This window comes from Lissotriton vulgaris, chromosome 8 (assembly GCF_964263255.1).
Source record: "Lissotriton vulgaris chromosome 8, aLisVul1.2, whole genome shotgun sequence".
NCBI classification, from domain to species: Eukaryota; Metazoa; Chordata; class Amphibia; order Caudata; family Salamandridae; genus Lissotriton; species Lissotriton vulgaris.
The window spans coordinates 12,731,384-13,019,741 of NC_141696.1; the positions used below are offsets into that span (position 1 = coordinate 12,731,384).

The following is a 288,358-nucleotide window of genomic DNA, read 5'->3' on the forward strand; positions in this document are numbered from 1 at the left end:
CAGCTATTGATGCGGTGGTACCTGCGAGGGAAGAGATCTCCTTATAAATTTTAAAGAGTTCTTTGGTAGAATTTTCCGCAGTCCCAATTCTAGCCTGATAGTAAGTGGCTTTAGCCCGCCTAATAAGACCATAATATTTTTTCCGTTCCTCAATAAATTTCACTTTATCGTGGCACAAAAATCCCTTTCTCCACTGCCTCACCAGGCATTTACATTCAGTTTTTGCAAGATGCAGAGCTGTGGTGAACCAAGGTGCTGATTTATGTGCCCTGCCCATCGGTTTAATAGAGAGCAGCGGGGCCACCGTATTAAGAGCATTGTCTATGCATCGCTCCAGGTTCAAGCAGGCAGTTTTGCTATCTTTGCCACCTGGGGGCCCGCCCATGGTCAGTGCTCTATTAAAATCATCCAGCACAAAAATTTTCCATTTCCTGCGTGGGTGATTACCTGTGGCTTTTTCCAAACCTCCGATCTCTGGCCCCCTCACCACAAAGGCAATCAGAAAATGATCCGACCAAGGAACTGGGAGGGGGGTGGTTACTCCTACATCCTCCCAGCTGGCGAACACAGGATCAAGAAGGTGTCCGTGCTGATGTGTAGGGGCACAGGATTTCAGGCTCATATGGAGCGACAAAAGGTCCTGGCGTAGGTTAGAGGCCTCCTTATTCAATGGATCATCCAAATGGAGATTCAAATCACCCAGTACCAAAAGCTTAGCATATCTTAAGGCCAGGTGGGCGATGCCCTCAACCAGACTAGGGAGAAAACGTGTTGGAGGGCCAGGAGGTCTATTGACCAAACGTCCTTTCACCATAAGGTTGGGGCTAATTTTAAGCATAAAGAAACCCGCCTCACTCTCACAGATAGTGAACGGTTCGCGAAAGCACTCATGGCGAGGTTTAAAGATGACCGCTATCCCTCCTCCTCTGCCTGTCGCCCTATCTATTCTGGCTATTGTGTATCCTGGGGGAAGTGCCTCTAGGATATCTGGCTCAGAATCATTGTCTAGCCAGGTCTCCGTGAGGAACAGGAACTCAGGCTTTCTCTCAGAGAGCAGGTCATAGATTTCCATTTATGTTTACTTAAAGATCTACAATTCAATAGCCCACAGCAGAGTTCAGCACTCCCTGACTGCCTTATGTGCTCAATGTTCCACCTGAACGAGCAGTGGCAGCAGGCATCATCATGAGTGACCGTCATGCTGTGCCTACAACCACTAGCTATAAGGGGGCACAATGCCTGCAACTCTGCCGAGTTATATTGAATTCTTACCGATGGCCCCGGTCCCGGTGCGGCCGCGCACGGGCGCAGACGGGCTTGCCTTTGGCGGCACGCCCGCTGCACGCATCTGCTGTGCGGCTGCTTTTGCATGTGACCTTTATCCCCGCTCTCCTCCAACTGCTAGACCGCTAACCGGCCCACCGTGTCTTGGCTCTCCTTCCTCGCCCTCCGCGCAACGGTGCTAATCGCAGCGTCGGACCGGGGCGGCAAGGATGGAAGACTGAGCACAAGTACGGAGTAAACACTGGAGCCCCCAACCTCAGGACAAACAGGAGAAGCAGTGAATTTTGGCCCCCAAGTAGGTTTCCTTATTTAAAAAAAAAAACAGATACGTTTCCCTTTGCTTACAAAAACAGTTTCAATTAAAATTCAGATTCATCCGAAACATGCGAAGCGCCAGCAGTTCACGGGCTCTGCCACCGCCCACTCACCAGGCTTAGGTCACGTACTACTCTTAGTGCGAGCCGTAGGCTTATCATGCTATTTTTTTTAAAATCCATAATTATGTTTGGGTTTGTTTTCTTCACCAGTGCATTGTATGCCAGCATGTGTATTGCTATGATAGCCGTGTCAGTTTGTGTATGCTGTAGTAGTTCATTTATGGTCTTGGAGTCGTTCCTTACAGAATGTGGGTGTCTTTTGCGTTGGTGTTCCTACTGGACTTTTCCACTTCTTGGCAGTTTTACTGCTACATTTTAAAATTTTACACTATGGTTGACTTTTGACATTTTACTATACATTTTAGGCTACATTGTTACTTTTAAAGGTACATATCCCTTACAGGTGGGATTGCGTTTTGGGTGGGATTTGCCTATTTTCATAGTGTAGTTTGTGTACCCTTATTTGAGGGATGACTAAGTGGGTGGTTTTGCCCATTTGTATGTTAGTCGTTTCACGCCCTTCCCTGAGGGGTGGGAATGGGTTCTAGTCCCATTTCTACAGGTCACATTTCGTACACTTTCATGAGGGATGACTGGACGGTGTGTAAGTCACCCTGTGCTACAGGTTTTGTTTGCTGCCCTTACTTGAGGAGCGATTGTATGGGTTTTAGTCACAATATCCATTCTTGTCCTTACTCTTAGGATGTTGTATTGGGTGTGAGTGTCACCTGTTTCTACAGGGTATTCCACTCGCCCTTGTTTTGGGGATGTTTGGTCACGTGTACTTCACCTACTTCTTCGATGTTATCACATGTCTGTATGATTCGTGCCTACGGCTTGTTCATGTCGAGCTGTGTTGTGCCACCTCTCATTCTTGTCTGGCTAGTTAGAGTGGTAGGAGGTGATACTAGGTGCGATTCTATTGTTATTCTTTTTGTTCATCGAGAACTTTTAGTGTTGTTTTGCTGTTTACTATCTAACAACAAGGGTTTTAAAGAAAATGTTTTTTCTTCTGATACATTTTTAATGAATTTTATAGAAGGGGAGGATGTGTGATATATTCTCCTGTATATTTATCTATGTATCGTATTCATGTTATCTTGTATATTAATGTAATGCATCTACTTCAATTTCTTTTGTATATTTTTCTTCTTTATATTTTTCTTCTTGCATTTGTTTGCCTCAGAATGATTTCTCTTTTTATGGTTCTTCTTGACTATTCCTTATTCCATTTTGAAGTTTTATTTTTGTGTAATATAAGAGGGGAGGATATCTAGTATCCTGTATATGTATTTATCCTTTTGCTTCCTCCCTAGCTGCTCAGCCAGTGTGAATGTGCTGCGTGGTACCTTGGTGTGGTGTTGCTGAATGGAATGTTTGGGTGCCTGTGAGGTGAGGTGTGAGAATTGAAGTATGGGCTGAGCAGCAGGCAGGCTGCTCCTGGAGAGGCTGCTCCACGTGAACTTAATAACCTACAATTAAGACTTAGTAAATCTACTTGAAACACATCTCAGCTCTTGTCTCCTCATTGCTACACAGCTGTAGCACAGCCACCCCAATTACTCGAACAGGCTTCCGCTGCCAAGATAGCAGACATCCGCACTTGGGACGTGGAGTGAGGGTGAGCAGTTCGAGTCTGAAGTGACTACACCTGGACCCAGGTCGCCCTGTGTGGTGGGACGCCCATTGAGAGCTGCTTGCTTGCTGGGAGTATGCCCCGCCCCCTGTCGGAGTGACCTTGATTGTGGCCCCTGTCATTGGAAAACTTCTGGTAGGCTAAGGTGCAGGCCGTGCCCCATTGCCTTTGTCCGAGAGAACTATGCCGGTGGAGAGAGCTTGGAGAAACGCTGCTTGCGGGCCACTGGAGGTCCCACCCGGCTGTTGGTGGTCACGCTGGGGTGGGACTCCTTCATGTTTCAAAAACTAGTGAACAGATTTAGAACATACCACAAAAAGCACAATCTGCGGACCAAGATCTAACTTTCATCCAAATTTAGTGTAATCATGTTTAGCAGATCTTGCTGTAGCCTTGTCTAAGATGTTGATTTGAAAATTCATGGGGATTTGCAGTTTGGGAAAACCCCTTTTCTCGACTACCACTTGCTGCATCACCATGAAACATTCTAAGCACAAACTAGTCCAAAAGTAGCACCTTTTTGGAATGTTTTGTGGAGATTCGTCAAACGGTGGCAAAGTTAATAGCACTTCTAAAAATGCTACTCCTATAGAACCGTACAAAAGGGGGTGGTGATGGACGGGGCATCTGAATCAATCAAACACTCACACCCAGTCAAAAAATCTGGGTTTAATCCATCACCATTCTTTAACCCACTCTGCCACCCCAGTTCAGACATGGCTATATGCAAATCAGTCTGACCCTGTGCGTCATGGGAACAGTCCAGCCCGAACTGCCAAGCCATGTCTTCCCTGGACCGGAAACAAGCTTCTGAGGACCGGTTTCTGGCATTCCAGCCGTCTTCTGCCCGGCTTGCTTGAATCCAGTGGCAAAGTGAGCAAGGGACTCACGTCTGACCATACCCTGCCACACTTATGGCGGCCATAAAGCGGTAAAAAAGGGGGTGGTGATGGACGGGCTGAAGACGGCTGGAATGCCAGAAAACGGTCCTCGGAAGCTTGTTTCCGGTCCAGGGAAGACATGGCTTGGCAGTTCGGGCTGGACTGTTCCCATGAGGCACAGGGTCAGACTGATTTGCATATAGCCATGTCTGAACTGGGGTGGCAGAGTGGGCTAAAGAATGGTGATGGATTAAACCCAGATCTTTTGACTGGGTGTGAGTGTTTGATTGATTCAGATGCTCCGTCCATCACCACCCCCTTTTGTACCTCTTTTGGCCGCCATAAGTGTGGCAGGGTATGCTCAGAGGTGAGTCCCTTGCTCACTTTGCCACTGGATTCAAGCAAGCCGGGCTGTAGACGGTTGGAATGCCAGAAACCGGTCCTCGGAAGCTTGTTTCCGGTCCAGGGAAGACATGGCTTGGCAGTTCGGGCTGGACTGTTCCCATGAGGCACAGGGTCAGACTGATTTGCAAATAGCCATGTCTGAACTGGGGTGGCAGAGTGGGCTAAAGAACGGTGATGGATTAAACCCAGATCTTTTGACTGGGTGTGAGTGTTTGATTGATTCAGATGCTCCGTCCATCACCACCCCCCTTTTGTACCACTCCTATCGAACAGCTGACCTAACTATAACTACCCAGTGGCAGCCACCACTGGGTAATATGTATATATCTCAAGCCTCCCACTCCACAATGATATGAGTCATCAAGAACGAGACAACACGAGTACCCGGACACAACTGCTTTATTCCAAAGATCAAAACTCAAATGAACAAATTCAGGTGCATAGTCAAGGCCAATATATATTTAAGTGCATATCAATCCTGAATAACAACATAAAATGTCAAACGCTGTATTTAGTGTGACTCATTATTGTTTTGGTTGTGCACAAATAATTGTGTATACATCATTTTACTGCATGCTAGTTATGAGGTGCACACAAATGTTAGAAATTTTGTTCATCGTTTTGAGCAGTTGATGTCAGCAGTTGTATGGGAGACGTGCCTGAGACATATATCTAAGCACCGAAGCTCATGAAATGGAGACTGCGACAGGTGAACATGGTTTGTTGCATTGTCTTAGATCTGTGTGTAGAAAAGAAGTGTTCATAGCCTCATGTTTAATAATTCCAGAACTAGGGGATTTAATTGAATATGATGGAGCATAAATTAGATTAGAGTGATATTTCACGCCGCGTGCTAGACCTGCTCTGGAGTGATATGGGGCTCAATTAAGTAAATGTATTGGGAGAGATTTAAACTCCCACCCTTTTTCCTTTATTTCTATTAACAAAAATTCCCAGTATTACGCCTTGAAAGCTGCGATAAAGGCAGGTTTCAAGGTGTACGAGTGGAAATGTCCGCCTTGCTGAGTACCTCAGAGCAGAGAATTCAGCACATGGGAAATGGAACCTCCTCTTCAACTGCGCATTCCTTTTCTACGTGGAGAAAACATTTTTCATTGTGGAGACATCTCTTTTTCATCACCCCATGATCAAATCTGGGGCTGATCCAGTCCCCTCCAGTCCTAAAAGGAGAGTTACTCAAGCCAGGGTTTGAGTAAATGGCCTAGCATGATCAGGGTGGGAAGAGTTAGGAGAGGAGACTGTGAGTACCCACAAAGCTACATGAAGCAAAACCTCCACTTCAAAGCACGTCTTTAAATGCTACTTTGCACCCTTTGGGTGGGATTCATTTCTGTGGAGATCTTTGACCCTCCAATGAAATGTGCACAAGTAAATGCATTTACACCTGTCGGGAATCCTGTTGGCGGCTACCTTGTAGGCCTAAATGGGGTCAATTTGACAATAAATTACATTGACAATTGAATTTTCCTTTGTGTTGTGAATAAGACCCTTACATTGTCTACCAGGGGGTTAAAAGAAGGAGAATCCTTTGATGAATTTGTAACATTATGAGGATGATGAAGTTTCCAATGATGCGTCACTCTGGCCATGAGACAGATGAAATGAGCATATCATAGTGAATGCTGAGAGTAGGAAGATTCAAGAAGGATTATGGGTCAATGGAGACCTTACCAGGAACCACAACCACAACCAGAGCCACTGGTCAGTCAGATATGCAGGGCGATAGAAGAAACTACAAAACCTTAGTAGGCGAAAGCGTCAAGTGTTCGGGAGGCACCCACTAAGATGGGGAAAGTTTCATATACATTTGTGGTACCCGCGGGCGATCATATAAGATATACCTGACCATGAGAAGAAAAGGGACCGGCAATGTGTGAGTTACAGGTTTGATTAAGGGTTTGAGAAGGATCTTCCACTCACTACAGCATCCGGCTCTCCACCAATAGCCCCAGCAAGAGAAAAGTATGATAAGTAATTGTGTACGTTGATTGATGCGACTGATTGAGAAGAATCAGATATTAATGCAGAGGTTTTAAAATTCAATCTTTAGCCATTGCAGGTTTTTGCAGGGTGAACTTATTATTAACAGACAGGAATAACGATACAAAGTTGTTTTTGAGGGTTCAAGGCGGCAATACATTGGGATCGAAGGACCACTGGAAATTGACATTGAGTTGGTTTTGCCCCCTGATCTTTAGAGCAAGTACAAGTTTTGAGGAATCAAAAAGTAATGACTGGGTGGAGGGACTACTTCCCAGGCATTCCCCAATAAACTACGGGAAGTGAAGATTTCTTTGCATCGTTTAAAGCTGAAATTGGCAGCAGTGAATGCCAACCAGTAAAGTTGGAGAAGTAGAGTCCTTCGATTGGGTGAACCGCGTTGTTTCAGCTAAAAGAACAGATCATAGTTTGAGGCAAATGCCATAATTTCAACTGTCCCATCAGTTCCACTGGGCCCTGTAAGGACAGTTATAGGCACCAGTGGAATTATTGAGCCAGCAGGCACACTGCTGATGAGGGGTATCACACCTGTAATACACCTGCTCAAAGCAGGTGAGGACTCCTGTGTAATACCAGAAAAAACTGTGGGACTCAGCACCGTAAATTTGATTCCTACATGTTTTTGCACAAAACATGCTAATCCCTAGTATTCCCCACCCACCGAAATTCCCTGGAGCCCTGATGATAATAATTCTGAAGAGAGAACTTCCAGGGATTCCACCAGGCCTGTGTGATGGTACGAGGGCTGCACATGCAAACATAGTTACATGCTCATAGGGACTCTGCAGCTTGTTTGACCCCCTCTTTATGGATCCGGTGAGACAGTTTTTGTTTCATGTGTTCATCTGTAATCACAATAGAGCTGTTAAGGATGTTGTGAGGGGGTTGATGGTACCACTGGTGAAGATTCTACCTCACAACACCTACACGTTGAACTCACATAAGCAGAGAGTGGCCTTTTCACTCCAGGTCACTATAGACAGTGGGGCAGATTTACAAGCCCCTTGCGCCACTTTTGCGTCACTTTGAACATTGGAAAAGTGGCGCAAGGGGCTTGTAAATCTGCCCCACAGTTCCCAGACCTGGACGCTCATTCGTGTGATCACCTTAATAAATCTTGTGTTGTGGACTTGTTTTGCTTTCTTTAACGCCTTAACGGCGGCCGCGATTTTGCGGAAGAAACAGGAGGGGCCGCGTCGGCCATTGGCCGACGGCAGCTCTAGGGAGGTAGTTCTGCCATCGACCAATGGCCGACGGCAGCACGGAACGGGTTAAGCTAATTAGAGAAACACCCCTGACATCAGTGATATGAAGATAAAAAGCTCAGGGCTTTAGGCTGGAATGAGGTGGACACCCCACATACACACACAAGAAGAATATATGCAATCACTTGTATTAGAAGCAGTTATTACAGAAGCTTCTGGATAACCATGTTCATCTCTCGAAGTCGTGTGTTTCTGTAATTATTGACATGCAACAAATGTCTTCATCGGGTTCTCCTTCCACTCCGGCAGTGAAGACAGCTTTGCAGAGACGCTGTCTTTGATCGGCCAGCCCCACATCTTGAAAAATGGGGCCAGATTCTTCTTAACCTGATTGGAGAACTTTTCTGCCCACAGGTTCATCTTGGAGGGGTTTTCATTTTTGATGTTAGTCAATTTCTGGTACTCGGAGAAGAGCTGGATGAAGGGGGCCCAACCAAAGCATTCCTGCAGCTGGGAGACAAGAGACAGTATCTTTTAAAAACACTGAATTATTAATTATTTATATTGCACATTTACTTAACCCCTTGTGTGCTGTTGACGAGCTCAGCTCCTCATGAGGGACGGTTGAGCTGCCCTCATGACGAGCTGAGCTTGTCACAGCCGTTGGAACGTTCGCAGGGATAATTTCTCCGCTGTGCTAAACGCTCTAAAACGGGTGTGGTGTGACGAGCTCAGCTCGTCACGAGGGCAGCTCCGCTGTGCCTCATGACGAGCCAAGCTCGTCAACAGCACAGCGGCAACGCACACGGCCCCCCCCACACAGCGGGGGTGAAACACCCGGCAGCCAAGGGGTTAAAACCATTTTCAATACATCTTACATACAATTTAAAAGGAAATTGAACAATTATAAAAGAAAAATATTTGTGTGCAACACTATCAAAACATTATGTATACATTTTTTTTATATATAATGATTTTAAAACACACAAACTCAGACCAATAACTATAGGAAGCAGAGAGTGGAGATCAAAGAGTCCTCTGATCGCGACTCAACAGTGTGGTAAACATTCCGGGTACTACAAATAATACAAGTTTGTGAGAGGGCCCGGGGCAGGTGTGGGAGGAGCCAGGTTAGCCCTGGGCGAGAGTGTCTGGGTCATGTTGGCCTGTGATGATCACGTGGTGTCCTGAGGCCCCATTCCGCCACTTGGGTCTAATCAGCAGGTGAATTTCAATTATATATCTGAATAGTTTAACTTATATTAGGCATAGACAGCACAGTTGAACTCACCATGAACATAATATTCTGCATGCAATGAGTAAGTATGTGAGATAAGGGGGTCTATCAGCATCCAGCCGCCTGGAGCTATGTATGTATGTACATACGCTCCGTTGTCTACCTTTGGGGTGTGTGCATGGACATCAGTGTGTGTGACATCATCCTGAACTTGGGAGGCCTACAGCGGTTCCCATATATCCCTAGAGGTCAGGGGTTGCAGCATTATATACATTTCTACATTGTTATGACATGGTATCCAACTGTCCCTACATCTCAAAACCACTGGAGTTTCAAGGGACCCATTGCATTCAGGCTCAGACTACCAGGCCTCGACGCTCCCCAAGCCCCATCATTGCCTGCATCCCACGCCCAAGCATGTCAGACCCATCATACAAGCCACATGGAAACCCAAGGATGCCTGCTGTATATGGGATGCAGTATCTCTTTTTTTGTAAATTATTCATCAGCTTTCAGCATCAAGGCTAGGGTGTTTCTTGCACTCCGACCTCAGCCCATGGCAATGCAGCCTCCAATATGGCCTTTGATGTAAATTACTTTACTATGGATGACAAAACTTAAGACTTCTCTGATCCTTGAATCCTTCTTCGACAGGATGGGGGACTCTAGCATGGATACCCATGTCACCCAGGACGTGTCTGATCCTCCCCTAAATACTGGGGTGATGCTGCCCTTGCAGTCACCTCACCACCATTCACAATGTTAGACGTCTTTGCATAGTCTGTGCAGGGAATGGGACTATGAGGTCTCCCAATAGGTGGGGGACTCTCTTCATGAAGATAGAGACAGGTCTCAGTCACCCCTCAACCCAGGAGCAACAGATGCAGCTTCCAAAGAAAGAGCAAAGAGAAGTCCTTAAGTGGGTCTGAAGCACCTGAGGCTTGATGGTACAATAATAACACAGATTTCAGTTTGTTATCAGTCAAATTCAGGTAGTTTAAGTACAATTTCAGGAGTTTGTCATTCAAAGTCAAACAAAGAATTTAGATTGTGAAGTTGAGCATCGGATCGTTGAGCAAACTTTACGGAGGGGTTAATGTAGCTAGGTGGGGATGTCATGGTGGGACTCCGCAGCTATTTTCCAGAGGGATAGAGATGGCAGGTTGAAGAAACATTCTATTAGTTGTCCCTTGAAGCTCTTGAAGGGGTTAGTGTTGATATGTATTGGGAGAGAATTCCAGATTTTAGGGGCGTTGTCTTTGAAAGAGCAAGAAAAGGCTTATCCTCTTTTCGGGAGGATAAGAAGGAGTGAGTTGGAGTTTCAAAGGCTTCTCAATTGTCCTGCTTTAGTGAGTCTGGCTGCAAAGTAATCTGGTTTTCCAGTGTGAAGAGCTTTACAGATGAGATGGGTAGTTTTGAAAATAGCAGTGCGCTTCGAATTGTAGCCACTTTAGGTTTTGCAGCGTGGGGGGTGTGATTTTGTTTCTTAGCTCCTGTAACCGTTCTTGCTGCTGCATTTAGGGTGGCTCTCATGCGCACAACTTAAGGTTTTGTGGTTTCTTCCCTTTCCCCATTTCTCATTCCTTTTCCTGCCTTTTCCTTTCAAGCATCTGTTGCCCTCGATTACACTATGTAACCTGACTTTGCAAAGCACATTTGGAAGACTACGGAGACCCCCTGCAACTCGAGTACAGATAGTTCTCCCTCATTGTACCTCCTTCTCTTCCTTCCCGTCACCCTGGCCTACAAGGATTTGCTACCTGTGTTGTACACAGTTTATAGTTCTCCTCTACATCTGTCAAAGCTACTGTTGATCTTGTCTTCGAATGCTAATGGTCTGTCGCACTATGTGAAACGAAAAGAGTAATTACACTATTATCGGAGGTCCATCAGGTCAAACGTGAAGTGACCCAGGGCTCATCCCTGGGCTCCACTCTCTTTAATGTGTATGTGAGTCCATTAGCTGATATTATCTGTTCATCTGGCTTTACTATGGTGCCATACATGGACCAACACACAGATTGTCTACACTGGTTAAGTGTTATTCATAACTCGGGAAGTATGGTGCTTCCGCTTTGACAGCGAGTGTCCTCAATCGGAGAACTGACACTGCAGAGGGGATCCTCAGCACCAATTGTGCACACGGTTGGTGAATAATTTCAGGGGTCCACGTTGATCCTTTTGACTTACTAAACGGAAAATATCTCTGCGCACCCCCTCATAGTGTTAATACTTTTCATGTGGACTACATTGCCGTCACGAATAATTGATCTCCGTTCTTTGCTTATAGATTTAAAACACCTTTTTGTTGATTTGACCGCACTGGTACTTTATAGACACTTTCTATTCAGATGGGGCGTTTTTGAAGCCTCAGCTAGCCGGGTTGGAATTATCACCGCAGAGCAATTTTATTTATTTTTCACTTAGTATTCAGCCCTGAGGAAGTCGCAGGATTATTTCCGATAAGCGACGAAACACGTGTCAGCTGTTTTTTTGTTTGCTCTTGAGAAATAAATCTTGGACACTATCACAAACTTTTCTTTAGTGGAAATTGACATTACTTTTCAGTGGACTTTTACATTACCTTACATTAGTTTATAGCTTGATTTAGAGGTGTGCCCAGGTCTTTGCATTTCAACACCCAGATTGTCATTTCATTGGCATTGAATATCGGTCAAGTTGTGGTGAGTCTGTCTCCCTGCCAGGAATGAGTGAATAAGTGGATGGCCACCAGTTGCCTGAAACTGCACAACGATTAGACGAAGGTCATGGAGGTGGGGAACAACTCAAGCCTTTGGGACTGTCTCCTATGGCCTTCATGTCTGGGTGACTGCCCTTCCCCTAAATCAGAAGTAAGGAGTTTGAGAGTTTTCCTGGATGAAGATCTCATCATGGCCTCCCAGGTGAAGAAAGTGACAGGAACTGGCTTCTGTTTTCTAAGAGCCCCTAGGAAGACATTCAAATGGCTCCCTGTGGAATCCCAGAGAATTCTGGTGCAAGGCCTTATATGTTCACGTTTAGATTATGGCAACTCGCTCTAGCTAGGCAGCCCTGCCTATGTCCCCGGGAGACTGCAGGTTATTCAAAATGATGCAGCCCGAGTCCAAAATCACAGTTTGCACATCTGGCTCTGGCTAGCCATCACTGGCTGCCGGTGAGAAACAAAAATTGACTTTAAAGCTCCCTGGATTGTACACATGTTAAAACACCCTCAGAGGCTACGCATCCATAGTCATCAGCGTCTTGAGACCTTCACAGGTGAGTAGCGTGCTTTATAAACCCCCTGATTGATTGATTGATTGATTGATTGAATGATTGTCCCGCATAACAAAGCACAGGAGCTAAGGTCAAACAACCGCTTGTTTCTGGTCACTCCAAGAACTAAAAAGGCCAGAAGTGAAGGGCGGTCATTTGCCACCCTGGTGTCCAAGCTTTTGCGCTCTCTCCCCATTCACCTAAGAGCCAGTAACCTTCCCAGCTTCAGAAAGCAACTAAAGACTCACCTGTTCATATAATCAGTGCATTCTTTTTCTCTTGATCCCTGTCAGTGCTGGGAAGCCCGTGTCTGGGTATCCATGCTCTCTACAAGAAACTGTAACTATTTCCATACAAAACATGCCGGTATTGCTCTGCTTCAAGAAACACTCCTTTCCCTGAGGAGTCTCTAAAATTCAAACAGAACTGAGTAGGCACAGTGGTGGACAGAAGAGGTGGGTGCCAGTCAGTGGAGACTTGACCCCATCACAAAGCTCCTCCAAGAAATGAGGAATAGCCATCTTTATAGGAGGTAACCTCCTCTGCAAAGTGCTGAAGACCTGGTTAGACTATGAAGGTAAATGGGTTTTTGCCAAGCTGCTCTTAGAGGGCAAATTGGGGATTGTGAGCTCCATATATGCCACTAACATAGGCAGGACTCACTTCTTAGCCTACCTTTCCTGAGTCCTAGCATATTTTAGATGTACGCCCTAATTCTTTGTGGGGAGAGGATTGGAAATCACCCCCTGACCCTGTCTTAGATCACACTGCTCATTGTGCCTGTCAAATCGCAGAGAGAGAGAGCCCTCACTAATGATATTTTGGCGGGCCAAGCCTTTGTGGATGTTTGGCACTCGCTTCACCCTGAGACTAGGGACTGCACTTTTTTCTCTTGCCTGCACGGGTCCCAGTCTAACATTCATGACTTCCTACTTCAGGGGCCGGGGCTCCTTGACATTGTCGGGTATGATATTTTGGAAGCCAGTGTCTCAGGTTGGAACCTTCACCAGAAGTTCATTGGCAGATGAAAACATCTGCACACAGAGATCTTGGACAAAAAGACCAGCTCCGACTCCACATCAGCTCCCTATGTTGGGATAAGTATCTCTTTGTTCTATACTCCCTTTTGATGGTATCTGAATATCTGAATGCATGATGGAAACCTAGATCCCCCCACCATTATACTGCTGTTCTCATATGTTATGTGGGGGAGTGTTAGTGGACTGGTTAAATAATGGTCTCTTGATTCTCATTGTCCTGCAATGACAGGGGGCTTGCTGAAGATCTTTGTTTTACCTGCTCACTCAGTTTGAGAGTAATTTATTTTACTTGTATTCTTTCTAGGTGCCCGGCCTGCTCAGCGTTGCCTCATTCTTAAAATGCATAAACAATTGAAGAAAACCAGAAACTAAGATTAATTCAGAACAATTAGAACCAGCTTATAAATGTTACCCAGCACCCAAACCAAAGGTGTTTGCACAAAATATTGGAGAAAAGAAATTGTGTGGACAAAATAATGTGTCAAGAATCTCAAGGACAGAAATATCATGAAGGTCAACGACTATGGGTAATCAAACTTTAACTATATTTAACTACACTTCCATGTACCTTGACGATATATAAATATTCAAGCTGCATAGATGTGGAGTTGAGTTGGAAATCTACACTCACCTCATTGCACGTACCATCTCAATATTTTGGTCCTCGATATTTTTTGAAACAATAATCGCTCTACACAATATTTGTTTCCTCAATATTCTATCAGACAACCAAACCAAGGTATCATATTTACTGCAACAAAAAATCCTTGTTTTTTCAGCAACTAAACAGCAAGATCAGTAAGTAACAGACTTGAATATGAACAGAAGAGAAATAATTCTCAAAAAGTGTATATTTCAAATTGAATGTTAGTATCAACCACATTGTGTGGAGGTGCCCATGGTCCAGCACACAGTAAAAGGTGAGAGATAACAATACTTACAACACAAAGAAAATCACACGGGGCAGTAACTATCTACACGCGTACATAGAAAAATGTCTGTAGAACCACCACCCATTTACCAGCCAAACAGTACTTTCTGAACTGATGACTGAAGCTCAGTATTTAAAGGAGAAAGAAGAAGTGAGGCTGAAAAGGACAGCACTGACCGCACCCAGTCTGGCAAAAACTGGATCTTGAACCATGGAGGGCCTATCAGAATTAGACAGGAGTGATTGGGCATTGCTGTTTCATGATTACTCTAATTATTTGTTTTGATAGTTGCTATTTGTTGACTTGTTTCTTATGGGATGCCAGCCGATCCTGAGCAGTTCTTGCTGTTTCCGAACCCTTCTTCTTGAATGAGTCAATGTCCAGAATTTGGTGGATTTAAAGTATGTTCCATAGGATTGGGGTCAGTGCGTTCCAAAGCAGGGCTCCCACCGCGTGGATGAACCGTCCACAGTGGCTTGTCAATTAAATCTGGCCATAACAAATGGAGTTCCATTTCTGTATCTTACGTTGGGCTTTAATATCTAATTCAGGAGAAATGGCTGATGATCTTTTGGACCATGTCTTGTACAGGCTTTAAAAATGGCAAAGAGTATTTAGAATGTGGTCCTCTGTGCCAGCAGAAGCCAATGCAGCTCAAACATGGGATGATTTCCTGATGATAAAACAATCTCTTTGGTTTTCAACATCTTTCTTCAGAGCTTTGGCTCACACAACATTTAATAATTCCTTGATGGCCATCAAGTCGCAGATAAAATCAATACAGTGAAAAAAAGGCAGCAACAGATGTCTCATGAGATGAAAGCTAGTGTTTTTGGTTACTGCTGTGGTTTTATTGCTTTGGCAGTGACTAGTGTGACCCATAATTCCTACATCCAGTTGAAGGTAAGTAAGAAATGAAACAGATCTCCAAGTCAGGAAGATGTCCATGTCCCATCCTCAAGCAGAGATATGTCTCCTTCATACATAAATAAATGTGTTTCAGTCAAGTTGTAGTGTTTTCACACTCCCCATTAATACATGGATTTGAGTATTATCAATGACGCTGCAGGTAATATTGCAAAGTCAATGGGTCCAGCAGTCATATGCTTCTTCTTTACATTAGTGGAGACGTGAGGAACCAGTGGATCCCCACGTGTTGACTTTTATGGTTGATGATGAGAAGACTGAATTTGACCAGAAAGAATGACCCAATTGGAGGATTCTTCAAGAGGGTGAGAGCCTGGCCCAGTTCATATCTTTCATTGACCTGCATCTAGAGAGGATAGTAGATCTTTATTCATATCATCAATTATGGTTTATACACTTCTTTTTGGTCTCAACCCAGATTTTCCGCCCTGGAGATTTGAGTTAGAAACCAGGATTCCTTGTGGTGGGGTTGCAACCTCTCCTTCCTGATCTTGCTGCTGAAGGGGAAGTTAAAGATGGCTCTACACATTCCTGGAGTCTGCCAGTTGCCTAGTCGCTTCCTCAGCTTTTTTTAATGTGCCTTAGAGCATGGGTACCACAGGTACCATGTATTGCTGTAGTGAATCATGCATGATACTTTCTATCTCAGGCTGGGTTTACATAAGGTTTCCTTCATTGTGGTGTCCCTGAAGGTTTGTTGATTGTTTTACTCATTTGTGAGGCACTTAAAATTGCAAAAGAACAGGAAAAAGGCAGGATTCTTGAAGACTCTATCCAAGTATATGATGATAACTCCACATCTTCTGAAATCTTTGCTATGTCTCCAGGGTCCTGTTCTCACAGAAGGACATCAGGTGTTCACACCATTGATCTGAGACAACTCAGGTACATTTGGCCATATCTGGCTTCATGACTTCTGAGGAATTCCCTAGTTGTGTTTGATGCCTCATGCATGCCATTTGTTGGAGGGAGTGTAGTGATAAGGACTGAGGGTCCTATGTGTGCTGAGCAGCATTTGTGATGAAGAGAGCTGTGTGCGAGGTGTCAGGAGTAGAATGTCATGGATACTGAAGTTTAGTAAGAGGGTTATTCTGAGATTACTCCATTAATGCTCTACCCCTACAGACAGTCTGCAGAAACCACCTGATTTCACCCATTTCCCCTCACGGCTCACCTGCAGATATGGCTCCAGAGCCATCCAGACATGCCAGTCCTCCAGCTTGGCCCCTTTCTTGATGTAGTCCTTGATGCGCTGCTCTCTGGTTTCTGGGCGAAGGGCCCCATGCGCTTTGCTCCTCTTGACTCCCAGCACCTTCTCGCTCACATAGACTGACCAAAGGTTGCAGGTGGCTTCTGTGGTGTGAGGACTCATGTTCCAATTCCAGCCTTGCTGATTGTGCCCCAACTCGTGAAGCGGACCCCAGTTTGATGCAGTAATTAACTCTACGCTAAGGAGGCCTTTGGCTGAGTCTGTGTGGGCCATGATGGGATAGCCAGCGTGCATCCAGCCTGAAAGGAGAAGACAAAAGATGACAACTTCTGCATCCCACAGAAGAACCATCAAACACAGCACATGCACAACAGCTTTGTACACTCAGACAATAGTCTGGGTTGCTGTGTCTCTCTCTGAGAGTCTGTGTAGGGGCCAGATCATTTGCTGTCAGAAGTCACAGTGTTGAAGGTTCACAAGATACCTGTCTGCTTCATCAGGACCTTAACAATAAAGTGCTACTGCTGATAAATATGTGTTAAGTGATCAAAATCATATCACCCACAATCTGGGGAATGAACTCCCATCGTCAGCCTAGAGGAAGGCGAGGAGTACCGACGGACAGAGCGGTGCTCCATTTGTACCTGAGCTGTAGCCGGGTGAGGTGGAGAGTTCATTCCCCAGATTGTGGGTGATATGATTTTGATCACTTAACACATATTTATCAGCAGTAGCACTTTATTGTTAAGGTCCTGATGAAGCAGACAGGTATCTTGTGAACCTTCAACACTGCAGAAACATGTCGACCTAGATAAGACCCAAGTAGTTATTTGTTAACACTACTTTGCACTGTTTATTAACCTTGGGTGTGGGTAGGATCCTATTAAAGAACTTTTATTTCCACTCCCACAACCCAATATTAACTCACTTAATCACATGCTACATATAGCACTTTTTGCACTGCTAACTCTTTTTGCCCCCGGATACCAACATATAGTTTTCATTTATACATCACCAACTCCTTCAAATACGATTAGGACACAATCTTCCTAATCCGTAGTGGATTTGATTCCACTTCCTTCGGGTGAAGGATCCCAAATGATGTAGGGCGGTACAGGATGGGTATCTGATGGGAACATATTTTTTACCATGAATACCTCGGATTCAGGGATTGTATCCTATCAATAGCACAGAGTTGTCTAGATAGCTTCATTATGTTTCTTCTGACCCGTTGTTATATATGGTTTTTTCATAGTTTACAAGGATCATAACAATGCAAGGTCAATAAACATTTCCCTTACACGCCTCCCCTTTGTATTAATACTGTAGTGGAACACCCACCACGAGGCTGCACGCATTAAAACCAACCAAGTAATCCTTTCAGCTCTCTTTATTAATCATTGTAAAGTTACAGGGATTCTATGGCTGCAGATAAATGACAAGGACAAAACTATTAACAACTAGTGGAAGGATCTGGATGTAGGTACAGGGGGTGGACATCTCTCCTGAGCAGCTGGCATGGAAAAGGCAGACCTGTGTCTTGAATATAGCAGATAAACCTAGCCTTAGTAACTCAAGGTTCCCCTGAATGAAGGACTGACACAAGGCGCGGTTTATTACTCTGCCCACTTGCCACATCATGATCTTTACTAAAAAGAGACTGCAGAGAGTACTTGGTATGGGTATGTCCTGTGTAACATGCCTTGAGACCCTTACGGGTGAGTAGTCATGCTTGACAAACTCATGATTGATTGATTTATTGAACATGTCTCCAAATACAGTTCTATGGGTGCCACAGGCCAGCCAGGGTACCCCACCTGGTATTGTAGCAGTACTGGAAGTGGCTAGTATCATATCTGTCAAAACACAAAGGGAGATTTATAGACCACAGAGAATTTTCTCCCAAGTTTATGATAGCAATGAATGAAACACGAGATATACTTGGGTGTGCATTTCACTTATATTCATAATGAAATGTATTGGGTATGGAAATTGTTTCAATCATGACTGTAGTTGTAATCACCACTGAAGTTCGGTACCTGGTTGCACAGCGCAATAGTTTTGCCATCTTTCTTTGAATAGTAAGCTATCTGTTTTCTTCCCCAAAGGTTATTTAACATTTGATCCCTCTTTGCTTCTACAGTGGACCACTTTTGATTTTGTATTTATTCATGAATACATTTTGAACAGAAGCATATCTTTATTGGTCCTGGTGAATGCCGATACACCTCTTTTGAGGGTGAAACTGCAGAAACATGTTGACCGCTTGTTTCTGTGACACATATAGGAAGAGCTAATAGATTCCTGAAGTGTCCACTGTTTTTAATCCTGACCCGGTGTGCACTAATACATTTCTTTGTGCATCGGTAATCAGTTTTAACCTTCACTTCACACTTTTACTTCCTGCATGCTCTGCATCCCTCATCTTCACTGAGCTTACCATAGGGTGCCTGCCTTATCTCTGCAAAGACACGCAGTGCTCCTCTTTCTTGCTGAAGGAGTTGCAGTCTTCGCTTTGATCAGCTGTCACTGCTTGAGAAGCTTCCCTATGATGAAGCATCCACCTTCTGTGAGTGAGGGAAATTCATCCTTTAAAGAGAATATTCCCTTTCAGTTAGGTTATCTTGCATTACTTCCTTGAAAAACCAATATGTTTATCAGGTTCATATCTGTACCAGAATGAAGAAAAATATGAACCAAATGGTAAACTCTTTATTATGAGACGAACAACTCAAAGTATGGTTGGTAGGTCTGAGCAGGCCCGGACTGGCCGTAGCGGGCACTGGGCAATCCCCCGGTACGCCGCAAGGGTGGAGGCCTGTTTTGGGCCCCTGGGGGCCATTTTTGGTACATAGCTGCAAAATCAGCCCTGTAACAACATCGACTGAAAACCGGCCCCAGCAAAGAGCTCAGCAGTACCCCCAAAGCCCCGTGGGGGGGGGGGAGGGGGAGACTGCCGAGCACTTTGCCAGGGCCGGTTTTGGTTCTCAGTCCGGCCCTGGGTCTGAGGCCCACTCAGACCTTTTATACAGTGGCAAGTGCAGTCTGGATGAGCAGGAACTCCCAGGCCTCCTGGTCTTGACTTTGGCAATGCTACTTGAAGAAGGTGCTCTGGAAAGTTCCTGTCCAGACAATGAATATGAGTCTTCAGGGGCCTTCCGACCTCTCATTCAGCTCCCATCAAAACACAGGATGCAGGGCACGGGGTTCAGATAGTTTATGACATAAGAAATTGCATTCAATAAATTCAATAAGTAGTCGAGTTACAGCTTTTAGGAGTTGTAGAAGACCACTTGCCTCCACCGCCCAGCAGTAGGCCGCCATTTGTAATGAATGACCCAAGCCTGCCTAGTGGGTAACATTTTGATAAAAGTGTTTACAATGGTGCAGAACCAGTGCTCTCCTCTAGATGGAATGTTGGGCTGGCCACCATGTATTTGCAGTCTACTTGGCATTTTCTTTCCATTTCAAAAACATCCGCCAATGACAAAAACAATGACTTTGAGATGTGTGATGGTTTCTTCCTGCGTGTGAGGGTCAATGTTGTTTTTTTATGCATGAGTTTGCTATGCCTTGCAATGATGACCTATGTGGGGAAATTCCACACTAGGAGGCCTACCTTACATGAGGGGGGCTCCTGATGCATCAGAGGCAACAGTCCTGTGGTGGAAAATCTGAAGCGCATGATTGACAACAGGTCAAGAGAACTCTCAACTCTTAATGCTGCAGGGCAACCATGAGTTAGGGGTTAGATGGTCCTTGCAATGTAAGACGGAGCTCTTACTCTGCTACCGGTAAATGACCAACTTATTTGTTGGAAAGTATGGCCAATGCAGTTGGCAATCAGACAGTCCATTCCACCATCTAACAGTGTCATAAGACCTCAAAATAAACTTATAAGGCTTGATGCATCAACCTTTTTAGGACGTGCAAACGTTGCGAATCGCAAATATCGGCCGTTTGCACTTCCTAAATTGGTTTCTGGGATGCATCAAGCATTTTTGGAAAATCGTTATTTTTAGCGAATTCCAAAAATGCGATTGCTTTTAAGGAATCGCAAATTTGCGATTCCTCTTATGCAATGCATCATTGTTAAAACATTTGCGATTTTACAAATTACAAGTGCAAATTACCACGAAGTTGAACCTCGTGGTAATTTGCAAAATTGTTTAAAAATGCACAAAAATGCATTTTGTAAACTGTTAAGTTACAGACACACATGTCCTTAGGACATGTGTGTATGTAACTTACAGGTAAAAGTGCATTTCATGGGTGCAGGGGGGGGGGGTCATTTGGACCCCCCTCTCCACCCTTGAAATGCTTTGTTGAACTCGGATTTCAAATTGCGAATTCGCAATTCCCATTCTTTCCTATGGGCATTTCAGCCCATAGGAATGAATGGGAATTGCGAATTCGCAATTTGAAAATCGCATTTTTTATGCGATTCGGTAAAAATTGCGATTTTTACCGAATCACAAAAAAAATGCGAAAAAAATGATGCATACCATTATGAGATTCCTAATTTGCGATTCGGTAATTTTCGCAAATTAGGAATCGCAAAAAAGTACTTTGATGCATCTGGGCAATAGAGCCTACAAAGTAACATAGGTGTCTATGGTGCCGGTACACCTACGGGTATTTGTGGGCTTTACAAGTTGTTAAAATTAAAAATATGGCCACTGACATCCTGTGGGGAAAGGCCAGCTGTCTTTGGCAAACATAATTAAATCAGGGTATATTGTGTGCTGAGTTAACTAATGCCAGCAGTTTTCTTTTCAGATCTTGCCTATAGCTTTTATCTTTCAGTTGCAGAAGACTTTATGTTAGACCTGTTGCCTCAGGGTTGTCTTCACCCCAAATTGTTGCCTCTCTCTTCCATTTTTTCTGACTTTGCTTTTGCTGGCCGTTGGACTCTGAGCACTTTACAACTTTTAACCAGTGCTAAATTGTATGTACTCTTTTATCTAAACATGATAACATTGGCTCATACCCAATTGGCATATTTAACTAATGTATATGTGCCTAAAACTATGAACTGCATGTTATGTTATGTTATATAGAATTTATAAAGTGCAGCTTTCACTCCGAGGAGCATCATGGTGCTATGTGGTGTGATACAATAAGTACAGACGTAACTCAGAATTCAGATGAGTGAGAGGCATAAAGTGTTGGGAGTACCAAAAATCCAGGTTTTCAGGGCTTTCCTGACGTTAGTCTCTGTTTTAATGAAACGAAGATGACTAGGAAGAAGGTTCCAGGCTTTGGGCCCTAGGACCGCAACTGATTTTCCACCCTTTAGGAGGTCCGCTGACGAGGGTCAGAGGAGGCGTGGAATCATAAAGGGAATGAACCTGTAGGTAATTATCAGGATCTTGAAATGGGCTCTTTTGTGGCTAGGCAGCCGGTGTAACAATTTTAGGGCAGCTGAGGCTGAGTAGCCTCGTGACAATTTCAAGACTATCCATGCAGCTGCTTGTTGGACTATCTGTAGTTTGTTTAAGATGGACTTATTGGTCCCTGCATATAAACTATTGCAGTAATCCTATCTCAAAGTAATTAGGGCTACTGCCACTGCCTTTCTGGCCATGCAGGGGACTAGCTCAAAGAACCTTTAAGGGACTTTATCAGGTGAAAGCAAGCACCTGCCACCGCTAAAGATTGCTGAAGAAAAGATAGTGATGAATCGAACTTCACTCCCAAATTCTTTACTATATTCACTGATTTGGGAGGAGGGTGGATGTCCGTGGCCCACCATAGGCCAGGAGAGTACGTATAGGATTTGCCTGTTACCCTTCAGGTGATTCTCTTCCATCCAGTGGAATACCCCTGTGAGGCAACGTTGTAGATTCCCTTCAGACTTGGAGGAGTGTTTGTCTAACACCAAAATTAGCTGTGTATCATCAGCATACGAGATAGTCTCAATGTTGAAAGAAGATATTAGGCTAATGAGGGGAGCCATGTAAACATTAAACAGCACTGGATGTGGAGCAGAGCCCTGCAGAACCCCAGCAAGTAGGGTTTTTTCTGCTGACTGATAGTGGCCGAGAGTGACTACTTGTCTCTGGTGGAGCAAAAAAGATTTCAGCCAGGTCAAGGCCAGATGAGAGATGCTGTATGTTTTAAGATGGTCCAGCAGAATGTCATGGGAGACCGCATCAAAAGCAGCTGACCGATCCAATAAAATCAGCACAGTATTTTTTCCCTGATCTAAGGCTGACTTGAGAGTTTCAGCGGAGTATAGTAAGGACGATTCTGTTGAATGCTTAGGCCTGAAGCCTGATTGGCTAGGATGTAGAGTATTAGCCTCTTCTTGATAAGGGTTCAGTTGAACAATGACTAGTTTCAGTGTGATTTTGCTGAGACACGGAAGCAGGGAGATAGAACGGAGATGGGAAAAAGTGGTAGGGTGGGCAAGTAGTTTTTTTCTGAAGGGATTTAACTGCCACGATTTTCCATTGCATTGGCACTTCTGCTCCTGAGAGAGAGGAATTTCTTATCTCAGCATGCAAAAATCTGGGGAGGGGGAGCAGGGGTCAAATGGAGACCCTGATGTACAGGAAGAATGGCATGGCGTGACTGTTCTAAACTAATAGTTTGTAAATATTGAAGGGTCGGTCTTTCACTTACATAATTAAAAGATACCATTATAAACAGAAGAACTGGGGAATGGGGTCTAAGCACAATTAATGCATCATCAATTGCTTAACCATCAAACGTGAGCAATTGGAAATTGTAAAACAAACCATCTTTTTCTACCCTATATGAGAACAAAATCGGAGGAAAAGGAAGGAAGAATATCGTTAAGATACTTGAGTATGAATTGGACTGGACAGAGGACACATTTCCGTACGTTAACGTTAGAAGAAGAGTTCTTTTGTTTGCCCTGAAGAAGTCCGAGGAGGACGAAACGCGTTGGCTATGGCTACAGTGTTTTTATGAAGAATAAATAAAGAATTAACTTCAAACAATATTACTGATTCTGCCATCAAATGATTTACTATTGTGCATGATAAATACGATTACTGTTGAATAATTGAAAAGAGAAATGTGCATGCTGGACCAAATTTTGTTTAAATAATTAGAAGATACCTATGTGGGCGGTGGGAGGTGTGTTTTGAAATCTTTTTGTAAAATAAGAACTTTCTGTTAAAAGAAATCAGCAATCTGATTGCAGGGAATCTGTGATGGTGGGATTTCTTGTTCGAGTATTTTAGGGCAGGTGAAGGAATTCATTATTTTAAAAATGATTTTTAGATCCAAGTCGGCAAGCCTAAGTAGATTAGTAAGGTAGGATTTCTTTTCAACTTTGATCTGTTGGTGATAAGTTTTGAGAGACATTGTGAAGAGAGTTAGGGGCATATTATCAAGGGCTAGCGATATTTTTATCTCCGCGTTTGCATCCGTTTTCGGACGAAATGCGACAATAATAATATCGCTTTATTTTTAAGAGCACGCTAAAGCATGTTCAATGGGATTAGCGCTAGCTTCAACATCGCATCGCCTTGCATCGCTGATGAGATGCAAGGGAGGCGTGTCCCGTGAAACAACATGGGATATTATCGCTAACCCAGCTTCTCCCTATTTACAAGTATATCGCTAACACGCATAGCGACATTAAAATCAGCGCTAACAGGGTTTTTCGCTGGTTTGTAACGTCTGCTATTTTTCTTACTAATTTTTGGATTCAATCCTGTATATTCATTATTTCATAAACCATTAGTTGTATCAAAAACCGTGCTATACAATTATCAGTGGTTGTCCTGAAATAAACTTTCACAAAAACATACAATGGACTTACATAAACTAAAGTGAGTGAAAATGAAACATCAACATGTAATACAATTTACACAAAACCATACATGTAGACAATAAAAAGTCAGTCCAAACAATCACAGTGCATTGGTTACAACCCTATTTGAATTTTCTGATTGTAGTTGGAACTTAGTAAGGACTGATAAATGACACTACGTCGACGCTTCGACCCTATATTTTGGTGCTTGTTTTTCGCAACCAGCTCGGGTCTTCTTCAGGACTTAAAAGTACTGTTTGACAACCTGTATAGAGGAGGTGCCTACGTCTGTTGCTAAGACGATGGTAGGAGGATATGTCAGCCGACAATATTCATTCCTCAGAGATCATTCTCTTCAAAAAATTCTTATACAATTAATGCATTCGATTCATCCACCAGCCGGCGGAGAATCTAGAAGCAACTTGTTCAAGCGCCGCAATGCGATCACTATTGTGAGGTTCGAGGAACGTGTTGTTCCCTAGTTCAGTCCACTACATGTGCCCTCTAGACAAGACAGAGGTCCTCATCCTCGGCCCCACCCCCTCAGCCTGAGATGACTCCTGGTGGCCAAAAGCAGTAGGAATGGCCCCAGAACCAACCGACCACGCACGCAACCTGGGGGTCATCCTCGACTCCACCCTCTCCATAACCAAGCAGGTCAGTGCCATCTCCGCCTCCTGCTTCAACACCCTCCGAATGCTCCACAGGATCTTCAAATGGATCCCCCCCGACACAAGGAAAACCGTCACCCAGGCCCTGGTCATCAGCAGACTGGACTACGGGAACGCCCTTTACGCAGAAACAACAACCAAGCTCCTGAGACGCTGCAACACATCCAGAATGCCTCAGCACAACTGATCCTCGATGTTCCCCGACGAAGCCACATCACACCCCACCTGAGAGGCATGCATTGGCTCACTGTCAACAACAGGATCACCTTCAAACTCCTCATTCATGCCCTACACAACACCGGACCATCATACCTCAACAACCGTCTCAGCTTCCACACACCCACCCGCAGCCTCCGCTCTGCCAACCTCGCCCTCGCCACTGCTCCACGCGTCCGGAAAACCACCGCTGGGGGCAGGTCCTTCTCCTACCTCGCCGCCACGACCTGGAACACTCTCCCTACCAACCTACTTCAGACCCAGGGCCTGCTGGCCATCAGAAGACTTCTCAAGACCCGGCTTTTTGATCAGTAGCTACCCCCTCCCCCCAGTGCCTTGAGAGACCCTCACAGGTATGTAGCGCGCTTTACAAATGTTAATGATTGTAGTTTTTAACAGCCACTGCGACCTGGCAAGATAACCCTCTTGCCAGGCCTAAACCTTCTCTTTTTATAAATATAAGTTAACCTTAAGGGATGCCCTGTTTAATCATAGGGCAGGGAGCCATATATTCAAAAGAAAGGACGTGTACCCTTCCGTTTTATATGCCCTGGTAGTGAAAAACTCCCAATTTTGTTTTTCACTACTTTAAGGTCCATCTCTCCTATAGGATAACATTGGGATTACCTTATTTAATCTTTTAAGTATAATTCGCAATTGGGAAGGCATAGATGTTTCAAGCTTAGTGTCACTGAACTCACAATTTAAAATCACTACATATGGTGAAGTTGAATTTTAAATGCCAGTCTAGCAATTGCCACTTTTAGAAAGTTAAAGGATCAAGACTGATTTACATGTGGCTGGGTTTAAACTGGAAGGGTATGGGGAGCAAAGAAACAATGGATTTAGGCTCAGATCTCTGTACTGGGGTGAATGTTTGACATTGTCCAACATTCTGTCCATCAATTGTACTTTTTGCACTTTTAGAATTTTGCTATTTGTCCCCCTGTAGTGTGTCTGGAGCACACCCATGAAAGCCATTTTGGTTGCGAAATTTGGTTTGACCCCTGAAAAGTACCAACAAAGGTTCGAAGATAGCTAGAAGCTCTCTAGTGCATCCTGGATAGAGTTTGTGGATTACTCCAGCAATAGAACTGAATGGTTGGGTGCATGGAAGCAAAGTTAATGATGGCAATGGGCTTTACAATCTGATAATGAGAGAGCACATGCTCAGTATTTGCTTTCCGGCACTTAGTTCAAAGCAGGCTGATTGACCCCAGGAAGCTTGCTGAGGAGACAGAACTCTGGGCTAGCAGCAGAGTGTCCAAAAAGATATCTAGGTGAACTCTCACAAGAGTGATCAGGGATCCCACCAGAAGAAAGAGGGGTGAGAAAAACATAAAAACACAAAGTTCTCTAAAGGCCTCCAAAATAATTCCCACGGAAGTGGTGGTAACCAGTCCCATTCTGAGCCTAAGAAGAATGGGTTCTTTGATAAGCAGACAGAAAGGTTTGTGCCTCAATTCACAGAGTGCTACACATATGAGGAATCCAAGGGCAGCTTCAAATGTCCAAAGAGGGCATGGCCCCCAGCTGATGGGCAGACACCTGGGTTGTTGAGTGTAGCACTTGGTGAAGAGTTCCAGTTAGCTTTGGGGAACAGGCAGAGATGATCCTTGTTTCCTTGGGGCATAATGAGATGGTGCCAAAAACCCATATGCTTGCCAATACAAAGTACAGGCAGTGGGTCACCATGAGTGGACAATGGGGAGAGAGCTCGAGGGACACAGGAGCCAGGAGACTACTGGACATTGTTAGCTGGTATCCACAGAGCAGGTCCTTCCAAACACATTCCACCAAGTCAAAGTCGCCGACAATCGTGAAATTCAATTACCATTGACTCTGGTTTCCTTCGAGTGGTGGGATCTCAAGTTCTCTAAAACTAGCTGTGAGCTCAACCATGCTGTAGATTGTCTGTTGGGCTGCAACAGGGAGCACACTTTCTGCAGGGAGGGAGAGTTTTGGTCACACTTGGAGATGTTGGGATTGCCTGAAAGGGTCTGTATGACCATAAGGTGCAAAGCTGCCAAAGTCAGAGGTGTCTGGAGCCTGGAACAATGACCCAGACAGCTACCAAGAAGGAGACCATACAAATGTAGATGTTGCTGCAAATGTAACTCGTATAGAGGACGAGCCATTAGCATAAAGTGGACACACTAAAACAAAGTGGACCAATCCAGATCAGAACAAATGTATGAGCACTACAGCATCCACCCCCTGCATTCTAAAGAATTCATTGGCGATGCTATTGAGCTGTTTCAAATGAAACAAGCAAAAGGAGCTCCCTTGAGTGTAGCCCCCCAACTGTTTTCTACTGGAGCAGGAGGCTGCTATGATGACCTTCCGGTACAAAGACTAGCAGCTGAATACTGCTCAACACAATTATGTTCAGATGATCCAAGATTTTGTCAGTGCATTCCATACATATTCTACCTTCTGTTTGAGAGTTACTTGTCTGGACTTTCATATGCTGTGAATCATATACGGAAGCCAGGTGTTAATCTCAAAATCTCTCTGCGTGGGAATTTGCTGATAAAGTTCAAGAAAAAGATGAAAAGTTAGAATACAACTTAATTAATTTATTTTGATGGCATGCCAACGTGACACCAACGAGTATTGGTATCGTCATCTCGGAGAAGTCAAATGCAAAGATGAATATGCATGGGATGAGCTGCTTGAATTTTTACGAGAGGCAAACTAATGTTTGCAGATAGTTTAACCACAGATTCCAAGCCTTGCTGTCTTTTATCTGCAACAAAATAAATCCTCCTCTTGGCGAAATAACTGATTTCTTTGACATAAAGAGTACCCAGCAAGAGATGCTCCTCAGATTCACATGATGTTATGGATAAAAGATGCTCCAAAATTTGGAAGGCAGTATTTCACTGTGTGCGGTCTTTCATAGAACAGTATGTGACATGTGCCATCCTAATTTATACTACTGACAAATGCTTGAGAGAACAAGTTTTACTTTTCCAAACATATAGATGTGGAAAGTACATTAGATGAAATTACAGAAGCAAAGGAAGATTTTACACAGGATGTCATTCTGTATTTCATGACCGGTTACTTCAAAAGGAAGAATCAACAGCTTAATGTCTGCAGTGAGACATACAGTTACACGGAAATCACAGAAAAATCCATACAACCTAAGAACCAAGAACCAAGGCTTCCAAGTTCATTAATGATTGTAATGTTCCAATTCACAAATATGAAATGCAAATATGGACATTCAATTTGTTGCAGACAACTCCATTGCTGTGGCTCATTATGTGACTTCCTACATTACAACACTCAAATGAAAAAGATGTGGCTGGATATTTTTACAAAAAAGTTGTACAGCTTTAGTTTAAAAATGCTATCCCATAAGGAGGTGGGTTCTTATGATTGTTGTGACAGGTTGAGTTCAGCCAGTTACTTCTCGAATTTGAGGGGATTTGGTTCGATAAGTCTAGGTCTAGCAAGCATGTAAAATAGAGTGTTAAAGTCTTTTGCAGAAATTCAGTATCGACTGTACAGAGTTCGACAAAGAAAGTACTGACATTGTAAAATCCAACATGTTGGATACATACTACCTAAGAAGAGGTGTACATCTAGAACATACGTGCTTATCTGAAGTTCTTCTGGATATGATGGTTGTTTAGTGAGACATGCTAAAGGAAACTTAATAAACAGCAGAAAACTTAGTTGCCAAACATCAGATGAAAGAGAATTTTTCTATTTGGCACTTCTTCAACTGTTCAAGCCTTGGCGTGCTGAATTGGAATTACTTGGAGGCTATTACGGCTATGAAGATGCATTTAATGTTGTGAAATATAGTATTGAGTGTTTAGCCTTCCAAAATTATATGCAAATGTTAACTGATGAGAGTCAGCAAGAAGCAACATTTGCAGCAGAGGTAGCTAAGGACAGTTCACAAAACATTCAAAGTTCTGAACTACTCAGTCAAGATCCTCTTGGACCACCTATTATTAAAAATGAAGCTGCAATAGCTGTGAATGAGGTGGAAAGTGCAATGGAACAGGTTAGACAAGAAATTACACATCTGGAGCAGTTACTTGCACAATTGAATAACAAACAGATGGACATTTATATGGAAGTAAAAGAGAAAATAGAACATGGAATTCTCTATGAGAAGAAAGAATGCAACTGTTCATCTTTTAAACCAATTTTTATCATATAACAGTAGTAGCGGAGTGGTAGCGGAGTTGTGCTCCAAATAGTCAAAGTTTGCCACCTTGATAAGCAGTCTGAGACCTTTCTTCGTGATGCCTGGATGAGATCTTTACAAGGAATATCCCATCTCCAATACAGGACCATACAGCACATTTGCATTCTGCCATATAAAGCCCCGATGAAGTTCTAAAAGCTTGTGTTTTGGAGGAACGAAACATGTTGGCTCTTTTGATGAGCATGTATTGATGTCAAAATAAAGGAAGAAAATTCCAGAAATCACAACTGACTAAATGTGCTTTGTTCGGTGCACCTCCTTGTGTTAAATTTGCTTTACAAATCTGTAAACAGTGGCACCAAAGGGTGACAGGTAGTGGAGTACTGTGCATGACCATTGTTAATAAGACAGCAGCGATAGAGTGAGGTGCTATCAACTAGGTCCGTCACCTTGAATCGTCTTTGGCTTATGATCTTGTGGAGGTGGACTGACACTTCAGTTCAATTTAGACAGGCACCCAAATGTGATTATTGTTTTAATGCTGTCTTCCTAATAACTGATTCAAAAGTTGATTTTAAATTAGAATGTTCTGTGACTGTAAATGGTAAGTAAAATGTGGACAATAAAAGAGCCTGAAAATAGTCCTCAAGACTTTTCAGACTTGAGGAGTCAAGGCAAATGCTGGTTGGCCACGGCTCTGCCAGTGGTGAAGGTAAAAATATTGCACCATTTGAAATCCGTTTTGCCACCGTCTCATAACACATGGCTCGCTGACATACCCAACATGGCCTCTTATGAATGGCTTATGTATAAGCTTAATGATCAATTGCAGAAGTTTGAGGAGTTCTGGGGCCCCTTCCTCTGTGGTTAGCTGTGGGCATCACCATTACTTAGTTGGGTTTCGCACCTGTTCCTTGGCTGCACTATGTTGGGACGAGGTTTGAAGTGGGACGGTCTGGGGTTCCGACATCACAATTTAGCAGTCCCCTTCCCTCTTTGATTCACCAATTTATGGTTGTAGTGTAGGTTGTGAGTAATGTTTTAAGTTCACACTGTCTTTTTAGATAATTTCAACTTGTGATGTCTTGGACCTGTGTGATCTATCATATCTGTATCACTGGTGTCTGATGTTTGTATCTGAAAATCGTGTGAGCGTGAAGAATTGAGATAAAAAATAGTCAGTATGAACTCTAAACTGGCCCTGGTGTGTGGCATGCCCTTGTCCTACCACTACTGCCACTTTTGTGCGAACTGAAGGTGGTGGTGTGCAGGAGCAAAAATGGCAAGGTGTAGTACTAACCTGCAGATATTTGAACATCTGTCACAATTCTCTCTGGTCTTTTGAAGGGCATAGGGAGGGCAGCCAGCTCTGCAACCGCTGCCATCATGCGGTCCCACAAGGACATCAGGGCGTTGGGCTTCTCCACCACTTGAGCGAACTCCGTAGGGACGGTGAGGATGATATTGTCAGTCGCAAACTCTGCCCAAGGGCCAGGGTAGTGCCGGATGGTATCCACCCAGGCAGAGTCAGTGGTTTCTCCTGTAGTAGAATCAAAGATAAAGTTAATGTACTTATTATACAATCAGAACACCAGAACAAGCCACCGTGAGGCATAAATATGAGTTACTCTCTGTACACCCTATTAACTAAACCTCTGAGCATAGGCAAAAACATTGTGTCATAGTGGATGTCCCACACCTGCCTCTGAATGCTGGACTGGCTTGTGTACATTTCATTCAGCCACAGGAGGTTATTCAAAAGGAAAAGCAGTAATGGTCATTTTTTCAGAACAAAATCTCCTTATTTTCAATTGTCTCTGCATCAATTTTAAATTATTGAGACTTAAGGTACTTACTTAGATTTTTGTCGATGAGATACTCCAACAAAACATGATGGATATACTGTATGCCATATTACAAGTGGCATAGGCTACAATACACTTTGCAGACGGGACACCAGCCACATTTGTGCAGAGTATCACATCTGGTAAACTCTAAGGCAGAAAGTTCTCACGGTAAAAAGAAACTTCTCCTTCAGAAACAAGATCAGTGAAGCAAATAGCCCCAGCCTCCTTTTCCAAACCATTAGGTTCTGTTCTAACCTTATCAAACAACATAAGATTCCACGCTTAAAAGTCCAGGTAGCAACAATCGCAGAATTCTTCACAATAGAAATAAAGACAATGCACAAATATTTTAATCACAGTCTTTATCGACCCCGTATTTTGGAAATATGAGCCGCCCATTTTGAAAATATCAGTGACCTAATGGTCATCTTTTTTAACCTCCATAGGATTACTATTACCACAAACCCATCAAGGTATAGAGAAGACGGTTTGCTAGAATGCTTAATCAAAACCTGAGCTGGGCATATTCTACCACACTCCTCAAAGTTGTACCACCTCATCAGTGAAAGGGATCTTACTGGATGAACAGTCATGCTGCTACTCAAGATGCCAAACTTAGATGCACAAAACCTATGATATTTCAGACTATTAAAGATTCTGCTGTTTTTTGGCAACATTATTTAGAAAATGGTAACCTCCAAACTCACTATGCATAGAACCAGGAACAAACTCCAAAATAAACTCCATTACGGATTCCGGATGAAACATACAGAAATGATCCACCCTCCATACCATAAAGAATATCCTTAAACTCCTGGATGATAGGTAAACCCTGCCTAATTGCACTTTGAGACCTATGGGCTGCATTGAAGACTGTAAACACTGTAACCTTACTGAACATTCTCTAGCCCAGACTGGGACTAGGAGGATCAGTCCTCGATTAGTTCCAGATATTGAAGTCTGTTTGAACACAACTCATTATTCTCAACCTCTGTGATTTGTCAACTTACTTCTTAAACTCTTGTGTACCACCAGGACCACTCTTATAACTCAACCAATTTAAATTTTACTTGGAAACCTTTTCAGAAAAGACTCAAGATTAAAATAATACATTCCACTGATATCATGACATGAATTAGCAGTACCTCTGAAAGATTGAACTCTGCAATGACTGAGTTCAATGCTCTTCTTTCCTAAAATCTCCACACACCTGCACAAGAATATATTAGCCTGCTTCTGAATCACACTGAATCTGGTACCAGTAGCCAGAACTCTAGTGTTTTCTATTGATGGCTCCATATATTCCATTGTTCATATTAATAATCTAAAACAACCACCCACATCCCAACTACATATCCTAGGGAAACCATCCATCCTCCATAGGACTTCAGACCTTTGGTGTGGGCTCTAAAGCTCGCATATAGACAGTAGTAATGGCATTTCGGAAAGTCACTCTTAACCCACAATCGCACCCTCAAAGCCAACCAACACGCAACAGTCCCTCCTTGTACTAAACATTAAGTGATCAGCCCACATAATGCTAATGCTCTAATAGCTGCTCAATGTAACAGTGTCTCAGCTCTATGCACAATACACACCATGCTTGTAGAAGGGTGCTCGCACTGCCTGTTTCACGGTGACTGACAAAAGACCAAGTTGGCATCCGGCTGGCACCAGGATATAGATGAGGCCGCCCCACAGGTTGGAGATGGTCATCTTCTCGCTCTTAACCTCGAAGACCTTGGTGACTACGGGCGGGCGAAAGAGTTCCTCTTTACCACAGAGGTTATCCGATTGGCATCCAATCTGCACCTGTGGGGTAAGGTACATGCAGTCAGCAGGTGAAAAGGAGGCATGACTATACTTTTCATCAATCATCAGGAGTGAGGACCATTGGACCACATTATTTCTTCAAGGACGACTCTATGAAGAAGTTCTGTCATTGTGTGGGAAACACATGTGGTTACAATTGACATCAATCAATGCTGGTGGGGACCAATGGATCACAGACATCACAGGCAGAATGGAAAGGATGCACACATTAGGTGAGGAGAAACAGTCAGTGTGTGAATGGGTCAAGCTCCTATTTCACATGAACAGTTATGAGTATGGGCCATGAGACCGCACACAGATTATGATATCTCCACTGGGCTCTATGCATTCTTGTGAATCCAAGTCTCTGCTCTCAGAGGAGTATCCTCCTAGCAGTTTGGGGGCTGCTCACTGGTTTATCCCACCTAGGATTGCAGTAATAAATTTCAAGGGTGAAAATAAAAATACACAAGAATAACATGAACTTAATATTGAAGGACAAAATATCGAAAGGTAAGTACATATAGAGGAAGTTTACATGTATTATTCCTAACTCCACATCTCTGTACCATGAATATATATATATATATATATATATATATATATATATATATATATATATATATATATATATATATATATATATATATATATATATATATATATAAAAAAATATATATATATGGATTTAGGTATAAAAAATCTATATCAATATTTGCATGCTTCTATCTTCTAGCTCTGATATTCAGGGGGCGCAGCCTAAACTAGCAGGAATATACTATGGGGCATATTTGCAAGGAAGTCGCGGAGAGAGGCATTAACCTTCTTGGCAAAATGCCGTGCTCCGCCTCTTCTGAAATGCAGATCTACACTGTATTTACAACAAAAGGGTGCAGCCCTGACTTTCCCCCTGCGCTGGCACTAATTTAACTGCCTGGCACCAATGCACCATAGTGCAAGGGTGCCTGTGGTGCAGGGAAGGTGTCCCTTCCTGCACATAAACAATCTCAAATGGTGATTTGTAACTTCTTTGTGTGCTGCTTTGTTCATCACACATAGAAGTTGCAACTCGTCATTTTTAAAATGATCGTTCATGTGCAGGAAGGAGCACCTTCCTGCACATAAATAATCATGAATGCCCAATGCAGCACACATAGAAACAGCAAAAATGAGGAGAAATAAAGCCTTTATCCTTGTTTCGCCATGTTAAGACCATGATTTTTTGGTCTTAATTTTGGTGCTGCCACTATGTACGCCACCCCTGTATATAGGGGTCAACGTCAAAATCAAAGGGTGTTGCGGGGGAACGCCCACCGCCAAAGCCATTGCCCAAGCCTTTCCCACCAAGTTTAGCGTGCATTTTGGGTATGGTATTTACATGCTCATGCCTGTATATTATTTTTACTCTAAGTTTTAGTTTCATGATTTACTTATAATATTTAGGAGCTTATTCACAAAGAAGTGACGGAGTGCAGCCTTAGACTTCTTGGCATAACAATGCACTCCGCCATTTCTTGAACGCAGGGCTGCATACAACAATATGGTTCTGTCCTGCGTTTCCTCCTGTGCTGGTGCTAATTTCAGCTGCCATGGAAGGTGTCCATTCCTTCTCATAAACAATCTTAAATTGCGATTTGTAACTTCTATGTGTTCTGTTTTGTGCAGCACACATAGATGTTGCAAATCGCCATTTTCAAAATTATTCTTTATGTGCAGGAGAGGACACCTTCCCGCACATAAATAATCATGCATGGTGTTCTTGCTGTTTCTATGTGTGCTGCCCAATGCAGCACACATAGAAACAGCAAAAACGAGGAGACATAAAGCATTTCTCTTCATTTTGGCAGATTAAGACCAAGTTTACCCTGGTCTTAATTTTGGCGCTGCGCAATATTTATGCCACCCTTATAAAAAGGGGGCAGCGTCAAAATTAATGGGTGTTCTGGTGGAACGCCCACTGCAACACCCATTGCTCAACCCTTTAAATGCTGTGTAGCATGAAATGGTGCCTTATTTACAAGTGTCAGATAGATACTTAAAATAAAATAAGATAAGTGGCTTAACGCTGCCTTGAGAATAGGGTGCAGCCCCTATCGCCACCACAATGTCAAGAAAAGTGACGCTGTGGTGGTGATAAGGGCTTCTAAATATGCCACCTGAGTTGTCTGCAAGGAGTGGGCTATGTTCTTCACAGATCTCACGGCTGAGATGACATCGAATGGCAGCTCTTCCCATGACAAGCAGTGCCTTACCTTCAGCTTTGCTCCGATGGCTGACGTTGGGAGTTCAATGCATGCTTTCTGCTTTGGATAGAGATAAAGGCCGGTGCTTCTCCAAGCCGCGGGTCCTGCAAGAGGTCACACATGGTTAAAAGGAAAATCTGGAGGAAATGGCTAAAGCACCCCAAGAGCTGAGCGCTAAATCGACTGAAGATTGTGTTGAAGAAACTCACATAGTTGAGTCTAAAAAGTACTTACTGCAAAAGTTAATAATCCATGAGTCACATATTTGACCTATAAGGGGTTCCTCCTGCACCTGGCGCAATGTTCCTTAATCCAGGGCAGGATGTACATATATACGGTATTATTGATGTTTCTCATATCAATCACATTGACCCAGTGGTTCACCAACAACAGATACTCCACTACCATATACTCACCTGGGCCCATATAGTCACAGTAGTTAAACCACTGGGGGGTGGTGAGGTTTAATAAAATTCCACAAACTGTTTAGGATTACTCTATTCAATACATTTGTTCATTTTTCAAACTAACCCTTCACAGATCAATAAGTTCTTTCCTCTGGTCGAGGGATAATTACCATAAACTAACTTTTTTTTATACTTCAAGTAAATCACCACAGACTCGAGAAAGTTTGAAATCTTTATCTAAAATTCTAGATGCATGTGAACAATCTCAATACAGTGCAGTCACCATCATTCATAGGAGAGAAAATTCAATTAATAAACGCAATACATTTATCTCTGACTCATGCAATAATTGATGCCGGGAAGAGAGAGGACAGAGAGAAAAGATCAAGAACAATAGCAAATAACAGAAATTTATAATTGCCAAGGATTTATGTGGAACCTTATGTAAAACGCTCTGATACCTTCGGGCGAGACCCAAAGGTATCAGAGCGTTTTACATAAGGTTCCACATAGTTGCAAACATACATCAGTTACAAGTTACCAAAAATACCAGTAAAAAGGAAGGAGGATGGAAGAAAAGGAAAATGGACTGAGGAAGGGAAAGGGAGTAGGGGAAAAAGGGGTAGGGTATCGATACGATGGAGAGACGGAGGGAATGTCTACCCAAGGTCCGGCTGGGTAGATGATATCTGGGAGGGAATCCGCAGCCCATCTCCTCTTCAGGTATCAGGTAGCTCCACCGGGCATTGTTAAAATAGCTAGGTCTCAACAGAAAAACATAAGGGGGTAGGGTGAATGGGAAGGAGGGAGATACAACAGAGAGACAAAGAAAAGTCTGCCCAAAGTCCAGCTGGGTGGGTGACGGCTGAGGGGGAATCCACAGCCCATCTCCTCTTCAGCTAACAGGTAGCTATACCGGGCCTCGGTCAAATAGCAGGGTCTCCACAGTCAGGGGAAAGTTTAAAAAAGTACATGTCCTGGAGGGAGAGCAGGATCACGGACAGGTGAAGGATGTGATTAAGTTCAGGTCGATGACCAGTTCGATTGTCCAGGAGTGATCAAACATCGTGGAGTGACCAACTGAGGCGGCCATCATCAGCCCTAGAACAGCTGGTCACTCACAGAAAGGCCCTGACTTGTGAGAGAAACACTGCCTCTCAAAAGGTGTTTTTGGAAAGTGGGAGGCAAGCAGATCACAAATAACTCTGGTTAAGTATGCTTACTCAATGTCACATAAAAAACTGTACGATTAGGGAAGCTTTTTAGCAATTTCCTTCATATATGAAGATTTTTTACCAGATCCACTGTCGTTTGTTGTAACATTCCAAAAATTTGACTATGCCATGATTTAGGTAAGCAGTACAAAAGGGGGAGGTGATGGACAGAGCATCTGAACCAATCAAACGCTCACACCCAGTCAACAGATCTGGGTTTAATCCATCACCCGTTCTTTAGCCCTCTCTGCCACCCCGGTTCAGACATGGCCATATGCAAATCAGTCTGACCCTGTGCCTCATGGGAACAGTCCAGCCCAAACTGCCAAGCCATGCCTTCCCTGGACCAGAAACAAGCTTCCGAGGACCAGTTTCTGGCATTTCAGCCATCTTCAGCCCAGCTTGCTGGAATCCAGTGGCAAAGTGAGCAAGGGACTCATGTCTGAGCATACCCTGCCAACTTATGGCGAACAAAGTGGTACAAAAGGGGGTGGTGATGGACGGAGCATCTGAACCAATCAAACACTCACACCCAGTCAACAGATCTGGGTTAATCCATCACCGTTCTTTAGCCCACTCTAACTTTGGAATGGCTGCATGGAAACATGTTGTGTTTGGTGTCAAACACTTTGGAATCCTACCCTCCCTACCAGTTCTGGCGGCTGGGGTAGAATTCCACCCTTCTAGAGGGAGAGACATGTACACACTGGTCTGACCAGTAATAGTTTAGAAGAACCTTAGCATCACAAAATGGAGGCTGCATCCACAGAAACAGGTCTGACCTCCTGCTGCTGGACGAAACTCCGACAGGGGAGGCCTGGACAATAGGTTTCCTGTCACAGGGAGGTGTGACCACCTCCACAGACAGGCTTTAGTGTACTGGGGCTGGGTGGGTGCATTCAGAGAAGGCTTTTCAGTCAGTGCTGGGGCACACTTGGTGTCCCTGAGCATATCCCAGTTCAAACCAGTTACAGGGGCACTCATCCCCTGCTCTGGCGCAAAACTGGACAAAAGGAAAGGGGTGTAACCACCCCTCTCCCCAGATCCTCCCATAGGTGGGTCCCCAGAGTATGTCCAACCCCCTATCTTTGTATAAGAATAGGACCCCAGTCCTTAGGACTTCAGATTACACCTGGATGAAACTCTGCAACATATATCCTGGAACTTCGAAATTCTATTCAACTAGAAGACAGAAGAATCTCCCTTGGGGTCAAGGAGTGACTTCCCTGTTCAAACAGGCACAAGAGCATCTTGCCGGTCTGCATTTCTGAGGCTCCTGCTGGACCCCGAAATATTTGCGGCTCAGGGCACAAACTTCCGGACTTCTCAGAGGCTGACAGGAGATCCCAGCAAAGCTGAGACCCTCAGCTCTCATGAGAGATGTGGGACCGGAACTCCTGGACGCCTGGACACATGACGTGGGACCGGAACTCCTGGACAACTGGTGACATTTGCAAGTGCACTGACTTCCGAGCTTTCCGGAAGTTGTGCATTGGCCTACATGTAGTCCAATCCCCGAGCACCATCTGCACCGACGATTGTGGGCCTACACTCCACGAGTGTTCTGTTAGCCCGCTTCTAGCATTTCGCTCAGGCCCCTTTGCGATCCCTGGTCCGTCAACTGGTGGGTCCCCACGAAGGTAACTCTTCTTTCCTTTTGGCTTTCCTGGTTGATCCAGATGTGCCCTGACTCCCTACCAAGAGATGAGTTCCTCAGACTTTGCTGGTCTGCACCAAAGCCAATCTTTGCTTTCTGCATTGGTTGCTGTTGCCAAGGCTTGTTGGGTCCCATCCAGAACCTGACACAGCAGCACTCGACATCCTTTCTGGGACAGCCGAATCCAGCACCTGGTTGTCATCAATACCTCCTGGTCCTTGTGGCTGAAGAGTCAAGCTTCACCTCCTTCACCTGAAATCACCCGACATCAGTGGACATCTGCTCATTGCCTTCCTGGTCACTGGCTAGTGACCTAGACTCTGTCCCCTCTGCTTTCAGGTCCTTCACATCTTTGATCCACCCTTGGATCCACCCGGACACTTTTGACTTGAACGCCAGCAGCACTTTGCAGCATCTCTCTATTGAAATCAACAACGAAACCCAAAACGAAAAGACACCTATGCACCATGCTTCCCTGGGTGAGGTAACTCGAGTACTCCAGTGATCCCATGGGTATTGACTCTAGAACCTCCTAGTTATAAAGGGGTGTGCTCAAAATCCTCTTCCAAGTGTCCTCTTTCTTTAAAATTCCGACTGCGAGTTTCCCCATAGAAGTTAATGGTGATTCGCAGCTGTGTTTAGATACACACACACACCTGTGGGTCCCTTTTGTCACTACCTTGCCAAAAACCAAGGGTTCTAAAGGCTCTAGGCCTTGTTTCTATGTCAGTCGTGGTTCTTATACCACTTACTTAAAATATGGTTTGGTACGCTCCTAAGGCTCAACGTATATTGTGCTAATTTACTGTGTGCTTAATAAGTTTACTACTGTTTAATGCTGTTAAGAGGCCATCACCTACCCAGCTGGACATCTGACATTATTTTCCTCATTTTTCCTTTGTGTATTCCCTCCGTGCCCCTTCCCCTGTGACGCTTTGATTTAAGTGATGTAACTATGTAACCTGTAACACGCTGTAACTCATGTAAAGCACTCTGATACCTCCGGGACTAGCCAGAGCTATATAAAACTTTCAATCAATAAATAAATATGTACTTGTGCCTGTCTCCTCATAAAGAGACTAGAGGGATGTGTTTATAATAAATACATATATTTTATATATATATACCTGGTGTGGTTCTCCTTTCATTTGGTCATTCACAAGATTATAGACTGCTAAAACAAACTGCTTTATGTTCCTTCAAGACTTAGCCTGAAGGCTGTTCTCCACAGCTACCTCTAGGATATTTTTCTTTATAGGTTGTCTTTAAACCTACCATCAATAAGGGTTGTTTGGACTGGTGCAAGGTGCCCACTAGAATAGTGGACATCATATGCCAGGCCAAGTTCTCACAGTGGTGTGCAGAGTGTGGGATTCCAGCTTGCCATTGTTTTACCAGATAACCTCAAGTGATTGGTCATTTGAAAATCACTAGAGGTACCAGAGTTACATATAATGCAAGCTTAAATACAGTAAGTTCTACTGAACCTAGAGTTGCGTGTCAAGGGCTTAGCACCCCCTTTCTACAACTCAAGAGAGTTTAGTAGGTAAACAACTAGAGTAGGTAGCTCGTATACCACACATCACTAGTTATGTCTTCAAGGCCAGGAATCAGTGGATCCCTGTCAGATGTCACTATGCTACAGACATCCAAGTATGACACATTCCCTTTTTTAGAATTAAGGGCTCTGTGTACTATGAGGAAATTGAAGACAGGCGGGAATGCCACCACCCAACACCTCAGAGAAGTGTTAATACTGGATGACCAAAGAAGGGCTACAGAACCTGAAAAGGTAGGCAATGCGATGGGAACAGCAGAGGAAGAAGTGCCCAGTGGGTTAACGCACCAGGACTCAGACTTTGATGCTGTCCAGGCAGGTGACAATGGCCTAGACCTGGACAATCCAGCTCCTAATGGAGAGGAAGAAGGCCAAAGTGGCCCTGTCTTTGTCACCCAGGAAGAGTTGGGGATGGACCCAGAAGGCCAAGATCTCCTTCACATGAATCTAACCATTCTGACCCATCAGTAGGGACCTCTGTCCCTTTTCATAGGAGGGACACCTCTCAGGAGAAGAGAGAGAATCAGCTGAGGTTTGAAGAAGCCCAACTGAAGATAAGGAGACAATGAGGAGCCTTAGAAAGGGAGCCCCTAGAGCTTGTAAGAGCAAGAAATAAGATGGGACTAGAGTCCCATGGTCGCAGCAACTTCCCTAGTGGTAGGGAAAGGTCTTAAGACCAAAGAAACCTAAACAAGGTTGTCCCTCCCTACCAGAGTGGGGATGACATCCACAAATGGATAACTGCACTGGAAACAGCCTGCAAAGAACAGAAGGTCCCCCAGGAGCAGTGGGCAGCAATCTTGTGGCTCTCTTTTGCAGACAAAGGTAGAGACAAGCTCCTTACTGTCAGAGAAGAGGATGCTGATGATTACAAAGTCCTGAAGAGTGTTCTAATAGATGGGTTTAGCCTAACCACTGAGCAGTATAGAATACAGTTCAGAGATACCCAAAAGACATACACTTAGATTCATCAAGCAAAAATACGCTTGCAAAGGGGCAGATTCTCAGAATCCTGCACCCTTGAAATCGCAATCTCAATTTGCGAATCGCTAATTGCGATTCGCAAATTGAGATTGACTTCTTATTCATTCCTATGGGCCTCTAGGCCCATAGGAATGAATGGGGAGGTATTCCTTACTTGTGACTCGCAATTAGCGAGTCGCAATTAAGGAATTCTAAGAAATCGCTATTTTTTTAGTGATTTCATGATGCATTCCATTTTGCTATTCCTTCATAGCGAATCGGTATTTTTCGCTATTAAGGAATCGCAAAATGGGTTGTTGATGCATCTGGGGGTTAGACTCAGGACTAGGTTGACTTTGTAGATTGTGCTACTAAGGTTCTGGAGGGACGGTAACTGGGCAGCAAAGTGTCCGATTATACAGGATTATACAATTTGATCATGAGGGAGCAATTCCTTAATAACTGTCAGAATCAGCTGTTGCATCAGCACCTGGTAGACTCTGATCTGACCTCTCCACAAGAATTGGGAAAGAAGGCAGACAAATGGGTCAGAACCAGGGTGAAGCAGAAGGTACAGAACCAAGGGGGTGACCAAAAGAAGCAAGATCCTAAAAAGGGTGGCGAGAAGGGTAAAGACCAGAAGTCTTCACAAGGCCCCCAGAAATCTTCTAATGGTGGGGATTCCCAATCTTCCAAAAAGAAAGGCCAAACGAAACCATGGTGTAAAGTCTATAAGCAGAACAGCCTTTGGACTAACTCCAGCCACCAATGCCTCTAAGGCAACTGTTCCCCCTACTTCAGCTCCAAGTGGTGGTACTCAGCAGAAGGGTGTAGTAGGGTTAACCCTGGGATCTAGATGGGCTATGGCCTAGTCAGAGTTCCAGCTCAGGCTGTTCTGAACTGTGATGGAGGCATGGATATGTCCTCCTGTGTGAGTCCCAGTAACTTGGGCAAATGCAGACAGCAGCCTTTGATAAATGGAAAAGAGGCTATGGCCTACAGGGATACAGGGGCAAGTGTCACAATGGTGACACAAGACGTTGTGGACCCTGGACAGATCTTACTTGGTGAACTTTACCAAGTGACCAATGCTAGCAATGTCAGGACCGACCATGCCCTGGCAGGTATTAATTTCTCCTGGGGAGGGGTAACTGGCCTCAAGAAGGTTGTGGTAAGTGCAGACCTCCCTGTTGAATGCTTGCTTGGAAATGATTTAGAGACTTCAGCCTGGTCACAAGTGGAGTTAAGGACCCATGGGGACATGTTAGGGATCTCCGCACATGTGTTTACTGTGACTAGGTCACAGGTCAAAAAGTCTAACACTGAACAGGCCCTGGATTCTCGAATAATGGACCAGGTGCCTTCTAAGAAAAGGAGCAGTAGGGTAAAGGCACTGCCTTCCCCCGACTAAGAGTGAGGATCAGTCTCTTGAGGGAGATGATTGTTCTCCTAAAGAAGGAACTGTCCCAGATGAGCTGGAGCCTGATCAGGTTGAGTTCTTGGGGATAGGGGGCCCTTCCAGGGCAGATCTGAGTCAGGAGCAGCTGAGCTGCCCTTCTCTTGATCCCCTCAGACAGCAAGCTGCTGCTGAGGCTGCTGGGAATGCCAGTGTCACCCATAAGATTTATTGGGATGATGGACTGCTGTATTCAGAGGTTAGAGACCCCAAGCCTGGTGCAGCCAGGAGGCTGGTTATACCTTTGAAATTCAGGGGCTTCCTATTGACACTAGCCCAAGATATGCTCTTAGCAGGACACTTGGGCCAGAACAAGACTTGGGACAGGCTTGTCCCTCACTTTCACTGGCGCCACATGTCTGAAGACACAGAGGAGTTTTGTTGCTCCGGTGTGACCAGTCAAGCCAGTGGTAAGGCAGGTAGCACCACAAAGTCCCTCTATACCACTACCTGTGTTGTGGGTTCCCTTTGAGGGAGTGGGGATTGACATTGTTCAACCAATGGATCCTGAGACAGCATCTGGGCACAGGTTTATCCTAGTGGTGGTGTACCATGCCACTAGGTACCCAGAAGCAATTCCCCTTAGGACCACTACAGCACGTGTGGTGGCAAGAGCCCTCTTGGGAGTGTTCCCAAGAGTGGGGTTCCCTAAGGAGGTAGTCTCTGACAGAGGTGCAAACGTTATGTCTAGCTACTTGACTGCAATGTAAAATGAGTGTGGAGTGAACTACACATTCACCACACCCTATCACCCACAATGCCATAGTTTAGTTGAAAGATTCAGCAAAACCTTAAAGGGAATGATCAAGGGTCTACCAGAAAAGCTTAGGAGTAGATGGGACATCCTACTGCCCTGCCTTTTATTTGCATACAGGGAGGTTCCTTAAAAGGGGGTTGGCTACAGCCCTTTTGAACTTCTGTTTGGGCATCCTGTAAGAGGCCCATTGTGTCTGGTGATGGAGGGATGGCAGTTACCTCTCAAACCCCCTAAATAGGACATAGTAGACTATGTACTTGGTCTTCGCACCAGGATGGCTGGTACATGAAAAAGGCAACTAAAAACCTTGAGGATAGTCCGGAATTACAGAAAGCCTGGCATGACCAAACAGCTGTACTGACGGTTTACCAGCTAGGACAGAAAGTGTGGGTGTTGGAGCCTGTGGCCCCAGCAGCTCTCCAAGACAAATGGAGTAGATCCCACACTATTGTTGAACAGAAGGGAGAAGTTACCTATCTGGTGGACCTAGGAACTCCCAGGTGCCCCCATAGGGTGCTTCGTGTCAACAGACTGAAACCAGATGTTGCCAGGGCAGACATGGGCTTGCTCATGGCTACTGATGAGGGACAGGAGGAAGAGAGTGGTCCACTCCCTGAACTGTTCTCACAGACCCCTGATGATGGATCAGTAGATGGTGTAGCCTTGGCAGGCAGCCTCACTGATCAGCAGCAAACTGATTGCAGACAGGTGGTCAATCAGTTCAGACATATGTTTTCTCTGACTCCAATCAGACTACCTGGTGCACTCATGAAGTGGACACTGGAGGTTAAAAATAAGATTTACAGGCAACCGGATCATGTCAAGGACTGTATAAGGACTGAAGTCCAGAAAATGTTGGATTTGGGAGTTATTGAACCTTCAGATAGCCCTTGGGCTAGTCCAGTGGTCTTGGTACCAAAACCTCACTCCCAGGCTGGAAAGAGAGAGATGGGGTTTTGTGTTTACTACAGAGGTCTCAATGCAGTCACTAGGACTGATGCCCATCCAATCCAAAGAACAGATGAGCTTATAGATATGTTGGCCTCAGCCAAATTTCTGAGCACTTTTGATCTTATTGCTGGCTACTGGCAGATCAGATTAGCTGATGATGCAAAGATAGCATTTTCAACCCCTAGTGGGCACTATAAATTTGTGGTAATGCCCTTTGGTCTGAAGAATGCACCAGCCACTTTTCAAAGGTTGGTGAATAAAGTCCTAATAGGCCTGGAAGACTATAGTGCAGCATATCTAGATGATATTGCTGTCTTTAGCTCCACTTGGGAGGATCACCTGGTCCACCTGAGAAATGTTTTAGAGGCCCTGCAAAAGGCAGGCCCAACTATCAAGGCTACTAAGTGCCTGATAGGGCAGAGTCAGGTTGTGTAACTGGGCCGCCTTGTAGGTGGAGGCCAGGTTCAACCATTGTAGAGCAAAATCCAGACCATCATGGAATAGGTTGCTCCAACTACCCAGACTAAATTCAGAGCATTCTTGGGCCTGACTGGGTACTACAGAAGATTTGTCAAGAGGCATGGTTCCATTGTGACACCCCTGAATGACTTAACTTCTAAAAGAATGCCAAAGAAAGTTCAGTGGACAGTTAGCTGTCAAAAGGCATTTGATGACCTGAAGCAGGCATGTGCACTGCACCAATTCTGCAAAGTCCTAACTACTCCAGAGAATTCATTGTCCAAACAGATGCTTCTGAGTTGGGGGCAGGGGCTGTGCTGTCACAATTGAATGATGAAGGTCAGGACCAGCCAGTAGCTTTTATTAGCAAAAGGATGACCCCTAGAGAGAAATGTTGGTCAGCTACTGAGAGGGAGGTCTTTGTTGTGGTTTGGGCTCTGAAGAAGCCGAGGCCATACTTGTTTGGCACTCACTTCACTGTTCAGACGAACCACAAGTCCCTCTTATGGCTAAAACAGATGAAGGGTGAAAACCCCAAACTTTTGAAGTAGCCATTTCCCTAGAGGGGATAGACTATACAGTGGAACATAGACCTGGGAGTAAGCATGCCAATGCAGATGGCCTCTCCAGATATTTCCACTTAGAACATGAAGACTCAACTGGTCAAGGTTAGTTTAAAGTCTCTGCATTTGGGGGGGGAGAGGGGCTGTGTAGGAGAGTAGGATCTGCTTACTATGGGTACCCCCACTTTTTGCTGGTGTTTCACTGTTTCTCGACTTTAGTCTGGCTGGGGCCCTGCTATTTAGGACCCCAGCCTAGCTGCTTCCTCTCTAAATTGATTGCATGTACTTAGGTACACTCCAGATTGGCTACTGGGTTACCCTTGTGAGTCCTTAGTATATGGTACCTTAGGTACTAAGGGAATAGGTACCCCAGAGGCCTACCAGGGGCTGAAGCATGTATTATGCCACCCCTGGGTAGCCTTCCAAAATGGCACCAGAAGTCTGCTACTGCAGCCTGGGTAAGGTTGTGCATGCACCCCTTACTAAGATATAGGCTACCTATATCTACCTTATATCACTGACACATATAAACCTATAAGTCACTCCTATGCCAGGCCTTAATAATCCTGAAGGCAGAGTGCTTGGTTATGTGTGAAATGGTGCCCATGCATGAGCAGGAGCCCTCTGCAGCTTTCAGAATCTATTCTCTGAGGCTGTTCTGTGATACAGCCAGACCATATACTCTTAAGTGCATTATTACTTCGCTGTAAATGCTAACTTTGGAATGACTGCATGGAAACATGTTGTGTTTGGTGTCAAACACTTTGGAATCTGACTCCCCGCCAGTCTTGGCGGCGGGGGTAGAATTCCACCCTTTTAGAGGGAGAGACATGTACACACTGGTCTGCCCGGTAATAGTTTAAACGAGCCCCAGCATCACAAAATGGAGGCTGCAGCCACAGAAACGGGTCCTGCTGCTGGACGAGACTCCGGCAGGGGAGGCCTGGACAATAGGTTTCCTGTCACAGGGAGGTGTAACCACCTCCACAGACAGGCTTTAGTGTATTGGGGCTGGGTGGGTGCATTCATAGAATGCTTTTCAGACAGTGGTGGGAGCACACTTGCAGCCAGATTCATCAGACAAAATTGCGATCGCAATAGCTGCGAATTAGCTATTGCGATCGCAATTAAATGAAATGCAATTCATGATGTGAAAATTGAATAAATAGTGAATTCGCAAAATCTATATTGCGAATTCGCAAAATAAATCACTGAATCTAGGTGGAACCCCCTTAGCGAATCGGAATTAGCGAGATTCCAAGGATTCTGCGAAATATATTGCGATTTCGCTAAATACTCGCAAAGCCAATTCATGAATAATCGCAGATAGCGAAAATGAGCTAAATCGCTATTTGCGAGGCGCAAAATAAGGAGAACCCAAACCAGGTGGTAACCATGAAGTCAATAAAAAAAAAATACCAAACTAGCCACAGGTGCGGGCCTGACCAAACACACTTAAGGAGACACAGTAGGAGCATGAGGACTTTCACAATGCCAGGACTCTACATGGTGGTCAGGCGGTGAAGGCTCCAGGCTGCAGCAAGGAACAGACGCAGTATCCAGGAGCGAATCTTCCACCTGCGTATCACCCTTCTGGGTCAAACTGTGGTGCAAATCTACTCTAAGTACCGCCTGAATGGGGCAATGATTACAAAGCTGATCCGTGACCTAAACCCCCTGATGCAGCACCCAACAAGGAGGACCAATGCCGTGCCCACCCATGCCCAGGTCTTGTGCAGCCTGCACCTCCTGGCCTCCGGAAGCTTCCAGGGGATAGTTGCCGTTGCAGGGGGGATCTCCGAGAGCACCATGTCCCGCTGCCTAAGGAGTTTCCGGGAGGCAATGCTGACCCGGCTACACCATTACATCACATTCCCGACCACCCAACAGGACTTGGATCAAACCAAGCTTGATTATTACAACATTGCGCAATTCCCCCATGTAATTGGATGCATTGACTGTACCCACATCCACATATGCCCACCTGCACAATCAGAATACATGTACCGGAACCGCAAGTGCTACAACTCCCTGAATATGCAGATGGTGTGCAACGCTAAGACAATCATCACGGACATAGTGGCACAATACCCGGCGAGCACACATGACTCTTTTATATTCCGGCACAGCGGCTTGCACACACGACTGGCCACTCACCCTCTGCTCCTTTCGTTCAGGTGACAGCGTCTACGGTCTCTGTGAGTACCTCCTCACCCCAAACCTCAACCCTGCCACACCACAGCAACGGCGTTGCAATGCAGCACAAATCCGCACAGGAAATTGCATTGAGCGAACATTCGGGCTTTTGAAGAGCCGATTCCACATACTTCACAAGACTGGTGGGGCCCTCAAATACCAGCCTGAGGTCTGCTGCCGCATCGTGGCCGTATGTGCAATACTCCACAAAATTGCTATCAAGCGGAGGATACCTGTAGAGATCTCTGGCAGTGAGTAGGAAGGGGACAACCGCCCATCTGCACATGTGTGTCATGCACGCGGGAAGAATCCTGCTGAAGGACACAGGCGCCGCAACCAAATCACAATTAACTGTTTCTAGAGCACCCACTCCCCTCATCCAACACTTCACTCATGCATGACAATTGAAATAATGACATGAGTCAGATTAACTAGTGCATAATAAATCTTATTGTTTTCTTCACAATAATGTAATCTTTTTTTTTATAAATTGCATGAGAGCTGTATTGATTCATACATCCCCATGTTTGTGAGGAGGGCATGCTTGTTTCATCAGCATGGCCCTGCATGTTAACTAATAAATAGTCAGTGGCGCCTCCGGGTGGACGCTCCCAGTCACCTTTCGACCTCCTCCTCATCAGCATTAGCCCGTGAGGCTGCATTTGGCCTGGTGCTGCGGCTGGGTACCGTCACCAGCGGCACCGACAGGCTGCTGTGGCTAGAATTGCCCTCACTGGCATCATCCCTGTAGGAAGGGGGAGGCTCTAGTTGGCGCAGTGCAACACTAGCGACAAGCAGGGACTCTCTCTTCCTCGTCAGGGCTGAGGGTTACCTTCCAGACAACCTCTGCTTACCCTCTAGGTAGTGTGGCTTAAGCAGTCATAGGCTAATCTTTGGGGCACATAGGGTTAAACACTTGCAATAGTACACCTTTACAACCAACCCACCACACAACGAGACCAGACTGTATTCTGTAAAAATATATACCTTTATATAGATTTTAAGCAGGCTTGTGAATACAGTCAACGTACTTTATGATAACGGTTGCAAGTTTACTCAGTTCAGGTTACCACAGTTCTTATGCAGTTCTCTTGAGGCCCGTAGGCCGGTGTTAACCAAAGTTCTTGTGGAGCCGGCGGCTTCCAGGGGATCTGTCCCACGTCGCATTGCCTTCCCGGGGTCGCTGATCGTTGCGGCTCTTTCATCCGGGGCAGCGGTGTTCTGTGGCGGCAGGGTCCTCTCCTCGTCGTCCGCTCCGACCCTGGAGGCGGCGGCTGTGCGGCGGTGGCAAGTGGCAGTACGGTCCCCAAGTGCAGGACGTACCCAGCCAAGAGCCGGTGCAGCTGTGGGCTCACAGCTGGGCTGTCGGGCAGGCTACCGACCTTGCGGATTCTCACAGGGCAACTGTCCGTCTTTGCAGGTGAGTGGCTGCTCGTTAGGCAGTCACCTCGAGAGCTCGGACCGGACGGGTCCTCCTTCGCTTTGCCCTCGGGCTCCCGGTGCAGTTGCGGTCACGGTGTTCGGGCCAGCGGCGGCTGGTCCTTACTTTGCTCCCGCTGTTGCTTTGGGCCCCGGTCACGGTGGTCAGGTGGATGTCGTTGCCTTGGAGGAAATTCCTCCGTCGGTGCTGCGGCGATGGGCAGCACCCGCAGTCGCTTTCTTCCAAGGGGGTAGCGTCCACTGGTCCTGGGACGCTGGTCAGGGGGCAAGTTCAGTTGCAAGCCCTTGGAGATCTCTTTAGCAGAGTTTGGCACAAGTAAAGCAAAAGTCTTTTCGTAGTCTTTTCTTCTTCCTCTCCTTCAGCAGCAAGGCACCAGACACAGGCAAGAGTCAGCACCCTTCCTTGTCTCTCACGGTCCTTCTCGTAGGGCAGAGTCCTTCTGTGGCCCAAACCGGATCTAATTTTCAAGGAGCAGGGCTCCTTCTTTTATAGGCCAATTCTTTTGTTCTCGCAGGCCAGGGGGGCCTTTGCATAGCCACTCTCAGTCTTTGAGTACCCCGGTGGGTGTACTCCGGCTTCTGCTTTCAGTGTGAGGGGCAGGCGCATCAGACGCCCCACAGGAGGTGGAGCCAGCATTGTCCGGACAGGGGTGGCCAGAGTACCTTGTTGATGGGGGCTTCGCCCTTCCTGGGCCAGGCGTCGGCAGAGTCATCCGCCGCTCCCCAGGAGGGTGGAGCCAGCATTGTGGTGGTCGAGCACAGCTACAGTTCGAGTCAAGAGGCACTCCTCCCTCCCACTAAGGTGTAATCTGCGCATTCACCACCTGTCATCCCTCCAGCCCTGTCACTCACACATCCCAGACAGTCAGATACACATACCAGCAGAGGCGGGCTGAAATGGTTAAGCAAGCAAATGCTAACTTTCTAAAAGTAGCATTTGCAAACCCAGGATACTAAAATAACCTTGACTACAAGAAATATTTTATCATCCTGAGTTCAGGCATACTAAACATGACTCGCTACCATGCTCCTTGAGTCTGCGGGGATTATAGGGTGTAATAACCCTCGCAGCTCAGTCTGGCCTAATGGAGCAGGTAGCCTTCAATAGTGAAATACGGTCTTCGTTGTAAGTCACTACTAGGACATGCCACGCACATCAGGGCTTGTCCTACCTTACACCTACAACGCACCCTGCCCGCAGGCCTACCATAGGGGTGACTAATATGTAGTCAAGGGAAGGGTCGGTGCTGGCAAGTGGGGACACTTGCCCAGCTAGCGTGACAGTACGAGACCGCACGCGGGTTCTGCGGTCGCAGTTCCCAGACACATCTTTACGGCTGCTTCGGTGGGTGGCGCAACCAGCGCTGCAGGCCCACCAGCAGTATTGGCATCTACAAGCCCCGGCACTCTCTTGTGCACTTTACTAGGGACTAACAGTAAATCCAAGGAACCAATCATGGATACCAATCGCATGTACAATTTACAATAGGGAGCACTTGCACTGCGGCACGGATCAGCCGTGGCGCAGTGCCCTGAGTATCGGAAAACCAGTAAAACATCGGAGGCACACCAGCAAAAAGTGGAAGGGAGACTCACGCCAAGGTGCCAGGTCTAACATGTGTCCCCTCCAGCTGAAATGTGGGGGGAACTACCCTTCCCCCGGGAGTTCCACATCACTAAGGCGGAAAAATCTGGACAGACCGTCAGTGTTGGCGTGATCGGTGCCAGGGCGGTGTTCCACCGTAAAGTCCATACTCTGTAGAGAAATGGACCACCTCAACAGTTTCGGGTTTTCACCCCTCATTTGCATCAACCATCTGAGGGGCCTGTGGTCCGTCTGAACTCGGAAGTGACACCCAAACAACTAGGGTCTTAGCTTCTTCAGCGCCCAGACCACAGCAAATGCTTCACGCTCTATTGCACTCCACCTACTTTCCCGTGGAAGTAACCTCCTACTTATGAAGGCTACGGGTTGGTCAAAGCCCTCCTCAGTCATCTGTGAAAGAACAGCCCCTACACCATGCTCTGGAGCGTCTGTTTGCACTATGAATTCCTTGGAGAAATCAGGGGCCAGGAGCACGGGCGCCGTGCACATGGCAGTCTTCAGGGTGTCAAAAGCCTTCTGACAGGTGTCAGTCCAAATCACATTCCTGGGCTGCTTCTTCGAAGTCAACTCTGTCAAGGGGGTCACGATCGTGCCATAGCCCTTGACAACCCTCCTGTAATACCCAGTGAGCCCCAGGAAGGCTCTCACTGCAGTCTGGGTCTTGGGGGGTTCCCAAGCCAGGATAGTTTCGATCTTGGGCTGCAAGGGTGCTACCTTGCCACTCCCAACTTGGTGTCCTAAGTACACCACTGAACCCTGCCCAATCTGGCACTTGCTTGCCTTGATTGTGAGGCCTGCTCTGCGCAGGGCCATCAACACTTCCCAGAGGTGTCGCAGGTGTTCGGGCCAGGTGCCGCTGAATACCGCGATGTTATCCAGGTAGGCGGCACTGAACTCGTCCAGTCCAGCCAACACCTGGTTGACCAATCTCTGAAAGGTGCCAGGGGCATTCTTCATTCCAAATGGCATAACCCGGAACTGGAAATGCCCATCTGGTGTAGAGAATGCCGACCTCTCCTTTGCCCCATCGGTCAAGGCGATCTGCCAGTACCCAGACGTTAAATCAAACGTGCTGAGGAACCGGGCAGCCCCTAGCCGATCAATGAGCTCGTCAGCTCTGGGGATGGGGTGCGCGTCAGTCTTCGTGACTGAATTGAGTCCTCTGTCTCGGCCCCTGATATTATTGCGGCACTACCTCCCAACTATTACATCATCCACGCTGACCGTACTAGTGGGAAAGGGGGTGGAGTAGCGGCTATCATCCGCTCCAACCTCTCCGTCACCCACCTCGCTGACCTCTCGCTGGAGGGATCAGAATCACCACTTCGAACTCGACAATTACATGTGTTTTACTGTACAGGCCCCCGATCTCAATGCCGACTTTTCCCATGAACTTGGCCGACCAACTTGCTAACCTAGCACTCGAGCACCCTAAAATGTTTCTGATTGGAGACCTAAATTACTGGTACAAAGACCCCCTGCAGGGCCCCCACTCAGCCGAACTGTCGGACCTTCTCACTAATCTTAATTTCACTCAGTTAGTCTCCTCTGCTACCCACTGTAAGGGCCACATCCTCGACCAGCTGTGGTCCAATACCACCTGTACCACTGCTCCTACTATAACACCATGTATCTGGTCTGACCATGCCCTCCTGCAATTTAACCTCTGCATCTCTCTTATGACCACCGCCACTCCTGTTGGAGGCGGGTTAGCCAGGAATTGGAATCCAACTAATAAATCTGCTTTTTTGGAGTCTTTAGCCAACACCATCCCACCTATGCAAGACGAGATCAATCCCTTGGTCTCCTCGCTTACCAGCTGGCTAAACACAGCCAGGGACTCTCATGTCCCTCTCAAAAAAATCAAACGGGCAAGACTCGCTGATGCTAATCGATGGTTCTCCACTGACCTTAAAGTAAAGAAATTGGCCCTACGACAACTTGAACGCCAATGGCGTAAAAAGTACGACCCTGACTTAAAAGAGATCTTTACGAAAGCTCGGAAAGAATACATGACAGATATCCAGACGGCGAAAGCGTCCTACTTTTCCTCGAAAATTCTGGAATCCACAAATAAATCTAAAGAGATCTTTTCCATCCTTAATGATCTCACAAACCTCGACACAGTCCGTCCTAAGATCACCCCGACCCAGACGCTATGTGATTCACTCAACGTCTATTTCATCGATAAAATACAGGACATTAAAGCCAGCATCCCTCGACCAGTGTGTCTTCTCACCTCTGGTATGTCAATTAAACCCAGCCACCATATTCTGAGCAGTTTCCCACCCATCACCCAGGACCAATTTCAATCACTTTTATCCAGAGTAAAATCTGGCGCTCCTTCAGATAGTTGCCCGCCCCACATTTTAAAAGAGTGCTTCCTGGCCCACCCAACTCCTGCCCTTACAATTTTGAATAAATCCTTGACTCTTGGCTTAGTTCCGACAGCCTTCAAAGAAGCCATAGTCATTCCACTTCTAAAAAAACCGGGGGCTGACCCAGCCTGCAAGGCCAACTTTCGCCCGATCTCACTGTTGCCCTACCTGGCAAAAGTCCTTGAGGCACATGTGGCCAAATGTCTGTCCAATTTCCTCGAGGAATCCTCCTGCTTCAACCCCCATCAGGCAGGCTTTCGGCCGGCCCACTCAACCGAAGCAGTAGTCACGACAGTCCTGGACACCCTGCGTGACTGTGTGGACAGACGCTCTCCACAAGCCCTGGTGCTCCTAGACCTCTCGGCCGCATTCGACACGGTCGACCACAACATCTTGGTCGACCGTGTCGAACAAGCCGGCGTCAGGGATCTTGCAGCCGGTTGGCTGAGATCCTTCTTGACTGGCCGCAACCAAACTCTACGCCTTGGCGACTTAATGGGCACCAAACAGGATATCACCTGTGGAGTGCCACAGGGCTCCTCCCTATCTCCTCACCTATTCAACCTGTACATACTCCCTCTGATCCAGACCTTGAGAGACAATCAGGTGAGAGTCTTCAACTACGCAGATGACTTACAGCTGCTGTTCACCATCGATAACTCCGAAGACTCTATATGGCACTTCCAGTCCACAATGAATTTCATTAAAACCTGGATGGACCAAAACCAGCTTAAATTAAATCCGGGCAAAACGGAATTAGTCCTGACCGGCGACAGTAGTAAGTTCTGGGGCCCGCATTACTGGCCTTCCAAACTGGGCCAAGCCCCAACACCCTCTTCGTCAGCCAAAACACTAGGAGTCACTGTGGACCGTGACCTATCCCTCAAAACCCAAGTTGGTCAAGTGGTCTCCAAGTGTTTCTTCCAACTGAAGAAAATTCGGAAGGTACGCCGCCTGCTTACATCCGAGGCACTCACCCAAGTGGTGATCGCTACTGTATTGTCCCACCTGGATTACGCTAACTCCATCTACCTAGGTCTTCCCAACTACCTAGTGAAGCGACTCCAGATGGCACAGAATCATGCAGCAAGGTTAATTTTGAATCAACCTAGGCGCCAGGCAGCCACTCCCCTCCTTAAGAAACTACATTGGCTCCCTGTGGCCCAGCGATGTGCCTTCAAAACCGGCTGTATAATCTTCAAGTCCTTATACCACAAAAGCCCACTATTCATCAACAACCTGATTTCCAAATACACCCCATCCCGCAACCTTCGCTCACTCCATCAGAACCTCCTGCAGCCACCTTCTTTCAACTTAAAACGCGCAGGAGGCCGCAGGTTTGCCACCCTTGCCCCCCGCCTGTGGAACTCTCTCCCGTCGGAGACCCGGAATTGTCAGGATCTCCTCTCCTTCCGGAAAGCCTTGAAGACCTGGCTGTTCAGACAAGCATTCCAATAATCCTCTTCCCTCTATGTTCATGCTATTACTGATCATAGCGCCAAGCAACCAATTGGTGATAGTGCGCTCTAGAAATACTTTTATAACATAACATAACATAACGTAGTCCACACAGAACCGGAGTTCGGGTGTGGCTCCCGGCGCAGCAGCCTTCGGAACCAAGACCACGGGGCTGGGCCAAGGACTGCTGGAAGACTCAACCACCCCGAGGGCGAGCATCTTGGAGACCTCTTCCTTGATGCAGGCCCGGACCCTGTCAGTCACCCTGTAAGCCTTGTGCTTCACAGGTAAGCTGTCTCCAGTGTCCACATCATGGACGCACCAATCTGTGACACTCGGAACCAGGGAAAACAGGTCTGGAAACTGCCCCAGCAACTGGCGGCAGTCCTCCTGTTGTTCGGCGGTCAGGGAGGGTGAGAGGTTAACTCCATCCACTGACCCATCCTTCTCACAGGCCACCAAGAGGTCAGGAAGAGGCTCCGACTCCTCCTCCATTCCGTCATCGGTTGCCAACAACATGCCCACTTCGGACCTTCGCAAGTGGGGCTTGAGGCGGTTGCCATGTAGGACCCGCAAAGGGTTCCTGGGCGTCTTCATGTCCACCAAGTATGTCACGGGGCTCTTGCGCTCCACAACCTCAAATGGGCCTGTCCACTTATCTTGAAGGGCACAGGGCTCCACTGGGGTCAGGACATACACCTCTTGTCCAGGCTGAAGCTCGACCAGAGTGGCATTCTGATCGTACCACCGCTGCATTTCCTCCTGGCTCGCTTCCAGATTTGCCTCGGCAAGTTGTCTGAAGCGTCTGGTCTGGTTTCTGAAGGCCAGCATGTAGCTATATACATTCTGGGGAGGTTTCCTGGGAGATTGCTCCCAGCCTTCCTTTACCAAACTCAGCGGTCCTCTCACGGGGTGACCGTACAGTAGTTCAAAGGGGCTGAACCCTAGGGACTTCTGTGGCACCTCGCGATATGCAAAGAGCAGGCACGGTAAGAGGACGTCCCACTTACGCCTCATCGGACCTTCCAGGCCCATGATCATGCCTTTCAGGGTTCGGTTGAATCTTTCAACCAACCCGTTACCTTGGGGATGGTAGGGGGTGGTGAACTTATACGTTACGCCACACTCCTGCCAAAGGGACTTCATATACTTCGATATGAAATTGGTCCCCCTGTCGCTCACCACCTCTAGAGGGAATCCTACTCGAGAGAAAATTCCCATCAGTGCACGCCCCACCACGGGAGCCGTCACTGTCCTCAGAGGGATGGCTTCAGGGTACCGGGTGGCATGGTCCACCAAGACCAGGATGAACCTGTTGCCCATGGCTGTCTTGGGGTCCAGAGGCCCAACGATGTCAATACCCACTCGCTGGAATGGCGTACCGACCACAGGGAAGGGTTGGAGGGGAGCCTTGTTCTTCCCTCCCGTCTTCCCACTTGCCTGGCAAGTCGGACAGGTTCTGCAATAAGCATCGGAACTCTTGTGCATTTGGGGCCAGTAAAAGTGGGTGACAAGCCTGTCATAGGTCTTGTCCATCCCCAAATGTCCTGCTAAAGGCACATCATGAGCCAGACCCAGTAGGAAGGCTCTGAACTTCTGGGGTACCACCAGCACACAGGCTGACCCAGGTTCAGCAGCCTTAGGCTCGGAATACAGGAGGTCGTTCTCCCAGTACACATAATGTGTTTTGGCCTGAACACCATTGGCCTGGTCTGCAGCCTGCTGCCGCATACCCACGAGAGAAGGGCATTCTTTCTGCTCCTTGCAGAATTCCTCCCTGGAGGGTCCTCCTTCTTGCTGCCAATGGGTCAGCTCAGGCAGGTCCCCTAGTTCGGCGATCTGTTCCCCTGTAGGCTCCAGGGCATCCCCCTCAAGGTCTGCTTCTTCCTGGACCGTGGGAACTTCAGGAGCCGGTTTTCCGCGCCCCCTGCGCCTTCTCCCTAAGGCCGGTTCCTGGGCCTCTCCTTCAGGCCCCAGGACCTCTCGATCACCCCTACTGGCTGCCATCGACCGGGTGGTCACGCACGCCCAGTCAGGCAGACCCACCATCCGCAGGTGAGTCGTCTTCTCCACCTTTTCCCAAGGGGAGTGCTCCAAGTCATTCCCTAGCAAACAGTCAACAGGCATGGTTTTTCTTACACAGACCTGCAGAGTACCAGAGACCCCCCCCCCCCCACTCGAAGGGAACTTGAGCCATCGGACACTGACTCTCTGAATTATCAGCGTTGATAACCCTACAGTAGGCATGGGGTACAACCTGCTCTTGAGACACCAGGTGCTGCCTCACTGCAGTCACACTGGCTCCTGTGTCTCTCAGAGCCTCAGCTTCCTTCCCATTGATGATCACCACCTGCCCATATTTCTTAGTGTTAGAGGGCAGGTAGTTCGTAGGGATCATCTCGCTGTCTCCTAGCGAGACCAGGGTCATGTGAACGGGATCTCCACCCCCCTTGTCCCCCCCACTCTTCTGCTGGGGACCCTGCCCACTCTTGGCGGAGTCTCCCACGGGACCCTTGTGGACCCTGGTGCTGAGCCAGCGGTCCGCCTCCTCAGCAAGCTTCCTCGGGTTGGACAGCTTGCTATCGATCAGGTGTTGGCGTAACTCAGGAAAACAGGGATCAGACAAATGCTCCCATGCAATTAAATCAAAGAGACCTTGAAAATCATTAACTTTGTTACCTTTCACCCAACCATCCAATGCTCTGCAAAAGTAAGTCACATACTCCACATACGTATTCCCAGGCCGCTTAGTACATCCCCTAAACTTCTGTCGATACATTTCAGGGGTAAGCCCGTACCTGTTCATTAAAGCTTCTTTCATGTGGGCATAGGATCTCTGATTTTCTACGGGCAAATCTAGCAAGGTATCTCTCCCTTCGCTAAGGAACCTTCCCCACAACCCCGCTCCCCAATCCTTGTCAGGGACCCGGTGGGAGGACATGGCTACCTCGTATGCCCTAAACCACTGTCCTATGTCATCCCCCTTAAAGAACTCCTTAACTACGTCCTTCGGGATGTGCACTCTTGACTCTACCTGCACTGGCGATGTGCTGCCACCAGAGGGAGGACGATCCAAGTCTCTCTCCTTGAGACTTATCTCCCTCATTTTTACTTCATAATCCATCTGGTGCTTTCGCTCTTCCAGCGCCATTCTTTTCGTTTCAAGCTCCAGCTGGATTTTCAATTCTGCCAGCTTCCTTTCGTGATTCCTCGTTTCCTTCCTGTCCACCAGCTCCTCTGGCGACAGGCCTTTACCAAAGCTGTGCTCGCTGTCTTGCCTCTCGAGATCGATCAGATCCCCAAGTGCATTCTGCTCCTCCGTCGCATTCTGCTCGGCGAGGACATCTTGCTCCTCCGGGGTTTTCCGGGACTCTATCCAGGCTTTCAGGGCCTTGGAGAGCTGGGTCTTGTTTTTGCAGCCAGCGTGCGGGACCTTGAGTTTCTTGCAAAAGAACTTCAGCTCGTCCCTGGAATATTTATCCACTTTGGTGGGGTCCCACTCCACCTCCAACACCTCGGAGGTCGTGGACTCCGCTCCATCCAGGCTCTTTGTGCCCGGCATGGCTTATGCACTCGGAATCTTCTTTCGGCAAAATTCAAAAAGCAAAGTCTGTGGCTAAGTAACTGGACCGTAATCCTTGTGTAGTGGTCAGAAGCTCAGGTATAGATATCGCAAGTGTAAATTCGGAATCCTCACCGCTGCGTCCAATGTAGGAAGGGGGAGGCTCTAGTTGGCGCAGTGCAACACTAGCGACAAGCAGGGACTCTCTCTTCCTCGTCAGGGCTGAGGGTTACCTTCCAGACAACCTCTGCTTACCCTCTAGGTAGTGTGGCTTAAGCAGTCGTAGGCTAATCTTTGGGGCACATAGGGTTAAACACTTGCAATAGTACACCTTTACAACCAACCCACCACACAACGAGACCAGACTGTATTCTGTAAAAATATATACCTTTATATAGATTTTAAGCAGGCTTGTGAATACAGTCAACGTACTTTATGATAACGGTTGCAAGTTTACTCAGTTCAGGTTACCACAGTTCTTATGCAGTTCTCTTGAGGCCCGTAGGCCGGTGTTAACCAAAGTTCTTGTGGAGCCGGCGGCTTCCAGGGGATCTGTCCCACGTCGCGTTGCCTTCCCGGGGTCGCTGATCGTTGCGGCTCTTTAGCCGAGCAGGTCACTGGTCATCCGGGGCATTGGTGTTCTGTGGCGGCAGGGTCCTCTCCTCGTCGTCCGCTCCAACCCTGGAGGCGGCAGCTGTGCGGCGGTGGCAAGTGGCAGTACGGTCCCCAAGTGCAGGACGTACCCAGCCAAGAGCCGGTGCAGCTGTGGGCTCACAGCTGGGCTGTCGGGCAGGCTACCGACCTTGCGGATTCTCACAGGGCAACTGTCCGTCTTTGCAGGTGAGTGGCTGCTCGTTATGCAGTCACCTCGAGAGCTCGGACCGGACGGGTCCTCCTTCGCTTTGCTCTCGGGCTCCCGGTGCAGTTGCGGTCACGGTGTTCGGGCCAGCGGCGGCTGGTCCTTACTTTGCTCCCGCTGTTGCTTTGGGCCCCGGTCACGGTGGTCAGGTGGATGTCGTTGCCTTGGAGGAGATTCCTCCGTCGGTGCTGCGGCGATGGGCAGCACCCGCAGTCGCTTTCTTCCAAGGGGCTAGCGTCCACTGGTCCTGGGACGCTGGTCAGGGGGCAAGTTCAGTTGCAAGCCCTTGGAGATCTCTTTAGCAGAGTTTGGCACAAGTAAAGCAAAAGTCTTTTCGTAGTCTTTTCTTCTTCCTCTCCTTCAGCAGCAAGGCACCAGACACAGGCAAGAGTCAGCACCCTTCCTTGTCTCTCACAGTCCTTCTCGTAGGGCAGAGTCCTTCTGTGGCCCAAACCGGATCTAATTTTCAAGGAGCAGGGCTCCTTCTTTTATAGGCCAATTCTTTTGTTCTCGCAGGCCAGGGGGGCCTTTGCATAGCCACTCTCAGTCTTTGAGTACCCCGGTGGGTGTACTCCGGCTTCTGCTTTCAGTGTGAGGGGCAGGCGCATCAGACGCCCCACAGGAGGTGGAGCCAGCATTGTCCGGACAGGGGTGGCCAGAGTACCTTGTTGATGGGGGCTTCGCCCTTCCTGGGCCAGGCGTCGGCAGAGTCATCCGCCGCTCCCCAGGAGGGTGGAGCCAGCATTGTGGTGGTCGAGCACAGCTACAGTTCGAGTCAAGAGGCACTCCTACCTCCCACTAAGGTGTAATCTGCGCATTCACCACCTGTCATCCCTCCAGCCCTGTCACTCACACATCCCAGACAGTCAGATACACATACCAGCAGAGGCGGGCTGAAATGGTTAAGCAAGCAAATGCTAACTTTCTAAAAGTAGCATTTGCAAACCCAGGATACTAAAATAACCTTGACTACAAGAAATATTTTATCATCCTGAGTTAAGGCATACTAAACATGACTCGCTACCATGCTCCTTGAGTCTGCGGGGATTATAGGGTGTAATAACCCTCGCAGCTCAGTCTGGCCTAATGGAGCAGGTAGCCTTCAATAGTGAAATACGGTCTTCGTTGTAAGTCACTACTAGGACATGCCACGCACATCAGGGCTTGTCCTACCTTACACCTACAACGCACCCTGCCCGCAGGCCTACCATAGGGGTGACTAATATGTAGTCAAGGGAAGGGTCGGTGCTGGCAAGTGGGGACACTTGCCCAGCTAGCGTGACAGTACGAGACCGCACGCGGGTTCTGCGGTCGCAGTTCCCAGACACATCTTTACGGCTGCTTCGGTGGGTGGCACAACCAGCGCTGCAGGCCCACCAGCAGTATTGGCATCTACAAGCCCCGGCACTCTCTTGTGCACTTTACTAGGGACTAACAGTAAATCCAAGGAACCAATCATGGATACCAATCGCATGTACAATTTACAGTAGGGCGCACTTGCACTGCGGCACGGATCAGCCGTGGCGCAGTGCCCTGAGTATCGGAAAACCAGTAAAACATCGGAGGCACACCAGCAAAAAGTGGAAGGGAGACTCACGCCAAGGTGCCAGGTCTAACAATCCCCTCCACCTGCCTGCCCATGTCATGTCGCCTGCAGACTCTGCACTGCAGTGGTGACTTGCTCCAGTGCCCTAGTGACATCCTGGCAGCATTGCACAATTTGTATTTGCATCGCTAATGATCGACGCGATAGCTGGGAGGTGGCATTCCCAATGATGTGGTTTGAGCGTGTGTACGCTGACAGGCGGGTCAGCAGCTGGCGGTGGCGGCGGCGGTTGACATCCTGCTGGGATACCAGGACCTGGCTGTATTCCCGAACAGCAGCGATCATGCTTTCCATGTTGTCACTGAGCTGTCCCACATTATGTGCAGTCTTGGCAAGCTGCAGGTGGATGGCTGCCAAGTGTCGTGCCTGCTGTTGATGTACACGGAGCATCCGATGCTCAATAGACAGGCCAGGTACCCGGACATTCACCCACCTGCCGGCGGGTGGTGTGGTGTTGCGCGGCTCCCTCACCAGTACGCTGGACTGTGTACGTACAGTGGCTGTGCGCCTTGTCTGCTTCCGTGCTGCAGCTGTAGTTGCCAGTGACACTGGCATGGATGTAACTGGGGGTGGTTGTGGCGCGCCTGTTGTTGCAGGGTGGCCCTGTCCACAGGAGCAGGTGGTGGTACCACTGCTGCTGGTGCTGGCTGTGATGGTCCTGGTTGAGGGTTAGGATGGCCCTCTCCCTCGGTGTCCTCGGGATTGTCCTCAATATGAAGAGCCTCACTATTGGTGCTGGGTTGTTCTGCACCACCTGTGATGTAAATGAGACGGTGATTAATGACATGTTTCTTGCACATGGGAGGTTGCTACATGCATGCAGGCTAGCATTCCCTGACTGGCTTTAGGAATGACTCTCACTGGACAGGTCTGGCTGTATTGGGCTATCTGGAAAATGTGGTCACACCACAAGCCCCACAATACAATTGGGCTTTTCTGGTGTGCATGGCCTGCATGACTGGTGTTTCTAATGGGTAGCTCGGGAGTCATGGCCATTGTTAGGGGGCAGGGTCGCAGTCGCATGGCACTTACCTTGGGATTCTTGGGTGGGTCGGGAGGAGTCCAGCCGGGTTACCCCCACGCATGCCTCTGGATTCAGGATGTCCTCCACAAGGTCCTCCAGTGGGGTGTTGGGTGGTACAGTGGGCTCGCCTCCTCCGGTTCCCAGTCGCCCCCCCCAGCCTCTCAGCAATTCTCTCCTTAGCACGCTCCTGAGGTCATACCACCTCCTTTTCAGCTCCTCTATGGAGCGCTGGGTCACTCCCACTGCGTTTACTTTAGCGCGGATGCGCAGCCAAATGCGCCACTTCTCCGCCTCAGGCACCCTCCTTGAATCCTTCCCAAAAAGCCAGTCATGATCTTTGGTTACTCCCTCTATTAAATATTCCAATTCCTGCTCGGAAAATTAGATTTTTCTTTTCCTTCCTGAGGCACTGCTCCCTGCTGCTTCCTGGGACATTTTCTGGGGTGGTTTGTCTCCTGATTTGCAGCTGAAGGTGGTCTGTAGTGGAGCTCTGGCCACTGCTGCTTTCACTTTCAGGATCAGTGTGCTGAATGAGGGAGGGAACTGCCTGCTTCCTGGTTGTGATGTCATCACTGTGCTCGAAATGCGACTTCCCGTTTTTGAGATCTCGCAATTAGCGAGATCGCAATTTGCGATTTCGGTAATTGTGGGATTGCAAATTCTACATGGAAAAAGGCTGATTCTGCGATTTTATTTGCGATTATAGCAAAATCGCAAACGCTATTGCGGCCGATTGTGATTCGCTTTTTTTAATCGCATTTCTTCATGAATCCCATTCTGCGAATTCTGAATTGCGATTCGGTAATTCTCGCGATTTAGAATTCGCAGAATGTGGCTTTGATGAATCTGGGGCTTGGTGTCCCTGTGCATATCCCAGTTCAAACCGGTTGCTGGGGCACTCTGCCCCTGCTCTGGTGCAAAAATGGACAAAGGGAAAGGGGTGTAACCACCCCTCTCCCCAGACCCTCCCATAGGTGGGTCCCCAGAGTATGTCCAACCCCCTATCTTAGTATACGTATAGGACCCCAGTGCTTAGGGCTTCAGATTACACCTGGACAAAACTCTGCAACATATATCCTGGAACTTCGACATTCTATTCGACTAGAAGACGGAAGAATCTCCCTTGGGGTCAAGGAGTGACTCCTCTGTTGTGCCAGAAACCGGTCCTCGGAAGCTTGTTTCCGGTCCAGGGAAGGCATGGCTTGGCAGTTCGGGCTGGACTGTTCCCATGTAGCACAGGATCAGACTGATTTGCATATAGCCATGTCTGAACTGGGGTGGCAGAGGGGGCTAAAGAACGGTGATGGATTAAACCCAGATCTTTTGACTGGGTGTGAGTGTTTGATTGGTTCAGATGTTCCGTCCATTACCACCCCCTTTTGTACCTCTGTTCAAACAGGCACCAAGAAGCATCTTGCCGGTCTGCATTTCCGAGGCTCGCGTCGGACCCTGAAGTATTTGCGACTCAGGACATGGACTTCCAGACTTCTCAGAGGCCGACACGAGATCCCAGCAAAGCTGAGACACTCAGCCCTCACGAGTGACGTGGGACCCGAACTCCTGGACACCGGGCACATTTGCAAGTGCATTGACTTCCCAAGCTTTCCAGAAGTTGTGCGTTGGACTACCTGTAGTCCAAGCCCTAGCACCATCTGCACCGAAGATTGTGGGCCTACACTCCATGAGTGTTCTGTGAACATGCTTCTAGCATTTCTGCTTGAGGCCCCTTCATGATCCCTGGCCCGTCGACTGGTGGTAGGTAACTTTTCTTTCCTTTGGGCTTCTCTGGTTGCTCCAGACGTGCCCTGACTCTCTACCAAGAGGAAAGTCCCTCAGAACTTGCTGGTCTGCACCAAAGCCAATCTTTGCTTTCTGCATGGGTTGCTGTTGCCAAGGGTTGTTGGGCCCCATCCAGAATCTGACACCGGAAGCATTCGACATCCTTTGTGGGACAGCTCGAATCCAGCACCAGGTCATCGTCGACACCTCCTGTTCCTCTTGGCTGAAGAGTCAAGCTTCACCTCCTTCACCTGAAATCACCCGACATCAGTGGGCATCCGCTCATCGCCTTCCTGGTCATTGGCTAGTGACCCAGACTCATTCCCCTCTGCTTTCAGGTTCTTCTCATCTCCGATCCACCCTTGGATCCATCTGGACTCTTTCCACTTGGATGCCAGCAGCACTTTACAACAGCTCGCTATTGAAATCGACGACGAAACCAGACACGAAAAGACACCTATGAACCCGGCTTCCCTGGGTGAGGTAACTTGAATACTCCGGTGCGCCCATGGGCGGTGACTCTAGAACTTCCTAGTTCTAAAGGGATTTGCGCCAAGTCTTCTTCTAACTGTCCACTGTCTTTAAAATTCCAACCGCGACTTTCCCCATAGAAGTTAATGGTGATCCGCGGCTGTGTTTAGACAATGCACATGTCCCCCTGTGTCACTACCTTGGGTGGTTCCTGGTGGCCCCAGCAGTTCTAAAGGCTCTAGGCCTTATCTCTATGTCAGTCATGGTTCTTATACCACTTACTTAATATATGGTTTGGTACGTCCCTATCTTGTAATTCCAGGAATTACCAAAAGGATATTATATATAGGTGTAATATCCTTTTAGTAATTCCAGGAATTCCAAGAATAAACACAGCATAAAAATATTTATTTATGCACTAAGACGAAGCGTTTCAGCAAAAGCATTTTTTTGAGTAACATTATTGTGCCAATATGCTTCTAGGAATAGACTTGATACTTCATTGACAGAGAAGATATACTTTCACATATATTGATCGTATCCAGTTTTTTAACCACCCTACATAATTCATAATTGATTTTAGCATTGATGTTCCTCATAATAAAATAGTGACAAAATATATAATATTGCACTAATCATAATCCATTTCTATGTGAAGAGTACACGTAATTGGGGTTAGATTTGATGGCAGTGCTCTTGGCATCTAGTCGCCAAGTACACGTGTAGAAATGGAGCCCCTTCTGCAATTCCTATCTCTCCTCATGAGGGATGGATTAGTTTATTGATTTATAAGCAAAAACACAGCTATGGTACAACACGAGCCACTTCTATTACCTACAGTGAAAGCTACAATGGGCAGATAAATCCTCAGAATGAAAAACAAATAATGTCATGAATTAATGAAGCCAGATTATCAGCAGTGAGGGGTCCAGAGTGGATCCCAAGACTGGTGATGAAAAAGGACCTGGTAAACTTCAAATACACCTCTTTGCATCGTGTTATGATTTGGGGTGAATACCAAGCTCGTGGACGGGGAGCGTCACTGCCCTGATACACAAAAAGGGAACGCGCTCCTTGCCTAATAACTGTCGCCAAACTGCCCCGCTGGACTCTTCGGGGAAGATCTTTGCGTCCAGCATCCTGTAGCATCTTGAAGAATGGGCATTCGGGTCATGGGTGATGCCAGGTGTCCAGCCTGTGTTTAGACTCCATCACTCAGTGATAGACAACATAGCAGGGGTTCAATCTCTCATTGATAAATATGTGGGGGCATATTTACAAGCCCCTTGCGCCACTGATGCTTCTTTTTTTTTGACGCTCCGGTGATGCAGTGCGGTGCTCCATATTTACAAGGCCATATAATGTCACCTGCATGGCTTTACGTGGCCTTCTAAATAGGGCCCCTTTTCATGCAGCACTTTGCTTAAAAGGGGTGTGCTCTGGGTGTTGCTGTGGGTGTTCCCACACAGCACCCATGGATTCTGCTGCATTCCAGATTTAGACTTAGAAAGAGGAAAACAGCTCACAAGATGGTTTTTGTGCAGGAAGGTGTCCCTTCCTGCAGAAAAACATTCTCTCCTATAATGCAGTCACCCTTGCATCATGGTGCAAGAGTGCCTTCATTGAAGCACAACAGCTAATTGCGCTCCAGGGATACGACATATTGTTGTGAATATGAAGCCTCCCTGTGCTTTAAAAATTACGCAGCACGGCTTAGCCAAATGGCTTGTGGTGCTGCACTGCATCACTTTCTTGAAAATATACCCCCTGGCTCTAAGTGTCAGATTCTATACTCTGTATTTGTCGACTTTCCAACTACATCCTTTGGAGGAAATGGTTTGCCTGGGCATACCTCCTAATCTACTAAGATTAGTTGTAACATTAACAAATTCCGACACGGAATGGCCTGAAACAGGGCTGTCTTGAGGTCCTTCTTTTGTTTTCAATTTATTTATGTGACATTTCCTTTCACTTTCATAATCTCAAGAATTTCCCTCCTCATAAAGTGCAACAAAATCTGCCTGTTTTGTTATACGCTGATGATGTAAATTTGGATCTTACGCTGACTTCGTAATTTCGATGCTCTTTTTAAGTATGCCAGAGACAAGTATCTGACGGTAAATATAACTGAAGCCAAGGTGGTGACGTGCAGACGTATGAGGCAGCATTGCCCTTTCAAATGGAACTTGGGTGGAAGTCGTATAGAGGGGGTAAAAACATACATCTATCTTGGAAAGGTCTTTTCTCGGTCTTGGGACAAATGGTCCCGTCTATCATATAGCGCCAGGATACCCGTAGGGTGGCAGCAAGCGCTATATAAGTATTAAAATCAATCAATCCATCATATACAGCCTCCAAGGCATTGGCCCATTAAAAATATGTTATAATGTCTCAGGCATGCGCCATTTTAATCTCTTCTAGAGAGCTGTAGTTCAAAGATTCCATCCACTCTTCCCTGTGCTCTTGAGTACACCCCTCCATCACTGGCCCCTCGTGAACCAATGGGAAGGCAGGTTACTTCCGAATGCAACTTCTTTACGTTAAGAAGTTCCTGTCCGGGGGCTGCGGCTGGAATCCGCCCTTACAATGACCTTTTTTTACAGAATTGGCGAATACCAGCAACTGGCACTACAAATAAATAAAGCTGCCCCTCGGAAATGTATTAAAGCAGTAAACTTTTAATAGTAATTTGCTTAATTATACTATTAATAACAATCTAAGGGTGGCCATCACACAGCTGCCATGTACAACTGACCATCTCCAGAAGTGGTACCCATACCATGAAGCTGTTTTTTAAATAAAATATGCTCTTATCAGACTCAGGGGCATATGTATAAGCCCTTTTCCCGTTCGCAAATGGGCCGATTCTCAGAATCGGCCCGTTTGCGAATGGGAAAAGGCCTTTTGGGATGTATCATCCCAAAAGAGCATCACAAATTAGAGAATCTGAAAATGTGTGATTCTCTATTTTGCAAATTGCGATTCCTTAAATGCGATGTAGAAAGCACTTAAGTAGCGCAAATTTGTCATTAGAAATTGCGAATTACCACCAACTGATAGTTGGTGGTAATTTGCGAAATCTTTGAAAAAAGTACTTTTTTGCTTTTTTCAAAGTGCTATGTGCCAAACATACATGTCCTTAGGGCATGTATGTGCGCCACATGTGCACACATACATATTTCAGGAGTGCAACAGGATGTCCTTTCAACACCCTGGCACCCTTGAAATTGCATTCTCAATTTGCGATTCTCTAATTGCGAATCGCAAATTGAGAATGGCTTCCCATTCATTCCTATAGGCCTCCTAGCCCATAGGAATGAATGGAAAGGTATTCCTTAATTGCGATTCGCAATTTGCGAATCTCAAATAAGGAATTCCAAGGAATCGCAAAATATTTGCGAATTTTATATTACATCCCATTTTGCAATTCTCAATTAGCGATTTTCTAAAAATCGCTATTTGAGAATCGTAATAACGATATTTGATACATATGTCCCTAAGGGCTTAATGTACAATACGTTGCCAAATCGTTTACCAGTCGCAAAACGGTTAGCGACTGCAAAAATGTCATTTTCGAATTATCAAATGCACTTGTTTGCTATTTTTCAGAACACACAAGTTACCGAATCAGTATTTTAGTGACACAAACAAATTGCCACCGTCAGATGGTACCAGGTGCAACCTATATGAAGAGGCCCAAAATGCATCCGAATGTTCCACATGCAGCACTGTATATAATCGCGAGGAGGATATGGATTCTTAAGCCCTGCAGAGAAGGGGGCGGAGACGGGAATGGATATTCAGAGTGAGGCCGACACTCCCCCTTCCAGCAAATAGAGGAGGACATTTGTGATAAGTACAGGCTATGTAGTTCAGTTATTTTAGACCTAATTGAAGAACTAAAACCTCATCTTTAGAAACAATCTCACAAGCAATGCCATTCCCACCCATGGGCAGGCAGTCTGCTCACTACATCTTTTAGCATCTGGGAGTTACCTAGGTGTCATTGCCACTGCAGGTAGCATATCACGGAGTCGCCTTTTTAGTTTTTTAAAATGATTTTCTAGATGCAATGGTAGAGAGAATGCATCACCATATTACTTTCCTCAGCACAGAAGCTGCAGGCAGCAACATTTTATTTTTCCTGCGTTTCCCTACGTAATTGTTGCATTGATGGCATCCATTTTCCCTGGTCCTCCCTCATACAATGAGTATATATTTAGAAATAGAAAAAGCACTGATTCACTAAAAATACAGGGCCCCTGGCAGTACACATGTCTCTTTCATGTTCAGGCATAGCGGCATTCACTCCCATCTTCTCAGAGAAGAGTTTAAAGATACCTATCTACTTGGTAAATATGGCCTATGTATATGAAATAAATGTCAAAAACTTTAAATTGTATGTATAGTAACCACATTCCCACATGTTTTGTAAGCAACAGTGCATATTCCATGAGGCCATCAATATTAACACCATATCTACATCCAGCGAGTCAAAGGGAGGTACACTACGAAGCAGCACAAACACGGACCCAATCTGTAATAAAAAGGATATTTGGCCAACTGAAAAGAAGATTTTGTTGGCTTCACAAACTGAGGAGGTCCTATAATATTCCCAAAGACAAGTTGCAAGATAATTGCTATAAGTTTAACTCTACATTATGTTGCAAAGTCTAGTTCAGTGGTTCCCAAACTTTTGACTCCTGAGGACCCCCACTGAATCACTACTGGAAGCCGGGGACCCCCAAGCAAGTTGTACAATTTCAATTTCTGTTTTAAAAACGCCTTTTGAAGCAGAGGCAATTTCAAGATGGAGACAGGACAGCCTGAATTGGGTCTATTGGCATGGACATGTATGCATACAGCAGTGTATTATATAGTGGTGCAAGTCTCCTACTCTATGCCATAGCAGCACCTCTACATTCACATTCCAGAATCTTGGAGAGGTGACCTTTCCTTACAGCAACAGGTTGAATGATTGTGAATTATTAGCATGTTTACCGATTCACAGTTTAGGAAGGTCTAAAATTCTAACAAGATAGTGCACAAAGTGATGAGTTCTGTGTGCAGAGCAGACTCAAGGTCTATATTAGGAGTTCATCAAGGTAGTGCAAGAGATGGCAGGAAGGTATCTGCACAGGAGGCATATTGTTTCAGCGAGATCATGGAACAATGCTATGCCAATTACCATAAACCCCTGTTAGATATTATCTTTAGTCACAGACAGCAGAACAACATTTTACCACCAAGGGGTGAGCAGTGCAGTTAAGGCATATTTCAGAGAGGCCGCGCGTGGCACCTGACATGACCCTCTCCAGTTAGGATGCCCACTGCCCCGTCCCTTGCCAACAACAAACTGCAAAGGCAACAGCTTCATATGTCTGAATATGAAAGCTTGACAGCACACATAATTCACCCAAGGGCTTGTGGAAAGTGAGCAATCGGACAGCAGCACCAAAATCCTACTGCTGATCCTGGCTGCATCTATTTTTACCTGCCTTTCAAGTAACTGTAACCTGTACACTTGTGCCTTTCAATGCTTTATTGCTTTTATTGTATTGCCTGTATTTTCATTGATGTGTCTGCTGTTCTCTGTCTTCCCTGCTGCCTCTACGTGGTCCATGCCCTTTTTTCTTCCTTCTGTTCTACTCGCTGTCCCTGTGCTCTCTCTGCCCGGTCTTTCCTTCTGTACCCCTCGCTGCTCCGTGTCTCTGCCCGATTTTCCCTTCTGTTCCCCCCACTGCCCCGTGCCTCTCTGCCAGTTCTGCCTTCTGTTCTTAGCTGCCCCTATATTTCTGTATTCTCTATTTTGCCTCTGTGCCACTCGTTTTTTGTGCCCGTCTGCCCTCTGTGCCACTCGTTTTTCCCTCGTTTTGTGACCCTTTTGCCCTCTGTGCCACTCGTTTTTCTCGTTTTTTTGTGCCCTCTGTTCCACTCGTTTTTTGTGCCCTTCTGCCTTCTGTTCCACTCATTTTTGTGCCTTTCGCCCTCTGTTCCACTCGTTTTCCCTCGTTTTTTGTGCCTTTCTGCCCTCTGTGCCACTCATTTTTCCCTCGTTTTTGTCCCTTTCTGCCCTCTGTTCCACTCGTTTTCCCCTCAATTTTTTGTGTCCATCTGCCCTCTGTTCCACTCGTTTTTTGTACCTTTCTGCCCTCTGTTCCACTTTTTTTTGGTCCATTCTGCCCTCTGTGCCACTCATTTCCATCAATTTTTGTGCCTTTCTGCCCTCTGTTCACTCTTTTTCCCCTCGTTTTTTGTGCCCTTCTGCCCTCTGTTCCACTCGTTTTTGTACCCTTTTGCCTTCTGTGCCACTCGTTTTTTCCTTGTTTTTGTGCCCCTTTTGCCTTCTGTACCACTCGTTTCCCCAGCCGCTGTGCCCCTGTGGCCCCGACCCCCTGACTACCAATTGCCCATTCGATGCCCCCGCCTCACGATTGTATTGTTGTGGTCTCACCACCCCTGCGCCAACATTCACAGCACTTGTGTGCTGTGAGGACGCATGGGCATTTCATTTTTCACTATGAGGACAGGCACTCGAGTCCTGCGTACCCTTTGGAAATGTCTCATGGACCACTGGGGTCCGCGGACCACAGTTTGGGAAATGCTGGTTTAGAGGATTGCCAGAGATAGGTTTGGACTCTGATTCCGATGAAGCTGACCCACAAAACCCAACAGCACAGGCAGCACAAGAAGATACATTGGCAGTAGAAGGACGAGCCAGACACACGGCCATCACAAACAATCACTTTTAAGGTATGTGAGTGATGCTGTGTGTTACATTTTGCATAAGGCTAAACAAGAAATGCTGTGTCAAAGTAAATAACCCTCATTTCTCTGGTTGTAAAAGGAGCTGTTACATACTTTGCATTCCTCAGAATGTTCAAATGCAAGTACAGCATCAGTACACATTACTGAAAAAGTACAGCAAACAAAATACAATAGGTTGTGCAAATTTAAGAGATATTCGTGTTTGGCAGACTGTGCACTGAACTTTGCTGCACAAGTGTAGTGGAGCCTTCTGTATCAACAACACCACCTCGTGATCTACTGTGACGCGCATCCTTTGCGCCATTCACAGAGACACTATACTCGATAAGTCCTCATTTTCCGCATGCCCAGCTGCTCCGCTTTGTGCTATTTGAGGTGTCTGTACGCTTTCCACTGCATGCAACTGCATGGTTACCTACAGATGCTGACCTAGCCTAACCAAAGTGCCCATCTCTGAATCCCGGCTGCTCTTCTTCTGGCACTTAAGACACATAGATCTCAAAACAAGCTGACGCAGTCAAAATCCTTAACATTGTTATTACTTGAGAAGACCATCCTGTACTTCACCTGAGCAAGGCACCTGCATGTCCTCTTAGGGGGAAACGTGTCATGTGATCGATACTCAAATTGTATGTAGATGTGCATACATATCGCGAAGCCTGCCACCATTGCTCATGCCCGGGGTATCGACTTGCTGATGATCTCAGTCATTTACAGACTATTTGTTTTTTGTAAACAGTAGTGACTATCAATTGGTGACTGTGTTGTGGCTCGCCGGGCATGTTTATGCTCATCATCAGGATTTGAGCTGCATTGCCGTTGTGGTCCCAGTTTTTACCAGAAATGTAAATGTCCCAGAGCTGAAAACAATACGGCCTAACATGCTACCCAGACAGTTTCTTCTCTGGCATCATGTGTGCCAATTCTAGACTGGTCCCTGCAGCTGAGATCAGGGCTTCCCATCATGTGCTGGGATCTCCTGTGCAATATCCCCATGGCAAACAAAGCCAAGTTTAGCTTTCACTATTGTGACTACATTTTAGGCCTAGGAGAATTGTTAATTTCACAGGAGTAATTAGAGTAATTTCAGTAATTACACATTACTGTTGTGATGCAAAGTCAACAACAGTTCGCGATAATGACAGTGTCAGTAATTAAGAGTAATGTGGGTCAAAAATCCTACTGCAGGCGCAAAGGAATCACAACAAATGCGTAAGTGCGCATTACTCTTGTGATGCAAAGTTAAACAAAATTACGTAACTATGCCGGGTTCAGTAATTAAGAGTAATGTGGGTCAAAAATCTTACTGCAGGCGCAAAGGAATCACAACAAATGCGTAAGTACGCATTACTCTTGTGATGCAAAGTTAAACAAAATTACGTAACTATGCCGGGTTCAGTAATTAAGAGTAATGTGGGTCAAAAATCCTACTGCAGGCGCAAAGGAATCTCAACAAATGCGTAAGTACGCATTACTCTTGTGATGCAAAGTTAAACAAAATTACGTAACTTTGCCGGGTTCAGTAATTAAGAGTAATTTGGGTAAAAATCCTACTGCAAGAGCAATGGAAAGACAACAAATGCGTAATCGCGCATTACTCTTGTGATGCGAAGTTAACGAAATTATGTGACTATGCCAGCTTCAGTAATTAAGGGTAATTTGCAGGAGCAAAGGAAAAGCCATCTATGGGAGAACGAGCAGCTGCTGGCTGCTACTGTTTGTGTCCTGTAGCATTTAGTTCTATTTTCTTAGCACAAACTACATTTTGTGCTAAATGCTGGATTATGCTTCTCACACAATTTTGCAAAATTACAAGTAACTATGCAGTGATTATGAGTAATTACGCTAGAGAGAATTATGCCTGTTACGCCACCCCTTCTGCATTTCTGAGACCACATTGTTATAATCATTGTCCAGTTGGTGGCCAGAAGCATGAGAACCTCCAAAGAGCCAGAGCATCCAGGGCCTCAATGAAAACAGTATTTGCATGAAAAATAACAATTTGTATAAAATCATAAAACCTTTATTTCCAATGGCTGAGCGTGATTGCCTATTTTCCTATGAGTTTTCAGACAAAACCAACCTCCTAAAAAGTGAACAATTTCTATACGAACAAAATATCTGGATTTAGCCCTACCTTTATTGTTGGCATCTATGGACACGGTCAAATCAGATGCGATGGACAAATCCGGCTGTTGGAAGAGCTCAGGCAGGTCAGGGTAATGCTCATAGAGAGATGTCGCCAACTCGATCATTATGTACTTGTTGGATTTGTTTTGAATCGGCTTTCTTTTGCTCACTTCTGGAATCCCAGTGCGGCACAGCAGATCCTTCAACATTTGGTGAATTGAGTGGACCGCTGCAGAGCCTTCTGCGGAGAGCTTCATCATTTCAGCACAGTCCTGCCCCATTTTTGTGATCCGAGATGCAGGAGATGGCTCTGTATTCCACTTTCCGCTGCTCTCTTGCAGCAACTTGGAAAGAGCTCTGCGGAAGTGGTAGACCTTCGGTGCATCTTCAGGATCCATAGCGTTGTAGGTTTTAGCCGTGAGGGTTTGGCCCAGGATGGAGATTCCAAATGTATTCAGTATTTTATTGCCGGGATATTCTGCTATAGCGTGTTCATATGGATGCTGGTAGGCCCACCACCAGGCCTGGCTTGCAATGAGCAAGCCCCCTCCTTCAGCCACAAACTCTTGGATTTTCTGTGCCTCGCTATCACTGTACGACGTGCAGCAGTAGACGCTGAGATTTGGGGTTAGGACCGAATATTCACTTGCCACATTGTTTGCATTGAGAAGCTTCTGGAGCCCCTTCAGACCGCTCACCATGCCAATCTTCCCTTTTCTCCCTGCAGCCAGCCAAGAGATTGCGTTGAGGAGGAAGGGCTTCAGAGGAGCTGTGTTTATATGGTTCTCATGGCCTGCCACGACCACCCTTCCTTTCCCATAGCGTGCCGCAGCTAGAAGTGACCGATGAGAATCATCAAGTCCAACGGGGAAGGCCAGTTGCCCATGGACCAGGAGATGGGAGGCTGTCCCTCCATTATTAATGTTCAGGTCTGAGACACCAGTTAGAAGATGCCTCATATCCTTGATGATGTCAATCCCATGTCTGAAAAACAAGAACACAATCATGTCAGCATGTGCACTGTGGAAAACACAACACAATCATGACAGCCTTTGCATTGTGGCAAACAGTAATACAACCATCTCAGTATGTACACTTTGGTAAAAAAAGAACACATTCATTCCAGAGTGTGCCCTGTGGGAAACAAAAACACAGCCATCTCAGGATATGCACTGTGGGAAACAGCAATGCAACTATCTCAGTATGTGCCCTGTGGAAATTAACAACACAACCATGTCAGCATGTGCACTGTGGAATTTAACAACACAATCATCTCAGCATGTGCAGTGTGGGAAACCCAAAATAGCGATTCCAGAGTGTACACTGTGGGAAACAACAACGCAATCCTTCCAGAGTGTACACTGTGGGAAACAACAACACAATCATCTCAGCATGTGCAGTGTGGGAAACCCAAAACAGCCATTCCAGAGTGTACACTGTGGGAAACAACAACACAATCCTTCCAGAGTGTACACTGTGGGAAACAACAACACAATCCTTCCAGAGTGTACACTGTGGGAAACAACAACGCAATCCTTCCAGAGTGTACACTGTGGGAAACAACAACACAATCATCTCAGCATGTGCAGTGTGGGAAACCCAAAACAGCCATTCCAGAGTGTACACTGTGGGAAACAACAACACAGTACCTCCAGAGTGTACACTATGGGAAACAACAACACAATCCTTCCAGAGTGTACACTGTGGGAAACAACAACACAATCATATCAGCATGTGCAGTGTGGGAAACCCAAAACAGCGATTCCAGAGTGTACACTGTGGGAAACAACAACACAATCCTTCCAGAGTGTACACTGTGGGAAACAACAACGCAATCCTTCCAGAGTGTACACTGTGGGAAACAACAACACAATCATATCAGCATGTGCAGTGTGGGAAACCCAAAACAGCGATTCCAGAGTATACACTGTGGGAAACAACAACACAATCCTTCCAGTGTGTACACTGTGGGAAACAACAACACAATCCTTCCAGAGTGTACACTATGGGAAACAACAACACAATCCTTCCAGAGTGTACACTGTGGGAAACAAGAACACAATCATGTCAGCATGTGCACTGTGGAAAACACAACACAATCATGACAGCCTTTGCATTGTGGCAAACAGCAATACAACCATCTCAGTATGTACACTTTGGGAAAAAAGAACACATTCATTCCAGAGTGTGCCATGTGGGAAACAAAAACACAGCCATCTCAGGATGTGCACTGTGGTAAACAACAACACAATCCTCTTATCATGTGCACTGTGGGAAACAGCAATGCAACTATCTCAGTATGTGCACTGTGGAAATTAACAACACAACCATCTCAGCATGTGCACTGTGGAATTTAACAACACAATCATCTCAGCATGTGCAGTGTGGGAAACCCAAAACAGCGATTCCAGAGTGTATATTGTGGGAAACAACAACACAATCCTTCCAGAGTGTACACTGTGGGAAGCAACAACACAATCATCTCAGCATGTGCAGCGTGGGAAACCCAAAACAGCCAATCTAGAGTGTACACTGTGGGAAACAACAACACAATACCTCCAGAGTGTACACTATGGGAAACAACAACACAATCCTTCCAGAGTGTACACTGTGGGAAACAACAACACAATCCTTCCAGAGTGTACACTGTGAGAAACAACAACACAATCCTTCCAGTGTGCACACTGTGGGAAACAACAACACAATCATCTCAGCATGTGCAGTGTGGGAAACCCAAAACAGCCATTCCAGAGTGTACACTGTGGGAAACAACAACACAATCCTTCCAGAGTGTACACTGTGGGAAACAACAACACAATCCTTCCAGTGTGTACACTGTGGGAAACAACAACACAATCATCTCAGCATGTGCAGTGTGGGAAACCCAAAACAGCCATTCCAGAGTGTACACTGTGGGAAACAACAACACAATCCTTCCAGAGTGTACACTATGGGAAACAACAACACAATCCTTCCAGAGTGTACACTGTGGAAAACAACAACACAATCAGTCTTGTCCTTTTCTGAAATGTGCAAGGATTATGACACGCTATACACATTTTGCCACTTGGTTGGAACTACGTTGCTATATACTCACCTTTGTGAGACCTTTCCGGTGATATACTTCTGTGTCGTCCAACACCAACATTTTAAGTGTATTTGTCGATCTGAAACTTTGGTTTTGTTTCCCTTTTGAGCTCTTTATCTTTTTCATAACAGGTTCCTTGTTAGACGCACCTAGATATTACCTTTGTTCACTGTGTCACACGAACAACCCTTTTGTCTTCTTTTAGGATTCAACGTCTTCAAGGACACATCATACGTTCTGTATATTTCACTTTTGATGCCCACTACCACATTGTCTATTGGAGTATTACAATTGTTTTGTTTATGCCTTAGGATTGTGTCTTCTCTTAGGGACACTAGAGAAATTTGATTTTGTTATCTCTGTCCGGACATTTATGTGACCTATTACAATGTACCACTGATGGACTTGGCCTTTCCACTGAAATTTTTCGCTTTTTGCCCCCCTAATTTGGGATGTCTCCCCCATGGGAATAAACCTGTATAGGCCATGTGTGGTGTGAGACACCTTGTTAATATGGAATGTCATGTAATGGTGTGAGCACTTGTAAATTTCCCCCATTGTGTAAAATGTACCCTGGTGAAATGCTGTGTTTTTAAAATGGATGCCCAGGCAATGTGTGTGCCACCTGACTGCAGAAGGTTAGCAGTCTAGTCGTTAGGGACCCAGTCACTCCTAGCTTTTGGAGGGAAGCCTGGCACCCAGGGTACTCAACCTCTCCCCTTGAGCCAGTTTAGGCCAGTTTGCCAACATTCTAGAAGGTTCTGGCACTGCCTGGGAGGAGGGTATAAGTAAGGGGGATGTGCCACCAGAGAGTCAGACAAAGCTGGGACAGGAATGTGAGGGGACCTGCTGCGAGCTGCTACCCCCACATGGGCCTGGGAGCTGGGCCCTGCACCCATAAACCCCCCTCTGCTGTCCCCCGGGCCCCTGACAAAGGAGGGCCCCTACCCAGGTCCCTGACACCGTGGGGACTGTGAATTACACCAGCGCTGCTCAGCAGAGGCCCCAGGAGGTGAGGTGTGGGCCCATGAGGAACTGAGGTGGGACTGTCTACCCCCCTCTGGAGGAGCTGTGGCCCCCTTGGAAGCGCTGGGCCGTGAGGAGCCACCTGGGGAGGATTGGGCCCCTGAGAGACTGTGGCATGCTAAAGCACTGTGCCCTGTTACTGGTGTGGCCCCCGGAGTGCTGTTGGCCCTGAGAGCCTTTTGGGCCGAGGGAGGAGCGGTGCGCTGTGAATAGCGCTGTTTTCTGAGGAGTTATGCGCCGTGTGGCCTGAAGGGACTGTGAGGGGGATAGAGTTGGAGGAGCCAACCCTCGTTTTGGCGCGCTTGTGGAAATATAAATAATTAATAGAAGGGAGCCTACCCCTGATTGCGGCCGTGCTCACCGCCGCAGCCCGGTGCCACCTTGGAGGGACCCCCCACTGTTGTGGTTAACGTTGCAGTGGCCCCCGGTGCCAGGAGAAGGCTGCCGAAGTGAAGAGAGGCCGCGTTAGGCCCTGAGGCCGCGGTCACCCGCATCACGTGACGGGGGCGCCCGGTCGCGTCATTGGCCGTGCCTCCGCCCAGCCGCGCACGGATTGGCTGCCCAGCCGGGCAGCAGGAAGAGGCCTAGTAAGCAACGGAAGCTGCTGCAAAGCCCCGGGTTCCCGTGAGGCCGAGGGAACCCGGGTGAAACCGACTGCGGTGTTGCGGGGCTCCCGTGGTGAAGAGGGAGCCCCGACTGGCCACGAGAAGCGTCGCCGCTGTGAGGAGAGAGAGCGGAGGGCGGGAGCCTTCCCCGCCTCTGTCTGTGACGGAGTGCCCCGAGGAGAGTACGAGCAGGCCGACGGAAGCCCCAGGACCCCGGAAGGAAGGAGGGGCCTGGGTGATGAGGGAGCCCGGCTGTCGGGAGGAGGGGGGCTGCAAGGCGCAGGATCAGTGCCTGCCCTGCATTTGCCTCAGAAGCCCCGGTGGAGCGCTGCTGCTGGCGGGGCTCTCCTGATCTGAAGAGAGCCCTGAGTGCCCTAGCCTGACTGTGTTCCTGCGAGTCCGTAGCAGCCACTCTAGAGGCCCCCAGTCCCTTCCTAACTGATTTGAGACAAATTGTGGTCTTAGGAGAATGCTTCTCATAAGAAAAACTGATTACCATGGGAGTACCACAGGGATCAACCCTTAGCCCTACTTTTTTCAATATTTACTATGCCCATCCTATTTCTCTAATTGAATCCTATGGAATCAAAACCATTTCCTATCTGGATGGCACCCAGTTGATCCTCTCAGTAGACAGAGGATGAACTGGTCCAGAACTTCATCTTCAAATGTGTCTCTCAAACTTGACTTCATGGATGCAAAACAATCACTTAAGTGCAATTAATAGAAAACGGGAACTCTCCTCTTTCTTTCCTATACGCTGGTGGCCAAACTCAGTCCCCCTGACTCCCCTCCACATGTGAATAATGTAACAAGACATTTGGAGGTCAAATTTGATACTGAACTATCCTTTCAACCCAAAGTGGCTTCAAGCTGATCAAATCCCTCAAGAAATTCTTTCATTTTCTGCCCCTCATGGCCACGAAACCTGTAACATTCACCCTCATTACATCGAGATTCGACTATTGCAATAGTTTATATGCAGGCTGTACAAAACATTTATTTGTAAACTTCAGATGGCCCAACACACAGAAGCCAGAGGAATGCTACAGCTCCCCACATGAAGCTCTACCTCTGCTGCTTTAAAAAGACTTAAAAAAATAAATAAAATAAAAGTATTCTTTTTAAGATACTGCTGTTTGCACTTTAGGGATACAGGTCCTAAATTGCTTACGGCCAGGTTCAGCACCACCAGACCCTGTGAACATTGAAATCCACCAGCCTTCAGAGTGAAAACTAAGGCCGGAAAATCTTTTACAGAACAGGGCACTACAGTGTGGAGCCAACTGTCAATGTGTATCCGATTTATAAATTCAGAAGAGGCCTTTAACAATACTCTGAAGATGTGACTTTTCTAAGCCTCTGATGCACTATGTCACACCCTCATCTACATTAGTTCCATTAAGGCCTGGACAGGGCTCCCACTGCTGCCAAGGACAGCACCAGGAAGCTTGTTTCCGATTGACAGCGCACTTTATAGATCCTGCACTCATTCATTCATTCATGCATGCATGCATTCATTCATTCGTTATGAGCATATGTGTGCATGTAATGGTACACTGCATGGAGGACCCTGGGTTCCATAAGCTCTGACATGCCTGGTGAAGCCAGAAGGAGTAGATGAATCCCCCAGACAGATTTGTGTGTTGCTGCATTCCTGGGATCCGGAAGGAACACACTGGAGAGGGGAGACAGAGCGACTCCCCCTGTACACTTCAAAGGGTGCTCTTAGATTCAGTGAGAGATCACCAGGAAGGGGCATGGACACATCTCATGAAGGAGATGTGTTGATAAGGGATTCATAATGAGTAGGGCTGGGAGCCTGGTATTAATATTTTGAAGCACATATCACTTTTGGCGAATTCCAGGTTTGAACTCTAGTCACTCCCATGGTCTGTGTTGTGGGACTATCAACTTCTGAGTCTTTCCTCCTGTGACAGACAACCTTTCAAGAGCAAGAAGAGAGACAAAAGTGTTTACTTCAAAAAAAGCAGAGCCCCAACATAAAACTTCAGACCCTAAGTCACATTTGGTGCCTGGAAATGGACAATAAAAGGAGCGATTTAAACCCCAAAATGTATCATCTGTCAAGCAGCCAGACGGGCTGTGTGAGCAGGTGAAGCTTTGCAGGACTTTTGTGACAAGCACTGGGGGCCGAGCCTGCTCTTCTTTCTGCTGGGTGAGCAGGCATCACCCACGGAAACCAAGACCCCCTGCTCTGGAGCCTGGATCACCAGTGCCCGCCTGCTTGCCAACACCAGGGTGCCCTGCGAGGAAGAAGAGAGTGCTGGAGGGAGAAAGGTTCAGTTGGGATTCCAGCCGAGCGGGCTCCTGGTGTGTGTTGTGTGAGGAGAAGGATGCTCCACCGATTGCATTGTTGACTGTGTGCAGATTCCAGTCAGCAACACCTGTATGCCAGGAGGGTGCCCTCTGAAGGTAGCATGAGCGGAGAGGTATACGGGGCAGGTGAAGCCATGTGGGAATTGTGGCTGCAGCCCCATATACCAGCAGGAGCTGCCATGAAAGATATTGCTGGATCAGAAGGGCTGAATATTGCACAGAGCCTAGCAGTGACCCTCTATGCAACATGGACCATTGTGTGGTGAGACACATCGCCTTGGCGGGTGGATATGCTGCAACGCTGTATTCTAGGAGGGGCTGCCAGTGCTAAAGTGGTTGCGAGAATCAGGCCTTTGCCTAAGAAATCTGATCTGTGACCTGAGTCACCACGAAGCAACGAGGATTGAACCAGAACTGCCCCAATGAAACTGAGGAAGATGCCGTGTGTGCATCGCTCCATCTCTGGGACCCCAGCCTTGAGCACAGAAGTCCAATCCCCCCGTCCCTCGAGTGGGGAGCGCATTACTTATTTGCTGGAGCTGGCTGAGTATGCTCAGGTGATAGACGTGGAGAAGTGTGGCTCACTGGTTAGAAGCGGCAGACCCTGATGCAGAGGTTAGGCCCGAGACCAGGGTTCAATTACATGGCAGGTCTTGGGCTCAATGTCCACGGACTCGATAATTCTCGCCTCGGTGCCTACTATAATCATGGGTGCTACTCTGCAACTCTGGGCAATAGCTTGCTTAATCTCCACAACGGCTCCAACCGCGCTGGGATGCCTGACTTCACCTTGGGGGTGCCCTGGAGGGGGCATCTCACAGGGAAAGCCAGGAAGGGTTCCGCAGCGGTATACAGCGCCAGGATGCCCCGAGATGGGCCGGCAGTGCGCTTTACAAGTATACACACGTAGACGCATGAAGCTGGCCCCCTGCATAAGGGTGGGGGTAAAATCCGTTTCGCGGGCGAATTTGCGGATTTTCCGCGATTTCGCGATCCGCGAATCTCGCGAGTTTGCGGTAAAATCCGCGAATCAGCGGGGACGAATTTTCAGCCAAGCAATGGTTACAGCAGCAGGTGCAAAAGTTGAACCTAATTTCTTTGTAAACTTTTACAAAGAAATTAACTTCAACGTGGGCACCTGCTGCTAATTGCTTCCTGGCGCCTCGTTGCCTACTTGCAACTATTCTCTGACCCTGCTCTGACCCTTGAAGCAGGGTCAGAGAATAGTTACAAGTAGGCAACGAGGCACCTGTCCTAGGAATTAAACCTCATCAGGAAGCACTTACAGATATAAAAAACAGGAAGAAGGGAGAGGATGGCAAATACACCCATTTTGAGTTGTCAGGAGGGGTTAAACTAAAAGAGACCTTTACAGCACAATTTTCATATGCATTTTGCTAAAAATAAAAAGCTGTATGTTCTGTAGGGGCAACTCAGGAATCTGGCCCTTCAGAGATCTGGCCTCTCTTTCTTTCTCTCGTTCTCTCTCTCCCTCTCTCTCTCCCTCTATTTCTATCTATCTATCTCTCTCTCCCTCTCCTTTCTTGCTCTATTTATCTCTTTCTCTCTCAAGTTCTTCCTCTTTCTCTGCTTATCTCTTTCTTTCTCCGTTGTTCTCTCTCTCTTTCTCTCTATCTCCCTCTCTTTCTTTCTCTCTCCCACATCCTCTCTTTCTCTCTCTCTCTCTCTTTCTCTCTCTTTCTTTCTCTCTCACTCTCCCTCTTTCTCTCTCTCTTTCTCTTTCTCTCTCTCATCCTCTCTCTCTCTCTCCCTCTCTGTGTGTCTTTCTCTCTTTCTCTCTCTCTTTCCATGTCTCTCTCTCTCTTTCTCTTTTACTTTCTAGCTCTTTCTCTGTCTCTTTCTTTCTCTCTCGTTCTCTCTTTCTCTCTCCCTCTCTTTCTCTCTCTCGATCCTTCTCTCCTCTTCTCTCTCTCTCTCTCTCTCTCTCTCCCTTTCTCCCTCTCTTTCTCTCTTTCACTTTCTTGCTCTTTCGCTGTCTCTCTCTTTCTTTCTCTCTCATTCTCTCCCTCTTTCTTTCTTTGTTTCTTTCTTTCTTTCTTTCTTTCTTTCTTTCTTTCTTTCTTCTTCTTTCTTTCTTTCTGTCTTTCTTTCTTTCTTTCTTTCTCTCCCCTCTCGCTCTTACTCTCGCTTTCTCTTTCTCTCCCTCTCTTTCCCTTTCTCTCCCTTTCCCTTTCACTTTCTTGCTCTTTCTCTGTCTGTCTCTCTCTTTCTTTCTTTCTCTCTCTCTCTCTCTCTCTTTCTTTTTTCTTTCCTCCTATCTTTCTTTCGTTCTTTCTTTCTTTCTTTCTTTCTTTCACTCTCTCTCTCCCTCCCTCTCTCTCTATCTCTCTCTCTTTCTCTCTTTTGAAACATTGCAAGCATTTGCAATGCAATAGGTCTCGCATGAACCAGAGGGTGCTGTGCCCATAAACGACTGCATGGGTAACTTCGCCATGCAAGCGGCTCGCGAAGACGCAAAAAGCCCTGCGAACCCGCAAAAAACCCCACGAACACGCAAAAAAACAAAAATCTGCAAATTCGCGAGTTTTGCGGATCGCGAATTCGCAAATCCGCAAATTCGCGGATTGCGAATTCGCAAAATTCGCCCATGCTTGGGCCCTGCACAGGACCGAAGCAATGTGAGTGCTTGCAGTTGGGCACTCACTGGGATGCTTCAAGCCTCCTCGCTGCTGGAGCGGGTATGACTGGTTACAGGTCTATGGTGCCTGGGAAAAACCTCTGCTGTGGGCTCTGCGGTGCCAAGACACGTTTGACTATTTTTCAAAGAGTCAGAGTGGACTCTTGAGTTAAGACCTACTTTTGAACACCCCCTGGATGCAGCCACCAGTGAATGGAGAATAACCCCTACCACATTACAAAGAGTGGGTTGGTAAGGCATTTGTTAGAGAAACACTAGAGTCCAGACTTCAAGGGGAAATGTCTTAATATTGATATTTGTAGTAATATTGCTTTAAATGTGTAGAATTAGAAACCAAATGCTTATTTTTTACTACAAAATAAGTGTTTGACTAGATATTGATTTTATTGGCATTGCTGTGCGCTCTTTGAGTTATGAGTCGCGTGTACTGAGCTGTATTCCTCCTTCTTCTCTGTTGGATCCTTGGACTGCTCGAATGCAGCTACCCCTAGAGTCAAGGCAGAAGGGTACTTTGCACAGTTTGTCAGTTCCCATAATAGGTCCGGCCCCAGGACATCAGAAGTACAACGCCTGAACCTTCCCCCACCCCATGATTGGGCCCAGGGACCCCTGCGTGCCCCAAGGCCCTCTGACAGGGGCTCTGACAATTGGTATCTGAGAATTGATGGAAAGATTCTTCCAGGGTAAGCAGCATGCTTTGAGAGGATATTATTGGATGTTTGAGCAGGTTATAGGTCATACGAGAATGTCAATCATGATTTTGTGGTCGTTTCCATCGGGAGTCATTGTCTGGCTGTAAGTGCATCAGGCGTACCTTTACATCTGGAGATTTACACCAGGAGCACACTTAAAAACTTTTCATATGCTTTTTCTTCTCAACTGGGATTTTGGTGGGGTCCTCAGCAGCTTGAACCCAGAGCTGGCTTTAAGGTCAGTGGGCAAGAGATGTCCAGCGGTCTGGTGAGATCCGTGCCTTAACAAGCAGTTTGAGGAAACCTACGAAACGGCAAAGTACTGGAACTGGATGAGCATCAACTTCAAAGCTATAATCTGTTGACTTTCCTTTTTTGGTTCTCAAGGTACATTTCTGCTGAGAGGAACAGTACACTCTAGCACCAGCCCAGGACCTGTAAGGCAGCTCATGAAGGCAATCGATTAATCAATCAATCAGTGGTTTATAGAGTGCGCTACTCACCCGTGAGGGTCTCAAGGCGCTGAGGGAGGAGGGAAGGGGGGGGCAGCTCGGGTCAGTCAAAGAGCCAGGTCTTGAGGTCCTTCCTGAACGTGTGGAGGGTCGGGGAGCGTCTGATGTTTACCGGGAGGCAAGGACTCGATCTCACCAGGCTACACCAACGGAGTCCAGGGCAATTCCTTTAGTGACTGGTCAGGTGAGTACTTTGCAGGTGCAGGGCTTCTTTGACGATTGTGTCTCTGAACTATACCACAATGCTGGCCCACTCGCCCTGGGAGTCCAATCACTGGTCCTTTGCACTAATGTGATTATTTCCATCTTTTGTAGTCTCTCTAAACAGGTTCAATGTCAGGATCAGTCCACTCTTTCTGAAGTCATGTCTTGGTTCAGCAGGTTCTCTCTTGTGCAGCCGTTCTTTCTGACATGCACAGGTTCAGTAGCTACACTCCTTCTTCTGTTCTTTACGTGGCCATTCATTTACTGAAGCTGGTAGCCCGGTTTCCACTTTTATTTATTTATTTATTTAAGGTTTTTATAGAGCGCGTAGTCACCCATGAGTATCCCAGCGCTAGTTTGTGGGGGGGATGGAGGAGTCACCATAATCCATGAGGACTAAGGGACATATTATCAAGGGTTGGCAATCTAATTATTGCCACTTTAGCGTCTATTTTTGGGCGAAAAGCGGCGCTAATTATATCGCAATATTTACAAGGGCATGTGTGGCGGGGTAGGAGAAAAGGACTGGAGGCTGGATCTGGGAAGGTACGGTTTTATTTTTACAAAGGACTTCTTTTTCTTTGTTGTGAGTCTTTCCCGAGTGGGCGCAGCAGGATCCGTGGTGGCCTAGGGCCCGCTTCTGAGAGCTACTTCCTCTGGGGCCGCTCGTACGAAGGCAGAAGTTCTTAAGGTACAGGTCGTTCCCTCCGGATCATATGCGTGGGAGAAAACAAACAGAGTGGTACAATCAGATATCCCTCTGATTACTCGTATGCCAGGGAGCCCAGGGAGTGAGGGAAACACTGGTGCTCTTGTTAGACTACACAATCGTCTTACTGTCTCCAGTGCAGTGTCCTGAAGGGGGGTGAAAATAGGAGGGGGGAAAGAAGGTGCGTGGAATCACGGGGAGTGTGCTTTCAGAGATATTTACACCAGCACTAACTCTTCGCGGACCCGCCCCGCCTTCCAACCCAGCTCGACACCCTCTGTCGTACCTGGGAGAGCCACACTCCTCCGTGAGTGTGGCTGGGCGGCTCGCGGGAACGTTGGCCTCCAGGCGTGTCCTCTTCTTCGGCTTCTTTCCTTCTTCGTGCGCCTTCACGTCCTCTTTCCTTCTGTTCACATCCTCGGCACTTGTCTCTGGCTTCCTGCTTGGTGTCGTCACACGCCGAGTCTAGGGCATCCTCCTTTTTCTCCAATCGGCAGGTTGCAACGTCACACCACGACGGTTCTTTCAGCTCGGTACACACCCCCTTAAAAGGAGTAATCCTCATCAGCTTTCGTTTGGCGTCCCCAGAGCGGCTCCGTCTCAGAGTTCCAGTCGTTCTGGGTGGATTGGAAAGAGGGGAGAGTTGAGGTGTCAGCGACCCACCATTCCGTTGAGGGAGCTTTATTTTCCTTCATCAGGGTCCCCCGGCTACAATATGCTGCTGCGTGTTTCCTTGATTCAGCTCCTGTTTTGTTCGCGCCTCGCTTTGTATCTCTAATGAGATACTAAGTAGGCCTTCCCTGCGAATACTAATGAGAAATGATCACTAACTGTCCTTCTCTATATTAACAAAATGGCCCAGGACACTCATAGCGATATTGAAAACAGCGCTAACCGCTGTTATCGCCGGTATTGCACGTCTGCATTTTTTGTGACTACCCTAGCTTTGACATGAGAGGTGGATCCAGTGGCTGCATCCACATCTCCCTATTATCAAGATTTCCCCTATCGCTGCGGGAATATTGCTGGATTTCCAGCAATATTCCCACATAACGCCGCTTTTGCTGAATGATTTATCACCCTGGAGAAACGCGTTGTTGATAACGCGTTATCTGGGCGATAAATTCCAGCGATAGACAGCGATAAATATACAAGCGCTAAGCGCACTTTGCGATATTTATCGCCGTCTGTTGCTGATATGCCCCTAAATTCCCAAAGGCAACCCTATATTATCTTACATCACTTCCTTTTTTTTTTTTTTTTGAAAATTCATTGGTACAAAAACAGATACATCTTAATGAAGAAGAAAAAAGAAATTCCATTATTTCATATTACGTTTCAGTATACATTTAAAACATCATACATAACGCTAGTCATTCTATAAATAAATGTGTAGGGGTTTGCATATACGAATAAATATACATATTAGAAACTCATCGTCCGGTGATCAAAGCTGCCCCTCCCTCCACATTTTAAAGGGGTCCCATATCTTATTTCCAAAATCCTGCTTTTTCTTACCCTTATAAGAATATAGAGTAGATTCGATATTGTGAATACCAAGAAGCCTGGTCAGCCACAGTTGGAAGGTTGGGGCATTAGGGTCCTTCCAAGCAGCTGATAGTAGGATACGTAAAACAGCAACAGCTTACATCACTTCCTGTGCGAGTGGCACTAAACTACCAAACAATTGATCTCTGCCCAAATCCAAGTTGTCAGAAACCTTCTTCCTTGGGATAGAGCTGTGGACTCACCCCTGAGGTGTATCCTGTCCATCACCCTCATGTCCCTGTTTCCTCGGATTGCCCATGCAGGGGAGGAGGCTTCTGGTGTGAGCAGTTCTGTTTCCTTTCACTCAGTTCTGCCAAAAATGATTTACTGCAGAAGATATTTTTTTGTGATAAGTCAAAAAGCAATTCCTAATTAAACCCGACAATAGGTTATCAGTCTGAAATGTGAAATGTGAACGGGGCATTTAAATGATAGCGATTACTTTCTGTTTTCTAATTGTAGCTAAGCATTAATTAGAGGCTCTGAAAATGTACAAGGCACCTGTGATTGATACCAGCAGCTCACCCCATAAACCCCATGGCAAGGAATAGATTAGCCTTCAGTGTATTGAGTACTCACAATTGGATGTTAAAGTGGAAACCGTAATGTACAATGCCACGAAACAGACACAATCAGAGAGAAATTGCTGTATTATAAACAAATGATAAATGTGTGATTTTAATACAACAAAAGTTTGGTGGTAAACCCCCCTCATTAACTAAATTGCAAAAATGCTTCCACTGTAAAATGAGAGTTTTCCTGCAGCGGTGACTAGTGATGTAAATGTATATTTTCAGTGAATTAATGTTATGTACGAGACAGAAAAAAATCAGTTAGTTGACGCATGCTGGGGTGACGTATGTAAATATCCACGTGTTGCGTGGCGCAGTCAGGTGTGGTGTCGCCATCTCTGGTTAGGTGTGAGGCGCACACAGGTGTGCACACATATTGAGCTGTTAGACTTTACTCGTCAATCAACTCCACATTTGAACTTCTGGCATTTTAGAACGCTGTCTGCGCGGTCTACATAGTGTTCATCACCTTAGTTAGGATGAAACTTGCAGGTAAATGGCATGCTGAGCTTATATTCAAATATTGTGTTTGAAAAAAAGTATAAGGTCCTCCCATGCATAGAGAACTGTGCCTCATTGAGATGTCACCAGGAAACCAGCGACACACCAGCTTTCAGCACAGTGATCAGGGGTGGGCAGAACTCCGCAGAATCTCAGGGAGATTTGACGAAACTCCCCTGAAGTCAGTTCCATGAAGAAATCGTTTTCCCTTTTTCTTTTGAGAGAGCTGATAACATGTTGACTATATTTTGTTTGTGATGCCCTCAGTGAGATATCTGATGCCACATTGCTAAAGTTTTGTGTTGGATGTGCTCAGAGAGAGAGCTGACGCCGTGTTGATTAAGTGCTGCGCTCTTCGTAGGGCAGGGTTGTGTTGGATGTGCTCAGAGAGAGAGCTGACGCCGTGTTGATTAAGTGCTGCGCTCTTCGTAGGGCAGGGTTGTGTTGAATGTGCTCAGAGAGAGCGCTGACGCCGTGTTGATTAAGTGCTGCGCTCTTCGTAGGGCAGGGTTGTGTTGGATGTGCTCAGAGAGAGAGCTGACGCCGTGTTGATTAAGTGCTGCGCTCTTCGTAGGGCAGGGTTGTGTTGGATGTGCTCAGAGAGAGCGCTGACGCCGTGTTGATTAAGTGCTGTGCTCTTCGTAGGGGAGGGTTGTGTTGGATGTGCTCAGAGAGAGCGCTGACGCCGTGTTGATTAAGTGCTGCGCTCTTCGTAGGGCAGGGTTGTGTTGGATGTGCTCAGAGAGAGTGCTGACGCCGTGTTGATTAAGTGCTGCGCTCTTCGTAGGGCAGGGTTGTGTTGAATGTGCTCAGAGAGAGCGCTGACGCCGTGTGGATTAAGTGTTGCGCTCTTCGTAGGGCAGGGTTGTGTTGGATGTGCTCAGTGAGAGAGCTGACTACGTGTTGATTAAGTGCTGCGCTCTTCGTAGGGCAGGGTTGTGTTGGATGTGCTCAGAGAGAGCGCTGACGCCGTGTTGATTAAGTGCTGCGCTCTTCGTAGGGCAGGGTTGTGTTGGATGTGCTCAGAGAGAGCGCTGACGCCATGTTGATTGAGTGCTGCGCTCTTCGTAGGGCAGGGTTGTAGCTGACGCCATGTTGATTAAGTGCTGCGCTCTTTGTAGGGCAGGGTTGTGTTGGATGTGCTCAGAGAGAGCGCTGACGCCATGTTGATTAAGTGCTGCGCTCTTCGTAGGGCAGGGTTGTGTTGAATGTGCTCAGAGAACGCTGACGCCGTGTTGATTAAGTGCTGCGCTCTTCGTAGGGCAGGGTTGTGTTGGATGTGCTCAGAGAGAGCGCTGACGCCGTGTTGATTAAGTGCTGCGCTCTTCGTAGGGCAGGGTTGTGTTGGATGTGCTCAGAGAGAGCGCTGACGCCGTGTTGATTAAGTGCTGCGCTCTTCGTAGGGCAGGGTTGTGTTGGATGTGCTCAGAGAGAGCGCTGACGCCGTGTTGATTAAGTGCTGCGCTCTTTGTAGGGCAGGGTTGTGTTGAATGTGCTCAGAGAGAGCGCTGACGCCGTGTTGATTAGGTGCTGCGCTCTTCGAAGGGCAGGGTTGTGTTGGATGTACTCAGAGAGAGCGCTGACGCCATGTTGATTAAGTGCTGCGCTCTTCGTAGGGCAGGGTTGTGTTGGATGTGCCAGAGAGAGCGCTGACGCCATGTTGATTAAGTGCTGCGCTCTTTGTAGGGCAGGGTTGTGTTGGATGTGCTCAGAGAGAGCGCTGACGACATGTTGATTAAGTGCTGCGCTCTTCGTAGGCCAGGGTTGTGTTGAATGTGCTCAGAGAACGCTGACGCCGTGTTGATTAAGTGCTGCGCTCTTCGTAGGGCAGGGTTGTGTTGGATGTGCTCAGAGAGAGCGCTGACGCCGTGTTGATTAAGTGCTGCGCTCTTTGTAGGGCAGGGTTGTGTTGGATGTGCTCAGAGAGAGCGCTGACGCCGTGTTGATTAAGTGCTGAGCTCTTCGTAGGGCAGGGTTGTGTTGGATGTGCTCAGAGAGAGCGCGGATGCCATGTTGATTAAGTGCTGAGCTCTTCGTAGGGCAGGGTTGTGTTGGATGTGCTCAGAGAGAGCGCTGACGCCATGTTGATTAAGTGCTGCGCTCTTCCTAGGGCAGGGTTGTGTTGGATGTGCTCAGAGAGAGCGCTGACGCCGTGTTGATTAAGTGCTGCGCTCTTCGTAGGGCAGGGTTGTGTTGGATGTGCTCAGAGAGAGCGCTGACGCCGTGTTGATTAAGTGCTGCGCTCTTCGTAGGGCAGGGTTGTGTTGAATGTGCTCAGAGAGAGCGCTGACGCCGTGTTGATTAGGTGCTGCGCTCTTCGTAGGGCAGGGTTGTGTTGGATGTACTCAGAGAGAGCGCTGACGCCATGTTGATTAAGTGCTGCGCTCTTCGTAGGGCAGGGTTGTGTTGGATGTGCCAGAGAGAGCGCTGACGCCATGTTGATTAAGTGCTGCGCTCTTCGTAGGGCAGGGTTGTGTTGGATGTGCTCAGAGAGAGCGCTGACGCCGTGTTGATTAAGTGCTGCGCTCTTCGTAGGGCAGGGTTGTGTTGAATGTGCTCAGAGAACGCTGACGCCGTGTTGATTAAGTGCTGCGCTCTTCGTAGGGCAGGGTTGTGTTGAATGTGCTCAGAGAGAGCGCTGACGCCATGTTGATTAAGTGCTGCGCTCTTCGTAGGGCAGGGTTGTGTTGGATGTGCCAGAGAGAGCGCTGACGCCATGTTGATTAAGTGCTGAGCTCTTCGTAGGGCAGGGTTGTGTTGGATGTGCTCAGAGAGAGCGCTGACGCCGTGTTGATTAAGTGCTGCGCTCTTCGTAGGGCAGGGTTGTGTTGGATGTGCTCAGAAAGAGCGCTGACGCCATGTTGATTAAGTGCTGCGCTCTTCGTAGGGCAGGGTTGTGTTGGATGTGCTCGGAGAGAGTGCTGACGCCGTGTTGATTAAGTGCTGCGCTCTTCGTAGGGCAGGGTTGTGTTGAATGTGCTCAGAGAGAGCGCTGACGCCGTGTTGATTAAGTGCTGCGCTCTTTGTAGGGCAGGGTTGTGTTGAATGTGCTCAGAGAGAGCGCTGACGCCGTGTTGATTAGGTGCTGCGCTCTTCGTAGGGCAGGGTTGTGTTGGATGTACTCAGAGAGAGCGCTGACGCCATGTTGATTAAGTGCTGCGCTCTTCGTAGGGCAGGGTTGTGTTGGATGTGCCAGAGAGAGCGCTGACGCCATGTTGATTAAGTGCTGCGCTCTTTGTAGGGCAGGGTTGTGTTGGATGTGCTCAGAGAGAGCGCTGACGACATGTTGATTAAGTGCTGCGCTCTTCGTAGGGCAGGGTTGTGTTGAATGTGCTCAGAGAACGCTGACGCCGTGTTGATTAAGTGCTGCGCTCTTCGTAGGGCAGGGTTGTGTTGGATGTGCTCAGAGAGAGCGCTGACGCCGTGTTGATTAAGTGCTGCGCTCTTTGTAGGGCAGGGTTGTGTTGGATGTGCTCAGAGAGAGCGCTGACGCTGTGTTGATTAAGTGCTGAGCTCTTCGTAGGGCAGGGTTGTGTTGGATGTGCTCAGAGAGAGCGCGGATGCCATGTTGATTAAGTGCTGAGCTCTTCGTAGGGCAGGGCTGTGTTGGATGTGCTCAGAGAGAGCGCTGACGCCATGTTGATTAAGTGCTGCGCTCTTCGTAGGGCAGGGTTGTGTTGGATGTGCTCAGAGAGAGCACTGACGCCGTGTTGATTAAGTGCTGCGCTCTTCGTAGGGCAGGGTTGTGTTGGATGTGCTCAGAGAGAGCGGTGACGCCGTGTTGATTAAGTGCTGCGCTCTTCGTAGGGCAGGGTTGTGTTGAATGTGCTCAGAGAGAGCGCTGACGCCGTGTTGATTAGGTGCTGCGCTCTTCGTAGGGCAGGGTTGTGTTGGATGTACTCAGAGAGAGCGCTGACGCCATGTTGATTAAGTGCTGCGCTCTTCGTAGGGCAGGGTTGTGTTGGATGTGCCAGAGAGAGCGCTGACGCCATGTTGATTAAGTGCTGCGCTCTTTGTAGGGCAGGGTTGTGTTGGATGTGCTCAGAGAGAGCGCTGACGCCGTGTTGATTAAGTGCTGCGCTCTTCGTAGGGCAGGGTTGTGTTGAATGTGCTCAGAGAACGCTGACGCCGTGTTGATTAAGTGCTGCGCTCTTCGTAGGGCAGGGTTGTGTTGAATGTGCTCAGAGAGAGCGCTGACGCCATGTTGATTAAGTGCTGTGCTCTTCGTAGGGCAGGGTTGTGTTGGATGTGCCAGAGAGAGTGCTGACGCCATGTTGATTAAGTGCTGAGCTCTTCGTAGGGCAGGGTTGTGTTGGATTTGCTCAGAGAGAGCTGACGCCAGGTTGATCAAGTGCTGCGCTCTTCGTGGGGCAGGGTTGTGTTGGATGTGCTCAGAGAGAGCGCTGACGCCGTGTTGATTAAGTGCTGCGCTCTTTGTAGGGCAGGGTTGTGTTGAATGTGCTCAGAGAGAGCGCTGACGCCGTGTTGATTAGGTGCTGCGCTCTTCGTAGGGCAGGGTTGTGTTGGATGTACTCAGAGAGAGCGCTGACGCCATGTTGATTAAGTGCTGCGCTCTTCGTAGGGCAGGGTTGTGTTGGATGTGCCAGAGAGAGCGCTGACGCCATGTTGATTAAGTGCTGCGCTCTTTGTAGGGCAGGGTTGTGTTGGATGTGCTCAGAGAGAGCGCTGATGCCATGTTGATTAAGTGCTGCGCTCTTCGTAGGGCAGGGTTGTGTTGAATGTGCTCAGAGAACGCTGACGCCGTGTTGATTAAGTGCTGCGCTCTTCGTAGGGCAGGGTTGTGTTGGATGTGCTCAGAGAGAGCGCTGACGCCGTGTTGATTAAGTGCTGCGCTCTTCGTAGGGCAGGGTTGTGTTGGATGTGTTCAGAGAGAGCGCTGACGCCGTGTTGATTAAGTGCTGCGCTCTTCGTAGGGCAGGGTTGTGTTGGATGTGCTCAGAGAGAGCGCTGATGCCGTGTTGATTAAGTGCTGCGCTCTTTGTAGGGCAGGGTTGTGTTGAATGTGCTCAGAGAGAGCGCTGACGCCGTGTTGATTAGGTGCTGCGCTCTTCGTAGGGCAGGGTTGTGTTGGGTGTACTCAGAGAGAGCGCTGACGCCATGTTGATTAAGTGCTGCGCTCTTCGTAGGGCAGGGTTGTGTTGGATGTGCCAGAGAGAGCGCTGACGCCATGTTGATTAAGTGCTGCGCTCTTTGTAGGGCAGGGTTGTGTTGGATGTGCTCAGAGAGAGCGCTGACGACATGTTGATTAAGTGCTGCGCTCTTCGTAGGGCAGGGTTGTGTTGAATGTGCTCAGAGAACGCTGACGCCGTGTTGATTAAGTGCTGCGCTCTTCGTAGGGCAGGGTTGTGTTGGATGTGCTCAGAGAGAGCGCTGACGCCGTGTTGATTAAGTGCTGCGCTCTTTGTAGGGCAGGGTTGTGTTGGATGTGCTCAGAGAGAGCGCTGACGCCGTGTTGATTAAGTGCTGAGCTCTTCGTAGGGCAGGGTTGTGTTGGATGTGCTCAGAGAGAGCGCGGATGCCATGTTGATTAAGTGCTGAGCTCTTCGTAGGGCAGGGTTGTGTTGGATGTGCTCAGAGAGAGCGCTGACGCCATGTTGATTAAGTGCTGCGCTCTTCCTAGGGCAGGGTTGTGTTGGATGTGCTCAGAGAGAGCGCTGACGCCGTGTTGATTAAGTGCTGCGCTCTTCGTAGGGCAGGGTTGTGTTGGATGTGCTCAGAGAGAGCGCTGACGCCGTGTTGATTAAGTGCTGCGCTCTTCGTAGGGCAGGGTTGTGTTGAATGTGCTCAGAGAGAGCGCTGACGCCGTGTTGATTAGGTGCTGCGCTCTTCGTAGGGCAGGGTTGTGTTGGATGTACTCAGAGAGAGCGCTGACGCCATGTTGATTAAGTGCTGCGCTCTTCGTAGGGCAGGGTTGTGTTGGATGTGCCAGAGAGAGCGCTGACGCCATGTTGATTAAGTGCTGCGCTCTTCGTAGGGCAGGGTTGTGTTGGATGTGCTCAGAGAGAGCGCTGACGCCGTGTTGATTAAGTGCTGCGCTCTTCGTAGGGCAGGGTTGTGTTGAATGTGCTCAGAGAACGCTGACGCCGTGTTGATTAAGTGCTGCGCTCTTCGTAGGGCAGGGTTGTGTTGAATGTGCTCAGAGAGAGCGCTGACGCCATGTTGATTAAGTGCTGCGCTCTTCGTAGGGCAGGGTTGTGTTGGATGTGCCAGAGAGAGCGCTGACGCCATGTTGATTAAGTGCTGAGCTCTTCGTAGGGCAGGGTTGTGTTGGATGTGCTCAGAGAGAGCGCTGACGCCGTGTTGATTAAGTGCTGCGCTCTTCGTAGGGCAGGGTTGTGTTGGATGTGCTCAGAGAGAGCGCTGACGCCATGTTGATTAAGTGCTGCGCTCTTCGTAGGGCAGGGTTGTGTTGGATGTGCTCAGAGAGAGTGCTGACGCCGTGTTGATTAAGTGCTGCGCTCTTCGTAGGGCAGGGTTGTGTTGAATGTGCTCAGAGAGAGCGCTGACGCCGTGTTGATTAAGTGCTGCGCTCTTTGTAGGGCAGGGTTGTGTTGAATGTGCTCAGAGAGAGCGCTGACGCCGTGTTGATTAGGTGCTGCGCTCTTTGTAGGGCAGGGTTGTGTTGGATGTACTCAGAGAGAGCGCTGACGCAATGTTGATTAAGTGCTGCGCTCTTCGTAGGGCAGGGTTGTGTTGGATGTGCCAGAGAGAGCGCTGACGCCATGTTGATTAAGTGCTGCGCTCTTTGTAGGGCAGGGTTGTGTTGGATGTGCTCAGAGAGAGCGCTGACGACATGTTGATTAAGTGCTGCGCTCTTCGTAGGGCAGGGTTGTGTTGAATGTGCTCAGAGAACGCTGACGCCGTGTTGATTAAGTGCTGCGCTCTTCGTAGGGCAGGGTTGTGTTGGATGTGCTCAGAGAGAGCGCTGACGCTGTGTTGATTAAGTGCTGCGCTCTTTGTAGGGCAGGGTTGTGTTGGATGTGCTCAGAGAGAGCGCTGACGCCGTGTTGATTAAGTGCTGAGCTCTTCGTAGGGCAGGGTTGTGTTGGATGTGCTCAGAGAGAGCGCGGATGCCATGTTGATTAAGTGCTGAGCTCTTTGTAGGGCAGGGCTGTGTTGGATGTGCTCAGAGAGAGCGCTGACGCCATGTTGATTAAGTGCTGCGCTCTTCGTAGGGCAGGGTTGTGTTGGATGTGCTCAGAGAGAGCACTGACGCCGTGTTGATTAAGTGCTGCGCTCTTCGTAGGGCAGGGTTGTGTTGGATGTGCTCAGAGAGAGCGCTGACGCCGTGTTGATTAAGTGCTGCGCTCTTCGTAGGGCAGGGTTGTGTTGAATGTGCTCAGAGAGAGCGCTGACGCCGTGTTGATTAGGTGCTGCGCTCTTCGTAGGGCAGGGTTGTGTTGGATGTACTCAGAGAGAGCGCTGACGCCATGTTGATTAAGTGCTGCGCTCTTCGTAGGGCAGGGTTGTGTTGGATGTGCCAGAGAGAGCGCTGACGCCATGTTGATTAAGTGCTGCGCTCTTTGTAGGGCAGGGTTGTGTTGGATGTGCTCAGAGAGAGCGCTGACGCCGTGTTGATTAAGTGCTTCGCTCTTCGTAGGGCAGGGTTGTGTTGAATGTGCTCAGAGAACGCTGACGCCGTGTTGATTAAGTGCTGCGCTCTTCGTAGGGCAGGGTTGTGTTGAATGTGCTCAGAGAGAGCGCTGACGCCATGTTGATTAAGTGCTGTGCTCTTCGTAGGGCAGGGTTGTGTTGGATGTGCCAGAGAGAGTGCTGACGCCATGTTGATTAAGTGCTGAGCTCTTCGTAGGGCAGGGTTGTGTTGGATTTGCTCAGAGAGAGCTGACGCCAGGTTGATCAAGTGCTGCGCTCTTCGTGGGGCAGGGTTGTGTTGGATGTGCTCAGAGAGAGCGCTGACGCCATGTTGATTAAGTGCTGCGCTCTTCGTAGGGCAGGGTTGTGTTGGATGTGCCAGAGAGAGCGCTGACGCCATGTTGATTAAGTGCTGAGCTCTTCGTAGGGCAGGGTTGTGTTGGATGTGCTCAGAGAGAGCTGACGCCATGTTGATCAAGTGCTGCGCTCTTCGTGGGGCAGGGTTGTGTTGGATGTGCTCAGAGAGAGCGCTGACGCCATGTTGATTAAGTGCTGCGCTCTTCGTGGGGCAGGGTTGTGTTGGATGTGCTCAGAGAGAGCGCTGACGCCATGTTGATCAAGTGCTGCGCTCTTCGTAGGGCAGGGTTGTGTTGGATGTGCTCAGAGAGAGAGCTGACGCCATGTTGATTAAGTGCGTTATGGAAACAGAGGTTCCTAGCTTATTTTGAATCAACACAATGAAGTATAGAACACAGTAGGCTGCTATACGTGAGAAACTCCTTGCCAAGCCGGACAAGGATTTTATTTCAGGAACAATGTCAAAAATTACAATATACTTTTAGACAAATAGAATGGCACAAGCCTGTGCTGTACTAAAGGAAAAGGAAGAAGATATAGAACAGAGTGAAAGGGGTGTTTTCAGGCAAGGAAAAGGAGCAAAACAGGGCACTTTAAGTCAATTAAAAAATAGTGACAGTGTCGCCTGGAATGGAACAGGCTTGGCAAGGAGTTTCTCACGTATAGCAGCCTACTGTGTTCTATACTTCATTGTGTTGATTCAAAATAAGCTAGGAACCTCTGTTTCCATTTCGTAGTTATACCCATGGTTCTTAGCTACCCTCTGGGTCCCCGTGTTTTTCTTAAATGTTGATTAAGTGCTGCGCTCTTGGTAGGGCAGGGTTGTGTTGGATGTGCTCAGAGAGAGAGCTGACGCCATGTTGATCAAGTGCTGCGCTCTTCGTAGGGCAGGGTTGTGTTGGATGTGCTCAGAGAGAGCGCTGACGCCATGTTGATCAAGTGCTGCGCTCTTCGTAGGGCAGGGTTGTGTTGGATGTGCTCAGAGAGAGCGCTGACGCCATGTTGATTAAGTGCTGCGCTCTTCGTAGGGCAGGGTTGTGTTGGATGTGCTCAGAGAGAGTGCTGACGCCATGTTGATTAAGTGCTGCGCTCTTCGTAGGGCAGGGTTGTGTTGGATGTGCTCAGAGAGAGTGCTGACGCCATGTTGATTAAGTGCTGCGCTCTTCGTAGGGCAGGGTTGTGTTGGATGTGCTCAGAGAGAGCGCTGACGCCATGTTGATTAAGTGCTGAGCTCTTCGTAGGGCAGGGTTGTGTTGGATGTGCTCAGAGAGAGCGCTGACGCCATGTTGATTAAGTGCTGCGCTCTTCGTATGGCAGGGTTGTGTTGGATGTGAACCTGGGTGTATTTTTCTTGGTTTTCTGCTGGAGGGGTGGGCAGGGCAGGGCATAGCTGTATAGACTCAAGCAAAGCTTGTGTCTAGGATTGTGTGAGTCTGCTGATTGAGTTCAAAGAGTGCTTTGCCATCACGTCACTCTCGAGCCACTCAACACGGTGCAACGCGACACAAACCATATGTAATATATTTGTAGCCACACAAAGCCGCTTATCTGTGGATTGAGTGGCTCCAAAACATGAAGTAATGCAACACCGCGCGAATCAGTGTGTTTGCATTACTCTGGCACGGGGAGGCTTTCAATGGGCGTTGCACGGTGGTTCCAATGCAACTCCCTTGGTATTTTGATGCGTTCCCGGATTTACAAGACCTAGTAAACATGAGAATGTGCCAAAAGGATTCGCCTTCCCAGGTGAAACGTAATGAGGAGGAATATCTCCTTTCCGAATTGTTTTTGAGCGGGAATGTGCCCCTAATGCACAAACATAATCCTGCCTAAAACACAGGCACCGTGGTGCAAGGGTGCGTGCATTGGTGCTAGGTTGCCAAAGAGGTGCCAGCTCAGGGGAAAAGGACAGGGTAATACAATGCTATCTTGCCCTTTCCCTGTGACTTGCTGCACTTTCCTGCGCCACAACGGTCATAAATATGGGCCTTTGTGTTTACCTGGTTCATCTTTAGCTCTGATTAAATTGAGAGAGTGTTAGAAAGTGCCTCTTTTGCATGGTTAACCCCCACTTTTTGCCTGACGCCTGTTTTGATTTCAAACTGTAAGCGCACTGGGTCTCTGCTAACCAGGTTCCCAGTGCCTGATCTCTTTCCTAAACACTGTACCATGCTTGGCACCACTTCAGCTACCCCTGTAAGTCCCCAGTAAATGGTACCCCTGGTATCTAGGGCATGAGAACTGAAGAGGGTCCTCTTGGGCTGCAGCATTGGTTGTGCCACCCAAGGGACCACTCACCAAGGCCATGCACTCTGACATTGCAGGCTGCGTGTTTTACTGCAGAGAAATCTAAAGAGTCGCCATGGCACACAGACCGTTTGTATGCAGCTCTTGTTTCCCAAAGTCAGGCCACGCACAAATTTACCTTTGTTAGGTGTTCTTGTAGAAGCAAGCATTCCCTGATGTCATGTTCCCTCTGGGCATCAGTGAGGCATTTCATTAGGGATGCCTCTCCCAGGTTTAAGGAGTGTACTCCCTTCCATCGGCATGTTAAGTGTCGTGGCGCAAGTACATGCATGTCATTCTCCTGGCAGGTCTCGTCTTCCTATGCATCAGGCAGCCGCCATCCCTCACCACATGTTTGTGGTAACACGTAGGAGAAGCCAACAGCCATTTTACGGTGGAAAATCATGCACCATGTGTGAGGCTTAAGGAAATCGGGGCGGAGCACTTTGATATGCAAACACACTTTTCCACGTATCACACGTTCCTTTGTGGTGATTTCAGCCGCACCTGTGCACTGTGATACCCACACAGCTATCCAGCATATCACAGCACTGTGATACAAACAAGGCTATCCAGCATATCACAGCACTGTGATACCCACACAGCTATCCAGCATATCACAGCACTGTGATACAAACAAGGCTATCCAGCATATCACAGCACTGTGATACCCACACAGCTATCCAGCATATCACAGCACTGTGATACAAACAAGGCTATCCAGCATATCACAGCACTGTGATACCCACACAGCTATCCAGCATATCACAGCACTGTGATACACACACAGCTATCCAGCATATCACAGCACTGTGATACCCACACAGCTATCCAGCATATCACAGCACTGTGATACACACACAGCTATCCAGCATATCACAGCACTGTGATACACACACAGCTATCCAGCATATCACAGCACTGTGATACACACACGGCTATCCAGCATATCACAGCACTGTGATACACCCACGGCTATCCAGCATATCACAGCACTGTGATACACACACAGCTATTCAGCATATCACAGCACTTTGATACACACACAGCTATCCAGCATATCACAGCACTGTGATACACACACAGCTATCCAGCATATCACAGCACTGTGATACCCACACAGCTATCCAGCATATCACAGCACTGTGATGCGCACACAGCTATCCAGCATATCACAGCACAGTGATACACACACAGCTATCCAGCATATCACAGCACTGTGATACCCGAACAGCTATCCAGCATATCACAGCACTGTGATACACACACGGCTAACCAGCATATCACAGCACTGTGATACACACACAGCTATCCAGCATATCACAGCACTGTGATACCCACACAGCTTACCAGCATATCACAGCACTGTGATACCCACACAGCTATCCAGCATATCACAGCACTGTGATACACACACGGCTATCCAGCATATAACAGCACTGTGATACCCACACAGCTATCCAGCATATCACAGCACTGTGATACCCACACGGCTATCCAGCATATCACAGCACTGTGATACACCACAGCTATCCAGCATATCACAGCACTGTGATACCCACACGGCTATCCAGCATATCACAACACTGTGATACACACACAGCTATCCAGCATATCACAGCACTGTGATACACACACAGCTATCCAGCATATCACAGCACTGTGATACACACACAGCTATCCAGCATATCACAGCACTGTGATACACACACGGCTATCCAGCATATAACAGCACTGTGATACCCACACAGCTATCCAGCATATCACAGCACTGTGATACCCACACGGCTATCCAGCATATCACAGCACTGTGATACACACACAGCTATCCATCATATCACAGCACTGTGATACCCACGCGGATATCCAGCATATCACAGCACTGTGACACACACACAGCTATCCAGCATATCACAGCACTGTGATACCCACACAGCTATCCAGCATATCACAGCACTGTGATACACACACGGCTATCCAGCATATCACAGCACTGTGATACACACACAGCTATCCAGCATATCACAGCACTGTGATACACCCACGGCTATCCAGCATATCACAGCACTGTGATACACACACGGCTATCCAGCATATCACAGCACTGTGATACCCAGACAGCTATCCAGCATATCACAGCACTGTGATACGCACACAGCTATCCAGCATATCACAGCACTGTGATACCCACACAGCTATCCAGCATATCACAGCACTGTGATACGCACACAGCTATCCAGCATATCGCAGCACAGTGATACACACACAGCTCTCCAGCATATCACAGCACTGTGATACCCACACAGCTATCCAGCATATCACAGCACTGTGATACCCACACAGCTATCCAGCATATCACAACACTGTGATACACACACAGCTATCCAGCATATCACAGCACTGTGATACACCCACAGCTATCCAGCATACCACAGCACTGTGATACACACACAGCTTTCCAGCATATCACAGCACTGTGATACACACACAGCTATCCAGCATATCACAGCACTGTGATACCCACACGGCTATCCAGCATATCACAGCACTGTGATACACACACAGCTATCCAGCATATCACAGCACTGTGATACCCACACGGCTATCCAGCATATCACAGCACTGTGATACACACACAGCTATCCAGCATATCACAGCACTGTGATACCCACACAGCTATCCAGCATATCACAGCACTGTGATACACACACGGCTATCCAGCATATCACAGCACTGTGATACACCACAGCTATCCAGCATATCGCAGCACTGTGATACACACATGGCTATCCAGCATATCACAGCACTGTGATACACACACAGCTATCCAGCATATCACAGCACTGTGATACACACACAGCTATCCAGCATATCACAGCACTGTGATACACACACAGCTATCCAGCATATCACAGGACTCTGATACACACACAGCTATCCAGCATATCACAGCACTGTGATACTCACACAGCTATCCAGCATATCACTGCACTGTGATACACACACAGCTTTTTCAGCATATTACAGCCTTGTCTGCATGTGTGCATATGCCAAAGGTTACGCACTGATCTATATACAGTCTCAACAGTATTATGTTCTAAAAACACAGAGGTGACACTAGGCAACAGTAAGCTGTATGCCTCTGCACTATACCATAAGTTAAAGTACAACGACAGTTTTTGATCAATGTGATGCACACAAAATAAAACAGCATGTTGCAAGTGTTTTTTTATCACCAAGGTGTGCACATCGCTCGGATGGTTTATGTACATTGTGATGCGCACACACTCTATCAGCACATCACGGGTGTCATCCGGCCAGGATACTTATCACAGTGGGTCACTGGCGGGTTCCCTTTCCAGGAAGAGCTTGTGCAGATATGTTATGTTATGTTATGTTAACATTTTGGTAAAGCGCAACAGCTGCCCCAGCAAAGAGGCGTCCCGGCGCTAAGGAACCACAAGGAGCTCTACAGAGGAAAAAGAAGAAGACAGACAGGAGACCTAAAGAGGGGGGAACAGGTGGGTTTTGATGGCTTTCCGGAAGGCAGACAGATTGTCCAAGGCGCGAATGTGCAGTGGCAAGGCGTTCCAGAGTTTTGCTCCCAAAACCCTAAAGGAGCGACCGCCAGTACGGCAAAGCTTTGTACAGGGTACAATCAGTAGGTGCTGGCCTAGTGAGCGCAGGTTGCGCTTCGGCACATACGGAGTTAGGAGTGGGCGTAGAAGTTCTGGGCATCCGGTTTTAAGGATTTTATATGTCATGATGAGGGTTTTAAACTGGATTCGAGATTCGATGGGTAGCCAATGCAATTTTCGAATAGTAGCTCTGACCGAACATCTGCGGGGGAGACCGGCCAAGGCTCTTGCCGCAGTGTTCTGTACGCGTTGCAGTCGCGCTATCTCCGCTTTGTTGGCGCCCAGGAGTAAAACATTGGCATAGTCCAAGTGGGAGAGAATTGTGGCTTGGACAATTATTTGATGAACCTTGGAGTCGAAAAAGCCGAGTATTGGGTTGAGGCTCCTCAACAGGCCCACAAAGGTAGCTGCCACTTTTTTTGTGTGGGTCTGGAAACTAAGCGAGGAGTCCATCCAGACGCCTAGGTTTTTGACCAGGGATTTAGGTGGTGGGATGGTGCCTAACGCCGAGGGCCACCAGTGCTCATTCCAGAAGCTGGTATTCCTTCCGAGGAGCAGCACCTCTGTCTTGCCTGCATTAAGCTGCAGGCAGTTGTCCGTCATCCACTGGGCTACTGCAGCCAGGCCATCCCTAAATCTTGAGGCCGAGGTAGAAGGACCTTCGGTGAGAGTGATGACCAGCTACGTGTCATCTGCGTATGACACCAGCGTAAGGTCCCACTCCTTAGCCACTACGGCGAGTGGCTGCACAGATAGATTGAAAAGGGATGGGCTAAGTGCAAAGCCCTCAGGGACTCCCTGTCTGATGGAGTGGGGTTGTGAAAGGAACTGGGGAGCTGACACCCGGAAGGATCTGTCTTTCAAGAAGGAGCGGAACCATTCCACGGCAAGACCTGAGATTCCTACTGTGGCCAGACGATTTAACAGAATGTTATGAGAAACCGTGTCAAAGGGGAAGGCTGGAAAATGGCCCGGAAGTGGAGAAACCTTGACGGGGAAAAAATGGTTTACCTCTTGGAACAGTCCCCTTCAGCAAAGGAGCAGGATGTTAACATTGATGTCCTCTGTGGTCACCTTCAGCATAAACTGGGGAGCGCCATTGATCTGGTGGCACCCCTTCGTAGGGTGAAGAAGGTGGCGAGAGGAGCTGGGGCTCCTTGGTACAATGACTCCCTAAGGGATATGAAACGTGGGGTGAGGAAGAAAGAATGGGCATGGCGCAAAAAGTATGACGCCATTGCCAAGAAAGAATACATTTCATCCTTAGCGAACTACAAACTAGCCATCCAAACCAGGAAGGCTGTTTTCTTCGAGGAAAGAATAGTTGCAGCTAGAAATCCGCAGAAGGAAATCTTTCGGGTCCTGGCGGAGCTCAGGATAAACAAAGAGCAAAGTACTGAGTTCACCCAGGAGGATTGCCAGAGGTTCCAGGACTTCTTCGTAAACAAGATCTCTGATATTCTGGGCGAAATTGCTGCAACTACACCCCTCGAATGTCCCTGCCCACCGGACCTTACTGCCCCGCTAGATATCCCACCATTAGTTGAGTTCTCCCCAATTTCAAAACAGGAACTATTTAAGATCACGGACCGAGTCAAATCGGGTTCCTTGGTGGATCCATGCCCTCCTGATGTATTCAAGTTGGCATTGCCAGGAATTGAGGAAGAGGTTTTGCATTTATTGAACACCTCCCTTCGTACAGGACAGGTCCCTCTAGCTTTTAAAGAGGCTCGCCTGATTCCTCTACTAAAGAAACCCGGATCGGACACGAAGTGTTTGAAAAACTTCCGGCCCATCTCCCAGTTGCCTTTCTTGGCTAAGGTGATCGAGCAGCATGTGTTAGCATTACTCTCAGGTCATCTAGAGAGCAACAACCTGCTGGAGACCAATCAGGCAGGGATCCGTGCTAACCATAGCACGGAATTAGTCATGCTATCAATCCTGGATGAACTGAGAACTCGGGCTGATGTAAAAACACTGAGCGCCCTGGTACTACTGGATCTCTCCGCGGCTTTTGATACCGTGTGTCATGAACAGCTTTTGTCGCGGTTGAGATCCTTTGGTATCAGGGGTACAGCACATGCATGGCTTACATCATTCCTTCAGGGCAGGACGCAAAGAGTACAGTTGGGAGATTTACTTTCCACCTCTGCTCCGATCACCTGCGGGGTTCCACAGGGATCTGCCTTGTCACCCCTACTTTTTAATATCTACCTGCAGCCATTAATCGCACTCCTGAATAGGATGGATTGCCTAGTGTACAACTACGCCGATGATACCCAGATAATCATTCGGCTGGATGATGGCCTGGGAGCGTCCACCAGGTTGCAGGACATACTTAAAGCTACGGTCAACTGGATGTCCGAGAACTCCTTAAAAGTCAACCCGGATAAGACGGAAGTGTTGCCCATCTCCATCTCGGGCAACCCCTGGAGCGAGAAATTTTGGCCTGTGGAGCTGGGTGTGCCACCGAAACCGGCGTCCGCAGTCAAAAGTCTAGGCCTATATGTGGATGACAAACTATCCATGAAAAAGCAAGTCACCACGGTAGTGGGTACTTGCATCGGCCTGATACGACAACTAAGGAAGATCTCTGCTTTACTTTCATTCTCTACCTTGAGACACGTGGTCTCAGCCACAATCCTGGCTAGGCTGGACTACGGGAACTCCCTGTATATAGGTTTACCCCAGCGGTTGCTGGATAAACTACAGGGGGTCATGAATGATGCAGCCAGGTTGATCTATAAGAAACCCAGGACTGCCCACTCTTCCCCCCTGATGCAGGAGCTACACTGGCTTCCGATTCGGCAGAGGGTTGTTTTCAAAGGACTGTGCATCGTACACAAGGCGCTGTATGGTAAAGCACCAAGATATTTGAAATCCCGCCTATTCCCTTATATACCGGGCAGGACCTTGCGCTCGTCGGACGCTACCCTTTTGTTCCAATCCCGTTTCAAATTGACCACGGTGGGGGGACGTGCTTTCTCCAACACACTCCCAGCCTTGTGGAACAAATTGGCCCCAGAACTTAGGAAGGAAAGCAATTTATTATCCTTCAGGAAAAAATTAAAAACTGTACTTTTTAAGCAAGCATGGAGCAGACCCTAGGCGCACGAGTGGGATCAAGTGAATGCCATACCTCACTATGTAATCTGGACAAACAGCGCTTAGAGACCCCGGTGGTTATAACGCGCTATATGAGTTAAATAAAATAAAAAAATAAATAAAGGCTGCGCTGAGGTCTAGCAGAATCAGCGCAGCACTCTGACCGGCATCGAGTATCGTCCGGAGATGTTCAGACGTGGCCAGGAGGGCAGACTCCGTGCTGTGGCCCGGCCTGAACCCGTTTTGGGATGGGTCCAAGATGTTGGCAATATCCATATGTTGGGACAGGACGTTGTTTACATGGGCCTCTGCAAGTTTGGACAACCATGGGAGCAGCAAGATGGGTCTAAAGTTCTCCGGTTTGGAGGGGTCTAGAGTCGGCTTCTTAATAATGGGGAAGACCCAAGCTTGTTTCCAAACGGTCGGGACACTGGCCGAAGAAAAGGAGAGATTCAGTATAGAAGCCAGGGAAGGCAGAAAGAATTCTAAAGATTCGATGAATTGGGCCGGACTCATCGGGACTGTTGGAGATTCAGATTTCACTTTCCTGCAGATTTTAGTTAGGTCCTCAAGCGAGATTTGTGGTATGAGCATCATGGAGGTGCCATTACTGATGGAATTAGTGGAGTTAGGTGGGTCACAGGAGTGCTGTGGTAATGATTTGTAGATTTTTTGTACTTTTTCTACAAAGAACGCAGCAAGGTCCTCACATTGCTGCGCGGAGGTGACACTGGAGGAAGGGGATCTGCTACTCTGCAGTTCTTCTACCAGTTTAAAAATAACTTTCGCGGGGTTCGGACTGGAGTTGATTTCTTCTGCATAAAAGGAAGCTCGCGCGGAGCCAATAGCCTTATGATAGAGTTTTTGTTTGAATAAATAGAAAGCTTTATCTCTATCATTGTATTCCCGTCTCCAGACTCGTTCAGCTTTCTTGCAGTCCTTCCGCATGGATTTCAAGGTGTCGTTATACCATGGGTTGGAGGGAGAGCTACGCCCCTTAGTCGATTTGAGTGGGATGAGGGCATCTAGTCCACTAGTAATCCAATCATAGAAGGCAGCATATGTCGTGTTGATATCCATATGTGCTTCATGATGGAATTCTCCTAGAGTGGAGTGCAGGTCGCTGGTTACAAGTTTATGCTAAGGTCTCTTTAGGCGGTGAGTAGGCTCAGTCTTGTTAAACTTTTCTCTAACCAGTATAGTAATTTTAATTAGGTAATGGTCTGTCCATCCCATAGGTTTGGGCGCCTCTGTCCTAGTCTCCGGGATGTTAGTGAAGACAGGGTCTAGTATATGCCCGGCCGAGTGAGTAGTGGCCCGAATTAAAGGGTATGGTTGTAAGGCTGAAAGGTCGGCCAGGAGGTTTCTAAAGGTAGAGTCTTGAGTTTGGTCGAAATGAAGATTGAGGTCTCCCAGTATGGTGAAATTGGCCGAACCCACCACTAAGGAGTTTGCCACTTCAAGGAGAGCTTCGGTGAATTTAGAAGCAGGTCCGGAGGGTCGATAGATGTAGAGGCCAGATAGGGAAAAATGGGGGCCGGTCGTGATCTTGAATCGAGCACTTTCACAGCCCGAGATATTTTCCTTAATAAAGGAGCAGATAAATTCCTTTCTATAGAAAACTGCGATTCCGCAACCTCTGGGGTCTCTATTTAGCGTTTTCATTAAGTAGCTCTCTGGTAGCGTGAGGTTGGGTAGACTAGTCATGTCATCACGAATCCAGGTTTCACATAGAAAGAGAATGTCAGGGTTCTCTTCAAGTAGGAGAGTATTTATTTCTAAATGGTGTTTAACGAGGGACCTAACATTCAGTTGGAGGACGATAAGAGGGGTTTCTTTAGGCGTGCCTAATTTGTGCCTAGAAAGGCGGGGACTGGGTGTAGCAAAATGGCAGGACTTACATTGAAGGCATGTCTGTCCGAGGTGGCCTGATATCTCCTCACAGCTCTGTCCGGGGTTCAGGGCGGCAAGGAATTCTCTATCATAGTGGTGGAGTTACCGTGGAGCTTGGCCAGGGGGACAGGCGAGAGGCGATGTTTTGGCGATGACGGGCGTAGAGGGGCTTGCCTTAGGCGCACCCTCGGCGCGCAAGCGGCGCGCCCGCTGCGCCCGTCCGCTGCGCGTCCGGGAGGTGCACATGGTTATGTGGGGGGGCGGGAATGGGATGGGCGTGGCCTCGAAGGTGGCATGCCAATGTGAGTACAAAATCCTAGGCCATCCACAAAATAAGTGACCATAAAGGCTAGGACCAATGGAGAAAAAGAATTGTCGAAAGCTAATGTGTATATTAAAAAATATATATATTTAATTAGACATAGATAAAAATCATATAGAGACTCAAAATAATAAGTCAAACTATATGATACAGTAAAATAGTGACATACACAATTCTTGAAAAAGATACATCAAACACATTCAATAAAAAACAAATACATCATAGTAACATTGTAGATCCCGACTGATTTTAACGATTATACACAAAAAGATTTTTACTAAAATGACAGTTGCACTTATTAGAAGATTATTAAGTGGACTCGACGCGCGTTTCGGCAGTAGAAGAACTGCCTTCTTCAGGAGTCGTTGATGAAACTATTTGTGGTGTTGTATATTATTCCATTCATGACAAAGCAATCGATGATAACTTCCTTATTTCTTAGAAAAGAGTGCCAAAAAAACACAGGGCCACTTGATGGGGCTGATACCTATTATTTTCACGGCAAGGATGTTGTGGCTCACTATAGCGAGATATTTCGCTTCATGGTAATGTTCAATAGGTGGCAAGTAACAATCACTCTAATTATGTAGTTGCTGATATTCCAATCGTGGTTCACATTGGTTACTGGATGTAATGACGAATTAAAAATGCCCAAGGCAATGGATAGGCTTCAAAGAGGTATCTAGATGCCGGCAGCAAGGTGGTGCTGTTCCACTGTATAAAACGAGTGAGAATGTTAGCCGGTCGTGGAGCGGCTTGGTTCCGTAAATAAGATGGTTTCTTAATGCAAGAGAAGTTTCGCGGGCTGCAGGATGGTGCAGTTCCAGGCGGCCAAGTAGCGGGACAGCTTCGCCGGTAATGGCGGCAAGAAGAGTGTGTTTTCCTTGAGTCCGTGGAAGCGCTAAATCCGCTGCGCGGGCAGTTTAGGATCAAGCTTTGGTGCCAAGGAGAAGAGTGAGGTGAGTTTAAAAACACAATAATTGGTGACTCTCAAATTTTTAAAATTTATTTATTTATTTATTTAAAGGTTTTGTAAAGCGCGTAGTAACCCAATGAGCATCCCAGCGCTAACCTGCATCTCCAGGGGTTTCAGCCGTCTAAAGAATTATGTTTGAGGGAAGAGGAGAGTCTTTAATGATTTCCTGAACTGCAGGTGATTCGATTCTGTCCTCAGTCTTCGTGGTAGGTGATTCCAGTGTTTGGCCGTGTGGACCGAGAAGCGACGGCCACCGGTCTTGGCTTTTTTGACTCTGGGGACTGAGATGAAATTTTCTCCGCTGGACCGGAGATCCCTTTCCGCCTTGTAGGGGATTAAGAGTTCCTTGAGAAGGGGGGGGCCGTTATTGTTGAGGGTTTTGTGGGCCAAACAGAGGGCTTTGAAGGCGACCCTTTCTCTGACTGGAAGCCAGTGCAGAGACTTGAGAGCTGGCTTGGCAGAGGATCTTGCTGGTGTGCCCGTAGCAGAAACAAAGTTCTTAGTCGTGCTCCCGGCTTCCGCCTCAGGAGAGAAAGTGGTTATTAAGTACAGTGCAGTGCGGTGGTCAGCCTGCTGTGTTCACTGACAGTAAAGCATTCCCCATCTTCATTTGTTCTAGGATATGCACATTTTGTGCTAGCTAAAATAGTGGTTGTGGTAAATGTTGTTGTTGAAAAGGCGTCCAATTGGACAAGAAAAAACCACAGAATTTCTAAAAAAAGAAATTACCTTTCCACTGAAAGTGTGACGGGATCCACCTATTTCATGGCAAGATTGGCACAGATCCTTTCAAAAATATTTAGGGATTATTGGGGGCAGCAGATACTGCTGAGAACATAAAAGGTTTTTATTGGAACGCAGTTTAGGGTTTGAGGGTCAATCCATGTATGAGCATTCTCCACCTTACAAGTTGGTTGAGGACGATGAGGATATTGTTGAATACGAATTGGCAGTAAAAAATTGGAAACACAGTTCGATGTGCAGTCAAGCTTAATTGTTAATTGCCACAAGTTTTTTACTAGAGAGCAACAACAGGATGAATTGATTGATTCTTATGTTGCAGCATTATGCATGTTAGCGTCAGAGTGTGAATTTGAGGGTTTCACTGCGCAGCTCATTTAGATTCATATTGTGGTACGTTGTTGGGACAAAAAGGTACAGGAAAGGGTATTGACACTTAAGAACGCTACTCTCACAGAAACTATTGATATTGTCAAAAGCATTAGCTTTCATGCAAATCCTGCAAAGAGTTGACGCAGAAAGAGCAGAGCACTGTGACTGTTGTTAAAGAGAGTTCCAGCCGTACCCGCAAGTGGCAAAGTAAGATGTTTACAAAGCAAAAAGAGGGTAAAGAAGGATTTTTCAGTCAAATTTTTTTTTGCTTCAGATGTGGGTACCCTAGACATGGGACTATTGGTCATCCATTTCCAGCAAAAAATGTAAAGTGCAGAATCCGTGGCAGAGTAGGGCATTTTGCAAAGGTATGCCAAACTAGAAAGGATAAAAACAAGGTGAACTCTGTACCCAATAGGGAAGCTCGTGAAGATTGAGGAGAGGAGCATAGTGAAGAATGGGATTCAGTGTTGTAGTTCACGATGGAGAGGCAAATTGTGTAGACCCATATGAAACTGAGAGAAAGTGCTGAATTATATTGGTAGACTAGGGTGCAAGAATGATGATGGTCACCGACGAATTGTTCCGAAAAACTCGGGGTGAGAGAAGTTTACTACCGACTGCAGGATTATGTAGCTCATGGGATATTTCGAGTGTCCCATGAAGTTTAAAGCCAAAGTCTTTTTTGGAATGGTGTACGTAGCAAGGAAGGGCCTGAACATATGTGAATGGTATCATCAGGGATTATTTGGAATGACCCTTAGGTCGGGGTGGAACATTTAGGTTTCATTGATTACAGATAGAACAATATGTTACACAAGAGCTAGTTGAAGATGCCAATGAGTGTACAACATGCCTGTTTAAAGAGGAGTTTAGTGATAAGCTAGGAAGAATTTCAGGTTTCAAACACAGAATCAAGGTACAGACTGGAGCTAGGACAGTCAAACACAAGTTAAGGAATGCTCCTTTCAGCATACGGAAGGGCTTGGCAGACACTCTCAAAACAATATGTGAATATGGGGTCATTAACCCATTGAATCCTCTTTATGGTTATCTCCATTGGTAATAACAAGGGAAAATGTAGTTGTCTGTTTGTGTGGACCTGAGGAGTTTGAACAAAGTCATATGGGTGAATTCCCACCCTCTTCCCCATAGAGATGACATTATCACCATGTTTGCAGGTGCCACAGGTTTTAGTGAAATCGATGTGGCGTCTGCTTACCATCAGTTCGAACTGAATGAATCTTCTAAATATTTCACCACATTTGTATCACCAGTTGGCACATTCCAATTCAAGAGAATGCCTTTTAGATTGGCATCTGCTGCCCCTGTTTCCCAACTTGTACAGGAAAATGTACTCCAGGGTGAAAAAGGGGTGGTGATATTCCAAGACGACATTCTGGCGGCAAGGGAGGATCTGGTTAGTCACAATAAGCTCATGCAGGTGGTGTTAAAAAGGTTGCAGAAATTTGGAATTGTAGTCAATGAAAAAAAATTAGTTTTACCAAAAGCAGCATAGAGTATTTAGGCCATGAAATTTCTGAGAAAGGGGTAGAGCCTAGGCCTGGTTTGCTAGAAGCTATAACAATGGCTCCCGATCCCAAAACAAAAATAAAACGTGGAATAATTTCTTGGAGTTTGTGAGTTCTGTGCTGAGTTTATAAAGAACTTTTTGGCAAACACTGTGAATTTAAGAAAACTGCTGAAGAAAAGTTTTTTGACTGGAGTGCCGCTTGTCAAAATGAATTTGATGCCCTCAAAAACAAATTGTCTCTGCTGGAGTGTTGGCACTTTTCAATCCCACGAGGGAATGTATCATAACAGTAGATGCAAGTAATGAGGGACTTGGCACTACGTTAGCACAAAAGTACAATGCAAAAAGTGAAGTAACTGTGGCATTTGCGTCCAGGTCATTGAAAGAAAATGAGAGCGGATTCTCTGTAATAGAGAAAACAATTCTAGCCTATTGTTGGGCTGTCGAAAGGTTAAAATGTTTTATTTTGGGAAGGAGATTTTCTATAAAAACAGACCACACATGCCAATGGTAAATCTCCTAGGGGGCACTGTCATCAGGGACCACACCCCTAGATTGGCCAGATTAAGTTCTAAACTGTTACAATATTTTATTTATTTATTTATAGAGTTTTATATAGCACGAATGGGTATCAGAGTGCTTCACATTTACAATGGGTACAGATTAGAGTACACTGGTATAGCTGTAGTAATGTATATATATATATAAATCAGATACATGTCTTTCTTACCAGTTACACATAACACGTTTAAGAACTGTTTAGAGTACAAGGTGTACGAATTGGTATCATACAACATAGTTCAGATGTGTGACTTTTGAATGTTTTACATCAGTACAACAATGAACCATTAATTGTAGTACTGAACAGTTAAAGAGATTTTCGCAGATAACTGGTAATTTTATCTTTACAATCGTAAATGTCTTTGTGGTCATTTTGTGCAGGCTGTATCTATACAATGCAGGGCTATTCGACTTCTGGTTTTTAATCATGGAGCAGACGAAGAGCAGTCTTGTCTAGAGAAGGAACTTGCTCATTAGAAAGATCTTCGTTCCCTCTTGAATGTAGCCAAATTTTGAATTCTTCTAATGTTTGAGCAAGTGATTTCCAGATTCTGGGTGCCGCTCCGGAGAATGCTCTGTCATATATTTTCGTCTTCCAAAAGATGGATGATTTCAGCAACAGCTCTTTGGCACTCCTGGCCGGCCTGCTTCCTCCTGATAGATCCATTTTCTGGACTAAGTACATTGGTGTTTTGTAGTGGAGCGCTTTGTCGGTAATACAAGCCAGTTTAAGTTGAATTCTGACTTCGTTTGGTAGCCAGTTTAGTGCTTTCAGATGTGGGGAGATATGGTCCTATTTTCTAGAGCCTGTAATGAGTCTTGCGGCTGCATTGAGACAAGCTTTTAGTGGTGCTGTGGAGATTTTTGATAGACCTGTTAGTGTTGAACTTCCATATTCAATCCTTAAGATAACCAGGGACTGAAATGCCAATTTGAGGTCCTCCGTAGTAATGAATGATTTCACTTTTCTAATATAGTTCAGGTGAAACCGGGCACTATTAGCCATTGATTTGATGTGGGCTTTCCTGTCTAGGTTCTTATCAAGCGTGATTCCCAATGATTTGGTCGAGTCAACTAGGGTAGGTGTGCAGTTTAGAGCTGTGATCAACTTGGTCCATTCCTTCACATTTGTCGAGTGCTTCGGCGGTGATATTAATGGGAATTCTGTGTTTTGTGCATTTAATTTCAAATGATTGCTGGTTAACCATTGTAATGTCATTAAGGCCTCATTCATTGTCTTGATCTCTTCCAGTGATGATATCTTGATATAGATCTGAGTGTCATCGGCATACATGTGATAGGATATGTTTGAGTCTCAGAGGATTACTGTAAGGGGTTCAACATAAAGAGTGAATAGTGATGGAGATAATGTTGGTCCTTGTAGGGCTCCAATCGAGTTTGGGCATGATGGGGATAGCGTCTGGTTGACCAGGAATCTTTGTGTTCTGTCCTGAAGGAATGATTTGAACCATTTCAGAACATTTCTAGAAAGTCCCATCCTGTCTTCAAGCTGGGCTAGTAATTTTTCATGATTTACTGTGTCGAATGCAGACGACAGATCAAAAAGAACTAGTAGACATGTTTGATTATGATCTAAAGCCTGTAGCGCATCATTCACTATATGTAAGATTGCTGTTTCCGTACTGTGGCCTGGTCTAAAATTTTTGATGTGGTTGCTCAGCTGATTTTGCACACATTTTTCAATTAATTTGGCAAGTAATGGAAAATTGGTTACCGGGCGAACGTTATTTGGGTCCGCGAGGTCCGCTGTAGGTTTTTTGATGATGGGTAGTACTTGACCTGTTTTTAGGCACTCTGGTAGGACCCCTTGAGATAGTGAGGCATTTATTATTTTTGTCCACATTGGGACAACGATATGGTTGATTCTTTTTAGGCATTTAGAGGGGAGGGGGTCATTGTAGTGGTTATTTGGTTTGATATCCGAGAGAGTTTTGGCAATGGTATTCTGGTCATGAAGCTTGAAGGTCGACCATTTTGCTTTGTTTTTCGACCTATCATGATCGTCTTTCATGGTAGTATCATTCTTTGAAGTTAGTTGGCTAGTGAGGTTGTCGGCTGCCATCGTGAGATCTCGTTCAAGTGTGTTGGCTTTGTCTGTGAAGAATGTTGAGAATTCCTTGCAGCTCAGTTTAGTTATGGTTGCTTCTTGGGCAGATTTGGCCAATTTATTGGATTGATGTTTTAACATTTCAAAAAGTTTCTGTGGTCTGTTTTTGGTGTTATCTATTTTGGACCTTAAAAATTCCATTTTGGAGTTGAGAACACTTTTGTTGCATTCATTTCTGATTTTTCTGAGCGGTTTTAGCTAGGGGGATGATGGGTGCTGTCTCCATTTTCATTCCACCAGTCTCAGCTTCTGTCTGTCTTCATTCAGTGTCCCATTAAACCATGGAATTTTATCTTTCTCTGAGACTCTTTTCAGTTTTAATGGCATGGTGGAGTCGACTATATTCGTCATTGATGTGGTGTAGTGATCAGTGAGTTTGTTGACGTTCATCATGTTGCCAGGTGGAGTTAGATCTTTCTCACATCTTGCTACAAGTTGCTCAATATTAGGGTCTTTGGTGTCTCGTGTCCATTTCCTAATTTTGACAGGTTGCGTGGTCTTGTTCCTTTTTATGGTGGATATATTGAAGGTTATGGTATGGTGATCCGACCAATCGCACGGAACATTGAGTGGATAATAATATTCTTAACTCTCAAGATTACCCAATCTAAGGTTGCTCCTTTTGAGTGTGTTGGCAGTGTGCATGCTTGAGTTAGGTTTAGGTCTGTTAGAAAGTCTTTAAGTGTGTTGACCTGTTTGTCAATATTGTCGTCCAGTGTAAATTAAAGTCGCCTAGGAATATGTCATTAGTGTGACTGTTGGAGTATAAAATATGATTTTAAGATAGAATACATTGCCAGGGGTACAAATACTAGAGAAGATTAGTTATATCGCCTCTAAGTCACCACCAAAGAAAGTACTACAGTCGGTGAAGAGGATGATGAGGAATGTTTGTTAGCCGCCATTGATGTCTATCAAGGGAATGCATTCACGGAGGATGAGTGGAATGCCAGAATGGTGGAGAATGAAGATTTGGAGATTGTGATGAAATATGAGAAAGTGGGATGGCCCAGGGGTAAGGTGTTGTCTGTAAGGATGCAGGCTTATGCCAAGGTGGCAGAGGAGTTGTTGGTTGAAAGGAATAGGATGTTGCTGGGAGGTGATAAATGTATTCCCTCCAATGGATTGAGAGAAAAAATAATTGCGAATGGGCATGAAGAACATCTGGGGGTAAACTTCATAGGACTAGGGGTGGGTGGCAAATTCCGTTCCACTCGCAGAACTTGCAAAAAATGTGTCATTTTTTCGTTCCTCGCGGAACGCCAAAACTGTAAAACTTCCACAATCCGCGGCAGAACGGAATTATATTGCACAAAAGTTAAAATGGTGGCTTCTTCTTGGATAAATATGCTGGGCAGTTTTCATTCTGGCACAGTGGTCCTGTCACAAAAAATAAACCTTAACAGGAAGCACTTACAGATATAAATAAAGCAGGTGCCGAGTTGAAGCTCAAATTCAGTAACTCATTAATCAGCCCCAAAAAATTGTGAGCTTTATCGAGGCTGGGCAGGTGTGCTTTCTCCACATATCTACCGTCAAAAATTAGCTGTGATGCGTGATGGAGACCTTTGCATCCTTGACTTTCACGAGCTCAATCCCCGTGCAGTTCCTGTGACCAGGAGGTTCTTTCTCCTCATCTGCTGCTCTGATCGGTCTCTGACCTTTTATAAACACAAGAGGCATGTGAACTCACATAGAAACCCGCCCATTTGACTCTGCCCCACACACTACGGTGTGCACTGTCTTCCCGCACTTTACCCACTATGATGAACAGCTCACTCAAGGGACCCCAGCGCCCTTCGGCGCAATGGCAAAGATACACACACATGGTCACTGGAGGCAACTCTTCTGGCCCTTTATGCAGCTGTAGTGTAGGAAAAGCACTATACATTTACTTAACGAGGTAGTACATACTGATTAGCCAGCAATACTCCTGTTGAGTAAAGGTATCGCAAAAAACAGTGGTGTCTTCTTAGATAAATATGCAGGGCAGGATTCTTTCTGGCACAGTGCTCCTGTCACAAAAATTAAATCTCAGCAGGAACCACTTACAGACATAAATACAGCAGGTGTCCGAGTTGGGAACAGGGAATCCAGGTTGGAACTTGAAAACGGAATCATGTGAACTTGCAAAGAAGCCCCGCCCCTGAGATCTCCGCGAGCACGCGAAATTCCATGTGTTCGCGGAGATTTTTTGCCATTTCCCGGAATTTTGCGAAAGGCAATTTAGCAAAGCCGCCCAACCCCTACATAGGACCGTTCAAAATCTTACCACGGAAAACTAGGTCAATTGGGAAAATTGTGTGATCAATGTGGGTGATTGGGTGCGTGTGAAGGGTCCTACACGTCAATAAAGGAAAATTCAAATTCTAGTTCCCCAAAAGAGTGGACGTTGTATATAGATTGCTGTACGTATCAAAGAAAATGAATTGCAGAATAAAAGAAGAGTAGTTAATGTGAAGCAGGGAACTGACTGTCATGAAGGTGTGGAGGTGTCATCCTGGGAAAGAGTGTCTTCCTTTGGTGGGAGGGCTAATGGTCAAAGCACTGGTGTGCATTCTTGCTCCAGGCCATGTTTTCAGAAACCGGGCACTTCGGGTGTGAAGGTTGCCTACCCTGGGGAATGGAGAACTGAAAGAGTGGTGAGCAAACCAGCTAGATACCGTAATGCATTACGATTAACATTGTTATATATTTTTTTATGTTTTTACAGAAGAGGTCAGATGGGGTTCCCATTGTTTGATATGTTAGGTCATTATCGTTGTAGTTGTTTCTGCATTTATTAGTTCCAATGTTGATATATTTTAGTACTTTGAAAGGGTAGAAATGTTGTGGTGATGTTGTCTACTCCTTGCATTCCACTTTATGGGTTCTATGACCGTGGAATGTGGAATGTAGAGAAGTGGATGATGATATGTACTCTATGTCCGGCAATTGCTGCCAGAAGCTGGAGAAGACTGAGGCCAATAAAGATATCTCTTGAACTAAATCCATTGTTCGAACTTAATGAAAGGTTAACTTCACTACACACTCCAAGACCTGAACATCAGATTCAACATACAAGAGAGAGAAGACCAGGACAAGGAAGACGGGGTGGACAAGAACTGAAGCCCTGATTTGAACGTTCATCCTTCGGAACGTTATTGTGAATTACTGTGATGTTGTGCAATGAGGTTTAACCAGTTTTACATGTTTTTTGATGAATGGAACCTGGAGTTATTGCTATGGGATTCTTTCTGAATGCTAAGGAGGAATATAAGAGTGGTATTTGTGCTATACTTATTTGCCCCACACTCCTGAGAATCACCCAGCTTGAGATGAGGGTTTTGGTTTGGCTTAGATTATGCAATTTAGTTAATAATGATGGCTGCCTCCTTGGGAAACACAGGCAGTCAGATGTAGAAAGTTAAAGAGCATATTATCAACAGCTAGCGATATTTATTGCTAAATAAGCTTAGCGACAATTTTTTTATTGCCGCGCATCGCCGGATTTTATCGCAGAGATGACGTGCTATTAGCAACGCTTATCTCCAAAGTGATAAAATATCCGGCGATAGCGGCGAAATGCGTGAATATCGCTGGAAATCCAGCGATATTCAGGCATTGTCGCTAATAATTAGTTTTCAGCGATATTCGCGCTTTGAGAGAATTTTTTCATCGCTACGCCTGTGTTGATAATAGGCGATAGCGATGTTAGCGGCTGCTTTCAGCCGCGAACAGGCTGGGTACGCGCATGTCATTAGTGATAAAAATCGCTCACATGCAAAGCGGGCCTCAAACCGCTCGCTATCACCTAAAAGCTGTCGCTAACTAATGTTACCGACAGCTTGCTAATAGGGCGATGAAAGTATTGCCGTTTTGCAGCCGAAAACGGCCACAAAAGTGGCGATAATTTCATTTCCCCTGCCTTGGGAATATGCCCCAGTGTCTGTGTCATTATTCCTTATGGGACCAGACACCACACAATGCGATTACTGCTACAGTAATTTACAAAGTGCATTGGTTTCTCAAATCAGGCATGATCGTTCACACAAGTGTGCCCCACCACGGGTTCCTTACATTTCCAAACGCTAAATCTGTAAAACCCAGGGAAACACCAACAAGAATAAGCCAGAATAAGACATTGAAGCAGTCATTTTCTATAAGCACTTCACAAATCCAATAACTAGAAAGCCAACGTACCATGATGAGAGTGCGTGTTTGAAAAGAGAGTCTGTGTTTGTGAGTCTCTGTGCCTTCCTCATGGACTTGTAATCTGTCCTCCCTCACCTGTTGTCTTCTCAAGTGTGACCCACAACACTTGAGTCTACGCCACAGACTTGTAATTACGTACTTGTCGGTTTTCCCACCCATAATAAAGAAGACGTTCCAAATGTGCTGCATACTTGACTATATTTTGTATTTGATAAAAAAAGGGATTCTGAGAGGCTTGTTAATCCATGATGCAAATGAGGAAATCACTTTGCATCTGCGCCTCCTCAGTACTATGGATGCAGGGCCTTGGGAGGCACTCTGGCGATGTGCCACAAAAGGTACCTCCTTAAGCCAGCCCTCCAGAAGGAGGAAAGAGGGTCTAATGAACCCCCTCCCAGGCAGGCACCTGAAAGCAGGTATCTGGGATGGAAAAGCCCTCGGCATGGTAATGGACGTGTACCCCTATCCAGAATGTACTGATGTTGGGATCCCCAATGCTGGTTTTTTTTGTCATGTGCAATCATGAATCATGCATGTGCGCCATGACATAGGTCTGTGTCACAGACTGTGGTCTTGTTGGACCGGGAGGGGTGCCAAAGTGCAACCCTCGTAGTGGTGGAAGGCTACCTCCTTCACCAGGAGTTAAGCTGCACATGTGCAGTAGCAGTAGCCTATTGTGTAGTGATCAGTAGGAATTAACTAGTCCTTTTTAACCTGTGTCTTTGGAGTGAAGCCAAGAGGTTCACTCACTTTTTAAAGTTCTACTGCTGTGTACCTAACGCACCCTTGACCTGCAGCAGTTAGATGTGAAGTGCTGCACAGTGCAAGAGAGATGACTCTGCACTCGTCATATATTGGCCTAGGAAGGGTGCAGTGCAGGGATAGAGCACTGCAGAGCAGTTTGTGCCAGGTAAATGTAAATAAATCCAAATGTCCAATATTTGTAAAGCGCAAACAATTACGCGAAGGTCTCAAGGCGCTGGGGGCCGTCGGGAAGATTAAGAAAGCTATTGCCCAGAGTCACATGGTGCTGGGCTGATCTGCCCTGGGATCGAACCGTGAGCCCCCGGGTGTACTGGAGTCAGTGGCCCTGGCTGCTGCGCCACACCTCTTCCTCACTCAGGTGAATGCATGTACTGGGTTCATGTGTACTTGGAAGGAGTACAATACATGTAGGGTATAGTGTTGTGCATCACAAGCATTGTGAATGTGTGTGCTTGATGCATATGTGTTTTCAAGTGGCAACAGCCTTGAGCGGTGCGAGCAGAGTGAATGTGTGGGCTGAATGTATGTGTGTCTGTAGTGGCTCAATATATGGAGGTGACAGACCAGAACAGTGTGTGTGCTGTGTACATACACTGAGTGGAAGTGCACCTGTAATGACACATTAAGTAGCGAACACTAGGTTCTATCAAGGGAGGCCCAGACTTACCTGGTGAAGACATGAGGAGTTACAGAAATCCCCCCAGACAGATGTGTGTGTTTCAGCATAACTGTGGGCTGTGTGGGACACACTGGAGGAGATAGAACGAGGCTCCCCCCTGTAGACTTTAAAAGATGATCTTTGATTCAGTGAGATATCAAAAGGAAGAGGCCTGGACACATCACAGTAAGGAGATGGGGCTGATAAGAGAATCATAAAGAGTAAGGCCGAGAGCCTGGGATTAACTTTTTAGTGCACATATGGCTGACATTCAGGTGCAAATCTAGTCACTCTTGTAGCCTGTGTTGTGGGACTATCAGCTTCAGAGCCTCTCCAGTAGTGACTTTTCAAAAACAATAGGGAGAGAGAGGAATGTACTTCAAAAGAAGCAGAACCCCAACATAAAATTTCAAAGGCCCTCACCCTAAAACTCATTTGGTGTCTGGAAAAGGACAATAAGAAAGTGAGGTTGTGACCCCAAAAATTGTCATCTGCCAAGCTGCCAGATGGGCTGAGAGGAGGGGAAGCTCTGCAAAATATCTGCATGTGACCAGGATGTGGGGGGCCAAGGAAATCTATTGGGGGGTGGGGGCGGGAGGGGGGTGGAGGACAGACGAATTAATCACCAACCAATTTTTGCCTCAGGTAAGATCCATCACTGAAGTGACCACTTCTAATTATATTGCTAATCCACTCAGGTTTGACTGATCCTGTTTCCCCTCCCCCATTTGTTTGCAGCTTCGGCCGTAACTACTTGGGTCCTGCTTGAAAATACCATAGCATTGGTTGTTCTCTAAATTATCTACGGTAGAGAGTTCTAACCATTATCACAGGCGAACCATATTTGGAGTAACTGTCCGACTCCTTATTTGATTAAGTCTTTCTCCACCTGACATCAACACATATTCTCTCACACACAGGCTGTTTTCCTTTGCCCAGTCCTGATGAAGACCCGGGTGGTTTATAATTTACACACATAATGGGTCGAAACGTCGATGATAACTGCTGGTACTCCCTTAACCTGACAAGCTATTTCCATCTCTAATGTAACAAGGAACTCTGCTTGTACAGTTATCCATTTCTTTGGATACTCTCAAAAAGAATCTTTTGTGTAATCATTGTACCTGTGTATATGTCAACTATGTCTAAGTGTACGATTTAATGTACCCCCGTTTTTGCATGTTTTTATTTCATACTGTATATGTCTCCCAACAGTCCTGTGTGACCCTGTGACCTGCTATTTTGTACATCACTTTTTGGTATATGAATGAAAATATACCCTTTAGACCTATCGTGTTGATGTCCTATATTATTTTGTCTTGCCTAAGCGTGATTGATTTGCCATGCCAAATAGACTGCATGTGAGTGATCAACTCTTATGTTGAATAAATATAACCTCGCCCACAGAACCAACGGTTGCAGCATACTATTAGATTTCCCAGGTTCTGAGGGATACTGGGTCACCCAATTATCTTAATTGATTGTAATAAGGTGTACTGTTCTTATTTTTCACCAGATGCACCTGCTTAAAAGGTTTGAGTATCTTCTGTAGACTTCTTACTCTGCACTCTGATGGTGTACTGCTGTGGATGTTCTGAGAACTGCCAGAGAGGAAGATCTGAATGATAAGAAGGGGTGTGACTATGTAAATGATGCAGCTGGATTTAAAGATGGTGCGGGCGGTATAAGGAGTCAAGGGAGTTCCGTCAGGATGAGGGTGGTGTGATCATATTTCTTTAGGTCCTGGAAGAGACTTGTTGCAGTGTGTTGGATGCTCTTTAGGGGTATCTGTGTGGGATATGGGGGATCAAGGAGCAAAGTGCCACCACCATCCAGTTCTGAGAGGAGGGTGGCATGAACAGCCATTTTGGTTAAAATTTCTGGAGTGCAGCACCTCTGAAACTCAAGCTTAGGCTTATTGTTCACTGATTTAGTTAACGCTAGGTTAGCGCCTAGAGGTAGCAAAATGAGGTTGTTAGGATTATAGAACTCAATAGCAACGTAAGAACTTTGTTTTGCTATTTTTGATATCCATACCTGCTTCTCTGGATTACTTTTCATATTCTGGGTGGTTATCATGAAAATTTAAATGTCCAGTATTTATAAAGCGCGAACAATTACCCGAAGGTGTCAAGGCACTGGGGACTGTCAGGAAGACTAAGTGAGCTATTGCCCAGAGTCACATGTGAACCGCATGCCTCTGGGTTCTGGAGTTAGTCCCACTGGCCGCTGCGCCACAACTCTTCCCATCATGCACATTGTATACACTAGATTAGGATTTTAAAATAAACAAAAATACATATCCTGTTTCTTCCTGCAATCTGAGCGTGTTATTCAACAACAAAAGAGTGTGGTATACAACGTTTTGCACACATTTTTTACCACGCACTACCCTTACAACGCAGGCATTACCACGCATACTATTACAACGAATTGCGCTGGGGGGCGCTCTAGGATAGGGAATAAGTTTAATTTTATATCCAACACCTTCCCTAGTGTCCACGAGGACTGGAGTTGGAATATAAAATTATACTTACCACTATCCAGCACCTCAAAGCGCTATGCGTTGTAACGGTATTCGTTGTAAATACTGCGTTGTAATGGTATGCGTGGTAATAGTATGCGTGCTAACGTCATACATCCAAAGAGTGTTTAGATTTCTACTGTTGTCCCTGAACTCATCTTATAGGACTGATGGTTACCAGGAAAGACGTCCTACGCAATAGTGTTGAGTGCTTTCCCTAAGGTTGTAGTCCAACTGTATTCCTAATTCAGGGTGGCACATCAACTGAGCCCTTAATGTCGGCGGTTAGAAATTCAACCCCGTCAGCTCTAGGGGGACCCTAGAGAACCATTTTTTGTGTCCAACGTGGGCCTCAAATTATTTAGATCTTTGGATAGTATTTCACAATTAATCAGAGATGTCTATTATAATACCGGTGCTGTCCATCTGATTAAAGAGGTGACCTCTATTGACTGCAGGCGTGTCAAGCTTGGGTCACAAAAGGTTAATCCCCATTCTGTGATTTTTTAGGTTTTTTACCTAAAGTTTGTTAAATACATTTTCTAAAATGGCCCAACCTGTTGCAATCAGTGTAAATTACAGGGCATCCATCACACAACATCTCCTTAACAGAGGCATTCCTAACATATGGAATTCATTAATATTTGCTGTACATGCAGATGCCTATGACTTTGTAATATTTTACTGATGGTTGGAGTGGCTGCTGTACATCCCACTACTGGCAACTTTCACACTCAGAGGCCTGCCCCCGTGCCATAAAATTATCTGAATGTTCGTGACTTGGAAGTCCCACTGACTTACCTAGAACACAGGCCTGTTTTGGCTGTCATTTCAATCAATCAGAATTTGTATAGCAAAGCACTGTCGCCTATAGGAGTATGTGGGTGCTGTGAAAGCATTGTCAGAATAAAGGTCAGAAACTAGCAGAAAGAGGCAAAATAAAGATCAGAAATGAGCAGAAAGAGGCAGAATAAGGATCAGAAAGAAGAAGAATGAGGCAAAATAAGGATCAGAAATGAGCAGAAAGAGGCAGAATAAGGATCAGAAAGAAGAAGAATGAGGCAAAATAAAGGTCCAAAACAAGCAGAAAAAGGCAGAATAAAGATTGGACACGAGCGGAAAGAGGCAAAATAAAGATCATACATGAGCAGAAAGAGGCAGAATAAAGATCATACATGAGCAGAAAGAGGCAAAATAAAGATCATACATGAGCAGAAAGAGGCAAAATAAAGGTCAGAAATGAGGAGAAAGAGGCAGAATAAAGATCGGACACGAGCGGAAAGAGGCAATATAAAGATCAGAAACGAGCAGAAAGAGGCAAAACAAAGGTCAGAAACGAGGAGAAAGAGGCAGAATAAAGATTAGAAATGAGCAGAAAGAGGCAAAATAAAGGTCAGAAATGAGCAGAAAGAGGCAGAATAAGGATCAGAAAGAAGAAGAATGAGGCAAAATAAAGGTCCAAAACAAGCAGAAAAAGGCAGAATAAAGATTGGACACGAGCGGAAAGAGGCAAAATAAAGATCATACATGAGCAGAAAGAGGCAGAATAAAGATCATACATGAGCAGAAAGAGGCAAAATAAAGATCATACATGAGCAGAAAGAGGCAAAATAAAGGTCAGAAATGAGGAGAAAGAGGCAGAATAAAGATCGGACACGAGCGGAAAGAGGCAATATAAAGATCAGAAACGAGCAGAAAGAGGCAAAACAAAGGTAAGATACGAGAAGAAAGAGGCAAAATAATTGGCAGAATGAGCAGCAAGAGGCAGAATAGAGGGCAGGAGCGAGCAGAGAAGAGGCAGAAAAAGGAGCAGAAATTAGCAGAAGAGGCACAAATCCAAAGGCAGCAGAGGGTAGAGGATGACGGACATTCTGGACAGGAGAACCATTGCAGGGGGAGCTGGCATGAGGACCTGCTCATGCCAACCTCATTTATTGTATGTACCACATAATGCTAGAATGGGTCCCGTAAGTGATGACAGGGCCACCAGGCCCATCCTGGCTGGGTCATAGAAGACGACTTTTCGAACCCCAAAAAAACATCTCAGTCCATCAACCACCAATAATTGACCCAGCAGCACAGCCACCTCCTCACCTCAATCACATGGAACCCTCAGCCTCAGCTCATGTCTTATGGAAATCATTCTAACCATGCACAAGTCGAGTTTGCCAAAACTTCTTACTCTACACAGTGCGTGAATGTTTCTTTTCTTTGTATTTAAGTTCATCATCTTTATTTCATTTGCAACTCTGTCTACATATTACATAGAAAAAAGAAATTTCATAATTGATTCAGTAGTTTCCTCCTTTGTCAATCAACACATTTTAATGATAAGGAATGGTTTTCACTCACCCAACAAGCAATGGACAAATTGGGATTTCTTTGGTGATAGGGAAAACTCTGCCCTCAACGCGGTTGGGTGTAAAATAGATGCAGGACACATTGATCACTTCATTTCCAGGAAATTCAAAGCAGACATTTTCTGTGCCATGCTTGGAGGCCCAATCCAAGGCCTGACCTGCGATGAGGAGACCGCCTCCCTTCTTCACGAATGCAATAAGCTCTTTCTTCTGATTGGCATTATAAGCGTCCATGCAATACACGCCAAAGGATTCCAGAAACCCCCCAGTGGACTGCACCTTGATGCCATCATTAGACAAGGTCTTCACCAGGGAGCCAAAGGTAGACTGGACACCAACCAGAGCACCTGCTGAGGGTTTCAGCCAGTTGACAGCATTGAGAAGGAGCTTTGAGAACTTTGGGCTATTGAGGTAGGACTCATGAGAGATTGCCACGATCCGACCCTTCCCATAGTGAGAAGCTGCAATCACAACTTGGCCAGAGGTACTAACAAGCACAGGGAAGGCTTTATTCCCAATCAGGAGCAGTTCACAAGGAATGGAACTTCCTGTAAGGTCCAAACTGTTAATGCCTTGAGTCAAGGCTTTGTAAGATTCCATGAGGCTCATTTCAACGTGGTTCTTGTTCCTGAAAATATTTAAATAAAAAACAGAATTAACAATAATCATTCTTACATCACCAGAAATGTACTGGTCTCTGACTGAATACACTATCAGCCATATTTACTAACCTTTCGCAACCTATTGCACTGCATTGAGTGAAAGGGAGTGACAGAAATGCGTAATTTCTACTAGGAAATGGCACACTTCAGTTTTCTCATAATGTTGGCACACTTCAGACAGCCTAGCACCAATGCAGACACCCTTGCACCACAGTGCAAAGGTGCCTGCACTACAAGGAGAATTGTTTTTGTGCAGGAAGGGGTTCCTTCCTTCCCACATTAATTCAAATGTAATTCACATTATTGTATTACATAATTCTGTATATTGTCTCTATTGTATTATATTTAGTAAATGCTAATAAACAATTTCAACACAAAAGCAATCTCTCGAGGCATGTTCCTCTTTCTATGTGTGCTGAATAATGCAGCTCACATAGAAAGAGGAAATAGCGAGAAGAAACCATTGTCCACCCATCGAACGCCTTCCAGAATGAAATTTAATGCAATGCAGCTCAAGCCGCAGCATTGTGTTACATGTTCTTTACAAAGCAACGTTAGGCAGTGCAAATTGCCGCTTGTCCACCAGCCATCTTATCCTACCACAAAATTTAATTTAAGTAAATTAAGGTCCCTTTTCAGGAAATCAATCTGGTTCTTCAAAAAGGAAAGAAATAAGGAGTTCTGGACCTGACTGCTCTTTGGTAGTAAGTAAAAGAACACAAAGCAATTTTGGTCAATGGTTAATCAAGTTACATTTAGAAGTAAGATGGGCTCCAATGCGAATATTCAAGAACCTGTTTGGGTCTCATTTTTTAAAACACACTTCTAACAGATGCTGGAGCGTTCGACCATACTACTTCCTCATTGTCCACCAAGAGACTCCTTATTGCTCAGGAAACTGCAAAAATACCTGTAACAAACACGCTCAACAACGAATCACCCATCTAGATTGGATCCTTGCCATTATCGACTTACTGCCAAATTGATGACACTAAGCAATGCACCAGCCTACTTTACGATGATCTAAGAGCCTCAGCAAAGGAAAGCCAAGTCATTTCAATAAATCAATGTAGCTTTAGGGAATAATACGGTACTCTCTCAAAATTGAGGGCGCTGGCCCTTATACGTGACAAAGCCCCAAAAAATAAATGGGCGCTCTACTCCTGCTTTGTGGACTTTAAAGCTGCTTCGCTGCACACCAAGGGGCTCCTTATGACACAAACTGTGGACAGGGGCCTGCCAACCTCAGTGTTGAGATCAATCGAGCAGCTGTAAACTAATACCTGGGTGAGGGTCAAGCTAGGAGACGGCTATCGGATCCCAAGGAAGATCCACACAGAAACTGGGCTCAAGCAAGGAAATGTGCTTGATCCCTTGAGCTTCAACTTATGTATGGCTGATATGTTGAAGGTCCTCGATGAAGCAAAGTGTCACCCGCCCAACCTGGGAGGTCAACGCATGAACCACCTGCTCCATGCAGAAGACCTTGTGCTCCTTAGCCGGATGAAGACTGGCCTTCAGTGGCAACTATCCATCTTGCATGCTTATATCACCAGGAACGGGCTCAAGATCAATCAAACACGAACCTTGATGGTTATATTCAAACTGAACACAATCCGACACGGCAGGTGGCAGCTCAACGGCACCTGGCTCCATCATTGCAATGAATGCAAATATTTGGGCGTCTATCTAGACAGTAAAGGATCATTCAAATCTCACTTTAGCGATATGAACAGCAAAGCAGCCGGCCTAATGTTCGCTCCTTCAGCTGTCGCTCAGAACCTGCTAGGACCAAGTCTTGACTCCCTTCTCTAGGCGATGAAAGCAAAGGTCCTCCCTGCATTAACTTACAGGAGTGAAATTACCCTGGGCAGGGAGACTACCAAGACCAATAATCTCATCATCAGAATTTATAAAGCGGTTCTCCGTCTGCCAAAGAGAGCGTCAACAGCGCAAGTAAGACTTGAGGTCAGCATGATAAAACTGCATTGGGCTAAAGGCAGCTGTTTTTAAACTCTCTCGCAGGCTTATACCTGCGCCGCAAGAATCCACGCATGGCTTAACCTGGTGCAAATTACACCAGTGCAACTTAATCTTACAGGCAACACCTTGAAGGCATGCTAAAACAATTTGCACATACTGTGGCTTGGGGTATGCCTCTCTCACCACGGGCCATATTATCAAGAACAGGCGTAACATTATCGCCGCTTTAGCGGCAGGAAACTGCAATAGGTTTTTAGAGACGTCGGGCCATATTATCAAGAGCGGGCAATAACACTTAAGTGGCAATAAGGGGCTTGATAATATGCCCTAGAGAATTCCAATAGAAGCCCTGGTTGGATATCCTTCCCACCAGAACCTGGGCTTCTATTGGAATTCTCTAGGGCATATTATCAAGCCCCTTATCGCCACTTTAGTGTTATTGCCCGCTCTAGATAATATGGCCCGACGTCTCTAAAAACCTAAAGTGAACCACAACAAAATAACTCTTCAGACTGGATGATATGGGTGATATGGCATCACTGAGCAAGCTCTCCAGTGCATGGTCAGTAATCAATTTCTACTCTCCCAATAAGCAACAGAACTACTTTTCTTGCACATATCCTTTGAGGAATAAGGCCCGCCCAGTGGCATTAAAACTGGGAGAGTGGAACTTGTGGGCTCACATTCCGGCATGACGTCGCTCAGCTCCCACCAATATAAGATGCCGACTCTGTGGTAAGGAATACACAACTTTAATCCATATCCTATGCACTTGCCCTGTTTTGCTGCAGCAAAAGAAAATCCTTCTCTGCACTGACTTTTTTTGCCTAGGAGTTCTACCTGCCAACAGGCAGTAATAGCCAGCCTGAACCCTGTAAACTTCTTATTTAAAGTTAAAACTGTTAAGTTTTTGCGGATAGCTGCGGCCAAACTGGACGATATTAATTCCAAACAACCTGACGTCAAGTGTTGCAGCTTAAGCACCCCTTCTATAATTTTTCCTACACGTTGCATTTATTCTCTAAAATGTCAACACCTGTGCAACCTGATACTGCTGATCAGTGCTTGCAAAAATGTCCTGCTACACGTCAGATTTAAAAATCCCTCTGTACATGGCCCTTAAATGGGCATAGTATGGTCTAGGCTGCTATTGTAATTTTATGCATTGTCTTTAAGGAATCAAATCTGCTACAAATCCTGCTTTTCTGTTTTAATAATGGCTCAGCTTAATCTTTTTGTGCTGGACTCAGATGGGACGTTTTATCTTTGCATGCTGAATGCTTTGAATCTGTAAGTCTATGTGTAACATTTTTTATTAACCATCGAATAAACTACTTTTATTTTTGAAATTGCCCCTTGTGTGGACTTGTAAATATCTGCTCGCATTTTGCATCATGAATGCAACCGTGAAGCAGAATGTTAGTAAACACGTCCCTAGAGATAGAAGTAATAAGCTATTCTCCCTTTTTTGAAAGTAAATGTGCACCTTCTGAGGGACCATTCACGCCTGCGTCTAGGGGTCCTGAGTGGTCAAAAGTTTTGATCAATTTGAGCTCTTAGGGATGTCTAGAAATGTTTGTTTCTTCCCTGCTCAGGGGCCTATTTATGAAGAAGTCACACAGCGCAGCGCGGCAGGTCTCATTCCTGTCCTTTCGCCGGCGCCCCCTCTGTCTGCCTAGTGCTGGTGCAGGCCCGCTTGCACCGTGGCGGAAGGGTGCCTGTGTTGCATGCAGGATTGTTTTTGTGTAGATCGGAGCACCTTTCGGAACAAAACCAACCCTGAGAGCCATATTCCTCTTTGTGCGTGTGCTGCAGAATGCTGCACACATAATAACAGGAAAAAACAAGGGGAAATAAGGACATTTCTCCTTAGTGTGGCTCATCTGGGAGGGGGTATGATTTTGGCACATCCACAGATTCACATGTTCTTCTAAATCTAGGAATACGTCAAAAACCATGGGAGTTGTATTGGAACACCTACAAAACGCCTAAGGATATGACTTTCCAGGGTAGAGGAACGCAACATATCGTATTCCGCTCCGTTGCCGTACTCCACATGTTTTGAGCCAATCAGAGCCCCACAAAGTGGCTTTGCATGGCTTCAAAATCCATCTTAAGGTTTCCATCACTCTTGAACCAAGTGGTGTGGTGCAAGAGCAACGGATACAGCATCAGAAGTAGGACCCTCAGTCTCTTCCACTGGATAGCTCCCACCTTGCTCTAGCTCACAACAACCTCAGTGCCATTGTACACACAAGCAGGTCTCCATCTCTGTAGCCTAGATGTTTTCAGTTGGGCAGTCTCCCACTAATGGTCTACCAGCTGCTGCTGAGCAGGGTGGAGGTACATACTTCACTATAGCCAGCCCCCAGGGGTTAGAAATATCCAAGGACTGCAAAGATCCAGGCCCCCTTGCCCCTGATGAGCACAGGCTCAGCCTGCAGACTGTTAGCATTCCTCTGCCCCCCTGAGGGAGGCTCTGCCTTTATCAATGCACATCGAGTGTAATGCTACAATTTCACTCTTTACCCCACTTATGTTACACTTACACTTGCACACCTGGGGCCATATTACAATATGAGTGCATTTTCCTTGTACCACATTATAGTGAATGCGCTGCCCCCGGGGCATCTGCGAACTCGTGCAGCCCTAGGGGAGAGCACATTCAGGTGAAAAACACAGCGGCTGCTTTCAAGTCGCTCCGTGTTTATTACAAAGCAGGCGGCAAACCGCCTGCACTTTAAAGGAAGATTAGAGATCTCCTGGCAGGCGGGTACAGTAAGTGACTGCATACACCTGCAAGGGAAGTCTGGGGCTCCATGGGACCCCTTTCCCTCCTACAGAGTGCTGCTATTAGGGGACACTGACAGTGAGCCACTGTTTAAGGTGGTGCACTGTCTGTGCGCCTCCTGACAGCTTCTTTGCCTCTGCGCTCGTGTCTGTAACACGGCACGGGTGGAGAGGCAAACGGCTTCCCTCATTTTCATGGGACCATGCGCCATGCAAATGAGGGAACGCCCTCTGATGGAAGTGCTGGCGCTTTATGTGCACCAGTGCTATCGGTAGTACAGAGGGGTACACACAAGCATCTGCGGCCCCTTCTGAAATACCAAAGTGTCCCTGGGGTGTGCAAAGTGGGCGCAAATTCCAGTCGACCCCCCCCCCCCCCTTCCCCGGGCACTCTGGCAATACGGCCCCTAGTGTTTTGCCATACACTTTATTTGCTAAATTATCAGTTTATCACTTATGATAGCTGACATATAATCCTGGTTTTTACACATGTAATAATATTTTACTATGAACATACCATTCATATTTTACTATGGCATATCATTAATATTGCACTATGAACATGTGATTAATATTTAACTATGACAAATTACTAATATTTTACTGTGCACATACCATTAATATTGAACTGTGCCATATCCTCAATACTTTATTATGAACATACCATTAATATTGAACTGAGCCATATCCTCAATACTTTATTATGAACATACCATTAATATTGAACTGTGCCATATCCTCAATACTTTATTATGAACATACCATTAATATTGAACTGTGCCATATCCTCAATACTTTATTATGAACATACCATTAATATTGAACTGAGCCATATCCTCAATACTTTATTATGAACATACCATTAATATTGAACTGTGCCATATCCTCAATACTTTATTATGAACATACCATTAATATTGAACTGTGCCATATCCTCAATACTTTACTATGAACATACCATTAATATTGAACTGTGCCATATCCTCAATACTTTATTATGAACATACCATTAATATTGAACTGTGCCATATCCTCAATACTTTATTATGAACATACCATTAATATTGAACTGTGCCATATCCTCAATACTTTATTATGAACATACCATTAATATTGAACTGTGCCATATCCTCAATACTTTATTATGAACATACCATTAATATTGAACTGTGCCATATCCTCAATACTTTATTATGAACATACCATTAATATTGAACTGTGCCATATCCTCAATACTTTATTATGAACATACCATTAATATTGAACTGTGCCATATCCTCAATACTTTATTATGAACATACCATTAATATTGAACTGTGCCATATCCTCAATACTTTATTATGAACATACCATTAATATTGAACTGTGCCATATCCTCAATACTTTATTATGAACATACCATTAATATTGAACTGTGCCATATCCTCAATACTTTATTATGAACATACCATTAATATTGAACTGTGCCATATCCTCAATACTTTATTATGAACATACCATTAATATTGAACTGTGCCATATCCTCAATACTTTATTATGAACATACCATTAATATTGAACTGTGCCATATCCTCAATACTTTATTATGAACATACCATTAATATTGAACTGTGCCATATCCTCAATACTTTATTATGAACATACCATTAATATTGAACTGTGCCATATCCTCAATACTTTATTATGAACATACCATTAATATTGAACTGTGCCATATCCTCAATACTTTATTATGAACATACCATTAATATTGAACTGTGCCATATCCTCAATACTTTATTATGAACATACCATTAATATTGAACTGTGCCATATCCTCAATACTTTATTATGAACATACCATTAATATTGAACTGTGCCATATCCTCAATACTTTATTATGAACATACCATTAATATTGAACTGTGCCATATCCTCAATACTTTATTATGAACATACCATTCATATTGAACTGTGCCATATCCTCAATACTTTATTATGAACATACCATTAATATTAAACTGTGCCATATCCTCAATACTTTATTATGAACATACCATTAATATTGAACTGAGCCATATCCTCAATACTTTATTATGAACATACCATTAATATTGAACTGAGCCATATCCTCAATACTTTATTGTGAACATACCATTCATATTCAAATACAATATATCTTAAATATTTAGCTATGATATATTATGAATATTTTACTATAAATATGCCATTAATATTGAACTGTGACATATCATCAATATGGGCCACTGAGATAGATAGGCACACGCGTCTGGAAGGGAAGGGGAGACCCCTAATTGTACAGAAACTGACACTGTTTTGTTCGTGTTTCAGAGGCAAAGGAAATATCTCGCTTGGCACCAATGAAAATTGTGGGAAAATAATGAAATGGGGCACCTCCGCACGGATCTCTACTGGCATAGCTGCGAGTTTGTCTACTCTCAACTTGCCACCAGATGGACGGGCCTCTGTCTTTCATAACCATACACACCCTTACTGTGGTCATCCCTGGAGAAGGTCTTTCCTGGTTGTTCCAATATCCGCTATAGAAGTAAGTTACATGAATATTCCTGTTTAGTAGGATGGGTTGCCCAATCCATCAGACATTGAGTAATGTGTACTGCTACATTAGGTCCAGTACAATCTAGGCAGCAATAGATAGGGCGTGTGAGAAAAGTGGCAAGTGTGTTAAATGTGTTAAAATCCTCACCCCATAATAGAGATGATCGAGGGTGGGCCAGGTGAAGGCACATAATATTCTCCTATAAGGAAGGAGTGTCAGTAATGGGGCCATACAAGTTTAGAAAAATGTAGCATTTACGGACTATGGTCCCCTCAAGTAGCAAATAATGGCCTTCTAGGTCTGCAACTGTCAATTCATGCCTAAAATATATCAAATCCCAGATCAGTATAAAGAAAGCTTTGAAAAATGACTTGTAAGAAGCAAATCATCTGTGGCAGCTACACGATTTGGCAAAGTGTGTCTCAGCGCGCTGAGGAAAATGCTTCTCATGATGTGAGACATCTACTGCGAGCCGTTTGATACAGCAGGTATCTGCCTGGCTTTTTGTGGTAGGTTGAGGTCAATATTCCAAGTCATGAGCTTTACAGGATGATGAGCCAGCATGTTTGGAACAGTTAAATATAAACACTAACTTAGTCTTATCATAGGTACCCACAGGAGAATTAAGCTCAAAGGTCTGTTCAGTACCATAATCTGCGAGATAGCGTGGTTTGTCAGATAGGTCAGGTTAATGAATCTGATAAACAAAAACAATACCCTCCTAACATCCCCACTCCCACATTGTAGACCCTAATTAGCAGTACAACAAGCCCACTCATTCTTACAATTAAAACCAAAGAACAATACAAAGCAAACAACAGAAAGCAGACCCTAGATGCACGCTTCCCTTGGGGATCCAAGAGGCAAACCATACAGAATATTTATCAGTCCATAGTGCGCTCAAAACCATCCCCTTCATCAAGGTGTTTCTAGGGCAATACATAATAGGGGTAGATGTGGTAGCCCCAGGCAAATATACACCACAATAGAGAAGTGGTATATGGTAATTGCACCCATAGGTCTTCTGCACTTGGAAAAAACAAAGGCTATCAACATTCAATTGTGTACTCTCTCATTGTGCCATGCAAGTGGCAGTCATAACCTGTTCATTATGGGCGTTGTAAATCTGATGTTGATTCCTTGGCCTGTTTATTAACCATTCTCCTTCAGGCTGGTATGCATTTCATCATATGCAGGCCTCAACAGGAGAAGGCTCTGATTTAATTTTTTCAGGTGCAACAGTGTTGTTTTAGGGTCAGTGAAAAAAATTGGTTCCCCTTTGTGGATTATACACAGTTTGGCAGAGAACAACATTGCATATTCTATACCCAAATCTTGGATGTCCTTTTTAGTTATAAGAAAGATCTGCCATGCTTCTTGAACAGCTATTGTGAAATCTAGAAAGATAGATAGATATATTAGATATATTTGTATTTGAGATCGTTACGTTTGTTGGCCAATTGAAGACCAGCATCACAGTCCGTATAGTTTAGAACAATGCTGTGATACGTCAGGTTGGTGCTCTTGGAGGAAGGCAGAGACTCAATGATCGCTAGGCCCAGTCACCTAGAAACATAGATGACAGTTTTTCTGTGTCAGACAAATATGTGAGTATCTTTTCTAGGAACAGTTCCATCCATCTGACTTTCAAAGATTCATGGACCCCAAGAATGTGTAATTTGTTGCAGTGCTAACACACCTTGAGGTCCTCTCTTTTACCATGAGTTGCATCAAGTAGTTTTTCAAGGCATTGTAGCATTTCTGTGTATGCAATAGAGATATCCTTCAATTCAGATATGCAGCATTCCATACTATCCATGTTTTCAGCAACCCTGTCCATGCTAAGTAGTGCATCTCGTTCCCTACTCCAAGATAGGCGAGCTGTTCCTGACCATGGTCCACTGCCAGGAGTTGATCCATGCCATGGTGGTCTATAGCGGTAACCTGGAGTAGCATGCATGGCCTTCCAGGAGGAGGGTTTTCAAAAGGCCTTCCAGGACAGTAAGAGGGGTGAGTACCCTGTTTGTGGCTGGGCCACCACCTAAGCCTAGAACGAGTCTGCATGGGCATAGCAGAGAGAGAATTGAGACTGCACAGTGCCTTTTTGGAGCATTCTCTGTATTACATCTTGTAGAGTAAGGAATTTTGCGAATTCGCGATCTGTGAATTTGCGGATTTGCGAATTCGCAATCCGCAAAATTCGCGAATTCATGGATTTTTTAATTTTTGCGTGTTCGCGGGTGTTCGCGGGGGGCTTTGCGTGTTCACGGGTGTTCGCGGGGCGCTTTGCGTGTTCGTGTTTTTTTTTTGCCTGGTTAATCACTGCCACCCTCTCGTTTTTTATGCCCTTCTGCCCTTTGTACCACTCGTTTCTGTGCCCTTCTGCCCTCTGCCTCACTCATTTTTTGTCCCCTTCTGCCCTCTGTCCCACTTTTGTGCCCTTCTGCCCTCAGCCCCACTTAGAATGGCGCCGGCAAGCTGCCAGCGCCATTCTAAAATAGCTACATAGAGCTTCAACAGGAAGCACTAATAGATAAAGTAAAGCAGGTGCTCGAGTTGAAGGTCAAATTAAGTTACACAATCATTAATCACCCCAAGTTTGGGGTGATTAATAATTGTGTAACTGAATTTGAGCTTCAACTCGAGCACCTGCTTTACTTTATCTATTAGAGCTTCCTGTTGAAGCTGACTTTTGTAACTATTTTGAATGGCTCTGGCAGCTTGCCGGCGCCATTCTAAAACAGTTACAAAAGTCAGCTTGAAATTTTGACCCGGATTTTGCGGCAAATTCGCGAATCTCGCGGATTGCGAATTTACCGAAAATATGCAAAATTCGCGAGCGGAACGGATTTTCCGCCCATGCTTATTGTAGAGTTTCACCTGGCCTCTACTGTACCTGATGTGATGCACTATGCACTCTGAGGCCAGCCATAGCATACAGGGTTGTGGAATTCTTGTGGTACACCCATGCTAGGCATCCTGTTTGTGCAATATTGGAGCTGGTGGGTTCTGCATTTTGGGTCCCAACCTTGAAATGCTCACATTGGCAATGAGGGCGAGCGCTGTCCAGTGCACTCCAGCATGCAACTCCCTGACGAGGGGGCCGGCCTGCTTCAGAGGAGGTGGGAGCAGCTCCCTCTACCCATTGCATGCCATTGGCCTGTGATCTGCTACCACCTGCTGACTCTCCTGCATGCCCTGAAGTCGGTGGAATTATGAAATGCTGCTATCGCCTGCTAGCACTCAAGGACACAGGAGGCAGCAGACAGTGCGCAGACCTCACCTTTAGCATGGGGTAGCTTCCTTTTTGCCACAGGCAGTTTCTTGTCTCACTGCAACTGGCCTGCAGAAAAGAGGGAGGCAGCCCAATATCTCCCATGTGGGCCTTCCATCAGCCCCCGGTGTGCACTGGTGATATGTGGGAGCCACCCTGGATATGCCGCCATTCTGCATTCCCATCCTGGGGAGAGAGTATAAAACACTTTGCCCAGTAGGGGTGGCTTCTGGATCCCCATCAGTGACACTTCCACAATGGTGGATCACCCTCTTCCATCTCCTTTTCTCTTGCTTGCAGGCCTACTCCACCTTCCAACATCCATACATCTGTGTCAGCCCTCTACTCGTTCAGGGAGTTGGTGTACCCTGCTAGAGCAGCCCTACATTGGTACGATGTCAGAGGGAAGACTCAAAAATTACTTTCATACCACTGGAGAGATGAATGGCATTGTCAAGAGGTCCCTGTTGCTTCATTTTGATGGGGAGGAAGTACACACTATGTTCGTAAACCTTCCAGTAATTGTGAAGATGATGACAATGATGCTGATGCAAGGCTCAATGCCCTTTTCGATCTACAGATAAACCCCAAATTTGAGAGTTTCAAGCAACCCATGCCCACCAAGGTGATGACAAGATGATCACTGGATTCCATGGGATGATCATTGGATTCCATGTGATGATCCCAGGATTCCATGTATGGCTTAGGTTCCTGGCCAGTACCTGTGTCAATGATGATCAGATGAAGGAGGTGAAGGTCAACTGATTCAAGGGTGCTGCTCGTAGGTGTTGAGCGCGTGATCCTACAACAGCCAGGTATCAAGCTAGAGGATGTTCTCATTCTGGTGAGATCACGTGAACTCTCTAACAGACATGCTGACAAAATGGACAAAGCCCTAGGAAAGGGGCTAGCACCCATGGTCCCACCCAGGCCAATGAACATTAAAGTTAAAGCTGTTGCCACAGTATATAGACATCCACCTCTAAATCATCTGACATGCCACAGGGACACCCTCAAGGTCAATGCAAAAACTGTGGTCTTGAAGCCCATGCTCCCGATTTGCTGCCAAGCAAAAGGGAAAACGTGCTCTGGATGTGAGTAGGACAATCACTTTACCAGAGTGTGCCAGAATGCTGAAAAAGATAGGAAAACCTACACCCCACGCCTAAATAATGGCAGCATATTCTGGGTGTGGATCACTCTGGCAACATAACATCCAGGCCTTCCACAGCCAGGGAGAAGGGGAGCAGTGAGTCTTCATGATTTAGTCCACCGGCCTGAACTGCCAAATAAACTGGCCCCCTACAATGTGCACCGTTATGGTGGAGGAAAAGGACATTCTGGCCATAATCGACACAAGAGATTCAGGGACATATGACAATACCGAGCTATCCAGCCGAGGCATCCCTTGAAGTGCACAACTATGACAATCTGCAAGTATGGAGGACAGAAGTCCATTCCATTGGCCACGGTACTGGAAGTGACTGCCAAGAATAAGGGCACTCTTAGACCTGTCTTTTTCCACATCACGGAGGAGGGTGGGGCAACCTCTTTGGATGTCAAATGGCAGAAGACTCAGGAAAGGTCTTCTTTGCCAGGTCAAAACGGTTCCCAAGTGGGAGAGAGTCCGAAAGAGCTTCCATAACTTTTCCATGGGCTAGAATGTCCCAAGAGATCACCTGTCAAGCTGCACATGTACCACACTGTGCAGCCAACTTCATTCAGGCATCAACAGGTGCCTTTCCACATCCACTAGTTAGTGGAAAAGGAACTCCAAAAGCTGGAGGAGCAAGGAGTCATTGGGAAAGTGTTGGAGCCACCACTTGGGTATATCTGCGTGTGCCAACGCTGAAGCAGCTCAGTGCTACTGACTATGCTCAAACATGAGGCTCCCAAGCAAGGCTATCTGAAGGGCATAGTACCTGACCCAACTGTATGATGACATAATATCCAATTTAAGTGGCTCTCAGTGGTTTGCAAAGCTGGATTTGAATGCTGAGTACCTCTAGCTAGAACTTGACAATGACAGCCAATTCATTATGGGTCTGCACAGGTACAAATGCCTAAACTTTGGGATCTCCTCTGCAGCTGAGGTGTTCCAAAACACCATATAGGAGATACAATATGGACTGCCGGGTGTCATAAACTTAAACAATGCCATTCCTATACTCTACGACCCTATCCGAAGAACACTATCATACATGTGTGCCACCCTCACGAGGCGGGCTGAGTGCGGTCTCACGTTGCATCAACAGAAGTGCTCACTCTTTGAGCCCAAGATAGAATTGTTTGTCTTTTGTCTTCTCAAAGGAAGTCTCTTAAAGACTGACACAACCCAGGATGCTCAAGTACCCTAAAGCCTGGAGGAATTATGAAGCATCCTTTGGATGGCCATATATTGTGGGAGATTCATTCCAAACCTGGCCACCCTGTGTGAACCACTTTGCGCCTTTATGAAGGCCGACACTATCTGGAGGTGGGATAGTAAGGTAAAGGACGCCTTTGAGGGCATCAAAAACTCCCTACTGAGGGATTGCCACCATGGCATACCTCAATCCCCACCCGAACATCGAGCTGCTTGTTGATGCAAGCCCCGTACGACTCAGAAGCTAATGGAGGAAGGGGCATATTTACAAGAAATGTCACATCACTGCGCCAAGGCAGCAATGCATCAAAATGTCTCGTGCCTGCGTGAAAAATCCTTACGACGCCCTGGATGTGTTGTAGATAAAATACAGGGCTCCATGACGCAAGGTTTCCAGGATTCTTCAGAAAATCTGACGTATCCATGGGAATGATGCCACACACCATGGGGCCCGAAAGTGGCGCAATGATGTAGTTGGTCATAAAACTGACTCAATTACAGCAGTGCATCAAAAAATAGAGGTGATGCGTCAGTTTTGACTGACGCAAGTAGCCTACTGGATGGGGACCAATGTAATGGAGTGTCAAAAGGTGAAAAACTCACCTTGCAGTTTATAACATTGGTCCTGGATGTCACACATACAAGTGGGCATAATGTACTTATGTGTACCGCTATGCCTACGTACGTGTGACATAAGTCGTTAGTGGTGTGTAATGTGTGATTTACTATGTTACCTACCTTATGGGACTTATTGTAGATTTAACTGTTTCAAGTCACTGCAGCTGGTCAAATTCCTCTGAAACTGTCAATACATCATTCCTACGCGTGGGTTTTAAAGGCGTAAGTATTTTGATGCATCTCAACCTCAGCAGCCCACCTCCTGAAGATGCGTCACTTTGGAAAAGAAACATAAATACCAGTGCATCAGGTTTATGGGGGATTTTAAGTGGGAATGCCTACCTTCCTAATATTAAAAATAACGCGACTAAGTCAATTCCGAGGAAGGTAAAAACTAACGCAGTCCGGCGAAAAGTGACTGCATCTGCCTAGATGCGTCACCTTGTAAATATGGAGAAAAGAAAGCGGTGCTGTTGCATTAAAAAAACTGCATTAATCAAAATTATGCATTGGTGGTGTAGGCGCCTTGTAAATATGTCCTGAAGCGTCTCAATAATGTACAAGTAGTCACTGATCATAAGCTAATCACTCGCCTCTCACCATTCGCTGCTGTGGCTTGACAGGTGTGCAGTTCAGCTCCAGCAGACACACTTCACGGTCCTCTACTGCTCAGGGGCGGGGAAGCCGGACGATTATCTGCTAAGACACGCCCACCTGAGAAATGGTGATGGGGAACGGGCTGAGGCGTTAATCCACAACTTTTCTCAGGAAACATGCCCAAAAGCAATGACCCTGAAAGAAACCACCCAGCAATGCGGGAGGATGCCTGCCTGCAGACGGCACTACAAGCTCAGCAGCACCACCAGTGGAAGCACTTCCTGGACAACACCAATCGCTGGAGCACAACAGAGAGGTTAATCATAGCACAACTGTGGAGAATTAAGGATGAGCTCAGCTGCACCGGAGACAGCCTCATCTCCGCAGTCAGCAGGTAGTAGTGCCGCAGATGCTGTGGAGTCGCACCATCAAGTTGGGCCACAAGAGAGGGGCCAAGAAGAAGGCAAGATGCAGAGCAAAGGTCTGGTTCCCAGGGATGGATACAGACATCGACAATAATCCCGAGCTTTGTAACCCATGTCAGATTACAGGGAGCGGGTGACAGGGCATGGATTCTCATCCAAGACCCCAGTCTAAGCCCATGGGCCAACTGCAGTGCTGACTGTAGGAGCTTCCTTGATGGTCAGGTGACACTGGTGCTAGTGGACAGCTACTCCAAGTAACTGGTTGTGGAGATAACACCCTCATTGCACAACGTGAGGCCCATCTTTGATAAGGTCTTCGCCACCTTCGACCTCCCTGTGGAGATAAAATCTGACAATGTCCCCCCCTTTCAGGGGTCTGAGTTCAAGGAGTACCTGGAGGCCCTAGAAATCACCAACAAGGAGATCACACTCTAATGGCTGCAGGCAAATGGTGAGATACGAAGGTTGAAGAGGACATTAAACAAGACTCTCCAGATCAGTGTAGACCAAGGTTACAACCTAAGTAGAGTCTGCAACTGTTTCCAAGAGCCTATCGCCACACGCCCCACATGTGTACCCATTTCCTTGATGTTTCAATGACCTGTCCACAACAGCCTCCCCACTTCTTCACGGTGCATATTCCCTAGAATATTTTTCATGTTGTTTCAGGCCGCACGTAGACTATTCGCACATCTTGTACATTGCAAAATTGGCTCCAATTTTGCAATGCATGAGATGTGAGGAAAGTCTACGTGGGGCAAATGATGCTCATTAAGGTACCAACCACCCGGTCACTTGGCCTCAAAGTACATGAAAAATCTACCGTGGTCTGAATTGAATAGGGTTCCCACTTACTCATGCGAGTGAAGATGTTTGGAAATCGAGGGGCTTACTAGCAGGACATAATTAGACAATAGAATGTAAATATGTCCTGAAGAAATCCCCTCAGTGGGCGAAACGCGTTGGTGGTCTATGCTGTATTCTTTGGATTTAGGCTACAACAAGCATAATAAAAAGACGAACTAGAACAATTTTGGAATTGAAATGGGAATGTTCTTGATGAAGAAATATTGAATGTGGTGCACCTCTATTTGGGATGTATGACGTTACAACGCATGCTATTACCACGCATGCCTTTACAACGCGGTTTTAACATCGCAAACCTTTAAAACGCATAGCGCTTAGAGGTGCTGGATAGTGAAAAGTTTAATTTACTATTCCAACACCAGTCTCCGTGGACACTAGGGAAGGTGTTGGATAGTAAATTAAACTTATTCCCTATCCTAGAGCGACCCCCAGCGCAATGCATTGTAATGGTTTGCGTTGTAAATACCGCGTTGTAAAGGCACTGCGTTGTAAAAGTTTCGTTGTAACGGTTGTTCACCCTCTTTTTGTGTAATTCTTATGTTGGAGCATGGGGTGCACATAGTGAGTGTACACGGTTACCTAACTGGACAACTTGTAACAATCTGAATCGGACAGGGCGGATGTGTGGTGATCGCTGGACCCCTGCTCAGTGTTGATGTTCATTGCAACCGTGGGACCATGCCAACAACAAGCGAAGCTCTGGGACTGTGAGCTGGGGACTATTCATTTGAGACTGGCTTCCAGGCTGGAACCTTTAAATGCCCCTCAAAAGGGAACCCTGGCATGAACCAGAGATACAGGGCACCTATCTGACTGCTGCTAGAGGGTCGGAGAGAGTAACAAGGAATGTGTGCTGGTTAAAGGGAAGCTGACCCTGCAACCCCAGGTGTCCACATCCAAGAATAATTGATGAGCATTGGGACATGACCTTTTCACCCACAAGCCTGACTGGACACAGTGGGCCCCTGCCAAACCCCAGCAGAAGGTGGAAGGGTTCAGGCCAAAGACACTAACTGTCCAAGAGGGAGAAACAGTAAACGCCAGGCGTGTCCAGTCGAAAGCCTACAGAGAAGCCAGCAATACAATCTGTTGCCCAACCCTGCTCTCTGCTAAGACCTCAAAGACTGCATGCCCGCCTTTAGTGGCTGCCCACCCACCGTCCATGAGCCAATGTGTCCTCTAGAAAGCAGGGGTCTAGGCACCTGCCATCTATTTGTGACCTGCAGGATAGATTCACATTTAATATCAATAGTTAAGTTAGATGTTCGTGTGAACTACAGGCCACAGGTTCATATACGCTCAGATAGAACTGAGGTAGCCTAGTGGGTTCATAATGGCGGCAAATATCTGTTTGAGGCTGAAAGCCACTGACCTGAATGACAGCAGTACGTGAGTTTATGTTCCTACTAAAGAGAAATGCCTGTGACTTATAGGCCACAGTTTTATATCCCCACTAGTTAGCGTGTTGGTTTAGGTGCCTGTTGCAGAGTTATAAACTGTGGGTCATGAGAGCAAGAAACACTATGAAAGGTCATAATCTTTATTCAATGCAACCCAGGCAAATGTATTGATTTAGTATTGGGATAGATTGATGTTTTAGAGAACCATGCAGAGATCTGGCTGTGGAAACAAGGTCACAAGTTCTAATGGTGGGATGCTACCATGGTGGGTTTGTGCACCTGCTGAAGACTCCACTCCGGGGGTCCCACATTTGCATTCTGTAATGGACGACTCAGACCCCTGTCTTTCATAGTAAACATGTGTGACATCTTCTCGGGAAAAAAGAGCAACAACAAGTCAATTCCGCCAGTCAACTAGGCGCTAGTGTGCACCTTTTTCCAGTTTGTGGCTTGTGCTGAGCAAGGTATTGCCATAAATACATGGGAGCCGCTTAGCTTTGACTGCGCCCTTTCACATCACGACTGTGCACATTATATGGCACTGAGTCTAACATCATTCACATGTAGTAGTGTGCTTTCCCGCATTACTGGAGGCGTGTTTATGGTAGAAATTAGACGTTCTCATGAGTGTGTCCACTAATGTATTTAAAATAGTGTTAACGATTGTAGTTCCCATTCACATTTACCTTTGTGTATTTTGAGTTGTACCATATTTATGTAAAAGGAAACTGTTACAGAATCATCTATTCATTTAACAAAGTGTGTTGTGCTAATTTATCACTGTATACATACTTATAATCATGCGTTTAGATGTGTGTTGAAATGTTCTGCTAAGTTAGCATGACCACAGGCCTTAAGCATTGGTGTTTTATTGTTTAACCACCGACCTGAAAGTCTGCTTGGGTTGCAATGGTTTCTTCCTCTTCCCTGCAGGTGCGCTCAGATAATCTCATAACTAGTGAAAGGCACATTGTGAATTAGAGATTGGGAGGCTCGGGAGTAGAACTGTTGGCAAGGACAAAGGGTTGGCAAGGACAAAGGGGGCTCGGGAGGAAAACTGTTGGTAAGGACAAAGGGTGCTATTGACCCAGGAGGGAGAACCTGCACCGCACCCGCACCCACCAAGCCGAGAACCAGCAGCAACCACCTGAAGTGCATCCTGCTCAACACCCGCTCCGTCCACAGACACGCCATGGAGCTCTGGAACCTCCTCGACACAACATCACCAGACGTCGCCTTCCTCACGGAAACCTGGATGAACGCCTCCTCAGCGCCCGACATCGCCATCGCCATCCCAGACGGTTACAAGATCATCCGGAGGGACCGCGGCAACCAGACCGGAGGACGCATCGCCATCATCCACAGGAACACCATTCGCATCACGAGCAACTCCGACGACACCCTCACAACCGCCGAACACCTGCACTTCCAGATCCACACCGACCCCAAGACCACCCTTAGAGGCACCCTCATCTACAGACCCCCAGGACCACGCACACAATTCAGCGAAGACATCGCAGACTTCATCAGCCCGCACGCTCTCCCCTCCGCTGACTACATCCTCCCCGGGGACCTCAACTTCCACCTGGAGAACAACAACGACCGCAACACCGCCACCCTGCTGGACAACCTCGCCACCCTCGGTCTCAAGCAGCTGGTGACCACCCCCACCCACTACGCCGGACACACACTCGACCCCATCTTCTCCTCCAGCAAGGACATCAGCTTCAGCCACGCCACCGGACTCCACTGGACGGACCACAGCTGTGTCCACTTCAGCTACAGAAAGAACACGATCCACCACCACCAGCAACAGGTTGCACGCAGAAGATGGAACAAGATCACAGCTGACCAGCTCATCGCTTCCTTGAGCCAGGACCCCCCCGCCAGCTCAGCGAACCCCAGCCAGGCCGCCAACAACCTCACGAAGTGGATCAGCACCTGCGCAGACGACCTCGCCCCACTGAGGACCCCACCCAGCAGACCTGGCAGTAAGAAAGCACCATGGTTCACCGACAAACTCAAGAGCTCCAAGAGGAACTGCTGAGCCCTCGAGAGAGCCTGGCGCAGAGACCCAACACCAGACAACATGACCACCTTCAAGCTCGCCACTCGAAAACACCACCAACTGATCCACACCACCAAGAAAACCTCATTCAAGGAACGACTGGACAACAACGCCCACAACAGCAAGGAACTCTTCAACATCGTCAAAGAGCTCTCCAACCCCAGCGCCGGAAACAACGACATCACCCCATCACCCCATCACAAGACCTCTGCAACTCCCTCGCCTCCTACTTCCACAACAAGATCGCGGACATACACAACAGCTTCAGCAAAGAGCCAATGCACCCCACGACAGCACCTGCACCCCCCACCACCACCCTCCACACCGAGGAAACCCTACGCACAATGAACTACATCCACTCCGGTCCTCCAACCGACCCCTGCCCTCACCACATCTTCAACAAGGCCGACTCCGTCATCGCGCCCCACCTGCGAGACATCATCAACACCTCCTTCGACACAGCGAACTTCCCGGAGAGCTGGAAGCATGCCGAACTCAGTGCTCTACTGAAGAAACCATCAGCGGACCCCACCAAACTCAAAACCTACCGCCCCATCTCGCTCCTCCTGTTTCCAGCCAAAGTCATCGAGAAGACCGTCAACAAGCAGCTGGCCGCCTTCCTCGAGACAAATGGATCCCTCGACCACTCGCAGTCCGGCTTCCGGGCCAACCACAGCACCGAGACCGCCCTCATCGCCGCCACTGATGACATCCGAGCCCTGCTCCACAACGGGGAAACAGCGGCCCTCATCCTCCTGGACCTTTCCGCGGCTTTCAACACTGTCTGCCACCGCACCCTAGAGCAGCGCCTCAGCAACATCGGAATCCAAGAGAAGGCACTAGAATGGATCATCTCCTTCCTCGCCGGAAGGACTCAGAGAGTCCGCCTCCCCCCGTCAGAAGCCATCGAAGTCATCTGCGGCGTTCCTCAAGGCTCCTCTCTCAGCCCCACCCTCTTCAATGTCTACATGAGCCCCCTTGCGGCCATCGCACGCCAACACAACCTCAACATCATCTCTTACGCCGACGACACCCAGCTGATCCTCTCCCTCACCAACGACCCGCCACCGCCAGAGCCAGCCTACACGAGGGGATGAAAGACGTAGCCGAGTGGATGAAGAACAGCCGCTTGAAACTGAACTCAGACAAGACGGAAGTCCTCATCCTGGGATCTTTGCCCTCCGCCTGGGACGACTCCAGGTGCCCCTTGCCCTGGGCAGCGCACCCAAACCAACAGACCACGCACGCAACCTGGGCTTCATCCTGGACTCCTCCCTCTCCTTGACCAGACAAGTCAACGGCGTCTCATCGTCATGCTTCAACATCCTGCGCATGCTACGTAAGATCTTCCGGTGGATCCCCACTGAGACCAGGAAGATGGTCACCCAGGCCCTCGTCACCAGCCGAATGGACTACGGCAACTCCCTCTATGCTGGAACCACTGCCAGACTCCAGAAGAGACTCCAGCGAATCCAGAACGCCTCAGCAAGACTCATCCTGGACATCCCCCGACACAGCTACATCTTCGGACACCTGAGAGACCTACACTGGCTCCCGGTCAACAAGAGAATCACATTCCGACTCCTCACCCATGCACACAAAGCCCTACACAACCAAGGCCCAGGATACCTCAACAACCGCCTCAACTTCTACACTCCCACACGCCAGCTTCGATCAACCAACCACGCCCTTGCCGCCGTCCCCCGCAACCGAAGAGCCACCACAGGAGGAAGATCCTTCTCCTACCTCGCCGCCAAGACCTGGAACTCCCTCCCGACCCACCTCCGCCTGACCCAAGACCACCTCGCCTTCAGGAAGCAGCTCAAGACCTGGCTGTTCGAGCAGTAGCGGACCCCCCCTCCCCAAGCACCTTGAGACCCTCCGGCTGAGTAGCGCGCTATATTTGCTATGATTGATTGATTGGCCTATGCATGCGGTGGTATCTGGAGACAGGAGGCGTCCAAGGACACCTGATGTTCATTCCATGGGATGGGAGAACAAAGTACTTGTGCCAATTCCTACTGTGAGAAGGTGGACACAAACTGGAATAGATGACGTGGAATTCTAAAATGTTCAGTGTGTTTTACTGATGGTCACACTTTAGTCTTGTAGGCAGATTTACTTTTACACTCTGAGGGGTGCAGACCTCTTTGCTATATTCCCACTGTGTGGCTTCATGCTATGCAATATTTCAGATTTGGAGAACTTCTACTGAAGTCTCCTCAATGAGGGCACCTTCATGCTTCCTTTGGACTTATTAGGGGTTGCCTACTAGCTTTGCTGTAGTTAGGATTGTGTAGGGGAATTAGATTTATTCTTGAATAGGCAAGAGAATCATAACTCTTATACGGAACATCACATTCCGTTTCATATCTTTTGTATTGCAGTACCTAATTTTTTGTCTGCTTTATTTTATTGAGACAAGTTCCACAACCAGTGGTGATTCTGTATTTTTACAATATATTCTTGAGATTTATATCCATCAGTTTGATTCTTAATTTGTTATAAATTCATACTTAACCCCGGCATTTGCTTTTTGGACATTATTATGTGGCCAAATGGGCAACCAATTGTTCTTGCTGCCCCCTCATTTTCACTGCTTTCCCCTTTGTTTTGCCTTGTTTTATTGAGTGCATTCTCCTTGTTTTCATTGCTTTCTCCTTGTTTTTTCCCATCATTGCCGCACCTGCCTGCTCCATTTTTCCAGCCTCCCTCAACTCAAATGAAATCACTGAATATACCACTCACAACATTAGTGGGGAAGTGGGGCTCAATGGTTAGAGCGGTAGACCCTGATGCAGAGGTCTAGCCCGGGACCAGGGTTCAATTCCCCGCCTCGGCGGGTCTTGAGCTCAATCTCCCTGGACCTGATAATTCTCGCCTTGGTGCCTATTCCAATCATGGAGTCCCGCTCTGCAACTCTGGGCAATAGCTTGCTTAATCTCCACAACGGCCCCCACAATGCTAAGAATGCCTGGCCTCCACCTTGGGGTGCCCAGGAGTGGGCACTTCACAGGGAAAGGCCAGGAAGGGTTTCACAGTGGTATGTGTTACAGCGCCAGGACACCCCAGTTGGGGTATTAGTGTGCTTTAAAAGTACAAATTACATTACATTACAATTACATCCAGTGACTGTGAGTGTTTTTCTAAAGTTTATGAGTGTTAAACATATATACTAACCTACTACAAAAGTTGAATTAGTATACTGGCTGAACTACTACTGAGTGATGCTGCTTCTAATGTATATTATGTGAGTGGTTGTGTGACTGTATGTATGGGTGTCTAAGTGGCAGTGTGGGTGTATGAGTAGCTGTGTGGGTGAGGGACATGCTGTGTGAGGGGTGGTATTGGTGAGTAAGTAGATGTGTTTAGTGTGTGTCTGAAGGGCTGTATCACTGAGTGACTTGTGTGTAAGTGGTTGGGTGAGTGAGGGGCTGTTTGAGTGGGTGTTTGGTTAAGTAAGTTGGTGTGTGAGTGGCTGCAATGGAGTGTGTGTGTGAATGGCTTTATGGGTGAGTGAGCAGATGTGTGAGCACTTGTATGAATATGTGAATGGGTATGTAAGTGATTATGTGGGTGTGTGCGTGAGTATGTGAGTGTTTGTATCAGTGAGTTAGTTTATATGGGTGAATGAGTGGGTGTGTGAGCAACTGTATCGGTATGGGTAACGAAATGGGTGAGTCAGTAGCTGTGTGAGTGAGTGGCTACTTGAGTGGCTGTATGGGTGAGTGACTGGTTGTATGAGTGTCTGTATGGGTGACTGAATGGTTGTTTGAGGTGAGTGGCTGTATAAGTGAGTGGGTGAGTGTGTAACTGCCTCTATGGAGGAGTGAGTGGGTATGAGTACTGGTATGGGTCTGTGAATGTATATGTGAATGGTTGTGTAGGTGTGTCAATGGACATATGAAAGGTTTAATGTGAGTCTGAGTGATTGTATAAGTGGTTCTGTGGATGATGTCATGAGTGATGTCATCAGTAATGTGGTTTGATATGCATTTAGTGATTTCTTCAGTGATGTCACTGACTATGTCATGAGTGATGTAATATGTGCGGTCATAAGCCATATGAGTGAAATTTCAACCTAACTATAACATCCCTGTAATTTTTTTTCCAGCAAATATAAATATAGATTTGCCACATTGGGAAACCAAAACCGATAGTTTGGTCTTTGAGCAGACAGAGGTGGAGGGCGGATCTCTGGTCTCTCGTGTAACAAGGCTCCGGGCCCGGATGGAATCCCGCTGGACCTCTATAAATCAGACCCTCCATTTTGGTCACCAATCCTTGTTGCCGCGCTTCACGCACCAGCCATGGAAAGTTGCACTGAATCTTGGGCTGTTTCCACCATCTACGAGTATTTAAAAAGGGAGATCGCAACAGCACATTTTCTTATCGACCAATCTCCCTCATCCATTCAATAGTAAAGGTGGTGGGAGGTGTGCTTTTGCAAAGATTATCCTCTTGGGCTGAGGAACATAACATCATCTCCGACATCCAATTTGAGTTTCGCACGGGGCGGTCGACTGTGGCCCAATGTTTAAACCTCTACCTGATTCTTGGAAAGTACACGCTGGCCCGCCCAGGCACTATCAACATGGCCTTGTTGGACCTTTTGTCCGTGTTTGACTGTGTTAACAGGGCCAAACTGTGGCAGTCCATGAGGGCCATGGGGGTGGAGGCCAACATCCTGGACTTCCTAATGGATCTGCATAGAGAAACAAAGGAGAATGTTAGAATTGCCCAGGATCTTCGGGTTTACAGTCATTTTAAAATCAGAAGGGGGCTATGCCAGGGCTGCATTCTGGCCCGCTTCGTGTTCAATCTTTATATAAATGACCTCGAAGGAGCCTTGGTTGCAACTGTGGCTGATTATCCGCAAGTAGGGCGACGGGGTCTTCCGTTCCTACTATATGCGTATGATGCAGTCCTTATAGCCAGAACAGCTAGGGAACTACAATCCTTATTGGATTCTTTTGTGACCTTTATGGGGACCGAGGTCTGGCTATTAACAACGCCAAATCTTTTATAATGCAGGTAGGGGCTCGGCCCTCAAAAAGGTATTATTTTGTGGTGGGCCCAGGGAGGGTCCCCCTGACAACAGTGTTTCAATACCTGGGGGTTCTGTTGGATGACCGATTAAAGTGGGGACTTCTCATACAGAAGAAAAAAGGGGAGTTTACACGAATAACCGCTGCTATTTTCAACTTTGCTGCCAAGATGGGCAGGCACCTAATTGCAGCTATGCTGAAAATCTATCCGGCCAAATGGGTAGCAACTGCCTGCTATGGCAGCGAGATTTGGGGATACACCACCACAGACGCATTGCAGGTGGTTGAGAATAACTTCCTAAATTGCCTGCTGGGTATGCCAAAAAGTTTATCCAACCATTTGAGTCCATGAGGAATTGGGGATCCATTCCTATGCGATATATTGGCAATGTGTCCTCTGGTGTTTTGGCTCAAGTGTTGGCTAAACAAGGAACTAGAGCTCACTCAAATGATTATAACGGACTGTATGAGCTTCGAATCCCATGGTTGAAATACATTAGTGGTTGTCTAGCCGAGTTGGGCTGCCCTGATCTCTTTTTAAAACCTTCTGTTATAGTAAAAAAAGGATGTGGAACTGGTTAAGAAAGCTTTCAGTTGTATCAGAAAGCTAGAAAGAGATGATCTGGAACTAAGAAAATCAATTGCCCGCAAATTCCTGACCCTTAAAACGGATCCATCAACGTAGCCATATCTTTTGGGAACACTGACTACTTGAGCGTTTTTTATTGTCCAGGTTCCGCTTTGATCTTTTTCCTTTTTTACTTGCAGTTCCTAAAGGGTGTAGCAGAGGACAGGTGTTAGCACACTGTGGCTGCGATAAAGTATCTCCACAGGACCTGCTACACTTTGGGGCCGATTCCGATCCTGGAAAAAAAACATCCGTACGATTTTCATTCGGAGCCATCGCCGTACGATTCATACCCGTCCGTCCGATTCGCGTAGTATGATCCGTATTCCGTCAATCCGTCCAAATCGTCGCGATCCGTATGTATTGCAAGGCTGAAACAGTGAACCGTACGACTCGTACACATGCCGTACGACCCGACGAGTACGATCCGGACCGGGGTATGAGGACTCGATTCGTACGGTCCACGTCAGGTAAGTGCGATTCGTACGGAAAAGCACACAATCACTTACACACCGTACGGTGCGTATACCCCATGATAGCAAGGGTACGGTGCGTACCCCTGCGATCTTGGGGTGTACGCACCGTACCCCGCGAATGCTGGGTGTACGCACACTACACCCAGCGAACATGGGGTACGGTGCGTACACCCCGAGATCACGGGGTACAGTGCATACACCCCATGATCACAGGGGTACGCACCGTACCCCTGCTATCATGGGGTGTACGCACTGTACCCGGGGGGGGCGCTCCGTACCTGTTTCTGGGCGAACTCTGCTTTTACGGCTGTTTTCAGCTCTCGTAGGAAAGGGTCGTACGGTTTGTACCCGACACGAATCGTACTTGCCGGGTCGGAAAAAGCACCTGCGAACCGTACAGATGTTGCGTACAGCGGGTTCCGAGGGAGATTCGTGCGGAGATTCGAGTCGTACGATCTTTGTCCTGCTCCTGGTACGAATTGTACGTACGTACCGGGGACGTTGCAGGGTACGATTCGTACGGGAAAAACGCTCCAAACGGCTATTCGGAGCGGTTTTTCCTGAATCGGAATCGACCCCTTTATGTTCATCTGCAAATTTTATGATATACCACGCAGACACTTTTTGCTCCCCCTTTTAAAGAGGATGAATTTTAACCAGGTCCACCCAGCTCTCTTGTTTTTGCAGATGCTAAAATCAGATTTTATTTTCTTCATCGTGGGATAACTGAAAGCAGTAGTGAGAACAAGGGCTTGTCTTGAATCTTAGTCATATTAGAGGGAGAAGGCATAAAATCATGGACTACGTGTTTTGTACTGTACATTAATGAATAATATGAATTGTGAAACTCTCTTTTTAATTTTATGCATTTATTTCTTTTTATCTACTGTTATAAATTAAAAAAAAAATTAAATACCAGTTCTTAATGAGGTGCGGACATGTTGTAACTTTTATGGTTTTTATTGAAAAACCGAATAAAGTTGTTTTTGATTGAGTGGTTTGATATAATATATATATAAATTAAGAGCATTTTCTCAAAAATTCCAGAATTAAATAGTTTTGCCTCTTGTGAGTCGTGATCCTCCCTATACCATAATGATGATAATTGCAGCATTACACACATTGAATCTACATATATACTATTTAGGCTATTGATTATTTAGCTGCCGCAGAAGAAACAAATGTAAGAATGTTAAGGGAGGAGCTCATGAATCATTAACAGCGGTACATAATAAAGTATTCCCCAACATTAGATCTGATTTCTCTGTCTCTGTTAACAGCAGGTGACCCCCCACTTAGGAATACTCGTTTAATAAAGAGTGCAGGCTAGCTCACAAAGATGTAGCAGTATCCATTAAATCCAAAGATTGATCTCAGATTCATTTAGCCAGGAAATTCTACAGACCTTGTCCGATTCTAGCCAAACGGAACTAGAATGAAGCAAGTTGGCAGGACCTTAAACAGACCTGCTCCGCAAAACACTCAATAGCATTCTGGTCCTTGGTTAAACGGGGTAGAGGTGGACAGCCATCCGCCCTTCATAATGTTATTGCTCCCTAGTTATGGGTTGAGCATTTTGCACCTTTATATTCTGGACTAGATGACTTGACCACTCAGACTTATTGCTATACTTTAGTCCTGACCGATGTTTCAGTCACACTAACTGACATACAGACAGCATTAGATGCAGTCCCACATGGTAGAGCCCCAGACCCAGGTAGTATTCCCGCTGATCTGTATTTGCAGGAGAGGGACTATTTGTCCTGATATATTTTAATCCTTGCAAATGCTATAGCCAATGGTGCTCTGATTCCGGACTCCTGGCGAGGAGTGAAATTGGTTCCTATATATATAAAAATGTAGACAAGTACCTGCTAGCAAACTATAGACTGATCAGCCTTATAGACTCAAACCAGAAACATTTTTCATGTCTCACCTTATATAAGATTGAGGAGTGGATATTGGCTAACAACATACTCTCAACACTCCTGTCTGGGTTTCGTGAGATTGTAAATACCATCGATCAGGTCTTTTGTTTCCAGATGCTTTATTGGGGGACAATAATTATTGGCAAGGGCAGCTTATATGCTGCCTTTGTCAATCTTTAATCCACCTTTGACCTGTCCTATGCCACAAATTGTGGTTGGTTTTGCATGAGTTGGGCGTGCCCCATGCTCTGCTAGCTCTGGTGGCATGGATACACAGTAACAACACTGCTGGGGTCCGTTGGGACTCCCAGGGTGAACTCATTTACAATTTCAAGTCAACAAAGGGGCACGCCAAATTGTTTTTAGATGCCATTGTTCACTTTCTTTCCTTTCTCCCAAGAGATGCCCCGTGATTAGCAGGCACAACAATTCTGAAATTATTGTTTGCTGATGACATGTTGCTAATATTTAAAACACTGAGTGGGTTGCAGCATGCTTTGCCTCGCTTCAAGGAACTAGGTGTACTGAGGGGTCTTGAAATGAATACAGATAAAACAAAGTATATGCACTTTAATCAACATAACTCATTTAAGGTCAGCGTGACATTGGGGGGGCATATTTCTGAAGTGTACTGAGGTTCTCAGCTATTTGGGCATTACTTTGGCCTCAAATCTGTCTTGGAGTCGACAAATAGAAGTTATGTCTCTTAGACAACGCCAAATTGCTGGATTTTACCAAAGGAGCTTAGCACCTCCTACCAAACCAAGTAGCCCAGTTCTCCAAATCTATGATGCAAAAGTTCTGGGCTTGGTCCTCTATGGAGCCAAATTATGGGGATATTCTGTCATCGCTACACTCACCAACGCAGAAACCTATTTCCTGAGGTCAGTAACACATATCCCACGAAGTACTTCTTTAAAACATTTGCTGTGGGACATGGGCAGGAAGGCAATAGTCAGCAGAGCAAGACTTTTCCCCTTTCTTTATTGGTGTAGAATATGGTCCACCCCAGAACTGGCTGATTAGGCACTGTCCCTTAGTGTTGGTATTGAAGCAGATCACTGCTTCAAAGTAATCCCTACTAGATATTGGTGTGAGGGAGTTATGGGATGACCCTTTGGGATCTCCCTTCCCTGCAGCCGCTACCTTAAAAGAGCAGTATTGGGAATTAAACCTTGCTGTTAAAATGCATGCAGTGGACAGTTCATCCTTCACAGGAAGATTTACAGACTTTAAGTCCGGTTGTTTTCTAAAGCCATATTGAGATGTCGTAGCTGCCCATTTAGAAAGGACGTTATACCCCCAATTCAGGGTCAGATCTCTCCCAATCAAATACTTTACTAAACACGCGAGTTCTGATAGAAAGGACAAATGTACCCATTGTCCATCTAGTGTGGAAACCATTTCCCATGTCTTGTCTGTCCAGCTCACATAAAGCCTTGAAGAAGTCTTTCTCCTATATTCAGACTATTGGGTACTTGAAGCTGCAGTGCTGCACTGAGAGTCCTCATGGCAGACCCCATCCTCCCAGTTGTATGATCTGTGGCCAAGTTTCTGGGATAGACGTGGGCCATAGGACGGCAAATGAATTCTAAGTGAACCATACAAGATTGTATCAGCACTCAAATATTTTATGATTATGGTGAGTTGGACTTATTTTATGCGTATTCATGTGTAATGTATCATTGCATTTTTGCTTTAACTTTTACATTTTGTCAAGATAAATTTGTTATATCTGCCCCAGAGTACCAAGATGCTTAAATTTCTCTTTTTAACTATGGAAGTTTGCATGTTGTATACCGTACTTCTGTTTTATTGGATTTTATGTCATTCTTAATTACATTGTGCCATAATTGCTTTTATGACATTTCTTCGAAATGATGCTCCCCTTAAACTGGACATTCTCCATCTGGGCTCACATGGTGCCCTGTTGCTCTTCCAGCTGCTTTTTGTTCAGTTTTCCTAATTTTAGAAATTGTAGTCCCTGGCTCAAATATTATTATCAGACCCTTATTCACGTGTTCGACGGGATCCGTATCAGAGGCTGCTTAGAAGCAGTCTTTGATTGGTTCAGAAGACACTGCTTGAAATGCAACTCCGATAAATCGGAGCTGCTTTTTTTCAGCTGTGTCTCTGAACCAAATTGGAAAAGTTGGTGGCCACAAGACCTGTATCCTCCTGCCAATGCAAGTACCAAGGCTAAAAACCTAGGTATCATTGTTGACAATGAGCTAACCTTTGGGCCTCAAATAGTCTCTCTTTCGGGGAAATGCTTTGGAATCCTGCGGATGCTCAGGAAATTTCTCCCCCTGATTTCTGTGAACCATCGTAGGGTCATTGTTCAGGCACTTATCGGGTCGTGTCTGGACTATGCAAATGCCCTCTATTTAGGACTCCCAAAATATCTTGAAAGAAGACTTCAGGTAGTCCAGAACTCAGCGAGCTAGTGCTTCTAATTTGTTGAAAGAACTGCACTGGCTCCCTATAGCCAAGAGGGTTCTCTTCAAAAGCCTGACGCTAACCTATAAGGCCCTTCATGATTCAGGCCCTAGGTATATTAGAAAGCGCCTTGCTCTTTACAAACCTAGCAGAATTTTGCGATCTGCCTCCTTGTCTAAAATGGTCGTTCCATCCATCAAGCGAACCAGACAAGGGGGACGTTCTTTCCACTACCTGGCCCCGCGTGCTTGGAATGAACTTCCTATTGTTCTTAGACAGGCCCCTAGTCTGATGTCTTTTAGAAAGGCATTAAAAACTTGGCTTTTCACTAGTTAATTTTGCTGTTCCTTTATTTTGCAGTTATGTTTCCTTTCCATTAAAGGTCTTCTTCGCCAAAGCGCCGGGACACTCCGACTGGAGTAGCCGTTGCGCTATAGAAGAATCCAATTAACATAACATAACATAACATTCATTTGGTACACAGTCTAAATATCGAGTTTGTAATATCGACCTACAGAAATATCGAGTCTGAAATATCAAAGGTAAAGAATATCGAGGTCAAGAATATCGTTGGACAGAATATCGACAGAATATCGACCCTAAGGTAAGTAATATCCATTTTTTTTATATCGATGTAAGTAATATCGAAGTCAGTAATATCGATTTCGAATATATTGATGTTACTAATTTCGGTATTACTAATATCTGTATTTTTATTTATATTACTGTTATGTATTTTATTTTGTATTTAATATGTATGTTTTATATGTTTTTTGTTAAGTATTTGACGTGTTTTAAGTTGTATGTGTACTATTTTTATATATTAATAATGATATTTTTAAGTCAATTTAATGTTTAGTACTGGAGTGGGTAGCTGGTTTATAGGTGACTAGGGTGGGAAGTAATTTAAATATATTAAATTAATTATTATTTTTTAGGAATTACAAATTAATTGTAATTAATTTTTGCATTTAAGTTTTGTAGCGGGTAGTGGGTTTATAGGGAAATTGGGGTGGAAGTATTTTAATTGTAATTAAGTAATGATTTATTTTAATTTATTGGTATTGATAATTAATTCATTTTTAAATAATTATTAATTGCACATAATTATTTTAATTGTTAATAGAAATTGGTAATAATTTTTGTAATCGGCAATACAATTTTTAATTGGCAATTAATGTTTGTAATTGGTAATTAATGTTTGTAATTGGTGATTAATTTTTTTAATTGATAATTCATTTTTTTTGGTATTTAATTTTTTTCATTGGAAATAATTTTTTAATAATTGGTAATTAATGATTTATAAAAAGTATTTTTTGGTATAAAAATAATTTTATTGTTTAACATTTTTTAATTGCTAATCAATTTTTAACCACATTCATGCTAGTGACGGAACAACACCGTCACCAGCCTCAGACTTGCTGTGCTGGTGACGGAGTGGTTCCGTCACGGCCCGGCCGCCGCGCCTGCGCTGCAGTGATTTTCCGCGTTCTATTGAGCGGGCGAGGCCATTACGGAACAACTCCGTCACAAGCACAGCGCGCCTGTGGCTCGTGACGGAGTGGTTCCGTCACGAGCATGGTGGTGCTGCGCGCCCCCCTCCCTGCGCCACAGGGCCGCTGTGGAATTACCACCGCGGCCAAGGGGTTAATAAATATGTTTTGAAAAATATTTTATTGTTCAATATTTATTATTTGGTAACTAATATTAATTAATTAATATTTTTTGGTATTTCTTGTAAATTTATTATTAATACATTATTCAAATGTAATTATGTTTTTAATAATTATTAATGGTTATTTGTAAATGATGTTGAGTTATTTCAAATTTAAATTATTAATTAATTTCTATGCTATCCAACGCTTTCCCTACTGTTGCACCCTCTGGAGTGGGAATAGTAATTTTTACCCCTACTCTATCCAAAGTTTTCCCTACTGTTTCACTCACTGGAGTGGGAATAGTAATTTTTACCCCTACCCTATCCAACGCTTTACCTACTGTGTCACTCTCTTGAGTGGGAATAGTAATTGTTACCTTCCCGCTATCCAACGCTTTCCCTACTCTTTCACTCTCTTGAGTTGGAATAGTAATTTTTACCCCTAAGCTATCCAACGCTTTCCCTACTGATGCACTCACTGGAGTGGTAATTGTAATTTTTACCCACCTGCTATCCAACGCTTTCCCTACTGTTGCACTCTCTGGAGTTGGAATAGTAATTTTTACCCAACCGCTATCCAACGCTTTCCCTACTGTTGCACTCACTGGAGTGGAAATAGTAATTTTTACCCACCCGCTATCCAACGCTTTCCCTACTGTTGCACAATCTGGAGTGGGAATAGTATTTTTACCCCTACCATATCCAACGATTTCCCTACTGTTTCACTCTCTGGAGTTGGAATGGTCATTTTTTCCCCTACGCTATCCCCCCTACACCCCAGTGCTGCGGCGGAAGTACCGCCGAGGCCAAGGGGTTAATAAATATATTTTTTGTTTTGAAAAATATTTTATTGTTCAATATTTATTATTTGGTAACTAATATTAATTAATTAATATTTATTGGTATTTCTTGTTAATTTATTGTTAATAAATTATTCAATTGTAACTATGTTTTTAATTATTATTTATGGTTATTTGTAAATGATGTTGAGTTATTTCAAATTTAAATTATTCATTATTTTGAATACAAATATTATTTATAAGTATGTTATATTTAATTTCTATGCTATCCAACGCTTTCCCTACTGTTGCACTCTATGGAGTGGGAATAGTAATGTTTACCCCTACGCTATCCAACGTTTTCCCTACTGTTTCACTCTCTGGAGTTATAATAGTAATTTTTACCCACCCGCTATCCAATGCTTTACCTACTGTTGCACTCACTGGAGTGGGAATAGTAATTTTTACCCCTGCCCTATCGAATGCTTTCCCTACTGTGTCACTCTCTTGAGCTGAAATAGTATTTTTACCTTCCCGCTATCCAACACTTTCCCTACTCTTTCACTCTCTGGAGTTTGAATAGTAATTTTTACCCCTACGCTATCCAATGCTTTCCCTACTGTTACACTCACTGGAGTGGGAATAGTCATTTTTACTCACCCGCTATCCAACGCTTTCCCTACTGCTGCACTCTCTGGAGTGGGAATAGTAATTTTCACTCCTACGCTATCCAACGTTTTCTCTACTGTTTCACACTCTGGAGTTGGAATAGTCATTTTTACCCACCCGCTATCCAACGCTTTCCCTACTGTTGCACTCTTTAGAGTGGGATTAGTAATTTTAACCCCTACGCTATCCAACGCTTTCCCTACTGTTGCACTCACTGGAGTGGGAATAGTAATTTTTACCCACCTGCTATCCAATGCTTTCCTTACTGTTGTACTCTCTGGAGTGGGAATAGTAATTTTTACCCCTACGCTATCCAACACTTTCCCTACTCTTTGACTCTCTGAAGTTGGAATAGTTATTTTTACCCCTACGCTATTCAACGCTTTCCCTACTGTAGTTTTAATTTGGACGTTAAATAGTAGTTTTATTTATTTATCTATTTAATATTTTTTTGTATTATTTTAGATAATGTAGTATTTAATTGATTTTAAATATTTTGAAAGTATATATTTTTTTTTAATTCATTAAAATAAATATTTACTTTTTATTTGGTATTATTTTATGTGTGTAGATGTATTTGTAATTTATAGTATTTATAAATAGTTTATAAGTATTAAAATAATTATTAAAAGTTATTATTAAGTAAGTATATATTATATATTTTATTTATATGTTTAATTAATGTTTTTATTATGTTTTTATTATTTATTAATTTTAAACATTATTAAATATATTTAACTATGTTTATTTTATTTTTTAGTATTTTTTACTTTATTTTACACATTTATTTTGAAGAGAAACAATATTTTTAATTACGATATTTTTAACATCAATATTTTAGTTTCAATATTTTTGTACTTACCATCTTGTAGATAGGATGTCGATATACTTGCCTTCAATATTACAGCGTTAATGTTTCTGTAGGTCGATATTCTGTGAGTCGATATTCTGTCAGTGATTCATTCATTTGCATGCCAACCATAAGCAGCAGGTAAGCATTTAATGTATGCAATTTGAAAAGGGTTCTTGGAAGGGTCCCAAACCGCCAGTTCTACTCCATCGAACTCTCCCTCACCACTGTCCCGCGCATCAAAGAACAACCACTGGCACCAGATCCTTCTTCTACCTTGCTGCCAAGAGCTGGAACACCCTCCCAATCAGCCTACGACAGATCCAAGACCTGCTGACCTTCAGGAGGCTACTCAAGACCTGGCTGTTCGACCAGTAGCAACACCCCCTTTTTTCCGCCAGCGCCTTGGTACCCTTACGGTGAGTAGAGCGCTCTACAAATTCTGTGATTGATTGATTGATTGAGGCATACCACATGACCTGGACCCGGTGATAAAGCATGCCACATGACTTGGACTCGATGATGAAGCATGCCACATGATGTGAACTCAATGATGAAGCATGCCACATGACTTGGACTCGGTGATGAAGCATGCCACTAGACGTGGACTCGATGATGAAGCATGCCACATGACATGGACTCGATGATGAAGCATGCCGCATGACCTGGACTCGATGATGAAGCATGTCACATGACGTGGACTCGATGATAAAACATTCCACATGACTTGAACTCGATGATGAAGCATACCACATGACTTGGACCCACCCGCCTGCTGTCGTGTTCTAATCTAGGACCCCGATAAACACTGTGACCTTATGCCCCTATACGGCTATAATCCATTCATGCCCCTATAATGGCATAAACGATCAAGAGCGATATTTCAGAAACTCGTCTCTGGCCTAACACGATCAGAGCCACATTTCAGAATCTCTTCCTCTGCAGCTCATTAGAGCAGATGACACAGCAGAAGCCACTATCTTAGATTCCTAGATTACACTCCGAGTTCTTCAACAAGATAAAACTCAGTAACCTGGGAAAGCCCCGCTTGCTATGTTTTGATTAGTAATAAAACTCTAATGAGCACTGAGAGACGATCACTTCCTAGTGACATCTTTATTGACGTCTTATGTCCAAAAACTTACGTCAAACAAGGCACCTTTCAGGTATAAATATTACCAACGTTGCCTTAAGCAAACACTGCGGCGACGACATCGATGATAGCGATGGTGTGGTGAACACAGGAGCAGAACAGCTGTCCCTTGCAGAGCCCAGCAGATGCAAGCTGCCCACGGACGCTGCCCCTCCTCCTCCTTGACGCGCTGAGAGAGACGCTGTCTTTTCTCTTGCCGAGAAAATCCAGCTCCGGCGTTTCCAGCCTACTCTTGCGAGTGACTGGGATATCGAGTCCTGGAAGGAGATACAAGACCTCCAACATTCTATTCCAGAATTATGGTGTTGACTAAACCCTTAGAGAGAATTCTTGAAGCAAACCTTGGCAAAACCAACTTAACTAAAACTGCTACTTACTTACTCCCTCCCAAGTATTAGGCTTAGGTCAGGTACACTGGTGTAGGCGTAGTTAGAAGCACAAGTTGAGTACGTTAGTCAAATGTATATATGAATGTATATATTGTATTCATTTTAACCATTGTATGGCTAAGAAACCATATCAATGCTTTTTCAGTACTATTTCGCAATCCTCATTTTACTGTACGCACTTTTTATAATAACTAGTCTTGCAATTGTGGCAATTCATTTCTCTTGCATGAGAAGAAAGACTGTTCAATAAATAATACCTTTTATTGAAAACACCCGTCTCTCTATTCTCTGCATCTTGGTGAAAGTAATCTGCACAACTGACTGAGTAAAATAACTGTCTATTGTTTCACACGACTCTAGAGATTGACTCTTATTCTAAGGAGCAAAGTTGTCATGTTTATACGGTTGTTGGAAAACTGAATCCCTTCTTGTTTGTACCAGGGGAGCTGATCACTTCCTATTCAGTCAAGAAAGTTTCCAGTGACCTCTGAGCTAGTTGGTAACAAACCCAATTAAGTTTAGCATAGTCAGCAGAGACCTGGAAGACCGCACTTCTACGTCTATACTACTGTTTATGTTATTCCAATGCGCAGGGCCTATAGGGAAAATAGGAACTACACTACATGGCGCCCAACGTTTGGTAAGGCGATAAAACTAACGCAAGACGTTAGAGTAACTCAGTCGTGCATTTTTCACACAGACCCCTTTCTACTGTAAATACTCCAATAGACATCTGGAGTGGGTGAAAGTTTAAAATCCGCCCGAACTTAGTAGGAAGAGATTCCTATGTAAAGCTCTGGTTTATTCAACGTTGAAGGATACAGTGTTCCAAAATATTGTGCACCTAATCTTTGTCTCCTTGGAGACCTGCTCTGCAAAACCTTTCTGACAATAAAATGTCAGACACTGAAAACGGAACCGCTGCAGCCGCAGTAAATGCGACTGAGAAGGGTCCCGATGGTGTTAATGAACCGGGTGCGATAATCATCCTGGTCAACATAAGAAAATCTATAACGTCAAAACTTATAGAAAATGGACTGACTACACAAGGCGGCACAGTCGTCTTCGTGATAGAGGCACACGAATATCGGCAGACAGAGGTATTCTATTCTTGGATAAAATTTCCAGCGGCAAACACCGCAACACACGAGTTCTACTATTACAAAATCGGGGATCCACCGGAAGAGCACGCTCCTTTTGAGGAGATTGAAATCCCATTAAAATTCCAAGAGCATCTGCTCTGGTTTAAAGGTGCCCTAAAACATAATGATCATATTACCAGGCTCGGTCCACTAGGTAGACCAGGAGCAACGTGGCCGGTTCTAGCCAGCTACACACCACATCCGGACATTGCAAAAATGTCAAAAGAAGAGCTGCTAGTACAGCTAAAAACATTAATTAAAATACATAGACAATTAGTCTAATATGTAATGCGGACTGCTACAGTCCAAACAACTGTTAATGTTCCACAGCTGACCCGTCATCAGGGGAACACAAATAAAATTACACCACAGAACATACAATCATGTCTTGGTCAAACACCCATAAAACGGGAACAAATTCCTTTCTGGTTAGCGCAGAAAATTACTCAAATAGAGGCAGTATGTCCGAATACTACCCCTATTGAGAAACACAGAATCCTGACCATCTGCCTTCCAATGGGGGTTGCACCACACGTGGAGGACTGTGACACTTGGGGTCTTCCATTTACACAAAAACACATGGTGTTCCGTCAATGGCGGTAATACCAGAAGTGCTAAAACAGATTCAGAATGAATACGGTCCAGAACCTGCTTTAACTCTTGGTATGAAATTACTGAAAGACTTCAAGCAGGTCTCGGCTATATTACTAGCCAATATAAAAGGAGAAGCAGCATATGTGGCGATCCGCCAGAAGTTGAAGGAAACAGATATAACAGATCAACCAATTGAGCTTGCCAGAATTATAGAAAAATGTTATGAAGAACTAGGTAGAGACAGCTTGGGTGGAAAACCAGTAAAGCCCCAACTGCTCGAAAATCCTGAAAAATTATTTATTAAAAATAATTCAAACACTCCGAAAAAGAGCTGGGAAGGAAATAAATAATCCACTCCCAAGGAAAAAGTTTTCCAGTCGAGGAAGGTCTCCTCGACGGATGGAAAGAACTCCGACTCGAGAACACCAGTCTCCCCAGAGGGAGCCCTCTGAGAAAAGATATAACCTTAGAAATAGGGATAATTTGAAGAAGCCTGATAGATATCAAAGTATTGATACATGTCCCTCTCCATCTTTTTCGCAGAAATCGGAAAGAAGAGGACGATCAGACCCAGGAGAGCACACCAAGTCCAAAGACAAGGAACCTGCTCAAAGTAAAAAATCTAAATTTCCAAGAAAGAAGGTAGCCAGTATTAGAGTAATCGAACATGCCGAGAATACTGAGGACACAGTTGAAAAACGGGGAGTGGGCACCGACAATGCTAGACAGTGCAGCAGAAATCACCATAGCTAGCAAGATCCTGATGAGTCATCTGGAGACAGTGGACATGAATGAATACATTCAAGTAGAAACTGCCGACACCGGAGTTAGCGAGCCCCATAAGATATACGAAAAAACACTACGTGTAGAGGGTGATAAGACTAGGAAAATAGGGGTCTATTTTGGGATAAACTCTCAAAACACTATGACATTCTGTTAGCTGAAAAAGACTGGCCCCCGGTGTTTGTCAGGGAGTGCCCTCACGGCAAAGAAATGATTATGCCTGCCTTCTCGATTCATATTCCGATTCACCCTAAATAAATATATGCAAGGAAATGGGCAGTAGCCCAGGCACCAGCATTATATAAAAATCATGTAGGATGGGATGAGGACTCTCCTCCTCACAAAATCCAGTTAAAAAGTCAACCAACTGCACAAAGGCAGTATCCCATTAAGCAAGAAGCTAAAAAACAAGTCAGGGAGATTTTAGATCAACTTGAATATCAGGGGGTGATTGAAACATGCACCTCTCAAATGAACAATCCTTTGTTTCCTGTCTCCAAACCAGACAATTCATATTGTCTAGTTTTGAATTACAGACACCTTAACTCATGTTGCAAAACATTAGCAGTACATAATTCGCATAGTGCTGCACTAATGAATAACATAGTTAGGAAAAAATATAAAACAACATTAGACATATCAAATGGTTTCTTTTGTCAAAATATTGCACCAGAAAGCAGATACTTGACCGCTTTCTCAGTAATGGGGTCTCAGAAAAATTTCTGTAGGCTCCCACAGGGATTTAAGAACAGCCCAGGACTATTTTCAGCCAGAGTAACAGAGTTACTACAAATGTATGATGATGAGGCATTATCTTAAGTAGATGATATCTATCTCACAGACGACGACTTGGAGACTCACTTGAAAAGAGTGAACACCATAATACTTGGGTTCGCAGAAGAGGGTTACAAATTCAACTTTAAAAAGTCTCGAATTGCCCATCTGACAGTATTATTTTTAGGATACAAATTATTAAGTGAAGGAAAAAGCCTAGCGGACAACTTCTTAGAGAAGTGCGCTGTACTCCAAGCACCTAAAACGCTGAAGAACTTACAATCGATTCTAGGTTTCCTGAATTTCGGAAGAACTTACATTCTAAATTATGCGGAGAGGGTTAAACCTCTCTATGAACTAATTAAACCTGATTTTAAACCAATCACTTGGACTCAAAAACACACAGAAATTTTGAGATCACTGCAAACAGACATGTTAGCAAAAACAAAATTAGATACACGTGACAACACAGGCAATCTTGTAATCAAAGTCATCCCAGGAAGATGCGGATTCACCTACCTGACCTCTAATGAGGGAGAAAAGGTACCAATAGCCTACAAATCACACTTGTACACACAAGCAGAAAAAACATTCAGTCCCACAGAAAATACTGTGAAAGCAGTAGAAACTGCATTAGCGAATGAACGAGAACTAGCACATGGCAAAAGGATCAATATCCTCACAGCGGAATCCGCCTTCGAGGCGCTATTCAGCGCAGTAAACCTGCCTACAGTGTCACTGGACCCGAAATGGATAAAATGTGTAAATTCTCTTGGAGCGGAAGATGTGAAATACTATTTCGCCCCGCAGTTGAAAAAACTGAATGATTTGACTTATGAACAGGAATATCCTCTGCCAATCGAAATTCTGCCTCTCCAACAATACTCCTGTATAATCTATACAGATAGATTTGTACAGCATTTCAACGTAGAGAGCAAATCCTACGATGCAGCCTGTGCGATTATTAAAGGTCGCTGGCTGTGCGGTAAATTCAGACCGAAAAAAAAAAAACTGAATCAGTGAGAAACTGTTCGGCTCAGCGAGCTGAAATCATATCTTTAAAGATGGCGCTTGAAAATGCAGAACGTGAATTCCTGACACTAATAGTGTGCGATTTGCATTTTTGGTCCACTCTTACAATAATAAGTTGCAGAGCTGGATTCAAAATGATTACAAAGATGACACAGGTACCACAATCAAGCATAAAATGCTTTGGAAACAGGTAGTTCTTTTACAGAAAGAACTACAGAAGACTCACGTGATACACACTCTGAGTCATCAACGTGATGGCGTTCACGTTGCAGGGAATTCATTGGCTAATACAGCCATAGCGGAAGCAACTAAATCGGCTTCCGTAGCCACAAAAAGGCTTTCATAAAAATACATAGACGGGGAAACCATGCTGGCAGTAAAAACTTCCTTAAAAGGCGACTGTGCAGCACTACCCGTGAATTATCCACTCAATTATGCATACGTAATTGATGCAAACTCCGTTCCTTTTGCTCGAATCCCTGGAGTGGGGGATAGGGTAATTCCAAACACGAACCGGAGAGGTTTCCTCACACAGGAAGCACATATGGGGTTGGGTCTGAAAAACCAAACAATCAGGGACTCTCTGAAAGAATTACAATCAGAGTACTGGTGGCCGGAAATGAGCGTAGATATTTATTATTTTGCAAAAAATTGTGAAGAATACAACAGAGATCGCAGTGGAGAACCGGCCAGCGTAGTGTCAGGAACCCTAATAGAAAGCATAAGGCGATCTATACGCATAATCAAACAAGAGAAATGCGTCCCATTGTATATGATTTAAGACTAAACTCACTCAAAAAATGTGGCCCCAGCGCTCGGCTGACGCCAAAACTGTTATAAAAGATCTGCGAGTCTTTATTGGCACATACGCAATTGCCATGTTCCATTCTGACCAGGGTCCTGCTTTCAGCTCTCGAGCTTATAAGGAGGCCATGGCCAGCCTGGGCGTTGGCTTGCGATACTCTTGTCCATCACACCCCGAAGGGAACAGTGTAGTGGAAAGAAAATGCCGGGACATAAAGCAATCTATAACAGCGGAGGTATTAGGTTCGGGTGATGGGTGGGTCAAACATTTAGTAAGTGTCCAGCTCAGTCTTAACAATTTGCCAAGAAATTCTCTAAAAGGTTTCAGCCCATACGAACTTATTGTTCGGAACTAGAATGTACATTCAGGACTTAGATAGTCAGGTATCAGTGGTAGAAGATAAGAATAAAGACTTGACATCAAAGATCGTTTGGCTGTTTTACAGGACTTGAATGAAACAAGAAAATCCTTAAGCAAAAGTTAAAGCAACAGCCAGCTACCACTGACGAGGCACCACCAGCCCCAGCAAGGCCTATCTGAATTCCAAAGATTGGGGATCTAGTCAGAGAAAAAATAGCGGTGAAGAAGGAATTTGGGCCTTCTTACAGAAAAGCAGTACCTGTCTTGGAAATCAAGGGAACAAGATCAGTAGTACTACCGCCCCTTGCTGGTAAAAAGGAGAACAGAGTTGTACCAATCGACCTGGTAAAACCACATGCATGTGGCCTATAAACAACAGTAGGCCCAGTGGACTCCCAAGAAATAACAGAATACCCAAACTTGCAACAATTCAAGAGGTTCAAACTGAAAGACTAATCACATTTGATAAACCTGCAGTGCACAGAGAGGGACTATGCAATAATGCCATGGAACTCGTGCCTCTTGAAACACAGATTGAAACAGTTCGTCATGAAACACCAGTCTACAATGACGTGGTATCAGAATGTGCTACCGAAAGACAAATTGAGAGAACAATTCCAACAATTGACAGAACTGCCTCTGGCTACTTCATCAACTTTGACAACTTTTCTGAGGATCAAAGCAACCCTGAAGTGATGCCAGAAATAAAGACTTTTAAATAGAAAGCAACAGAACTCTTTCATCAACTCAAGGAAATTTACCTTATCTCTCCATGGTTAGAGTTCTGGTTTGGACTCGGTGTATTTTTCCTCCTGCTTTGGCTCATCATGGTACTTTGTTTGCGAAAATTCATTGAGGGAAAATACAGTTCAATGGACACAGCAAGTCAGAACATCAACTTAGTCCTCAAACCACACAAATCATCCCACGTGAAGAAAATAGAACTGTCAACGGTAAATGTCACAGCCATTCCAATACCCGGCGGGGTAGTATGGGACAAAACTGACTATGAAATATATGGTCCTGTTGAAATCCTGAAATATCCTCACCAGTTCAAGGTTTCCTTAAGTGACTTTGTAAAACCAAGTAAATTTTCTGATGATTGGGATTTTGAAAGTATTAATAATATGATGTCTGATTTAGTGTTGTCAGCAAAATTTACAGAACATGATTATTTACAAGGTTCATCTAGTTATGAACAGATGTACTGCTTCTCACATTACGGAGACCATTACTTACATAAATCTGCACAACCTAGAAATGTTTTTAAATATAACCAATTGGAACATTGTGCTACTCCACCTAAAAGCAGTTCTAAAACACTCTATGAGAAATTTCAGTTCTTCTCAGGGTTTAACACCAGTGATGCAGAAACGTTTTATTATAAACTGTTGGATAAAACAGGGTTGAAAACAATGCTGACAAATACTAAATTGATATATTCTGAAGCACTTTATGAAAAAATGATGACATTTGTTTTTGAGTTTTGGAGAAATAATATTGAAACGAAAATCATCTGGGGTACAAAAGATTGGCAGGTACAAGGCCTAGAAGCATTATTTCGAACCTGCATGATCCCAGAGCAAATAATGTTCTTAAATTACACAATTCACAAAACAACCTGTCTTGGCCTAGCTAAGATCAAAGACCTTAACAAACCATCTATTCCAAAGCCAATACCTGATAATGTAACCACAGATATTGAAATAGACATATCTAAAATTTTACATCTAAACAGAACACATCCTGATTGGAAAAAGTGGTTAATCTGGCCTACTGACACGAATAACTGTCAAGATAGATGCCTGAATAAAACACAGGGGTTAGCATGACCAGACCAGACCCTAGATACTCCCAGAGACAACATCCAGGGATAGTAACAACATGCAGTGTAGGGAAACTGTGCCTCGAATGGCTAGAATCATCCACACTGTCAGAAATTAAGCAACACTTATCTTTACTTAAAGATGGTGCTGATTTGCGCGATTTCATTCTAGGACCACGCAAACAGCGTCAAAAACGTTTCATAGCGACCAGTATATATGCGGCTTACAACGAGGCTTGGAAAGTCACACAAATTGAAACAGCTGAAAAAATACGAGAAATTGATCGTATTAATTTGGAAAAATCACTTTCTGTTGTGGACAATGGGCTAATGACTCTGTCATCCAGAATATATTCACTGGACAGTATTGTATCATCTGCCATAGATATAATAGAAGACTTGCTCATGTTACAGCATGGCCAGTCACAATTGTGTTCTATTGTACAGTTAGGCTGGACGCTGCAAAATCTTCGTTCAGGCTATGTGCCATGGCGTTTAATCAACACAACGTCATTGTTTTCCATCTTTAACCTTACTGATAAACAAATCAGCTTGGCACAGAAAGGAGCAGACTATACAATCCTGATTCAGAAAAGGGGCGGGGATTCCGAAAAGGGGGTGGTGATGAACAGAGTATCTGAATTCAACAGAACACTCCTACCCAGTCAACAGATCAGGGCTTGATCCATCACCGTTTTTTAGTTCACTGCACCATCCGAGCTCAGAACCTGGCTACATGCAAATTAGTCTGTCCCTGGCCCAGTGCATCATGGGAACAGGGCAGACCAAACTACCAAGCCAATTCTTATACTGGAAAGGAAACAAGCTTCCGGGGACCGGTTTCTGGCATTACAGCCGTCTTCGGGCCGGCTTGCTTGAATCCTGATGGTGCAGTGAGCAAGAGACTCATGTCTGAGCATACCCTTCCACGCTTATGGTGGAAAAAACGATTCAGAAAAGGGGGTGGTGATGAACAGAGTATCTGAATTAAACAGAACACTCCTACCCAGTCAACAGATCAGGGCTTGATCCATCACCATTTTTTAGCTCACTGCACCATCCCAGCTCAGAACCTGGCTACATGCAAATTAGTCTGTCCTTGGCCCAGTGCATCATGGGAACAGGGCAGACCAAACTACCAAGCCAATTCTTATACTGGAAAGGAAACAAGCTTCTGGGGACCGGTTTCTGGCATTACAGCCATCTTCGGCCCGGCTTGCTTGAATCCTGATGGTGCAGTGAGCAAGGGACTCATGTCTGACCATACCCTTCCAAGCTTATGGTGGACAAAACGATTCAGAAAAGGGCGTGGTGATGAACAGAGTATCTGAATTAAACAGAACACTCCTACCCAGTCAACAGATCAGGGCTTGATCCATCACCGTTTTTTAGCTCACTGCACCATCCCAGCTCAGAACCTGGCTACATGCAAATTAGTCTGTCCCTGGCCCAGTGCATCATGGGAACAGGGCAGACCAAACTACCAAGCCAATTCTTATACTGGAAAGGAAACAAGCTTCCGGTGACCGGTTTCTGGCATTACAGCCGTCTTCGGCCCGGCTTGCTTGAATCCTGATGGTGCAGTGAGCAAGGGACTCATGTCTGAGCATACCCTTCCATGCTTATGGTGGACAAAACGATTCAGAAAAGGGGTTGGTGATGAACAGAGTATCTGAATTAAACAGAACACTCCTACCCAGTCAACAGATCAGGGCTTGATCCATCACCGTTTTTTAGCTCACTGCACCATCCCAGCTCAGAACCTGGCTACATATACGTTCAGGCGATGTACCATGGCGTTTAATCAACACAACGTCATTGTTTTCCATCTTTAACCTTACTGATAAACAAATCAGCTTGGCACAGAAAGGAGCAGACTATACAATCCTGAGCATCGAAAAACTTGAGAGATTACCTTTGACAATGTCAGAAAGTCCTGTCATTGAATGGATAATACACAGGATTATCACTATTCCGATAACAACTTTCCGATTTAAAAATTGCCTTGAATACATACCGACTGGCCAGTATGAACGTTTGGGTGAAGGGTACATTAAGTCAGCATTGAAGTTACCATACACACACACATGCTATAGTGACAGCAACAAAAATGTATTTCTTAGTGGTGAAAACTGCAAACATTCACTACGTGGTATACTTTTGTGCCAAGGTATTAATTTACACGGAGCCTGTGAAGGAAATTCAAACAACCTTTCATGCCACCAATATGTCACACCTGCAACGCAGATAGAGCCTTTCTTTAAGCAACTCTCGAACGGGAGTTACATTCTAATAACGGATCACAGCTGTTGTGGCCTTTTGCCAGGGAAAGCATATCTCGTACAAGTAACTTCCATGGTCAAATGCTGTACGCAAGCATTGTTTCCAAACGGCCCTGGAGACTCCGAGACTCCCATATGGCCTCGTTTGAATGTCTCTTCTATACGAATTGATACTTTAAGTAGAATGAAGTCTGTGCTTTTGCAGACAACAGTGCCCATCACGTCATCAAAAGAGACGTATGATCTCCAAGTTGCAAGGACAACATCAGAGATTCATGACCTTTTATCAACAAATTGCCCCGTGCATTTCACAGAAATGCATAGCCAAATTCTTAATATGTTGAGTGCCATAGGCATCCCAGGCGTATTTAAGACCATTTTTTTTTCGGGACTGTTAACACCATTCAAAGCAATTCTGGGAATCATTCCCAATTTTGTCCATTCAGTCTTTGGCGGCATACCCCTGATTTTGGGACTTGTAGCAGGCATTTTATTTTTGACCCTCCTGCTCCGATATGGCAAGCCAAAATACAGACATGACTCCGGCAAGGATGGAAGAAACGATCCTAGCAATACGCTACCAGGACCGAATAACTGGAGTCCTTGGATTGGTCAGGCTGAGAGATCTGAACATGACCTGGTTTCTTTCATTCAGACCTATATGGCAGACCTGCATCCTACCTGTGCTTCGATGTATGCTATGCGGAGATGAATGCGTGTTAGACACCTGTCTTGCACTCCCATCAGCAGTACCAATGGATATCGATACTTTGCTAAGTCCTGTAACGGCTCACGCGTTGTGTTGTCCCCAGCGGCTACCAATCCTGATGACGGCATTCGTTGAGACTCCTGTGCTACGACTAGGTGGTGACATTGGAGCGAGAAATAAAAGCGACATCACCCAGGTACGACCTTCTGTGAGCATTGCTGATCCAGACTTTGATGATAGCAATCAGTCTCACACCTACCAAGTTACAGCGTTATCGAACTTGGTCAAACTTTCACCTGATTTTGTAGACCAATTCTTTGAGAGCCTGTCTGATATGATGTTCTCCCCCGAACAGAAACAATAATTTTCGAAAGCATTCCGACACACAGCGTTCCCATGAACTCTGAATTCGGCCTCAGTTTTGATCAACAAAAACTACTGAAAAGCGTTGGAACTCTATTCCCCCGTTCACCAAGATTTCTTTTTTTTTAATTGAACATTTTTCAAAATATTTACCTTTTTTTTCTGGCACAAATTCTTTGCTTAAAGTAGACCTATTCATAAAGAACAGAACTTCTATTTTTAGGTACTTCTAGAGACATAATAACTTTACCTCAGCCTCTAGCACATGTTACAGCAATTGCATTTCTATGTGATGAAATTATCTCGCCCTTCTTTTCTGTATAAAGAGATATTTCATGTGTAATTTTTTCGCAAAATCGTTCACTGATTACATATGCTATCATTTTGAATGATTTCTATGCTTAAAGACGTACAGTACCAATATTTCCATGTATTTCAAATACGCCATTTCAAATACAGATATGTATTTTGGGGTGGGCAATGTTACACATGCATATTATTGCTTTAGTTTTTAGTAATTTGATGGACATAAATTCGTGGAGTGGGTGTCGTGTTCTAATCTAGGACCCCGATCAATACTGTGACCTTATGCCCCTATACGGCTATAATCCATTCATGCCCCTATAACGGCATAAACGATCAAGAGCGATATTTCAGAAACTCGTCTCTGGCCTAACACGATCAGAGCCACATTTCAAAATCTCTTCCTCTGCAGCTCATTAAAGCAGATGACACAGCAGAAGCCACTATCTTAGATTCCTAGATTACACTCCGAGTTCTTCAACAAGATAAAACTCAGCAACCTGGGAAAGCCCCGCTTGCTATGTTTTGATTAGTAATAGAACTCTAATGAGCACTGAGAGACGATCACTTCCTAGTGACATCTTTATTGACGTCTTATGTCCAAAAACTTACGTCAAACAAGGCACCTTTCAGGTATAAATATTACCAACGTTGCCTTAAGCAAACGCTGCCGCGACGACATCGATGATAGCGATGGTGTGGTGAACACAGGAGCAGAACAGCTGTCCCTTGCAGAGCCCAGCAGATGCAAGCTGCCCACGGACGCTGCCCCTCCTCCTCCTTGACGCACTGAGAGAGACGCTGTCTTTTCTCTTGCCGAGAAAATCCAGCTCCGGCGTTTCCAGCCTACTCTTGCGAGTGAATGGGATATCGAGTCCTGGAAGGAGATACAAGACCTCCAACATTCTATCCCAGAGGTATGGTGTTGACTAAACCCTTAGAGAGAATTCTTGAAGCAAACCTTGGCAAAACCAACTTAACTAAAACTGCTACTTACTTACTCCCTCCCAAGTATTAGGCTTCAGTCAGGTACACTGGGGTAGGCATAGTTAGAAGCACCAGTTGAGTACGTTAGTCAAATGTATATATGAATGTATATATTTTATTCATTTTAACCATTGTATGGCTAAGAAACCATATCAATGCTTTTTCAGTACTATTTCGCAATCCTCATTTTACTGTACGCACTTTTTAAAATAACTAGTCTTGCAATTGTGGCAATTCATTTCTCTTGTATGAGAAGAAAGACTGTTCAATAAATAATACCTTTTATTGAAAACGCCCGTCTCTCTATTCTCTGAATCTTGGTGAAAGTAATCTGCACAACTGACTGAGTAAAATAACTGTCTATTGTTTCACAAGACTCTAGAGATTGACTCTTATTCTAAGCTCTATCACAGGGCCATTTGCAGAACACGGGCCGCATTCTACGCTCAGGAATTTTTGGCCAGTACTAATCCATCCAAATTGATTTTTAAGGTCCTGAAAGACCTTATGAAGAAAAGAGCTACCTCGGAAGTGATTTGCACCGACTCCCATTGTGAGAATTTGGCAACTTTTAGTTGACCCTAATCTTTCGGGGTGCGAGACTTTGACTGTCTTACCTGAGTTGTCCACCGAGGCTTTCGACAGACTTAGCCTCAGTGTTAAATCAGGCTCCCCCCTGGATCCGCTGAAGCGAGCTCTTATTAACACACTTTCCCCGCTGTGCCGAGCTCTCATCAATATGTCACTGTCAACTGGAATGGTTCCTTCTGCTTGGAAACAGGCGGTAGTTACTCCTATCTTAAAAAAGGCTAATGCTGACCCCTTGTTGCCAGAAAACTACCGCCCTATATCTCTTTTGCCTTGGATGGCTAAAGTAACGGAAGCTCATGTCAACTCGATCCTGTCTGAGCACTTGACTCGTAATCAGATATTGGATCCGAGTCAGAATGGCTTCCGGCCAGGACACAGTACCGAGACTGCATTACTGTACATCATTGAACATCTTCGCCTGGTACTGGATTCCGGACGTACAGCAGCGCTCTTGCTATTAGATCTGAGCACTGCTTTCGATACTGTGTCCCACCATATACTGCTCCAACGCTTAGAGGAAGCTGGAGTAGCAGACATCGCCCTCCAGTGGTTCCGATCTTTTCTGTCAGAGCGAACCTTTAAAGTGGCTATACCACCATGCCAATCCACCATTCATCCCCTGGATCTGGGAGTCCCACAGGGCTCCTCGTTGAGTCCCACCATGTTCAACCTCTATGTGAAACCACTAGCTGCGGTCATCAAACAATGGGGTCTGACGATGACCTCATATGCGGACGATACGCAGCTGGCGGTGACACTAAGTGGAGACCCTGATGTGGAAGCTCCCAGATTCCGAGCGGGACTGGTGGCAGTAGCGTCTTGGCTCCGCACCAATTGTCTTCAGTTGAATGCCACCAAGACTGAGGTGTTGGTGTTGGGGGAACACGCTGAGATATGGGGAAACCAATGGTGGACTCCTGAGCTGGGCGTTACTCAGATACCAGCTTCCGGAGTGAAAAATCTACGAATTTGGCTGGATCCCGCGCTCACTTTTACGGGACACACTAAGAAGGTGGCTGCCACGTGCTATGGTATTTTGCGTGGCATAAGGCCGGTTCTGAAGTACTTTGATCCCCCGACTCGGCAGCTCGTGGTCCAGGCATCGATTTTATCTCGACTGGACTACGGAAGCTCGCTGATGTTAGGGGTGAACCAGGAGGAGGCCTCCAGGCTCCAAAGGGTCCAAAATGCCGCGGGGCGCGCCATTGTAGGCCTTCCCAGACATTGCTCTGTGTCAGGTACCATCCAGGCCCTACACTGGCTACCGGTCAGACAACGGATTAAATTTAAAGCGCTTTGTCTGGCCTTTAAAATTATGAAACTTTCCTCGCCGCCGGCACTTGCCAACCTGCTTACTCCTTACATCCCTCTGAGATCATTGAGGTCAGAGGCTCCTCATATGGCAGTCTGCCCCCGTTTTAAATTGAGTAGAATGGGTGGCCGCTCTTTCCGGGTGCTTGCAGCAGGGTTGTGGAACTCGCTCCCGGTGCACATCAGAATTCTTAATGATCTGTTCACCTTTAGGCGGGCGATTAAATCTTTTCTGTTTCCTGCCGTTGAGTAGCCGTCCTCTCTTCTATGTGTGTGTTATGTTATAGTACCTGTCTGAGCGCCAGGACGCCCCTTTGCTGGGGCAGCTGTGCGCTATAAAAATATAAATAACATAACATAACATAACATAACATAACATAACATAACATAACATAACATAACATAACATAACATAACATAACATAACAGGAGCAAAGTTGTCATGTTTATGCGGTTGTTGGAAAACTGAATCCTTTCTTGACTGTACCAGGGAAGCTGATCACTTCCTATTCAGTCAAGAAAGTTTCCAGTGACCTCTGAGCTAGTTGGTAACAAATCCAATTAAGTTTAGCATAGTCAGCAGAGACCTGGAAGACCGCACTTCTACGTCTATACTACTGTTTATGTTATTCCAATGCGCAGGGCCTATAGGGAAAATAGGAACTACACTACACTGCCTCCTGCCTCTCGCCCGCCTCCCACCCGCCTTATTAAATTAAATTTAAAGGCTAAATATAACTTTAAATCAAACTTACCTTATTGCGCCGCAATCTTACCCATCGCGGCTTCATCTTTGGAAACTGCGCATGCACGAGAACCTGCGCATGCTTATTCCTGGCCAGGACTGCTTATGCGCAGGCTCCCGCGCATGCACAGTTTCCGAAGATGAAGCCGCGATGGGGAAGATTGCGGCGCAATAAGGTAAGTTTGATTTAAAGTTATATTCACCCTTTTAATTTGATTTAATAAAGCGGGCGGGAGGAGGGCCGGAAGCGAGCGGCGGGCGGCCTCGGGAAATGGAAATATCGCAGAGAGGCACGGAGATTGAAGCAATCTCCGTGCCTCTCCACGTTAGTCCTTCCTCGACTTCCGCCCACCCGTACACATGACCTGGACTCAATCATAAAGCATGCCACATGGCCTGGACTCGATGATGAAGCATGCCACATGACCTGGACTCGATGATGAAGCATGCCTCATGACGTGGACTAGATGGTGAAGCATGCCACATGACTTGGACTTGATGATAAAGCATGCCACATGACCTGGGTGAAGCTCCCTGTCTAGTTTGAGAAATCCCTCTGGGGAGGCTGTTATAAGCAAGGACTACAAGTAGAATCAGTGCCAACATGGTAGAACTTCGCTTGTTCCATCAAGCCTACTCTGAGGGTGATTCAATACTCTTCCTTCTGTTACCACTTCTGTTGCGGTATTAATCCTACGACAAGTCTCCATGTCATATCTGATATCTATAACAATATTAGCAAGAACAAGCAATGTACATTGCCCATAGGACAGTCCATTGTTGTGGGTCAGGTCTTCTACAGTCCCATCGTAGGCACTGAACGAAAGCCGCAAACTTAGGACAGCATTGTTCCTAACCATCCCTCCTTTCAGCAAACATGATTGGATGGGAGCTTCTTCTCTGTACCAACCTGTAAACTATGGTCCATCCTACCTAAGACAATTAGAAGGATCAGAAACCACCAGGATTTCCAGATATGACTCAGTGAGTTATCCTTGACCGAGCATAAAACGACCGTATTACCACAGTGGAGATGGTCGGCCCACATTTGATTGACACTTGGGGATGTTTGGCCTGCAGACCTGCATGTGAAAAGCTGCTCTTTGTGGACCTATGAAAATGGCCACTCGATGTCAAGACCCACAGCATTGCAGGGTGGCCCCAATTAAATCAGTGGGTTCATATTAATTAACCGTGGGGCACAGATGATTCACTATCTACCCGGTTAGGTTTTGGGCCCATCAAGCTCATCACATTTTCATAGCAGTAAGTGCTTGTATGTGCTGCAACATCTACACAAACTGTACTCGGCTTATGCTAACACACAATTCCACACCTTTACACATTACATTTTGCAGCCTAATAGAGGGTTGTATGTCAGTACAACGTATGCTTTTACCCCGCATGCCATTACAACGCGGGGATTACAACGCAAGTAGTTTCAACAACTTGCGTTGGGGGGTGCTGGATATAGTGGAATAGTTTAATTTTCTATTCCAACTCCAGTCCCCGTGGATAGTAGAGAAGGTGTTGGATAGAAAATTAAACTATTCCCTATCCAACAGCGCCCTCCAGCAAAAGTCGTTGTAACGACTTTCGTTGTAATCTCCGCGTTGTAATGGTAGTGCGGGGTAATAGTTGAGTCGTAAAGGATGTTCCCCCAAATAGAGCCCCCTAAGCCAATCAGCAACTAACGCCCATCTCATCCATGCACATTGGAGCCTGAGACAAATCCAAGCACTGTATAAATGATACATATAGATTAATTTCATTTGCAGCCTTCTAGAAAGCTCTTTGAGCCTAACCTGTGTTAAGAATGTGCGATGTAATTATCAGTCTTCAGTGGAGGTTCCCCCATTAGAGTATACCAATAGTGATGGATGGAATGCTTGAATTAATCATAGCCATTGGTAATTTCTGTGCTGCATCTGAATTCATTGCTATTTTGTACAAAACGCCACCTCAATTCGAAGTCAGCAATGTGCAACTCCCTCTTGACTCTGCTCCAACAGCAATACTTCATCTCTAATCAAGATGCACCTGACTGATGAGCCCCAAACAGGGAGAAATGGGCTTGGGGTGCTTGTGTTCTGGTTTAGGGAGAACCTAGCCTCGTATTTCAATATATGCGAATGAGTTACCACATCCTTTGAGGTGTTGGTAAGCAGGGGTTTGCGACCATTGATACACACCATACAAAATCGCAAATTGGAAGGGATGCAGAGAGAGTTACTGTGAGAGAGACAGAGTAACAGAGAAAGCGAGTATGCAGGTACCTGAGAGTGTGGCGCTCATTCAAGCGTAGAAGTTAGCCAAGACTGAGCAATGGAACTGGGATACCATAGGGGTCTTCTCCTGATCAAGGGACCCCATGAAGAACCTCCAGATTTGGTGAAATCGATACGATCCTCTGAGGCTCATTGGTCATTGAAGAGGGTTGAGAGCCCCAGAATAACACAAGGACTGAGGGAAGTGGAGAGGAGAGGGTGCTAAGAGGCTGACGAGATTGTCAAAAGAGTTGAGGGAAGTCTAATGCATAAAGAGGATGGGTAAACTCAGAAATTCAAAGGATTAAGAGTCGTGAAGCGAGTAACAGAGAAGTGTTTGTGGACCACATACAGAGATGGATCTAAAGAACAGTGGATTGAGGGGCACATAATATGGAAATGAAACGTACAGGAGCAGGTGTGGGAGGGGGTGCGAGGAAGGTGCAACTGGTGTGAGTGATATATTGTTAAGTGTGAGGAGGCAAAGGAGTATGGAATGTCAGAGATATGGGAGTGAGGATGAAAGGGTCACCGAGCCCAAGGGCCACAGTGTGCAAGCCTCAGAAGGAAGGTACTTTTTAGCAAATGTATGTGGAAAATATGCTTTAAAATGCAAAGTTTGATCCCATATTTTCAATATGTTTTCATGGGGTGGACCCTCTCACCCAACACCCCTCCTATAGACAGTCTCTAGGACCCACTTTGTTCATTCCCTAATTGACATTTGTGGGACAGTGCAAAGCTCCTCACTTTCAAAGTTCACCAGGAGCCACTGTCAATACAGCACAACACAACCCAACTAAAAATCATCAACTAACAAATGTCATGATCTTTACATTAACAGGGATCACTTATTAGCATGAGAATAGGTTAGAACAGTAACAATGCCAATCGTCATTAATAAAATGCAAACAGCGTAATACTGTTAGTACTAATAACAGCAATACTTACAATGACACCAAAACAAATAATAAAAAAGCAAAGTGACAATCTGTAGGAAACTCCTTAGAATAAGGCGGGTCATGGTAGAAATAAGATTATGTGAGCATAATTAGCGCCTAGTCCCAGTGGACACCCTTCTAGACTTCCCTCACTCTGGGTCATTTCAAACTCACCTGCTGGGGTGTGGAGAGTAAAGTGCCGGATGTGCAGTGGTCTGCAGTGTGGAGATGAGACTCAGGGTTCTTGTGAGCAGAGTGTGAACTGCTCTGTGAGGTGGAGGTCCGTGAGGGAAGACCTGTGGTGTGCAGTGGTGGTCAGTGTGGAGCTGCTAGGTGTGCAGTGGTGGTTAGTGTGGAGTTGTGACATTTATAGTCGGAGAAAAGGATGTTGGGCAGCTTCTCAGGCTCAGAGAAGATCACGTAGTCATCACCCTCCCACAGCCCTCCCCATGGCGTCTATTTGCAGCAGTAAAAGGAGAGGCCATGTTTGTTTAGCACTTAAGATCCAAACTGAAGCTGGCAGTGAGTGGCATGCAGCCTCGTGGCAGCAACAGCTGCCAACAGCTTGGAGAGCCAGAGGGTGTCTATAGCATGGGTGTTTTGTAGAAACCCTAATACCAAGAAGTTGTAAAACCACTGGCGTCCCTCGTGGGTATCACCTGTTCACGCAGGGCCCGTCATAGGGCTGGTGCTGGGCTCCACCACCTCATACCAATGTCAAGGCTGAGAATGGACAAAGGAAGAGGGATGTCAGCACATTGCTTTCCTTTCTAAGTGTCTCTTCTGATATGTCTTTTTTGCAATGTGGTTTCTTTATCCAAGGAGTGTGAAGTGAGGAGGTCCACACAGGAACGTTGTGAATAAAGATGATTTATTCAATCAAGTAACAAGTAGTATAGTTCTAGACCACAGGGTGTTAATAATCGCCCAGTGGTATAGAGGTGCTGATGTTCAAATCTGAGAGGCTTTCTTTGCCCTCTCAACCACATGGCCTGTTTATCCCACGGTTGTCTACGTCAGCTGTAATTGGTTTGTCCACCATCAGCATTAATATTTGGCAACAAGCCCCAACAAGCAAAGTGCTGTATCTGAAATGCTAGAATTGGCTGAAAGTGTTATACATGATACGGCATCACACCTCATTTTTAAGATGTTTCAAAGGGCCCAGTTCAGAGTTTGGTGGACAGAGTACTCTATCACAAGCGCAACAAAGTACCATGCCCACCTGCTTGATTTAGAAATGGGGGAACCCTAACGTTTCAATGTACGGAGCATCAGTTGGCTGTTGTAGGGATTGTTGGAAGAAGTACAGTACATCACCGCAATATTTAGGGTTGATAGTGTAACTTCTTTTTCTGTCATCATAGAAGAAAATCAAATAGCAGAAAAGTATAATCATGCCTCCCACCCACTGAAAGAGAACTCCCAGGGTGTGAAAGTCATTAGTTTTTTGTTTTTCCCGCTTTGGAAGTTTGTTTCTAAAAAACAAAAAATTGAATACAAAAATCAAATAAGTTTGATGAACGACTGTCCACCAAACTTTTTGTACATTAAAATAAACTGCCATTGTTGTTCCCTTCAATGTCCTGAGATAACCACAGTGCTGGGGTTAATCTGTAAATCTGATGGACAGTAATCTGTCAGAGTGGTGATGTCAATGTCCTCAACCACCTTGATGGACTCATTGCTGACCGCCAAACTCAATATGAGGCCTGGAGCTGTCTAATCCATTATTTATTTCTACAAACTGCTTGATTTACAGGTAAAACCAAAAGTCATATCTGATCACATACTTGTGAGGGTTCAGTCTTTCATCCGCATCATCCATTTAAACAGGCAGTGGTAATGGACATTGTTTTGTATTTTGTGGAGTAGAAATCTTAATACTAAGCTTCATAATGTAGCAATGGTACAACATGGACAGCAGGAGAGCGGACTTTCCTCACAGAACTGGTACAAAATGACAGTAGCAAAGCATGCTTACCTCTTTTATAAAACACAGCAAGGGCATTCATCCATTCCCTGCAGAATATAATCAGTGGGTCAGAGTAGTGCAGGCTTCCCCTGCTCACGACACATGAGCAGTCAAGGCATGAGTGACTTGTAGGCTACAGACAGAACCCTTTAGCGAGGGCTTAACTCACTGAGAAGAATGTATAGGTGGATGAGCGAGTACATATAGTAGTTTTAAAACCATTGTCACTTTGGTGATATTTCATGTCAGCAACTTGCAGTCCTGACCCACAGTCCTCCGCTGTGCTGAGCTCCGCTGCAGATCCTCTCATCCCCACCCAGGTAGGGTACGAGACCGCTCCGCGCATTGTGCTTCCTTGCTGGTACTCGTTACTAAACCCCATTTTGTTGTATTTCGTTTCTTTAGCATTTTCCTCACTTGCTGTTATTTTGTTTCTTACATTGTGCCTATTTTGTTGTATTTCGTTTTCCTGTACTTTGTGCCCATCCGTTTTGTTTTTGTTGTTTCTGATTTCGTTTTCCTACCATTTCTGCCACCGCCTCTGCCTCCGTGACCCCTCCCACTGACCGCCCCCGCTCCCGCCTCCCAGCTGCATGTCCCTCTCCCTCACCTACGTAATGGCGTCCGCTGCGTGGTCGCGCCGAAGGAGCACCTAAGGCAAGCCTGTCTGCACCCGTCCATGACACGACCGCGGCCAGCCCCAGGAACCCTTGATCTACGAACTTCCACCTCTACAACTCCGCCGCTCTCTGCGCACTCAACCAAGGAAGAAACGACTGCCAAAGATCTACACCGAACACCACCCACGGCCAGTTCTCCTGCCAACATTCCAAACAATCCTTCACCATCGATAGCACCCCCACGACCGACGAACCCTCGCCACACATGCGCACTACCGAAGCCCTGACATGCATCCCCCAACGAGCACTCCCTACACAGACACGCCATAGAGATCTGGGACCTGCTCGACACACTCTCGCCCTACGTCGCTTACTTCGCAGATACCTGGACCAACTCCACCACCTCCCCCCGACATCGCCACCACCATCCCCGACGGGTACAATACTTCACCATCGATAGCACCCCCACGACCGACGAACCCTCGCCACACATGCGCACTACCGAAGCCCTGACATGCATCCTCCTCAACGAGCGCTCCCTACACAGACACGCCGTAGAGATATGGGACCTGCTCGACACACTCTCGCCCTACGTCGCTTACTTCGCAGATACCTGGACCAACTCCACCACCTCCCCCCGACATTGCCACCACCATCCCCGACGGGTACAATACTTCACCATCGATAGCACCCCCACGACCGACGAACCCTCGCCACACATGCGCACTACCGAAGCCCTGACATGCATCCTCCTCAACGAGCGCTCCCTACACAGACACGCCGTAGAGATATGGGACCTGCTCGACACACTCTCGCCCTACGTCGCTTACTTCGCAGATACCTGGACCAACTCCACCACCTCCCCCCGACATCGCCACCACCATCCCCGACGGGTACAAGATCCAGAGAATGCAATCCAATCCAATGCAAAAATATTTATGTGCTGGAAATGTGTGCTTTTCTCACAGAAAAAAATGCTTTGTACTGCTTTGCCTCAAGGGTTGTTGCTGGGGTGTATCAGCAAAACACCTAAAGGTTTTTTTGTGTTGCCATTTTTTTATTACATTTTACAATAAAATACATGGTAACAGCAAAGATAAGGAAACATATGTTGATAAATAGAAGCGTATGAATAGAGAATATATAAATAAGCATATTGTTAAAAGATAATTAAATAAATAAATAAACAAATTTGGGAAAATGACAAATAAGAAATTTATATAGCATATAGCATTAATTGATGGGTCATAAATAGATCAAATATGAATATAAGACCATGGCTATACATGATAGCATCATAAAATAATAGAGAGATAAATTACCCTAGAAAAATATGCACCTTGAAAAGTTGAGAACACAATAAATTAGCAAAATGCTATTGAAATATTGTAAGGGGGAAAGGGCAAAAGAAAAAGATAAGGTTTTGACACAAATCCAGATCAACAACTATTGCCTAAACAAATAAATAAGGAACAATGTGGCATATTCTCAAGAACGGGCGATTATTATCGCCAAACTAGGTTAACGCAATTATACATAGCGCTGTTTATTGCAGGAAACTAACTCCGTGTTAACGGCGTATTCTCAACACGCTGACAACAGCCGATAGTTTTCTTATAACGTGTCAAATGTCTGCGTTAAAATTGCCAGGACGCCAATAAAAAAGGAAATCCGAACGTGAAAAAAGTTGCGATGGGCCCAACAGTGATAAAAACAACAGGGATAAGCAGCTCCAGGCTTGATATTCCCACGTCAGGCGGGAAAAATCACCATAAAAGCTGCGAAAAAAACCATTAACAAAAAAACTACTGAGAAGCACCATGGAGGAAGCCGGAGCAAATACAGAGGCCAACCAGAAAACCACAAACCCCCCGGAGGACCAGCCAGGGACTTCGGGGAAGGAGAAGGGCAAGGAGAAGAAGAAGAGGAACCTGCAATTCAGTCCTCAGAAAAACAAGATCCTGATTACGGAGGTTATAGAACACCACCAACAACTGTTCATCACCTCCATTGTGTCATTGGCAACTAAAAATGCAATATGGCAGTCCATCTTGGCCAAGATGAATGCAGTTGGTGTGAAGAGAAGGGAAGTGGACGACTGCAAGAAGTGCTGGAATGATGTGATGCGCAAAGCCAAGCTGAAACTCGAAAACAACTGGATAGCCGCAATTCAGACTGGGGGTTGGAGTCCAGCACCACAGCAGGAGATGGATGAGATGGAGGAAATGGTGTCCACAGTCGTCAGTGGGGAGCCGGTGGCAGGATTTGGGGGACCAGACACTGATCAACATGACCTGACCCCACAGCAACAGGGTGAGTAACGACTAGGGACTGGAGGGACGGGGGAGATGGGCTCAATGGCACACGTGCACAATTAAGTATAGCACAATGCACGCCCACAATGACTCTGGTTAATGTCCCTGATCCCCTTGGCATACTGCAGCACACATAGAAACAGCAAGTAGGCTCTCTCTAGAAGGGGCCCTCCCCACACATCACTAATCTCACAACCAACCCACATGTGCATGAGCCAGCAAAGCTGCAAGTCTGAGGTTCTTCGGTTTTTGACTTCGTCCCATATTTAGCCGCCATTTTGTGTCCCGTCGCCATTTTGTGTTGCCCTCACTCAGGCAGCACGGCGAACCGAGTGTTTTTGCCTTTTCCAGCTGCTACTTGTCTCTTCTGTTAAAAAGTAACCCCCTGCCCGTGTTTACGAAACCAATGTCAGGGTCTGGCCGAGTTCACTAATCCATGTCTGGGTTGATTGATCCCTGTCTCGACTGACTATTTGGCTTCTCCTATTCTTTCCTTACATTATCTTATCCGACTGGCTTTCGCTATTCTCTCCTCATGTTCTCTTGTTACACAACTATCCTTTGAGGCATACAAATATGTCCTGCCACCTGCAAATTGGATTGTAGTTTCTAGCACTGATTAATTTGTGGGGAGGGGTGACACAGATGGTTTGAAAGAGGGGCGTATTTGGGACACCTGATAGCTTGTTTTCCAACTTTTCCTATTGGCTTGCTTTGTATATACTGGGAGTATACGTTGTAAATATGTGTGCTATAAAGGATTTCACGCAACGGACTGAAGTGGCAGTCGTCTCTGAATATACCCTATACTTCTGGGACAACTGTGCCTAGCTGCAGCTAATAAACCTGGTTTTCTACGCCCAACAGAGTGTCTCGTGTCTGTGTTCAACAAGGCAGGTGAACTCGGGGATTTAAGGCATGCCCTGCGCTGCCAGGCCCATAAGGCCCAGTTCTCCAACTGGTGCCTAACGTGGGGCGGCTTCAGTGGTAGTGGTTCAACCCGAGGGTCGTGAGAAGCCTCGCAAGAAAATTCCGGAGGATTCGCCAACAACGTCAAGCGACCCCTGTATGTCGAAGTGGACCGAAGGTCTTTTGCAGTGCGGCTACTCCTTTCCGACGGCAGCTGACTGCCACCCTGCCTTGGTCCCTTTGGTGATGACTGGTATCGCGAGACGTTAGACGGACTTCTGTTGGCCTAAGAGAACACTTAGTTAAGTATTCGTGGGTAGCACCCACTTCTTTGTTTTGTTTTTGGGTTTTGTTATTCGACCATTACAATAGCCGAAGCCAAAGGGTGAGTATGTTTGTTTTGTGTTATTTGCTTTAACCCCTTGAAGTTGGTAAACGTACCAGTGAATTAAAGATGCCTGGTTTGAGCAAATTTATGAATTTATATTGTTTTGGTTGTAATAGGGATTCCGGGCTTGAGGACTCTTGTCTGATTCCTCCGGTTGGAACTCCCACTTATGAGCTCTATTCTAAACATGGTGTTAGCCCCATTGCCTTTAACGAGGCGTGGATTCGATACATGAAGAAAGATGGTGTTCTGCAGTGGCCACAAAATGGTAGCTTTGAGCCTGATATATTAGACTATTTAAAAGCAATCTTGTTCAAAAGAAAAGCCCGGCCGGCATTGTTTGACTCTTTCCACCTTTGGCGTAAAGAAGCCAAGCAGAGAGAAATCAAGCAGGCAAAAAGAGATAGAAAAGCGAAAGATATGACGATTATACAGGCTGCCCAGCAGTTCAAAGAAAATTAGATTGATCGAGCGATTGAAGTTTCAGATAGACAGCATTGTATGGCAATAGATAGATGCTACCCTGTGTTGCCTACTTCTCCACAGAGTAAGGATCTTGGCGAAGATCCTTTAATGTCCCATTTGTTAAGATTGCCACCACCTTATGTACCAGGAGCCAATGCACCTTTATTGTTGCCACCTGTTCAGCAACCTGTTGTTCAGCCAGTTGGTCCGGCTCTTCCACAATTGCCCCTTCCTGCATTGCCACCCACGCCTCCTTTGCCACCTACTTCTGTACCTCAGTCTCCTTTACCCTCTGTTCCTCTTGTAACGATCAGTCCTTCTCCTCCTTTGCTTAATACCTTGTCTCCAGTTTTACTGTCAGATTCTCCCCCAGCTCGCAATCGGTTGGTCAATACTGTTTCTGGCCGTTTCTCCCCCTTCCTTGGGGCTTTTTCTTTGAGTCCTGCTCTGTCCGGAAGGCAGTCCCGTAGTCAAATCCCAGGTTCCGACGAGCGAATTGCTTTGGACTCTCTTGCTCACAAATGGATCATGAGTGGTCCACAGTATAGTGTGCCCGATATACTGAGTACCTTTTTGCAGTGGAATGCGCCCACACAAAGATATGTTTTTAATGTTATGTGTGACAATCTTGTCAAAGGATGGGAGAATATGGAGTTGGGTCTAGCTCCTCAGGGTCTGTTGGACGTGCAGGCTAAGTTTGATAAGGGTCTTATTGTGGATTCTGAAGCTGAAGATGCCGTTAGGACACTTATCGCTTTCAGGTCTTTATTTTCTTCTCAGACTATTCTTGAACCTGATCCTGCCGTTCTACAGAAAATGAAACATTATCCTATGAGAGAAGTACCTCCAGTATGGAGAGAGGAAGTTCTACAGGCAGGCACTGTTCCGCCTATCCCTGCTCATTTCCAGCATATATGGGTACATGTCCCCTGGAAACGATCTGAAGTTTTAGCGCTCAAACAGTCTTTACCGGACCCTCGTAAAAATCCTGCTGGATATTACAAAGAGCTGTCCCAGACTGTTGATGTGTGTATTATGAATTTGGCTGATATTGATATGCTGATGGGGAATGTAGTTCCACAGGTGTTGTGGGCTCGGATTCGTAGGGAGGACCATGACTAAGCTTTAGGTGGTAATTGGGCTGCTATAACTACTGCAGATGCAGCACAGGTGGGTGGTGCTAAGCCAGATGATTTGATTACACAATTGCCTGGTAGAATCATCACTTTAATGAAAACGATGATGCCTGCCTTACGTGTTAACTGGGATAAGTTAGCTGTGTATAAGCAGAAGAAAGATGATTGTCTCCGATTTCTTTACTTGTTTTGAGGAGACGTTTATCGACCACAGTGGTCAAGATATGAGTACTGAAGGTGGACAGCGTTTATTCGTGGATACATTTGTATTCAATTTACTTCCAGAATTATCACATAAGCTGAAAGATACAGAGGAAAAAGATAAGATCGAGAAAAAGACTAAGGAATTAAAAACGAAGGTTCTTTTGCAACAGGCTTATCCCCCTCGTTCTGCTCAGCGCCAGTTTCAACAGCCTCCCCAGCTTCAGAGGTTGTTAAACAAACCTGAACCTTTTGTTCCGCGACCTTTGCTAGGTCCTAATCAATGTGCCTATTGTAAAGAGGAAGGTCATTTTAAGAATAGCTGTCCGGTTTTATTGCAGCGGAATGGTGGATTCCCAGGGCCGCGAGGCCGTGGTGGTTTTCAATCAGCACCTAGAGGTAAAGGGCGAGTTGCGTTGTCCCAGGGACAGCGTTCCTTTCCCCTTTAGAATTCTATGAATTATTTTGATCAGCAGAATACTCAGTCTGCGCAATATTACAATGACGATTATTGTGTTGAGAGTGAGGCTTAGGATTTTCACACTAGTTAGGACAGCCATGGACAGAGTAAGGGAGTCATATCAGTTCAGGTGGATCAGAATGGGCCTTATGTTAAAGTTGTTGCATTGGGTGTTTTCAGAGCCATTTCTTTTGGATACTGGTGCAATGAGAAGTTCTATCATTCACTCCAAACTCCCTGGGGCACCTTTGTCTGGCTTAACTAATGTTCTTGTAGGATTCTCTGGTGCCCCAGTTAGTAACCTGATTTCTTGTCCTTTGCCTATTTCGATTGGTCCGTACAATTTAGAGGCTCCGCTTATTTTGACGACTGGTTGCGGCGAGAATTTGTTGTGTTTGGATTTGTTGAAACGTCTTCATGCAACATTGTATTGTTCCCCCTATGGTGTGCATCTTACCTTAGGTGAGAAATTGGTTTCTCCTATGTATTTATCGAAGGACCAATTTCCACCTGAATTGCATTCTCTTCCTGCTACGCTCTGGGCTACGGGTCCGAATGATGTTGGTCTGCCCCAGATTCTGCCCTACGGGGTTACTATTAAGCCTAATGTTAAATTGCCACGCATTCCTCAGTATAAAATTTCCAATGATGGTGAACGAGCTTTGTTGGCTATTATATATGATCTGGTTCAGAAGGGTGTGGTCGAAGAAACGAGAGGCAATGTTTGCAACAGTCCTGTTCTACCTGTCCTTAAACGCACTAATCCTTCTCAGCCTCCTGTATATCGCTTTGTGATCGATCTTCGGGAGGTCAACAAAATTGTTGTCCCCCAGTTTCCTGTTGTCCCGGATATCACTGCCGTGCTCACTATGATACCTGCTTCAGCGGCATGGTTCTTGGTTATTGATCTCAAAAATGCTTTCTTCAGCATTCCTATTGCTGAAGAAAGTAGGGATATTTTTGGCTTCTCTCTCGGAGGCCGAAGTTTTCGATTCAAATGTGCACATCAGGGCTATTGTGAGAGTCCCAAGAAAAACCAAAGGAAATGATGGACAGAGCGTTGACAATACAAGCACTCACCCCCAGTCAACTGATCTGGGTTTAATCTATCACCGTTCTTTAGCCCACTCTGCCACCCCAGTTCAGACATGGCCATATGCAAATCAGTCTGACCCTGTGCCTCATGGGAACAGTCCAGCCCGAACTGCCAAGCCATGCCTTCCCTGGACCGGAAACAAGCTACCAAGGACCGGTTTCTGGCATTTCAGCTGTCTTCAGCCCGGCTTGCTTGAATCCAGTGGCAAAGTGAGCAAGGGACTCACATCTGAGCAAAGCCTGCCAACTTATGGCGAACAAAGAAAAACTAAAGGAAATGATGGACGGAGCGTTGACAATACAAGTACTCACCCCCAGTCAACTGATCTGGGTTTAATCCATCACCGTTTTTTAGCCCACTCTGCCACCCCAGTTCAGACATGGCCATATGCAAATCAGTCTGACCCTGTGCCTCATGGGAACAGTCCAGCCCGAACTGCCAAGCCATGCCTTCCCTGGACCGGAAACAAGCTACAGAGGACCGGCTTCTGGCATTTCAGCCGTCTTCAGCCCAGCTGCGCCAAGAAACCAATCGGTGATAGTGCGCTTAAGAAATACTTTGTTAACATAACATAACATAACATAACAAGAGGTTACCTACTTAGGTCATCTCTTGTCAAAGGAGGGAAGACGATTGACCCCAGAACGTATTTAAGCAATCGTGCAAATGTCTGTACCATCCACACAAAGGGAGGTGCGTGCCTTTCTGGGCATTACCTCTTATTGTAGACAGTGGATTCCGAATTTTTCTTTGTTGGCTAAACCTTTGTTGGACTTACGCTGAAAGACACACCCTAACCTCTTCCTTGGACTGATGAATGTCAGAAGAGTTTTTCAGACTTACGTACTGCCTTGATTTATGCCCCTGTGTTAGGTACTCCAGATTACAGTAAGCCGTTCACACTCTACGTTCATGAAAGAGAAGGTTGCGCATTGTCAGTTTTAACGCAAGAATTTGGAGACAAACAGCGGCCATGTGCCTATTTCTCGGCTACAATGGATCCAGCCAAGGCATTGCCTAGTTGTCTCAGAGCTACAGCAGCAGCAGCGATTTCCATTCGTCAATCTGCTGGATTGGTATTGGATAACACTCTTGTTGTTATGGTATCACATGCAGTAGATACTCTTTTGAATAGAACAAAAACACAACATCTTACGAGTGCCCGCTTGTCTGGATATGAGCTGATGCTGTTGGCTAGTCATATACACATCAAGCAGTGCAATACTTTGAATCCAGCAACGTTGTTACCCATTCCGGAAGGAAAAGACACTCAAGAACAGCATGATTGTTTTCTCCGAACAGAGGAGGAAACGAAAGGCAGAATAGACTTAAAAGACACACCACTTGTGGACCCGAATGGGATCCTATGGGTAATGGGTCTTGTTTCAAACTTCCTAATGGCGAGACTACTGCGGCCTATGCTGTTACCACTTTGTATACAGTAGTGGAGACAGCACGCATTGCACAGAATTCAGCCCAAGCAGCTGAACTGATTGCCCTGACGAGAGCCTGTTTGTTGGGTAAGGGAAAGAGAGTGAATGTTTACACGGATAGCCAATACGCCTTTGGCGTGGCTCATAGCTTCGGTCGTTTGTGGAAGGAAAGAGGATTCTTTACTTCCCATGGGACTTAGATACAGCATGGTCAGTTAGTAACTGACCTTCTCGAATCACTTGCTTTGCTTACACAAATAGTGATAGTGAAGTGTAGTGCTCATAAGAAGATCATTGATGATGTGGGTCGCGGGAATGCTTTTGCAGACGAGGTAGCAAAAGAAACAGCGAGAGATGCTACGAGTCGCATGTGTGTTGCAGGCCCTGCAAGATGGGTCAGAGAGGGAGGAATGTGTGAGGACACAATAGAAAGTGTGAGAACGATCAAGAAGAGGCTACTGAAAAGGAATTAGGTAAGTGAAGAGAAAGTACGGGAATGTTGGACGCGACAGGGTGTTGGACGGAAATGTCAGAAACTCAGCGTTGGCTGTTACCAGACTCCTATGTACTGCCTGTAGTTACTATGGCGCATGGTCCAGCCCATAACAATGCAAAAGGAATATGCAAACTTCTGGCTCCAGTATGGCAGAATGAAGGAATTCCTAAATGTGCGGAGATTGTGGTGAAACATTGTATCATTTGTTTAATGCATAATCCAGGAAAGGGAACCCTAACTCCAGCAGGTCATTTTGCTCTCCCTACGTACCCTTTTGAGGTATTACAAATTGATTACATTCATATGGATCTCTGTAATAACCTCAAGTATGTTCTGGTGGTGGTGTGTGCCTTTTCCAGATGGATAGAGGCCTACCCCCTAAAGGACAATACTGCTTTGTCTACTGCCAAAGTCCTTTTGAAGCAATTTTTCCCGAGGTTTGGTTTGTCGCGAATTGTCTGGAGTGACAATGGAAGTGAATTTGTAGGCCAAATCATGCAGAAGGTGTGTGCGGGTCTTGGTATTAGGCAGAAATTCCATGCGGCAAACCACCCTCAGTCAGCAGGTTTGGTAGAGTGCTATAATGGCACTCTCAAGCTTAAACTGGCGAAGATCCTGGCCAGTAAGGGCCTTGCTTGACCTAATGCATTACCTTTGGCACTTTTATCCATGAGAACTACTGTACATTCTCGTTTAGGACTCCGTTTTTGGGCGCCCAGCTAACGTCTGGGGAGTCCCTCGACCTAAAAAGTATTCTGACATCCTGTATCCAATGTTGATTGACTATTGGCATGACCTCACCACTAAATTGTGTGTTCTTCACCAACAGGTTCAAAACGCTTTGCCAGAGGCCTCTGCAGATCCAGGTCACTCCATCCAACCCGGTGACTGGGTCTGCCTGAAGAATTTCCAGCGGAAAAAGAATCTGGAACCCCATTGGGGCCCGCCTCGGCAAGTTCTGCTAGCAACACATACAGCAGTAAATGTCGTCGGGAAGAAGAATTGGGTCCATGGCGTGTACTGTAAGAGGGTACCTTTGCCTTTACCTTTTGATCAGTGGGTCTGCAAGGGTATAAGTGACAGTGAAGGCGAAAGGGTCCCTCAATTTGTACCTTTCAGTAGTGCACGCCTGGATCGAACGAACTCTGAGAAAGAAGACGACGACGTGTTGCAAGAAGCTGTACCATCACATTTGCGATTGAACACAGTAAATTCAGAGACTTTGTTTCGAGAACAAACGGTACCTAATAAGACTTGGTACAACTTAAGTTCCAGATTAATGAAAGATAATTGAACTTTCTTTTTCCTTTTTCTTTTTCTGATCACACTTTTTGAGAGACATTTCTTTTTCCACTATCCATCAAGTTGCAGGGTCACGGTAGGAGTCCTAGGCTGTGACCTGAGTAGTGACAGTAGGTCTGTAGGACTTGCAGTGTCATAGGACGGCTAATAATCACAGCTAAGTGATCTAGGAAGATTGCCGTGAGCAACGCTTTAGAGAATGGATATTAAAGTGGAAAAGAGTGCAAAGAATCAAGAAATGAAAAGTAAATATAAAAAATTGTTGGTTAGTCCATGTGGCATAACCTTACGTATTTTAGTATATTATTAGCTTGTGTGAGTTGGGTTGTTCACACTATGCAGCAGGCACCTGTTCCAACTTCTGTTTCCTTGTCTTTTCCTACTACTGCCTCCCCACATCGGTTTCATACACTCCCGGAACATGAGCAAATTAGAAAAACAGAATACTTCAACAATTCATTTATCCAGTTGTTGCATCAGCATCAACTGGTAGTCAATACTACTGACTGTTGGGTTTGTGGGCTCATGCCCCGTAACACAGAGAGAGGGATGCCATATTTAGTCCTCCCATTTTCCTACGAAGGCTCCACTTGGGCCTATTTGGCCATGTTTTCTAATGTATATCAGAATCAACCTCGATATCCTCCTGGTAGTCCATATGGTGGTGGAGCAGATTTTAGTCACAGTTCTTTGATAAAGGGAATAGTGGCCATGGCTAGAATTGCTGAAATTAGTAAGATTCCCGTTGATGAGAAACGAGCATATGATGGCTGGAACGTGACTCGTTATGTTACTAGCCTTACAGATGAGGCTAGACGAAGGAGATCCCCACCAATTTGGACCGTACCCCATCAAGGTAATTTCTGTTTGCAGATAAATGGCAAAAATGTTAAAAATCAACAGGAAAAGAGTGTTTGTTCCCATACATATATCTGTTCACCTCAGATTTCTTCACCGTTAGTGCCATCACAAGGCACATATTTTGTCTGTCATGACAGAACCTATACGTGGCTTCCTACCTACTTTTCAGGAACTTGTTATGTGGCTTTTCTTCTCCCTCCAACATATACTGCTCATTCAGGTCATCATAGAAAAAGACATGGCAGAGGGGTTATTGATTCTAAGGACACAGCAGGACAAGAAGGAGGTGACTTTATCAAAGGGTTGCTTCCTTTCTGGGGCCCAATGGCCAACAGCAGAGACATCAGACAGTTAGTTTGGGTTGTTGAGGCTACCATAAATGTAACTTCTGGAGCCTTGAGTAATCTGACAGCCTAACTTCAGGCAGATCACCTTATGACTTTGCAGAACGGGATGGTTCTGGACATTGTCCTTGCGGATCGTGGAGGAGTCTGTAAATTAATCGGGTCTAGTTGCTGCATTTATTTTCCTGATATTGCCCCTATGGTATACTAAGCCATCTCTAGGTTGCATGTAATTTCCGAGTCTATACACCAGGACACAGGAGATTGGACTGTGATAGGATGGTTTTGGGGACAATTGTCCACTTGGGGATTGAAGATACTAACCTTCCTTGGAATGGTTTTGGCCATCATTTTCTCTTGTTGTCTTTGTTTACAATGTGGACCTGCCATCTGCAGTCTTTGTGCCACCATCTGTGTCCAAAGGCCTGTGTCACATAAAACAGAGAACATTAAAATGATGTTGCAGCAACAGCTCAACGACCTCATGACCATTGACATCGACTCAGATTAACTTGAGTCCTTTGTGTTTTGCCTGAGTAATGGCAAAAGGAGGGTCTGAGGTTCTTCGGTTTCTGACTTCGTCCCGTATTTAGCCGCCATTTTGTGTCCCATCGCCATTTTGTGTTGCCCTCACTCAGGCAGCATGGCGAACTGAGTGTTTTTGCCTTTTCCAGCTGCTACGTGTCTCTTCTGTTAAAAAGTAACCCCCTGCCCGTGTTTACGAAACCGATGTCAGGGTCTGGCCGAGTTCACTAATCCATGTCTGGGTTGATTGATCCCTGTCTCGACTGACTATTTGGCTTCTCCTATTCTTTCCTTACATTATCTTATCCGACTGGCCTTCGCTATTCTCTCCTCATGTTCTCTTGTTACACAATATCCTTTGAGGCATACAAATATGTCCTGCCACCTGCAAATTGGATTGTAGTTTCTAGCACTGATTAATTTGTGGGGAGGGGTGACACAGAGGGTTTGAAAGAGGGGCATATTTGGGACACCTGATAGCTTGTTTTCCAACTTTTCCTATTGGCTTGCTTTGTATATACAGGGAGTATACGTTGTAAATATGTGTGCTATAAAAGATTGTACGCAACGGACTGAAGTGGCAGTCTACTCAGAATATACCCTGTACATCTGGGACAACTGTGCTTAGCTGCAGCTAATAAACCTGGTTTCTACGCCCAACAGAGTGTCTCGTGTCTCTGTTCAACAAGGCAGGTGAATTCGGGGATTTAAGGCGTGCCCTGCGCCACAAGGCCCATAAGGCCCGGTTCTCCAGGTCCATGAGCCACACTGACAATGCATGTGACACTGCATGATGATTAGCATAGCTGCAGTCCAAATATCATGACATGGTGCACGCCACAAACTGAAGTGGCTGAGTGTGGACCACATCCGTAAATGAGTAGGTCACACCCTGACACATCCACGTGCCCAAACAACCCCTGACGTCAACAAGAGATCTGCAGACAAACCATGCCCAAGAGTCCCAACTCCCTCCAAGATCCCACTTTACCCAAGTCTGCAACATCTCAGCACTGTATGAGCACACACCGCCTAAGAGGGATAAGGGCCAGCAAAATCAGAGCTGCGGGGGTGACTCTCCTACAATGCAGCACACACACATAAGAATCGGAGCACATCAACATTGCCAACAATGTGGTACAAACTGCAACACTTTCACACCAGAACAGAGGACACAACTGCTGCTGCTTGTTTCTAGGAACTGGCCAATCACATTTGGCATAGCAGGAAACTGTGAGATGATAATTTACAAGTACAACCTCACATCCCAGATGGTGTAGAAATGTCCACTGTCCTGCATCAAAGAGGCATCTCCTTCCAAACAGTCACAATGTATATATTGTCATGCAGCCTGTTTGTAAATTTGTCTAAAGCGTGAACATACATGGAACACGATGTTAAACTGCATCTCCCCTATGCACTGCAGAGGGAGAATCAACACCTCGTGCAGAGCAGACCGTACATCTCTTCACTGATGATGAAGAGGACCTCCACACCATTGACACCAACGCCCTCCAACAGCTCATGGACACCCTTAGCACCCCCCCAGGAGCAGGGGAGCCCAGCTGCATCGAGGAGATCCCACCCCCGGTACAGACAATACAGCAGGAAGCACCCACCACCACACCTGTCTCCCTGGACCCCCACGACCAACACATGACATTCCAACGCCGTGTGTTAGATGGCCAGAAGAAGATGGCTGATCAGGTGCGGGTGGGGTTTGACCTCATGGCAGCCAAATTTGATGCCATACGTTGGTGTCTAAGTCCCATCAGGGACCACTTACAGTCCCTAACGGACACCCACAGTCCGCTCCATGCTCTCCAACAAGCCATGGCTGACATCGCTGGAGTCATGACTCCGAGACAAGAACAACTGTCTAGTCAGAGTGGCTCCAGTGATGTCACCTGGGAGTTGGGACACATGCAGAGGATCATGGAGAACATGGAGCAGATGCAGGCAGAAAGAATGGCTGCCACAGCTGCCCTCCAGCGAGATGTAGCTGGGATCTTCCATGCCCTGCAGATCCGCATTAGGCCTGGGTGGTGAAGTTCACTCCGTTTGGGGAATTTGCAAATTTTTCTGGACTCTACACTCTGAAATCCGCGGACCTCGCAGAGTGCAGAAAACTCAGCTTTCTGATGAGCAGCGGAGTTTTTTCCCCACTCGCAATTGCGAACGGTAAGTTCACGAACTGTAAAAATTTCTACCCGAGCAGAAGGAATACCAGGACAAACTGCAGTTCGCTGTGCACTCTGCCATTCGCGGAACTTTACTGAGTTTTTTTGTAACTTCGCGTATCTCCGCATGGCAAAACTCTGTGAATTACGCCCAGGCCTGATCCTCATCATGGCATTGCTGCCACAAGGCCTGGAGAAGATGAATGCTGCTGCTACTACTCCATCCACATCTCTGGCTCCTGATGTGTCAGTGCCACATAGTGCAGAAGACATTCCACCTCCGGCCCCTGATGTGTCAGTGACAGACAGTGCTGCAGACAAAACACCACCACCCACTTGTGAGGCACATCCCACATCAGAGGAAGATGATGTGGATGATTCTGTCTTTGTGGTAATAAGGAAGTGGTAGCATTCATCCCCGCCATATGGCCTGTTTCAGCTTGGTTCTGCCCTCTGCATCATGCCCTGAAATAGCACCTTCCACTGTCCCCCGATACACTCTGCGACACTCACATTGGCCCTCAACATGGACTACCATATTAGGTTTGGTTACCAATGACACAGCAATCAGACTGCGGACTGAACTCTTCCTCTTCTGATGAGCTTGTCAATCCCTAAAGGACTCTGGCTGGCCCTCCATGGGACAACAATGTAAGTGGGGCTTGCATGGCCATGTACTGGTCCAGCTTCAACACTCTACCGAATGTGATTTAAACATTCTAATTCAAACAGATGTATCATGTCTATGATCTAGCAAGTATGTGATTGAGTTTAGGCCTTTGGCTTATGCTGCGGCAATGAAGATACACACACAACAGTTGGCATGTATGAGCCAAGACCCCGAGTGGTCTTGCACTCCTTTATTTATCCATTCGGGCGAGCCCGCCATCTGGGTGCATGCTACATTGCAACATTGTTGATTAAGGTCCGGGTTGGGTGTTGACACTACAACAGAGACGCACACCACAGTTACTTTTGTGGCGAGTACTGAAACACGCTTAGACCCCAGAACTGAACCGCACACAGAGCTCCAGACTATTTATTCACACTCCTACGCTGGACTCGTGTACACCGGTCCAGCCCACTACACTTACACTTACTGGGGGGGTGACATAGCTACATGTGCAAGGTCTTCCCCACTGCCTGAGGTAACATGGCTGCGTCCACTGTTCCCAACACTACAAACACCAGAAGTATATGCCCACATGGATATGTCTGTGCTCCGCATACTCAAGAATGTCCATCATATCACCACCACACTTGGCATTGTGTACATTCTTAATCATGGGTCCATTGCCTCCTTCGCACATTCTTGGTTCTCACCTCTCCCACATTTTGCAATTGTGTGGCTGAGGGGCTATGTCTTGGTGGATGGCTTGTCTACATGTCTGGCCCCTGTTACCAATCAATCAATCAATCAATCAATCAGAGTACTTGTAGAGCGCTCGTTGGATGCGGGGGACAGCGGCGAGGGCGAGGCTGGCGGAACGGAGCTGGCACGTGGGGGTGTAGAAGCTGAGTCTGCTGTTAAGGTAGGCTGGTCCGGCGCTCTGGAGTGCTTTGTGTGCGTGGGTGAGGAACCTTGAAGGTGATCCTCTTGTCGACGGGGAGCCAGTGTAGGTCTCTCAGGTGGGGAGTGATGTGGCTGCGGCGGGGGACTTTGACGATTATTCGGGCGGAGGCGCTTTGGATGCGTTGTAGTCGTTGTAGGTGTTTGGCTGGGATTCCTGCGTAGAGTGCGTTGCCATAGTCCAGTCTGCTGCTGATGAGGGCCTGTGTCACCGTTCTTCTTGTTTCGGTCGGGATCCAATTGTAGATCATGCGGAGCATGCAGAGGGTGTTGTAGCAGGAGGAGGAGACGGCGTTGACATTCGTAGCCATGGAGAGGGAGGAGTTGAGGATGAATCCTAGGTTGCGTGCATTGTCGGTGGGTTTTGGTGCTGTTCCCAGTGTGGTTTGCCACCAGGAGTCATTCCAGGCTGAGGGGGAGGGTCCGAGGATGAGTACCTCCGTCTTTTCCGAGTTCAGCTTCTGACGGTTGCTCCTCATCCAGTTGGCGACAGGCTTCATTCCCTCATGGAGGTTGGTTTTGGCGGTGTGTGGGTCATTGGTGAGGGAGAGGATGATCTGGGTGTCGTCGACATAGGAGATGATGTTGAGGCCATGCTAGTGGGCCACTTGTGCGAGGGGGACCATGTAGATGTTAAACATTGGGCTGAGGGATGAGCCCTGGGGGACGCCGCAGATGATGTCGGTGGCTTCGTATCGGAGGGGTGGGAGGCGGACGCTCAGGTTCTGCCAGAGAGGAAGGATGTGGTCTAGTAAAGGGCTTTCTCTTGGATACCGGCTTCAATGAGGCATGTCTTTAGAGTGTGATGGCAGACCGTGTCGAAGGCGGCCGACAGGTCCAGGAGAATGAGGACTGATGTTTCGCCGTTGTCTAGTTGGTGCTGATCTCGTCTGTAGCGGCGATGAGGGCTGTCTCGGTGCTGTGGTTTCATCTTAATCCGGACTGGGATGGTTCCAAGATGTTGTTGTCTTCCAGGTGGCGGGCCAATTGCCTGTTGATGATTTTCTCTATGACCTTTGCCGGGACGGGAGCAGGGAGATGGGCCAGAAGTTCTTGAGGTCCTTGGGGTCCGGCTTGGGCTTCTTGAGGGCATTGATTTCGGAGTGAATCCAGCTTTCCTGGAATGTTGCTGTTTGGAAGGAGATGTTGATGACCTTCAGTAGTTGGGGTGCGATGGCTACCACAATTACTTGTGTTGTTGTGTCTTGTAGGTGGGCATGTTGATTGGCATGCTGTATGTGATTTTGTTACGTGTGCATTCCCACAGTTGTGATTTATATGATTGTGGAGCTGGGGTGTGTGGTGTGTTACGTTGGTACTTACCAACGAGCAGTGCATTTCCATAGGTGCCATCCTGAAAGCTCTGGTTGATGATGGACTGGCGGAAGATGTAGGAATCATGCACACTGCCTGGGAAGTTGGCGACAACATTGGTGAACAGTCCCCGGGGGTCCACTATTGCCTGCACATTGATGGAATACGTGTGCTTTCTGTTGCAGTAATTGTGTGCAGTGTCGGCAGGGGGCACGAGTTGGACATGTGTGCAGTAATTGCTCACAACACGTACGGGAAGCCAGCTATAGTGTAGAAGTCTTGTTTGGTCTCTAGCTGGTCCTGTACAGTGTGGGGAAAGTGAAGGTGCTTGGGTATCAAGCTGATGATGGCATCCAGGACAGCTGTGAGGAACTATGATAAGGCTGGCTGTGTGACTCTTCTGACTCTGGCAGTTGTTGGTTGGAAGGCACCAGAGGCCAATTAGTGCAGCACAGCCAGCAGCGTTGTCTGTGGGGGGTTAGGATGCGGAGAATGGTTCTCCTTTTGAGCCTATACTGGGCAATGATATCCTCTGGTGTTAAGTCTCTGAGGCTGGTGTGTTTTCAGAAGGTCCACTGCCATGTTCTGTGCTGCCTCTGTGGCAGCCAGGGGGGTCCTGGGGGTGTGAGTGGTCCTGGGAGTGATGGCAGTGGGTGTTGTGGCCCTCTTGGGTCTCCAAACTGCATGATTAGTGGCTCCATGGCATCTGTTTGTCTTCAGATGTGCTCCGTTTATACTACAGGAATCCGTTCTACTTAAGACCAGAAAAGAGCAGGTCTTAAGTCTGCTGCTAACGTGCCTTATCGCCTGTTTTTGGACCGCATCGCCGATCTGGCTGGTTATTGAGAATATCTCGAAGTGGTGTGATTGTGAGTTTTTGAATGACAACGCCTACTCTGCATATGATTAGTGTTAGATGTTGCTGTCAGCCTTGGCGATGTTTTTAGCTGCAGCTATCGCAAGTAAACTGAATCTATCTATCGCCACTTTCGTGGTAAATCTATTGCCACTTTCGGTGGAAAAGTGCTGTTAAATCGGTGATGAGTTCTTGAGAATATGCCTCAATGTGTTAATTTCTGCAAAAACTACTCTTTGCATATGCCATGCTGTACGCATCACACTTCCAATGTGTGTGATCCTCCTAGGTTTGTGTTAGAAAATTAGTTGTTGGTTCACTGGGATGTGAACCTTAGTCAAGCTGCAACCACAATCCTAGCAGGGTAAGTGTCGGGCAAACCTCAAATTAACCTTTGCACTAGTAGCTTGGCACAGAGCAGTAAGACTAAACTTAGACGCAGTGTGTAAAGTATTTGTACAACAATTCAAACAGTGAAAATAAAACACAAAAAGATACCACACCAGATTAGAAAAATGAAACTTACTTTAATAAATAAAACAAGACCAAAAAGAAAGAAATATAATATGTATATGAATTTTTAAAATATAAACTGTGAATAGTGAAAAGAATCAAGAAGGGCTTACTTGGGATGTCTGGTTGCACACAAACCGGGACAAAGTAAAAAATTCAGGCCCACCACTATGGAGTGCGGTGCGGGTACAAGGACACAGTGTGGTCCGCTGAACAAAAGTACCTTAATCCTGGCTGCGCAAATGTCAAAGGTGTGGGGGCTACAACCAAAGAGATATGTCGATGTTGATCGATGGAACAAAGCTAATGCGCTGTACTGATTTTCAAAGCAGTGGCAATGCGTCAGCTCCAATGAGCGATTTGTTGTCGTAGTTGAGGATGTTGTTGACGGGGATGCACAGACCATGCTTTGGTAAGAGCACAGGGATGGTTCTGAAGCAAATGCGTTGGGCAGATCCAAGCAACAGAGGAGATATGCCGGTTCTGATCCATGCATGAGGAGCAATGCACCAAATCCAATCCATGCTACAGGGGCGATGTGCTGGTTCTAATCCATACAATGCCAGTGATGAGCTGGACCAGCACATCATTGGCATTGCATGGAGAGGATGCCTTGGTTTTGCAGGAGCAAGCACCTGAGGCCCATTCCAAGGGTCCATAACTGGGGTGGCACCAATTGGCAGGGCAGATTCTCAGATGGCAGAGTCCAGGTGCAGATGCAGGTTGGTTGGAGGTCTTTCATATCCCTGAGACTTCATAACAAGAGTCCAGCCAGCTGGTCCTTGGAGTCACTCTGGGTTCAAGTGATGCAGGTCCAGTCCTTCCAGCAGGCAGCAGGACAGCACAGCAAGGCAGGAGTCCAGCAAAGCCGCAGTCCAGCAGAGTTGCAGTCCTTCAGCAGCATATCAGTCCTTCTTCCTGGCAGAGTTCTCACAGGTCCAGAAGTGTACTCAGAGGTCCTGTACTTATACCCAGTTGGGCCTTAGAAGTGGGGGAGAGTTAAAAGACAAGTCTAGGAAGTGCACAGAGGTCCTCCCTTCCTGTCTTGGCTTCAGACTCACTACAGGAGGGTATGCAGTCCATGTGTGGGGACAGGAAACAGCCTTTTCAGGTGTAAACGAGCAGCATCTCCCTCTCACCCCCCCAGGATGACCCATCAAGTCACACCTAATCTCCCATTTCTGTAGCTGTCTAGGGGAAATACACAATTCCCAGCTGGCCCCCAAGACAGATTGTCATAGCCAGGCAGCAGGCACCAAATGGCTAAAGTAAGAAAATACTAACTTTCAAATAGTGTCATTTTCCAAATTGAAATTTAAAATCCAACTTGAATATAAGTGGGGTTTGGAATTAGGATTCCAGAGACACCAGACTGGGGGGTTGGGTGGAGGATGGTCTCACCTAGATTGGAAATTACACTTAGAAAGTGTAATAAAGTAATCTAATGTTATCCTTTGGGGGAGATAGGCTTTGAAGTATTGAAAAACGACTTTGAGAGGGAAGGTTTGGGCCTGGCAAAAGAGTTATTTTACCCGGCCAAAATGGAAGTGTGAACTGCACACACAGGCTCTGCGGTGACATGCCTCAGACATGGTTAAAGGACTACTTTAGCAGGTGGTACAGTAAGTGCTGCAGGCCAATAGCCAGGTACGGCTCGGGTCTGTGGGGCTATGTAAATAGTGAACCAGTTCAAAGGGAAGAAAATAAATTCCTGCGTTCCACCCTAGGGCTTCCCCAATCCACAGCCACGTTCTCTGTTCACCAGGAAGTTGGGCTTGGGTATATATCGGACACCCTTCTTATGGCTCCTATCTTGTTATGGATAAGGCTTTGGACCAATAAAAACTTGGGTCTAAATCATAAAATACTGGTGGACTGTTTAAAACTAGATAATTATAAAAACATTATTTGGCTTTCATATATACAAAAGTGCTCTCTGGACCTGGGTCGTCCTGATATTTTTCTGGCCCCTCAGGGTCTTAAGAAAGCTGATTTAGATTGGGTGAAGGCCAATTTTATAACAATGAAAAATGCGGAGAGGGAGGAACGCCAACTACTTAAGCCCACGGTCAGAGCCCATTACCTGACCATTACGCGTCTTACCATTCAACCGTACCTTACTATCGTCACTATCCCCTTTCATAGGTGGCTTCTGGTTAAACTTCGGTTTAACCAGATTTACACAGTTTTGTGTGATAGTCAAGGTTGGTTTAAGGAGGAGGATGCCCCTGTCTGCAATTGTGATAGTTTTTCTACACAAAATAATATGCATTTTATGTTGTTTTGTAATTTCTTTACTGAGCCCAGACAGAAATACCTGGTACCATTATTGAAGGAGAAAGCTTTTTATCAGGCAAAACCTGCTCTCCTGTACCTCCAATTATTGGATTCTGCGCTGGCCATGTTTAGCGTGGCCAATTACCTTGTTGCTGCGGTTAGGATCAGGAGGAAAAGACTTAAAAATGCAAATATTAGTGCTTTGTGAAGAAGATTGAAATGGATGTTGTTCACATTTTAAATGTCTATTTTATCGAGTACTTACTCTTTTTATGATGTATTTTTATAATGTATATTAATTAATTATTACTGTCGTTTCCTCATATCATGTATTTTTTATGTATATGTAAAATACTACTGATTGATGCTTTTTTGCTTATGAATTTGTATTGCCCTTCCTGTGTTGTGATTGTAGAATGCTTTTATGATTTTTAACTAAATCGAATAAAGTGGTTTTGACTTGACTTGACTTGACTTGACTTGACTAGTAGCATTTGCTAGAGACTTATAAGTTAATTAAATATGGCAATTGGAAGTGAACCAATATCACCCTGTTTGAGGGAGAGACCACAAGCAGTTTAGCAGTGGTAAACTGCACAGAGTCCTAAAGCCAGCAAAAATGAGGTCGGAAAAGTGAAGGAGGTAGGCACAACTCTGGGGGAAATCCCACCCTAAGGCTGTCAGGTCTAATAATTTGTGTAGGCATAGGAATGTGACCTGTAAGGGTATGTATGCATTGTGTACAAATCCTATGCTAGGCAGCACTCACTTCCCTCTGCACCATGAAGCAAGGTCCGGTGTCACACACAGCAGTCTTTTTACAGCACAGAGGATAAGAGTAGGTTTATCTTAGAAGATACGACTCATGTATTTATCCCCTTGCACAAACTAGTGTTGAAATATTTGTTGCTGCACTGCGTTGTATGACATATTTGTGAATCTGGTTTCAGGACTTCACCATCACCGTGTGATAAAAAATATGAGGGTCAAAGTGAGTCAGCAAGACATGAGGGTAGATGTTGCCCTCCATGTATACAAATAAGAAAATGGTATTTGTCTGGCTTCAAGACTTTGAACGCATTCTGTTACAAGAAGACATTATGCCAATTAATGTGTGAGAAGCTATGGCTGTTAGTGTGTGGCATGAGACAGGACATTAGCATGTGCCAAGGAGAAATGAATGACAGAGTGAGGATGCGACATATGGTAGTCGGTGAGTGGCAAAAAGACATGGACCACCAAGAAATTGTCATATGGGCATTCAAGGAAAGAAAATCCATCATTGTACAGTACAATGGCATAAGTATTCACATGTGGCAAAAAGGCCTGGGCATCAGTATGACAGCATGACATGGTCATCATCGCGGCAACATGACATGCACATCGGTGTCGCAACAAGACTTGCACAACAGTGTGCCCACAAGACAAGAAGATCAGTGTCCCAACAGGGCATGCACTACAGTGTGCCAATAGGACATGCACATCCGTTGAATCGAGTCTCTCATCATGAGCAGAGCATAGGGTGAGCACCACGGGGACCTTACCAGCGTACGTATTGTAATGTAGTGTTCTGTTGTTGTTCTTTTGCACTTTTGTGTGTCTTATTGAGGACCCACATCTTACATGTTGGAGGAGTTAGCAGCTACATTGTTTGGATAAGGGTGTTACTGAAGTGGCATCTGTGGGTGGTGTATTTTGTGTTTTTCCTGAAGCCTGCAGTCGTTTTTGGGGTGGTGGAGACATGGTGTGTGTTCCCAGAGTAATGAGATGGCTGACCTCTTAGGGAAGGAGTTTACCAGTGTTGTCCTGGTCCCACCAGACGACTGGACCCCAAATGGATTCACCAACTACACTCTGTTGGATCTTGACTCATGATGGTAGAGGTAGAGCAGTCCAAGGCTTGATCAAAAGGTTGGTGAAGGTTAGACTCACACACACACATACACAAAAAGAAAACAGTGCCTCTAAACTAACAAATTTCCAATCAGTGTTTACATTTTATGAATAGGAAAGTAGTTTACTGCATATAAACCTAATATTACACATTATATGAGGATGCAAAAAGCCACTTTGCACAATGTAGCTTCTTACCAGTCATTGATCTAAATCTAAACGTCATTATAGCGCCTAGGCAGTCAGTGCTAGAAGTTCCATTAACAATGGTGCATATGGAAAATGCAAGTCCATGGAGATGTTTTTTTTATCCTTTCCTGACCTTGCAAACCCAGAACCAGACTGATTTTGCAAGTGTGGAAGCTTAGAGATCATGGAACATTTACTCCAGTGGGAACAGTGCATACAGCGATCTCGCGACTTGGTCCACTACAGACAAAACACGATGCAATGTGTAAGCACAAGACGGGTTCAGTGATGTACCATGTGTGTCATGGGACCTAGAACAGGGATGGAAATGGCCACCTGGCTGCGGTACGAGCTCTGACATACAGCACTAAACAGGGTTCCGTGGGCCCCTCAAGCCTCTGGGCCCCAGCGGCACTGAACCCGCTGCACCAATGCAAGCTCCACCCCTGCACTCACTACAGTTCAATGTGGACATCAGTCATGCGGATCTATGACAGAATTTCGACAGACAGAATTTCGACCTACACAAATATCGGCGTAATTATATCGATTGCAAGAATATCGACGCCCTATGTACAACATGGTAAGTACCAAAATATCGAAAAAATAATATCGATGTTAAAAATATCGTTGTCAAATATATCGGTTTTTTTTTGGTTTAAAATAACATGAAAAATACTGTACATAATACTTATAAATTACTTAAACATATTTAAATATATTTAATAATGGTAAAAAATAATAATAATACATATTTAATAAAAAAAAAAATATTAACAAATCATATATAATATATACTTACTTAACAATAATTACTATTCCCACTACAGAGGGTGCAACAGTAGAGAAAGTGTTGGATAGCATAGGGGTAAAAATTACTATTCCCACTGCAGAGGGTGCAACAGTAGGGAAAGTGTTGGATAGCGTAGGGGTAAAAATTACTATTCCCACTCCAGAGGGTGCAACAGTAGGGAAAGTGTTGGATAGCGTAGGGGTTAAAATTACTATTCCCACTCCAGTGGGTGCAACAGTAGGGAAAACTGACCCTGAACCCAAAAAATATCCCTTTACCCAAGAACTGAAAACTGACCCTGAACCCTAAAAATACCCCTTTACCCAAAAACCCAAAACTGGCCCTGAACCCTAAAAATACCCCTTTACCCAAAAACTGAAAACTGACTCTGAACCCAAAAAATACCCCTTTACCCGAGAACTGAAAACTGACCCTGAACCCTAAAAATACCCCTTTACCCAAAAACTGAAAACTGACCCTGAACCCTAAAAATACCCCTTTACCCAAAAACTGAAAACTGACCCTGAACCCTAAAAATACCCCTTTACCCAAAAACTGAAAACTGACCCTGAACCCTAAAAATACCCCTTTACCCAAAAACTGAAAACTGACCCTGAACCCTAAAAATACCCCTGTACCCAAAAACTTAAAACTGACCCTGAACCCTAAAAAGACCCCTTTACCCAAAAACTGAAAACTGACCCTGAACCCTAAAAATACCCCTTTACACAAGAACTGAAAACTGACCCTGAACCCTAAAAATACTCCTTTACCCAAAATTAATTAATATTACAATTAAATTACTTCCCACCCTATTCCCCTATAAACCCACAACCCGCTCCAGTAGTAAAACATATAATTTAGTTAAAAATATACATAAATTATCAATTAATTATTCAATTATTCAATTAAAATAAATCATTGCCAATTAATATTTAATTGCAAAATAAATTAATCATTAAAAAATAATTATTTAATTACAAATAAATTACTTCCCACCCTATTCCCCTATAAACCCACAACCCGCTCCAGTAGTAAAACATATAATTTACTTAAAAATATACATAAATTATCAATTAATTAATCAATTAATCAATTAAAATAATTCATTGCCAATTAATATTTAATTGCAAAATAAATTAATCATTAAAAAATAATTATTTAATTACAAATAAATTACTTCCCACCCTATTCCCCTATAAACCCACAACCCGCTCTGGTAGTAAAACATATAATTTACTTTTATATATTTTTTTTTATAAAAACATATTAAACACATATTATAACAATTAATTTAAATACTTAAGTAAAATTTCTAACACATATTAGTAAATCGAAATTACTTACATCGATATATATGCTATCGATATAAGTAATTTCGATATTACTTACCTTAGGGTCGATATTCTGGACATCGATATTCTGTCCCTTCGATATTAGCAACTCGATATAAGTGTAAGTCGAAATTAAAGATTCGATATTTTGACTGTGTACCCAGTCATGTGTGGGCAAGGTTGATGGATCGAAATGTATGCCTCTGTTTACTCTGCTGAGCTTGCTAACTATTCCCAGGGGCTCCTGGGTGATCTGAGAATAATGACCTCCTTAAGTGACTAGGGCTACTACAGGACACAACAGAGGACATCACAGCCACTCATCTTTCTTGAGCGGGGTCTCTACTTAGCTTCATTTTCGTGATAGAGGACAGTCCCTGGCAGAGCTCAGTCTGTCAGCTACGCTGATGTGCAGCTCCATCTTGGATTAAAGAGAAGCCTTGCAGCAACTAACTTGTCAAAGGGACAAGTACTTTTACTCCAGTATCAATCAATCAATCAATCAATCAATCAATCAATCAGGGGGCTTATAAAGTGCGCTACTCACCTGTGAGAGTCTCAAGGTGCTGAGGGGGGAAGCTCTGGATCAGTCAGAGAGCCAGGTCTCTAGGTTCTTCCTGAAAGTATGCAGGGTCAGGGAGCATCTGATGTTCACGGGGAGCTCGTTACAGGTCTTGGCTCGGATGTAAGAGAAAGCTCTCCCATCTGTTCTGTTTCTGCGGATGCGGGGGACCTCAGCTAGGGTGAGGTCAGCGGAGCGGCGGTTCCTTGTGGGTATGTGGAAGGATACACTCTTGTTGAGGTATTTGGGTCTGATGTGGAGGGTTTTGTAGGAGTGGGTGAGGAGTTTGAAGGTGACCCTTTTCTCGACCGGTCTCTAGGAGTGGGTGGTTTTCCGAGGGCAGAGGGCCACCAGGTGTCGTCCCAGGCGGAGGGGTGGGGTCCGAGGATGAGGACCTTGGTCTTCTCTGAGTTGAGCTTCAAGCAGCTGTCCTTCATTCAGGCTGCCACATTCTTCATTCCTTCTTGGAAGCAGTGTCTGGTGTCTTCTGGACTCTTTCTGAGAGAAAGGATGAGCTGGGTGTCACGGCATAGGATACAATGCTGAGTCCCTGCTGTCTGACGATGGCGGCAAGGGGGGCCATGTAGATGTTGAAGAGCATGGGGCTGAGCAATGATCCTTGAGGTACTCCGCAGTTGATGTGTGTCGGTTTGGAGAGGAAGGGGGAGTCTGATCCTCTGTGTTCTGCTGGAGAGGAAGGATTGTATCCAGTCGAGGGCAGCTCCTTGTATACCCACATAGTGAAGTTTGACTGCAAGGGTACGATGAGAGACAGTTTTGAAGGCTGCGGAGAGGTCTAGAAGGATGAGTGCCGCGGTGTGTCCCTGGTCAAGTAACATGCGGATGTTGTCTGCAGCAGCGAGGAGGGCGGTCTTGGTGCAGTGGTTGCTGCGGAATCCAGACTGGGAGGCGTCTAGGATGGAGTTATCTTCGATGAAGGTGGTCAACTGGACATTCATGAGCCTCTCGGTGACTTTGGCCGCAAAGGGTAGGAGAGAGATGGGCCGGTATTTTTTCAGGTCGGTTGCGTCAGCCGATGGTTTCTTCAGGAGGGGTTTAACGTCCGTCCGCTCGAGTCGTCTGGGAAGATGCCAGACATGAAGGAGGCTTTGATGGTCAGTCCGAGTTTGAGTGCGATGGCGGCGGTGGCCCTGTGGAATATGTATGGTGGGCAGGGATCCGTTGGGGCTCCTGAGTGGGTTTTCTTCATGGTGGCGGTGATGTGTTCGACGGTGGCGGCTTTCTAGGTCATGATGGTTGCCTTGTTGGCGGCGTTGGGCGGAACCAGGTATGAACATTAGTGGAGGGTGTTTTGAGTTCATGCAGATGGTTGGTGGGATTAGCAGATGACCTAGAGGAGATTAGATGTTGCTAAGCGCAGGACAGGTTGTGGTCTCTGAGATTAGATGTGGGCAATATGCAGAAATACAATAATAAAGATGAAGGCAAACATGCATGTGACTTAGAGTTGGCTGTACTCAGAAAGATGAGGCACGCAGCAGCTGGAAGGTAAGAAGAGTGTCATTCATAGAAAAAAGGAGAGGTGACCGTCAAACGTTTTAACTCAATGTCAAAAAGCTCAAGCTGGGTTTTAGGAATAAAGAGTAGGCTTTTGAGACAGCATGCCCTCTGAGAATACAAAACTGCAGAAGAAACATCATCATTTGTACTTGAGATAGCAGTATGTTAGATACTTTGACAGGCCCAGAATTAGGTGTCTGGTGTGTCCACTGCTGGGCTGTGCTAGAGCACGGCTTCAGCATGGACAGATGGCCAGCTCAGGGGTAGGAAGAGTAAAGTAATGGCTGAATGTATGTCTAGGGAAATATCAATAGCTTTAGGCTTTGCTTGAACGAAGCAGAAATCTAATGATCAAATCAACGTGAAAGACTGCACAAGGCAAGTGAGGTAAACAACCAAAAAGAGCTGCTGCAAATGCCGGAGCATTCTCTTCTGATGTTTATTCTTAAGGTTTGCCTCACAGTATTAATTACCAAGGCAAAGTAGAATCAAATGGCCTGGTTTAGCACGGCCCAGGGTGGGGTGAGGACAGCATCCCAAACAGGGGTGGTGTATTGTCTGCACTCCTGTAGCTGGAGGGGGGAGACCCAGACACTGAAATGTGGAGAGAGGGGCTACATTTGGAAACTCAATGAAGACTTTTGTCTAACAAGGAGATGCAGACTGGGCTTCCTGAGCAATGGCATTCAGTGAATGTCAGGGGTCAGGGGTGGGAGTGCAGTTTCTGTTTTTCAAGGTGAAGCAGTTTATAGGTCAGGCTTGTCCTTTGCCTTCCCCAATCACTGCTTCAGGAAGAACAGGGACAGCCAGGTGCAGAGATCTCACACTTCATTGTGCTCATGTGGTTGGTGCTCCCACTTGAAGCCAACCCTGGTGTTTACTGCTGTAGGAAACATCATTTCAACCAAAGGATTTGTAAGGGGAGAAAGGCATTAAAAGGTAAAATCATCCCACCCCAATGTGTACTTTCCAGTATTTTTAGTCCTGTTGTCTGAAACAGCAGAACTGGCTACAGCCAACCGGTAGGATCGATACGAGGCAGCTAAGGAGTGAGGCAGCAGTGCAAGGATCAGATATACGTGAAAAAGGCTTTATTTAATTAATCAGGGTGAGACAAGCTGGGCTGTCTTAGCACCACAGACAGAGGTGCTTGTACTAGATGGCAGGCACTACTGTGGAAAGGCCCACAAATGAGTGAATCAATTGGATGGACAAACTACTTGAATGTTATGAACACCAAACAACTTCAGTTGGTAATAAAGTTATGTGTTAGCTACATAATATACAAAGTAAGAGGTGGACAACTCTGACTTTACAAAACCTAACCAATCTAAGGTCTTATACTGAAAAAGCTTGATCCTAATACGTAAAATCTCGTGATCAGATTTGGGAATCTTCCTTTCATGCGGGGTGAAAAGTAAAGGTGAGCAGTAAGGATGCAAAGAGAAACCTGGGTATTCTTTCTGTTTCTCTCTAGTGAACTTTATTCCAAAACACTGGGTTTGAATTGGTCTCATTGGCCAAACTGCCCCCTGACCAACCTGCCAACGTCAGGAGCACAGGGGCAGATTTAAAAGGAGGGCACTGAAGTGAACTTGCGGGTAAAAATGTAATTTTGTTGTCATACTCCCCCCACGTACATACCCAATTTACATCTGCTGGGGTCTATGGCATATCCAGCTTCTATCAGGCAGAACTCCCCTCCTCACACCTCCAGCCCAACAAAGACCTCACCTGGTGTCTTCCAAGCCAGAGACCTGCAGGCCTCCACCAAGCAGGCCCTCTGCCCCCTCTTGCCTTCAGCAGCTCCTGTAGTTGGTTGGGGTCCAGGAGCAGCTCCTCCAGGCTGTGGTTGAGGCATTGGGTGTCCTCACTCATGGCCAGCAGCTAGCAGGACTTTCTTATCATTACCTCTCTCTGAGGACGTTAACATCCCAGCAATGGGTCTCAGGGGTCAGATGAGGGGTGCCTTGAGCAGACCAGTGCTCGACTGAAGAAGAGCTGGAAGGGAGAGTGGTTTGAACAGTGGTGGAAGAGAGAGAGAGAACATCGGTGCTTCCTGGCCTGCCCAGGCCCCTCTGTGCTTTCATCTGCTGCATGTGCAGTACTTCTGCAATAAGCATAATAAGTACCTTGCAACCAGCATTGCTGGTCATAAGCACTTCCTTAACCAATGTTAGGCCAGGAACCTACTTCACAAGGTAGTGTTTAGAACTGTCCCTTCACCCAGTGCCAGTTCCAGGACAAAGCACAGGGTTCCTTCACAACAGGCTCACCTTAGGGGTGAGGAGACACACATGTATGCTCAATGGGTGGACATACGGGTCATAACAACCTGTCCTGTCTCACACAAAGCTCTCCACTGTTTCTCGTTGCCATGCACATGTGAAATGTGAATAGATTCCACCCGGCACTCTTAGCGGTTCACACAATGCTTACATTCAACCCATGACACACAGAATATGAACAATTGCTGTCCACAAATATACAAACTCATGGAAGGGTAAAAATCAATTAAGCTACACGAGCACAACCTTTTACATGGGAAAGGCCAGTTGACAGCTCCCCATGGAGACAGTAAAAGGTCCTGTTGCTTCATTATAAGTCACGGTGCCTCCACTCTCAGCCCCGCAAGGCCCGATGAGAGGGGACAGCGGTCCACCTTTTAATGATGAGTGCACCTTGGATGCCTCTTCAACCTAAGAGCAGCCCTCTGGGGTCTCAGACCATTGTAACTAGGAGACTCTCAGAGAGGTGAAGTATTGTGAGGCCTGGTGGAGCCAAAATGAAAACCACACAGACTGCACCGAAAAAACAGAGGGAAAGGCAGAGCTCTCAGGAGCAGTGCAGGGGGGTCTGTCCCAACACCTTTGCATCTGAAGGCAGAGTGAGGCATACCTGCTCACCCTTCTTATAGAAGCTTGTAATACCTGCAGTCTGAGAGTCACTTGGGTCATATATTTTGGGAACAGCTACAATGTTACTAGTTTTCCAAATTCTAGGTAGCAGTTGATGAACCCTAGTTTCTTTGGAGGTGTCTTTTAAAGGTTTCAGTCCTTAAAAGAAAAAAGCTCCCATCCTTACATGGTTTATGAAAAGTTAGATACTCAGAAGTGGGGCAATCCTTTATCAGACGTGGCCATTATTGTGTAAGAAGACATGGACTTTAGTATTTAGCAACAAGATGTGACTGTTAGAATGTGACAGTACTAAAATAAATTAGGGCTCGATTATGAGCCAGTACACTGATTCACTTGTCCCCGATGTCTGTCCAACTTTTTCTTTGCAGAACTTTTTCCAGCATTTAAAAGGGGAATTTCTGTATGGAAACAAACTCCGACTCAAAGATTTTACGTCTTTTCTTTTACTTTAGTTAAAAAGTTAGTTTAGTTGAAATAAATTCTTGCCCCTTTAATTAGCATCTTTCTGAATATTAGTGCTCCCTCGAGTACACAATAGCCCAGTGCTGCAGTTCACGGGGGTCCGCATGTAAAGGTCAGGAGGGCCGCAAGGGCAACAAGTTAAAGTTTGAGGTTTGCAAGGAATTCTAGGTAAAGCAACCTAATGAGAACCACGCAAGCCACTGCATCCTGAATTCCCTTGGGTGTCTAGTTTTCAAAAATGTACAGGGTTGCTAGGTTTCCTCAGGTGCCAGCTGAGCTAGGGTCCCAATTCCACAACTACCCACTTTGCAAAAAATGGGTCAGTTTTAAGTAGAAGAATTTGATGTAGTCATGTTGCGTTTTGGGGTTGTTTCCTGTAGTGGCCACTAGGGCTAGCCACAGAAGTGTGTTAGCATTTTGTTACCAGAAGACAAATGGGAGCAATGAACCATAGGGTATTTCTTATTACTAATTGAATTTAGCTGCATTGGTGCCTTCCAAATGTAAGCCAGTGTGTACGAAAGAAGACATTGTGACAAGTATTCTCCAAATCATATGCTCATATGGGTACCCTCAAATTCAGAGATGTGCAAATAACCAGAGCTCCTAAAATTCATATCTTATGCCCCTTTCAGAAATACATAGGTTTCCTTGATACCCATTTTTCATTCTACATATTTCATCATATGAATTGGTCTGCACAATGAATACCCAGTCTACAGTGCAGCTCACTACAAACCCTCTAGACCCCTCCAACCAGAAGGGCTAGAGGACACAATGGCATATTGCATTTGAAAATCGGGAATTGTTTGAAAAAGTTTCAGATGCAAATGTTGTCACAAAGGGCCGTTTTTTCCTTCTCATTTTCAGTATGTCTTTATTTCGACAGTTAGTTCCTTTGGGAAAACCTTGAGTGATCTAAACATATGACCCCTTGCTGATTTCAAAATAATGTCTACATTGCAGAAATATGTAGCTTTTCTGTATCACCTAAGGGCTTTACACTTGTTTCGACCACATATTGGAAGTAGGTTGAGAGCACAAACAAATAGGAAATTGTGCTACCTCTTTGAAAAATGCCAAACCTGTGATCAAAAAATAGTTTTTTTACTGATTCCGCTGTGCATGTGCCTGAATCCTGGAACATGGCGACTTTAGCACAGCAAACCACTCCTAGATGCCATGTTTAGAAAAAGAAAACAGACCCTTATCTAGAGAGCTTTTTACCCACAACTTGAAATCTACCATATTTTGCCTATTTTCTCTATTCTCTCCAGGGGAACCCACAAACCCTGGGTAATTTTAGGTACACCATGATGTTGAAAAAAAGGACACAAATTTGGTGTGGATTCCTTATGTGGAAAAAAAGATTTTGCATCCCTAAGTGCGAACTACCCCGAATAGCCAAAAAAGGACTCAGCCATGGTGGAGAAGGCCCCACATCTAAGGGGTTAATAATATTCAAGGGGAAGGAGTAAACAGCGCTTTGGGCTGTACACCAATGTTTGACTGATGTTGTGTTTATGATTAGAAAATATGTACCACATTAGGTACTCTTGCCTCAAATCTGCAAGTCAAAATGTCAAATCAGTCAGAGTTGGGTGAAAGAAACAGCATTGGACTAAGAAAGTAAGAAAGCAAACCAGAAAACCAGATCTGGATTTCCTCCACAGCAGGAGTCCTGTAAAAATGGAAGTAAAGTAAGGGACAGGGTAAATATTTTTAAAAAACAGATCAGTATCATTGACAGATAGACTTTGTTATATCACGCGAAAGACAAATTCCTCAGATAAGAGAGAGAGAACAAGCGCGCATTGCTGAGGTTGAAGGGAAGCAAGAAGAGTAGAGTTCAGATTCAAGAGCTCATTTTAGGAAAACAAAGTGGCGGAACTGGTAAAGAAACTTCATGCCTCAGAAACTGTGAATACTCTCGAGGAACGGGACAGGGGCTGTAGTGCTTCTGGAGCACACAGCGGAAGCGTCTGTAGTTCACCAGACTCTCACAGAGCACCTGGGGGTGACTCCAACTGAAGAATACATCCAGGTAGAAACACTGGGTGGACACGTGAACTGTCTGGATACGGTTATGATGTAGAAATACAGATTAAAGAGGACACATTGAACAAAATAAAAGCAGTATTTTGGTCACATTTATGGGATGCCTTTCACACCATTCTTGCAGAGGATGACAGACCCCATCTTTGTAAGAGGCCCACCTTGGCACACCTTGTAATATTGGAAGCATTTTCCTCTTTAGTACCCGTAGGTCTCAAGGACAAACATGCCTGTGACTTGGTTTTACACCTATGCACACACACTAAAGAATTAAGTGATTCCGCTGCACAGATTGCAGAAATCAATGTCTCCCTACTTGCCCTTCAAAGAGCTGATCCGTCAGTCCCATACTAAATGTGTCAAATTCAGCAGTCCTTGTAGAAGGTTGCAATGTAGACTTACTATCTTGGTGCTGAATAGATTCAGAGATTGAAAAGTTTAATTGATAAAAGTAAAATAGGAGAGCAACTGAAGAGGTCATAAGCAAGCTTTCAGCTGTTGATTTTGTTTAACATCACAGTAACCAAGAAATCAGTTGAAAGGGTTTTTTTTGTGTATCCAAAGAAAATTACTTTTGGGTGATACCTATCCCATCTTACTCACTTTGTGTACCTCAACTGGGGACCATGAAGACTTGGAATATACTAGTATAATATTCCATTTGACGCAAATGTTATGTTTCTGTATTCTTCCATTAGAGGCTGTCCCTTTGGTTTTTTTGTCCTGAGGGAGACCAGCAAAGATGCATGACCAGTAACACAAATCAGAGGGTCGAAACATTAATGTGAATATCCTATGCCCTACATCAGTTAGCCACAAAAATAAAAGAGAAACAATACAAGGATACCTTGAACACCATAAATGTGGACATTTGACTACATGTGTTTTTTTAAATAAATTTTCAAGTCTGAATATGTGAACACTGTGAACTTTTCATTTCTTATGTTATGTATGTAAGTTGAATGTATTGCATTGAATGTATTCTGTGTGTTATGGACAGCTGAATATTACATGTTATTGATGAATTACACCTTGTGTCATGTTTTATGGACAGTAAGAAGTCCATAGTGCAGAGGCTTGTAGAAGCTCTCGTATCTGCCTAATGGAGATCAGTATTTGGCCCTTAATATTCATGCTTAGTGAATAGCATCTTTAACAATTCTTGCTAGAATTTTGACACCTGACAGAACCACTTGTTGTTCACAATTATATACTCAGGTTCTGAGGGACACAGGGCAAACCCATTATACATAATGGTGCATTGGAAAATACAGTCGCAAGAAGAGCAAAGGGGAATTTTGTAGATTTTTTCAGTTCTTTGCAGCAGGAAGAACCTTCAAAGGCCCAAAACTGGATTTGTCACTACAAGGCAGGTCAGAACTCCCAGCTGAGGAATTCAAGGATGCTGCAGTTGAAGTCTTTGCTGACCCTGAGACTTCTTAACAGGAGGAAAGCACACACAAGCTCTTGGAGAAACTTCACATACAGGAAACCAGCAAAGTTCATACCTTTTCCTCTCCTTGGCAGAAGCAGCAACTGCAGGCCAACCTAGCAAAGCAACTCACAGCAAAGTGTCTGACTCCTCCTCACAGCTCTTCAGCTCTTCTCCTTAACAGCGGTTCCTCTTGATTCCAGAAGTATTCTAAAGTGCTGGGGTTTTAGGTCTAATACTTATAGCCCTTAATTTCTTTGCAGTCTTTATAAGAAGGTCTCTATTGCTTAGTAAAAAAGTGTTCTGTTCTTCCTGTCCCAGCTACACTACAGGGGGTGGAGACAGCATTGTGCAAGGCAGCCATAGCCTATTCAGGTGTCAGGGACAACTCCTCCAACCACTCTAGCCAGGCAGACCCATCAGCAAATGCAGGGCACACCTCAGCTCCCTTTGTGTGAGTGTCTGGAGTGAATGCAAAAACAGCCCCATGCCTTCTACAACCAGATGGTGAACCCAAACGTGGGCAGAGACACACAGAATGGGTAAAGAAGAAAATGCCCACTTACTAAAAGTGGGATTTTTAAACACACAATCTAAAAGCTACCTTTTCTAAAAGGTGTGTTATTGAATTCTTAGCTCAGAGAGCCTAAACTCCAAATCAACAGCTGTTTTCAATTGAAAGGTAGACTTGTAAATTTTACAAGACAGCTCCGATGATAGCCTCTAAAAGAGTTAGTCCTTGCAATAGTGAAAAACAAAAATTGCAGTTTTTCACTAACAGGACATGCAAAACAAACCAGTACATGTCCTACCTTTCACATACACTGCGCCCTGCCCATGGGAGTACCTTGGACCTTCCTTAGGGGTGCCTGACATGTAATAAAAGGGAAGGTGTGGGTCTGGCAAGTGGGTGCACTTGTCAGGTTGACACGGCAGTTAATAACTTTATATTTTTTTTTAGCATATCTTATATAGCGCACAGCTACCCCAACGGGGTGTCCCGGCGCTTGCATTGGGAACCCGTCCTGGCTTTTCCCTGTGAGATAACCCGTACTGGGCATCCCCAAGGTGAAAGCCAGGCATCCTGCCGCAGGGGGCCGTAGTGGAGATTAAGCAAGCTATTGCCCAGAGTTGCAGAGTGTGAACCCGTGATTTGAGTAGGCACCGAAGTGAGAATTATCGAGTCCGTGGACACTTGGGCTCAGACCCTGCCGCGTCGGGAATTGAACCCTGGTCCCGGGTCTGACCTCAGCATCCGGGTATGCCTCCTCTAACCATTGAGCCACACTTCACTCACAGACACTGGAAGGGCAGGCATGAGATACATTTACAGGGCTACTCATGTGGGTGGCAAAACCAGTGCTGCAGGCCGACTAGTAGCATTTGATGTACAGGCCCTGGCACACTCAGGGCACTTTACTAAGGACTTACAAGTAAATCAAGTATGCCAATCATGGATAACCAACCATAAGACAATTTAAAGTAGGTGCACTTGCTTTTTTTCACTGATCAGCGGTGGCAAAGTGACCAGAGTACCTAAAGCAGCAGAAGCTAAATCCAGCACACAGTCAAAAAATACAGGAGATAGAGGCAAAAAGTCAGGGGAGACCACGCCAAGGATGCCCAGACTAACATATATCCAATGCTAAACCCTGTGCAGCTGACTGCTGTGTAAGCAATCTATTGGGTGACCCATCAGAGATGCTGAGATGACCAAACTGCTGAAATGATTGAGTATTAATTTTCCGGGAGCTCTCATAGATTCATTAGTATATTTAGGGGTTGATTACGAGTTGCGAGTAGTTCGACTGCTGCGGTCAGACCGCCACAAGACCACCAGCACTGCAGGGATCAAGGATCCTGCTCAGCCAGTAGTCTGCACACAGGCAGAAATATGCTGTTGCTACTGCAGGGGCACCAGTGAGCATATTTTAAGGTGCATCACCATCACTTATGGTGGTGAAACCACCATGAAAAGGGTGACGGTGAAGCAACCAAGGGGCCTTAAGTGGCCCCCTGCCACCTCAGAGCCTAGGGGGTGCATGCAGGAGGCACATCGAGTGCCTCTCTGTACCCAGTTGCAGCACAGTGTGGCATATATGCCACACCATGCAGGAAGGTGAGGTTGGCAGTCTGAGAGGGCAGTCTGCATGTCAGGCACTTCAATGAAGCGAAAGGACCGCTGCTGTCAGACCACAACAGGACTGCCTGCAAGACCATGATATACGTCCTAATCTGGCAGGCGGTTGCACCATGGGTTCGGCAGTTTGTGCAATTTAATTCTGAATTGTTACTACATGAAATTACAACTCAAATTATAACAGCTTTTAGATATACCAGTCTTACATTCTTAATTCATATTGGTAAAATATCTTTTAAGACAGTTATATGTGTAATATCAGTCTGAAATGTTAACACATCATATCTCAGCACCAGCCTTAAATTCTGAATACAAAGCCGGCAATAAAAAAAATGTATATAAGGTCCTGTGATGTACCTATGGTGTGGTCAATTTATAAATGCTCTCAATTTGGACATGAATGTGTGAACATAAAAAATGCACAGTACATCGTCATGGACCCGGAGATGAGTTAGAAAAGGCCATCCGGTCATGAATGGATAGCATGATGTATGTTGTATTGTATGGCCCGGATGTAAAGGAATCTGTGGTCTTTAGCCTCACTGTATGATATCCCAGAAGGAAGTTCACAAAGTAGAGAGCATTATAAAAGTGTGGCACCCGCTTCTGCAAATACTGCAATAAAATATCTGTTTGCTAGTACTGTGTGTAACAGTATGAATATTAAGTAACTGCAAATCCTATCAGGAAACATATTGAAGTTTAAGTACTCTGAGAAACTATATCAAACCAAAAGCTCTGTGAGAAGAGATAACAAAAATAAAAGTGCCCTCCGCCATCGTAATCGGCCCCTAGGTTCTATAATACATAAGACTATGACATAACATTAGTATTGTTGGAATTTAGAAAGATAATCAAAAAAGTAGTTGCTTGTACATTTATAATAAATAATTTTACTGTTTACAAATTTTCATACAATAAAGATGTTTCTCATATTTTTAAATAGTTATTTATTTTTTCAAAGTTATTTATTGTAAATGTTTACATTTTTTAATGTAATTCTAGTTTAATTAACACCTTTATATATTAATAAAACAATTTTAATACTTGTCTAATCTATACTACTATTATAAAGAGAGAACTCTCACCTTTTGGCCAGGTAAACTCGGGAACCACAGCGCCAATCCACACACCCAATACATTGGTGTAATCCTCAGGGTGTGCAGATGGACATAGGCGATATAACGTTAAAAAATAAGTTAGATTTAAAAAATTAACATTTAAAAAAAAGTAGTCCCCTCGAAGTAGCGCCGGCCGCGACCTGCGTCTGACGTCAGGAGCGCGGCGTCCAGGAGCGGCGGACATGGCGCGGGGGAGGAGCGGTGACGACCTGCGAGGAGCGGTGGAATGAGGAGCAGCAGCTGAGGTAAGGCAGCGGGGGTCGGGCAGACGGGGGACGGGCTCATGGACAATGTCGGGGCGGGCGGGGTAGTTTTAACATGTTTAAGAGGCAGCGGGGGTCGGGGCAGACGAGACTGAACACTGCCGCCTAAAGCACTGCAAATTGTGGCAGGTACGACCCCCCTCCCCCCCCCCCCCCTGGAAATTCGGAGCGCGCTATCTCGCTGCAACATAGCATTGCTCTTTGTGATGCACATCTGAACACTATGAAATATAATTTTCTTGAGCGTCAATAAAAATGGAACCTTGGGCACATGGGCGAATGCACATTAGGCGCACTGACAAAGCAATGCTGAACAGATTCATTTTTTTCGCCTGACCAAGAAAAGTATTTCTGGGAATAATCACAGCACCATCACAAATGGTTTCTGAACTAGCACATATTTAAACTAATGGTCTGCCTTCGGTGCATTTTGATACTGGGCATTTGTTTACGTCCTGTGTGAAGAACATTAGAGGTACTGCGGTATTTGGAACGTTGTATGCTGGCTTCATTGTTTTTTTATTGGTATCCACGGTCGCGTTAATGGGTTTTGGCCATTACATGGGGGGGTGCCATGTGCGTGGCCCAGACCCGTTTAACGGATACGCGGTGGGGGAGGGGGTGCGGTATTTGGAACGTTGTATGCTGGCTTCATTGTTTTTTTAATGGTATCCACGGTCGCGTTAATGGGTTTTGGCCATTACATGGGGGGGTGCCATGTGCGTGGCCCAGACCCGTTTAACGGACACGCGGTGGGGGAGGGGGTGCGGTATTTGGAACGTTGTATGCTGGCTTCATTGTTTTTTTAATGGTATCCACGGTCGCGTTAATGGGTTTTGGCCATTACATGGGGGGGTGCCATGTGCGTGGCCCAGACCCGTTTAACGGACACGCGGTGGGGGAGGGGGTGCGGTATTTGGAACGTTGTATGCTGGCTTCATTGTTTTTTTAATGGTATCCACGGTCGCGTTAATGGGTTTTGGCCATTACATGGGGGGGTGCCATGTGCGTGGCCCAGACCCGTTTAACGGACACGCGGTGGGGGAGGGGGTGCGGTATTTGGAACGTTGTATGCTGGCTTCATTGTTTTTTTAATCGTATCCACGGTCGCGTTAATGGGTTTTGGCCATTACATGGGGGGGTGCCATGTGCGTGGCCCAGACCCGTTTAACGGACACGCGGTGGGGGAGGGGGTGCGGTATTTGGAACGTTGTATGCTGGCTTCATTGTTTTTTTAATGGTATCCACGGTCGCGTTAATGGGTTTTGGCCATTACATGGGGGGGTCATTACTTTACTTCTTCCAGCGTCTTTTGCTTGATCGAACGTTGTATGCTGGCTTCATTGTTTTTTTATTGGTATCCACGGTCGCGTTAATGGGTTTTGGCCATTACATGGGGGGGTGCCATGTGCGTGGCCCAGACCCGTTTAACGGACACGCGGTGGGGGAGGGGGTGCGGTTTTTTTGTTTACAATTCGCCGTTTTATTGGATTTTTGGGTGCTTTCGGGGGGGCGCGTGTTTACCAACTTGGAGCTGATCATTGTGATGGTGTTGTGATTTTGTTTTAAATACAAAGATAGCTTAGGGCCACTACTCAAACTGAAGGTGCGTCATGTGAACGTTCGCGAGGTTGGGCAACCAGTTAAATGGCCCCACTCAAAAAATAGTTTACAAGTATATGTATGTCCCAGAACGCTGCAAACTCTCCCCAGGAATGGGAACAACACCGTGGCAAAATAACAAATATTCCTATAATTAAACCTATTCATAGGCAACCATGCGACCTTTTTAATTCACTACTATTTATATATCTTTTCAGTCTTTGAGCAAACAGGTATTAACAGGCAACGGTGTGCAAAAATAGCAATTTTGAAAAAGAAAGCAGGAAATCACATCATTAATTGAATACAGTGATTGTTCGAACACTTTAAACACCGATAACAGTATTCCTAAGACTCGGCATTAGTCCTCGCTGCAGCAGCGTCGTGTGCTCAGTTCAGCTTCGCACCACTATTTATTGCAATTAGACAAATTAGCGGCGTAAGCCTCGATTGGGATGCATTCCGACTGTGGGTATTCCCACCAGAAATGTTGGAAAATATGACATACTGTTTTTATTCGTCCCGCTTTTGCTCTCCGCTCGCATTATGAAGCTGCTCCCCACATTCAAGTGCTCAGAGGAAGGGAGGCAGGGCTGTTCTGGATTGGAAACTGCAGTAATTTCTGAAATGGCTAACACAACACGATTAAAACCAAATAAAAAGGGTAGGGTGTGTTTTTCTATTTATTTAAGAGACATGGAGAGCCTGTGACTGCTAACAAGTAAAGGTGAAAAATAATAAATAACCTAATAGAGCCAACCTATCCAAGTTTAAGGCGGATCGGATGGGATTTTTGGTGCGCATGGAGAATTGGGGTGTTTTCGGGGGGGCGCGTGTTTAGGTGAAAAGTCGTTCCCGTTCCAGTGGATGGATTGGGTTGATTTTTGGTGACAATTTAGGGAATCGCTGGAACAACTGTCCCGCCAAGTTTGAAGCGGATCGGAGTAGTGGGAGTGCCTCAAAGAGCAATTTCTTTGCGGAGTTGCGAATTGCCATTTTATCCAATGGGATTTTTGGTGCTCATGGAGAAGTGATTTTGGGGGTGTTGTAGTTGGGCTAGAGGGACGTGGGTTGGGTGAGCTGTAGGGAGAGAGGTTTGGCGAGTGTGCCTAATTTTTGCGTTGAAGGGAAGCGTGTTTTTGTGCAACGTGGACTTTGCAAAAAAGGTGTGCTTTGGATTTTGGCCTGTGTCTAGGCCGCCATTTGAGGGTCTTCCAGCTAGTCCTTAGCAGGTTTCACGCGACGGGCTGAGAGTCGGGATTGTGAACATTTGGGGAAATTGGTCTGGAGTAAGTTGGTGTAGTGGAAGAGGTGTTTTTGTGCTTGTTTGTGAGGCCTGATTTGTGGCCTACTTGTTTTTGAGATATTTGCGTGTTTTGATGGCGCGATTTAAGGGTGTGTTAGGTACTTGAGAGTGGATTTTGCGAGGTGGGTTGATAATTTGGGATGTTATTGGTTGGTGGTATGTGTTTGGAAGGGAATTGCTGGCTGGAAGGGGTTATTGCGGCCTAGTGTGTAAGTGCGTTTAGGCACGATCTGAGGTTTTTGCAGTTTGTGAATGTTGTTAATTTCACGTGCCAGATTGGAGTGTGTTCCAGCTATTTGCGAGCAGAGTGACGGTGCTGGGATGACACTTGGGAATGTCTAGTTTGCAAGAAAAGTCGTTTGAGGAAAATTGATGGATGGGAAGGTGTGTTGTGGGCCTACTTTCGAAGTGCGTTTTGCGTGGTTTGGCTGTTTGACGCTGGTGAAAGTCCGAAGTCGCGGTTTTTCAAGGTGCGATTTCAGTGACTCCTAGGTGTTTTGCGCATTACATCGGCTGGCATGTGCGTGGCGGTGGTGGAGGGGGTGCGCAAAAAAAAAAAGAATGAAATAAAAATACATTAATGCTCATTTACACACTGTTGATTATAACCATCAGTTGGTTACCATTGATTTTGTTTATCAGGTAGCCGGCTTTTTGGGGATAAAATCTTCTCCCTTTATGGAAGATGAGAATATAACTTACCTGTATACTTATCTGGTGCACTATTTCTTTTGTGGGGGGTATGCAAACATTCCCTGGGGGCTGAGCTTTCAACATTCGGCAGAGCGGGGCTCCAGGGCCACACGTGCTTGTTACTGGCACCCAATAATGTGTTTTTATTTCCAATGTGGTTAGAAAGCAATACTCTGAGTTCTTGATCAATGTGCAATCCCTTGTGTTTCCTCTTATTTCTCATTGTTACTTTGCATTTAATGGTCATGCTTTCATTCTTGTTCCACCACGTTTCTTGTATTTTAGTGTGTACCCTACCTTCTTTTCACCATCACCTAAATGTCCATTGCAACCAACCGATTCTTGAATGTAATTTTGGTGTTATGTTTTTTCCTTTCTGTCTTAAAATTTGGTGAAACCCTTGGTGTATTACATTTGTTGGTGAGCATGACACCATTATTGTACAAATTGTTCTTAATAGTTTCAATAATTTATTTCCCCACTACTTTTCCTAGGTCGCACTCTCACCTCTGCGTCTGAGGGCCATTGTTTCCTTCGCTTCTGTGACACTCCACTGTGTAGTCCAACCCTGCATTCCTTGAACTTCTACTGTCTCCTGCTACTCACCTCAGCTTTCTTTAAAGTTGGTGAATATTTTTTGCCCTTCCGTTTACAAAGTTCATGAAACCTCAATGTTTGTTTAAGTGATTTTGATGCATGAGTACTTCACAAACACCGTCATTTTCCAGCGTGTGCTGATTAAATGTTCATTGTAACGAATCATCATTTTTCAAAACTTTCTCCAACTTTGCCTAGGTCGCAGTCACAGCCCTGCTTAGTCTTCAGTCCAAGTCTTGCTTTGGGTCTCTTCCACTTCAGTCTGTAGTCCATCCCTTGTTTATTTCCAGACTTGCCTGTCTACTGCAACTCACTATTGTGTTTCTTATACTTGGTGAGTGTTGTTGTCACTGCCCTGTGAGCATGCAATTCCAACCCATAGTTTTAACAAGTCTTCAGAGCCTTGATTTTCAAAGTATTCTTAGGCGTTACACTGATTGTCATGACAGGTTGAATCAAGTGTGTTCATGTACTTTTTTTGCCCGTCCTGTCCTTAAGTCTTGATTTCTAAATGTTTGATCAAGTTTTTGTGAGCCATCATTTTCAGAGTACGTTCTTGCTTCTCCCTGAACGTCATTACGCCAGCAAAGTTACTCACTACTCCAGAAGTATGCAGTCTTTCCAATGCTAGTCTTGTCCATAGAGGTTTCCTGAAAGTGAACAATGTTCTCCCCATTAAAATTAATATATAATTAGTTATTTGAGGATTCCTTGTATGTGTCACCTAATTTTGGCCCTGCGAAGCACATACATTCTCATTATATGTTTAATGTTTTAGAAATTCCTTTTGAGTAATTGCGGATGACCTCAATAGATGTACGTTATTTTCATCTATAACTCATTTTAGTATCTTGTGTTTTATTGCAATGTCAGGTTCCAGTTCTGAATATGCCATGTTTCCCTTCTTGATGATTGTTTCTAAGCCTTAGTATTGTTGTGATCAAGTAAATGTATGACATTTATATCTTTTGTTCCTATCTAATTTTCCCAATTTTCTTGTATTTTATTTCTATCAATACTTTAGTCTCAGTGGGAATATAAATGGATCCCTGCAAGTTCAATTACCTTGTGGCTTATTTGAGTCGTAATGAGTATCCCGTTGGCTTGACCAAAATGGAGAAGAAAACATTGCGCCGAATGTCCAGAAACTACACAGTCCAAGGTATTATTTTTTACTCGCTAATCTTATTTTGCCATGTTTTGTCTGCATGTTTTGCATCGACTCTCGATGTGTTGTAGTGTTATTTTGATTTGGCTATTTATGGGAAATTTTTCCTCTTTTTTGTCGATAGATGGAGATTTGTTCTATACATTTAAAGATGAGAAGAGGAAAGTTGTTGTTGGTGTTGAAGCTGCTCGAAAAATATTTCATGAATTTCATTCGTCGACGTTTGGAGGGCATTCCGGGATTAATAAAACGCAGAGAAGCATAGGAGCCCGTTTTTTTTGGCCCGATATGACTATTCATATTAAAGACTGGGTGAGTCATAATGTCGTTTGCCTTGGTGATCGTAAACCATTCACATGGTTCTGTAGTCATTGAAATGTATCTTTTATTACTTGTATTTGGTTACATTTTTGATTTTGTGTACAATCACCCATTTTTTTCATTAGGGTTTTGCAATTGTCTTTGCAGATTAAACATTGTGATGCTTGTCAAAAGGAACAGCCATCTCTCAAGAAGTGCCCAGAGTTAAAACCAATTAAAGTATGTTTTAAATTCTCATACATTTTTTTGAAGGCCTGTCAGCCGATTCTTTCTTCTCGAAGTTGCGTATTCTATAGTTCTTGCATTGTGGTTCTTTATAGGTTGGCCGTGCTTGGGAGCTAATAGGCGTGGATTTGATGGGACCCTTACCTACAACTGCTGCAGGCTACAGATATATTTTCACTGCAACCGATTACTTTTCCAAGTGGGTAGAGGCATTTCCTTTAAAACAGAAGAATGCATCTGAGGTATCTGCGAGATTTGTGGAATTGTTTCTCCGCCATGGTTGTCCGAAAAAGATCCTCTCTGATCAAGGGCGGGAGTTTTTGAACGCAGTGAGTGAACTACCTTTTGCTGCTGTTGTTATGTTTTAATCTTTCTTTTTCCTCTTTTGAAAAGTATAATCAATCTTTCATCATTCATCTTTGTACGTTGTGTTTCATTTCTTTTGCGGAATGGTTTTTTTTTTTTTTTTTTTTTTAGGTGAACAATAAATTATTTGAGTTGTTAAACATCAAACGTGCTGTCAGTTCAGCCTATCATCCTCAGACAAATGGCTTAGATGAGCGTACAAATGCTAACATTAAAAGGTAAGGTGTGTTATTGTGATTAGTGCATAAGTTAATGTCATGTTTCTTTTGGGCTCATTTTTCAATGTTTAATCGATTGTTTTTCTTAAACACATATGTCAGTTAAAATGAATGTTCGTTAATAATCCGTTCTTTCGCAAAGTTACATTCTACCTCTTTTTTACCTTCTACAGCGCTTTGGCAAAGTATGTGAATGAGCATCAGACTGATTGGGATCTTTATTTAGACCATGTTTTGTTTGCTTTACGCTCAAAGCCGCATTCTACCACAAAATTTTCCCCGTTTCTACTCTACATGGGCCGTGAACCAACATTCCCATGTGAGCTGGGTAATAAACTGGTATGAGACTTTGAATACATTACTTAAGATTAGTCTTTTTAAAATGTTATGTGCCCTATATTGTACATGTACTTTTCTATTATTTCGTTGACATACCAATTCAGGATTAGTTAAGTCTTATGACATATTTTTCTTTAAAGACTTATCCGAGTTTTCAAGAAGTAACAAAAAAATGTTGCTTTTTATGTTTCCTTTATTAGCTGCAGTTTGTAAAACCATCGCAAAGCGATTATCCCGTAATTCTTGCAGAAATGAAAAGTAGAGCAGCAGAGTTGCATGAGCAGGCGAAGCAGAATATAGCGCTTGGCCAGGAAAGGCAAAAAATTCAATATAAAAAAAGACTTTGCAAGAGATATACTCCATACAGCTTCAAGGAAGGAGAGTTTGTGCTTTTGCAAAATATTAGGCGAAACATGAGAAAAGGCGGTTCTTTGGAGACTAGATTCTCAGGACCCTACTCTGTTGCAGAAATTAAAGGGAAGCGTGTAAAGCTAATAAATGATCGAAACAAATTATTAAGTAGAACATGTAATTTGGACATGTTAAGGCCGTACAATGCTAGCGATCCAGGTAATTTCTGGTTTATTACCTTTTTATCCATGACATGTTCATGTTACCTCCGCAGCCTCTTTCCTTTGTATAATTGTTTTCAACGTTGTTGTTCTCCACATGAACCTTTCAAAAGCCCACTCCTCGATGTTCCTGAGCAATTGTTTTTACTGTTATTTGGCCAGGATATATTTTATGGTAGTTTCTCGGTTGATTTAACTTGTTAATAAATTACATTTTTATACATGTTTGCAGGCACAAGAAATAGTGATACTTTGTCTTCTGTGGCACCTTCATGTGCTTCACCTCTTCCACTGTCACCATCACGTCTTCCCGAATTTCAAATGTCATCGTCACCAAGTCACCTTTCATCATCTCCAGCACGCTTCGCCTTGTCTCCGGCACGGCTCGCCCCATCTCCAGCAGCTCAGGTTGAAGTTTCCCCATCACGGCTTATACCCCCCCCATTTTCTGACTCTGTGCCCCAGAAAAAAGTTTCCGATGTGTGTGCCTTGTCTCCGGCACGTGTCGCCCCATCTCCAGCAGGCCTCGCACCAAGTGGACGTCATATGTCACTCTCAACAGCTCAGGTCGAAGTTTCCCCATCACGGCTGATTTCCCCACCAATTTCTGACTCTGTGGTCAAGAAAAAAGTGTCAGATGTGTGGAAGAAACCTCAGACTGGAAGGCTGGAAGCAGTAGTTTCTAATTTTAAGTTATATGATTCTTCGTTTTGCACCTTGAAAGACAAAGAATGGATATGTGATGAGGTAGGTGTACTTGCAATTCTATTTTATTGAACGTATTGTTTCGTTTTCATGCTTTTCATGTTGTTCCTAGGAGTAACGCTCAGATTCTCCCTTCTTGTAATTCTTTTCCAGGTAATCGATGCTTATCTGTCCACAATCTGTTTGATCCGACCAAAGGTATTTAACTTTTGAATGACAAGTCATAGGTCTACTTTTCATTGTTAATACCCATGAAATTTCACTTTATGATGTATATTTCCTTCTCTAATACTTAGTTTGTTATATTTAGTGTTTATTGATGTCTGCCACAGTGGCTTCCTCTGTATTCAGCGGCAATTACCCTTCATCTTCCTGCCGGGTAAATATTGTTTTCCTCAATGCTATTATTTGATTTTTCTTGGTTTTTGTGGTGGTCCAATCGTTTCTGAATTCTAATGTACTTCAAACTTTCTTAATATAGCTTCATGTTAGCTATTGCAAGTCTCCGTTTTAGGGGTTGCCCTTTTGGGGGTAATCTTTGTTAAAATTTCATTCAATTGTCAACCGCATGATCTGTTACGGTTACTTGCTTTACTTTGTTTGTTGTATCTGACTTCCATCATTTTTCCTTTTTGTTTCCCATTGCATAGCTTCCTATTTTTGAAAATGAGACTATCCTCTGTCCAACCAATACCGGAATGCATTGGATACTATTGGTGAGTGTCAACTTTCATTAGTTATATACATTAATTTCACATGTAAGTTTTCTCACCCTCCATGTTTGTTACCCAAATATTATTCCTTAGTTTGCAGTTTCTGTCCACATGTTTCGATGATGCAAATGTATGTTAACATGGAATGTATCCAATATTGATTGGCAATCTTATCCTTTCCGTTGCAGATAGTGAAACCTTTGGCCAAACGTTTATTACTATACGACTCATTGGTCGGCGATGCTGTCAAGTACCAGAAGTGTTTAACTAATTGGAGGTACCACTCTACTTTCATTCTATCTAAAATGTCTGTAATCTGCAAAACTGTGTACTTTTTAGACTGCAGATATATGGATAGTCGAAGTGTTCTGGAGGGACAAATATGAAACATAACTGTCCCTATGTTTCTTAAGGGCTTTCCTACAGGCAATCGGTTCTCAAGACAATGAGCATTGGCAGTTATTGGTAGAAAGTAACGTCAAGCAACAGGACAGCTACAATTGTGGTGTTTTTTGCATGCTGGTAATTTCTCTATATTATTGTAATTTTCTGTTACATTCGTGGTTTGTTTACTGATGACCAGTGTAAGGTGGGTGGTTTGTGGGAGCCTACGTTTTGACCTTAAGAACATTAACTCGAAAGGAAACTGATCTTTGCAGATTTTGTAAAAAATAAAAGATACAACCTTGTTGTTAACAAAGATAATGTTCTCTACATTTGGTTAGTAGTGTCACTTTATATTTTTTTTATGGTCTTCTTAGTTTGCTGAATTCTACGTAGCTGGTTTCCCCGTTCCACAGCAAGACATAATCAATGACTCTTTTCTATCGGAATACAGATTGTTCATAGCAATGAAGCTCATGAAGTTTTCAGGTTAGAGTGTATTTTATTGCCACATTTGTTATCACAATTTAAGTCCTTCACTGTACATTTTTGTAGTTATTAGTGGTTCTTCCAATTTTTCATTAAAGCTCAAATCGATAGCTGCTTTTATTTTTCATTGGTAAATTTATTCTCGTTTATGTTAAAAACGTAATCTGAAAATCTTTACACTTTCTCCAGTTGATGCTAAAATTGCCTTCATGTTTGTTTCTCTTTACAAATGTAGATTCCGTCCAAGATGTCTGTGGTGAATGTAGTTGTACGTCTTCAAGTCTTCAATCTCAGAGTACTGTCCTTTGCCACGATTGCTTTAGGTGGATACATCTTCGGTGCATAAAAAATGACCCCTCTGTATTGCATCCTTCTCAAGGCTTCCTTTGTAGCAAATGTTTGTAAGAAAGTCTGCTATTAATGTTATTTTTCAACTATTTGCAAGTCGGCTGTACATCACCATGTTCTGTAAACTCATGTTCTTTCATATTCTTACGGGTAAGAAAGTGGCCTCTTTTCTCAAAGTTTTTGGCCATATGTTATCGATTCATTTTAAAGGCATGATTGCAAAATGCAGACAATGTATACCATTGTATTTGCTATTACGAATTTAAAAAAAAAGTCCGGTTGCAATCCAAAATCCAAACGTTAAAATCAGCCCTTATTGAGAGAATGAACTGTAGCCATGTATTTGTCAACTAACCTATGTCAATCACTCATATGGAGCTTGCCTTATCTGCCTGTGGGCCTGTTGATGGTAGCGTGCTGACCAGAATTCCCAGAAACCCACCATGCCCTTCCGGCAACATGTACCGACAGTTAATAATTACAATTTTAAGGTGCCGGTCTCTGTATGGTCGGCATACTAGTACAATGGAAGAGGTAGTCATTTTCTGTTTTCAATGTGTAATGCATTTTCTCAACGTTTTTAATGTCTCTCCACTTGGCTCCTCCTTAAAACACACCTGTACAAGTCCCACTACTGGGTTAATGCAAACTTTGCCCTTTAATATTTGCTTAAAATCCACACATCCACCACACTGCTCACTAAATATAAATTCTATGCTTTGTAGTTTTTGGTTGTACTCCTCACATAGCTATAAGAAATTACAAAAGTCTAACCCACCTGTGCAAGACAATAATTTTTTTACCTGGGTCAAATACTAAAGTATGTTGTTAACGGAAAGTAAAACACATTTTGTGCTTTGCCTTACTCCCTGATCAGTCTCTGAACTTACATTTCAGAAACCACTCCTGGTTGGCCGTTAGTAAACCGTTGTCTGGAACATTATACATGTTTTTGGGGCAACGACACCCCGCCAGCTAAATATCATAAAAATGTCTTTAAACCCCATCATTAATAAGATTGTTTGGTAGGCATCCTTCGATGGAAATGTTAAGCTCGAAATATTGGAATTCATTCGTTTTAATTTTCTGTTAAGGCAGAACCGAAATGTGCTATAAGGTCAGATGTGTTGTACCTACAAAAATAACTTCCAAAATAGAGTATCGTCGATAAAGCCACAAAATCTGAAGGTAACGTTTGGGAAGGTCTAGAAATGCGGGTCAGTAATCAAATCTTAGCCCCATTAACAGGTGTGAAATGCGAGCAAACGTCCATAGAGTAGACAAATGGCATCTGGCTGTCTTCTTGTCCCCTGCGAGACCTTTGTTGGCCGCCCACTCCTTTGTAATAAATGGTGTATTTTATCTATTCTTTCACTTGAAACAGAACATCCTTTTCTCTGAACAGTGTGTCTGTGTAGATCAGGCAGTGTGGCACTGTCTCCTTTGTGGAGTTGTATAATGTCATCCATAGACGTGTCACGGGGGGTTCTACCACTATGCTAACGAGGTGCTCTACCTCGACAGTGTCTACTAAACACGCTGGCTGTCTTCTTGTCCCCTGCGAGACCTTTGTTGGCCGCCCATTCCTTTGTAATAAATGGTGTATTTTATCTATTCTTTCACTTGAAACAGAACATCCTTTTCTCTGAACAGTGTGTCTGTGTAGATCAGGCAGTGTGGCACTGTCTCCTTTGTGGAGTTGTATAATGTCATCCATAGACGTGTCACGGGGGGTTTACCACTATGCTAACGAGGTGCTCTACCTCGACAGTGTCTACTAAACACGCTGGCTGTCTTCTTGTCCCCTGCGAGACCTTTGTTGGCCGCCCACTCCTTTGTAATAAATGGTGTATTTTATCTATTCTTTCACTTGAAACAGAACATCCTTTTCTCTGAACAGTGTGTCTGTGTAGATCAGGCAGTGTGGCACTGTCTCCTTTGTGGAGTTGTATAATGTCATCCATAGACGTGTCACGGGGGGTTCTACCACTATGCTAACGAGGTGCTCTACCTCGACAGTGTCTACTAAACACGCTGGCTGTCTTCTTGTCCCCTGCGAGACCTTTGTTGGCCGCCCATTCCTTTGTAATAAATGGTGTATTTTATCTATTCTTTCACTTGAAACAGAACATCCTTTTCTCTGAACAGTGTGTCTGTGTAGATCAGGCAGTGTGGCACTGTCTCCTTTGTGGAGTTGTATAATGTCATCCATAGACGTGTCACGGGGGGTTTACCACTATGCTAACGAGGTGCTCTACCTCGACAGTGTCTACTAAACACGCTGGCTGTCTTCTTGTCCCCTGCGAGACCTTTGTTGGCCGCCCACTCCTTTGTAATAAATGGTGTATTTAATCTATTCTTTCACTTGAAACAGAACATCCTTTTCTCTGAACAGTGTGTCTGTGTAGATCAGGCAGTGTGGCACTGTCTCCTTTGTGGAGTTGTATATTGTCATCCATAGACGTGTCACGGGGGGTTTACCACTATGCTAACGAGGTGCTCTACCTCGACAGTGTCTACTAAACACGCTGGCTGTCTTCTTGTCCCCTGCGAGACCTTTGTTGGCCGCCCACTCCCTTGTAATAAATGGTGTATTTTATCTATTCTTTCACTTGAAACAGAACATCCTTTTCTCTGAACAGTGTGTCTGTGTAGATCAGGCAGTGTGGCACTGTCTCCTTTGTGGAGTTGTATAATGTCATCCATAGACGTGTCACGGGGGGTTTACCACTATGCTAACGAGGTGCTCTACCTCGACAGTGTCTACTAAACACGCTGGCTGTCTTCTTGTCCCCTGCGAGACCTTTGTTGGCCGCCCACTCCTTTGTAATAAATGGTGTATTTTATCTATTCTTTCACTTGAAACAGAACATCCTTTTCTCTGAACAGTGTGTCTGTGTAGATCAGGCAGTGTGGCACTGTCTCCTTTGTGGAGTTGTATAATGTCATCCATAGACGTGTCACGGGGGGTTTACCACTATGCTAACGAGGTGCTCTACCCCGACAGTGTCTACTAAACACGCTGGCTGTCTTCTTGTCCCCTGCGAGACCTTTGTTGGCCGCCCACTCCTTTGTAATAAATGGTGTATTTAATCTATTCTTTCACTTGAAACAGAACATCCTTTTCTCTGAACAGTGTGTCTGTGTAGATCAGGCAGTGTGGCACTGTCTCCTTTGTGGAGTTGTATATTGTCATCCATAGACGTGTCACGGGGGGTTTACCACTATGCTAACGAGGTGCTCTACCTCGACAGTGTCTACTAAACACGCTGGCTGCCTTCTTGTCCCCTGCGAGACCTTTGTTGGCCGCCCACTCCTTTGTAATAAATGGTGTATTTTATCTATTCTTTCACTTGAAACAGAACATCCTTTTCTCTGAACAGTGTGTCTGTGTAGATCAGGCAGTGTGGCACTGTCTCCTTTGTGGAGTTGTATATTGTCATCCATAGACGTGTCACGGGGGGTTTACCACTATGCTAACGAGGTGCTCTACCTCGACAGTGTCTACTAAACACGCTGGCTGTCTTCTTGTCCCCTGCGAGACCTTTGTTGGCCGCCCACTCCTTTGTAATAAATGGTGTATTTTATCTATTCTTTCACTTGAAACAGAACATCCTTTTCTCTGAACAGTGTGTCTGTGTAGATCAGGCAGTGTGGCACTGTCTCCTTTGTGGAGTTGTATAATGTCATCCATAGACGTGTCACGGGGGGTTTACCACTATGCTAACGAGGTGCTCTACCCCGACAGTGTCTACTAAACACGCTGGCTGTCTTCTTGTCCCCTGCGAGACCTTTGTTGGCCGCCCACTCCTTTGTAATAAATGGTGTATTTAATCTATTCTTTCACTTGAAACAGAAAATCCTTTTCTCTGAACAGTGTGTCTGTGTAGATCAGGCAGTGTGGCACTGTCTCCTTTGTGGAGTTGTATATTGTCATCCATAGACGTGTCACGGGGGGTTTACCACTATGCTAACGAGGTGCTCTACCTCGACAGTGTCTACTAAACACGCTGGCTGCCTTCTTGTCCCCTGCGAGACCTTTGTTGGCCGCCCACTCCTTTGTAATAAATGGTGTATTTTATCTATTCTTTCACTTGAAACAGAACATCCTTTTCTCTGAACAGTGTGTCTGTGTAGATCAGGCAGTGTGGCACTGTCTCCTTTGTGGAGTTGTATATTGTCATCCATAGACGTGTCACGGGGGGTTTACCACTATGCTAACGAGGTGCTCTACCTCGACAGTGTCTACTAAACACGCTGGCTGTCTTCTTGTCCCCTGCGAGACCTTTGTTGGCCGCCCACTCCTTTGTAATAAATGGTGTATTTTATCTATTCTTTCACTTGAAACAGAACATCCTTTTCTCTGAACAGTGTGTCTGTGTAGATCAGGCAGTGTGGCACTGTCTCCTTTGTGGAGTTGTATAATGTCATCCATAGACGTGTCACGGGGGGTTCTACCACTATGCTAACGAGGTGCTCTACCCCGACAGTGTCTACTAAACACGCTGGCTGTCTTCTTGTCCCCTGCGAGACCTTTGTTGGCCGCCCACTCCTTTGTAATAAATGGTGTATTTTATCTATTCTTTCACTTGAAACAGAACATCCTTTTCTCTGAACAGTGTGTCTGTGTAGATCAGGCAGTGTGGCACTGTCTCCTTTGTGGAGTTGTATAATGTCATCCATAGACGTGTCACGGGGGGTTTACCACTATGCTAACGAGGTGCTCTACCCCGACAGTGTCTACTAAACACGCTGGCTGTCTTCTTGTCCCCTGCGAGACCTTTGTTGGCCGCCCACTCCTTTGTAATAAATGGTGTATTTAATCTATTCTTTCACTTGAAACAGAACATCCTTTTCTCTGAACAGTGTGTCTGTGTAGATCAGGCAGTGTGGCACTGTCTCCTTTGTGGAGTTGTATAATGTCATCCATAGACGTGTCACGGGGGGTTCTACCACTATGCTAACGAGGTGCTCTACCTCGACAGTGTCTACTAAACACGCTGGCTGTCTTCTTGTCCCCTGCGAGACCTTTGTTGGCCGCCCACTCCTTTGTAATAAATGGTGTATTTAATCTATTCTTTCACTTGAAACAGAACATCCTTTTCTCTGAACAGTGTGTCTGTGTAGATCAGGCAGTGTGGCACTGTCTCCTTTGTGGAGTTGTATATTGTCATCCATAGACGTGTCACGGGGGGTTTACCACTATGCTAACGAGGTGCTCTACCTCGACAGTGTCTACTAAACACGCTGGCTGTCTTCTTGTCCCCTGCGAGACCTTTGTTGGCCGCCCACTCCCTTGTAATAAATGGTGTATTTTATCTATTCTTTCACTTGAAACAGAACATCCTTTTCTCTGAACAGTGTGTCTGTGTAGATCAGGCAGTGTGGCACTGTCTCCTTTGTGGAGTTGTATAATGTCATCCATAGACGTGTCACGGGGGGTTCTACCACTATGCTAACGAGGTGCTCTACCCCGACAGTGTCTACTAAACACGCTGGCTGTCTTCTTGTCCCCTGCGAGACCTTTGTTGGCCGCCCACTCCTTTGTAATAAATGGTGTATTTTATCTATTCTTTCACTTGAAACAGAACATCCTTTTCTCTGAACAGTGTGTCTGTGTAGATCAGGCAGTGTGGCACTGTCTCCTTTGTGGAGTTGTATAATGTCATCCATAGACGTGTCACGGGGGGTTCGACCGCTATGCTAACGATGTGCTCTACCTCTAGACTGACTGTTTACCATGCTGGGTGTCTTCTTGACCCTGGCGGGAGTCTATTTATTTAATGTGCTTCATCCAAATCCATAATTGCTGTATCTTCAGGTCGGGCCTGGGCCTTGTCTGTGGGGACACCTTTGTTGGCCGCTCATTCCTTGGTCTTTTAAGGTGTATTTGGTCTAGTTTTTCAATTCGAATTCAAGATCCTTTTCTGAACACTTGCTGTGTTTAAATCAGGCAATGTCTAACTGTCTCCTTTGAGGATTTGTATAATGTTATCCTTAGACATGCACCTCTGGTCAGGGGCCAGTGACAAGCCGCCAAGAGTCAGACTTCGTTTATGGCTTTCTACAATCAGAAGACGCTTCAACATCATTGTGTGTCAAGACCATCACGCTCGGCGGGATGTTCAATTGCCCTGCCTGTCACCCTTTTTGGGCCTTTGCGACCGTGCCCGGCTGTTTTTGTGGATGTCCCATTGTCCGCATTACGTCCTGCATAATTCTTTATTTTGACAGGCTGGGAAATTATTAACCTTGTTTTACTCCACCTTTTTTTTCTTCACCTTGAATGATATAGGTGGCTGGTTAACCACTTTTTGCTCAGAGATTCTTGTTGTGTTTTCTAATGAGGGGTTTTCTCCATGCCTGTGGCGGTGGTTTCATCCTCTGCTTCTCAGTGTAAGCTGAATTGCTGGACGCCACATCACTAACAATTGTCAACGGGATCACGCTACACGGGATGTCCGTTCACGTGCTGCCCTTTCTCCTGTGTGCCCTCTTAGCCGAGGCAGCAATGCTGTAAAAAAAATGTTTCTTTAACAGCAGATGTACTTTTGCAAAATCAATACTAGTTCAACCTAAACAACCTGTTATATAAACGTTGGGTCTGTTTAAATCAGGCAATGTGTCACTGTCTCCTTTGTTGAGTTGTATAATGTCATCCATAGACGTGTCACGGGGGGTTCGACCGCTATGCTAACGATGTGCTCTACCTCTAGACTGACTGTTTACCATGCTGGGTGTCTTCTTGACCCTGGCGGGAGTCTATTTATTTAATGTGCTTCATCCAAATCCATAATTGCTGTATCTTCAGGTCGGGCCTGGGCCTTGTCTGTGGGGACACCTTTGTTGGCCGCTCATTCCTTGGTCTTTTAAGGTGTATTTGGTCTAGTTTTTCAATTCGAATTCAAGATCCTTTTCTGAACACTTGCTGTGTTTAAATCAGGCAATGTCTAACTGTCTCCTTTGAGGATTTGTATAATGTTATCCTTAGACATGCACCTCTGGTCAGGGGCCAGTGACAAGCCGCCAAGAGTCAGACTTCGTTTATGGCTTTCTACAATCAGAAGACGCTTCAACATCATTGTGTGTCAAGACCATCACGCTCGGCGGGATGTTCAATTGCCCTGCCTGTCACCCTTTTTGGGCCTTTGCGACCGTGCCCGGCTGTTTTTGTGGATGTCAATGTTTTATCGATTGTTTTTCTCAAACACATATGTAAGTTCAAATCAACGTAATCAATGTAATGTTGGCCCTGGCTTTTTGGTAAATGCTGTGAAGAGAGCATAACAATGTGAAGGTAAATGTATTCCCAAGCGGCATGGGCCAGCTATTTAGCAAAATGTTCCAGTATCCACATTCAGTACCTTCCTGCTGTTCGTTCACCTTGACATTCCTTCTAGGGCATAAAAATAGATGTTGATTTGTTCTATACTTTCAAAGATACGAAGAGGGAAGTTGTTGTTTGTGTCGAAAGTGTCTCAAAAATCGTTCATTGTTCATATACTTGACAATGTGTCACGTCATAAGGTGCTGTTGCGCAAGTCCCTAAATACAGGCCGCCACTTGCAAAGTACATGACCTGTCAAGTACAGATGAAGCGGTCTCAAAGATTACGATCAGTTTCAAAGACCAGAGGCCATCCACACACACATTTAAAGGTGCATTGACTTCCATCTTTTACATTTAAAGTACAGGCCCCTTCTTGCCCGGTACTTTTATAGTCTGTTTGCCCTTCTTGGTGTAACGTTCGGCCCCCTGTAACTCTGTCCCAACTTGTGGGCGTTGTTTGTTTCTTTTTTGGACCGCTGGTTTATTGGTGTTGGTCTATGCCTTCTGATGCGCCATGTAGGCCACCACCTCATTGTTGTTCTGTTGTATCTGGCTGAAAGACTCGCTGTTCTTTCGCAAATTAGTCCAGTCAGTGAAGACGCTTGGACACCGTTGTGTGTCAACTGGATCAGTGTTGGTGGTAGCTCCGTCGGGGTGTGCCCCGTTCCCTCACCAGGAACCCTTCAGGGGCGTCTGTGCTTGTTGACAGCATGTTTGCATATTTTGTTCCGTGCACAAAAAGTACTTTCATTGCCTCGATGGAAAACTTCAGGCCCCTTCTGGGTTTGTTGCGTTATTGTTCAATTTTCAAAGTACAGGGCCCTTCTTTATCTTCTTCCGCTGTTCCATTGTGTTTAAATCATGCAATGTGTAACTTTGTTCTTCTTTGTGGATTGGTATAATGTTATCCAGAGACATGTCGATCGGCTTCATGGCTGCGCACTCGTCATCGTAGTGTGACACTTTGCAAATGTTCTTAATCTTCCTCCCGTGCCCGAGCCTTGTCGGCGGGCAAACTTTTATTGGCTTTTGATGCCTTGGTCTTAACGGGTGTTATTTGGTGGCCCACACATGCTTTTATAGCTTCTTCTATAGCCTTCACTATATTAACGAGTGGCTCTACCTGTACATTACTATCTGTGGTACTCAGTGTCTATCATAAATCCAATCATGTTACATGTTCCTCTTCCTCTTGAGCAAGACATTGGTCAAAAGTGCTTTCTCTTCGCCACGTGCCTCGGCCTTGCTGGGGGGGGGACACCTTTATTGGCCGTTGAACGCTTGCTCTTTGAAAGGTGTCATTTGGTGCACCACACAAGATCGAACGTTGTGAGGTTGGCGTGCACCACACATGCTTTTCATCAACACCCATTGAAGTCACCGGGCTTCAGCACCTCTGTCATGTGTGGGGCAGACTGGGATGAGACAGATCCTGGGCACACACAGAGCCGCTACACAACTTTTAAAAGGTTTTCCAAAGAGAATTTGACTGTTAATTAGGCCTTGCACCCCTTTTAAGAGCGCCTGCAGCCCCACTCGGCCGAATAATTAAAGGCCCGAAAATCCCCCCCCCCTTACCCCCGGAATTTTTCGTAGTCACGCCACGAAGTTTGGCTCTACTTGCACCTCTGGTCAGGGGCCAGTGACAAGCCGCCAAGAGTCAGTCAGTGTTCGTCTATGCCTTGCTACAATCAAAAGACGCTTCAACATCGTTGTGTGTCAACACCATTACGTTCAACGGGATGTTCCATTCCCCTGCCTGTCACCCTTTAGGGCCGTGGGTGGCTCTTTTTGTGGCTGTCCCAGGGTCCTCATTGCGCGCAGCATATTTCTTAAATTTCCCAGGCTGGGAAATTATTAACCTTCTTGAACTCCACCTTTCTTTTTCTTCACCTTGAATGATACAGATGCCTGGTTAACCAATTTTTGTTCAGAGATTCTTGTGGTGTTTTCTAATGAGGCGTGCTCTCCATGCCACTGGTGGTGGCTTCTTCCACTGCTTATGAGTGTAAGCCGAACTGTAGAACGCCACATCACTATTACTTGTCTACGGGATCACGCTCCACGGGATGCCCGTCGACGTTTGTCCCTTTCCCCCGTGTGCCCTATTAACTGTAGGCACAGGCAACAATGCTGTAAAAAACTACATTTTTTACTGCCAATTTCATTTGTCTAAAAATGTAGGAAACGTTTTCTGCATATTACAGGCCCCCACTACTACTAGTGCCACATAAACAACCAGTCCTTTGCAGATAACTGAAAGCTTTCATCATTCACAAGAAACTTAATAGCAGCTTTGGCCCTCTGGTCTTCACGACTACCCTTGATTGGGCAATAGCTCGGTATAATTACACAAGGTTTTGGATCTTGTTTACAAATTAAAATCAAGCTAATATAAACGAAACTGACATTAACTACTCTTGCAGTCTTAAAGATTGTGGACTCCATGGTCTGAGCTACATGTGATAGCTGTGTGAAATGTGTACCTCCTTCATTCTGATAGTACTACATTGCTGTCATGTTATCTGTCTGCGTGAACACCGTCTTGTTGCACCAATGTCATTTCAAGGCTTTCAAGGGTAGGAACACTGCCATAAGTTCTCGCATGTTCATGTCCATTTTCTTCTCTAGTGCTGTCCATACGCCCTGCACTGTGTACTGATGTCGAAAGGCTCTGGTAAGTTGAATGAAAGATGTGAATATGTGGACTTGTAATGTAAGGCTGCTACTCCCGTTGCCCCGGTGTGCAGCATAATGAAAACCTATTGGTCCAACCAGTGTACATGTTGTCCATACAGTGGATGTTAAATGGGTGGTGAGGAGAAGCGTTTTAGGGTGTAGCCATACTGGATATGGTTTCAAAAACACTTGTATATTGCCCAGTGTAGCCTGCCTAGTACTATCTTGTAGTCGTCACCAGACCGGTGTCTTGAATGGGTGTTGTGCGTGATCGAACGTTACTTAAACTTCATAAAAGTAATGTTTTAACCCTCATTTCATAGCACATGCTGCGTGCGATTTGAAAGTAATGCTCCCAGTCCTTCCACAATGTACAATCCCTCGTGTTTCTTAATATTGGATGCATATTTTTTTTCTGAACTTTGATGCAATGTACATTTCCACGCGTTTGTTTCTGTGACATACACTGATGTGTTTTCTCTATTATTCCACTTCAGCAAGACACTGCTCAAAAGTGCTTTTTCTTCGCCACGTGCCTGGGCCTGGTCGGCTTGGACAACTTTATTGCCCGTTGATTTCTAGGTCTTTAAGGGTCGAGTTCATGCTTTTGCAAAATCTTATGCGAAACCCAAGATAAGGCGGCTCTTTGTAGACTTGATTTTCAATCCCTTACTATTCCGCATAAATTAAAAGGAAGCGTCTAAAGCTAAGGAATGACAAGAACCAAGTATTACGTAGAACATTCAATTTAGACATGTTCAGGCCGTACAATGCTAGCTATCCAGGTCATTTCTGGTTTGTTACCTTTTTATCCATGACATGTTCATGTTACCTCCGCAGCCTCTCCCATTCTCTCTATAATTATTTTGAACGTAGTTGTTCTCCACATACACCTTTGAAAAGCAGAGTCCTTGATGCCACTGCGCAATTGTTATGTTTGTTATTTCCTCTGGTTTTCTTTTATGTTACTGTCTTGGTTGATCTAAGTAGTTAATAACGTACATTTTAAAAGATGTACTTGTCAGGCTAAATAACTAGTGCTACTTGCTCTTCTGTGCTCCCATCATGTCCTGCACCTCTTCCACTGTCACCATCACGTCTTTCCCTAATTTTATTGTCTGTCTTCGTAAGTACAGGCCACTTCTTGGGCTCTTACGTTCTTGTTCAATTTTAAAAGGACAGGCCCCTTCAAGTACAGCTGAGGCGGTCACAAACTTCAATATCCGTTTGGGCAAGAGGAGGCCAACGGTCTCCATCCCCACAATACAACACCGACATCACAAAAAAACTGTGTCTCCAAAACGTTACAAATGTAATACCGCCACAGAGATCATGTGTTCCAATCATGATGTACAAAGCCCTTCTTGGAATGGACTTTCATTGTAAACTTTTCAAAGCCAAGCGCCATAAGGTGCGTGTACATTAATTGACTGTTTGCAAAAGTACATGCACAGACGGGGACTGTAGTTTTACTGTCCACCGCTATTTCCTTTTGGAAATGTAACACAAAAGATTGGCCTCGGACATTGAAAGTGACTGGTTTCATTATTTTTATAAGTACCGCTCAGCCTGTACTTGGTAAGTTGTTCTCTTACTATCTTTACATGTGGTAGCAGTTTCTCAGGCTCCCACTGCGTTATCCGACCCCCATTCCGTTTAGTGGACTGGAAAGCCAAAAACCCAATGGCCTGAAAAAACAAAGCTGGATTGAAGCGTTTGAACTTTAATCCTCATGGCCTTCCGGTTGGGGAGGGAGCCACTTATTGAAAATGTCAAAAAATACACCTTCATTGGCCGCTGATTGCTTGGTCTTGGCGGCAGACTTTTGGTCCCCTTTGCGCAGAAGTAAGTGTGCCAAAGTGGTGCTTCTTCCCCCCCCTGCCTGAGCTTTGTCGGCGGGGACACCTTTTTGTCCGTTGATTGCTTGGTCCTGCTGTTAGGAGATTCACCACCGGGACGTACATCTGTGTAATGAGCTGGGAATCCAAGCATCCTTGCCATAAAATAATACGATTTAAATGTCAAAAAATGCAGCTTCATTGGCCGCTTATTGCTTGGTCTTGGCGGCAGACTTTTGGTCCCCTTTGCGCATAAGTCAGTGTGCCAAAGTGGTGCTTTTTCCCACTGTGCCTGAGCTTTGTCGGCGGGGACACCCTTTTTGTCCGTTGATTGTTTGGTCCTGCTGTTAGGAGATTCACCACCGGGACGTACATCCGTGTAATGAGTGGGGAATCCGAGCATCCTTGCCATTGAATAATACAATTGAAATGTCAAGAAATACAGCTTCATTGGGCGCAGATTGCTTGGTCTTGGCGGCAGACTTTTGGTCCCCTTTGCGCATAAGTCAGTGTGCCAAAGTGGTGCTTCTTCCCCCCGTGCCTGAGCTTTGTCGGCGGGGACAGCTTTTTTGTCCGTTGATTATTTGGTCCTGCTGTTATGAGATTCACCACCGGGACGTACATCCGTGTAATGAGTGGGGAATCCGAGCATCCTTGCCATTGAATAATACAATTGAAATGTCAAGAAATACAGCTTCATTGGCCTTTGATTGCTTGGTCTTGGCGGCAGACTTTTGGTCCCCTTTGCGCATAAGTCAGTGTGCCAGAGTGGTGCTTCTTCCCCCCGTGCCTGAGCTTTGTCGGCGGGGACAGCTTTTTTGTCCGTTGATTATTTGGTCCTGCTGTTATGAGATTCACCACCGGGACGTACATCCGTGTAATGAGTGGGGAATCCGAGCATCCTTGCCATTGAATAATACAATTGAAATGTCAAGAAATACAGCTTCATTGGCCTTTGATTGCTTGGTCTTGGCGGCAGACTTTTGGTCCCCTTTGCGCATAAGTCAGTGTGCCAAAGTGGTGCTTCTTCCCCCCGTGCCTAAGCTTTGTCGGCGGGGACAGCTTTTTTGTCTGTTGATTATTTGGTCCTGCTGTTATGAGATTCACCACCGGGACGTACATCCGTGTAATGAGTGGGGAATCCGAGCATCCTTGCCATTGAATAATACGATTTAAATGTCAAAAAATACAGCTTCATTGGGCGCAGATTGCTTGGTCTTGGCGGCAGACTTTTGGTCCCCTTTGCGCATAAGTCAGTGTGCCAAAGTGGTGCTTCTTCCCCCCGTGCCTGAGCTTTGTCGGCGGGGACAGCTTTTTTGTCCGTTGATTATTTGGTCCTGCTGTTATGAGATTCACCACCGGGACGTACATCCGTGTAATGAGTGGGGAATCCGAGCATCCTTGCCATTGAATAATACAATTGAAATGTCAAGAAATACAGCTTCATTGGGCGCAGATTGCTTGGTCTTGGCGGCAGACTTTTGGTCCCCTTTGCGCATAAGTCAGTGTGCCAAAGTGGTGCTTCTTCCCCCCGTGCCTGAGCTTTGTCGGCGGGGACGGCTTTTTTGTCCGTTGATTATTTGGTCCTGCTGTTATGAGATTCACCACCGGGACGTACATCCGTGTAATGAGTGGGGAATCCGAGCATCCTTGCCATTGAATAATACAATTGATATGTCAAGAAATACAGCTTCATTGGCCTTTGATTGCTTGGTCTTGGCGGCAGACTTTTGGTCCCCTTTGCGCATAAGTCAGTGTGCCAAAGTGGTGCTTTTTCCCACTGTGCCTGAGCTTTGTCGGCGGGGACACCCTTTTTGTCCGTTGATTATTTGGTCCTGCTGTTAGGAGATTCACCACCGGGACGTACATCGGTATAATGACCTGGGAATCCGAGCATCCTTGCCATCGAATAATACGATTGAAATGTCAAAAAATGCAGCTTCATTGGCCGCTGATTGCTTGGTCTTGGCGGCAGACTTTTGGTCCCCTTTGCGCATAAGTCAGTGTGCCAAAGTGGTGCTTTTTCCCACTGTGCCTGAGCTTTGTCGGCGGGGACACCCTTTTTGTCCGTTGATTATTTAGTCCTGCTGTTAGGAGATTCACCACCGGGACGTACATCGGTATAATGACCTGGGAATCCGAGCATCCTTGCCATCGAATAATACGATTTAAATGTCCAAAAATACAGCTTCATTGGCCGCTGATTGCTTGGTCTTGACGGCAGACTTTTGGTCCCCTTTGCACATAAGTCAGTGTGCCAGAGTGGTGCTTCTTCCCCCCGTGCCTGAGCTTTGTCGGCGGTTGTGCATCACGAATCCGTGGTTCATGTCCAGCCTGCCCCCGGGGCCAGTCTTTCCCAATCTGCCAGGCTCCTCCCCCTCTTCCATGATCCGCCCTTGTCAACCATGGCAGTAGTTCACGCGCAGCCAAATGGTCCCCAATCCCGCATGCAGTGTCTAAGAAGAAGCGGGGCTGTGCGGGGGCGGAACGTCTGCATGGTGAGTGGCAGGCTGGCAGCTGAAACTGTACCGCTACCAATCAGCAGATGGCGCAGACAACCACTCGTTTAGAGAGCCTAAACTGTAGCTTCCTGAAACACTATACCGCTCCTGTTTAATAAAGCGGAGCGAGCGTCATGTTGGCCGTGCTTGGGAGCTAATAGGCGTGGATTTGATGGGACCCTTACCTACAACTGCTGCAGGCTACAGATATATTTTCACTGCAACCGATTACTTTTCCAAGTGTGTAGAGGCATTTCCTTTAAAACAGAAGAATGCATCTGAGGTATCTGCGAGATTTGTGGAATTGTTTCTCCGCCATGGTTGTCCGAAAAAGATCCTCTCTGATCAAGGGCGGGAGTTTTTGAACGCAGTGAGTGAACTACCTTTTGCTGCCGTTCTTACGTTTTAATATTCTTTCTTTTTCCTCTTTTGAAAAGTATAATCAATCTTTCTTTCATCATTCATCTTTGTACGTTGTGTTTCATTTCTTTTGCCGATTGTTTTTTTTTTTGTTTTTTTTTTAGGTGGACGGAGGGTTTTACTGTCAAGTATTATTATGCACTGAGGGCAGGAGAATTCTGTCGGCAGCCCCCTCCCAGTACCTAGAGATACAGGAATGAGAAAAGACATGTCCACACTCCAAAGGCACGGGGTCCGTGAAATATGACAGACATATGGAACACGTGGGCTCCTCCTTCAGCCGTTTGGGCTGGTTTTTCTGCTGCTGTGATCCAGCAGAAGGGGAAGAAGTTGAGTTTCGTATTCCAAAACCAGATCGTGATTTTTCCTTCATGGCAGAGAGTTGTCTGAAAACTGTCGAGCTTACAGGCCTACCGATTGGCGATTTGGCGAACTTTTGCCAACTGCCTGTCTGGACGGAGGGTTTTACTGTCAAGTATTATTATGCACTGAGGGCAGGAGAATTCTGTCGGCAGCCCCCTCCCAGTACCTAGAGATACAGGAATGAGAAAAGACATGTCCACACTCCAAAGGCACGGGGTCCGTGAAATATGACAGACATATGGAACACGTGGGCTCCTCCTTCAGCCGTTTGGGCTGGTTTTTCTGCTGCTGTGATCCAGCAGAAGGGGAAGAAGTTGAGTTTCGTATTCCAAAACCAGATCGTGATTTTTCCTTCATGGCAGAGAGTTGTCTGAAAACTGTCGAGCTTACAGGCCTACCGATTGGCGATTTGGCGAACTTTTGCCAACTGCCTGTTTGGACGGAGGGTTTTACTGTCAAGTATTATTATGCACTGAGGGCAGGAGAATTCTGTCGGCAGCCCCCCCCCCAGTACCTAGAGATACAGGAATGAGAAAAGACATGTCCACACTCCAAAGGCACGGGGTCCGTGAAATATGACAGACATATGGAACACGTGGGCTCCTCCTTCAGCCGTTTGGGCTGGTTTTTCTGCTGCTGTGATCCAGCAGAAGGGGAAGAAGTTGAGTTTCGTATTCCAAAACCAGATCGTGATTTTTCCTTCATGGCAGAGAGTTGTCTGAAAACTGTCGAGCTTACAGGCCTACCGATTGGCGATTTGGCGAACTTTTGCCAACTGCCTGTTTGGACGGAGGGTTTTACTGTCAAGTATTATTATGCACTGAGGGCAGGAGAATTCTGTCGGCAGCCCCCCCCCAGTACCTAGAGATACAGGAATGAGAAAAGACATGTCCACACTCCAAAGGCACGGGGTCCGTGAAATATGACAGACATATGGAACACGTGGGCTCCTCCTTCAGCCGTTTGGGCTGGTTTTTCTGCTGCTGTGATCCAGCAGAAGGGGAAGAAGTTGAGTTTCGTAATCCAAAACCAGATCGTGATTTTTCCTTCATGGCAGAGAGTTGTCTGAAAACTGTCGAGCTTACAGGCCTACCGATTGGCGATTTGGCGAACTTTTGCCAACTGCCTGTCTGGACGGAGGGTTTTACTGTCAAGTATTATTATGCACTGAGGGCAGGAGAATTCTGTCGGCAGCCCCCTCCCAGTACCTAGAGATACAGGAATGAGAAAAGACATGTCCACACTCCAAAGGCACGGGGTCCGTGAAATATGACAGACATATGGAACACGTGGGCTCCTCCTTCAGCCGTTTGGGCTGGTTTTTTTGCTGCTGTGATCCAGCAGAAGGGGAAGAAGTTGAGTTTCGTATTCCAAAACCAGATCGTGATTTTTCCTTCATGGCAGAGAGTTGTCTGAAAACTGTCGAGCTTACAGGCCTACCGATTGGCGATTTGGCGAACTTTTGCCAACTGCCTGTTTGGACGGAGGGTTTTACTGTCAAGTATTATTATGCACTGAGGGCAGGAGAATTCTGTCGGCAGCCCCCCCCCAGTACCTAGAGATACAGGAATGAGAAAAGACATGTCCACACTCCAAAGGCACGGGGTCCGTGAAATATGACAGACATATGGAACACGTGGGCTCCTCCTTCAGCCGTTTGGGCTGGTTTTTCTGCTGCTGTGATCCAGCAGAAGGGGAAGAAGTTGAGTTTCGTAATCCAAAACCAGATCGTGATTTTTCCTTCATGGCAGAGAGTTGTCTGAAAACTGTCGAGCTTACAGGCCTACCGATTGGCGATTTGGCGAACTTTTGCCAACTGCCTGTCTGGACGGAGGGTTTTACTGTCAAGTATTATTATGCACTGAGGGCAGGAGAATTCTGTCGGCAGCCCCCTCCCAGTACCTAGAGATACAGGAATGAGAAAAGACATGTCCACACTCCAAAGGCACGGGGTCCGTGAAATATGACAGACATATGGAACACGTGGGCTCCTCCTTCAGCCGTTTGGGCTGGTTTTTCTGCTGCTGTGATCCAGCAGAAGGGGAAGAAGTTGAGTTTCGTATTCCAAAACCAGATCGTGATTTTTCCTTCATGGCAGAGAGTTGTCTGAAAACTGTCGAGCTTACAGGCCTACCGATTGGCGATTTGGCGAACTTTTGCCAACTGCCTGTTTGGACGGAGGGTTTTACTGTCAAGTATTATTATGCACTGAGGGCAGGAGAATTCTGTCGGCAGCCCCCCCCCAGTACCTAGAGATACAGGAATGAGAAAAGACATGTCCACACTCCAAAATCCGTGAAATATGACAGACATATGGAACACGTGGGCTCCTCCTTCAGCCGTTTGGGCTGGTTTTTCTGCTGCTGTGATCCAGCAGAAGGGGAAGAAGTTGAGTTTCGTAATCCAAAACCAGATCGTGATTTTTCCTTCATGGCAGAGAGTTGTCTGAAAACTGTCGAGCTTACAGGCCTACCGATTGGCGATTTGGCGAACTTTTGCCAACTGCCTGTCTGGACGGAGGGTTTTACTGTCAAGTATTATTATGCACTGAGGGCAGGAGAATTCTGTCGGCAGCCCCCTCCCAGTACCTAGAGATACAGGAATGAGAAAAGACATGTCCACACTCCAAAGGCACGGGGTCCGTGAAATATGACAGACATATGGAACACGTGGGCTCCTCCTTCAGCCGTTTGGGCTGGTTTTTCTGCTGCTGTGATCCAGCAGAAGGGGAAGAAGTTGAGTTTCGTATTCCAAAACCAGATCGTGATTTTTCCTTCATGGCAGAGAGTTGTCTGAAAACTGTCGAGCTTACAGGCCTACCGATTGGCGATTTGGCGAACTTTTGCCAACTGCCTGTTTGGACGGAGGGTTTTACTGTCAAGTATTATTATGCACTGAGGGCAGGAGAATTCTGTCGGCAGCCCCCCCCCAGTACCTAGAGATACAGGAATGAGAAAAGACATGTCCACACTCCAAAGGCACGGGGTCCGTGAAATATGACAGACATATGGAACACGTGGGCTCCTCCTTCAGCCGTTTGGGCTGGTTTTTCTGCTGCTGTGATCCAGCAGAAGGGGAAGAAGTTGAGTTTCGTATTCCAAAACCAGATCGTGATTTTTCCTTCATGGCAGAGAGTTGTCTGAAAACTGTCGAGCTTACAGGCCTACCGATTGGCGATTTGGCGAACTTTTGCCAACTGCCTGTTTGGACGGAGGGTTTTACTGTCAAGTATTATTATGCACTGAGGGCAGGAGAATTCTGTCGGCAGCCCCCCCCCAGTACCTAGAGATACAGGAATGAGAAAAGACATGTCCACACTCCAAAGGCACGGGGTCCGTGAAATATGACAGACATATGGAACACGTGGGCTCCTCCTTCAGCCGTTTGGGCTGGTTTTTCTGCTGCTGTGATCCAGCAGAAGGGGAAGAAGTTGAGTTTCGTAATCCAAAACCAGATCGTGATTTTTCCTTCATGGCAGAGAGTTGTCTGAAAACTGTCGAGCTTACAGGCCTACCGATTGGCGATTTGGCGAACTTTTGCCAACTGCCTGTTTGGACGGAGGGTTTTACTGTCAAGTATTATTATGCACTGAGGGCAGGAGAATTCTGTCGGCAGCCCCCCCCCAGTACCTAGAGATACAGGAATGAGAAAGACATGTCCACACTCCAAAGGCACGGGGTCCGTGAAATATGACAGACATATGGAACACGTGGGCTCCTCCTTCAGCCGTTTGGGCTGTTTTTTCTGCTGCTGTGATCCAGCAGAAGGGGAAGAAGTTGAGTTTCGTAATCCAAAACCAGATCGTGATTTTTCCTTCATGGCAGAGAGTTGTCTGAAAACTGTCGAGCTTACAGGCCTACCGATTGGCGATTTGGCGAACTTTTGCCAACTGCCTGTCTGGACGGAGGGTTTTACTGTCAAGTATTATTATGCACTGAGGGCAGGAGAATTCTGTCGGCAGCCCCCTCCCAGTACCTAGAGATACAGGAATGAGAAAAGACATGTCCACACTCCAAAGGCACGGGGTCCGTGAAATATGACAGACATATGGAACACGTGGGCTCCTCCTTCAGCCGTTTGGGCTGGTTTTTCTGCTGCTGTGATCCAGCAGAAGGGGAAGAAGTTGAGTTTCGTATTCCAAAACCAGATCGTGATTTTTCCTTCATGGCAGAGAGTTGTCTGAAAACTGTCGAGCTTACAGGCCTACCGATTTGTTAGGGTTACATTTGGCCTTTGTCAGGCTTGTAGCATTTCACCTTCTTTGGGTTGATGAAATCCGACTCACAAGTACCTGGCCATACAGGCTAACATTACTATTTATTTTTCTCCCACCTGTGCACATTTCTTGGATCAATCAACATTGTTTTTTTAGGTCAAGCACTGGCCCTGCTGCCATTCAATATGAAGATTTTACAGCGAAAAGGTACACCTTCATTGTCTGCTGATTACTTGGTTTTGACCGCTGCCTTTTGGTCCCATTGCGCTTAAGTTAGTGTGCAAAAGTGCTTTTTCTGCACCCACCCCGTGCCTGAGCTTTGTTGGCGTGGACACCTTTAAGGTCCGCTGCTTTAAGGTCCGCTGCTTGCTTGGTTTTGACGATGCGAGAATCAGCCAAACGCTCCCACATGCAGCAGAATGATATAGAGCATCATATCCGTCCTTCCGGTTGCACAGTACTCAGTGAACCTATGGAAGTGAAAAATTTCAAACAGGAACATATAAGAGATGTGTGATGTTCCAAAATTAAAGTAGCATCCACATTAAGTGTGTCTTCCTCCATCTCTTCAGAATACTCTACGATTCCCATCTCAGGATATTGACACTAGTTCCTATGACATTAAACAGAATTGCACGCTTGACAGGATCACCATGAGTTCGGGACAGTGGATGGGGCAAACATCCCTTGGCCACGCGGCAATTGCACATGGATGCGAGCCTCCAGCCCCGTGCCCCTGTTCCAACTTGTTGGCGCGGTTTGCTGCATTTTGTAACCGCTGGTTTCTTGGTGTTGGGCACAGTCTTCTCGTGCGCCATGAAGGCCTCCAGGTCTTTGTTGTTCTGCTGGTTCTGGCTGCAAGAGTCAGTGTTAATACAAAAGAATGGATGAGCAATGTGGTGTTCAATGTTGGTTAAGCTGAGGAAAGCACAAAACAAAGGGCAAAAAATAAAAACCATCGGCCGTTCCACTTCAACAAAAGCACTGAAATTGTAATATCATACATATAAGTTTTCTTATATTGTGTTAATGTTACCTATTGGAAGTCTGGATACTTTGTCATTTCAAATTCCGTGGAATGTTCTACATCTGCATTCCATTTTTACCTGTGCAAAAGAACAGCATCTTCACCCTGTGCCTGAGCATTGTCAGCAGTGACACCTTTATTGGCTGCTGTTTGCTTGGTCTTGTCGACTGTCTTTTGGCCTACCTTGTAGACCACCAGCTGTTTATTGTTCTCTTTGAGATATGCGTGTGGCCAGTTCCCTCGTCCAGGGGCCTTTGTTAACATTTGCTTTGTCATGGTGTTCACTCCGCTGCCTGTTTCATTATTTCATCGGTGCATCTTCTCCCCTCAATCCATTCATATAATTTGTTCACCCGTCAGGTATTTGTCACCTAGAAGTCAAAGACAGCTTGTATTTTGATTTCACTTACACCTGTGGATAGACCCGTTGATGTCAATGTACGTTTCTGTTGCAGTGGTTTTCTGCATATTTTTTCTAGAAAATTGTTCGCTTTCAAAAATCACTGTGGTTTGAAGGTTCCACACTTGTGGCCCTGTACTTTTAGGACACCATTTTCAAAGTACAGGCCCCCCTCTTCCAAAATCTGGTTTGCGCTACAAAAAAACTTAAATAAAATCAAATATCAATAAATAAGAAATCCACTAGGACAGAAGTAATGCTACAGATGTGTGGTGTAGACACATTGCAAAAGTAGATGATTTAAAGTAAACGAGAACTTTAATAATTAATGAACATGAGTATTTGTCAGAGAACTAATACTTTAAAGTATCGATAAAGGTGCATGTATATTCTAAAAAGGTGGTTCATGATAAAAAGAATATATTTTGGGAAAAATTAATAGGTACCCTTCAGTACCTTCAGTTATCAAAAAGAGACTAGCTATGGAAGGGGTTGGTATGATGTTTATTTTAGAAAAATGATGGTGACTCAGTTAGTTTTGTGTAATAGGGATGGCACCTGTTGGGTGTCTTTAGAAAGCCCTCACCCACCTACCTAGTTGGTGGTATGCTTCTTTATCGGGCCCACCCAGTGACACCTAGCGTGTCCCGGGTGTGCTACGACGCCTGGTTACAGCAGAGCAGGCATGTCACTGTGTGTGCGGTGAGGGGTAGTGAGATAGTGAGTGTAAAACGGCTTGGCGGGGGTCCCAGTCCTGGAGAACTTTATTAGTCTGGCCTCCGTCAGCGGTTAAAAATAAGGCTGTCGGACGTTGGGGGCAGGTTACGACCTACCACGTCCTTTAAGGTGTCCACATGTTTCAGCCAGTGCCTTATCAATATGCTGGCTTTCGTCAGGACTAAAATGTGAGGCAGAAATAGGAATTAAAAGTAGTGGGTGTGTAGTGTGGACTATGTGTATACACGCTCTAAAGTATATCTAACTGTGAGAGAGGGGGATTCCCTTCTCAAGATCAGGAAACGATATAGGTCATATATATCATATCAGCCGCCTTAATAGCAATGAGGTGCAGGCTATCAGCGGCTCCAGTGGAATGGTATTGGTGGTACCATTATGGTGGAACCCCTTGCCGCCTCAACATACCTTGAAGAGGACACTACTTAAAAGTAGCGTAAGCCATACACCTTACGCCTCATTCCTCACTCTCTCACCACTGTTGCAACACTTCGTTTTTTGAAACCACTTCACCTCGAAATTCTAGTGCGATCTTCCACCATAATGGTACCACCTATCCCATTGCACTTGAGCCGCTGAGAGCCTCCACCTCATCGCTATGAAGGCGGCTGATATGATATATATGACCTATATCGTTTTGTGATCTTGATATGGGAATCCCCCCCTCTCACAGTTAGATATACTTTAGGGCGTGTACACACACATAGTCCACACTACACACCCACTAGTTTTAATTCCTATTTCTGCCTCACATTTTAGTCCTGACGAAAGCCAGCATATTGATAAGGCACTGTCTGAAACATGTCGACACCTTAAAGGACGTGGGAGGTCGTAACCTGCCCCCAACGTCCGACAGCCTTATTTTTAACCGCTGACGGAGGACGAACTAATAAAGTTCTCCAGGACTGGGAGCCCCGCCAAGCCATTTTTAAACTCACTATGTCACTACCCCTCACCGCACACAGTGACATACCTGCTCTGCTGTAACCAGGCGTCGTAGCACACCCGGGACACGCTAGGTGTCACTGGGTGGGCCCGATAAAGAAGCATACCACCAACTAGGTAGGTGGGTGAGGGCTTTCTAAAGACACCCAACAGGTGCCATCCCTATTACACAAAACGAACTGAGTCACCATCATTTTTATAAAATAAACATCATACCAACCCCTTCCATAGCTAGTCTCTTTTTGATAACTTGACATATAAACTGGGGCTCTGGACTAGCTTTCTGGTCCTCTCTCTCGATACACGAACCCTTCAGTCCATTACCTTTCATGCTCGAGTCATAAGGAATAATCGTATTGAGCAAGCAAATTGATAGAGAGAGGTAACATGTTGTATGAGCCTGCGTAACACATTTGAAACAGCCATGGCTACCTCTGTAGACTCCGTTTGGAATGTGAGTACCTCTGTAGATGCCATTAGGAAGTAAGGGTGCACTTGATTTGTCTATTAAGCCATGCTTCTTCGCAGTACTTTACAATGGTTTTTCAACATGGGTCTTCTTCCACTTTGAGCATGGGTTGTAGGGCTCCATGGGTACTTCAAGAGAACAATCGAAATACAGGACCGATTTTTCCTATTTAAATCTATCTGGTTTAAAAAGTTGTCCGGTTCTTCAAAGTATTGAAAATATCAATGAAACTCTAATGAATCTGAATACGAATGCTGAGTAGTTGCTCAATAAAAAAAAAACATTATTTGCCCGGAAATATAGAGGAGAACATTTGCATAAAGTTGGTTTACATTAAAGTAGATGAATTTATTTACAAGCATCAAAAATTGTTTGTCTACAGAGGAAATTAGAAGTAACTTAAGTGTGCACATACTTTTTTTAAAAAAAATAAGTAGACTTGAATTCTTTGCGATTTTGCAATGTCGTATATAATGTCATCAATCAGGACGATGTCATGGCTGCACTGTCCAGTTAGGGAAAAGATGTGCCACCACGTAGGGTGACTGACTCCAGAATCTGGGGAACACCGATCGATCAGCTGCAGATAAGGCCAGCAGCATGTGACTGTGGGCAATAGCTTAATTTATCTAACAGATGGGGCACTGTGCCCCTTCCTGCCCCTTCCTTGTGATTTCGCGCTTTAACAAGGCAAATTATTAATATTTTTATTTTTTTTAAGTTTACATGTTTTAAATTACTAACATATACCGAGAAAAATATTACAGAGTTCAAAATGCAATTGTCACCATATCAATACATTGATGCGAACAGAAGAATGTAGACCGTAGAAAAAATATAAGGAGACAGCGACCATGTTAATGTACAGCCGAACATGCAAGACAAATACTATGTAAGTGATTTTTATCATATGTAACATAGGTCTGTAGTGAAAGAGTACAGAAGTTGTAAGAATAGTAATTAGTATTTGTGGGCCCACAAATTTTAGTGTCAGGTACAGAATTGTATTTTTAAATGTTACTGTTGGAATTGCAAAATGTTAATCAATTGTGCATTTTGAAACATTCTCAACACTTCGTTACTGTACTGTTTGCATTTGCGATGTATGATGTTAAATGTATTTAATATTTATTATGCTAATAAATTAATGTATTTGGTACATGTGGAATTTTTAATTAAATAAATGAAATAAAGAATAATAACAAATAAAAAATGTGACTCCGTTGTCAATTCCTTCCGTGCACAATATGCATGGAGCTGGTCAATTCAATTGTTGTGAAACACACTAACACAAAAGTATACTGGAAATACATAATATTGCATGAAAGGGGAAAAGAAACTACTTTAATGATTTTGGGATTATTGTGGCATGCAGAGGTAGCATATCAAATCCCTTCAAACCCTGCAGTGTTTTTAAGGAGAAGGGTTGATGAGGTCTTTCAAAAACAATTTGCAAGAAAAATGCAAGAAAAAGCAGGACAAAGTGCCCATTGGACCCATTATCAGGGTGGGTACACACAAGGTAGTGTCTAATCATGAATATAAAGTGGTGGATCCAACATGCAGTGAGAGGCCAATGACAGAAGAATTATGCAGATTTGCACTGTGAGGAGTAACAGGTTAAGTCAACAGATTTGATGGAGTAGTTTCTTAGCAGTCAATAACATTCGGTACTAATGGTATCACTGTTACTGAGAGTATCTCTGTTAAACTCATGCACCCACCCTCCCCCCACCAGGATGAACAAGAACTGCAATGAAGATTACAAGTGTAATATAACACAGATAAACGTAGTACAGAACTGTCGATACAGAGGAAAAATATAATAAATAAGGCTTTGGAAAAGAGGTAGAAATAAAATGGGGGAGGGTCCGTGGGTGGTGAAGGCTCAGCCTATTAATCAGTGTCCTACGTCGTAATACACAGTAAACCCCGCCACTCTTCTCCATTGGCTGGCCTCCTAAACGGCGGCAATCCATTGGTGAAGAAGTCTCGGTGTATGTATCACAAACAATTCACACCTCAGTATCCTTGTAATGCTTACGCTTCGGCATACATGGTTGGTCGCAAGATAATGGTGATACAGCGCATTACGCACACAACACCCACCACATACTAGTTAATCATTCGAAGGGCGCAGCAATCTTCGCCCTTTAACCTTGGACCAAAGGCTAATATCTACAGAAATGTGGTGCTGCCGCTATTCCTGATCCTTCCTTTTAAAAGTACATTGTGAATGGGTGTGTGAGATTGTTCACCCATTGCAAGCCCTTAGAGCAAAACTAAGTGTCAAAGACATAATTTGGCAAGCAAGAGGAGACCAACATTTGGCGTGTGGAGATTGACACCAGAACAACCCAAAATTCGTCTTCTGCTGTGCGTCCGCCTTCCATCAATCCTTCCATTGTTTCGAAGTGACTATTGAAGTCTCCACCCATCATAATCTTACAGTCTTTGGGTACTTGCCCCAGAAAGGACAAGAAAAAAATCAAGTGTAGGTAGCTCAATGGTGGGACCAACTGGACGAGAGTACACATTTATGATTGCTAACTAAGGGGCATTTGGCCATTCGAGCGAGACACCCTGTATGTCCGGGGAGGACGTAACTACATTCTACACAAGCCAAACCCTACACTGGCTACGTAGATTAGGCCTGTATAAGCTCCCTTTTGAGTTAGGGGGTACACAAAACGACAAGTATCTGAAATAATACCTACTCACCATCAACGACAGCCGAACCCTATACCAAGCACAACAAATAACTTGAACTGGCATGTGTAAACTCCCTTTTGAATTAGGGGGTACAGAAAAACATGGGGAGCATAATTATTACCTGCTCCCCATCCATGCCAGCCAAACCGTACACACTGCACACTGGCAAAGTATATTAGGCCGATCATCACTGAATTATATGTATGAATAGGCCATTATCAATAAGGGAAAGTAGAGCAGTGATGGGGCAGGAAAAGTGATGGGGTAGGAAATGTGACAAGGCACAAAAGTCACGGGCCAGGAGCAATGACAGAGCAGGAGAGGCAAAATGAAAAAGAGATGCCTGGGCGGGAGAGGTAACTGGGCGGGAGAGGTAACTGGGCGGGAGATGTCACTGGGCGGGAGAGGTAACTGGGCAGGAGAAGTGACAGAGCAGGAGAGGTGATGGGACAGGAGCGGTGATTAGGCATGAGCTAGAGTGATAACCGGCCAGGAGCAGTGAAAAGAGCATGAGCAGTGGTGAACGGGTCAGGAGCAGTGGTGAACAGGGCAGGAGCAGTGAACGGGGCGTGAGCAGTGAACGGGGTGGGAGCAGGGAATGGGCTGGGAGCAGTGAACGGCAGGAGAAGTGACAGCCAGGAGAAGTGACGGGCAGGCGATGTGACTGGCAAGGAGAAGGGACGGGAAGGGCCAGGAGAAGGGATGGGCCAGGCATGTTGATCAAGCAGGAGTACTAATTGAACAGTAGTACTTAAAGGGCAGGAACAGGCATTTCACAGGGCGACTGGAAGGGTAGGGGGCCAGTTTAGTTTGGGGGGGGGGGGTGGGAACGGTATTGTACAAGTGCAGGAGTTTTAATAAAACATTGCTAAATTCTTAATATAATAAAAAAAGCTTCCGGTCGACAATACAAGTGCCAAGGTGACGTCGGTGATCAATGTCCATGCTGGAGAGAGATGAGAGCATGTTTTCGGTAGTGACTCTTTTACTCATGTAAGGTAGCGGAATGGGGTAATATGCATGCGGCAAAGAACAAGTACCATGCATATCAAAGAGCAAGTGGGTAATGCTCTGTGTTCACTTCCCAAATGAAAGGACTCTTCAGTACATATGGCCTGGAAGTTCGGGCTGGACTGCTACCATTGGGCACAGCGTCAAGACTGATTTGCATATGGGTGGGTGCAAACTGGGGTGGCATGGTGAGCAAAAAAATAAAATTGTTTTAGGCCTAGATCTCTGTAATGAGGTTAATGTGTGACATTGTTCTGCATTCTGCCCATCAATTGTTGTTTTTGCATTTTTCACAGAGTGGAACAGGTATGCTCAGACATGAGTCCAGTGCTATTCATGCTAATGGAATGAAGCTATACTGGCTAATGAGGGCAGAAAGGCCGAAACCGGTCTAGGATGCTTGTTTCTAGTCCAGGAAGGACCTGGCCTGGCAGTTCGGGCTGCACTGTTCACATTGGGTGCAGGATCAATACTGATTTGCATGAGGCTGGCACCAAACTGGAATGGCATGGTCACTATTCTCGTCTAAAACACTGTTTGCTACCTCTAACATACTTTTATTTATTTTGTTAATTTGAAATTGTTTCCTCTACTATCATTACTGGTCCGAAAGTGAATCGCTCTAACACCTTCGCACTATATGAATTCGGATACATAAATTTATAAATGATAAATGAATAGCACTATATAAAATGGCATGAAAAAACAATAAATACATAAATGAAAAAAAACGGAAGTTGCAAGTGTGACGATAACCGGAATTGAACCCGGGTCCTCCACCTCTGCAGTACAACGCTCGCCCAACTGAGCTATTGAAGCTTGCTTGAATGAAGACGACGCGCGCCTGCCCTTCGGTCTGCCTCCGCCATGAAGCCTCGTCCACCGAGCCATCCACAGACTGTAGCGGCGGATTGCGAATTTACCGAAAATCCACAAAATCCGCGAGTGAAACGGATTTTCCGCCCATGCTTAGAGAATTGTCGACTCCGTGGAATTTTTTTTTTTGACCCCAAGACCCGCCGAGGCGGGGAATCAAACCCTGGTCCACGGCTGATCTCAGCTTCTAGGTCTGGCGCCTCTAACCACTGAGCCACGCTTCTCCACTCCACCCCTCCACTGTAGGGGTCGTCAGGAAGATTAAGCAAGCTATTGCCAGTCACATGGTGCCAGGCTAATCTGGCGCCGAGGATCGAACCGTGATCCCCAGATTCCAGCGTCAGTCGCCTTAACGCCACACTCCTTTCCAATATAAGGCCTTAGAAGGGTGTCTAAGGGAAAAGGAGTCAACCCCTCCTTTAGTAGGAGGAACAGGAACCTCCTAAGTTGGCGGTAGCTCAGTTTACAATATATTGGAAAGAGCCAAAGAGGCTAATGGGAACGAAGGTAATAATACCAGCACACCAAAGCGCCTGAAGGAACCCTTGCACGGAGAGCTCCAGAGTGAGCTTCAAGGGGAAGTATGTGAAGGATTGCACCCTCAGACAATGCCAGAGAACGAGATAATGGATGAACCCCCTGAGGCATAGGGGAACGGAAGTGCAGCTGGAACCGGCCCTGATATTGTGTATTCCCGAAAAGGGACCGGAAGCAGAAACCCTGAAGCATAAGGGGTTATAGGCGAAAATGGCGATAAGAAGGTGCAAACGTAAAGGACCGTTATTATGACGTATCCCCGGGGATCTAAGGGAAGGCTAAACTTGCCCAAAAACTCCAGATACCTTGCCACAAAGTTAATGGTGAACGACCCCCCATGTGGCATGGATAAATCATCCATTTCCCAAAAAAGGGATTTACATCTCTTGGAGGAGAAGGGGTGAAAAACGTACGCAAAACCGTATCATGGACCCTGCAACCCGCGGAGTCCCCAGAGAGACCGAACTATCTAGTACGACAGTGCTGGATAAATCCATCGTATTTAAGATCTAGAATCAGGCGGGAGTTGATGTCAATGGTAGGAAGAAGACCGACCTTGGCGGTAGGAGAAATGAAATAGGAAAAAAGAAAAAGGATAAGAAACAAGACAAAACAACAACGCCCAAAGGATATGCGTAAATAATAATGATGGGCGGTCATAGGGCTTACCACACCGTGTTGAGGACTGTATACCTGGGGCCCTGGTGACCGACACTGGGATGAAAAAATCCCGATTGGCACCAAGTGCATTCTGGGGCGAATGCTCCTTTAATGTACGTTTCATCCTCCTTGTAACTCACCCAGCCTTGTAAGGGTGTCCGAATGTAATATTGTAGTGCCAAGCACCAATCACGCCCGTGTAAGGGTTTCAGAATGTAATATTGTAGTGCAAGGCACCAATCACGGAGGAGTAAGAGGGGGAGCCAACCCTTTGCACACCAGAAGTGAAATTAATAATATAACCGGCTCCTCAGCAGAGCTGTAGTCGAAATCATTGCAGCCCACAAGGGCGTAAGAGCCATGTCTAGTTATAAGGAGCGTGTGCGCACTCCGAGGGCCCTCCTGTTGTTACAGCCGGTAAGGCGTAAGTCAAAAAATTGCTCCGTCTGAACTTGAAGCATTAGGAGCCTAGGAGCAATTTGGGAACACGAGCGAAGGGCGTAATCCAAACTGGTATAAGTGGAATCTGATTGGGTTACGCCCCCCGGCTCGTAATCGTCTCTAATCCGCACTCAGCCACTTGGGAAGGCCTGTCGCGGATACGCGAGAAACTGCGCCATGATAGGAAGTAGTCCCCGATGTACTCATGGAAGTACATTGTGAAGGTACTAGTTTGGGACAATATATAGTACCTACCTGCACTGAATACGTAACCCTTGGCATTAGTAAGATACCTTACCATCACCCGACAGTGGTGTAGTAGTAACGCTGGAACCCCAGAGCGGGGCCAAGCTCTCCCAGCCCCGTCTGGATTTAGCGTCCAGTTGGGCCATCGTATGTAGAGTCAATCTATAACATGAGAGCACGCCATCTCCACACCAACGTGAGCGTCTTAAGGCTGCGTGACTGGAAGTGTTAACCATTTCGTGTTATGACACAAAGACATCGTCTAGGCAGTTGAGGCATGAAGCTTATAATGCAAATTGCACAGGCATTGCAACTAGAAGCGCACATTGGTAAAACTCCACCGGTCAAGGAACATTTCAAGTATCCCGCCCGTGGGCGAAAACAATTCCTGTCGGGAACACTTAGTAAGCGTGAGAAACCAAGGGACAGTAAATAACACAGAAAAGCTGCAAGGTCCCTTCCATTACAGGTGGAAATACATATGAACACATATAACAGAGATACGTCAGGCCTTTATTGTAAAAGGGGTGTAAAACGGGTATAAAAACTAAGTCTAATAAGGCCACCCGCGTTGAGGATAGACCGCCGTATTTTGATCTTAATTTGATTTTGATTTTGACTTAAGACTGACTGCTCCTCCAAAGACACCTCCAAATCTAATTCACACCCTCGCTATCTTCTGAAGGAAGACCTCCCATTATCGAAAAGTCTATTGTCCTGGACTATGGAAGTTCCTTCCGAGTGTGTTCTGGTAGTTTGAATGTTTACCATTTTTTCCAGTATTATCCTTGTACCGGTGTATGGTACCCTTTTGTAACTTGCACATGTCACTTTTCTCTTGTAACACACTGTTTGCTACCTCTCACATTTTGTTTGCTTTAGATACTTGCACAAGTGCCACCATTGCCTACGTAACGTTTGTTCTTGTGCTGGAGTGTCTGCCATGTATTGCAGTATTATACCTCTACTTGTACTTTGTATGCTTTTGTAGCCTGCACACATATCACTTTTTAGGTTTCGACCTGGCGAGGGGCACACAGTGCCCCTCCCAGATCGAAAACTTTTGTCTACAGTAGGGATGTTCGGACCGCCACTGTTTCCCATTGGCTAGCTCCATAAATGGAGGCTAGCCATTGGGAGACAGAGGCTGTCAATCACGCTTTCTCGGGAAAACGCGATTCGGGGGCGTTTCTCGGGCTTTTTTTAAGTCCCGCCCCTTTGTCCCGGGCCGCGCTGTGATTGGCTGCCGGCCCGGTACACCCCCGTGACGTCATTTCACGGGCCGCGCTGTGACACCCCCGTGACGCCAGCCAATCACAGCACGGCCCGGGACCTGACTTGTTTTATTATCTCGCCCCCTCACCAAAGCAGGACCACCTTACACTTATGACACATCTCTAGTGTGTTAGGAACTAGGTTTAGCGCCATGCCTCCAGAGGACTACAAACTGGTAGAACATTAATGCATGGCCAGGGATTGTGAAATCCACTGATGCGAGTACTTTTGAGATGGTCCCTGAGGCTCGTAACAGGCCATCTCCTACGTAAGCCATTGCTTGGCTTACTGTTCTTGACACGTGACCACGCCCCCCTTGTTTCATTTTGGTTCCTGGTTGCTGCGCGTTTGGTGTATTGTCCAGCTCTCCGTCCCGTCTTTAATTATGGGTTTATCCAGCCTTGGCCCCGGACTCCTGCGGACCTCCTTGGCCCCCTTTCAAGAGAGGTACATTCCTGTTGGCGTGCACGTCGCTGTTCCGCTCCGCCCGCTTCTAAGCCGGTCAGTGCACCACACCTTTAATTTTGGCATCTCCCTTTCGGCTTTATTCGAGTTGCTGCTCCACTCCTGTGAACTTGGAGCCGGCCAGCACGCGACCCCCCCCAGCCTCATATTTCTTTGCTCGTGAGCTCTGCCTGCACACGCATTGCTGCTACGCTCCTAATTCCTGAGCCGGTCAGCACGCCGTGTCATAGGTGTCACTCCTCAGAGTTCCCATCATTTCTTTTTATCGTATGTTTTGCTGCTCCGCTCACGTACTCAAGCTGAGCCGGCCAGCACAGTTCGTTTTGGAGAATTGTTTCCTGTACACACTCACGTTGTTGGTCCGCTCTGCCCGCTACTTGGAGCCAGTCAGCACATGATTTTTCAAAGGGACTTTTTGTGTAGTTTCACAGTAATATTATCCCATTCCCTTCGGCCCTATAACTCATCTATAGAACCTTGAACCTTCCCTATCCCTCTCAGTTGTTTTATACACCACCACCCAATATCCTCCTACAAACCTGGCAGAGTGATGGATGAGAGTATCCCCTTAGTGTAGTACATGCAAAACAGAAACATCCTAGATACATCAACTACTGGCTCCTGTTTCTTTCACGATGTTCAGGGATTTTCCTCTCTCCCTTGGCCTTGTTTTTTTAGCCGTCTCTCTCCCACCCGCCCACTGTCCGTGCCTCCTCCCTCCCACCCGCCCACTGTCCGTGTTCGATGCCTTCATAAATAAAAGAAAAAAATAAAATCCCCCTCCCTCCCGTTGTCCTGCCTTCTCCCTCCCGCCCGCCCACTGTCCGTGCCTCCTCCCTCCCGCCCGCCCACTGTCCGTTTCCGATGCCTTCATAAATAAAATCCCCCTCCCTCCCGTTGTCCTGCCTTCTCCCTCCCGCCCGCTGTCCGTGCCACCCCCGCCCACCCACTGTCCGTGCCACCTCCCGCCCTCCCACCCACTGTCTGTGATGCTGTGAGGAGAGGGGAAGGTGTGTGGGAGGGGCAGGCGCGAGACGGCGCGTGCCGTGCCTGGAGAGAGGAGCGTGGTGCGCGAAACAAGGGGACATGCACTTCTCCATCCCAGAGACCGAGACCCACAGCGGGGAGGGCGGGTCCTCCTACGTGGTGAGTGATTGGGTCCCTGAGGGCGCCCGTGCCTCTCACCCCTCTGCTTTACTCTGTGCCCTTCTCACCCCACCTATCTCTGGCTGTCCCGCTGTCTGTCTGCGGGTGTTGTCACCCTCTCCTCCTGTATCCAGCTGGCGGTGCTCCTTTTGATTTTGATTATCCTGCATCTCTCCTGCCCGTCACCCCTCTTCTTACCCCGCCCCCATCATGGCAGTACATGAGCATCCTCCTGTCTGTACCCCCACTCCCCCTCTGCAGGGCCAGTCTCCCCTTCTGCCTACAATAGACTAGAGTCGACTCTGCACTGGCATGGCTTCCGTTCTGTTGTGCCCGAACACCATGCAGCAGCCGGTGCCCACGTGAGGGCCACAGTGCCCGGGAGGCTCTCAGCACATCCCTTGGCGCCTACCTACCGACTGCCCCCAGTGTCACGTTAAGGAGGCGGAGTCATCCCCCACCTGCCCCCCAAGTCTGCCCCGTCCGTCAGAGCATCAGATGCATTTTTAATATTATTTACATAGCGCTACCCGTACCCCCTTGTGGCCTGAAGCGCTTCCTCACTTCTTAAGTGGCTACTCTGTGTATGTCTAGCGCTTCCTGGCCCTGTCCTGGTCACGGAAGCGCTACAGTTTTCACTGACCCCCTGGGCGCTTTTCGTGGTGCAGGATTCGTAGCCTGTTGCTTGTACATTGGCCTCTGTGGGGTAATTGGGTGCAGCATGGAAGGTTTTGTATGTAGTGCTCGCAGCTACAAGTTTTATCTTTGAAATGCTGCAAAGAGCGAGTCATCTTATAATACAAACTTGGAGCGCAGCATTTTATTAGCCTCAGAAGGATGAAAGGCCCAAGTGGCTCCTCCAGCGTGTAAGCTGCAGGTTGCAGATACATCTCACTTTCAGGCGCATTAACCCACTGAGCTATGCCCACGGGCTTTCCTGCTGTTTCTGTTTAGAGATCGGATGCCTGATGGTGAACTTTAACTGCAAGTCCTGCCTGGCTTCCTCCCGCCACACTGGCCCCGGGGATCTCACAGGCCGTTTACAAAATATGAACCAAACAATGCAATCCACTAAATATACCATAATGCACCTTGACACCACGATCTTCGCCCTGCTCACCTGGCTCCGGCCTCCATCCGGAAGGCCTGTCCTGCAGCGCTCCGTGGGCCCCCTGCCGGGGCTGGCCCCCTCCTTCTGAGCCCCTCCCCCCGTCACTCAACTCTTGGTGGGAGCTGATTTAGAGGCTGTTTCAGTTTATTTACTGCCTTTCACTGAGTGAAACGCAACCTTTGACCCCGCGCACTCGCCAGGATCAGCAGGGGACGACCCTCACCTGGGAGGGAAGGAAGGAACAGGGGGCTATAATTACAAGGAAATGGCGCAGCGGGGTGTTGCGGCCAATTTAGCTGTGCCATGCCGCGTCATTTAAAACAAGCGCTGGCGTTGCCAATAGGTTTCGCATTTGGAACAATTGGTTTTGTAAATGACATTTTATATTTATATATCGTTATTGGCATTTTCAATAACAATATATAAATATAAAATGTCATTTACAAAACCAATAGCTCCAACTTTCCAAAGGCGAAACCTATTGGCAACGCCAGTGCTTGTTTCTCCTGTAATGTACCGATTGCTACCTCATGTATTTTGGTTGCTCACTATTGTCATTTTTTATCATGTAACTTAACGTTTGCTTTTGTAATTTGTTAATTTGCAATTGTTTCCTCTTGTATCATTACTGGTCCTAAAGTGAAGCGCTCTGACACCTTCGGGTAAAGTCCGCGCTATATAAAATCGCATAAATAAATAAATAAATACATACATAAATAAAATTAAAATAAAAGCCGAAATTGCAACTATGCCGAACCCGGGATTGAACCCGGGTCCTCCAGCTCTGCAGTCAAACGCTCTCCCAACTGAGCTATTGAAGCGTGCTTGAAATATATGGACGCACGCCTGGACTTGTCTGGCTCCGCCATGAAGCCTCGTGCACCGAGCCTTCCACAGACTCTGCAGCGGGACCGAGCCTTCCACAGACTCTGCAGCGGGAGAAGGCGCAACACCAGTACGCCGCTTCCCCGGTGCACTCCACCACGCAAGCAGGCCATGGGGGGAGTTAAACCTGGTCGAAGGGGCCGCACTGTCAATGTAGGCAACGCTCTGCGGAGTACACCGCGCGAGGGCCGCTCCGCCCTACACTAAAGCGCCAGAACGGCTCCGCCCCCGTGACGTAGGGGAGGCAACCCGCCATGGGGGAGCGACGCATAATAGCTTGGTTCTGAGAATCATTGCACCCTGTGACGTAGGGGGGGCAGCCACTCACGGGGACCCAATGATTCTCAGAACACCGGCCGCGACCTGCGTCTGACGTCAGGAGCGCGGCGTCCAGGAGCGGCGGACATGGCGCGGGGGAGGAGCGGTGACGACCTGCGAGGAGCGGTGGAATGAGGAGCAGCAGCTGAGGTAAGGCAGCGGGGGTCGGGGCAGACGGGGGACGGGCTCATGGACAATGTCGGGGCGGGCGGGGTAGTTTTAACATGTTTAAGAGGCAGCGGGGGTCGGGGCAGACGAGACTGAACACTGCCGCCTAAAGCACTGCAAATTGTGGCTAGGTACGACCCCCCCCCCCCCCCCCCCCCTGGAAATTCGGAGCGCGCTATCTCGCTGCAACATAGCATTGCTCTTTGTGATGCACATCTGAACACTATGAAATATCATTTTCTTGAGCGTCAATAAAAATGGAACCTTGGGCACATGGGCGAATGCACATTAGGCGCACTGACAAAGCAATGCTGAACAGATTCATTTTTTTCGCCTGACCAAGAAAAGTATTTCTGGGAATAATCACAGCACCATCACAAATGGTTTCTGAACTAGCACGTATTTAAACTAATGGTCTGCCTTCGGTGCATTTTGATACTGGGCATTTGTTTACGTCCTGTGTGAAGAACATTAGAGGTACTGCGTTATGTCAGGTTAACATTACGTTTTTGTTTCTCGTGAGGTCCAAGAGTCTCGAGAGCACGATGTGCGCAGGGAAACATATAGCCTCTTTTTTTTGCATGCTATTTTCTATCGCTCCTCTTCACAGGAGACGTAAAGATACGATGGAGTTCAGTATCTTCTGCTTGATGGCACCCCCCTTGGGCCTGACACACTCTAGCCCTGGAAGTAACATTGATTTTCTGTGACTGTAATGGAGTTCCCTGTAGGTAGCAGTATTGTTTTCAGATGCAAGTCCTGTTTGGAGCAAAACTTCAATGGTGGCGGGTGAAAGGTGAACACGCCTCTGGTATTTTTTTTTCATGAGTCAGAGGTAGAAGAATAACATCTGCCAAACGTAGATGCTAAAAACGAACATCAAGTAAATGTGCATGTTTGAGGGAGAACGGGGAAATAAGAGGAAGAACCATTTCTTGATCTCAGTTTTCCATTCAAAATATTTGACATCCCGCATATTTCAGTCAGGTATTTATTTCCTCGTGTGTGTGCTCAATGGTTTGTTAAACTCAGTGTTATTCAAAGGCCCGGGATATAGATTTCCCAGCGGTGCACAGTGTATGGCGTAGAACGGCATTGCTAGAACTAAGATTTCAGATAGAAAAGCACATTAGTGAATTCGGCTCAGGATGAAGGCTGTGGATTGCAAGAGAGGGTCAGGTACTCACTTCTCCCTCAATTACCATTTGAACGTGTTTGTTGACTTACTTGATTTCGGTATATGCGATGTTGTATATCGTGGTCGTATCACATGTTGCCTTGTAGTCAGGGTTCTTGAATAACAATGCACTTTTCATATTACACATTGACAGTGCAGTCTGTAGAATCATAGCCATTGTCCAGTCTGAAACGTGTGGGCTCAAACATCGCGTTGTCATGTTGCGCGATGTAAAGTCGCCGATGTGACACGCTAACCAATTAAATGCCCGCATTTGCGTCGCAAAAACGTGCGATGAGAAAATTGCCGATGTGACTGCCGTTGCGATGTTATGACCGCGATGAAAACTCCCGCGCGGTCTTTGTTTCCGATGGATCGTCATACAACCCTTTTAAACAACCCACTGCCCAGCCCATCCCGACTTTGTCCGGGAGCAACAGGCAGCTTCCCCGACCCATGTCGGGGCGGGCGGGGGTCGGGGAAGCTGCCTGTTGCTCCCGGACAACGTCGGGACGGGCTGCTAGTATTTAATAAAGCAGAGGTGGACTCTTTTCTTGCTCTCCCTCAGTATCTGCTTTTCTTCCTCCCCTTCACACCTCACTCCTTCCCTTCTCTCCAATCTTCCTTTACTTTCTGCCCTACGTACGCATTTTTACTTAATCACCACCTCCCCTCATTAAATGCTTGTTCACCTTTCCATCTTTCTCTTCCACTCTACTCTTACATGCTCCCTGCTGTCCACTCTTCTTCCCTTGCATTTCTCCTCTTTTCACTTTTCCTTCTCATCACGTTCCACTCCAATCTTGCAATCCCAATCTCTGCTTTCCACATTTACCTTCGCATTCTTTGTCTACCGTATCTATCTTTGCCTTCGGACCTCTTCTCCTCCCTCACTCTCCCTTTTAATGTTTTCCTTCTTGCACATATGATTATATCCACGTCAGGAATCTGTGTTCTATCTCAGAGTCATAAATTGAAATCTTGGTGTAGCTACTTTCATCTTTAGATAAAATTAGTGCAATTGAGCTGGATAACAACATTTTCAATTTGGTGTCAAAGCCCCATCTAGTGAATATGTGCTTTACAAACATACGTGGTGTGTTTCTCCCTCTATCCCTTCATTTCTTCCTTTCACATTCTTTTCTTATTTCCTCCTTCTTTCATCCATTATTTATTTCCTTACTCCAGAGCTACTCTTCCTGCCTGTATTTTTTGCTGCCTTCTTTAATGTATTCCTTCCTTCATCCTTTCATTTAAACAGCACAAGCACATTTTCTTTCATTTGCAAAGCTGCCTCAAGTCCTCAAATTTCTCAAGCCGCATTTTGAGATTCACACACATTCTCTAATTTGAGTTCACTTTTAAGTTGTTGTCATGGGCTTCCTACATGTTGTGTTATATTGATTTGTATAGCGCACTAATCACCCAGGAGGGTATCCAGGGGCTTGGCTGGTGTGAGGGGCCTGAGATGCGTTTGTGAATAGCCAGGCCTTCAGTTTATTTCAGAACTCAAGAAGTGAGGAGTTGGCTCTGATTTGTTGACGCTTGTGGATGTGGGTGAAGCCAATAAAGGAAGTGGGTGGAGCTGAGGAAGTGGGTGTGGCCTCTATGAAAACGGTGAGCACCTGCACTTCATATTTTACAAATTAAGCACTGATTACACTACAACGTGGACTGTAGTGCAGTGTGGTGCAGTGCAGTGATCCAAGTACACCCCCCAGAGATTATCTGAGTGGCTATTGACAAGGTGTACTTGGTGGAATGTTGTGTTACTGAGATTGTTGTGGGTCATTCTATCTACTGCAGTAGCACATGGACTGTAGTGCAGTGTGGCGCAGTGCACTGAAGTGCAGTGCAGTGATCCAAGTACAACCTCCCAGAAATAAGGAAGATGGTTCTTGACGAGGTGCACTTTGTGGAATAATGTGTAACTGAGAGTCTGTGAGTCCTTTGACCAAAGTAGCGCAGGAACTGTGAAAAGGTAACAGCAGATACTTAAAGTGCTGTGAGTTGTGGTGTGTAAGTGCGAGTACAATGACACTTACAGAACAGCAGCGAGTTTACATGGAGGCATTCGCTAACCTAGACCTGCTGCTGAGCCCCAGGTGTGAACTCGATACTGTCGATGGCCCAGAGATGCTGAGGACTTGAAACGGATGCAGTGACTGGGTCAGAGCTCTCAGGTTCCTCTCAAGGTGTCATTAGTAGACTGAGTCGAAGTAAGAACATGAGACACCGCACAGAGCGCCTTAGACACGTTTCCATTTCTTTGTGTCATTTAATTCTGAATTGTTCCTACACCGAATGAGAGTGCAGAGCAGAAGAGCTTTAAGAGATGCCATCTGATATCATGAATCCGCACTGGTGATGCATCTCATAGGTCAGTCATATGGTGGTATCATTCTGGAATATTGGCACATCCGATTACAGCTCAATATGTAAAAGTGATGAAACATGCCAGCCTTAAACTCCGAATGCAAATACACAAGCCTCAGAATCCATATGTATGTGGCCTGCGGTGTGCCATGGCCTGATATGGGCTCCTTGCTGGGCTCTGAAAGCTGCACGTTGATGTGAGCATCAACAATGCACAGTCGAGCAGGACACTAGCAAAGAGCATCAGGCCCCAGCACAATGTGTGCTGCATTGTATGACCCAGAGCTACAAGGACCGGTGACATCACGCTCCACCCCAGTCTCGGGGAGGCTGATGGGCCGGGCGCGGTGGGACCCCCTGCACGGATGCTCGCGCTCCTGTCTGGATCCCTGCCACATTGCAAACATTCAGGTTTGCAGTTTCTGTGTGGACGCATAGAACCCACAGGGCCTCATTTATGAGAAGTGACGCATCGTTGCGTGAAAACAGTGATGCGTCACTTCTCAGTGCGCTCTCCTTGCGACGTGATTGATGCGTCATATTTATAATATGACGCATCATGTCTCAAGGAGTTACAGATACGTCAGTATTCAGTATTTATGACGTATCTGTAGGCGCAAAAGTGACGCACCAGCGGCGTAAAAATGACACACAGCCTCGTACATAAGGCCCATAGGATCTTACCTGAATGGGTTGTATGACATTACAACGCAGGCTTTTACCCCGCGTGCCATTGCGATGCTATTTTTACATCGCAAGTCGTTACGACTTGCGCTGTAAGCGCTGGATATTGGAATAGTTTAATTTTCTATTCCAACTCCAGCCCACGTTACAGCAGGGAAGGTGTTGGAATAGAAAATTAAACTATTCCTTTTCCAACAGCGCCCTCCAGCGCAAGTCGTTGGAACGACTTGCGTTGTAAAAGCAGCGTTGTAATGGCAGTGCGTGGTAATGCCCGCGTCGTGATGGCTGCTCACCACCTGAATGAAACACATGCAAGGCGTGAACCTTAAAGGTTTGTTTTAGAATTATATTTCCTACAGAAATCAAGTCATGTAGTCGAAGTCAATTAATCAATAACGCAGAGAGCAAAGCTCAGTCAGGTACAGAATCAGCCAGAAGAACTCTGTAAAGCTCTGATCAGCAAAATACAAAACATCAAAAGGGAAGGCAATCCGCATGGAGTCTCCTCCTAGTGTTAATAGAAACGGTCTCCCACATGTGCAAAAAGAGCACAATTTTATAGGGTCCTGAACTACAGATTTCATACGTTCACTACAGTTCTACACAAATCCCAAAAAATGGACGATCAGCATTAAACAGTGTGAAAAAGTTGCAAACAAATTTATTTGGAAAATCTCTCATACTCGTGCAACAGGAAGCTTCTCATTAATGCTGCCTGTCCTAGAACAAACTTTGCTACATGCATATGTGATTTTCTAAGAAAGACAGCTGTAACCCTGACATAAACAATTTCTACTGAAAAAACATTTTATTTCTTGCAATGGTCTAGACTTCCCCATGAAAAACATTAAAACATCATTCAACTTTTTACACAAGGACGGTGATAGAATTTCTCTCTGAGGATATCTCCAGAGAAGGTGTACCCACGTGCCTAAACACGGCCTAAACACGGCCAGAAAATGGAACGCTCTCCCCTCGAACCTCAGAGCTGAACCAAACCTCCTACGATTTAGGAAGTCCCTCAAAACCCTCCTTTTTCCCTGATTTTTCTTCGAAGCTTCCCTGTGCCCCCCCCTTAGGAGTCTGAGGTTTCAGCGCTGGGATACTCGAGGGTGACTACGCGCTCTATAAAAAGGGTCTGGTGAATGAGGAGGTCCACACCACTCTCCTACACAAATCTCGATGAAGGTGGCCAACCTTTCTTGCAATCTCTGTACCCCAGGTGATTGGTGAGGAGCACATGGGGACAAATGCGCCCCATTCGGACAGCTGTCCCGATTTCGTTTTCCCGAGATGAAACGGCTTTAGGAATTGGTCTTTTGGGCCCCCCTTCACCCAGAGGCGTGGCCCATGGGGTTACCTAAGGGATCCCTCTTTCCAGCCATGCACAATATGACCGGTACCATGGAAATCCTGCCACAGGGTGCAAGGTTTTCCCCAACCACCCCTTTATTCAATGGGAGCCTGTGTTTGCATTTGGAACACAATGTGCCATTGAAGTCAATGCAAGTCCAACCAAACGATGTTGGGAGGCATTGTAATCGGTTGTCCGGAATCACATTACTTTGGAAACTTTTCCGGGACCAATTCGTTCAGGCCAGTTTCGAAACTACATATTAATCAGGTCCTCTGTCTACATTGCAACCTTGAACATCTACTGAGTGTGACACAATTAGTATAGGAACTGACGGATCAGCTTTCGGAAGGGCAAGTGGAGAGGCTCTGAATTCTGCTACCTTTGTAGTAGCAGTCTTCAGAAATTCACTGCACTAAATCACACAGAATGGAATATCTTTGATTAGTGCCAAATTCAGGTTATGTTATTGTCTTATGATTTATACAGCGCGCAGCTACTCCAAACAGTATCCTGGTGCTCGACAGATATAGCGGCACCTACTGCGACGATCTATGCAGATTTTTGAAAAAAACGGGTCTCTAGTTTTTCTTAAAAGCAGTGAGATCACACATTGTGTGTTGTTCCACAAGGAGGATGTTCCATGTAACTGGACTCAGATAGGAAAAGGATTTAAAATGAGTACCATTGAATTGGGTAACAATGCAAATCTGTTATTCAGTGCTTGGAGACCCATTGGTGATAAGTGCTCTTTACAGATACAAGTGTGAAATCCAGTTGATAATAACAAATATTCTTCTATTCTATGCTCCCCATATCTTCTGAACAAAATGGTACCTCACTTGAGTGGGTAGGCCTAGTGCCCACAACAGGAAACGGCACAAAACGCAACTTGGAAATATCACATATTTCCACTCCAAATCTACCCATATATAGACCTCAGATGGATGAAAGGCACACCCGGATTCGAACCTGTGACCATGAGGTAGAACACAGGCCCCTGCAGTGAATGCATTAGTCCACTAAGCTACCAGACTCCGGATGAAACTTTGATGAAAAAAAACACATTTTATCCTATTTTCTGTGAAGGAAAGTTCTAGAATCTGGGGGAGCCGCAAACTTCCACTCACCCAGCATTCTCCCAAGTCTTCCAATACAAATGGTGTCCTACTTGTGTGGATAGGCCTAGTGCCCGCAACAGGAAACGGCCCAAAACACTAGATGAATACTTCACATTTTCCACTCAAAGCTGACCTTTTGTTTGTACAGCGGATAGCTGTGGATTTTGGGCCCTAGCTCAGCCAGCACCTTGGGAAACCTAGAAAAATTAACTTTTTTTGAAAACTAAATACCCAGGGGAATCCAGTAGGGGGTAACTTGCATGGCTCTCACCAGGTTGTTTTACCCAGAATCCACTGCAAATCTCAAACGGTAATTAAAAAACAAACTTTTCTCAAATTTCTGTAATGGAAAGTTCTAGAATCTGTGGGGAGCCACAAACATTCTTCCACCCAGCATTCCACTAAGCTTTTGATAAAAAATGGAACCTCACTTGTGTGGGTAGGCCTAATGCCTGTGACCAGAATGGATCCACCCAAGGTCAATGGAAGTCCGAGCATGAGTATGTTGTAATTTGGCAGCAATGGGGTTAGCATTAGCAGAAGCCATCCTGTATTTAGAGACTATCTTTTCCGTTTTGTGGAATCCATTTTGTATTTCTATCAGCCATTTTGTTTGCCATGTGCTACCATGTGCTCTCCATGTGCTCTGTCCTTCTTTCTGTTGACTGATCTTGAAATCTGCGTAGAGACGAGATATATTTAGCCTTTTCTGCTTTGCACATGCTCAGTTGAGCTTGCAGCTGTCCTTGCAGCTGTCCCCAGACTGTAACTGTCAGGATGTGTTCACAAGAATTAGCAACTGTTAGCTCCTCCCACTTGTTGACTGTGCATTTTCTGTATGGCCTTATATGTACCTAAAACCAGCATTTGTACTTGTACCGCCTTCATTTGAGCCCCTCTGTTGGTATAAAATGACCAAGCTCCTTCCATTCATTGTGCTACTTCATACATTACCGAAGGGTGCTGTGTGAATGTAGTTCCACCTCATGAGGTTTAATAAACTCTGTATTTTCTATTCCAGCTTCTGTGCCAACTTCTTTCTATTGGTCTGAGGACTCTGTGCAGAGAAGGGAGAACCCCTAGCACTAGTAGGCCTGGCTGAGGCCCACTTCTACAAATAATCCTACTGACCTTGGTGTGATCCATTCCTGTCACTGGGAGTAGGCCCAGCGACACAAGTGATGCAGCATTTCTATCGGCAAAAGTGGGCCAGTGCTGGGTTTGAGGAATTTTGTGGATTCTTGCTGATTCTGGAAGTCTCAATCACATAAATGTGAAACAAAATGCATTGTTTAGGCAAAATTTGAGGTTTGCAGGGCATGGAGTATAGGAGAATCGCATTGGATTCATACATGGGCATACCACCCTGGCTTGCCCTCATTGTTTACTTTTAAAAATGTCTTTGGTTGGTAGTTTTCCATGGGCGGCGGCCGAGCACGGCCCGAATCCCACGGTAACCCACGCTCCACAGAGCACTTTAGAGCCTTCTGTATCAAGGTATTCCCCCCCCCCCCCCCCACACACATACACAAGTGAGGTAACATTTATATTGGAAGACATGGGAAGAATGCTGTGTGGTAGGACATTTGTGTCTCCATGCAGATTTCAGATGTTTTCCTCACAGAAAGGTGAAAATGTTGTTTTAAGTCAACATTTGAGGTTTGCAGGGAATTATGCATAAGAAAATGGTGTGGGATGAATGCAATGCCCCCCACCCTGGACTCTCCCAGATTTCTAGTTTTAATAACTGTCTGGATCTGGTAGTTTTTTTTTAGCTAGCAACCTACCCAAGCACAAAAAGTGCATCCGTTCACAAATGCAAGTGGAACAATATTGGAAGTCAGCCACACTCTCCAGGCCCAAATGTAAAAACAACAGCCAAAAGAATCAGACGTCCGCACACTTGCTATTGGAATGGGAAGCTTTAGTCCTTTGAGGGTTGAGGGGTGGGGGTGGAGCCTGATGTTCGGATGCGAAAGGCACACGCCAATAATTTATTAAAAGTATATATTGCGGCTATACAGTGGGCTTTCTGTCCCCCTAGAGGCAGGTCAGTGTAATTACCCCCATCTCCCCACAGGGGGTTCAGAAAGACTGTTGCCCTTTTACTTGTGATGGGAACGTGGTCATGCCCAAGCTGGACAGCCTTCACGCCTATATTTAATAAATAATCCCCGGCATCTCGTGGGCTTACTGCCCCGCTGGGAGCAGATCATTGGTAATTACCCCCATCTGTTCCCTAAGATGGGGCATAACTACTGTTGCACTACATCATTGGAGTAGGGGTATGGCTGACCCTACCCCTATAATTAAAACATACATTCTCTGGTGACTAGTGGGCTTTCTGCCCCCCTTGTGGAGGCAGATTGTGGGTAATTATCCCCATCTGCCTTCAATGGACAGAAAGACCGTTTCCCCATTTACTAGGTGTGGGGGTACCCCCATCCCTTTATTTAAAAAAAACCTCCCTGACTTTTTAGTAGGCTTTCTGTCCTACAGAGGAGGGGACAGGTAGGGGCAATTACCCACATCTGAGCCCGCCGGGGCAGAAGGACTGCCTCTTTTGTTGGGGGCGAGGCTAAAAAACATTCCCTGGTGTCTTGGGGGGGGGCACATGGGGATTATTAACCCCTATCTGCCCTCGGGTGGGTAAGATAGTCTATCACCACAGATTTTGGGGTGGGCATGCCCAGTCTCACAATGGGCAGTCCCCACCCCCTATACCCCACCACTATAATTATTTAAAAAAAAACACCAACTCATTTTACTTTCACTTTAGTGTAATTATGTCAGGAAAACCTGCACGCTGATCATCATTACACAAAACAAAAGAAAAGACTCTGACTATTCGGAAGCTGTTCCTGAGCAGCCAGAGTATAAAACAATGCAATGAATACATCTCCACAGGGGCCTTTAGGTGCCTCTCCAGTGTCGCCGACATAGCAGACACCCGTACTGGAGTGGTAGTGCCGCCATTGGCCGATGACCGCACCTGTAGAGTTTAGAACTATGTGATAAGCAGTTTCAATGTTGCCACTCAACTCGCATTAATGGTCGGAGGACTACGTTTCTGCACAAGAGCATGTGATTTACAGCAGCAGGAACGGAAAGGCCTCTCCCTCCATTCTGTAGTATATATTGTTGAAATCGTCTATATACAAACGCTAATTAAGGTATTAAGGGGCATATTATCAACGGCCAGCAATAATTATCACTGGCCGTTCTTAGCGTGAGAATTGTTATCGCCAGCGATCGCTGATAATAATCGCCATGCTAGTGCTGTATTAACAACGCATAGCCCAATGGCGATAATTATTCCAGGGATGGCTTTGTTTTCAACGGAATATAAAGTATTGGTAAGTCAGCATTTTTGCAGACATTAGTTTATGGCGAAAACCGCGGTTTTCGCCAAAAAGGAACGTCTGCAAAAATGCCTGGGCCTCCTTGTAAATATTGCGATGTGCACATCAGCGATATTTACAAGGTTGTTCTGCAAAGTGACGCCCACTTTGCATCTCATTAGAGATGCAAAGGGAGGCGTCGGGTAAAAGGGTGCTAACATGCGCTAATGCATCTTATCACCCTCTTGTTATTAGGGCGAAAACATTATCTCCGCTTTCTGACTTTTAAAGCCAAAAATGTGGAGATAAGGCCCATGATAATATGCCCCTTAATGTTTTAATTCTGGACCACTCAAGTTTCTTGAACCCAGATAAGGAGTATAACAAGCTAATTCAGCGGGTAGCTCCCGGATTCCCCAAGAGACCCGCACTGATATTCTCCACTATATATGGTAAATGTCCACCTAACCACATTTAATGTGCCTGAGAAATTTTGCAGTTTCTAGTTTTTGATGATGTTCATATTCAGCAGTAAGGAGGGAAGCTTCATTTCCCAATAGGGATTTACAGGCTCAATCTCCCAAGAGTAAAATGTTTCAAAGGAGTGTGCTGCATGGGCATTAACTGCTTGAAAGACTTCACCTCCCACCTTAGGGAAGCCTCCTCCCTGCAGAGCTCAGTCAAGGGAGCCCTGAGGCTTACCACTGTCACAAGAGATTGTTCTGCAAGTTCTGGTAAAGCTGACTCAGAACGAGACTCAAAATGCAGTCCAATGGGGAATATCCTTTACTCGTCAAGTGCCGGACAAGCACTTTGGCAGAGAGGAAGCTTCTGTCCAAAGTGAGGGAGGAAACCAGTATTACAACTGATGCCTTTGAATTAGCATTTATTGGCACAATCTGGTGTGTTTCACCCAAGGGTGCTCAAATCTCCCCCCAAAGATGAGCATCATGATACCTTGTTTCCAACTTTAGCAAACAATGACCCAGTTTTAGAATCTCTAAACTCTCTGGCAAAATACAGGCTGAGCCAACTTAAGATTTTGGGCCAGGGAATCTGGAACTCAAACTTTTTTTTTTTAAATATGTTTATTGATTTTCATCAAGTAAAAAACAGCCATCGAATATGTATGACTTCACATTATAAGCAATATCAACAACGGAGGAAAGGTAAATAAACCCCCCACCCCATACCCTCTCACCTGACCCGAGACCGGTACCAATATACGTCCAAATTGGCCACACATACACTTGGGTAAGTATCCGCATAGATTCAGCGTCAGCGAATGCAATGACCATGGAAGCAGACATGTCGCAAAAGTAGAACAGAATCATCATTAAATGTAATATCACACTCTTACGTTCCCACCGTGGAGCAATTAAAAAGAGCAGTGAAGGAGCACAATCAGGCAGGCATCTCAGATCCACATACAATCAATCACTCTGAGTCAGAGCAAGTGAGCAGGTATGGTGTCAGCAGGGCCCAGGAGTCTTTCGGACGTGAGGCCTCAGGAAGTTCTTCCTCGTACAATTGTAATTGAGCTTTACAATCCAGCAAATTTTGGAGCCATTGTTTCTTAGTCGGTGTCGCCTTCGCCCCCCAGCATTTTGCAACAGCCCTCTTTGCAAATAGGGTAGAGATAGCAAATATTCGCCTATTACAGGGCTTGAAACATTTGACATACACTAGTAAGCAGAGGTTGGGGGTGTAATGCACCGGCTCCTGTGTGATATCTGCTAGCATCTTTGTCACATCCTCCCAGAATGCCAGCACACGTCTACATTGCCATGCCACATGCACAAAGTCTGCATCCGCACCTCCCCCTATTTAAAAAGCTGCTTCGGGGTATAATATAATTGGTGCAGGAACTTAAAATGGATAATTCTCAAGTTGCAGTTAGCCGCCAGGTAGCCAGTGAGTGTACAACATGCTATCCACATATCATGGGTGAAAGCATCCCCTAGCACTAGCCGCCACTTTTCAAAGGAGGGGCTCTCAGGCATGCTCTCGCTCACGCAGTGGCGCATTATACAATTTTGTAATTAGTCCCTGCCTATCTGCACCAGCCAGTATAAAACAACAGTGGTCTTCGATATATCTTCAAGCATCAATGAATGTATCACTCATTATTCACATATTAGGAGATTAATCCACAGCAGAAGACAGGAAATATAGCTGTTTTCAAAGTCAGTATTACATATCAGTATGTTGTACCCAACATCTATCAATCCAAAAAACAACCAGTCTTCTTGGTCAGTAAATGTATTTCAAATTCATTTTCAACATTTGTAAAAAACAATTGGATAATGAAGAAGAAAAGACTGCAAGGATGCAGTAAGAACGAAAGAGGTGCTCAAGTGAATTGGAGAGGAAAGGAAAGCTCGAGGAGCAAGGATCAAATTTCATATACAATTCTTCTAGTTGAAAAAAACACAGGGGCCTACCCACTCAATTTTATATACAAAGATGGTTTAAACAAGGAGGGGAGGGAACATCAGAAATAAGGTATAGGCCTTAAAACATGGGGGTAAAAACCGTCGACGTTTCGACCCTGGCGCAATAAGGGGAAGTTTAATGCCTCTGCTGCGGGTCTTCTTCACGACTGGATGGGGAGGGGGTGTAGAAAAGCAGGAGGGACCAAAACTGAGGACAAGCCGGTCGCGCCCCAACACTAAATGAATGAGGGCAACCCGTCAATGGTGTGAGCAAGGTTCATCCATTAATTTGGTCAAGATGTGTATTCCATTAAAAAGTGAAAACGAATTCCAATAATAATCCAAGCTATTATCCAAGACAGGAGCGAAGTCAGAAGGAAGCGGTACTATTTTATATACCCCAGCAAAATCGGAGGGCCACGGGAGAACCAGCGTCTTCATACTCTTAGGAAGACTCCGGTTTGCCGGTCCTCCAATTTTATCGCGGCTCCGTTAATCGATATTAGAACAGTCACACCCCAAAAGGACGGTGGGGCATATAAAATAGTACCTCCTCCTTCTGACTTTGCTCCTGTCTTGGATAATAGCTTGGAGTATTATTAGATGGGGACTAATACGCTGGTCCCAGAATTACCCAGCCTGTTATCGTATATGGGATTTTGAGTCTGAGCCTATTCCCATACAGAAATTCCCTTTTGAATGCTGGAGAAAGTTCTGAAAGGAGAGAGTGGGACAGACATCAGGGACAAGTGAGTCAGTGTACCCCCTCATAATCAAGCCATCATTTATTTTAGTTCTGTCATATTCTAACAGTCACATCCTGTTGCTAAATACTAAAGTCCATGTCTTCTTACAAAATAATGGTCATTTCTGATAAAAGATTGTTCCCTCCGGAGTATCTAACTTTTCAAAAACCATGTAAGGATGGGAGCTTTTTTCTATAATGGCCTGAAACCTCTAGAAGACACCTCCAAAGAGACTAGGGTTCATCAATTGCTACCTAGAATTTGGAAAACGAGTAAGATTGTGGCTGTTCCCAAAATATATGACCTAAGTGACTCTCAGACTGCAGGTATTACAAGCTTCTATAAGAAGGGTGAGCAGGTATGCCTCACACTGCCTTCAGATGCAAAGGTGTTGGGACAGACCCCCCCTGCACTGCTCCTGAGAGCTCGCTGCCTTTCCCTCTGTTTTTTCTGTGCCGTCTGTGTGGTTTTCATTTTGGCTCCACCAGGCCTGGTAATACTTCACCCTCCCTGGGAGTCTCCTAGTTACAATGGTCTGAGACCCCAGAGGGCTCCTCCTAGGTTGAGGAGGCATCCAAGGTGCACTCATCATTAAGAGATTGACCGCTGTCCCCTCTCATCGGCCCTTGCAGGGCTGACAGTGGATGCACCATGATTAATAATGAAGGGACAGGACCTTTTACTGTCTCCATAGAGAGGCGTCAACTGGCCTTTCCCATGTAAAAGGTTGTGCTCATGAGCCTTAATTGATTTTTACCCTTCCATGAGTTTGTATATTTGTGGACAGCAATTGTTCATATTCTGTGTGTCATGGGTTGAATGTAAGCATTGTGTGAACCGCTAAGAGTGCCTGGTGGAATCTATTCACATTTCACATGTGCATGGCAACGAGAAACAGTGGAGAGCTTTGTGTGAGACAGGCCAAGTTGTTATGACCCGTAAGTCCACCCATTGAGCATACATGTGTGTCTCCTCCCCCCCTAAGGTGAGCCTGTTGTGAAGGAACCCTGTGCTTTGTCCTGGAACTGGCACTAAGTGAAGGGTCAGTTGTAAACACTACCTTGTGAAGTAGGTTCCTGGACCTAACATTGGTTAAGGAAGTGCTTATGACCAGCAATGCTGGTTGCAAGGTACTTATTATGCTTATTGCAGAAGTACTGCACATGCAGCAGATGAAAGCACAGAGGGGCCCGGGCAGGCCAGGAAGCAGGGATGGAAGCACAGATGTTCTCTCTCTCTCTCTCTCTCTCTCTCTCTTCCACCACTGTTCAAACCGCTCTCCCTTCCAGCTCTTCCTCAGTTGAGTACTAGTTTGACCAAGGCACACCTCATCTGACTCCTGAGACCCATTGCTGGGATGTAAACATCCTCAGAGAGAGGTAATGATAAGAAAGTCCTGTTAGCTGCTGGCCATGAGTGAGGACACTCACCGCCTCAACCACAGCCTGGAGGAGCTGCTCCTGGACCCCAACCACCTGCAGGAGCTGCTGAAGGCAAGAGGGGGCAGAGGGTCTGATTGGTGGAGTCCATCACCTGCGGGTCTCTGGCTTGGAAGACACCAGGTGAGGTCTTTGTTGGGCTGGAGGGGAGTCCTGCCTGATGGAAGCTGGGGAGGCCACTGACCCCAGCAGATGTAAATTGGGTATGTATGTGAGGGGATTATGACAACAAAGTAATATTTTTAACCGCAAGTTCACTTTAGACCCCTCCATTTAAATCTGCTCCTTTCCTCCTGACGTGGACAGGGGCCAGTTTGGCCAGTGAGCATTAATTCACCCCACTGTTTTGGAAAAAACTTCACTAGAGAGAAATACAGAAAGAAAAGCCAAGTTTTCTCTTCGCATCCTTACTGCCCACCGTTAGTTTTTCGCCTCCACGAAAGAGAGATTCCCAAAACTGTTCGAGAGATTTAACATAGTAAAATCAAGCTTTTTCAGTGCAAGACCTGAGATTGGTTATGTTTGTGAAATTTAATTTTTCCACTTCCTGCTTTCAAAACAAGGGAGTAAAGTGGATATTATGCAGCTAACACACAACTTTATTACAAACTGCTCTTTTCGTAGCCATTCCTTTCAAGTAGTTTGTCCTCTCCCCAGCAGGCCCTGCCATGCCGTTCAATCAATATATTTTTATTTCGGTCACGTAAAACCATAAAAGATGTTCAAGTGCATATGTCTGTAGTGTTGAGACAACTCTCTTATCTCACCCTGATTAATTAAATGAAGCCCTTTTCACTCATATCTGATGCTAGCCCTGCTGTCTCACTCCCTGGCTGCCTCATATCTATCCCACCGGTTCCTGATAGCCGGTTCTGCTGTGTCAGCCAACAGGACTAAACACACAGGGCAAGTACACATCAAAGTTGGTGTAGCAACCATGACAATAAGGCGACAGACGACGTAGGGCACTAGGACCCTGCGGGTCATAGGACAGTGACCAGGTCACTGAACACGACATCCTGTAGGGACAGGAAGTGGACAGACGACTGAGGACATGGAAGAGGACAGACGTGCTGTGACGCGCTGATACCAAACATACAATAAAGAAGGTGACCAACCATATCTTGCGTCCTGTATTCCTTGTGCCGAGTGCCTCCCCAACAACACGACATCTGGCGACGAAGGTGGTGACGAATTCACACGTGTGAGGATCGCGCCGTGTGTTCGAAGCACAACATCATCGGTAGCAGAGAGACGCAAGGAGCTACACGGGAGCCCACCCCGATCAGCGTCCAACGGAAAACGACAAAGCGCAGTAAGAAGAAGTGGACAAACAGCGCTAGTGACCCCAGTCAGAAGCGCCAGGTCCTCGCGCTCAGAAATTGAAGCGCGAAGTCTCGCGAGAACCGCAAACATCGGCGGCCATCTTAGAAACAGGCAGGACAGCCAATAAGAACAAAGAAAAAACGCGGCGGCCATCTTAAGAACAGGCAAAGCGAGATTTCGACAGCGAAATCTCGAGTGAACAAGGGCAGCCATCTTGATTGGGACAGAAGGAAAATAACAGTAAAAACTACAGAGCAGCGATTTTAGGGGCAGGCAAAAAAAAAAAAACGAAAGAAAGTAAGAAACAAAGAGAAACAGACAAAAAGGGGACAAGGACATAGAAAGATCCCCACAACAAGGACTAATAAATAACATAGTGAAACATAAGAAGAGAGAATAACAAGAACGCTACAAAAAAAAACCAACTGAAATAAAAGAGATATAGAGGCAACAAGACAAAGAGAAGCGAAAATGCCTGAAACAAAGCAAAGCGCACAATATCGCAGACCAATGCCATTCAGTGTATCAGAGCCACAAGTGGGAATAAGATGGGAAAAGTGGATTGTGAAGTTTAAGCGATACATGGAAGCAACAGATGTACTAGAGGCAAAGAAACTAGGACTATTCCTGAATCTGGTGGGGGATGAAGTGGATGACCTTCTGATAACACTCCCAAAGAGCGAGACAAGCACATATGAAGGACTAATAAAATGTCTAACAAATAAATTTGATCCTCAAAGGAACATCGACTTTGAACGATATAGCTTCAACATAGCTTTTCAGCAGCCAGAGGAATTGATGGATGATTTTGCGACAAGGTTAAGGAAACTAGTAGCACACTGCGAATTTGGAAAATACGACAACGAGCAGGCCATCCGCCTAAGACTGATAGAAGGCTGTCGTGACACAGACTTTCGCACGAGAATACTAAAGGAGCCAACCACTCTAGAAAGAATTCTAGATCTAGCGAGAGCGGAAGCAAGGGCAATGGCGCAGGCAAGACAGATGGACCGAAGAGAAGAGCAGGTCCACAGAATGACAGACACAAATAGAACTGGAAATTGGAAGAGAGGGTCGACGGAACAGGCGACAAGAAAACAAGGGTCCCAGTGTTACAGATGCGGATTAGAGTTTCCGCCCCGAGGAGCATGCCCAGCATTTGGTCAAATATGCCGAAAGTGCAACAGAAGCAATCATTTTGCCACAATGTGTCAAGGAACAAATTTCAAGAGTGAACGGGGAAGGCCAGGAAGACCAAGAACAACAACACACCGACATGTGCGACACATGGAAGCAACCACCAGAAGCTCGTCGCTGGAGTCGGGAGATGAAGACGAAGAAACAGAGAAGGTGGAACGCCTGTACCTCATGTCCACAGATGAAGGGCATGAAGAAGAACACATCAGACTAGTGGACAAGAAGTCAATAAAGAAGACTGACTGGGTGACCATAGATGTAGGGCTACACCAAACAGAATTCGTGCTAGACAGTGGGGCCACGTGCAACATTATGTGTGCCACGGAATACGAAAAAATTCAGAGGAAACCACCCCTGCAACCATCAAGTATACTAGTGTTTACTTGGGGTGCACAAAATCCAATAACAAACATCGGAAAGTTCACGGACACCATGACGCACAAGGGCAAGACCATCACTGAAGAAATTCATGTGCTACGAGGAGATATTCCCGCACCATGCTTACTAAGCAATGTCACAGCGAAGGTCATGGGCCTGTTGCAGATGACATATCACATATCGGACAAAGGTAACATCCTACAAGAGTACCCCAAGTTAACGAAAGGACTTGGAAAGCTGAAAGGACGACAGATCACGCTGCATATCAACGAATCGGTCAGACCTGTCGCCCAGCACCATTGAAGGGTACCCATCCATCTACAACCGCAGGTAGAAGAAGAAATAAAAGCACTGTTAGAACAAGACATCATTGAACCAGCTGAAGGGCCAACGCCATGGGTGTCCCCAATAGTTGCCATACCAAAAAAGGACACTGCCGAAATAGGAATATGTGTGGACATGAGAATCCCAAACACAGCCATTGAACGAAAACGACATCCAGGACCAAACCTGGATGGCATGATTAGCTGGATCACTGAAATATTATCGATTGCCAAAATATCGAGTTGCAATAATATCGTTGAAAAAATATAGACTGTCAAAATATCGAGTTTCTATGTACTAACAGGTAAGTACAAAAATATTGAGTTTAAAATATCGTTTACAAAAATATAGTTGTAAAAAATATCGACTTTAATAAAAACAATGTTAAATTACATTAATATTAATAATTAATTACTAAAATATACTTAAAATACTTAAATTCATTTATAATAATTAAATAATTAATAAAAGTCAAAATACATTTTTTTTAATCATATTTTTTAAAACATATATATAGAGTATCAAAATATAATTAAATAATAGCCAATATTATTAACGTACAATAACAAAAGTGTAAAAATGACTATTCCCACTGCAAAGAATGCAAGCATAGGGTAAGCGTTGGATAGTGTAGGGGTTAAAATTACTATTCCCACTCCAGTGGGTGCAACAGTAGGGAAAGCGTTGGATAGCGTAGGGGTAAAAATTACTATTCCCACTCCAAAGAGTGCAACAGTAGGGAAAGCATTGGATAGCGTAGGGGTTAAAATTACTATTCCCACTCCAGTGAGTGCAACAGTAGGGAAAGAGTTGGATAGCGTAAGGGTATGAATTACTATTCCCACTCCAAAGAGTGCAAGAGTAGGGAAATCGTTGGATAGCGTAGGGGTTAAAATTACTATTCCCACTCCAGTGAGTGCAACAGTAGGGAAAGCATTGGATAGCGTAAGGGTAAAAATTACTATTCCCACTCCAAAGAGTGCTACAGTAGGGAAAGCGTTGGATAGCGTAAGGGTAAAAATTACTATTCCCACTCCAAAGAGTGCAACAGTAGAGAAAGCATTGGATAGCGTAGGGGTAAAAAATACTATTCCCACTCCAGTGGGTGCAACAGTACGGAAAGCGTTGGATAGCGTAGGGGTTAAAATTACTATTCCAACTCCAGAGAGTGCAACAGTAGGTAAAGTGTTGGATAGCGTAGGGGTTAAAATTACTATTCCCACTCCAGTGGGTGCAACAGTAGGGAAAGCGTTGGATAGTGTAGGGGTAAAAATTACTATTCCCACTCCGGTGGGTGCAACATTAGGGAAAGCGTTGGATAGCGTAGGGGTTAAAATTACTATTCCCACTCCAAAGAGTGCAACAGTAGGGAAAGCGTTGGATAGCGTAGGGGTAAACATTACTATTCCCACTCCAAAGAGTGCAACAGTAGGGAAAGCGTTGGATAGCGTAGGGGTTAAAATTACTATTCCCACTCCAGTGGGTGCAACAGTAGGGAAAGCGTTGGAAAGCGTAGGGGTTAAAATGACTATTCCCACTCCAGTGGGTGCATCAGTAGGGAAAGTGTTGGATAGCGTAATGGTTAAAATTACTATTCTCACTCCAGTAGGTGCAACAGTAGGGAAAGCGTTGGATAGGGTAGGGGTAAAAATGACTATTCCCACTCCAGAGAATACAACATTAGGGAAAGTAAATATTTCATATATTATTCAAAATTCTAACAATGAATATCTATTAATAATTAATAAAAAGTAAATAAAAATTGTATCTAATAGAATAAATAATATTTTAAAATTACTATTTAACAATAATTATTTTAATTAATCACCTATTAATACAAATTAATTATACATTAACAATTTTTTTTATACTTAAAAATTATTTCACAATTATTTCCAAATAAATAACGTTTAATTAATTGTATTATTTAATTAATTATTAAAAAATTACTTTGCACCCTATGCACCTATAAACCCACAACCCGCTACAGAAAATAAATTAGTAAAATTTACATAATTACCAATTAATCAATTAATATAAATAAATTAACAATTATAATTAAATTAATAAACTAATATCAATTAATTAACAATTAGTTACTAATTAATATCAATAAATAAATGTACATATTCATTTAATTATAATTAATTCACTTCCCACCCTATTCCCCTATAAACCCACAACCCGCTACAGAAATTAAAATTTACATAATTACCAATTAATCAATTAATATAAATGATTTGAAAATTCTAATTAAATTAATTAAATATAAATTAAGTAACAATTAATTACTAATTACTATCAATAAATACATTTACATATTTATTTAAATATAATTAAATTACTTACCACCCTATTCCCCTGTAAACCTACAACCCGCTACAGAATTACATTACGCAATATTCATTAAAAAAAATTCATTTAATAACATTATTTATAACATAAATACACACTTTTCACACATATTATAACATAAAAATACACTGTAAAATATTATATATTATTAAAAAATCTATATTTTTAACTATCTATATTATATATTTCGATATTTTAACTATCTATATTTTATACAGTCGATATTACTTCACTTACCTTAAAAACAATATTTTTGTTGTCTATATTCTGTCCTGTCGATATTTTGTCCAGTCTATATTAAATACTCGATATTTTGTCCAAACGATATTTTGGACTCGATATTATGTCTGTGCACCGGTTAGCTGTCTGACAGGAATGAGAAAATTCTCCAAGCTAGACCTATGCAAGGGGTATCACCAACTGGAACTGGACCAACAATCCAGATACATACCAACCTTCTCAACACACCTAGGTCTGTTTAGCTACAAGCGGTTAAGCTTTGGAATATCGTCAGCAGCTGAGATTTTCCAGGAAACGATCAGACAGATCATTAGACCAATCAAAAACAGTTTGAACTACAGTGATGATATCTTGGTATTTGGCAAATCGGATGAAGATCATGACAAAGCACTGAGGAAAGTGTGCTCGCAGCTTGAGGAAGTGGGTCTAACAGTAAATCCAAAGAAATGTGATTTAGGACGAGAAGAACTGGTATTCTTCGGACACATCTTCTTGAAGAAAGGAATGAGACCAGACCGCAGCAAAGTGGACACCTTAGATAAGGCAAAAGAACCAAAAGATGTAGCTGAAGTACGCTCATTCCTCAGCCTTGCCAGCTACTGTGCGCGATACATCAAATATTTCACGACTGTGAGCACCCCACTGCGAGAACTCACAAAGCAGGGTCAAACATTCGAATGGACCACAGAATGCATCAAAGCATTTGAAGAAATAAGGGCGTCAGCAACGGCAGTAGATCACCTGGCATACTTTGACCCGAACTTGAGCACTGAACTGACAGTAGACGCCAGCCCAGTAGGTCTTGGCGCAATGCTGGCACAACATAAACATGGAAAGGACTCAACACGACAGATTGCAGCCTATGGAAGCAAGAGCCCGTCGGACATCGAGAGAGCATACTCTCAACCAGAGAAAGAGAGTCTGGCGGTAGTATGGGCATGTGAGCACTATCACATGTTCATCTATGGGAAGCCATTCATGATTGTAAAGGACCACCAAGCACTAGTCACCATCTATGAAAATCCGAACGCCAAAATCTAAAAACAGAACACTCCGGCGTCAATAACGTCTGCAGAACTAGAGCGAGAAACCAAAAGAGACCCGACAATGCAGGCAATCGGGAACGTAGTGTGCCAACAGAGATGGAGACACATTAACAATAACAGCCCCACAGAAGAAGGGGTCATAAAAGAAGAACTGCTGGCCTTCCAAAAGATCAGTGAAGAACTGTCAGAAACTGAAAACGGAATTCTGATGAGATGGTCAAGAATTGTGATACCTTACCGACTAAGGAAAAGAACAATTGAACTAGCTCACGAATCACACTGAGGCATTGTAGCGACAAAAAAGATGTTGAGAGAAAAGGTGTGGTTCCCCGGACTGGACAACATGGTCAAAGAAGAAGTAGCAAACTGTCATGTCTGTCAAGTAACGGGACCACTATCCAAGCCAACACCGTTGCAAATGTCCAAACTACCACTGGCAGTATGGACGGAGCTTGCAGCAGACTTTTACGGACCACTAGAGACTGGAAAGTACCTCTTGGTGATCATTGACGAGTTTTCAAGATTCCCAATTGTGAGAGAAGTACCGTCGACATCAGCAAGTGCCACATTACCAGCGCTAGACAACATATTCGCTGCTTGGGGTTCCCCACAAACATTAAAAACAGACAATGGCCCTCCGTTTTCTGGAGAAGAATTCCGTCGATTCATGGAATATTTAGGGATTAAGCATCGGAAGATAACACCCCTATGGCCACAGGCCAACGGAATGGCAGAACGATTTATGGGAACTATAAAGAAAGCAATCCAGCGCGCAAAATTGACACAAATCTCGATTGGACAAGCTCTATGTCAGGTGCTAATAGATTACAGAAACACCCCTCACAGCTCCACCGGTCGATGGTCCACTGGTGTTGGGAAGATCAAGCAAAACAAGACTGTCTCAAATAGAGGCAAAGGCGAGCACGGATCGAGGTGACATAGTGGAAAGAGATCATGATGCCAAGAGGAAAATGAAGGAATATGCTGACAGGAAACGACACGCATCAGAACATCAGCTAAATGAAGGAGACCTGGTGGTAGTGAGACAGAGGCAACAAATTTAGTCGGACAGTCCATGCTCAAAGGATCCGCTAGTAGTGACCAACATAGAAGGATCAATGGTGACGGCAGCATCCGACCATCAACGAATAACAAGAAACAGTTCCCATTTCAAGGAGCTCAAAGGAGAAGAGGAAGAGTCAGCAGCGACATCACCAAACGTGGAAAACAGAGAGACAAGACCAAGCAGAACCTGCAGGAAACCAAAGAGACTAATTGAAGAAATGTAGAGAAATTATATTTCTCTATCTTTCTCTCTCTCTCTCTCTCTCTCTTTCTCTTTCTCGCTACCTCCATGATGTACCAAGACTTCATGCATGCGACAACAAACTTTTGTTTGTGACAAAGGGGGAGATGTAGCAACCATGACAATAAGGCGACAGACGACGTAGGGCACTAGGACCCTGCGGGTCATAGGACAGTGACCAAGTCACTGGACACGACATCCTGTAGGGACAGGAAGTGGACAGATGACTGAGGACATGGAAGAGGACAGACAAGCTGTGACGCGCTGATACCACACATACAATAAAGAAGGTGACCAACCATATCTGGCGTCCTGTATTCCTTGTGCCGAGTGCCTCCCCAACAACACGACAGTTGGGCGGTTTCCTTTTAAAGTGCATTAATTCACCCCAGTGTTTTGGATAAAACTTCACTAGAGAGAAATACAGAAAGACTACCCAGGTTTGTCTTTGCATCCTTACTGCTCACCTTTTCACCCCGCATGAAAGAGAGATTCCCAAAACTGATCAGGAGATATAACAAATTAGGATCGAGATTTTTCAGTGTAAGACCTAATATTGCTTACGTTTTGTGAAGTCAGAGTTGTCCACCTCTTAATTTCAAAACAAAGAACTAAAATGGACATCATGCAGCTAATGTACACCTTTATTACCAACTGAATGTTGTTTTGGTGTCCATACCATTCAAGTAGGTTTTCCGTCAAATGGATTCACTCATTTGTGTTCATCTGTAAGGAAACTGGCGCTCATATAAAACTCAAAAAATATACATTTTTGGGCCTTTCCACAGTAGGGCCTGCCATCTAGCACTTCTGTCTGTGGTGCTAAGACAGCTCAGCGTGTCTCACCACGATTAAGTAACTGAAGCCTTTTTCACGTATATCTGATCCTTGCACTGATGCCTCGTATCGATCCTACCAGTTTGCAGTAGCCGGTTCTGCTGTTCCAGACAACAGGACTAAACATACTGGAAAGGTACACATTGGGGTGGGATGATTTTACCTTTTAATGCCTTTCTCCCCTTACAAATCCTTTGGTTGAAATGATGTTTCCTACAGCAGTAAACACCAGGGTTGGCTTCAAGTGGGAGCACCAACCACATGAGCACAATGAAGTGTGAGATCTCTGCACCTGGCTGTCTCTGTTCTTCCTGAAGCAGTGATCAGGGGCAGACAATAGACAAGCCTGACCTATAACCTGCCTCACCTTGAAAAACAGAAACTGCACTCCCACCCCTGACATTCACTGAATGCCATTACTCAGGAAGGCTAGTCTGCATCTCCTTGTTAGACAAACTTCTTCATTGAGTTTACAAATGTAGCCCCTCTCTCCACATTTCAGCGTCCGGTTCTCCTTGCTCCAGTTACAGGAGTGAAGACACTACAGCACCCCTGTTTGGGATGCTGTCCTCACTCCACCCTGGGCAGTGCTAAACCAGGCCATCCAATTCTACTTTGCTTTGGCAAATAATACTGTGAGGCAAACAATAAGAGTAAACATCAGAAGACAATGCTCGGCATCTGCAGAATCTCCTTTCTGGTGTTGACATTGGTTTCCTTGTGCAGTTTCTCACGGTGATTTGGTCATGAGTTTTTACTGCTTCATTCAAGCACCACTTCAATATTTCACTAAACACATGTTCAGCCATTATTTTACAAATCCAACCCCTGAGCTAGTCATCTGTCCTTGTTGAGGCAGAGGTCGTACCGTGGCCCAGCAGCGGGCACACCGGGCACACGATTCTAGGGCCTACCAAAGTACCTACCATACCGCTAGCTCAGGTGCAAATAATGACGTTTTTTCTACAGTTTTGTATTCTCGGAGGTCATTCTACCTTATAAATCTATTCTTTGTTTCTAAAACCCAGCATGAACTTTGTGATGAGTTAAAATATTTGTGCGCTGCCTCTCCTTTTTATTTGAATGACCCGCTCCTTACTTTCCAGCTGCTGCGTGCTCACTCTATGCCATGTGCATGTCCCCCTTCATCATCATTATTGTATATCTGCATACTCCCCCATCTCATCTTAAAGACTAAGGGCCCCATTAGGATGGCAGGGGGACTTTGTCCGCCTGCCGTCCCGATGTAAAATGGGATCGCCCGCCATAAGGGTGGCGGTCCCGTGGGGGCCATTGGGATACGCCTGCCACACTGGCGGGGGCATCCCGCATTTTTGCACTTCAATGCACAACGAGACAGGCACCGTGCGGTGCCTGCCACATTGTACAGTGAAGTGCAGGGGAGTACCATAGGTACCCCCCATGTGCACCCCCACACCCCGGAGTCCCAGGGGGCCCGCTACGGCCCCCCACAAGACATTCCCACATGCCTTTTTGTGGCAGCAACGCACCACGGAAAAGCATGTTCCTAACATGGTTGGCGGTCTAATAGACACCGCCACCATATGAAACCCTTTTCTGCCGGGTCAGCTTGTTGACAGGGCGGAAACGTGGCGGACGGTCTTTCCGTCCGCCGCGGTCCCCCCGCCATGGTAAAATGGCTGGGGGAAATGGGTGGCGGGCGGAGAAGGATGTCGGGCGGATCGCCACCGCCTGCATGGTGGTGGTGATCCGCCCGACATCCTAATGAGGCCCTGAGTGCCTGATTTTGCTATTGGTGGGATTCCCGTCGTTCTTCCGTGGTTGTGTTTACAACTACTCCAATGAGCTGATGGATTTCCTCCGGCCATATTTAAATGTGGGCTGTCTGATCTTCCATCCACGTTGACAGAATGTTTTCCATCACGTAAGTGATTCGACCCAGTGGACTCCTCTGCTGGCTAACATTGCTCTGTCACCATCAGGGTGGCGGGATTGTGTGGAACCTATTTAGATTTTACAGTTCTGCTGGCTTTGTCCTAGCAAAAGGAACAATTGATGGGTGGAATGCTGGACAATGTAAACATTCACCCCCAGTCACAAGGATCTGGATGTAATCTATTGTTCTTTTGCTCACCACACCACCCCAGTTTGGTCCGAGCCATATTCAAATCAGTCTTGACCCTGTTTCTCCTGGGAACAGTCCGGCCCGAACTGCCAAGACAGGTCCTTCTTGGACAAAAAAACAGGCATCCTTGGACCAGTTTCAGGGCATCACCCCTCATCAGTCACGCTAGATTGAATCCAGTGGTGCGGTGAGCACGGTCCCATTTCTGAGCTATCCCTTCGCACTTAGGATAACAAAAGCAAACGAAACAATTGATGGAATTCTAAAGAGAGCAAACATCCACCACCAGTCACAAGGATCGGGGTTTATTCCATCATTCTTTTACTCACCACTTCACTCCAGTTTGGAACTAGCCATCTGCAAATCAGTCCCGTTGTCCTAGCGGCGGATTGCTGACAATGTACTATTCCTGTGACTTTTGAATGGATGCTAGCATCACACCTGTTGTGTTTTGGCTAATTGTTTTCACCTGCATATCACATTATAAAACACACCATTTCAGATAAAGATCCTTTGCTATTCCACTGCAGCTGAACATTTTTAAGAAATTTTTCAGTGGTCAGGTGTTTTTTTGCTTTCTCTGTTTCTTCTGTTCATTTGTCTTCTGTCATTCATATTCTTGTGGTTTATAACATTTATTTAAGTTTATTTTTTTAAAGTTAAGGGGCCCGATTCACAGAATGAACTTAAGACTCAATCCTAAACTTACTACTATTTTGGTATACACAGAATGCACTTACTACTTTTGGCATTCACAGAATTAACTTACTACTTTTGGTATTCACAGAAGTTAGGATTTTGTGTTAAGTTTGTCTTAAGACAAACTTAAGACAGACTTAAGACAGACTTAAGACAAAATCCCAACTTAAGTCTGTCTTAAGTCTGTCTTAAGTTTGTCTTAAGACAAACTTAAGACAAAATCCTAACTTCTGTGAATACCAAAAGTAGTAAGTTCATTCTGTGAATGCCAAAATTAGTAAGTGCATTCTGTGAATACCAAAATAGTAGTAAGTTTAGGATTGAGTCTTAAGTTCATTCTGTGAATCGGGCCCTATGTTAGGGAGGAAAATCCCTGTTTGAGCCCAAGTATAAAATACAACTATCGCTGTGAAAAGGCAAACGTGTACCAGAATAGTTGATAGAGTGAATGCTGTAGCAAGCAACCTGTGCACAAGGGAAGAAATTAGTAGGAGGTGGAATGCCCTGCAGGGGAGAGTGAGTGCCCTTGCCTCCAACCATCGCCTTCTGCCCAGAGGACTCGTGGTGGTTCTCCCAGCCCCCCCTCCCCCTTACAACTATTTCCCTAGGAGAAGGTTATGCAGATCCTACACCCTGAAGGTGTGACAGGAATCCCTGGTGGCGTGGAGACTAGTAAGTTGTACTTTGAATGTTCTATTGCTAATGTGTGTTTGCACCCTTTTCAAACATATAAACCTGTATATAAATATTGTTTCTGTTTTATTTAGGAAATATGTAGCATTAT

At 45.5% G+C, this 288,358-nt stretch overlaps 1 protein-coding gene across 1 annotated transcript; it reads right to left on the reverse strand.

Moving 5' to 3' along the window:
- Positions 1–4,964: 4,964 nt before the first annotated feature.
- Positions 4,965–176,649, reverse strand: LOC147693226 (TRPM8 channel-associated factor homolog). Its single transcript, XM_086933632.1, has 8 exons — positions 176,520–176,649; positions 122,899–123,534; positions 72,430–73,406; positions 35,170–35,264; positions 32,704–32,917; positions 30,559–30,798; positions 16,376–16,710; positions 4,965–8,320 (listed from the first exon to the last, which is right to left on the reverse strand). Exons 2-8 carry the CDS (start codon positions 123,513–123,515, stop codon positions 8,069–8,071), a joined length of 2,730 nt encoding a protein of 909 aa, XP_086789758.1. The 5' UTR covers positions 123,516–123,534; positions 176,520–176,649; the 3' UTR covers positions 4,965–8,068.
- Positions 176,650–288,358: the final 111,709 nt, after the last annotated feature.

What these genes read in the sequence shown, in the direction of transcription:
- LOC147693226 (XM_086933632.1), bottom strand. Translation starts at nt 123,515, where the DNA reads ATGAGCCTCATGGAATCTTACAAAGCCTTGACTCAAGGCATTAACAGT. An exon ending in CCATCGGAGCAAAGCTGAAG is followed by an intron (nt 32,918 to 35,169) that starts GTAAGGCACTGC and finishes CTTACCCCACAG; the next exon opens with GTGCAGATTGGATGCCAATC. An exon ending in AGCACCCTTCTACAAGCATG is followed by an intron (nt 30,799 to 32,703) that starts GTGTGTATTGTG and finishes ATTCTACTACAG; the next exon opens with GAGAAACCACTGACTCTGCC.